This window comes from Apodemus sylvaticus, chromosome 14 (genome assembly GCF_947179515.1).
Source record: "Apodemus sylvaticus chromosome 14, mApoSyl1.1, whole genome shotgun sequence".
In the NCBI taxonomy this organism is placed as follows: domain Eukaryota; kingdom Metazoa; phylum Chordata; class Mammalia; order Rodentia; family Muridae; genus Apodemus; species Apodemus sylvaticus.
Genome location: NC_067485.1, coordinates 78,452,314 through 78,740,671, shown reverse-complemented (window position 1 = coordinate 78,740,671; position 288,358 = coordinate 78,452,314). Strand labels below are relative to the sequence as shown.

The 288,358-nt window shown below is 45.2% G+C and overlaps 3 protein-coding genes and 1 long non-coding RNA gene across 10 annotated transcripts; 3 read left to right on the top strand and 1 right to left on the bottom strand.

The window, feature by feature from the left end:
• Positions 1-6,511: 6,511 nt before the first annotated feature.
• Positions 6,512-30,800, bottom strand: Echdc3 (enoyl-CoA hydratase domain containing 3). Its single transcript, XM_052157752.1, has 5 exons — positions 30,583-30,800; positions 25,922-26,043; positions 22,798-22,895; positions 13,767-13,967; positions 6,512-7,391 (listed from the first exon to the last, which is right to left on the bottom strand). Exons 1-5 carry the CDS (start codon positions 30,750-30,752, stop codon positions 7,080-7,082), a joined length of 903 nt encoding a protein of 300 aa, XP_052013712.1. The 5' UTR covers positions 30,753-30,800; the 3' UTR covers positions 6,512-7,079.
• A 45,588-nt stretch (positions 30,801-76,388) lies between these two features.
• Positions 76,389-85,693, top strand: LOC127665139 (uncharacterized). The gene is made up of 3 exons (XR_007973319.1): positions 76,389-76,581; positions 81,785-81,903; positions 85,227-85,693. It is a non-coding gene; the product is annotated as an uncharacterized LOC127665139 (long non-coding RNA).
• A 35,932-nt stretch (positions 85,694-121,625) lies between these two features.
• On the top strand, positions 121,626-121,745 carry LOC127665084 (small EDRK-rich factor 2-like). Its single transcript, XM_052157461.1, has one exon. The coding sequence runs from the start codon at positions 121,626-121,628 to the stop codon at positions 121,743-121,745; it is 120 nt and encodes a 39-aa protein (XP_052013421.1).
• Positions 121,746-150,423: 28,678 nt separating this feature from the next.
• Positions 150,424-272,263, top strand: Usp6nl (USP6 N-terminal like). Of its 7 annotated transcripts, XM_052157760.1 has the most exons (16): positions 151,489-151,547; positions 161,586-161,691; positions 165,985-166,076; positions 215,323-215,390; positions 218,732-218,814; positions 225,102-225,141; positions 232,934-233,014; positions 239,230-239,337; positions 245,488-245,597; positions 247,990-248,038; positions 248,924-249,044; positions 251,655-251,749; positions 252,316-252,381; positions 252,471-252,570; positions 255,126-255,278; positions 266,280-272,263. In XM_052157760.1, the coding sequence occupies exons 3-16, from the start codon at positions 166,073-166,075 to the stop codon at positions 267,662-267,664; spliced, it is 2,463 nt and encodes an 820-aa protein (XP_052013720.1). In that variant the 5' UTR covers positions 151,489-151,547; positions 161,586-161,691; positions 165,985-166,072; the 3' UTR covers positions 267,665-272,263. The 7 variants fall into 7 exon arrangements, with proteins under 7 accessions (XP_052013724.1, XP_052013723.1, XP_052013718.1 ...); XM_052157763.1 differs by lacking the exon at positions 161,586-161,691 and having other exon boundaries at positions 151,474-151,547; positions 165,990-166,076; XM_052157758.1 differs by lacking the exon at positions 161,586-161,691 and having other exon boundaries at positions 151,476-151,547.
• The last annotated feature ends 16,095 nt before the right edge of the window (positions 272,264-288,358 follow it).

The following is a 288,358-nucleotide window of genomic DNA, read 5'->3' as shown; positions in this document are numbered from 1 at the left end:
ACTGCAGATTTACTTTTTTTAATGTAACATCAGGGGATCTGAACTCAGGTCCTCATATATATTTTTTTTTTGGTTGGTTTTGTTTCTTTTTTATTTTTTTGAGACAGAGTCTCTCTATGTTTTCCTGGCTGTCCTGGAATTCACTCTGAAGAAAGACTGGCCTTGAACTTACAGAGCTCCTCCTGCCTCTGCTTCACAAGTGCTAAGGTGTATATTACTATGCATGGTGATTTTCACACTTGTACAGCTTGACTTTGCCAAATGAGATCTCTCCCTAGTCTCTCAGTTAGCACACACATCTTTATGAGACAAGGGGAGGACAGAGGTCATTTTGGGTCAAGGTTTACAAGAATGCAAGAAGAAATCTTAGCTATCTAGACCCTTTGCCACCAACCACCTGCTTTCTTAAATCTCTCTGAAGAATGTTGCATCACTAGAAGCTTAAGTGTTTGGAGACAAAAATACAAATTACTTCTGCTTTGCCAAACAAGCCTAAACTCCCTAAGTCTGATTCCAACCAAGTGGAATGGTGCCACTCACACAATGTCAACTTCGAGAGAAAGACCAACGGACTTTCCTGACTTGAAAAAGAAAATAGCAATTTAATCCATGTACCACTCTCTAAAACTGATTTAGAACACGGAGCTGAGCTTTGCAGAAAACCCATCTGTGTTACATTGTTTATGAAACAAAACTATACATTGGCATCCTTTAACATATAGCAAGTGACTCTGAAGATCTGTTCTTTGCTGGGCATCGTCTACGTTCCGAGAACTGAAACATGGGTAACAATTCGCTGTGCAGTCAGAATGGTCGACATTCCATCCAAAAGACGCAGCACACACAGCCCAGGTGGTCTGCCAGCTTTTTATGAGTCTTCATCTGGGACGTGAAAAAATAAATTTAAGAGGGCTGAAGAGAAGGCTGGGTTGGCAAAGTTCTTGCTGTGTAAGCATGATGACCTGCATTCGTTCCCTAGGCATGGCGGAACATGTTTGTAATCCTAGTGTTTGGGCTCAGAAGGCTGAGACAAGTAGATCTTTAGAGTTTTCTGGGGAGCTACTCACCCCCTCAACCCCCGCCACTGCCGTTTATCCCTGGCTGTCCTGGAACTCACTCTGTAGACCAGGCTGGCCTTGAACTCAGAAATCTGCCTGCCTCCCAAGTGCTGGGACTAAAGGCGTGAGCCACCACTGCCCAGCAGGTTAGCCACTCTTGCCAAGCTGGCAAGCCCTGGGTCCTAGTGAGAAACTCTGCCTCAAAGCACAAGGTGAAGAACTTCTAAGGAACGACACCTAAGGTGCTCCTCTTATCTCCACGCACATGTGCTCACTGTACCTCGAGCTCGCACACTCATGCATGCACACACAGGAAAAAAAACGAGCCTTTAAGCCTCAGATGATAAAAGAAGAATCTTTACAAGATGAAAAATTGTCAATTTCTTAAATATTCAAAAATAAAAGTCAACTTCAATAATAGAGTTTAAGACATTAATATATTTGATTGCCAAGAAATGACATTTGATTAAGACACATTTGAAAATCAAATTGTTCAATGTTTTCTTGAAGTGGAAGTTTTTGGATATGTCAGGTGATATAGACTCATGTGGTGTTTTGCTGGCGAGACCCATGGGAGGACACATGATGTTTGGAGAGAGTATAAATAAGACTCAAAGGACAGCAACTGAGTGCTTACATACCTAGCTTTGCAATGCTTTATTTGTCGTTGTCTTTGCTGATCTTCACCTCATTGAGAGAGACACAGCAGAGCAATTCTCCTGATGTCCCAGCCGGTTCCAGTTGCTCCCACTGACTCATTGATTTGGTGGAGGCCTAGCAGTTTCTGCTGGATTGTGCTACTGTTACTGATTCGTGTTTGCTATCCTGACACAACTGAACTGGACTGCTGGTATCCATACAAATGGAGATTAAAATCACCCTAAAAAATTACTTCTAAACAGATCCACATCCCCTTGACCTACTTACCATTTTTCTCTCCAATCTTTGGGCAACAGTTGTGGCAACACACACAAGACCTGTGGTCTAGAAGGGGTGGGGTCAAAGAGTTTGAGAGATGTTGTGGGAAATATTAAAAAGTGAACCCGCCAGCTCTCCATGGGGTCGGACCAGGCTCCTGCACTCCTGCTGCTGCCAGTCACTCTCTCCAGCTAGCCCCACAGCATCTGGCTTGCTAGTTCCCCAAGCCACCAGTTTCCTCTTCGACATCAGTTCTGTCCCCCATTCTAGTAACCAAATGGTACCGCCAACCTTGCAGTTGCATATCATAAGACCCAGTAACCCGGTGCAATCAAGACTCTTAAAGTTTAATTAACCAATCAGATTCATGTATTAATAATATCACAATTTACAAGATGCCAATACAACACTTTCAGAGCCAAATGATAATGATAAAAGCTTTCTCCCACTTAATCTAAACTTACGGTGCCACAACTACTTGTGGCTGGTAAACACCATGCGGGTTCACGTCCTCCGCCATCTTCCTTCTCCTCCTACCCTGAGATGCTTCCTATCTCTGTAAGTCTTAGCTCTGCCTCCCTTTTCCCTGTCCAATCACAGACCTCCTCTGCACTAATGTAATTGGACAGGGAAAATCCTGGAACAGAGAACCCTTATTAAAAGCAGGTTTGTTTTTTTTAATCTAAGCCTACACTTTCTTCTAAATATAAGTATAAATAAAGTATATCAGTGAGGATAATCTGATGTTTAGTCTTAGCATCCAAAGGCAGCAACACCCAAGGCCTGTGTGAGGATTTTAAGAGGATCCTGGGCTCCCTCGGGTCTCTCTTCACTCCTTCCAGACAAGTTGCAACTGCCCATGATTTCATCATAATTACCACATAGCTTCAACTTTTACATTTACTTGTTTGTTTACTTATTTGTGTGTGTGCACCCACATACTCACACATGCCATGGAGTATGTATGGGGGCCAGAGGACAGCTTGTGGGAGTCTGTTCTGTAAATTCCAGCATGTATGTTCTGGGGATCAAACTTAGGTCGACAGGTTTGAGGGCAAGTACTCTGTTTGCTAAGACATCTTGCTGGACCCTGCTTCAATGTTTTAAATGCAGGCATTTCTGAGAGGATTTAACGTGCAGCCTCCACCCGAGGGTAGGCAGTCACAATCTTTAGTGTTTGTGACTAGTGAGGTAGAATCATCTGGAAAGCCTAAAAATTTTTTTTGGAGCTGGCAGAAATAAAAAATTTCCTGTCAGTTGGTCTGGTGTGAAGCTTCGGCATCTGTGTGTTTTTACAGTTGAAGCTTTAGCTGTAGGTGACCCATGGGCCACACTGGCAACACTTGTCTTAGTGTAATGGGGTTTCAGAAAAGTGAGAGAGAAGGAAATGGACTGAATAACAGAAGGGCTTCTGGGAGCTCAGAGACAGAATCAAGGAGAAGGATCGAGTCCAATGGGTTTCAGCTTTATATGGGGTTCACTTGGCCACTGACATTTTCAAAGATTGTAGCGTGACCGAAACTCTAATCTCTGTGAATGGACCTCTGGTTCTCAGAGGGAATCACATTTTCCCACAGTTTGCCACCGCTCGGGGTCAAGTTCTTAACTTCTGCAATGGCAGAGAAGTTCATTGGTCTTGTAGAATCCAGGACGTACAAACTAAAAGGCCAAGCGGGGGTATCAGTGGAGCAGCCATGAGTTCTTCCTTCTCCGTTCCTGTCTTCCCTCTACAGCCTTGTCACATAGCCCAACCCGGCTTGGAATTCTTACTCCTCTTGCCTTAGTTTCTGCATGCAGGACTTAACATGCATGTGCCAGCGTGCCCAGCAGCAATGGCACATTTATAGGAAGGGAAACAGCGTTGACGGAGGCTGCCTCCCTTAATCGTGCCCATGCAACCGACCAGCATTCGGGCAGTGTTCTTGGTAGCCAAATGGATGCTTGTCCTCAGATCTCCATTGGAAAACAGTGTTCCCTTTGCCCTGCCACTTAATTCTGGTCTCTTTGGAGAACATCACAGACCTAGCTTCAGGCTGTGTAGCTGTCTTTGGATATTTTGGGAGGTCTATAGTCCAGCAGTTGGGAACATACCTCTTGCATTCATACGCACATACAGGCTTGTCCAAGGGCATTCCTTGGCTTCTCTAAGCCTCATACACACCTTGAGGGAGAATAATGAACTCTAAGGCTGCCTGGGATGGCTTGAGACTCTCCCAAAGACTCTGGCCCTTTGTCATGTGGCCTGTTTCTATTTCTCAGGGGCCAAGCTAGTCTTTGAACAAAGCCTCACCCAGGGCTAGCAGAATCGAATGCCTGTTCCTACTGACTTGATAGGCACTGGCTTTTAGGGGATGGTCTGCTGGGCTCAGCTCAGCTCCCCAGAGGTAAATGGTACTGAGGGAAAGATAAATATAATAGGCTTCTCAAAAACAGTCATCCTGTGTGGTCATCAGGAAGTTTTCGTTCAACATTCTGGTAAAAGGAAACAGATACAAATAAACCAAGAATGATGTTAGCCTTGGGATAGATTATCTGATGCCGGGGGTGGGGGTGGGGGTGGCGCATTTCTTGCTGGATGATTTTCTGCCCCAGTGACGACTGATATTCATAGCTAGTTGTCAATTGCACATTGACGACTGGGCTGGGGAGCCAGGCCTGAGGACCTCGTATCTGAGGGAGAAATTTCACTCGTATAGAATGGAGCATTTTGTTTTCATTTGTCAAATGCATGAGGAAGCTCTGTGAGCAGAGGCTCTCGGGGGCCTAGATGGTGTCTCTTACCCTCTGTCTCTCTTCATCCAGCACCCACCTGGGGGTAATTTTCTCAGTGGGGGCACCAAAGAGGAACAGAATGTGGGTGGTCCATTTCTTTTGGACCTTAATAAGTCCTTACAACCTAACTAGGAATGCCAGCCAGCTGTCCCTTGCCTGGTAGTAAAATCCCTGCCAGTGTCCTGCCAGTTATCAGACACAGTTTTCTGCCGGTTAACAGACTGTCTCTTGTGAGCTGGCAGAGTCCACTCTCGTGCTTGAAGACTGCGTTGTGAAGCAGGACAGCCATTTGTCCTTGAGCTCAGGCTGGGGCTCAGACCATCCCTGGGGACAGTGAGGAGCACAGCGAGGCACAGTGCGTATCCCACACGATCAGAACAATTTCCTGCTGACACAGTTCCAAACTGTGCTCAGCCTTGGGTAACAGATTCAGACTAACATTAGGCAAGTGAGCTCCCAAGGAGATCAAGTGTGTGCACTGGGGACTGCACATTTTCCTTTCTGGATTTTGGTCTAATGATCTGGAACATTTCCCATGGGGCAGGGCAGCCGGGGGATGGAAAACGATGGCTGTCGCAGGCAGACATGTTGGAATCCTCACCCACTCCAGTCCCACTGTTTGTCTCAGCCTCAAGGACTCACCTGGGCTATCCATCTCTGTAGTGCCCACTCTCTGACCCAGCAGAAGGCCTCGTGAGAACTTGGAATATTCTGGGGCTGCAGGAGATGGAGGCCCAGATGTGGTTTCTGCACATGAAGCAATCTTACCTTTCTTCCATCTAAAGGACAGAGAAGCAAATAACTTCCCACCCCAAGAGAAGCCTGTAACAAAATATTGGGGGGAGGCCCATGACATAAGCCACCTTTACCCCAGCAACTGGAGTAATAACCACAGGCTAGGCCCATATGACTCAGCAGTTTGTCTGTGTGTCTGTCTGTCTCCTTTCCTCCTCTCTCCTCTCCCTCACCTCTCTCTCTCTCTCTCTCTCTCTCTCTCTCTCTCTCTCTCTCTCTCTCTCTCTCTCTCTCTCTTGTGCTGGGAATAAAACCCTAGACCTAATGCATTCTAGACTAGTGTTTACTACCAAGCTACATCTTTACCTTTTAATTTTTTTGTTGGCTTTGAGATAGAGTCTTGCTAAATTATACAGTCTCATCTTGAATGTGTGATCCTCCTGCCTCAGATTACACAGTAGGCATGATTACAGGGGAGTGCCATCAGGCCTTGTTTTGGTCTACTCTCGGGCGACAAAAGTTAACTAAAAATCAGGACTGGGGTCTAGCTCAGTGGCAGAATACTTGCCTTGTGTACATGAGGCTCTTGGTTCAATCCTTAGCACTGGATTGAAAGAAGGATGGGGAAGAAGGGAAAGATGGATGATGGATGATGGATGGATGGATGGATGGACAGACAGATAAATATTGACTTGTGGCCAAGTTTACAGATAAAGAAATTTTGAATACTTTTTGGGCTATAGTAGACCAGAGGCCAAAAAATATGAGTTCAGGGAACTCAGTCTCTGTTTCTTACCAGAAGCTGCGAGCAGTTCTGAAATGTGCCCTGAGGAAGAGGCTCTCAAAGGGTGGGGCCCGCTCTGGGTCCTCTCCCTGTTGTGGGCTGCGTTTATACTCTGGTTTAGTAATCCATTCATTAGAAGACACAGTCCTTTGCTATGTGCCCTTCAATGTGGACATATAAACGGAATATTCTCTCTTTGCTTTCTTAGCTTGCAGTGGGTTAGAAATGAAATGACCCAGCTCTATAAATATTTAATTTATTCAAATCACATAAGATTATTCCAAAGCCACAGGCGTGATGATTTCCTGGTAGAATCAAGAAACTCTTCAGTGTGGAGATCATCACATGGAGATCTGACAATGTTCAACTTGCCATGAGTAACCGGAACGGACTGTGCCTGCAGGAAACTACAGAAGCATGGGGGTGGCCCCTTCCTTCCCGCTTCCCCTGACTGCCGTTCGTCCGTCCGTCCGTCTGTCTGTATGGGCAGCACCTCACTTCAGGCTCTGCCGGGAACTGGGGCTTCTGTCACGGCTCGCACCCCCCAGTGCATATTAACCTGGCCACTGACCTAGGAAGTCATTTCCTCCCCTGCATTCATTTCCCACAGAACCATGGCATTTAATACAGATCACACACTGAGAAACCGCATCCAAGTTAGAAAGGCTGGCTATGTTCTCTTACAACCAAGAGGTGGCAGTCTATGGTTGGGTCGTGAGGAGAGGATGGGCGGGTGGGGGTGGGGTAGGGGTGAGGGGTGGGGGGACGGGTGGGTGTCCTAGGGCTGTCAATTCAGCACTCCTCCTGCTGGCTCAGTGGGACCAGATGGGTTTTCTCTTCTGGATGAAGGCTTCAATTCCTTCCTGCCCATCCTGCAGGGCCAGGTTGTCTACCATGGCCTGGGAGGCGAGGAAATACGCGGTTCTAAGGTCGTGCGGCAGCTGTTTGTAAAAGGTGGCCTTGCCCAGCGCCACTACAGAGCGGCTCAGAGAGGCGATCTTCTTTGCTATTTTCATGGTCTCTGCCTCCAGCTGTTCCTCCGGCACCACTTTGCTGACGAGGCCATGGCGCAAGGCCTCCTGAGCAGAGATGGGCTCCCCAGTAAAAAGCATCTCCAGGGCCACCTGAGGAAGGGACAGGTGGGGTCAGTAAAGCGCTCTTCATAACCAAGGCTTCCTCAGCCCCATCTCCGTTTCACTGAACTGAGACAGTCACCGTAGCAGGACTGGCAGGGCCACCTCTAAGAAACAGCTGCAAAAGCAGCACCTGCAGGAGGACCTAATTGAGGACTGCCTGAGAGACCAAGGATTGCTGACGCAGACAATGCCAGCCAATCAGGAACTGCTGTTTAGAAGCGATGCTTTCTTGGGACCAATGGGGCGCGAGTGGGGGGTATTTAAGGAGCTTGCAGCAGCGTTCAGATGAGCTTGCTGTGGTGTTTCCCACCTGCTCATGGAGTCTGTGTCATTGACTCCCTGCCACCTCACCTTCAACCCCCAAGGGCAGGTAGGGTCAGGCGGCCAGTAGTCCCGGGCACAGGCAGCAAGTCACTCTAGACTGACCTACACACCTCAGCCCAGGTATCTGCTTCCTCAAATGACACACCATCTATCACCCCTTGATGTTGTCGACACCCCAACTTCCTGCCCGGAAGACAACCGGATCATTCCAAGACCCAAGAAAAATACAAGAATCCAAGAACAGGTGGAATCTCCCCTTGGGGTCCTGTCAGTGCTGCACAGATTTGATCAGCAGGCCCTGGTGGTCCTGAGGAGTCCATCTACCCCTTAAAGGCCACATGTGGAATGGCGGCCCATCTGATAGGGACCACCGTGAGTCCTGCTGGGAAAAGGCTCATAACCTCCTGTAAATGGTACAGGGGCCACTTTCCAGAAGAACAGAAGATCATGGGTGCCACTTCCTCAGCAGGACCTCCAAAGAGTAGCTTCTCTTCTGGGGACATGAAAAGGCTTAAATGTCTTTAGGGACCAGACACAGAGCCTGGCATGACTGTGATGCTTGGCAAGGAGGGGACCTGCTGCGCTCACGATGGCACTTTCCCTGATGCTAAGTTCGCAAGAAGATGGGGCACAACCTCTCCCCTCCCCTGCATTCTACAGCCTCATTTAATAGCCTAAAAAGCTATAGCGTCAGCATCCATAGCATCAAGCTTATGTTGACAAGAGGAGGGCAGTCTGTGGATGCACAGGAACCCTGAACAAGGGTGCTTCCTCTCCATCTCTGGAAACCCTGGTGGCCATTCTCAGACACCAAGTGTGTTCTCACTTCAGGGTCCACATGCTTGTTTCCCACTCTGCCTGGAACGTTTTCCCCTCAAGGCATTAGCTCCCTGTTTGTCGCCTTTTCGAGGAGGCCCTCCACGGCTCCCATATTGAAATTCTCATTTCCTGCTACCCGCTCATCATTTCACCATTCAGCATATTGTACAATATACACACTTGTGTGTTGATTGCATTTGCTAGCATGTAACTCCAACAAGGGAGGGGCTTTTGGTGCGTGTTCTGTTCATTGTCCCCAGCACTAGGAGAGAGACTGCCTTGCTCAGCAGAAACAACCTTCCATATTTATGAAGGAATGAAGGAAGGAATGGGTCTAGGAAGGCAAGCAGAGTACAGCACAGATCCTGTTACAGCGGCTGTAAATCTAGGTCGAAAGGGACAGCAGTTTCCATCTGCCCTTCTCTTGGATCTTCAGTCTTGGTAACACCGCTGGCCAGGGAAGACCTTCCTCTCTGGCCTTGTGCTAGGGTCTCTGCTTGGTCTCTGGGCTGCAGTCAGGTTCTGATCTCTATGTTTCCTACCCCATACAAAACATAGCCCAACAAACACCATGGTGACCCTGCACATATACCAGAAGTCCTAGCTGTTGAGGTAATGAAACAAGAGATCAGGGAAGGAAGGAGGCAGACGGTAGGGTCTGGTTGTTGGATGTACTGGGATGGACACAAGGTGGGGAGAAGAGGACTCAGGGGCCCTCTGAGGAATTACAACACAAGGGTGGAAGAGGTTAGCCTAGAGAACTTTGGTATGTTGCTCTCTTCCACAAGTTTGAGGATAAAATATTAGACCAGCAGAAGGATACATTCCCCAATATGCATCTGTGTCTACAATCCTGGATTCTCTCCCTTCAGCCCAGAAGACCAAGTATTCGTGAGATTAATACTTCAAACTCAAGGAAGACTACTGGAAACAAGGTCAAAGGCCATAAGACCTGGCTGGCATTCTAACCCCACCTTTGGGATCCAAGCTCATCCCTCTCTCTAGGCCTCAGTTTACCTTTCTGTCTACTGGAGCCAGCCACATGGTTTTTTTTGTTTTTTGTTTTGTTTTTTTGTTTTTAACAGCATATAGATGGTTAAGAGGTTAGGGGGTGACAGTCACTAAGGAAAAGGCAGTTGTTTTTCCAGTCAGTCAGCACAATCTTATTGGAGTACCCAAGTTTCTATACTTGGGTGTTTGCAGGAGCTTCAGATGGACAAGAAGAAAAGATACCCTCACCTCTCCCCCAATAGACTCAAGCTGCCCTTCAGGGTGGCATCTCTTTGGTCACCCTAAGAAGTTTGTAAGTCAGTAATTCTTTAGGGGGATTTTCATTCAAAATGACAATCCAGATTTGAGGCCGTGACTTAATCTGGATGTCCGATGATCTTATAGAAAGGAGAGGTTTGGAGACAGACACCCCCAGTATGTGGAACCACCAGGGTCAAACAAACTGACCCTTCAGAGTCTGATCTGTGCCCTGGACAGAGGGGTGGGCACCTGCATCCCCCATGCTCTGGTGACTATTTCAGATAACAGATTAATGTGAGATAACTGGATTCTCCGTAGAGGCCAGTGAGTGGAGTGGCTAATGCTAACGTCCTCATTCCGACTGGATGTTTCTGTGACTCTGATACTCGCTTCTGGGCTTCACAGCACCTGATCAGATCAGGGAAGCAAAGAGGTCACACAGATGTGATAACTGTGCTGCAGCATTCTGGCTCTCTGCTTATCTTTTGGGTGGGTCCCATGCCTTATCCAGACTATAAGAACGAAATGCCATAAACTGTGTAGCTGAGAAGAAGCAGGAAGATCTCATGCTCTGGAGGTTGGGAAGCCAAATTCAAGGTTTCAGCAAAATTAGTGTCCAGGGAGAAACCTGACTCCAGGTTCAGAGACTGAAGCATCACTGTGTCCTCACATGGGACCTGGCTCCCCTATCCTACGGGCTCTCATCCCATCACGAGGCTCCACCCTTGACTGACACTCACACCCAAGGCCCCACCTCCAACAACTGCCATTTTGATGATTGCATTGTAACTTATGAACTCGGGGAACAACATGTTTAGGCTGTAGCAATGGTGTCTGTCTTCCTGAGACTATGGACTGCAGCTTGAGGAGATGCAGGGAGTGGGCAGGGGAGGATAGGATATGGTGCACACCCACCAGGTGTGCACAGGTATCATACCAGGTCACTGCCCTCATCTCCCTGGGAACCTGGGAAAAGTCACTCATCTGCCAGGGTGCTTTTAAGCTGCATTTCCTAAATTATGCTTGGCGTAGGACTCACTGTGAAATAGTCAATATGAGTCACGTCTGAGTGTGTGGTGAGGGCTGGGGACCGAGTGAGGATTGCACTCTGAATTAGACCTGTGGAAAATAAGGGTGTACAAGCACACAGCCAAGTGGGTAGGTAAGCGGAAGCAAGGATTTCTCCCGTGGTGAAGGGGCTGGTGTTGGGAAGGGCACTTACTGACACACCTATGGGATGCCCGAGGTGCTGGCTCTTAGCTGTGCATGGCCAGCCCTGGCTGGGGAAGAGGGCATCAGGAGGAGGCAGGGCTTTTATATGGCACAATGAGGATGCATATTCAAGACAATAGGGAGTGACTTTAGAAATAAGATGAATATGTCTTGGCACAGTAGGCTCAACTCCATGACTTTTGTCCAGTAGAACTGCCATCTTTACTGTCTGGCACAGCGGGACATTTTCCTAGAGTGTCCAGCAGAGGGAAGTAGAGTCCAACACATGCTGTCCTAACACCTGCAACAGAGGACTGAGACTTCCATCCAGGACAGTTTGCAAAAGCACCTGCCTGCTTCTCTCTGGATAAAACACAGGGACCTATCACCAGCAGCTGCAATGGTATGTTCACAGTGTGCTTGAGTTCAGTATTCTTCTGGGGGGGGGGTCAGAACATAAAGAGAAACCAGAAATCTGAGTGTGTGTGTGTGTGTGTGTGTGTGTGTGTGGCATGTGTGCATGCGCACATTGGACTGGGTGCATGTGGGCATGTGTATTTAGAGGTCAGAAGTCAGCCTTGGGTGGTGTTGTCAGGAGCTGTCCACCTTGTCTTTTGAGGCAGCACCTTTCCGGGGGTGGAAACCGCTGACCGCTTAGACTGGTCGGTCCCTGAGCTTCCGGGAGCCTCCCCTCTTGGCCTCCCAGCTCTGGGATTACAAGTGTGCACACCAGGCACGCCAGGCACGGGCCCGGCTTTGACGAGTGTGCTCTGCCGATGGAGCTCAGTCCTCCTGCTTGTGCAGCTGGAATCTGCTGACGGAGCCTTCTCTCCGCCCCCAGGACAGATTGCTTTGTTCATCGTTGGGGAAGGCCTGCTTCCTGACCAAACGGTCTTTAGCAGGGAAAAAGTGATTCTGGTTCTCACGGTGGCCCCGCCCCTTCATCTATCACACTGTGCAGATTACGCAACGTGGTTCCGAGAACTGGGCTTCCATGGAATTCAAGGGATATTTTGGTTACATTTCTCCTCTTTCTTTTCAAAAACAGTCGTAAAGTTTGATAAACATGATACGGTATGAGGTTTCTAGGAATTCTGATAAGCTTTAATTTAGAAGGCCTGACGTTTTTACCCTGTTAGTAGGACCTAAATGCCTCTCCCATGGAACTTTCCAGCAAGTCACGTGCTGGAAGAGGGTAAACCAGTACAGCACCTTCTTGCTATAAACGGCTTCACGGTTTCGTCTGCGGTGACAAAACAGTCTGTGAGTATCACAGGAGAGCTGTAATATATTTTGACTTGATGTCTGGGCAATGACGTAAGAAATATTCACTAAACATGGATGCACTTAAGGCAAATATCTATCTAAAATAATAAACGAGCTTCCCCTTTATGAGCAAACCGTCGCCTATTGCAGCATGCGGCCCACTCCAGCCTGGTGTCAGCACAATGGCTTGGGGTTAACTTCAGTTTCTCCATAGGTGCACACGTTTCTGCTAAACTAACAAGGAAGTCCTGTAGAAGAGAAAAAATCCTCTCTGGCGCTCCTTGGCGCTACTACCGGTTTCCCTTTGGGTCTCACTTCTTTCTTGCCTCAGGCCTGTGAGCCACTGTTAAGTTTTGCAGTTGTTTCAAGATCAACTAGTCCATTCTAGGAAGCTGTTTACTCCTCGCTCGCTGCCTGTTGTAGGTTCAAGCCTTCATTTCCAGATTTCTCACCAAGAACAGGATGCCTTTCCCCCAGAATGGACACCGCTTTCTGCTTCAGGGAAACGCTCACTAAATGCTATTCTGTGAGGTTGCAGAAGGAAGACAACTTTACAAGGGGAAACGGACCCGACCGTCATTAGTAATGACAAGACAGCTCTGACACACAGCTGCTCCTTGTGCAGAGTCACATAATATGGACAGGCTAGTTCTGGTCTCACCACTGTAAACCTGGCACTGTAAATCAAACACTTTAAACCCTTTCTGGAATGAGAAAGGTTGTCAAGAAGTCAATAGCCAGAGATTCAGCCTCAGCCCCTGACACTGGCCTGCTGTGCATCGGGCCTCGTGGGCAGCCATTGGGTGGACCAAAACTGTTTCAATTGCATTTCAAGGAAGATTATGCAAAGGCTATGCTTTCCTGAAAATGAGAAACCTAAACAGTCATACTGAGGGGCTTGTAAGATTGAGATATGGCGAGTTCGCAGGTTGACACGTGCTGTTTCCTGATATAGGGGAACAGGGAACAGGCAATGAGTGCTTCAATCCCCCAGCACAGGAGGACAGGAGTGGCTTTTGGGCAGAATGTCCAGTAGAGAAGACAGAGGATACTGTAGTTGGCGTGTGCGTGCATGTGAGTGCATGCGTGCATGTGAGTGCATGCGTGTGTGTGTGTGTGTGTGTGTGTGTGCACGCGTTTGTGTGTGTGTGTTTGTGTGTGTGTGTTCTAAAGCCAGAGGCTAATTTCTGGTATTTTTCAGGTGCCATGTATCTTGTTTGTATGGGGGGGGGGGGCAGCATCTCTCACTGGCCTGGAATTCACTGAGTAGCCTTGGCTAGCCGACCAGCAGGCTCCCGCTATCCACCTGTGTCTGCCTTCTCAGCATCAGGGTTACAGGAGCACACCGCTACTCCCGGCTTTTTAATGTAGGTTCTAGGGATTGAACTCAGGTCTTTATGCTTGTTCAACAAGCATCTCCCCACCTCCACAGAGGCACTTTTCCCAAGCTAAAATCCGGAGGCCATGAGCCAAGAGGGGCAGTTCAATTACCTTTCTGGGCACGGCTCTCCCCAGGGCGACCGCAGGGGTGGAGCAGAAGAGTCCAACATTCACTCCAGGAGTAGCAAAGGAAGACTTGTCACTTGCCACAGCGACGTCACAGCTGGCCACGAGCTGGCAGCCGGCAGCTGTGGCCAAGCCATTGACCATGGCAAGGATGGGGACCGGGTGGTTCCGGATCAGCATCATGACCTGTGAACAGATAGGCCCACTTGACTTCCGCGCAGCCCCGGGAGCTGACCTGCCGGGTGACAGACTCCGCAGAGCACCTTCCTCACGGACTGGCTCATGAGAGTCTAAGCATAAAGCCACCCGCTTGTGTTACATCTTTGATGAAGCAGACTGGAGAGTCTGGCTCACAACTGGTTCCCATGAGGGGGAGGGGAGGGGTCATGTACCTAAGGCCCTGCAGGGCATGACGGGAAGTGGGCGGCTGTGGGGTTTGAGCCCACTCCTCCCGCCGCCCCAGCGCCCTGCTGGAGAAGGGTGGGGTCTTGTTCCTGTGGAGCAAGCAAACTCCTTCACAACTGTCAGTTCTCCGTATCTCGGGACAGCCCTCCTGTTAAAAGTCTGAAATTGGCTTCCTTGGAAAATTAAGGTGGGAAGGGGACTCGAAGGCAATTTCCTTAGTAATTACTTCTCAAATTACCATGCCGCATAGCAAACTCTCTCAGTCCCATTAAAACGGGAAGGGGAGACACCCCGCTGTCATAAAAATAAGCAAAATTCCTGAAACAGAGCCCTTGGCACGGAGAGGAGAGACAGAGGCGTGTTCCTGTGACCCCCACCACCACAGAGGGCCAGAGTGCTAACTTCTATTTGAAGCTTATTTTTTCATGACACTCTAAACAGATTGTGTTGCCATGGAAACTTCGATTTCTAAATTATTGCTCTTTGAACCTTGGCAAGTTGGGAGGGGAGATAGGGCTACATCTGGGCTTTTCCTCAAGGCAGCAATTGAAAGAAAAACGACCTTCACGGACTTGAAGAGTTTTGCCTGGGAAACTTGCCTTTTATATTCATAAACACTCGCTATTTATCAGCCCCTCCCCCATAGCCAGTTACACGGTCGGGCCCTGCGCAAGGACGCTTTCGGTCAGGTGCAAACTGTATCTATGACGGGGACTTGATAAGATTATCAAAGCCTGGGGAGATAGTGCATGAGCTAAGGGCTCACCTCACAGTGTGAGGGCCACGGATCGGTCTCCAGTGAGATACCACAGAGAGGGATAGAGACAGAGATAGAGAGACAGAGAGACAGAGACAGAGAGAGACAGAGAGATAGAGATAGAGACAGAGAGAGACACAGAATAGAGAGACAGAGACACAGAACAGAGAGAGATAGATAGACAGAGAAAGAGAGAGACAGACAGACTGAGACAGTGAGAAAGACAGAGAGAGACACAGAGAGAGACAGAGAGAGACAGATGGAGACAGAGAGTCAGAGACACAGAGAGACAGAGACACAGAACAGAGACAGAGAAAGAGACAGACAGACACAGAGACAGAGAGAGACAGACAGAGACACAGAGAGACAGAGAGAGACAGAGAACAGAGAAAGAGTGAGAGACAGAGACAGAGGCAGACAGACTGAGACAAAGAGAGACAGAGACAGACAAAGACATAGACACAGAGACACAGAGACACAGAGACACAGAGAGAGACAGAAGACAGAGAAAGAGAGTGAGAGACAGAGACAGAGAAAGGGAGAGAGAGACAGAAAGAGATATAGAGAGAGGCAAAGAGAGAGACAGAGACAGACAGACAGACAGACAGCAAGTAAGCCTGGCATGGGGACCCACGCTTCTTACTGCAGCACTTGGGAGGTAGAGACAGGAGGGTCCTCGGACATTACTGACCAGAGACTCTATCCTAACCGGGGATCTCCAGGCCAGTGAGAGGCCCTACCTCAGAAGAGGTGTCCTGAGGGTCGCATCTAGGCTGTCCTTTGGCCTCTACAAACATGAATGTGTACACACACCCACACACTTATACACCTACACACACACATGCACGTGCACACACATTTGTGTATGTGTACGTGTATATTACAATGAGACGGATAATTCCCACCGTCTAGGTGACCGCCCACCCTGACACTCTAGAGTAGCAGGACTGTGATGTGCAGCACACGGCGCTCAGTGATACGGATGCCGTGTGTCTGCTTCGTGGTCACTGCATGGTTTGGGGTTTGGCATGCTGATAGCACCCCGGACCCTCAGCACGTCACCGAATCACATCCTCAGCCCTTCTTCTGTTATATTTTGAGACAAGTTCTCACCGAGCTGCCCAAGCTGGTTTCCAAACCTTCTCTGCAGCTCAGGGAGGCAGAGATGTGTGATATCCCTGCCTCGGCCACCCAAGATTTTATAGTCACTGTAGCATGGATTCGTCTACTTGTTTACAAAAGTTTCCTGGAAGACTGCATGCCATGGGACCCTGGAGGCCCCGTCTCATCCGGCTCGTGTTTACCTGTCTATTGTTTGTAGCGTTCACCTGTGCTTGATCTAAACTTGTGTAAGATCTGCCTCTCACGTAGCCCAGGCAGAGACCAGGCTGCCCAGGCAGAGACCAGGCTGCCCAGGCAGAGACCAGGCTGTGCCACTTATACGTTGTTAGTCTAGGTGCAGAGTAGGCCTCTTCCCTATGCATCTGTGTCCTGACATGGAGGCGGTTTTAGGCGTTGCCAATTATATGGCACCTATCTTAGGTGTGGAACAGACTTTAGGTCTATTTTCTAGGTGAAGAGCTGGCTTTACCATCTTTATGATATGTAGCCAAGGTTGTGGAGCTGTGGTTGTGTCCTATCTATAACCCTGCTTCTTTTCTTTTCTTTCTGTTTTAAAGCATTCACCATTGCTCTCTTCAGACACACCAGAAGAGGGCGTCAGATCCCATTGCAGAAGCTGTGAGCCCCCATGTGGATGCTGGGAATTGAACTCAGGGCTTCTGGGAGAGCAGTCAGTGCTCTTAACCGCTGAGCCATCTCTCCAGCCTAGCTGGGAGGTTTTCAGCTGGGCTTTACCATCTGCCGTGTAGCCCGAGTGGGGCAGGCTGTCCCATCTATACACTACGCATCGCTGTTAATGTTTGAGTAGGACACTGTTGTTGGCTAAACTATATAAGTATCTATCCCTGCCTTTCTCCAAAACCATTTCATCATCAAAGAATACATATTTGTGGTGTATTTAGGGGAATTCAATGATATTTGATAGATTTTTTTCTTTTGGGAGGTTGTGGTCATCTTTTGAGATTTTGACATTGTTAACTAACAGTCTTCCCAGTACATATGTATAAACACACAGAGTATTGTCTGTGAATGTAATTGGTTTCTGCCTGTCATGGAAGCTAGTGGGGGCAGGTTACTGATGGGTCTCATTCCTATAGAGAACTAGAATAAAGACAGGAAGAACTCACATGCTGTCTGGTCTTGTTGCAAAAAAGGAAAAATTTTCCTTCATTTTGAATGTTGTTTTTTGTTTGTTTGTTTGTTTGTTTTGGTTTTTTATACCACTGACTCAGGAATCCTACTTGTAAGAACTCTGAAATAGGCAAAGAGCTCCTCGGTCAATCATGTTCACCAAATCATTACCTTTCAGCAAAATAAACCAGAAATGATGCAGATGTGCAGTTAGTGAGATCGCTCGGTGGGCAGAGCGCTTGCCATGCAAGCTTGGTGACTTGAATTCAATGCTCTTAGGAAGTTGGGCGGAGGGATGTGATTTTACAGAGCTGTCTTCTTACTCCATGCGTGTGGTGTGTCATGGGATGAGTGCCTACATACAACACACACACACACACACACACACACACCAGAGTTATAATAATGATAATAAATTAAACAATTTTTAAAAGTAAATGATTACTATGGTTGGGTGGTTGGGTGGATGCTTTCCAAAAGTCCATGGATTAAAGATTTATCTCAGGGTGGTGTCACTGGGAGGTGATCGAGCCAGTGAGCGTGGGGCCTTTTGGGAGGTCCTCAGGTCATTGGCACATTCCCCCAAAAGCAATTGGGGTGCAACTGGAGAGACAGATCGGCAGTTAGGAGCACTTGCTGCTTTTGCAGAGGACCCAGGTTTGGTTCCTAGCGCCCATGGTATCTCACAACCACCTGTAATATAGTTTCAGAAGTATGGAAGCCCTCTTCTGAGCTCCTCGGGCACTGAACACACAACACACACACATACATGAGGACAAAACACTCATACACATAAAAACAAAACAAATATTTAAAAAAATGTAAAGGGCTTGTGGGCTCTTGATCTCTTTTCTCTCTTGCAGTCCTGAAACTCACTCTGTAGACCAGGCTGTCCTGGAGCTCACTCTGTAGACCAGGCTGTCCTGGAGCTCACTCTGTAGACCAGGCTGTCCTGGAGCTCACTCTGTAGACCAGGCTGTCCTGGAACTCACTCTGTAGACCAGGCTGTCCTGGAACTCACTCTGTAGACCAGGCTGTCCTGGAGCTCACTCTGTAGACCAGGCTGTCCTGGAACTCACTCTGTAGACCAGGCTGTCCTGGAACTCACTCTGTAGACCAGGCTGTCCTGGAGCTCACTCTGTAGACCAGGCTGTCCTGGAGCTCACTCTGTAGACCAGACTGTCCTGGAACTCACTCTGTAGACCAGGCTGTCCTGGAGCTCACTCTGTAGACCAGGCTGTCCTGGAACTCACTCTGTAGACCAGGCTGTCCTGGAACTCACTCTGTAGACCAGGCTGTCCTGGAACTCACTCTGTAGACCAGGCTGTCCTGGAGCTCACTCTGTAGACCAGGCTGTCCTGGAGCTCACTCTGTAGACCAGGCTGTCCTGGAGCTCACTCTGTAGACCAGGCTGTCCTGGAGCTCACTCTGTAGACCAGGCTGGCCTGGAACTCACTCTATAGACCAGGCTGTCCTGGAGCTCACTCTGTAGACCAGGCTGTCCTGGAACTCACTCTGTAGACCAGGCTGTCCTGGAACTCACTCTGTAGAGCAGGCTGTCCTGGAGCTCACTCTGTAGACCAGGCTGTCCTGGAGCTCACTCTGTAGACCAGACTGTCCTGGAACTCACTCTGTAGAGCAGGCTGTCCTGGAGCTCACTCTGTAGACCAGGCTGTCCTGGAGCTCACTCTGTAGAGCAGGCTGTCCTGGAGCTCACTCTGTAGACCAGGCTGTCCTGGAGCTCACTCTGTAGAGCAGGCTGTCCTGGAGCTCACTCTGTAGACCAGGCTGTCCTGGAGCTCACTCTGTAGACCAGGCTGGCCTTTGAACTCCACCTGCTTCTGCCTCCTGATTGCTGGGACTTTAAAGTCATGCACCGCCATGCCTGGCCTCCAATCTTAAATTTGAATGTCAAAACCCATTTTTTTTTAAACATAAATTCATTGTTTGAGTTATTTCTTCATAGCAATATGAAGATGACAGATATAATGTCTGTGGACACTGAACTATAGCTATTAAATAAATGCAATGTTCTCCCCTTAGAAATCTTCATTTCTAAGAAAACACCTGGGTGTCGTAGAGCTTACATAGTGATACGGAGCGAGCCTGCTTAGATTTGGCACCCAGTCTCTCTCTTACTCACTAACTAATGACTCTGAACAAGCCATGTGACCCTTCAGTTTTCACAGCACTGAGGCAGGTATGACATCAGCACTAAGCTAACCCAACAGAGCCAGGGCCTATGTCAACAACCCTGAAGTCTACTGTTGAACGCCACCTGGCTTAAGAAGCATTCGGTGCTGCAGTCATGTGACACACACTTATGTGCTTAGGAAAAAATGACTAAACTCGAACACAACAAAATCGTGCAGTGTTCCCTGTGTGTGTGTGTGTGGTTACATGACAAGAGTCTTTCTTACTTTTGTTTTCTAAATTTTAAAGATCTTCTATAATACATACTTATTTTCATCAATTCAAATAATTTAAATCAACTCAGAAGGCAGTTTAGAAAAGACAAAGGGAACTTTGATTAAAAAAACAAGCAAGCCAGCCGGTGGTGGCTTTTAATCCCAGCACTCCAGAGGCAGAGGCAGAGGCAGGGAGATCTCTGTGAGTTTGAGGCTTGGTCAACAGAGAGAGTTCTAGGACAGCCAGTGCTACACAGAGAAACCCTGCCTCAAAAATCAAAACCAAGCAAACAAACCAACCAAACCAAACCAAACCAAACAAGATAAGAAACAAGCCAGGATAATCAAACCCACGGAGGTCAAGAATTAATGCTGCCTATTGGGAAATCTTCCTGAATTAGTACTGCTTAGAGTCCTGCCTGTTCTAAAAGGTGCAGCAACCGAACTCTGGGTCAGCCATATACAACTGCACAACCGAGGGCCTGTATTCCTTTCTTCTCTCCCCATATTACTTGCGAAAGCCAGCTACTCTCACTTCGTTGGTGAGGAGTAGATAGGAAGGAAGGGTCTCCTCAAGGAGAGACTCTCCAGCTGTCAACAGGTTGGAAGAGGAAAGAGAAATGAGTCTCCAGGTTACCACATCAGCACCCAGAGGAGTCCTCAACCTCTTCCATAACCAGTTCTTCCTTAGTCTGTCCTCCTCCCGACTTGTAAATAATTGGCAGTTGGGCAGGATTTGTGGTCTGTAACAAATGTGCTCTCCCTTGCAGAGGCCAAGCTCACAGGGCAGTTCCTGTCTGCCTTTAGCCTCCAACTGTCCCACGCAGGAACTGAACAGTGAGGCACACAGCTCACTCTGCTCTAGTCTGCTCTCTGATCACACTAGGAAGCAGATTTCACATGACTTCCCGGTGTTCACATTTGCCCAGGGTGACTTGAGGTTCACAGAATTAGTGCTAAAGAACAGCGACAGCTCCATGTTGAAAAGCTTGAGTCGCTCTTCCAGAGTTTGGTTCCCAGCACCCATGTTGGGTAGCTCACAACTACCTGTCACCCCACTTCTTGGAGATTCAATGCCTCTGTTTTTTTGTGGGTGCCTGGACTCATGTGTGCATGCCCCTCCACACATGTGCACATACTAAAAATAATAAAAAGAAGTCTTTAGAAGAGGCCAGTAGCCGTGTATTCTTGTTAGACTTTTAGGACTAAGCCCTATGTGTACACTGAGGATTTTCTGAGGGGCCAGAGGCGTGAATGAACTAGGAGCTTCCAAGACACCTGGCCTTTGCATCCTGGAGAAGCCCCAACCCCCATGCAGTCCTCTACTGACCTGTTCCGGTCTCTATTCATCCAGATATCAGAGCAGAGGGAGAAAAATCAGGTGCTTTATGGAGGTTGCATGTGTGTACAGGTTTCTTTTTTTAGATATTTTTCTATTTTAATCAAATATACTGGGAATTGGTAGAAAATGTTTTTTATTTCAGTGTGGTGTACTAAACTCAGGGCCTTCTACATGATAGGTAGATGCTCTACCAGGCGAGCGCCTCCCTAGCAGGAAAATGGCTCTGAAAGCATCAAACTCTGGCAAGCCGGAGAATCAGCTACTGTGCCAACATTGCTAATGTGTGAAACAAAAGATGCAGATCTTTTGTTTGTATTGTCAGGCAAGTGATGCACATTTGTAATCCCAGTGCCTGGGTGGTGGAGGCAGGAGGATTGGTAGTTCAACACTAGCCTTGGCTATATAACAACCCAGGACCCTGTCCTAAAACAGACAACATGCTAAGTCTTAACTCTGGTTTGTTTCTTCTTTTCCATAAAACGGAAAGGGAATCACGTTTTCTCCTTGTTTTCCCATGTAGCGAGGAAGTGATCATCTGGTGTGCTTATGAGTTTTTGGAACAGCAAAGGAAGCAATCTGTGCTCAAGGATGTATCTGAATGGCTGGGGAGATGGGCTGGTCAGTAGAGGGCTTACTGCGCAATCACGAGGAGCCGAGTTTGATCCTTGGATGCACCTGTAATCCCAGTGCAGGGGAGGTGGAGACTGGAGGATCTCTGAGGGTCACTGGCTAGCCAAGGCTGGCCTAATCCCTGAGTTCTAGGTTCAAAGAGAGATTAATCTCCAAACCCAAGTGCTTGAGGAAGACACTTGAGGACAGCCTCTGACTCTTCCACAACCAGGAAATAAAATCGGAGAGGTTAATTTCTTCTTTGGAGGTGATGTTGTTTTTTAAAACATGCATGCTGTTTACCTAACTCGGGTCTCTCATGCCCACTTGGCAAGTACTTCACCGACTGAGCAATCTTCCAAGCACAGTTTAAATAAGTAAAATGATTACCACAGCACTCTGAGGTTCTTCCTCCCTAAAGGTGAACATCACCAACTTTTATCTCTTCTTCCAAGCCAGCACACCAAGAGAGCTGGAAACCCTGTCGGTGGCAGCTCTGGGTACATCATTTTATCTTGCTGGCACATATAGTCTGTAGCAAATTATGGTTACCTTTTTGTTGTGTGTGTGTGTGCATGTATGTGTGCACATGTGCATGTGTGTGTATACATGTGTGTGCATGTACACATGTATGTGTGTACATGTATGTGTGTGTGCACGTATGCATGTGTGTGCATGTATGTATGTGTGTGCATGTATGTGAGTGTGCATTGCATGTGTGTGCGTGTGTGCATATACATGCACGCACACGTGTCTGATCTGTGTGTTATATACCCATGTATGCACACGCACAGTCCAGAGGAGAGTGTCTGGTGTCCTGCTCTATCATTCAGTCCTACTCTCTTACGCCAGAGTCTCTCCCTGGACCAAGAACTCATGGGTTTCTGGCAACTCTGGCAGTCAGCAAACCCTCATGGGTCTCCTGTGTCCACATGCCTACAGATGTGTGTGGCCATGCAGTGTCTCACGTGGATGCTGGGAATTCAAATACAGGTCCCCATGGTTGCCCAGAAGGCACTCTAACCACTGAGCCATCTCCCCAGACGGCATGGCTACTTTTTAAAAGTCTAAACCCAATAATTGCTTGGCTGAGGGACTCACTAGTAACGACAGAGCTTCCAAATCCACCTCCCCAGTGAGCAGGCCCTGTGGATAGACGCTCATCTGCAACTAGAAGGCTACCTCTGTATTTAATACAATACAGCCTCCATGCTTACAATGCCGGTCATCACCCTGGCTTACCTCAGAACAGGTCTGAAATACCTCAGTGTGATAATCACGGCCTTTCTCGTCTGTCAGCTCCTTCAGATCATGTCCAGATGAAAACACAGGGCCCTCAGCTGTGAGTGTTTCCAGTTGAAAAAAAGAAAGAAAAAAAAAAGTTAACACTCAGAGTCAGCCAAGTGGCGAGATGTAATGGCAGGAGAAGGCTTGGGGATCGGAGCTTCCTACAAGGCCTGTGGGATCTGAAGGTTTTAGTTTTGCACTCAGTCTGGGCTCAGCATATCGACGTGTGCAGGTCCTTTGAAATCTGCCATGCTCTGAGTGAGCAGTATTCCTATCACCCATCGAGGTCAGAGTGTGAGCAGAAACACCTTGCGCCAGCTCTGGATTTCACAGAAAGGAGCTGAGGATGTGGCTCCTGTGTGATTCTTAACAACAGTGTCGCTCCCCTGAAGAGCTGAGGACATTTCCTCCTCCCACTTCCCTGGGATAGCAACACATCCTGTTTTCTCATTCCTGTGAGAAAGAGGTGTCCTTAAGATGTTAGCAGCCTTTGGCCAGTTTACACCTCAGATGCCTGCTGCGAGCTACTAATTCTACCTTCGTTCCCCTTTATCATATAAAACAGTTGAAAAATCTCTATTTGGCCATTGCTAAGGCGGTGGGGTGGCTCCGAGTATCTCAGGAGACACTGATGCTTAAACAGAGCGCCAGCAAACAGCGTCTGCGGTGTGTGAAGAAGCTGTGGTACTTTTACTGACGCCACTGCAGTATATATGAGGTGATAGGGTTTTTTTTTTTTTTTTTTAAATAATTTATGTTTACTTGGTGGTGACACAAACCTTTAAGGCCAGCACTTGGGAGGCAGATGCAGGCAGATTTCTGTGAGTTCAAAGCCAGCCTTGTCTACAGAGGACAGCCAAGAATACACAGAGAAACCTTGTCTAGGAAAAATATTTTTAATAATGTGTTTGTGTCTGTACAGATGTGCATTTAAGTACAGGTGCTTTTGGGGACCCGAGGCATGGTTCTTGTGGAGCTGGAATTATGGGGTGATTGTGAACCACCCGATATGAGTGCTGGGAACCAAACTCTGGTCCTCTTCAAGAGCAATAATCGCTTTTGAACCACTGGCCATCTCTCTACTTCCAAAGTGATCATTTTATTTAAAAAATCTATTAGAGGGGCTAGAGAGATGGCTTAGCTGTTAAAATGTCTGACTGTTCTTCTCCAAGACCTGGCTCTGAATCTCAGTACCCACATGGCAGCTCATAACCATCTTAATGTCAGTTCCAGGGGTTCAGATGCCCTCCACTGGCCTTGGAGGCACCAGGCATGTAAATGGTACACAGACATGCATGTAGGCAAGACATCTAAACACATTAAAAACAACAACAACAACTGAAGGAGTCAGGGTTACTTCTGGATGAAGGATTCAGCAGGATGATGAGGCTTAAAGGGGGTAATATAGGGGGTTATGTGAGTGTGGCTAGGTGGCGTGGGGGAAGGTGTCCAGGCGGGCCCTTGCCTGGGCACCTCTGCCCCTGAGGGACCACACACACACAGACATGGTATAGAATAGAGCTTATTCAGAATAGGGGATGGGAGTTAGTGGTAGAGAGAGAGAGAGGGAGGGGGAGAGAGGAGAGAGAGAGAGTGGAGGCCGGCCATGACCATGTGGAAGGGGGGGAAGAGCCCCAGGGGCAGAGAGGTGAGAGTATGTGGGAGAGCGGTGAGCAAAGAGAGAGAGGAGGGGCAAGTAGCCCCTCTTATAGTGGGCCAGATCTCTGGGGCGGGGCATACCTGGCTATTGTCAGGTAGGTGTGGGGTGGAGCTTAGACAAAACCCCAACAACAACAACCCCCCAAAAGACTTACTGGAAAAGTAGAGGGAAGAAATCGACAAAATGTCACACTTTTGACACAATTTAAGATGACACTTCAGACTTATGTATGAGATTTAGCAAACAGAAGAGACAGACTAATTATTGGCAGCTCCAATGGCCCACCTGCTGACTGCTGTTGAGTCATCAAGGGGAGTATAAAGCCATCTTATAAGGTCCATGAAGAAACTGAGTTTCTAAATTAGAATTCTGTCTTAAATGTGTGTATGTGTATATGTATGTCCATGTGTGTGTATGTATGTGTATCTATGTATCTATGTATGTACATATGTGCATGCATGTATGTATCTATGTGCATGTGCATGTATATATATGCGTGTGTATGTATGTATGTGTGTGCATTGCCTGTATGTGTGTGTATGTATGGGTATGTATGTGTGCATGTGTGTATTTGTGTGTATGTATCTCTCTGTGTGTATGTGTGTATATGTATGACAGTGTATGTGTATGTATGTGCATGTGTATGTGTGTATGTGTGTATATGTGTGTATATGTATATGTGTGTATGACCGTGTATGTGTGTATGTGCATGTGTATGTGTGTATGCGTGTATGTGTGTGTATATATGTGTGTATATGTATATGTGTGTTTGTATGTATGTGTGTATGTGTATATGTGTGTCTATTTGTGTGTGTATATGTATGTGTGTGTGTGGTTCTGAAGATTGTACATGCTAGCAAGTGCTGTACCACTGAGCTGCATCCCTCCCTGATTCTTTGATCTTGTGTGCATATGTGGTCCTGGATGGATGGATGTGGAGGTCAGGGCACAGCCTCAAGTGTCATTGCTCAGGTGTCTACTGTTTTTTCCCTCAGCTAGGGTCTCTCATGGCCTGGGACTTCACCGAGTAGGCTCGGCTCTCTGGCTAGTGAGCTCTGGGGGGCCAGCTGTCTTTGCCTTGCACCTCCCCATGTCTGGGATCACAGACCTGTAATGCCGAGCCCAGCTCTTTTTTGTGGGCTTGGCACTTGTGAGGATAAGAGCTCTACCAGCTGAGCCATCGCCTCAGCCCAAGACTGTCTGATTTTGATGACAAGGAGAAGCCATGATTGCACTGAGCAAAGGTCTTTGCTACAATCCCCACAGCTAACAAGGGCCAAGACCACAGCAGCACAGATGTTCTCAACGTTTTTCAAAGGAAGTCAGAGCAATGCTCCAGTGATGTGAGGCTCACCGGCATGTTTCCAGAAACCTTATGTGGGCGCCGCGGACCACTAACGGCAGGCTTCAGAGAAATACCTGAGATTATAATGACTTTCAGGTCTTCACTTTCAGCTTCGTGAAGAATGTCACCTCGGAGAGATTTCAGCATGGCCAGTGACAGCGCATTCCTCCTCCTGGGATTGCTTAAGACAATGTTCCTGCGAAAAGCGTTTGATAGTCCCCGGGTCATGCTCCAGTCAAAACAAGAGAAGACCCCTGCAATTCCTTTCTAATTTAGGAGCAATTTTGAAACTCAAGAAGAAGGAACTGCTGGGGCGTGGTGCCAGCCTGAAGGGCCTGTCAGCATTCTGGAGTGACAGCTGTGTCAAAGCAAGGACAAAGATGGCCTGAGAGGTATACTAGCCTTTTCTCCCCCGACTCCACAGCAAGGGTGTGCCACAGCAGCTCCCAAACCATCTGTGGCCACAGAGGATGGGACTTTCAGGTGACAGTAGCCCGGTTAGGTGAAGCTGACAAACAGGTCCTACTCACCACTTACTTCCAGGTACTGTTCTTTGGAATGAGGTCAGGAAAGGAGCCAAGGAAGCAAAAGTCCCCCTGCCCCATCTCCTCCTCCCACCCATTCCAAAGAAAAGTTAGCAGCGGCCGGGCTGCTGGGGCACACGCAGCACTGCGGCCTTTATAAAGGTTTCTGGTAATCATGCGGGATAATTTGTGCCATTGGAGAACAGGTGTGTGTGTGTGTGTGTGTGTGTGTGTGTGTGTGTGTGAGAGAGAGAGAGAGAGAGAGAGAGAGAGAGAGAGAGAGAGAGCAGACAGACAAACCCGGGCAGCAGATGTAGCATCTCGAAAAGAGCTGTTTTAAAATGGCCCATGCTCAGAACACATCCTACAGCCTTACATAGGAATGTCTGGTTTTTGCTGTCCTTAGAAATAAATGGGCAGCGACCCAAACCAGATTCTCATCACGTGCTTTAGATGTCCTAGCGGGCTCCATCCACGTGGGCGGGCTCTAAGCCCTCTCTGTCCGTTCTCTTCTGAATATGGTATTTTATTCTACATGTTCAATTGGAGCCTCCATAGATAACATTTAGGAGAAGGGGTTTTCTTTCTTTTTTAAACAACTCTGATGGCTAAATTTATCTCAGCTCTATAAGAATAATTTTGGGGTACTATTTCCATTTTGCAGCAGCTCCCAGGTAGCTGTGGGATTGTTTTGTCTCTCAGCAACATACTCTCTCCCATGTATGGGGATGCTTTCAGCTGGTCTGCTGATACTTAGAAATCTTTGTCTATGGAAGACGTGGAAATTACCTGGAACCTTGGGGCAGAATAATGAGTGTGCTCATGGTGGCACACAGAAGGCACTGCCAGTCCAAGCCTGGGGAAATGGCTCAGTCAAGGGATTCCTTTGCAAGCATGAGAACCTGAGTTTCTCTGTCTGTCTCTGTCTCAAAGACATGTACTTTGAACTCTAATGCTGGGGAGGTGAAGACAGACTCCAGGCCAGTAGGAAACCCATCTCAAAAGGGTAGGTAACATGGAAGGAGTTCAGGTAATCATTTGGCCTGCACATCCACATGCAAGTGCACACACATGCACATGTGCATGTGAGAGAACATGCACACACATGTGTGTGCACATGCACATTCATACAGATACACATTCACATGCACACACATGTACATACATACATGCACACACACATATGCACACGCACATGCATACACATGCACACACACATGCACATACACACATGCACACACACACACACACACGCACACATGCACACACATGCATGCACACACATACACAAATGCACACACATGTACACACACACACACACACACATACGCACACACAAAAGCTGCCACCGAGTATTTATTTCACCTTAAGGTAAAAATGCACGAAAAGATTCCAACTCACGTGGGCTTGCTGTGAGTCCTGTGAACCCTTCCTGGCTCGCTGTTAGGCAGTTCTCTCTTTTGGACTTCTCTCCCTACCACTCACTGACACCCATCTCAGTGGTCATCTCCTGATTGCCAGGCCCAGATGCACCGGAGGCCTGCACGACTCCCCCCTTTAGGAGACAGTCGCCTCTGGGAGGGCTTCGTTCTTCTCTAGTCTCTTCACACCTTCTTTTTCTGGGCTCCTGGGCTCTGGCAGGAGACACTCAGAGCTCCATCCCTTGCCGGCTCTGTTCTGTGCACACTGCCCAGGCCACTTCACTGATGGCCACGATACCAACTGCCCCCTCTGTACTGACATCTCCCGGTCATTCCCCCTAGTTCAAGCCCCTCTCCAGAGCTCTAGATCTGTGTGTTTGCTATGATGGTCTCTGGACTGCTCCATGGAGGTGTGCGTGGGGTATCTTCCTTCCCACTCGCCCCTCTCCTCTGAGCTGCTGCTCTGTCACCCAAGCTGGAGCCTAAAAGTCATCTGTCCTGTATTTGCCAGGACATCAACACTCCTCAAGCTCTCGCCAGTCTCAGCATTGCCAAGGGCTCTTTCAGTGGAGTGCCGTAAATTAGACCTTCACCAACACTCTGCATTTCAAGGACAAAGTTCTCTCTAATGAGGTCTCTCCCATAGGACATCTATAGAGGTGTAATGGCCCCTATAAATGGTCCAATGAGCTCTTTGAAGATCATCATTTTAAAATACCACTGCTGTTTTCCACAGCTATTTCCACGGACGGTAGTGGACTGGACTAGTCTCATTGGTCCACTCGATGGCGCATGAGGGGAAACACTTTGGGAGGCAGACAGACCTCAGCTTGGGAGGCAGAGGGGGTCTCTTTCAGACTCCTGCTCGCCTACCTCCTGACAGTCATCTCTGTACGTGACTCCTGTCTGTGAAGAGCGGCGATAGGCATCTTGCAGGACATTGTGTAATTTACGGAGAGTGAGTGCAGAGTGCCTGACAGCTCTCACGTCATAGCTGGTCCTCACAGTATGACAGCGTTATTGCTCTGAGGCACAGCTTTGAAACGCAAGAATGACCAAGTCACACAAGTCCCCCTGCCTACCACAGTGTGGTTCTAATGCTGGACTCAGGAAGAATCTTAATATATGATTTCTATGATCTATAATCAACTGGCTTCATCACCTTCCTCTCCTGATTCATGTTTCTGTCTGAAGGACTCAGTCTCCCATCTTTTGCCAGAATTTCTGATCAGAGATGGCCAGACTTTATTTTGTGGGGGAGAGGATGCAGTCCAGGCTAGTCTTGAACTTGCTATGTTGTTCTGGAGGGTTTTGAATTCAGGATTGTCCTGCATCAGCCCTCAAAGTGGTGTGATTACAAGCCTGTGCTAGCATACCCAACTTATGACCAGAGTATCAGAAGCTTCTCCTTAAAAATCAGAAAGGAAGGTCCTTATACGTGTGAGCCCTATGTCTCTCTTTGGGATTCTTTCTTTCTTTCTTTCTTTCTTTCTTTCTTTCTTTCTTTCTTTCTTTCTTTCTTTCTTTCTTTCTTTCTCTCTCTCTCTCTCTCTCTCTTCTTTCTTTCTTTCTTTCTTTCTTTCTTTCTTTCTTTCTTTCTTTCTTTCTTTCTTTCTTTTCATACAGGGTTTCTCTCTGTAGCCCTGGCTGTCCTGGAACTTACTCTGTAGACTAAGCTGTCCTCGAACTCAGAAATCTGCCTACCTCTGCCTCCCAAATGCTGGGATTAAAGACTTGCACCACCTCTGCTCGGCTTTTTGGGAGTGTTTCTATCTCTGTTGATGGGCAAGGCGTCCACAGGAAACGGGATTACTCTTTGTAAGATACATTTTAGTTTTTGAGCCCCATCAATGCCTATCCCCTGTGGTGACCATCACAGTTGTGTGTAGGGAGTTAGGGGACAGACAGAATATGGGCACCCTGGATGGGTATCCTCAGATCTGTGTGCAAGTTCCTTAAAGGCTTTAGCAATGGCGAGGTATAAGGGCAGAGGGAAGATGTGGAAGGAGTCTAAGGCCAGAGGCTGGCTTTCAGCCCTTTTGGGGGAACACATAAATATTTGGGTGAGGATTAAAAAGTCAGACATGCTCTTCTAGGATTAAGAAGAGCTAGTTACTGGAGTAGGGGAATGTGTCACTTAAACAGCTCCGTCTGTAACTCTCAAACATGGAAACATCTCTTTTCGTAGCTTTGTCCTGGCCAGGCCTTAGAAGGGACTTCATTATATCCAGGTTATGCACTGATACAAACGAAAGTTTAAGGCTTTTAGGTTTGTGGCACAAGGGGACAGAGATCAGGGCATGTGCCCTTTACCCTTACTTATTGACCTACCCCCACCCTGCATTTCAGCATGTCCCAACACTGGAGCCCACTGATTTCGTTTGTAAGGGTATGGATCTTTTTTATTTTTATTTTAAAAAAATTTATGTTTATGATAGGTTTTCTTGGAGGCCATTTCAACAGCAGGTGGCGTGCGTGTGTGTTTACTACACACTAGCACTAGCAGAAATGTTCAGAAACGACTGGGTAACTGTGCACGGTAGCCCTGTCAGGAGGCCATCAGGAAGATTTCACTTACAACCCTCACATGTGCATCGTACTAGTGTGCACAGGGAAGAGACACCTGTAAACTCAGTATGCAAGGATTCCTCCACCAAAGATGTCATCTTTTTGAGATGAAATCGAAAAGAACATTGACGAATAATTCAGGATTAGGAGCAGCAAGGCCTGTTTATCCCGAATCCTGGTGCCCTACTCCAGGGAGAGCCCTGGCACTGCCCGCAGGCTGACCTGATTCCGTCCTGCTGTCGCGTGCTGGTGAGCCTTGGCTCTGACTCCGACCCCGCAGGTCCTGCTGAGCCTGGGCTGCAGAAGCCGGCGGAGAGAGGGACCCGTGGACTGCGCCTGAGCCAGCTGGGCCACTTCGCCCCAAAGGCCCGAAGGCCGGCGACCGCGGCCATTGCAGCCAAGAAATAGCAAGGTTGATGGTGCAAGCTGCCCAGGTCTCGGGGTGGGGTGGGGTGTTCCCTTTCAGATTTGACCACTCAGAGCTCCGCCCTCATTGCTCCACCCCAGAGCCCCGCCCCCGTGTTCTTTGCCTGGAGCCACGCCCCCAGACCCGGGGTGGGTGGTGGGGCGGGGTGGCTCCGGCCTGCCCTGGGCATAGGTCACCTACTGAAACTCACGCGCCAGTGCCAGTGGTTTGTTTGGTTTTGTCAGCCTGTGCAGCAGTTTAAGGGAGGGGAGAACTGGGTTGGCTCGTTTCTTTGTGTAGCGACAGGGGAATGTGCCGGATGTTGTGAAATGAGTGTCATCCGGTGATGAGTGGCAGGAGCTGTGTACCACATTGCTGTGTCCGCGCCTCCCACAGGAAATTCTCCTATGCCTTGTGGGTGATCCTGGATAACAAGGCGTGTTTAGCCTACTATAACCTGAATGTTTTGCATCTTCTTCCTGTGCAGATGCGGGAGACCCGTATTTATAGCTTGGGCTTTCCACATTTGCCCAGGGGAAACCCAGACTCCTTTTCAGGATCCCAGTGGCTAGATGAGAGGCATATCCTGTAATGGAAGGCTTTTAAGTCAAGGGAGACAATCCTCCTTGCAATCTGGTAGTTCTTGCAAATGTGGGTATTTGTGGGAGACATAGAATAAATAATCTTAGCTCTTAGGATCATGTTGTTTCTAGAGGGAGGCGCCATGCCCAGGAGCCAAAACGCTTTCCCAATGGGGTCAGCAAGGATAACAGTGTACATCCTACATCCATTGAATCTCAGGAAGTAAGCAAAATTTGCAAGTGCCAGGAAGCACCTGAAACTTCTAAGGGGCCACGAGGCCCCTCTCCAAGTTTTTATAAGTAGAAACAGTTGTTGGATAAACTAGACTGTTCTGGAAGCTGATCTACCCTCCAGGCATTGAAGGAGGCTCAGGGATGCAGCCTCTGTGAGTCTTCACCCGCGCTGGTGTGGGATTTTAATCGAGGCAGCTGCCTTTGCGTCTTTCATGCTCCTGCAAGTAGCCCCCCACCCCTACCTCTGCAGGCAACCCCAGCAGACTTACTGGTTCCCTAAGCTAGCCTTGGGTGGACTTGTTTCTTTGGGGTGTGGATGTCTTTCTAGGAAAAGTCACACAAGGGGCTTTTATTTTTCTTTGTTTTGTTTTGAAACAGGGTTTGTCTATGTGGCCTTGGCTGTCTTGGAGCCTGGGTAGCCTTAAACCCACAGAGACCCACTTGCCTCCGCCTCCTGAGGCCTGGGATTAAAAGCAGACACCATCACTGCCCACTAGTTTAAAATGAGTGAAGCTCTCATCCTCAGCTTTATAACAGGACAAAAAAATGTTTCAAAATATCATTAAAGACTCTTCCACTCCCCTTCACCCTTCCCTTCCATTGACTGATGTTCTATCCAAAAAGCAAGCTGATTCTGTGTTTCTCTGAAGAACCCCGGTATCCAGAAGAACCCAGGAGGTCAGAGGGCTGCACTTCTTGACTTCTGGGTTTTTAAAGCTTGACTCTTAGGGAAGGAAGGATACAAAGCAAGCATAATGAATTAGACTTGCCTTGATACAGCTGGTCTATGAGCTTTGAAATGATCTCCCAGTACTTAGGGGTGCGATGTGACCAAACCCAGCAGCAGGTAGCAGCAGGACTCACCTTCCTAGTGCATGCCGAGAGCACCAGGCAGATGCTAAGGTTGGGTGCCAGAGCGGTATGTCTGTGGTAGGGCCCAGGTGATTCAGAACAAGGCTTCCAGCGTGAGGAAAATTCCAGATTAAGGTTTGGGGAAAGTGTAGGGCAAGAAGAGTCCATGAGAAAGGGAAGAAGAGGGTGATTATTATGGGATAGAGGGCCAGCCAAGGTTCCTCTAGAGGAGAATGGAATAGTGAGATACCTCAGCTAGGATAGAGACGGCCTGACTCTTTTTCTTTGGTAGAATCTCAGAGAAGACTTGAGACTCTAGAGCTACAGAATGTCTGGGCAGATAGGCCTCAACATCACATAGGGTTTCTTGTGGCCTGGTGTGCTTCTGTCACTACGGAATGCTCCCTGCCTTCTGAGAAGGGCTTGGAAATAGTTTATAGAATGACATGTTGAACACAAGGTATTGGGGCTGGAGAAATGGCTCAGTGGTTAAGAACACTGACTGCTCTTCCGGAGGTCCTGAGTTCAAATCCCAGCAACCACATGGTGGCTCACAACCATCTGTAATGGGATCTGATGCCCTCTTCTGGAGTGTGTCTGAAGACAGCTACAGTGTATTCACACATACATTAAATAAACAAATAAATAAACAAACAAACGGTGTTTTGGATAACTTTAAAAAACAAAGTTATTTACAATGACATCTTAGCATCTTCATGAATGATCCTGTGCTAACATTTAGATTAGAGATGTCTCCCTTGCCAGACCTATGTATGTATCAAAGGCTTGTGCACCAACACCTGGATCTACTGGGCAGAACCTTTAAGAGATGAGCCCTCAGTACAGAAAGTTAAGTTGCTGGCAGCATGCCTTGGAAAGGGATCCTGGCTGTCACTGGGTGAACAGGTCCCCTTTGCTATTCCTGCCATGACGCTCTAAGGTGTAAGTAACAGGACCCCATGGCCATGGACCAAAAGCTTTGACACCCTCAGCCAGTGGGAACCCCTTTCTCGTGTTAAGGTGGTTTATATGAGGCTATCTAGGCAGAGGGAGCCAACTGGCTCAGGCGAAGCTCATGGGCCCCTCTCTCTGCCGAAAAGCAGAGTTAACACAGCCCATATCCTACAGCCATGCCAAATTATGTGAGGTAATGGAACCAGCAACAAGGAGGGCCACACATTCAAGGCTAGCCTAGCTATGTAGTGAAACCCTGCCTCATGCAAAGCAAAAACGACAAGCACGCACACACACAGAGATTCAAAGAACAGAGACCCATTTCTCACCAGTGCAGTGTCTGCTCCAGATCAGCTGCCGGCGCTGGATCCATCCGCATTGCCCTTGAGTAGGACATTGCTGGGAAGATGTTAGATCCCATGGAGGCAGGGGAGAAGAGAATGAATCTTAATGCACGGGAGAAGCATGAACAGGCATTTAAAACGTTCTCGTGAACATGCTTCCCGTTCTCATGTTTTATTTCTGAAGCAAACCACATGGCCACATTGAGATGCAGGCATATGGGGGTGGGGGGGATTTGGAAGCAGAACCCAGGATCTTTGCAAACAATCCTAAAGGCAGACAGGACTGTCTCTCAGTACGAGGCCTTGTCATGGTTAGCTTATTCACGCTCACTCTTTAGGGTTTGGTAATACAAGTTGAAATGGGCTTAGGTGAAGTGTTTGCCACTAAGCCAAATAGGGTTTTGAAATAACGTTTATCTCATAGAGGTGGGAGGGCTCAGCAGGTAACGTGGCTTGCCACCAAGTCTGATGACCTGAGTTCAATCTCCTGGGCCCACATGGTAGAAGGACAGGACCCACTCCAGAAAGTCATTCTCTGCCTCCACAAGTGTGTCATGTCACTAGCAGGTGTGCAAGTACACACCGATGCCCATACTCACTAAATGTCATCTCGACATTTTCACAATCAAGCTCATAAAGTGTAGAGGTCTGTGTAGTGATAGACACGGGTTTGCCGTCTCTCCTCTCCTCCCTCTGTCCGTCTCCCTCCGCCTGCGGGCTGTTTTATCAGAGTTTAAGCCGACAACCCCAGAGCAAGCTGTGAATCTTAGCCACATAGAGGAGGGGGAGCATAGAGGGGGAAAGGAGGAATGGGGACAGCGAAGACAGCTGAGTTCGGTTGGCTTTGGGGACTCAGCCCATGGCAGCAGGCAGCCGCGTGGCAGCGTTTAGACAAAGAACAAGAGACAACAAGGTATCAGACAAATCATACTTACCCCCAGTTTAGGCCCAGGCAGGGGTGGTGCATGCCTTTAATCCCAGCACTTGGGAGGCAGACTCAGGAGTTCGAGGCCAGCCTGGTCTACGGAGTGAGTTCCAGGACAGACAAGGTTACATAGAGAAATCTGCCTTGAAACTCAAGCAATTCATACTTACAACTGGCCAGCATGCAAAAGAGACAGAAAAAAGGGAAAAGTTGCAACTTTCCGACTTGGAAAGGCCAGACACAACACAACCTCCTTGTGGCTTGTTGGTGTCTGTTTTCTTAACTAGGCTGTTCCCCCCTTCCCCCCACAAGTGATGCAGAACACAAGAGAGCAAAAGTCTTAGCTTAATACCATCATGGGCTGCAGTCAGATACAGATGTTTCTCATCTGAGGAAATTCAGTATCTCTGAGAGGACAGGAGGGTGAGTTGGGGGACAGTAAACAGATCAAGAGACTTCACCTCAACAGAGTTGGAGAAAAATAAAGAACCATTGTGTAAAGGTTGCTTGATATTGGAGGAACTTGATTCTAAGACTCCCAAAAGACTCTGGAATCCATGGGTACTTGCCCTTTCATAAAACACTGTGCTATTCACACACATCCTCTAAATACTTTAAACAATCTCTGGAGTTCTTATAAGCTAAGTCTATATAGTACTTCGTCCTGCGGATTCATCGTAAATACTTTTGCTTATGGGTTTTTGGCCTCTCTCTCTCTCTTTCTCTCTCTCTCTCTCTTTCTCTCTCTCTCTGTGTGTGTGTGTGTGTTGAGATAGGGTCTCTCTCACTACATCGTTTTCACTGGCCTGGAACTCTCTATGGCCAGGCTGATGTCAGACTCAGAGATCCGCCTTCTTCTCCCTCCCATGCGTGCCACCACATTCAACGGCTTTTGGGACATCTTACATTTTCCCCCATTTTGAATCTGTGACTTAGTGCATGTGAGCGGGAGGAGGAAGAGGGGTGGCTCACACCTACGGTGCCAGTCAGCACTTGGGAGACAGAGGCAGCAGTGCCAGGAGTCCAGGGCCAGCCTGGGCACAGGCTCTTGAGCTTCCGGTTAGCCTTAGACAGAGAGCACTCAGCACCCGGCGGTGAGGGAAGAGCAATAAAAATGCGATGACGTGTGTCTGTCTCCAAAATCAGACCGTGAAGTATGGCCATGGAGGTTGGGATGCGTAAGCCTCCAAGAAAGCGGGTAAGGGCTCTCAGAGTCTGGATACCGTGGGTGGAACGGAACATTTCAGCAAAAACTTTCATCCAAAGAAAGATGTGGAGACCGGTGCCTGTCGCGTTATCCAAGCAGAAACTAGCATTCCATTACCCAGGCAGGAACGTCGGTCCTGCTGAAACATCCGTCTATCCTGAAGCAATGCAAGGCTCTGTGAATTCAGGCTGCTTCTGCAGTCCCCTTGTCCCTGCCGTGTTAATTTTTCCAGGGGCTGTCTGTCTTTAGCCTCTCTTGTTCAGAGCCTTTCTAATCTATTTTCCACTTCGACCTTCTCACAGACACAATTTGATTTCAGGGTTGCTAGCAGGCTTCTCTCTGGCTTTGATTTATGCATCGTTTCCCCTAGCCCCATGTCTGTGGTGGAGGGCGTGTCTTTGCTTCCTTTCTGGTTCTCTTTAAAGACCCTCTGGTGCTTGGAGCTGGCTGGAGAGACCGGGCTGAATACAGAGTCTTGCAGGGAGCCGGGCATCTCGGGCTTGATGTCGGCGTGAAGGAAGATTCCGGCCTCTGCAGTGTGTGGAGAAAGGAAAGCAGAGGGCAGATTTGTCTTACTTCTTTTGTAATGATTTTTGAACTTTCTAAAAATTGTCTTAACTCTCTTAGAAAGAAATGGGATGGTGTAGCTCAGAGGTACAAAGGGCAAGAGATAGGAAGGAACTTAGCTTCGGTTATGACCCCTCTGGCACCCGGCTGTGTCTGTTTTTTTTTGACCCCCATCTTCTTCCCTGTGTCCCCAACTCCATCACCTTTCAGCCAGAGAGCCTTCCGGTCGATACTCAGGATTCCGCGTAGCCACACATGCCCCAAACGTCACTATTTCATATTTTATTTATAATCAAGCAGTCATCGTCTAAATACCCTTCGTAAACTCCAGTTTCCTCCTAAGGACCTGTGCCCCAAGTTGAGTGGCAGTTATCCTAGAAACCAGCTGAGGGGGAAGCGCGTGGGGCGAAGGCCGCTCTCTTTTCTGGCCGCTTAGCACGGATTATTTTTGTTTTGAGACGGGCTCTCTCCGATGGCTTGGCTGGCCTGGAGCTTGCAGACCTGAGACCCACTTGCCCCCCTCCCGAGTGCCCGGGGCTAAAGGTGCACAGATTATTGAGTTCACTCCTGTTCGCTGTTCGCCTTCGGTAGAGCAAACTCGGCCCCTTCTGTGCGGGATGAGGAGTGATGCGCACGTGTGTACACAGACAGCACCGGGCTTCGGCATCGCCCTCTGAGATGCGCTGTGCGGTCCACGTGTACGGAGGTCAAGATGTCAGCCACTCCCTGTGGTGCTGAGCCCAGGTTCGTTGTAGGGGCCTTATAAAGAGCTAGTGGGGACTAGAGTCAGTTTCCTGCTCCCTGACCCTGCCAACCTCCTGCTGTTTCTACACCACGTTCACACCAACCGTTTCCCACATTTTTTTCTGCCCGGCTACATTACAAGGATTGACAGGTAAAAATTGTATATATGTAGGGTGCATGAGGTGATTTGTGTGGGTCGTCTTATTCATTAATTAATGCTGGGGTCTAGTGTAGCCTAGGTTAGCCTTGAATTTGCAACATAGCTGAGGCTGGCCCAGAACCCCTCCCCCCCCCCCCCCAAGTACTGGCTTCAGCAACACAAAGCTAGCTATTCTTTCTCTGGTCCTGTGTTTTTCTTCCTTGATGACACTGGCCGCTGCTAACAACATCTCCCAGTGAGGGAATGGAGCAGCTCTGTCCTGTCCACTCTTTAAAGCAGGTATTAAATACCTCTTCCTGAAGCTCTTCAGACGTCCTTGGCTGAAACTCATTTTGTTATCTTCTGGCCTTCTCAACAGTTTTATTTACAGCAATTAAAAGCATCTCCTCACCTTTTGTTTCTAGCCCAGGCTAGCCTCGAACTCACGAAGTAGCCAAAGATGACACTGGCTCTTTCTTCCACCTTACAGATCCTGGAGTTACAGATGTGCGCCCTCACATCTGGCTCTATCTTTTTCTCAGTTCTTTTCCCTCTACCTCTGTTCTCTCCTATTGACTGATTTCTTTCTTCTTCTAACCTTTTATTGGTTCTTTGTGAGTTTCACGTCATGCACCCCAGTCCCACTCATTTCCCCTTCTCTTCATAACCACCTTTTACCCTTGCAGTGAACCCCATGACCCCACCCCACACAACAGAGAAAATCAAATCTCATTGTGGAAACTGCGCACACGAAGGATTTCTTAAGGGCAAGCTTCACGCCCTAACCACGCCTGTGCCTGCTCCCGTGATGCCTTAGATGTATAGAGACAGAAAAGGAGTGTGAATGGTCGATTCAAAGCCATTCTGGGTGTCCAACTGAAGTGGCAGTTCCCTCCAGAGACACATGGTGGCAGTCTAACCAAGCAGAGTTACACAGATCTCCCAGCCGCGTTTCTCAGCAATTTTAAACATAATGGCGGATCCTTTGATTGCTGTCTCACTGGTCCTATCAAGCAGCTATGGATGATGGGAAAACAAATACGGAAGCCAACTTAGTGAGCAGAACAAGACAGAAGAATCAGACATGAAGACACTATCCATAGAGGGACAGGCACCTGCTTTCTCTGAACAAGGACCTTGCCACCCCAGCTGAGGGCATGACACAGAGATCCTGAGCCTCTGGTGACACCAGGCTGAGGCCTGCATGCTGGGCAGAAGCTGCCTTCCAAGTTTTCCCTTTTTATTGGGAAATCGTTGTCGCTTATGTGACAGTTCTCAAGTACCCAGGCTGGCCCAGGTCTCCCTATGCAGCTGAGATTAACCTGCTGATCCTTCAGGTGGCAGAGAGCCACCCTACCTTTGTTAACGGTGGGATGTTGTAAAGAAAATGAGCTGTAATAGCTTTGTTGCCTAAGTTACTAAATTGAGTATTTTTTCCTTACTGTTTTATTAAGTGTGCAAAGCATGACATCTAGTAGATACGAGGGTGTGTGTTCTGAAGTAGCCACCTGTGCCCTGTGAGGGTCCTGGCTGCTTTGAACCTGCCTTTCTTTCCTACTATAACACTGTGGTTTTGTGTCTTTTATTTTATTTTATTTTTTTACTTTTTTAACAGGGTCTCATGTATCCTTGTTTTAACTTGCTTTAACCTGAGGCCTTACAGGGATGGCCCTGAGCAGCTCACCCTTCTGCATGTGCCTCCCACATGCTGGGTTTATAGCCCTGCACCTCCACCTGGGTACAGTGTATAGAGGGCAGGGCTTGGAATCCAGGGCTTTGTGAACGCTGGGTGAGTTTCAACTGAACCACAATCCCCGGCTCCACTAATAAGACTTTTATGGTTTACCTCTTTTTTTGTTGTTGTTGTTTTGGTTTTTTGGTTTTTTGGTTTTTTGTTTTTTCAAGACAGGGTTTCTCTGTGTAGCCCTGGCTGTCCTGGAACTCACTCTGTAGACCAGGCTGGCCTCGAACTCAGAAATCTGCCTGCCTCTGCCTCCCAGAGTGCTGGGATTACAGGCGTGTGCCACCACCGCCCGGCTCTACCTCTTTATTTGAATAAATTAGATTGCATATCGAATAAACCGAGATGTGAGAAGCCAAAGAAACTGACAGATTTCAAAGCCGTATCAGGAAATGAAAGTTAAAGTGTGATTAAAAGTGGCTTACACATTTAAACCGTTCTGGGCAACAGGTGAGACACTGTCTCAAATAACTGAATGAGGGCTGGAGAGATGACTCAGTGGTTAAGAGTACAGACTGCACTTCCAAAGGTTCTGAGTTCAAATCCCAGCAACCACATGGTGGCTTACAACCATATGTAATGAGATCTGACGCCCTCTTCTGGTGTGTCTGAAGACAGCTATAGTGTACTTATATATAATAAAAAAAATAATCAAATGAATAAAGCTTCAAAGTCAATATGTAAATTTCTGCTCTTTCTCTATCCCTCCACTATCCAAATGCTTTGTGTGAGTGTATATTTCTCGTATAGAGTCTCTCCCTCTCCCCCCCCCCCCCCCGTGTGTGTGTGTGTGTGTGTGTGTGTAATCATATAGTTGTATAAAGTTTGAGAGCTGGGTTCTTAGGGACTGATAGCATTGGTGTGGACGGGTATCTAGGTGATTGTGGCTTTCAGGGCCTACCATGGAGTCAGAGAAGATTCTGGAGGGGCAGGCGTAGTTTGCAGAAAACCCTCACTCTGAGTATGGCCTCACAGAGGACAGCTCTGGGAGGTGATTCTTGCAGAAAGGCCATCAGAATAGAAGGTTTCTGTCAACCCTAGCCTACCGGGGTCAGGCACCTGATTTGATCTTATTACAGGGACTTGCTGTGGAAAAGAAGCAATCACCGAATCCCATTGGGTTTCCAGCACCGTATCTTTTAAAAAACAAGGCACAGTTTGAAGATCAAAACTGACTTCATGGGAAGAAAAGAAACCTTTGCTACTGTAGTTGCTACTGTGGGTTCACATGATTAGAAGGCAGCTTTAGTTGCCACCAGCCTCACCCACTCCCGATCTGAAAGACTGAGCTGTTAGAGCCACAGAACTCACTTCTGGGGTTGTGGAAGAGAACATAGCCACCCCCCCATCTGATTTAATTACCGTACTTACTTAATGAGTTATCGTCTATGCAATTTTTTCTCAGATTGTCCCTTTGTTTTTAAAAAGGATCTTCAAAACAAGCTGTTAAAACACCAGGAAATATAAACAAGTTGCAAATAAGGGGTCAGCGAGATGACTCAGTAGGTAGAAGAGGCTTACCAATAAAGTCTAAGGCCTAGAGTTCCATTTCTAGGACCTCCGTTGACTCCTGTATGGTGTGTGTGTGTGCACTAAATAATAAATACATAAATGTATAAATAAATAAGAAGTTTCACATCTTGAGCACTCTGGTACCTCCCCCATCTCCATCTCTGAAAGTCAAAAGCATCCTAAAACAGACTGTAAGCTTCCATAGTTCATGGAATTGAAAACCAAACCAAAGTGGTGGTCAATACCTATGTCTTCTAAAATTGTACCTCTTAGATGGTACAGTGACTCAGAGCTTAAAGGCTCCTGGTGCCAAACCTGGTTGCCTGAGTTTCATTTCTGGGAGTCACTTGGTGGGAAGGGAAAAGTTCTCTGACCTCCATATATGTACCACGGCACATATATTTGCCCTCAACATTAACAAAAAATGTATTCTATACTGTGTAGCACAAACTTGGAATAACACAGCATGGTGCTTTTACAGCTTTCTCCTTTCCCCTAGTAAATCATAAATATTTCCACAATGTAAGTCTTTCCTTACAAACGGACTTAAGGGCACCATGGTATTTTATGATATAGCTTTGCCGTAATATGCTTAACCAGTCTATCTTGGCAGACACAGAAAATGTAAATGTCATAAATCATACCTTGCCAAACAACCTTTCGCATGAATCTTTCCTCACATCTCTGACATTTCTCTGAGGTTAAATTCCTCGGTCCAAGGTACTGACCTCCGTGGATTTTGGTGTTTGTTGCCCTATTATCTCCAGAAACTTTGCACCTCCAGTACTTAAGATACTTTAAGGATGGGGGTCATGACCTTGAACTGGGCTCAGAAATGACCTCGCGTTGTGGCTGACGTTCCACAAGTATTGAAATGCTCGCCGGATACTTGGCCTTATACATGAACACTCAGCCTTGTAGAGTGAACAGTTCCTCTGATATTTTGAAGACTTCCTCCACATTCAGTAACTAGAAGAAATGAGAATTAATCAGCATTCTCTAGAGAAATAGTCTGATAGGAGGTCCATGCATTAAAGTGTACTAAAATAGACCAGGAGACTTACAATGAGCCCTGGTTCATGTGACCAGCGAGCTGAAAAGTCCCACATTCTACAAGCCGAGAACCCAGGGCATAATGTAATTTGGCCCCAGTCTGAACAAAACCCATGGAGAGCAGAAGAAGATGAACTGAGATGTTCCAGCTCTAGGAAGGAGACAGGAAGGAAGAGAACAAAGTTCTCTTTTATTCTGATGAGGCCTTCAGCAGGTGGTTCCAAATGATGAGCGGCCGCTCCTTTAAGACAACGTTCTCTGTGATCCGTACTCAGGAAGGAGCCCCACATTGGGCGCCAGTTGCCCCGGCCCATGGGGGTTTTTGACAGGGGACTCTAGAAGAGAGGGCAAAGAAACAGAGACAGGAGATGTGAAGAATACGGTCAAGACAAATTAACCTCTCAAGACCTCCCAAACTGCATTTTTTTCAGGGAACTTATACAGGCAGGGAAGAAGTAAGGCAAGTGGGATTCTTCACATAGCCTGGGCAGTCAGCCAAGGTGAATCTCTGGCAGCTGCGAGATGTTTTCTTCTTCTGGGAGGGCACAGTGACCATTTGATTTCTCCAAGTTCTGTAGCTGAGGAGAAGTCAAAACCCAAGCCTATCTTTAATAAACTCTAAACAAAAAGTAAAGTCAGTTTGACTCCTGGCAGGCTGGGTGATGCTTAACCATTTTGAGAAGGGAAATCTTTATTGAGATCACAGATTTGAATGCTAACACCTTCCAGAAACACCGTCAGAGACACACTCAGAGATGGTATTTAATCTGGACAACCCTTAACTTAGTCAACTGGGCATGTGTTAACCACCATAGTGACAGAGGTGGGGATGGGTGAAAGGGGAAATCTCTGGTCTTCATAACTTTACCATATTGATTATCGACTCCACGAATCACAAAGATTGCATAAACTTTTGAGATAGACTCAACAGTGGAATGTTGAGGTTAGACTTACCAGCGGTTTAGGAAATGGCATTTTACAGAATGCCCATGTTAGTGTTAGGCCATCTCAGTGACTCTTCTGTAATATAAGAGATGTGTCTTCCTGTTCAAAGGATGCATATAAAACAGTCTCCTTTTGCTACTCCTTCCAAACTCATTGGACAGTTCTCTTGCCTTTTTATTATATTATTTCATGTGTGTGGATGTTTTGCCTGCACATATGTCTGTCCACCATGTGCATATCTGGTGTCCAAGAGGCTAGAAGACCACATTGGATCTTTGGAACCATACTTACAGATGGCTGTGAGCTGGCATGTAGTTGCTAGGAATTGAACTTGGGTCCTTGAGAAGAACAGTCAATGCTGTCAACCACTGAGCTATCTCTTTAGCCCTAGTTTGCATTGTCTTTTACACATGAAGAAACTGTGTCTAACTACCTCTTGCCAGAACTGCTTTGCTGAGGTTTGAACCTGAACCGTTCCCCCATGGGCTCACTGATGCTCTTGAGCTCTTGTTCCTCTGTGACAGGAGCCTGTGGAACCTTTATGAGGTTGGCGCATAGCTAGTAGAAGCAGTGTGATAGTTCAGGCCCTGGTTCCAACCACGTACTGCTTCCTTGTCTTTCATGGTGTGAGGAGACTTCACAGTATGCTCTTATTGCGGCAAGCCACACCATGCTTTGATGGACTGAGGCCCTCTGAAACTGTAAGCTGAGACAGAACTTCCTTCCCCAACACATTTTTGGTCAGTATTTTGACACAACAATCCTAAAATCTTGATTCTTTTCTTCCTGAAACATGTTGCTTTAATCCACCTCATATTCTATCTGCTTGCTCCCTGCCTACTGCCTTGACTCTTTGTATTCCCATGCCATTCTATTACTGTCTTAGCTATTCTTCCATTGCTGAGAGGAGACACCATGACCAATGCAATTTGTTAAATAGGGCATTTAATTGGGGGCGTGTTTACAGTTTCAGAAGATTAGTCCATTATCATCAGGGTGGGGAGTGAGGCAGACAGGTATGCATGGTGCTGGAGAGCTTATGTCTGAGTTTCAAGTTTCAGGGAGAGAGAGAAAGAAGCCTGGTGTGTGCTTTTGAAAACTCAAAGTCCATCTCCAGCAACATACCTCCTCCAACAAGGCCACACCTGCTCCAACAAGGCCACACCTGCTCCAACAAGGCCACACCTGCTCCAACAAGGCCACACCTCCTAATCCTTTCCAAATAGGTCCACTAACTGGGGATCAAGCATTCAAACATGTGAGCCTATGGGGGTCATTCTCATTCAAACCACCACAATTTGTCAAGGTTTCCAACCATTCCCAGTGTGATTAAAAAGGAGAATAAACCATACCTGGAATCAAGACATCTGGGCTGGGAATTCAGCCTCTCTAGATATGAGAGTCAAACAAAATGACTGGGCCCTTCTCACCTGAAGAACTTCGGATGGCGGAGAAGCATCTTAAAAAATGCTCAACTTCATTAGTCATTAGGGAAATGCAAATCAAAACAACCCTGAGATTTCACTTTACACCAGTCAGAATGGCTAAGATTAAAAATTCAGGAGACAGCAGGTGTTGGAGAAGATGTGGAGAAAGAGGAACACTCCTCCACTGCTGGTGGGGTTGCAAATTGGTACAACCACTCTGGAAATCAGTCTGGCGGTTCCTCCGAAAACTGGGCACCTCACTTCCAGAAGATCCTGCTATACCACTCCTGGGCATATACCCAGAGGATTCCCCACCATGTAATAATGATACATGCTCTACTATGTTCATAGCAGCCCTATTTATAATTGCCAGATGCGGGAAAGAACCCAGGTATCCCTCAACAGAAGAGTGGATGCAAAAAATGTGGTATATCTACACAATGGAGTACTATTCAGCCATTAGAAACAATGAATTCATGAAATTCTTAGGCAAATGGATGGAGCTGGAGAGCATCATACTAAGTGAGGTAACCCAGACTCAAAAGGTGAATCATGATATGCACTCACTAATAAGTGGTTATTAATCTAGAAAACTGGAATACCCAAAACATAATCCACACATCAAATGAGGTACAAGAAGAAAGGAGGAGTGGCCCCTGGTTCTGGAAAGACTCAGTGAAACAGTATTCGGCAAAACCAGAACGGGGAAGTGGGAAGGGGTGGGTGGTAGGACAGGGGAAGAGAAGGGGGCTTACGGGACTTCCGGGGAGTGGGGGGCTAGAAAAGGGGGAATCATTTGAAATGTAAATAAATTATATCGAATAAAAAAAATTTAAAAAAAAATGACTGGGCTTTCATGGGGAAGCCCTGTATTGCTGAGTAGAAGATTTAGACGTGTGAGTTGCAAAGGGATGGTCCTGAGGCCCAAGTAGCCTAGCCTCAACCACACCTTAGTCTGAACAGTTCACTCTTACCTGTGTCATGTACTGAGCTGTAGCCAAACAATTGCATGAATCTTTGGACTTGATACAGTCAACTTTGAAGACAGTTCGGCTCAAAGCTGTGTGAGGGTCCTTCAACATCATGTATTGTATCATTTTGAGTCTGTCTAAATGATGCAAGGGGCTTAATTTCATTTCTCACAGATGTTCCAGGGAATGGAGGGGTTATTTGCTTTTGGTCTGGGGATAGGGTCACATGATGTAGCCTGAGCTAACCTTGAACTTGCTTTGCGACTTGGGCTCTCAGTCCTGCCTTAGTCTCTCATGGTGTCTGGTACATACTACCACACCTAGATTTTTATGAATGGCATAAGCTTACTTGGGTCATTCATCTCTTCTTTTTCTCAGAAGTAGATCCTTCTAGGCTGCACAGTCAGCACAGGTCCCCTGAGAGCACTGAAGCCTACTGTTCTAACGGATCCGCCCCTCCTCCCAGGGATGCACACTCAGTCTGCTTCCTGACTTGGCGTTCTGGGGCATTTATTTTCTGTGGGAAGCCCTGATCCACTTCCACCACACACGCCTGCTTTGTGGAAGAGGAAACTGGGACAGGGAGGACAAGCCACACTGACCTCAGATGGCACTCACCATCTGTCAGAAGGACAGCATCCTCAGGCAGGTCCTTCCCTCTGGTGCTACCCTGCCTGGGAGGAACCTCTCTCTCTCTTTCCTGATCTCTTGATGGCACACAGCCTGCTTGTCTCCCTTTATGTTTTCTTCTCATAGGAAGCCAACCTGTCATCGTTTGGCTGCTGTGCCTTCCAACGGAGAGACCGCGGAGTGAACGGACATGTCTGCTTAGTCCAAGTGGCAAGGCCATCCTTCCTGTGCGGTGACAACATGAGTGACAGGCATTGAGGATTGCCCTGTGGTTCCAACCCTGTCTGATCAGCTCTATTGCCCCATGTTGCCTTGGGGATACGCATATGTCATGCAAAGAGACATCCCAGAATAACCCAGATGGAACTAAGCAGTTGGTTGTGTTTCAGAGGAACACAGGAACTTATGGCCAAGTTCGGGGTTTCAGAGCCTGGGCCCATTTCATTTAGGAGAACCAAGCTGTTTTGGAAGGGAAAGGATTTTAACGTTTCAGAAGCCTCCCTTTGAGGGCTGGGAGAGAAGGCCAAAGAAATCAACCCACTTGGCTCCCTCACCTCTTCCTTTAGTGGCACACATAGGAAATGGTGATACCGTTTACAGAGCACACTGATTGGCTAATGAGGCAGGGAACTGGTGGTTCTCAGCCCGAACAGGCCACCCGAGGACTGTGGGGCCGGGCATCCCAGTCCATTCTCGCACACTGACATAGGTCGTAGGTGGTGAGGACCACAGGTGTTGGACCTGGAGTGGGAGTATTAGGTAGGTGTGAGTTACGGATGTGTTTTGAGCAGAGGTCGGGTTTTCTGCAAGAGCAGCGCATGCTCTGAGGTGCTGAGCCTTCCCCTTTTTGATTTTTTACAGGCTAAAAATAGCCCAGGCTGTCCCCAAACTTTCTGCATGGTGGAGGATGATGTTGAACTTCTAATGATCCCGCCTCTGTATCCTAAGTCACTGAGATTGGAAACTGGTAAGCCTGGTTCACACCTAGTGTTGGGGATCAACTTCTGGGTTGAACTGTATATCTCCAGTGCCCAGAAGTCAACTTTTTAAAATTCAAGGTCAAACCACAATGAGAACTCATTAGAATTAGAATGACTACCATTAAAAGCAAGCCACCAAACAAACAAAACCTAACAACAATAACAACAAGAGAACAAATACAAACCCCAAATCCAGAAAATAACAAGTGTTGGGAAGGATTTTAAGGAACCAGAACCTTGTACACTCCTAGTGGGAATATGACATGATTCCTCCTCTAAAATTAAACACACGGCTATCAGAGGACCCAATTCTGCTTCTGTCTGTGTGTGTGTCCTAAAGAAGGGGAAATAAGAACTTGGAGAGATGTTTGTACTCCAGTGTTCGTAACAATATATTCTTTCTAGTAGCCGAGGTGGAAGCAAAGGGAAAATGTGATATAAATGCTCAATGGAATATTAGTCGCACTTAAAAATGACATTCTTTCAGGTGCTGTGACACAGAAGAAAGCTGATGTGGTGGTTTGAAGGAAAATGGCTCCGTAGACTCATTTCTTGGCATGCTTGGTCCCCAGTTGATGAACTGTTTGGAAAGGATTTGGAGGTGTGGCCTTGTTGGAGGAGGTGTGTCAATGGGAGGGGCTTTGAGGTTTCAAAAGCCCAAGCCAGATCCAATGTCTCTCTGTCTCTGTCTCTGTCTCTCTGTGTCTCTGTGTCTCTCTGTCTTTCTCTCTCTCTCTCTCTCTCTGTCTCCTGCTGCCTACAGATGAGGATGTAAAGCTCTCAGCCGCTCTCCCTGATCCATACTTATCTGCTTCCTGCCCTGATGATAACGGACTGATCCTCTGATCTGTAAGCATGCCCCCAATTAAGAGTTGCCTTGGTCATGGTGTCTGTTCGCAGCGACAGAGCTAAGGCACCTGAGGACATTATGGTAAATGGTGTCAGACATCGACAAGTGGGTAGAGCGTGGCTTCATTCACTGATCCTTCTTGTTGCTGAAGGATCTGTCGGATGCAGAGCATGCAGCAGAACGTGGTTGCCAGGGGCTGTGGGAGAGGAGGATTTGGGGAGTTAGTATTTAGTGGGGAGAGCTTCCATTTTGCAAGATGAAAATGTTATAGGGCTGATGGTGGTGATGGCCGCGCAGCTGTGCAGCTGTGCTCAAGGGCCACTTAAATGAAGGCAGGATGCTAATTTTATTATTATTTTATATTTATTATGTGTAAGTACACTGTAGCTGTCTTCAGACACTTTTTCCTCTCTCTCCAGCCCTGCTCGCTCTGGCCCAAAGATTTATTTATTTATTATTATATGTAAGTACACTGTAGCTGTCTTCAGACACCCCAGAAGAGGGCATCAGATCTCATTGCAGGTGGCTGTGAGCCACCATGTGGTTGCTGGGATTTGAACTCAGGACCTTTGGAAGAGCAGTCAGTGGCTCTTAATCGCTGAGCCATCTCTCTAGCCCCTAAATTTTTCAGGCACACCCCCCCACCCCCATCCCCCCCACTCCCCCACCCCCCCACCCACACACACAAACACTCACATCCACACACATACATATACACACACACACACACACACACTCACACACACACACTCACATATACACACTCACACTCACACACACACATCCACACACACACATCCACACACATGCACACACTCACACACACACACACACACACACCTACACATATGCATTTCTAGGACTAAGCTCAGGTGGTAAAGTGCTTGCCTCTGGCACTCTCAGACTGTGCCCTCTGCCTCCGCACACCCTCCGGCTTCCTCAGGTTCGGTTCTTGGCTAAAATGAGAGCAAGTAGCCCTTTCTCTAGTTCCCCTCCCCATTTTTGTTCCAATCGTCTTCCAAGCCAGTGTAAGGCCCCTCCCTCTCTCCCTCCTTCTCTCTCTCTCTCTCTCTCTCTCTCTCTCTCTCTCTCTCTCTCTCTCTCTCTCTCTCCCCCACTCTCCTGGGCATGCTGCTGTTTCAGGAAGTTCTGACTGGTCTTGGGGCCCTCGGTTAGCAGAGTACATTTCCACTGCGGGTTTGGCCTCATCAGGACTAACAGTGCCTCCCTCCCTCCTGGCCCCTGCTGCTCTCTGACTGCTGGTCAGTTTGTTCTGAGGCAGGGAGGGGAGTGGGGCAGAGCCTGACACAAGGCAGCCCCTCTGTTCCCCCAGCACTGCTGGATGCTTGCTGGGTGGTTCTTGGCCAGTCATTCCTCCCCCGTCCTCGCTGCCAGCTGGACCTCTGTCCCCTCTTGTCCAGCAGTGCCAGCAGCCACCATGAAAGGAGAGTTCTTCACTGAGGGCCAAGTGGAGCCTTCGCCGTCGCCGCACCCCTTCTCCGAGGACCTTCTTAGTCTAGGGCGTGTCTGTCGTGTCAAGGGATTCTCTCTATGGTTTGGGGTGAATTTTAAAGTAAATTGATGTAGGAGGCCAGTAATGGAGCCTGGCTTTCTCCACGGCTTCTGTTCTCTCCCAGAGATCTCTTCCTGAGGTCCAGGGCTTAGTGTTGTACTGAGACCTACTGTGTCAGGACCTCTACTTAGAAGCCCTGGGAAGCTTCCCTAGTTTTCCCAGGCAATCACCAACAGAGTAAAGATTTGGCACCACCCGAGTCAGTTACTGGGGCACAGAGACCCTGCCATATCAGCGTCTTTATTTTCTAAAGCCAACTGGAATGCCCCTGCCCCAGTCAGGACTCGTTTCTGAGGGTGGGGATATAACCCAGTTGATAGAGTACTTGCCCGGCATGCATGAAGCCCTGAAATCCATCTTCAGGCCCGTGTAAACTGGCCTGACGTAGGTATCTATAACCTCAGCAATGGCGAGATGGAGCAAGATGGTGAGGAGTTCTAAGTTGTAAGGCCAGCTAGGGCTGCATGGGACCTTGAAGAAAGAAAGAAAGAAAGAAAGAAAGAAAGAAAGAAAGAAAGAAAGAAAGAAAGAAAGAAAGAAAGAAAGAAAGAAAGGGCCCAGTAGGGAATTTTTCTGCCATTCATATCTTAAACCCTTTCATCGAACCACACATCCTTTCTCCTTCAGATCCAATAGCAGCTGTGTAACTTTCCATGACTTTCCCAAATGTCCCTAATGACTCTCAAAGAGGTTTAGAAAGTTAAGGAGAGGCTTATTCCAGACGCACACCCCTGAGCCTGGCCCGGGTAGGGCTGGAGTTGAGTAGATTCTTGGCAGTGCACGTGTGGCTGCTGGTGTGACAGTCTCCCTGTACCTGGATTACAGTGACTTCACACAAGGTCTCCTCTCAGCAGCGTCAGTAGGTTCAGAGGGGTCAGAGTTCATTCCTGCCATGCTTCTCATGCGAGTGTCATTCCCGGCTCCTTGCAGGGAATGCTGGGATTGCAGATTCAAGCCACCACATCTGGCTTTTAAAAAGCAAAACAAAACAAAACAACCTTCCAAAAATCCAGAAAGCAAAACAAAACAAAAAGATAACAATATCAAAAACAAATAAGGAAGCAAGCAAGCAAAAGCCATGTGAATTCCAAGGATCAGACTCAGGCTGTCAGGCTTGTAAGACAACTTGCCAGCCTCACCGGTGTTTGAGAGTATAATTTAGTAGTATTAAGTATATCCATATTGTTCTGTAAAGAATTGTGCTGTCCAGCGTTAGGTTAACTTGACACAAGCTAGAGTTCTTTTGGGAAGAAAAACTTTCAACTGAGAAAACACTTCCAATGGATTGGCCAGTCATTTTCTTGATTGGTTGATTGACTGGTTGATTGATGGATGTGGGAAGGCCCAGCTCACCACGGCAGTGCCACTACTGTGTTCTACAGGAGAGCAGGCTGGGCAGCCATGAAGAATAAGCCAGTAAGAAGCACTCCTCTATGGCCTCTAGACCAGTTCCTGCCTCCAGTCTGGCCCTGACATCCCCGGATGATGGACTACAAGCTGTAAGTTGAAATAAACCCTTACCTCTTCAAGCTGTTTTTGGCCACAGCATTTTAGCACAGCAATAGATACTCTAATTAAGACTCCAGGCTCTGTCAGTTCATCATCCTGCCAAGTCAGAACTCAACAATACAGCTAATTCCCATGCTGTCCTCTTCTTCCAGGGGCTGGTGACCCATGGTTTCACCTTCTGTTGGGTGGCTTCGGATGCCCTCAGTACGAGGGATGGATTCATCATGTCGTCCTCTCTGTGACTGGCTTCTCTCAATATTATGTCCTTGAGGTTAGTCCATGTCACAGCCCAGGCACCTCCTTTCTCCTAGACCTCAACAGTGACCCCCATAAGTTGGCTTTGGGTCACAGTTTCCAGGTGAGAAAATTGAGACTGAGAAGGATTAAACAGTCGCCCAAGACTGTGCAATGGGTTGAATTATGCACCCTCAGATATACGGCTGAGTTCTCCCCCTAATTACCTAAATGTGACCTTATTTGGACATGGGTTCTTTGTGGATCTGATTAATTTATGAACAGGAGGTCATCCTGTGTTAGGAATGAATTCTAAATGCAATGTCTAACTGACATCTCTTTCCCTAGCATCTGGGTAGGCTAGCAGAACCCACAAGAACCAAGTTGCTCTATAGTTTATTTTCCTCCAGAGCACTGAGGTTCCCCTTGGTGTTGCCAAAACATGAACTTGCCCCGAGCCCCTGTGGCTTCTATATTTGACTTTTTATCTCTTCTGGACTCGGGTTGAGAGGTCAGCATTGATCCTATTTGCCTTCTCTTCATTGTTCCTCCAAACATCACCCTGGTCTGTCTCCACACTTAGTGGCAGCATGGCCCTTGACCTCCAGAGGTCAAGTAGCATCTTTATTTGTTGAAATGAAGGACCGTTTTTTCCTGTTCTCTGGAAGCTGGCTGTTGCCTGGATCTTCCCCTACCCCTGCCTTCCTGAGCTTCTTCGGATCTGTGCTGTTGTCCACTCGATTTCAGAGTCACGTCTGCTTTTTCTCCAGCTGTTACCCCTCGTGCGGGCAAAGTTGGCTGTGGGCAGTGGCAACAGCACAGCTCCACATTGCTGCCTGCCGCAGCCTGAGGAGTTTCCTTAATCTAGATCCCTGGCCTTGACACAGAAAACTATTTCCGAACGAGCCAGTAATAAGCAGAATTGACTTATTAAAAATAGAAGGAGCAGAGCCTGGGGAGAGAACCAGGCTCACCTGAGGCCATGGGTACCGACTGCTCAGAGGAGAGCTGCTTTTCAGCGTCCTTGTGGTGGCTGTAGATAGGATTTCGGAAGCTTCTGGGACATCATTGGCATCACATGTTTAAGGGACCCTCTCCCTTCCATCTCTAGTCCTCTCTCTGTTAACTGAGACACAGGGCGGTGCTGGAGCTGCCCTAGATGTGAGGATCATAGTGATAAGGTAATGCCAGGGGTCGGTAGGATTGCTCAAGGGGTTCTGGTGACATTCCTAGAAATCTACAGCTGGGAAGGAAGAAAGGCCTTCCACAAATGTTCATTGTGTTGCAAGTCTGGACTCTTATCTAGAAAGAGGCTTTACCTTCTCATGTCCAGAATTTTCCCTTTCTTTCTATTCTGGTTCAACAGTGACAAGCTATGTGCCGGCTAGGGTGCAGCCGCTCTGCCCTTGGCAAACGCACAGCTGTTAGCAAGCTCCCGTCTCCCAGGAGACACCTATCCTTTCTGGTTCCTCCTGGCCCCTGTCTTCTTCCTCCCGGTGCAGGCTGGCCTAGCTCGTGCCTTCCTGCTCCGTTCCACTCAACTCCTGGGCATCGAGGACTCTCCCCGGGCAGTGACTAGTGCCCCTTACATGGTCCCTTCAGAACCTCTCATTCCTCAAGTAGCTGTTGTCATTTGAAATGTCTGCCCTTCTCCTCTGTGTTGATTGAGGGTCAGGCTCTGCATCTGCCTTGAACAATTCAGGGATGGAGCTAATGTCACTTGATGTAGAAAAGAATAAAACAAGCAAATGGAAAGCCAACCAAATCAACCAACCAACCAACCAACCAACCAATCAACCAACCAACCAACCAACCAACCAAACAAACAAACAAACAAACAAACAACCAAACAAACAAACCAACCAACCAATCAACCAACCAACCAACCAAACAAACAACCAAACTAACCAACCAACCAAACAAACAAATAAACCAACCAACCAACCAAACAAACAAACAAACCAACCAACCAACCAAACAAACAAACAAATGGACAACCAAATAAACAAAACCCTGCCATCTTTGGAAGAGTGGCAGAAAAAGAGGCACTTGGAGCCTCTCTCTTTATGGCCCTGGGAGCCCATTGTTATCACTTCTGACTTTAAGTCTAAGATGCTGTGGTTCTGAGAGCGAACAAGAGGGTGACAGCAGCTGTGAGTGTTACTCTCTCGCATGGTTATGGGGGCAGTGCTAGTTTCTGACTCTGATACAGAGCAAGTCTCTGAGACGACAGGGGACACAGCATTGTTTTCCAACCTGCTTTCTTTGGGTTTTAGCAGCATATGCTAGGCTGATGCAACCCTTCTCAAAGTGTGTCCTTAGGATATGGGTCAGCCTAGTTTCTTAGGCTGTTACTACTTCTCAATAAAAGTGTGCCTTGAGTCGGGAAGTCTAACAAGTGTTTCAGGGCTGGTGAGATGGCTCAGTGGGTGGAGGCAGGTACACACGCGCGTGCACACACGCACACATGCATACAATATGATTAACTAGATTTAATTTTTAAAATAAAAATTTATAAAATAAAATAGTGTTCAGGCAGGTGTGGTGGTGTTTCTAACATTTGGGAGGTGGAGGCAGAGATGGTTCAAGCTCTTCCTCAACCACACAGGGCGTTCAAGGCCAGCCTGGGCCATATGAGACCCTACCACAACACAAAACATCAAAGCCCAAACCAACCAACCAACAAAATCAAACCCAAACAGCAACAAATCAAAATAGCACAATAAGGTTCTTTACTGCAGAACTTTTTGCATAACCGTACCATCAAATCAGCACAGAGAACTGAAGGCTTCTTGGTGAGTGTCACGTGCTGGGAACAGAAGCCTGAGAAAGAGCCCTGTCTGCACGTAGTTTACTAGTCTGCAGCAGACAGACTTTACACAAGGGGCTACCCACTAATTATACCTTTATCATGCTACAAAGGAGGAGGGTGGGGGCCAAGGAGAGTGTGTCAGGCCAAGGAGAGTCTATCTAGTCAGGCACATCAGAGGTGCCTGGGAGAAATGATGTCTGCATTAAGACTCAAGGGGAGCTGTTTCCTAGGGCACAGGGTGTGGAACACACACAGAAGCTCCGAATGGGGAAGTGTTCCAACCCCCTTCCCTACACTCCTCCCGGATCCAGCGGCCATATGCTCTACTGTTAGCTTAGGTGCAGGCAGAGATCCCCAGCGGGATTCTAGAGACCAGAGCTATGGTGGCGATACTGTCTGCATTAATGAGCTGAAGACCAGGCTCTTTCAGCCTTGCCTTTGTTGTCAGTAAACTCCAGATTAAAGAGCATGATCCTGGAGAGTCGTTCAAGCTAGGTTTATTTTATTTTGTTTTATAGGCAAGGGGCAAAGGCTTATGTATCCCAGGCTGGCCTCAAACTCATTGTGTAGCCAAGGATGACCTTGAGCTGTTCCTCTTGCCTCCAACCCCTAAGAGCTAATATTACAGTTTCCACCATCCATGCTTATGTATATGTGTATGTAAATGATGTATATGTTGTATATGATGTGTATGTATATGATGTATATGTGTATGTGTATGATATATATGATGTGTATATGTATGTATATGTATGTGATGTATATGATGTGTATGTGTATGTATATGATGTATATGATGTATATGTGTATGTATATGGTGTATATGATATGTATGTGTATGATGTATATGATGTGCATGTGTATGTATATGGTGTATATGATATGTATGTGTATGATGTACATGATGTGCATGTGTATATATATGATGCATATGATGTATATGTGTATGTGTATGATGTATATGATGTGTATGTATATGATGTATATGATGTATATGTGTATGTATATGATGTATATGATGTGTATGTATATGATGTATATGATGTGTATGTATATGTGTATGTATATGATGTATATGATGTGTATGTGTATGTTAATGATGTATATGATGTAGATGATGTATATGTGTATGTATATGATGTACATGATGTGTATGTGTATGTATATGATGTATATGATGTGTATGTGTATGTTAATGATGTATATGATGTATATGATGTGTATGTGTATGTGTACATGATGTATATGATGTGTATGTATATGTGTATGTATATGATGTGTATGTGTATGTAAATTATGTATATGATGTATATGATGTGTATGTGTATGTATATGATGTATATGATGTGCATGTGTATGTGTATGATGTATATAATGTATATGTGTATGTATATGATGCATATGAGTGTCTGTATATATACATATATATAATTAAAATTATAATCTGTTGCTTTTCTATTTCTTAAGGTACAGAGAGGAAAGAAATAGCATTAGCCATCAGTGAGAATATTTTTAAGCAGAAAGGGAAAGGAATAAAAAAGGAGAATGCAACAAATATAGCATTAATTATGAATAAATGATAAGGTGATAACTCAGTTCCCAGGGAGGCGATGTGGAAAAAGTGCAGTATGGCCGCCACCCCAAAGCTTCAGGGGACCACTGGGCCTTGGATATGGCTTGAGCATGTTCTAGAAAGCCTCATGTATTGAACTGAATCCCTGTTAGCATATTAGGGTGAAAGCTTAATTCCAATGTAGTGTTCAAAGTTGGAGTCTATAGATGTTGATCAGGATTAATAATTGTTGACATTCCATCGAGGCTCCGCCCCACTGTTACCTTGCAATAGCCAGGTAAGCCTGACTCACCATAAAAGGGGCTGTTTGCCCCCTCGTTCCCCTCTTACCCTCTCTGTCCCTTCCCTCCCCATTCCCTTCCCCTCTCCCTCCCCATTCTCCCCTCCCCTCTCCATGTGCCCATGGCCGGCTTCTACTCTCTGTCTGTTTGTCTATCTATCTTTCTCTGTCTCTACTTCCTCAACTCCCCTCCTCATGCCCTAAATAAACTCTATTCTATACTATACCATCGTGTGGCTGGTCCCTCAGGGGGAAGGGATGCCTCAGCATGGGCCCACAGAGGCGCCCTCTTCCCTGACACCACACTGCACCTCCATAAAACATATCCTTTCCTCTTTTTTTTTTTCATAAAGCACAACAATAATGCTATCAGGGTGGACGGTATGTTTTGTAAAGCGGCAGTGACATGTGGTGGGAGGGGGTGCCTTACCAGGCATCCCCCACCTCTGGTATCAGCCGTACGACAGGTTTAGTATAAAATGACGTTTATTTGGGATGTGGGAAGGGGGTCTGGGGAGGGAGTAGGGGCGGAGGAAGGAAGGAGGCAGAGAAGAACAGAAAGAGAGAGGAGAGGAGGAGAGAGAAAGAAGGGATGAGGCTGTCTGGGAACACGGGGAGAAGAAGATGGGGGACGGAGAGGCAATATCACTTCTATACATGAGCCAGGCTCATACCTGGCTATTGCTAGGTAACCATTGGGCAGAGTCTCGAGGAAATGCTTAACAGTGGAGCCCCTGTGATTAAAGATGGCAGCTTTATAAGAAGACAGACAAGGAAGGGGGCATGCACATGTGCCCAGTCTTTTTTATTTAATGCCCTTGTCCATGGTGGGATTCTGTCAGTTCTATTGCTGTGAGGAGACTCCATGGCCACTGCAGCTCTTATAAAGGAAAGCATTTAACTGGGGACTTGCTTTCAGTCTCAGAGGCTTGGTCCAGTATCATCGTGGTGGGGAGCATGGTGGAGACAGGTATAGCACTGGAGAAATAGTCGGGAGCTACGTTCTGATCCACGGGCAGAGATAGAAAGAGAGGGAGAAGGAGAGGGAGAGGGAGAGGGAGAGGGAGAGGGAGAGGGAGAGGGAGAGGGAGAGGGAGAGGGAGAGGGAGAGGGAGAGGGAGAGGGAGAGGGAGAGGGAGAGGGATTGAGACTCTGGGCCTGATGTGGGTTTTTGACATCTCAAACCCTGCCCCCAGTGACACACTTCTTCCAACAAGGCCACACCTCCTACTCCTATACAAACAGCTCCACTCCCTGATGACTAAGAATTCAAATATCTGTGCCCACAGGAGCCCTTCTCATTCACACCACCTAAAAGGCAATAATCAGATGCAGCTTCAGCCTTGAAGCAGAATCGTAAACTGAAATAAACCACTTAAAAAAAAGTCAACCTGAGTCGCCCAGCATGGTGGCACAAACCTTCCATCCCAGCAGGAAGCAGAGGCAGGAGGATCTCTGTGAGTTCAAGGCCAGTCTGGACCAAAATTCTCAGGCCAGTCATGGTTTTATATATATTGTCCCAGTTACCTCCCCTCAGATATTTTGCAACAGCAACAGAAAAACAAAACAAAACAAACATCGTGATCTAGGTGTGGTGGTTTGAATAGACAAGGCCACCGTGTGTTTGAATGCTTGGCTCATAGGGAGTGGCACTATTAGGCTCATAGTGTGGCCTTATTGGGAGTAAGTATGTCACTGTGGGGGTGGGGTGGCCTTGTAGGAGTAAGTATGTCACTGTGGGGGTGGGCTTTGAGGTCTTTTTTTTTTTTAAAGATTTATTTATTATTATATGTAAGTATACTGTAGCTGTCTTTGTACACACCAGAAGAGGGCGTCAAATCTCATTACAGGTGGTTGTGAGCCACCGTGTGGTTGCTGGGATTTGAACTCAGAACCTTTGGAAGAGCAGTCAGTGCTCTTAACCACTGAGTCATCTCACTAGCCTGGGCTTTGAGATCTTAAATGATCAAGCTATGCTTAGTGCATTACTTATCCAGTTTCCTCCTGGCTGCCTTCAGATCAAGGTGGAAACCTGTCCTCCAGCACCATGTCTGCCTGCACTCTGCCATCTCCTCCCATGATGATAATGGATTGAACCTCTGAAACTGTAAGCCAGCCCCAATTAAATGGGGTCCCTTGTAAGAGTTGTTGTGGTCATGGTGTCTCTCCACAGCAATGATGCCCTAACTATGACACTAGGTATGAGACCCTCTACTCCCTGGGGCGGCACAGCAACCCACAATTACTGACAGCTGTGTGGGAGGACTCAGTATAGAAAGCACTGACATGGTCCATCCACGATTAGGTGCTGAGGGTTTTATTGTGTGTCAGGAAGAGAAGACATCCAGAGGCATCTGGAAGAGTGTAGAGTAGAGAGAAAATGAGGCCGACTGGACATGCATGGCCAGCTTGAGAGAAGTGGGCTGTGGACAACGCAGGCAGGGTTAAAGGAGATCGGGTAGCTGGGGGAGGGAGGCCTGGAAGCCAGGGAGGGCTGGGAGTTTAGAGTAGGAGAAGAGGTAAGAAGGGCCAGGAAGCCAGTGCGGGGCTTTGGAATATATGACAGATACTTGTGAATGGGAGGCTCTGTGTGTGTGTGTGTGTGTGTGTGTGTGTGATATGGTGTAGGCTTTGATATGCAACCCCAGGCATTTGTCAGTGGGGAGGCGTTGACTCTCTGCCAGAAGCAAAGGGAAATGATTCCTTTTGGAGGAACCTGTTCCACAAGTTCCTCAGACATGATGGCTTTTTGTCGAACTGCCAGAAACCCTTCTAGAGTCCAGCTAAGCCAAGGCTGTCATTTCCAGACATAAGCACTTCCTGAGCCCTAACAACAGCCATTATTTGTTAAGAATTATGGGGAAGCAGACCTAGGATTACTATACCCCACACTTCCGTCACTTCCATCGCTTCCTCCCTTCTTCCCTTCCTCCCTCCCTCCCTCCCTCTCTCCCTTCCTTCCTTTCTTTCCTCCTCCTCCTTCCTTTCTTTTTGTGAGGGTCTGACTGTAACACTGGCAGTCCTAGTAACTCATTGTGTAGACCAGACTGGCTTTAAACTCACAGAGATCCACTTGCCTCTGCCTCCCAAGTGCTGGGATTAATGGGATGAGTCACTCCTCTTATTTCTGGGCCTGGCACAGTTGAGGGTTCTCACTGTCACTGAGGAGGCCAGTGAGCTACCCAGAGTCAGTTAGCATTGCTTCCTCTCATCCTACCCCTGTCTAGACTGTGAGACTAGAAAGAACTCAGAGCAGTGACACGGAACAGCCTTGAAGCTCAGGAATTCAGCAGACCCTCACTCAACCACAGGAGCCTCGCAGAGGAACATTTATTGTATAAGGTAACAATGTGGCAACAACCAGGCCTAGTTTGTAAACTTCTGTCATAGGGAAAAGGTGCCTTGTGGGATTAGCTAATACATTAGAATGGATGACAAGTGAAACTTGTTTCTGATTTCTCCTTTTCTTCTTCCCTCCCCCCACCCCCCCAGACAGGGTTTCTCTGTATAGCCCTGGCTGTCCTGGAACTCACTCTGTAGACCAGGCTGGCCTCGAACTCAGAAATCTGCCTGCCTCTGCCTCCCAGAGTGCTGGGATTACAGGCGTGCGCCACCACCGCCCGGTTCTTCTTCCCTTTCTGTTATTTAATGTCTTCTCTACTTCTTTTTCAGGTCTGTGGGCCAGATCCTTTTGTCTCATTTCTCCTTCTCTGCCTCAGAAAAACAGCTTGTAATCACCTTTATTAGTTTTTGTTGTTGTTATTCTCAGATTACTATAAATTCTGATTATTATTATGAAATCTGAGAAATTTAGTACAGTGACTCGCACCTGTAATCCCAGGCATTTAAGAGGCAAGAGGATTGCTGGCAGGTTCAAAGCCAGCCTGTTCTTACACATACCCCACCACCACCACCACCAATAAGATGCCAGGATGTAGTTTTGGGTTCTAAAAGCCCCTTACCCAACTACTCAGGGCTACACTTATTTCCCAAGTACCTCAGTGTCACCCTGGAAGGCTGGAATATTCTCAGTTGGCTACAGATGGGGTCTGAGTGGGCATCTGGTATCTCTGGTGAGATTCCTGTAACACTGTATAGGCTTGGCCAAGGTCCCTAGAGACCAGAAACTTAGGAAACTCCAGACCCTGAACATCAGGGCAGAGTGTGTGGTTAAAGAGGGCTCCCAAGGATACACACTGGAAGCATTCCAGGACTCAGCCAGAGAGTTTTTCCTTGCTACTAAGTGCTCCGAGGGCAACCCCAACTCCATTTCCCTCCCTCCCCGAAAGGTAAATAAAAATTGATCTGATCCAACCACTTCTGGAGGTAAGATGTCTGTAGGCGGGGCCGTCTGGTTGGTAGACCAGAGAAGAGGTTGGAACTGGAGCCACCTGAGATGTCACCAGACTCTTCTGGTCTGTTCAGAACCATATATGTGTGTGTGTGTGTGTGATATATTCATGTTTGTTTGTCTTTACTATGTGTTTTTATGTATGAGTGTGTGTTGTGTTTTACAAACAAAAAAAAAAAAAAAGAAAGAAAGAAAGAGCCAGGATATATGTTTGGTAGAGGCACAGCATGGTGAGGTTGGAAGGGGCTGCATCTGCAGGCCCGTGCTGAGACATCCCTTCCCTCTGAGGGACCAGCCATAGACGGGTGTAGTGTGGAATAGAGTTTATTTAGGGCATTGGGAGGGGACACGGGGAGGGAGTTGAAGAGGGGAGAGAGAGAGAGAAAAAGAGAGAGAGACAGAATGGAGGCCAGTCAGGAATCTGTGGAGAAGGGGGGAGGGGGAGAGAAGGGACAGAGAGGGTAAGAGAGAGGGGGGGGGTAAGCAGCTCCTTTTATAGTGAGTCAGGCACACCTGGCAGTTGCCAGGTAACTGTGGGGCGGAGCCTAGAAGGAATGCTAACAGTGTGTGTGTGTGTGTGTGTGTGTGTGTGTGTGTGTGTGTGTGAGTTCTGTTGGCTGGAAAGACAGTTCTAAAATAGAAGCGGGAAACAGTTCGACCAGTTGATGCTATACTTGGGTCTCAGATACTTGAGTATGGTCTCAGCCAGAGGGAATAAAGATTTTCAGTTGGCTATAAACTATGTCTGATTGGTCGTCTCTGATGGGCTTCCCATAACATGTATGTGTTAGAGAGTACGCATGTGAGGGGGTATCACCCACATGTGTGGGGAGGTCAAACTCGAATGTCTTACTCCGTCTCTTGATTCCTTTTTTTGAGACAAGGTCTCTCACTTCTACCTGGGCCTTACCAGTTTAGCTAGAGTAGCTGTCCGGAGAGTGACAGGGATTCCTTGGCCTCCCCAGTGCTGGGATTACAAAAGCCACCACGGAATAGGTTTGTTCTTTTTCAAAATGTGGATTCTTGGGACTGGGCTCAGAGGAAGCACTGACCAGCACTTTGTTAACTGAGCCATCTTTCTAGGCCCTGTTTTTTGTTTTGTTTTGTGTTTTTTGAGAGAGGGCGTGAAGCTCAAGGCCTTCTTTGTAGCCTAAGCCACATTGCCCTTGATTTTACCCTCTTCTTGCCTTGGTCTCTTGTCTCTTAAGTCGAGTGGCAGTAGCAGGCCCAGCTAAGACTCTGTGCCTTTAAACCACCCTGGGGTGAGTGGGAAGTTGCAATTCCAAGACCATCAATCCATCTAGGGACCTGATTCTGTGGCTCTACCTCTTGTTTGTAGAATACTGTACCACAAATGCTGCTCTAAAACTGTGCTGCAGAGAAATTAAGCCCTTTTGTGTCTAGCTTTCTGTTAGAACCACTTCCTGTAGAGGCCATGCACCCGTGTACCTACACAGCTCCAGGGCATCGACCGTCTGAGTCTACCCTGCTTCTCTGTCTTTGCCTCCCTAGCTGTCTTGTGATGATGTGACATGCAAATTATAGAGTTGGAGGGACAGCTCAGCCACTTCATGGCTGGTTAGTCTTGAGCAGTCTACGGGGCCTCTCTGAGCCTGGGTTTTGTCATCTTGGGAAGGAGAGGCTTCCTTGTTGAGTCAGAGGCCTCTTCAAGGACAGAATGAAGCAGGGTTGATACTTGGTGCGTTGATAGGGCACGGTAGCTAGTAGTTTCTATAGTGACTACCCCTACCCTACCATCCCAAGGCAAAACTGGATTTCATTAATTTCTGTTACCAAAAATAACTTTTTCCTCTAAAGATAAAAACAGGTTGGAGAGATGGGCCAACGGCACTTACCTATCAACCTTGAAGAACAGAGTTTGAGAGAGAGAGAGAGAGTCTCTCTCTCTCTCGCTCTCTCTCTCTCTCTCACACACACACACACACACACACATAATCATAAATGTACACTCACACACATACATATGAAAAAAATGATGTTTAAATATTTTTAAAGAGAAAAGGGGAGATTCTGTGTTTAAGACCCCCCAGGAGCCGTCTGTCCTACAGCTGAAGGGAGAAGGCCTTGCCTTTGAACTCAGCCAGGGGGATCTGCTGGGCCTGTGGTAAGGCTGGGTTAGAGTCCCTTTAATGATTTCCTGCTTCAAAGATACCAAGCCACTTTGCCAGAGAACCCGGAAAATAGTTGTGTTGACAATCAATTTATCCCTCTCCAGGTGTAATGGTCACAGATCCAGAGTCTGGAGCCAGATTGCTTGGCCCTGGGAACACCACCATAACCTCTCCCTGGGCTACTTAAGGAGTTGTTTAACTACATTGTGTTTTGGTTCCCCCTTCCCCTCCCCTCCCCCTCTCCCTCCTCCCCCTCCCTCCCCCAGAGTTCATACTTCATAAAAATAACTGACTGAACAAAAACACCTCAGAGCAGTCTCCAACACGGCAAACATTTGAGGTTTATTTTCAGTGAAGTAATCAATATGTTGCTTGAGATAGCCAGGCATTGTGGCACACACCTTAATCCCAGCACTTGGGAAGCAGAGGAAAGTGGATTTCTGTGAGTTTAAGGTCAGAGTGGTCTGTATAGTGAGACTCTTTTTAGTAGTAGTAGTAGTAGTAGTAGTAGTAGTAGTAGTAGTAGTAGTAGAAGAAGAAGAAGGAGGAGGAGGAGGAGGAAGAAGAAGAGGAGGAGGGGGAGAAAGAAAGAAAGGAGATAGAAAGAGAGAGAGAACATTGTATGAGATTGCCAATGCTTCAGTATGAAATAGATTTATGAGAGATGATTTTGTCCTCCTGGAAGCTAACATGAGCACTCTGAGTTGGGTTACTGCGTGTGTGAGGCCTAGGGTATGATATTCCATAGATAGCTGTACTTAGCACATTTTTTACTTAAAATATTTTCACTCTATAATTTGTGTGTGTTTGTGTGTGTGTGTGTGTGTGTGTTTGCTCCTTGGTGGGTGGTTAGGAGCTTGACCCTCCGGGAGCCAAATCGGTATAGATGAACTACCACTAAAGATGGCGCACAATGTGGTAGGTAAGAACTCACTTTTAAAATTATTCAGAGATTCTTGGATGGAACACACACACACAATTGATGTAAGTCTAGGAAGAAGGGAGAAGTGGTTTGTCAGTGTCATCCCACAGTGGTTCCTGTACAAACTGCAAAATTAGAGCAAAGGAACACAGCCACCAGAGAAAGCCTCAGCTCAGAGATGCTGAGAGCCCCTGCTGTGCAAAGAGACTGGCTGGTTCCCTGACTGGGCTTGGACTGGGATTGGAAGGAAGGCAGTGAGAAGCAGACTGTCAAAGCTGCCTGCCTCCAGCTACCAGACACATAAGGTATAGAGATTTATAAAACTTGATTTAATTCCTTTTGAGGACAGAAGGGGATACAATGATAATTGTTTAACTGTTCTTAAGTATATATAGAAACTAAGCTCCACAGACGGGAGGGGTTAGGGAGATTGAATGGAAAATTGCTTTAAAGAAATTCAAAAGTCTTGCCAGGGCAAATTCTCAGAATCCTTGAACATGGACCACATGGGATTTCTGGGATTGTTTAGCCTGGTATAACAAAACTAGAGCCTGGAAATAGGCTTATACAGAAAGTAGACATAGATAATAAATATTGAGGGTTTCAATCCTTAAAAATAGATCGAAAAGCAGGGGGCAGGAAGCCTAACCTATCTCAGACAGCAGAACCTTAGGCCTTGAGAATTATAAAGAGGATTATATGTACCCACAGATATATTAATCTCAATAGTAGGGAGGATTTAAGTACACATAGATGTATAAAATATAGAGGCGTTTGATCTTAAATTGTAGGTTGAAAAGCAGGAGATGGTGAAGAAGCATTGTCTCAATGGTTAATATTGGTTTAGATTGTTTTAACTGCTTTGAGTTCTTTTAATTATCAAAATGTATGTGGTTATGAGTTTGGTGGTTATATTAAAATTCCCCTGGGAGAGGGGGCAAGCTATTAAATCCGTCTATACCTTTAATGATTTCCGATTACTGGACCAAGGACGTGCTATTTGGAGAGAGAGGTTCACATTCGTGTTGACAGGAAAGGAGAAGAGGCTTTGGACCCCTTCCAGAGGAGTATGGATCAGATATGACAGGGGAATCCCCCAGCATCTTAGCTACTGAAGAGAAAAACTCAAGAAAATCAAACAAGACAGGTAACTTGATCTGTTGATTCCTTGACATGGGAACAGTCTGATAACTGCTGTAGACATAAAAATGTCTGTAGCCAAAACTTCAGCTAAAATTAGACAATAAATCTATTGGTTATGGAACCCGTAATATTCTTCATGTCAACCTTCACAAGCATGAATGAAAAATTATTACAAATGGTTATTGATCAAATTAACTCATACAAGGCTAGTTGTCTTTCAGCTGCTCAAAGGAGGAACAAAAATTCATCCTTAACTGATCTGTGCACCTTGCACAATCCATACAAATATCTTAATGGTATTAAACTTTTGGTTGTGAGATTCATATATTACAGAATGTACAGCTTTGGGTAGATTTATCCTCAGAGTGCCGAACTGACCTGTTCCAGCCCCCTACTTCCCGATGCTGTCTAAAGATTTGCTTCCAGAACAGCTTCAGGGATTGATTCTGGATGGACTTGGTTGATCTAGCCTTTAAAGCAGGTCCAGCCAAAACTTCATTTAAGCCCTGAGCCTTCTAAGCATACAGAGGCTGGCTCACAGATGCTGAAGCTAGATTTGTTAAGTCTAAATAATTTTTCTAAGTTTCATACCCCCCCCATCCTTTCAAAGAATTTCTAGTACCCTCTATTCAGCAGGAAGAAACCATGGAGAGTCATTAGCCTGACCCCTTGGGTTTGAGTGTCTGGTTATGGTTATTTTATAAATTATAGATAAGTTGTTATTTTAAGGGATATTTTAGAAATGGTCATAATTTTGAGCAGGAAGAAAATAGATGGGATGGATTACTAAATTTATTCTTCAACAATGCATTATGTAGCCATAAACTTACATTGATAGAAATCTTTATAATTGATGCAAAATTGAAGTTATAATGTCTCACATTGATACATTATATATTGACATAGAATTAATATATTTATTAATGAATTTATATATTGACATAGAATTAAGATTTTCATTGGTATAAATCTTTATATTGATACAGAATTTGAAATTAATATTGTTACTCTTAGCTAGGCATTTTGCCTATGCAACTCATTTAAGAATACAAGGCTTAGACCCAGTCCTTCTAATAGCTGCTATTGCAAAGTGTTTAGGATGATTAAGTAACACAAGTTAAGGGCTAGATAGTAAACTCATGGTTATGTTAGATATGATTTAATTATAATAAAGTGTTTCCAATTTATTCAAATAGAAATGGATAAGAGTAGTTAAGGTTTAACAGTTCAGATAAGCTTTACATAGATAGATCGTCTTCAAAAACATCAGAAAGTCCACAGAATGTGACAGTTAATGATATTACATTATTAAGGATTGTTTGACAATGGGACATGTCTATTCCTGACAGTTTCCCCATTTTCCTTCAAAGAAGAAATTGAGTATCAAAACATCCATATAGAGTTGCTCTGGTATTGGCAAGGTAGCTGCTGGATAAAAATTGCCCTATTCATCTGCAGACAAAATACTGTTAAAAGTGGACAAACAGATGTGGAATGGCCAACTCAGCTCTGCCAATACAGGGTAAGTAGTCCTTCATATTCCTGTTTCATGTCAAGGTCTACCAGATGGCTCTGGGCCAGAAAGCTGAAGACAGATGCTCCGATGTTTTGAGGAATAGGAGACTGTCCAGGTAGTCTGCTGTCTCTACAATTTGTTTATGTATTGGAAGCTATGATTTTATGCTTCCTAAATATTCAGGTAATAGTTAATTTATTCTTGGATTTCTGACAGGGTTGAAGACTAGTTTTAATCTCATAATCAAATTCAAATTGTTTAGCATTGAAAGAGATGATATAGAGTTAAAAGGATTGTTTTCAGATGGTGATACAGGTTAAAAATCAGAACATAATTCAGGTATAGAAATTATAAGCTCTTTAGTTAGGATAAGTGGTAGAGTACTTTTTCTAATTGACAATATGATGTTAATCATACTTTGTAATTTACATAATTGTTAAGGTTACCCTCAATTTATATCTGAGAGAAAAGCTTTAATTTTTTTTTTTTTTTTTTTTTTTTTTTTTTGGACAGAAAAGGTGAGATGTTAGGGATTTGTTCTAATACTTTGAATTAATCTGCACTCCTCCAAATTGGGAATCTGTGTGTCCAGATGCTGAAGGTCCTTGTCCCCAATTGGTATTTGATCAATCAATAAAGAGCTAATGGCCAATGGCTGGACAGGTAGACTGGGGTGGGACCTTTAGATTTATGTGGGTTAGGAACTGGGAGAAAGGAAAGAGAATCACCATGACTCTAAGGAGAAGGATGGGATGTAAGAGCTATAGGAGAGAAAGCCAACCAGCCGTGTAAGAATTCGGGTAACTGTCCACTGGCTACTTCCCTGATTGGGTTTGGGGTAGTAGGGGAAGGTTTAGGAATGCCCAGCCTTTGAGCTAGTCACAGCATGTCAGAAATTAACTGACTTCTGTGTTCCTGTGTGTGTGTGTGTGTGTGTGTGTGGTATGTCTTTCATTTGCAAATCCAAAGAGCTCCTGGGCAGGTATCTGGGAGCTTGACCTGCTGGGAGTCAAAACACTGTAGCTAAGTTATCTCTACAGGTACCCGACACTAAACTACAGTGAGTATCCCTTATAGGCCCTCTAACAGAGATATGAAGTTTTTCTGGGAACAGGAAATCCTTTTGTCCTTGTGCTGAGCAGTCAACCATTATCTTGCCCTTTGTCCTTCTAGAACATTTAGTGACTAAGTCAGTGCTGTCCCGCAGCTAGCCGTGGAGGTTAAGACCTGGAGTCGGAGCTTGATGTTGTTTCCATAAAACATCACCTTATTGTATGACTGTTGTTTTAGCTCACAGAATGGGATAGTTCTGTAAAATAAATACAAGGCTTTGTCCTCGATCCATTGCCTCCCCTATGGGTGCAAGGATCAGGGCCACGTGTGTTAAGAGGAGCCTTCTGGAAGCCACCCTAGTGGCATAAACTGAACTTCATTAAGCATCTCTGTATGCATGCTATCATTCAACACAATTAAATCTTACTGTGTAATGACAATAAAATAAAGACATGGAACAGATGGTCTGTGTCTCCTGGCAGAGAAGGGTGTGTTAAGTCTCATGTGGGAAGGGGCAATTTAAGTCACTATGGTGGCTTCAAATGGTAAGGATTAAAATATTGAGAGCTTCATATGACCTCCTGAGGTCCAGAAAAATTAGAGTCTTGAAGGAGCCAGCTGACACCAAATCGAGGCTGGGAACCTGACCCAGAGGCACCAAGCAGTATGTTGTTGACTGATAGTTTTAGGAAGTGTAAGGACCAGACGGTCTGGTGTTTAAGAAGAACCTGGTTTAAATGTTTGAGCTACGAGAGGTGAGGGCCATTGCTCAGTTTGAACGGAATTTCCTTCTTCCAGTAACTGGAAAACAAGTACAAGCCAATAGGACAGTCTCACGCTGGAGGAGAGACTATCTTCACTATGAAGAGCACAGAGGCAGTTTACACACAGGTCAAGTCTAGGGTTGAGACCAACAGATTGCAGGGAGGTGATGGTGAGCTCTGTGCAAAGGCTTGTCTCCAGCTGCATCGTGCCACTCACCTGGCATAGGGGAGGGGCAATGTCGTCCATTCAGAATACATCATACCATCCAGGGACCTGTCTAGTGCATGAAGCCCTTCTCCAGTTAGCGAAGAAAACAGCACTATGAGCCTCCAAAGCTCTAGCTTGTTGCATTAGCTCTGGGGTATGTGAAATTTCAAGCATTAGGCTGTGTCTGTAGTTGACGAAAAAGGAGACAGACATCCAAGATGCTGGACCACAGTCTTTGGAAGACGCCAGCCTTTCCTCTTCTGCCCTGATGATGCCAGAAAGCAATCTCCAAGAAGTAGCACTCAGGGTCAGTACTAGGGGCCAGTACTTGGGGTCAGTACTCAGGAGCAGTACTCAGAATCAGTACTAGGGGTCAGTCAGTCTGGGGCTTTCTGTTTTCTCTGAACTCACCCACCCAGCCTGCGCATTGCAAATGGGTGGCCCTGCTGTCTATGGGCTAGAAACCGGGCCAGACACCACCAGCCTGATCTTAGCTGTCAGCTACTTATCTCCTTGTGACCTGACAAGAAGCTAGTAAAGGGAGGAAGGGTTCGCTCTGGCTCATGCTTGTAAGGAAGGATGCGAAAAGACCAGGTGGCAGGAGCAAAAGGCGCTTGTGTCTTATCATTTTCAATACACACAGTTTTAATATTTAATATTTTAAATGATCTGGAAACCTTATGTTACTTCAGGGGGACCCAATTCTGGCCATAGTCATTTTTATCTTTTAGCCACTCTCCCTTTACGCCCATGTCACACCCATGTGGCTCCTGTCCGTTTCAAACTACATCCCATTCTTGCAACAGACTTGAAGATGCAGCTCCATCTGCTGCACTGGCTCTGTGTCGTCTGGGACACAGCTGACACTTTTCCACAAATAAGGACTTCCAGGAGTTGCGAGATGAAGCCACATGGCTCATCCTGCATCCAGCCCCTACCCTGGGAGTGCCAGAGCTCTGGTCTTGGTCACCCAATTGCCTATCACTTGTTTGCCAGAGTTCTGAGGGTCATGGACATGTGATTAAAATGTAACAAGCCTGCTGGGTGGTGGTGGCAGGGGCACATGCCTGTAATCCCAGCACTTGGGAGGCAGAGGCAGGCAGATTTCTGAGTTTGAGGCCAGCTTGGTCTACAGAGTGAGTTCCAGGACAGCCAGGACTATACAGAGAAACCCCGTCTCAGGGGGAAAAAAAAAACAAATCAAACTAAACCAACCAAACAAAAAAATGTAACAAGCCTGTTGTGGAAATTTCTGGTTTCTTTGGAGACTCAGTTGTATCATGTAATGTTTTTTGGAAGCTGTTGTAGGACAGGATAAATTGCTGAGAACAGACGCATGGTGTTTTTCTGGAAGCAGTCTTGTGAAAGGGCATGTGATGTTTTGCTGGAGTGAATGCTTGAGAAGGTGCATGATGCTCTGAAAGAATATGAATATAGCCCCACAGAGAGTGAGAAGATGTCCTTGCATTGGTTCACCACCCCACAGAGAGTGAGAAGATGTCCTTGCATTGGCTCACCACCCCACAGAGAGTGAGGAGATGTCCTTGCATTGGTTCACCTTGCAATGCTTTGCTGGTTTTTGCTGATCATTTCTTATGACTTTGTACAGAGAAACACACCAGAGAACTTCTTGTGGTATTCCAGCTCCTTCTGGCTGCTTCTGTGGACAACTCGTGGGAGTCTCGAGGTTTCTTCTGGGTTGAGTTGCTGCTACTGATTCATGTTTGGTATTTTGGATTGGTCTACCGATATCCTGGCAATGAATATTGGAATCACCCAGAGAACTATTTCTAAACAGGTCCACACTCCCTTGTCCTATTAACCGTCTTCCTCCCCTACTTTTGGTTGGTGGGTTAGAAGGGAGTTTGAAGCGTTTAGGAACCCTTATTAAAGTAGGCTTTGGAATATCTAAGCTTGCATAAGCCCTGCAGGTCAATGGTCAGAGTTAGTACATCTGGTTCCCCAGGTCACACATGACCTTGATGAGTTCACCACTGTGAGCTTTTTCCCATCAGAAAATTGGAGCAGTTTATCAGTTTTGGAGAGTTGTTTTAAGGATTGAGTTAAGTCGTGCATGAATGGAACTGCTACATGCAGTGATATGTACACTTCCCCTAACAGATCCAGCTATCCAGGAAGCTGAGGCAAAAAGCCTCAGGTCTGAGGCTAGCCTGGCACGTCTTTCTCAAAATAAAAAAAAATTAAGACAGTGTTTTACTATATAGTTCTAGCTGTCCTAGCATTACTACTAGGCTGTCCTAGAGCTAACAGAGATCTGCCTGCCTCTGCCTCCCAAGTGCTGAGATTAAAGGCACGTGCCACTATACATGGCTCCAAAAGAAAAAAAAAATTTCTGTTTTTGGTTTTTTGGATTTGGATTTTTTCGAGACAGGGTTTCTCTGTGTAGCCCTGGCTGTCCTGGAACTCACTCTGTAGACCAGGCTGGCCTTGAACTCAGAAATCTGCCTGCTTCTGTCTCCCAGAGTGCTGGGATTACAGGCGTGCTCCACCATTGCCGGCTAAAGAAAATTGTTTGAAGGGCTTGGAAAAGCTGTATTCAGAAATTCTACATAGTGAATTCTAGGCTAGTCTGGGCTATGTGAGAGACTATCTCAAAACAACAACAGTGATTGGAAATGTAGTTTAGCAATAGAGTGCTCGCACAGCGTAAGGCCCCACCACAAAAATATATACATACATATACTACACACATATATGCACATATACATACAGATGCATACAGACATGGACAGACAGACAGATACACCCAGAGAGACACACAGACATGCATACATATACATACATACAGATACACCCAGAGAGACACACAGACATGCATACATATACATACATACAGATACACACAGACATAGACAATGAGACATACATAGATATAGACAGACAGACACACACTCACATGAACAGACAGACACACATACAGGGATAGACAAAGGGACAGACAGACATGGACAGAGAAAGAGATAAACACACACAGATATGAACAGACAAACACACAGACATGGACAGACACACACACGCACACCCACACACACACACACACACACACACACACACACACACACAAGAACCATTTCTCTGGACACAGGCCTGGATGGAAGATGACCATTGACTATCATATCAATCTGGCTCATACAGAGAAATATTTTTAAGATTTTAGAAGAATAGTCCAGTTTGTCTATATTTAGCACAGTTATTTTTGTGGGGCATAAGGAGTTTGGTTGAGATCGGAGCTAGAAGGAAAGAACAACATTTCCTTCACCAGCAAGACTTAATATGAATTCCCACTCTATCGGAAAGCTGTGTTGGGGTAGGGTAGGGAAACGTAACCCTTGTTCCTTATGTAACTATTTCTGAAAATTAGAGTTGTCTTTGGGGGAATGTGTTTGTGTCAATCACTGGGTTTAACCTTCACTGTGAATTGGGAAAACCTAAGAAGTTGAAAAGAAAAGAAAGGTTGTCCACAGTCTAGTCTCTTTGTTGTTTGGAGGGAGCTGTGAAATCAGAGTTTAAGAACAACCCTGGGTGATCGCACTGGATACCTGGGTGGCAACTGCTTGATGGGTTAAACCAACTATTTCATGCCATTAATAAGTCACCCAACAAACACTTATTAAATGCCTACTTCAAGTTGGACACAGCTAGTTCTTGGCATTTAGATTAGAGCCGAGCATATATCAGATAAAGTTCCTATGTTTATAGAGCCTGCACTAAAGTACATAGTGAGACAATAAACAGAGATAACAAGTACATTGTATACCTTGTTATGCGCTTTCCAAATAATGAATGCTTGGGAAGAGTTACATGGGAGAAGTTATGGAGTCAGGGGGAAGTATGGCGTTAGGATTTTATAGAGGCCAGTCAGGGGACATTTGAGCCGATTTTAGGAATTATCTAGAGGAACAGTGCTTCAGGTAGAGCCGTCAGCCAGCGCAGAGGCCCTGAGGTAAGAATGTGTCTCACGTATTTGAACAAGGCAAGGAGATCACTGTGGATGAAGCAGAGGGTTCTGGGAAAGTAACAGGAGATGAACAAAATCAGGGATGTAGGAGGGATGACTGCATAAGGCCTCACAGCAGAGACGAAATTTCATATCGATACGAAGTTGAGAATCCACCGGAGAATGCGAGGTGTGAGATGATTCAATCGACATTGTCGGTAGGGATTTTTGTGGAATGTGTAGGGATGAGGCCAAGAGACCTTGCACATTGAGTCAAGTGACAAAAGCCAGACACAACAGGACAGATAGATACTAGATACTTCCGGTCACACAAGGTCCCTAGGTCGGATAAATTCATAGGGAGAAAATGTAAAAGGTTAACTGGGGTCTAGGAGAGGGGAGGGTGTGAGGCAACACCCAATGAACACAGTTTCTGTTGGGAAGAGGGGAGAGGCTCTGGGGATCGCTGTGATTGCACAACACTGTGACTGAGCCTTACGCTACAAGAGTATCTGTTAGAGCAGGCTGGGAAGATGGCTCTAGGGCCTGAGCTCAGATCATCAGAACCCAGAGAGCCAGAGGCAGCAGCAACTCCAGCGCTCCGACTGAGACAGAAGGCAGATATCTGGGGAAAGCTTATGGGCCAGGTAATCTGGTGTAGGAAGAACATGACCCTACCTCAGAGAAGGTAGAAGGCAGGGACCAAGACTTGAGGTTATTTAGTTTCTGACCCCTACATGTGCAATGTGCTCGTGGATACCTGCACTCACGCACAAAGATTTTTTAAAAATTCAATAGTAAATTCTATTATGTACATTTTCCACAATTAAAAAAAATTAAATAAACAAGAGACCATTGCAGTATTCTGGGTAAGGGATAATGGAGGGTTGGACCATGACATTGACCAGAAGCTGCTAGTGGTAGAGGTGACAGGTATGGTCAGGTGACATCTAGTAGAACAGAAAGAATTAGCCAGAGTTGGAGGTAAGGTTTGGAAATAAAGCCCTGACACTTTGGTTCTGAAAAAGTAGATGGATGAAGAGTCCTTCCCCAAGAAAGTCACAGTTGTGAGCAGAGCAGGTTTCATGGCAAGAGATAAGGGGTTTGGTTTAGAAAATGGTGAGCTTTTGACATCTATCAGATACCAGAACAGATAGGTCAAATTCAGGTTGGATGACATAAGCTTACATATAGACTAACTAGAGATGTTGGAAAATACCCAAGACACAGCCATTGTTTTCAGCACGCGGGGAACTCAAGAGAAGACCCTGGGAACCTCAGAGGAGAGCAAAGACAGGAGGATCAGCTGAGAGAGGAAGGGAGACCCAGAAGGATGGGAGTCAGGCTTGGAAAGTACTTCTGGTAGACCAGGCAGGGCAAAGGATGGGACATGACCACTGCTTTGGCAAGAGGGAGGCTGGCAGCATGGAGGTGGGGACAGAGCCAATGGATCAGGTGACGTTGTAAGGATGATTGAGGCACCATCTCCAAGCATAGCAGATGAGTGTTCACCCATTCTTTTGAGGCAGGATTAGGTACCAGAGTAGGAGATGAATCAGCAGAGAAAAAAATATGTTTCTTTTCCAGCAAAGACTGTACCTGAAACCCATATTCGACTGTTGGTTTTTACATTACAAATATTTGATTTTGTTCTTTTATAGGTTTTACTTTTTAATTTATGCATATGTGTGTCAGTGTGAATATATGCCAAGTGTGTGTCGATGCCTATAGAGACCGAAAGGGGCCTCCCGCCTTATAACACCCTCTCCCTGGAGCTGGAGAAACAGTGGTTGTGAGCCAGCTGACATGCGCACTGAGAACTGAGCTTGGGTCCCCTAGAAGAGAAGGAAGTTGGGAAGGAACTCAAGGTGGGACCCTGGAGGCGGAAGCCATGGAGGAATGCTGCTCACTGGCTTGCTTTCTGTTGCTCCTTCAGCTTGCTTTTCCACAACCTGTGTAGGTGTGTTTCCACCCACAGTGGGCTGTGCTCTTCTACAACAATCATTAAACAAGAAAGTGTCCCACAGGCTTGCCTCCAGGCCAATCTGATGAAGGTGTTCTTAATTGAAGCTCTCTCCTCCCCAATTACCCTAGTTTGTTTCAAGTTGACAGTAAAGCCTGGGCCTGAACCTAGTAGGTGACAAGTGGAGGCAGTGGGCGGGTGAAACTGGTTCTTCAGGCAAGGATGGAGATGATGTCACCAGTGACTCATTCCTCGTGGATCTTAATACTACACATCCAGGATACTTGCAAGATAGTGAGGAATAGGGATACGCATGGTCCAGTCTGGCTCCTGCAGAGGACTTCTCTGCCCAGATGTTTCTCTCAGACCTGTATTTAGATTTTCTGTTGAGTGAAGCCCTCACTCTCTATCTCCAAGTCCCCGTCATACAATCTGGAGTGTTATCAAGGTAAAGCCAAGTCAAAGAGGCTGAAGGGAAGTCTTGCAACTGCAACAGTGGTGTAACTTGAACAACTGGTCTACCCCAAAGCACTTGGTCTAGCTTTGTATGTGCTTCACTTTGATGTCAATCCCGATCCTTTCTAATACCTCCTCTGCCTCCTGATAGCTAATATTCCAGCTAGAGTCCATTCCTCTTCCTGAAGGTTTTACTACCCCACAGGAACACAGGAACACTCCGAGAGAAGCCACCACACCCAGCCACAATCTATTCCTGTATCTCAGCAAATGGTGACTATATGCTTCCTTGGGTCAATGCTCTAGGAGCTTGCAGGCTGTAGGGCCAATAGAGGAAGGGGAAGTTGAGCTAGAACCCAGGGAGAGGACACCAGAGAGGCTGGAGTCACTTGATCTAAAAGTGTGGTCCTAGGCTTGTACAACATCGACCAGGCATAGAAAAGAAAGTAACCAGAAACAAGAACACATGAAGACTGTGGACTGCTTCCTGAACCTATGCCAGACTCAAACTTTGCCTTAGATATAAGATTGCAAAAAAAGGGTGTTGGTTATATGTGGAATCAGTCACAGCAACTCAAATCCGCAGAACTAGAGAGTGGAATGGTGGTCACTGGGGGCTTCAGGGAGGTCATAGGTAAATGGCACAAAGTTTCCGCTCTGTAACAAAGTAAGTTCTAGATATATACCTTCCAGTCTGGTGCTTGGACCTAGCTGTGTTCTGGTCTCCTCAAGTCTGCTGGACATACCCTCCTGTGGACACATGAAACCCCACTTACTCTCAGACCCTAAGTAGGCTTTCTCGAATACACAGAAACCTCTGATAAAGCTACATTTATAAACTAGCCAGAGTGAGATTTAATAACAACAGCTTGAGTGTGACAGCACACTATAAAACGGTTATTGAGAACTTATGAATTACTTATTTCTAGAAGTTCCATTTAATATTCTCAAATTGTAGTTGGCCATAGGCGACTCAAACCTAGGAAAGAAATCAAGATGGAAGGTGGGGCACAGGACTGTGTGCTGTGCTGGATATTTATGTTTTCCTAAGAGTGGAGCTGTTGAGTACCCTTACACACACACACACAAACACACACCACACACACATACACATACACACGAGCACAGGCACACATACCTGTGAGCATACACCATAAATCATAATAAAGGGTTGGGAGGAAACCTTAGAAGGTGACAGATATGCTTATGGACTTGATGGTAGGACGTCATAGGCACATATTTATCTATGTGCATTGTGATATAGTGATCTAAATATCAAATAGGTAGGTTTTAAAAAAACAATATGCATATTTTTTATTTTTTATTTTTTTGTGTGTAGAAGTGAGGCTCCAGTGCATGCCACAGTGCATGCCTGGTATCTGCAGGGGTCAGGAGAGAGTCTGATCCCCTGAAACTGGAGTTACAGGTCATTGTGAGGCACCCAGTGTGAGTGCTGAGAACTGAACCCAGGTCCCCTGCAGGAGCGGCAAGGTCTCTCAGCTGCTGAGCCTTCTCTCCAGCCCCCGAAGATGTCAATCATTCCTCAATAATGTGATTTCGTATTTAAGATCAACCAGATGGGAAGCTGTGGGGACCCCCAACCCGAGCTCTTCAACTTGCTCTGTGGCTGAAGAAGAGGGAGCCGGGGACACCATCCCCACCGGCTCTGTGCTGTGCAGAGGTTGCCTGGTGACCGGAAACCTAGAGTTAGGTTTGTTTTCATCTTGTCTCACGGACTGTATTGTTTTCTTTATTTTTTAAAAAGGTGTTGGAAGTCCTTTAATGAGTTGTTTATAGTTCATGCCAAATGAGCACTCCTTATTATCTTCAGCCACAAAAGCATTTGGTGTTTTCTGAGCTTAAGCAGCTAGTTTCAGAATCCAGTAATAGCCTGTTCCCCACCAGACAAGAGCCGAAAACGTTGTATGTAAATCAGGTTTCTGACAGCTTGGTCCTATTTCAAAATTACTGGAGGAGAAACCAAATGGAAAGAGACTTCTGATAAATTTTTTTCTTTCTTTTTTCTTTTTCTTTCTTTCTTTTTTTTTTTTTTGTGAGATGAAATCATTCACTTATTACAGTGAATAGAACTGCCTCCCTTCTAGGCCATTCAACTTTTATAAATTGAGATTTTGTGTTGGCATCTTTTTTAGAGTCAGGATGTTTAACTGCTTGCCTGACTGGCATCCTTAGCCGGCTTTCTTGTCTCTTCCGTTCATTCTTTTCCTTGGCCATTTTCTAATTGGACCGTGACTCCCATAACTCATCAAGTGCTGTAGAAACAGCCCAAGATGTTCAGGGTCAGTCCCGAGAAACTCGGGCCTGGCAGCCATCCCAGCTGTGGGGGAAGCCACAGGTTTCGGAAACATGCTCAACTGGCAGAGGTAATTACAGTCTGAGGTGCTCGGTCAGGGCCGCAGGTGGGAGCGGTGAGAACAGGCCCGGCCGCCCCTTTGTTCTGAGCCCAGGCCACGTGAAATCATTTCTGTTCACAGCCCGCCCTAGCTGGTTGCTGGCAAACCTCTTCCCTAGAGGTCTTTAAAAATAGCATTGGTAAACACATAGCCACTGCTGTGGCTATGTCCAGAAGAAGAAGTAAAGAATGAAAAGACTTCCCCCATGCCTGGCCCAAGCCCCCCGAGCTTCCCAGGGAGGACAGCAGGAGCCTCTAAGTCCAGAACCTCTTGGCAGGGAAGAAGCATCCAGGATCGGGTAGGATTTTGAGGCTCTGGCTCAGGTGACATGTGACCTTCTCCTTTTCGGTGTCAGAGGGAACAGGCAGAGCTTGGGTTTGACATGGTTCTCTGGGGCCCAGAAGAACAAAAGGGCGTTGGCTACACGCCCACCTGGAGGCTCCTGTATAAGGGGATGGGCGGGGCCTCTGTGAGGTCGCCCAGCCCAGTTCTCTTGTAGACAGAGATGACCAACAAGACAGCATTTGACACCGCTGTTGAAGCAGGCCTGTGACTGCAATGGTAGATTCTTTCTTTTCTCGTTCCAAACATGCTGTGGGACGAGGCGAGGTGGTCTCTTTTCCTACCCTTGCGCACACGGAAGGGAGTTTTTTCAGAAGAGGTTCTAGAAGATGAGGAAGCTTCTAGATTTTCTCATGGGCAATGTGCCCATGAGGACTTAAGGGGACTTAAGGGGGACTTAAGGGGGACTTAAGGGGAAACACCCTCCCACTCTGGAAGAGAGAACATTCAGGGTCCGGAAACCTTGCACTGCCTGTCTTCAGCTCCCCGACTCCCCCCCACCCTACCCCCTACCCTACCCATCCTCCACCACCCCCACCCCCGCTATCCCCACCCCCATTTCAGGCACTGTTTCCTTACCTTCCGAGTTCTAGCCTCCATGATTCCAGGCTCCAGTAAGAAAGGCAGGGACCTAGCAGGCAGCAGGAAATTCATAAAATTCACAGTTGGAGGATCGAGCCTCACATTACAGCTCTGGAGGCGGATGCCATTTCTGTTTCCCTGTACATTGCCATCTGCTTATTCATTTACCAAACAGACACCTACTGAAGTGACGACTGCAGTCAACACAGACTGCCTGGGAGGGGTGACAGCCGCATCCTTGCCTCTCTCTCTCTCTCTCTCTCTCTCTCTCTCTCTCTCTCTCTCTCTGTGTGTGTGTGTGTGTGTGTGTGTGTGAGAGAGAGAGAGAGAGAGAGAGAGAGAGAGAGAGAGAGAGAGAGAATACCATTATAATATTGTTTTAGGGGCAAGGCTCCATGGAAAAATCTCAGATAATCATACCAACACACACACACACACACACACACACACACACACATACACACTCACATGCATACACACACACACACACACACACACACACACACACAGAGTTTCTCTTCCTCTATTGGACAGCTAGGTAAAGTGGTAGATCATCATTAATATCAAGTCTTCATTGAAAGGCAGCAGATGCTAAAGGACACTGAGTAGTTAGATCGGCATGTGCAGCATGGTGGGCCAGTGGTAGTACTTTGAGGATTTATGTTCAAATACACCATCATAAATACATTTCTGCACATTGACACCTGGGCCCAGCCCTGAAGCCTTTTTTGGGATTTCTCAGTAGCAGAGACTGGGGATGCTTCCCTGATAATTCTGGTTCCCTTATAGTGGGGAAGGGCTCAGAGCCTGGCTGTGCTTGGCTCTGTCCTGGGAATGGCAGTGGTTTCATTTGGGCTATGACTTACATATTAATAACGCTGTTCCTGCTGTCCTCAATCAGGGTAGGTTAGATGTCCCCTGCGGGCTGCCTGTCCTATATGTGAGTGCTTTCTTCCTCGTTCTCAGAAGGATCTCAAGCTTAAATATCACCCTTTGCAAAGGATGTAAATGGTAGCGTGAGATTACACAGAGCTAGAGAGGACAGCAAGTACCAGTCACGTTACTGTCTCAGACGGCCTGCACAAGGATCCGTAACACATATATATCATATGGGGTTTGCTTCATTCTCTTCGGACGAGTGACCCTTTAAGTGAAGCTGTAATGGTTTTGAAACAAGATCAAACTTAATGTCCCAGTGTCCTTTCCGTCACCTAGGAGTAAAAGTTATAGTGCCATGAATGTAAACTATTTCACCCTGAAGTCATGGAAGAGTCTGAACCAGACAGAGGCTTTTTGTCTTTAAAATGTTGAAAAAAAAGGAAAAGTTATCCTCAGCTGGGTGACTTCCCTGTGAGGACAGATTTTTGAGAAAGGAGAAGGACAGTGTTCTCTGGGACAGGGTCTTCCATGTGTGGCACGTCCAGTCTAGCCCACGGCGTTGGCTTTCATGATGTTGAAATTCCCACGGTAGCCAGTCAGTCGTGTCCAACGTGTACCATCCTTAGCCAGTGGGATGTGGTAATAAAACATCTCTGAGTCCTACATGGTGATTGTTCCCATTAGCTAGTAAATCATGTCCAACGTGTTCTGTCCTTAGTCAGTGGGATGTGGAAACGAAAACATCTCAGAGTCATGCACGGCTTGTGCTCCCATGATGCCTCTTCTCTTACAGGGAGGGCATAGGGAACACGGGGGTGGGGGGACGAGGACCTACGTGAAGCTTCAGGCCCTTCATCTGGGCCGTTGCCTCAATACAGCACTCTCTGTGGCTGGGCATAAGTGTCTTTGAATCAAGGCTTAGTATTAAGATAATGCTTGTTTTAAGAAATATATATGACACTAATTTTGTCAATAATAAAGGTGATACCTAGTTAGTCTTCTCTGCATTTAGAACTTTGATAGAGGAGAAGGGTATTATTGGGGGCCACACTGGACTCCAATGTGGACAGTTAATTTAGCCCTCAACAATGAAAATGAAAAAGTGGATGGTGGGAATGTACTATGTATAAAAAATGATGGGCTGTAAAGCTAGAGTGTGGTAGGTGAGCTTTCCTGGCACAGGGAACTGAGAGCGTGAGTGCAGAAGTAGGAAGGAATGAAAGTGTTTGAAGACCGTCTTAGTTAGGGTTTCTGTTGCTGCAGTGAAATACCATGACCAAAAAAACAAGTTGGAGAGGAAATATTTATTTGGCTTACATTTCCACATCACTGGTCATCACTGAAGGAAGTCAGGACAAGAACTGAAACAGGAGGAATCTGGAGGCGGGAGCTGGTGCAGAGGTCGTGGAGGAGTGCTGCTTATTGGTTTGCTTTCCAGCCTGTTTCCTCATAGAACCCAGGACCTCAAGCCCAGGGATGGCCCCACCCACCATGGGCTGGGCCCTCTCCCATCAATCACTTAAGAACATGCCCTTCAGCTGGATCTTGTGGAGGCAGCTTTTCAATTGAGGTTCCCTCCTTTCAGGTAACTCTTGCTTTCGTCAAGATGACCCAACACTATCCAGCATAAAGACTGTTGGACATAGATGCATCTAGAACATGGACTAAGAAAATCTAAACTGAGATGAAGCTATAGAAATGGCCTGATTAGTTGATGCAGGGTTTGTATGTTGTACCAAAGAGCTTGACACAGATACTAAAGGCTGTGAGAGGTCAAGAGGATCTTAAAGAACAATAATGACATATTGTTAACACAATAGTGATGACTCTAGAGATGGACCAGAAGGCCAGAAGAAGGAAGCTCACATAGGAGATACTGCCTTAGTGCAGAGGGGAGGTTAGGGTCCCTTTGCCTGGGATATAACAGCAATTATAGTATATATATTGTACATATAATACTATATATACTATATCCATATACTATATCTATATACTATATCGATATATTATATATTATAATAACATATTATATAATATATATAGTCTACATATATATTATATTATATTATATTATATTATATATATATAATAGTCTGGTAGTGGATCTCAGTGGGAGGTGCAGTCCTCAGAGTTTACTGGTAAATTGAATGAAAGGCCCAGGAGAAAAGGTAGAAGTGGAGAAGGATCCCAAGTTCTGGCTCAGTGAGTCGATGGCTGAGAGTACTGTTTGCAGAGATGGCAGAGTGGGAGCAGAAAGTCAGGAAAATTCAGGTTATCACGAGACTTCTTAATGGCAGTGTCAGGAAAGCATGGGATCTGGGACTCAGAGGAGTTGAACAACCCACATGCCCAATGCCCCTTGGCCATCTCACCCACCTGGACAAGCTGTTTAGCTAGTGCATTTGTTCCTTTTAGATTGGCATGACCAGAATCCCTGGTGTAAACAAGGGAGGGAAAGTTCATTTTGGCTCATGGTTTCAGAGAGCTTTCAGGTAATGACAGAAGAAGACAGAAGAAGATGTGACAGAGACTGGCAAGGTGGTGGAAGACCAGGAGGCACTGCACACAGGATAAAACTGGAGGCAGATACCTTCAAAGATCTAGTAACTCCTTCTGCCAGGAAACCCTCTTGCCTCAATGTTCCACAATGTCCTCAAACAGCATCACCAGTTGGTATTTAAATGCATGCACCTGCAGGGGACATTTCAGACTATAAAAACTATAAAAACTAGAGACCACTGGTGAGACTTTATATTCCTACTGTTTTGTTGGTTGCTGTTCCTTTTCAGAAAATTCTGCATAGATGGGCTAGAGGGACGGCCCCGTGGTTAAGAACACTTACTGCTCTCTGCAGAAGGACCAAGTACAGTTCCTAGCACCCATCTAAGTGGCGCACAACACCCTGTAGCTTCAACTCAGGGAGCTCTAGCCCCCTCTTCTGGCCTCTGTGGGCACCACACTCATGTCTCTCTCTCTCTCTCTCTCTCTCTCTCTCACACACACACACACACACACACACACACAAATAAAAATAAAATAATTTAAAATGTCTGCCTAGAAACGAATTATAAAGAGCTATTGCATGACTTTATTTTGAAGAGACTCTCGTCATTTCCAGGATAATTTTTCCTCTCCATACAGTAGCTGGTTGTCAATCATTTTCTTGTTGGGCAAAGAATGCCAAAGACTTTTTTATTCACTTCAATGAATGTCTTTTGGGGGAAAAGGGACTCTTTAATTAATGTATTTATGGGGCACAATAGCTTTTTAAAGACACCAGTCCCTTCCTAACACACACAGCTGTGCTTCAGAGCTTGATTCTTCACCCAAAGGCCCCCAGGGATCCAGTATTCATCCAGCCTTGGCCTCTCAGACTCTGCACAATGGAGCCACTTCCCTGCAATGCTCCTGCCTGCAGAATCTCATTCATCAGCCTGAAAAGGGCTGAGATATTTAAAGCTCACTTCAGGAATGTTTCATAATAAGAACTGGGGGAAAGAACATAATCTCATTTTAAAAGATTTCCTTCCTCTGTTCTGCAGACAGAATCAAACAATCGGGCATCCCATCTGTCCAGATTGTGTGATGCAGTTTTGAAGTTATTTGAATTCCTTTGTTCCAAGGCACCTCTGGGGGGAATTCTCTCCCCTATGTAGTATACACACTCAATCATTTGATCCTTGGATTTGCAATTCCAGGAGCAAAATAATGAGCCAACACTGAAGGAAATGCCACCCTGCTTCAGCCATCAGGACCTAGGACCGGAGAGTGAAGGTGGTCGATACATGGAAAAATGGATTTAAAGGAACATTTCAAGGTAATAGGAGAACAGGGCTTATAAGATAATTAGTAAATGTTTGCCGGGCAAGCATAAGGACCTGAGTTCAATCCCCAGAACTCAAGAAAAAGCTAGGTGGGTGCTATGTGCTTGTATTCCTGATAATAGGCAGGAGGAGACAGGAAGATCCTGTGTGTCGGTGGAACCTACCTTTAACCTCAGCACTCAGGAGGCAGAAGCAGACAGAATTCTGTGAGGCCAGCCTGATCTACATAGCCAGTACCAGGCCAACTAGGGCTACAAAGTCTGACTTGGTCTCAAGAAAACATCACCACCAACAACAAAAAAGACAAACAAGTGCACCCCCCAACCAAACCAAACCAAACCAAACCAAACCAAATCAAATCAAACCAAATCAAACCAAACCAAACCAAAAAAAAATCTTAGTGGAGAACAGTGAAGGAAGATAGCTAGGTTGATCTACAGTCTTCACATGCACATACATTCACATATACCTGCACACACACACACACACACACACACACACACACACACACACACGAGTACACATATGAATGGACGCATACATATACCCTCTTCTTTTTAATTTAATAGAAAACCATACAGATATTAAAACATTAAGAGCATTAGTAAAAAATCTAAGTAGGGTTAGTCTCTGTAAGGTGCTGACATACCCTTATCTGCCAGCATGTGAGTTGTCCCCTTCTGGGCCTCTGAACAGCATACACAGTGTGTCTACTCCGATCTATTCTCAAGACGGCTTGTCTGGTGTCACCTGAGTTTCAGATGGAGGGGACAGCAGGGGTCCCACAGATCACCTGGATGGTCTTTTCTTGCTTTCGATTGTGTCCAGCAATTCTCTCCACTGTGCAGTTCAAGGGCCAGCAAAACCTTTAGAAATAGTCAAAGAGTAAATACTTTAGACTTTAGAACTAGGGTGGCGCTCAGCGACAGGGTCTTGCTTACTGTGAATGAAGCTCTGGTTTGAATTCTAGCACCTCAAAAAAAAAAGTAAATATATTACGTTTTTTTAAATTTAGATTTTGTTTTCTTCCTTTGGGTTCTAGGATTAAGCCAAGAGCCTCATGTGTGCTAGGCAACTGCTAGAATTTGTTTGCCAGCCAGCCGGAGAATTTGTTGGCTACGTAATCTTATAATATCAACCAGACTCTGTCATATAGTACAAAAGCTACCACCAACAGCATGTAAGCAGGTGGGATGACTATGGCCCAGTCAAAGTGTTTATGGAAATTGAAATTTGAATTATAAATAATATTCACTTATCACCAATTTCTTATTTTTAGAAAATCATTTAAAAAATATAGATAGTATTGGTTATCCCACATGACATATAAGACGACAATAGGCAAGTCAGGTGTGATTCACGAGCTGTTTCTGGATTTTAGTTTTTGTGTTTTGCATGAGTATTACCTACCCCTGGTGACTAGGGTCATGGGGCTTCCTCTCTGTTATCCTGGTCAAAAATCCCTTGTCAGCCATCCTTGTCAGCACCAGTGATACAGCATCTAAGAGAAGACCACAAGAGGATGGGTATCTGTCTGTGCTTGTGGCCTCGTTATACTGAAGCACATCCTGCAGAGGAAAGCAGCAACACTTTCAGGATGAAGCACGGAAATAAACCATATGCCAATCAAGAAAGCCAAACCCCGAGGAAAAGACTGGGGCTCCCTACTTCAGCTACACAAATTACAATTTCATCTCACACGGCTAAGGAAGCAAGGTGACTCTGGTTGGGTAAATTTGCTTGCTGTGGTCTTTGAAAGCCTATGCACAGCTAGATGGTAACAGCTCACCAAGAACTGGGGCAGGTAAAGTTGTAACTTGGATCTACCGTCTGCTTTCTGAACGTCTTCCATATGGTGAAAATCAAAGCATGCAGCTCTATTTCTAAGGTAACGGTGCAGCAATGTCAGGTCCTGGGTGTGGCTGGTGTCTCTCACTTGGCAGATTGTATTAAGAGTGTCTTTGAGTGTTGAGCCTCCCTGAGCCTGCAGCAAAATGAAGCGGTCTCGTCAAATCCCCAGGGGCACGTTCTGGCGCTGCACCTTAGGCTTCTCGGCCTCCTTTCTATCCTCCCCCCACCCCCCTGCCCTGTCAACATCTGTCTTCCTTCCTCTCATAGACTTAGCCAGAGGCCTGAGTGGATATATCTTACCTTTCTCCGCAGTATACGCATTTCAGTTTACAAGAACCTTCTGATAGCCACCACTGCCAACTTGATGTCTCAGGAGACACCTAGGACACACCGCCTCTTGGTGTGTCTGGGAGGATGTTTCCAGAGAAGTCATCTGAAGACTCACACTGGATGTGGGTGACACCTTCTCAGCAACCAAGGTCCAGACTGAATGAATAAAGGACGATAAGTGTGGGAGACCAAACTGTGGGAAACCAGACTTTCAACAGCCCCCACTTTGAGAATCCCCTTTTGCTGACCCCTTGTTAGAAGCCTCTTTTACAAGGATGATTGTGGGGACCAACTGGTCCTTATCTTAGATAAACACCTGAGGTTGTTAGAGAAGAACCAGCATTCCAGAAAAGCCATAAGATGCCTCAAGCTGCTGCCAGCCTGTCGCCAGCATCCGCACCAGACGTCCTCCCTTTCTTCTGTGCCTCAAATCTCTCTCCTCCAGCCTCTCCTTATCTTTTTTTTTTGTTTTTTGTTTTTGTTTGTTTGTTTGTTTTTACGGTGTGCTTAAAACTAGACTTTCCTCTCGTTAATAAACAGACCTTTTCATGCACTCCTGCTGCTTGGTCTCGCCCTGTCTTTCCCGCCCATTTCTCTCTTACATTCTAGGTCATCCTTGGCTCCCCGAATAGCTAGGTCCTGCAGGATGGAATAGATAAGAAAGGAGAAAGCCAACTCAGTGCCAGCATCCATCTTTCTCTGCTTTCTGACCTTTGATAAAATGTGACCAGATACCTCATGCTCCGTCGATGCCTTTCTACCGGGTTGGATTGCATCCTCAGAATCCTGGGCTAGAAGAAACCTTTCCCTCTTGAGGTGGAAGCTTCTCAGGTATTTGGTCACATCAACAAATATCATATGAAATCAATTGGAGAAAATGCTTCCGAAATGGAACCAAAGGCTTTGGTCACATAGGCCATCAATATGTTAACAGATGCCCTATTTCCCTTCCAGCACAGGGGATAGAATCCAGGTTCTTGTGTGTGGTAAATATTTGCTTTACTATTGATCTATATATCTAACCTCAAAGAGATGTCTGAAGAGTCTCCTTGGAGACCCGCTACATAGCCGATGCTGGAGAGCTTCAGTCCAGGGCTTTTCCTCTCTTCCTGGCTGGATGTCATTTTCATTTCAGGACACAGTGCTGTAGCTGGAAAGTCAGGTCCATCAACATGTGAAGTATCAGGAAGAATGGAAGGAGGGAAATTCTTGGAAGCCTTGATGTTCTTTACTGAGGCATGGAAGGAATGAAGGGTCCCCACTGAGATTGCAAAGGAGAACAGGATGAACTGGGCTCCTGTGTGTCAGCTCCTTTTCTACAGCTGCCTGGAATGCTGTTCCCCCAGATACCTTGGCCTACTCCCTCACCTCTGTGGTGAAGCCTCCCTGACCTGGCTCTTTAAATTGCAATCCACACCTCTCCACAGCACTCCCTGTTTTGCCCCCTTAAACTCTTCCTACACCTCCTTTTTCTTTCACAAGAAGATTTGCTATCCAACAAATATGCTATAAATATATGCACTTACTTTGCATGTGCATTGTTTCCTGTGCCCCTGCCAAAGCACTCGAGTGTAAATTCTATAAAGGGCTATGTCTTTATTCGTTGGTGTATCTTACTTTCTGAAAGAGCTCATTAGATGCATGTTCGGTGAATGTGTGACTTGCCCATTTATTTTTGGTGAATTTACCATTTTCAGTATTATGGTTTGTATGTAAAATGTCCCTCACAGGCACAAGTGTTTGGGAATTTGGTCCCTGCTTGCGGTGCTGTTTGAGAGGTTTTGGAACCTGGGGAACATGACGCTAGCTGTCAGATGTAGACCAGTAGGGATAAGCCTCTGAGGATTCTAACAGCTAACTGCTTCCATTCCTGTTCTCCGCTTCCTGGTCTGCCAAGACAGGAAAGCCTCCAGCCATGCTCTGCTACTGTGAACTCCACCATACTGGACTGAAATCCCCTGAAACCATGAGCTAACACTCTTCCTTTCTTTTTATCTATCTATCTATCTATCTATCTATCTATCTATCTATCTATCTATCTATTTATCTATCTATCATCCATCTATTTATTATTTTCTATATTCTTTGTTTATATTCCAAATGATTTCCCCTTTCCTGGTTCTCCCCTCCCCCTAAGTCCCATAAGCCCTCTTCCCTCTGCCTGGTCCCCAATCAGCCCCCTCCCACTTCTCTGTCCTGATAATCCCCTACATTGCTGCATCAAGCCTTTCCAGGACCAGGGCCCTCTCCTCCTTCTTGGGAATGATTTGATATGTGAGTTGTGTCTTGGGTATTGAGTGGCTTCTATTAGGTATTTGGTCTCAACTGTGAAAAAAGTTCATATATATTCAGAAGCATCATCCCACCCAAAGCAAGTCTTTACCAGTTTAACCCAGGAAGTTCTTGTTTGTTTCCTGTGCTTTCTAGTTCTTAAGTAGTTTACCTCAATCACTAAGTGGGGGGTGGGGGGTGTCTTTTGTCATTCCCCTCCCCCCAACCTCCAGCTATTCCACTGCATCTGAGAGCAGGGGGTTGGATGAGTGTGTTTCTGACTTCAGATGCTGAAGACAGGGAATAGTGGATGAGAACAGGATTTTTGATGGACTTGAATTGATCAAGTCAGAGAAGTGAAGGCTACAATGAGGAGTGTTCTTCCTGGGATGCCCATAGTCAGAGACACTAAGGAGGAAACAAAATATTGGGGTCAAGGCCAGCATCCAGGTCATGGAAAACAAAGATGAAATAGGCTAGAGGCGCTGGGTCCTGCAATTCAGGAAAGCCAGACAGAGGGTCGCAGCTAGGGCATGCTGTGGCAGATTTGTTGTGGCAGAGCCTCCTGCTCTAACCAGACCTCACTGCCCAGTGGAGGCTGCTGGGTTGCGAGCCTCGGATGGCTGGTGAGGTCTGAACAGGTGTCAGTAAGGGAATGCCTCAAAGAGATCTTGAAAGAATCAACAGAAGTTTCTCTAACACTTCATTAGGAAAAGCTCCAGAGATTTCTGTGTTAGAGCATGTTATCTCTGTGCGTGACCTACAACCAGCAACAGAGACAATAGAATTTTACTTGGGGCTATTTTGCTTCTAAGAACCTCAGTGATTGATTGTGATAGATAACACACTCAAATACACAGATATATACAAATACACACATACACACAAATACCTCACATATATACATACACATTTAAACATACACAAACACACATACAAGCACACACAAACACATACATACATGTATACAAATACATATACACATGCATATAAACACAAGCATCACACACACATACATATTCAAATACACATACACAAAGACCACACATACACACACACACACTTAAACACACAAATACATACCCACACAAACACACATATACATAAGCACACACAAACACACACACACATACATATAAACATATACAAGCACCACTCACACTTCTTATTGTTACAGAGAGATCTGGGATTAGGTATTTGATCCCATTTTCTTACGATAATTTCAGAGAGCCAAGCCGGTACTCCCACATGACCCTCAGTAGAAGTCACCATTCATTAAATTAACGACAAAAGGAAAGTCCTGCCTGACTCAGAGCATCTGTGACTGTAGCACTGCCAGCAAATTATTTTAGGCATGCGCAGTAGTTGGATTGATATGAAAAGAAAATGTTTTATCTCTCTCCAAAGAAAATAAAAGCTTGAAGTGCGGTTACTATTCGATGCCGAACGTTCTCTGCAGATGGAGGGCTTGTCTGGGCTTCCTCCTGTTAACCTCTCAGCTGGAAAAACAAAAAGGCAGAAGATGTAGCGTGAATAAAAAAAATCTCTTGAGGAAGCAACACTCGCCTGACACGGAGTCCTTTCGGATTTCCACATTTCTTCCTGTCCCCAGACACGCGCTTTGTTTTTGGTTTATTTGTTTTCCAGTGTGACCTGGTGTTACCTTCACTGTCTGCCACTTCTTAGGTCCAGGGTGATGGTAGAGTCTCACCACCCTTGTCACTCACAGTGTTTCTCACGGGGGACTTGTTAAAATTCCAGTTCAGTAATCCAAACCATCCCAGAGCCTCTGCTCTAAACCCATAGATGCCAACGGCTCATGGAAGTTAAGCTGTGTAGACACGAACCGCCTTGTGCTTGCTGCATAACCAACCCCACCTCCACACTGGACAGAGGCCAACACAGACCTGACATTGAGTCACTGCTGTAGTATAGATGATCATATGCCAGTGAGACTCGATTCACTCAGGGAAATGTGTCACTTTCCAAAGGCGTTTACATGCGCCGTAGAACATTCAGAGGCTGTGGGTATAGGGAGATGTCATGCCTGTTGGGAACAGAGATGGGACCCAAGGGACAGTAGCCCATTTTGGAAGTGGAGACCAGGAGGGACAGTGCTTCCATCCAGTTCCTTGGGGGAGAAGTTTTATCTTCCCAGCATGCAGTTCTTCAGCCAGTCCCATCTGTAGCATGTATCTGCCCAGGAAAACAGATGTCACGTTCTTATTTTCTCCATTCTCTCCAGATTTAGTTTTCATGGCTCGAGAGAGGCATGAATGTATCCTCATCGTGAAAGTGATTCTGTGGGTGGGGGAAAATATTAATTCTAAGTGTATTATTAAGAGATGGACCTCTAAGGGATAGAGCTGTGAGAGCGAGTTCCTGGCAGGCTGGTTTAGGGACCTCCTAAGAGAGCATTCAGGCCTTTTATAAAAGGCCTCACACCTTTTTCCTTCTCCCTTACTGTGAGGACCTGGACTTTGTCACCTTGCCTTTGAAAGACAAGAGAGTTGAAAGCGCCATCTTTGAAAGTGAAGACAGGTTTCTTACTAGACACCAGACCCCTGGCATCTTCATCTTGAACTCCCTAGCCTGACAGAAACATATTGTGAGAAGTATGGTCCCTCGGTTTATGAATTCTTAGCCTGTGAGGTTTTGAAGATAGGAGTGAGACAATCCAGCAGCCACCAAGTTGCTATCTCCCCTCCAGGCAATCCTGTGGTTCTGTGGGCACAGCTCTGAATCTGTGCAGGTTTTCTTGGGTGTGTCTGCATGGTCAGTTACAGTCATCCAGCCGTGCATTACACCGACAGCAAGGCTTTCCCTGGGCGTACTGCAGCTCCCAATGAACTGTCATAGCAGCCTCCCCACAAAACTGTCCATAGGGTCTCCCCACACAAATCCTCATGCCCCGCCCTGCCCCCCCACCCCCCACCCCGCCGCCACCACCAGACTACTACTACTAGACTACTACTACTACTACAACACTTACTAGACTGTTTTTGAGAAATGTCAGAATCTCATCCTTATTCTTTGTAAAGATTTTAAAGATCTATTTATTTTTATTTTATGTCTATCAGTGCCTTGCCTGCATGGATGTCTGTGTACCACAAGCATGGTTGGTGTCCGCAGACACCACAGACGTTGCGGATTTGGTTTATTGCTTATATTATGTTAATCGGGTTCCCTAATTACATGGGCATTCACAAGTCTACATGCAAGATGCTTCAGGTCCCCGCCCCCCCCCCCCCCCCCCCCCCCCCCGGTTGGCGCTGCTTGGTAAATAGAGTTGCCGGGCAGAGCAACAGAGGCAGAACTTAAATTTCCCAGGCAAGGGAACCCAGGGAAGAAGAAGGATGTAGAACGCCCTGTGCAGGAAGCAGGGAGATCAGGCGTGAGAACCGGACAAGTGAGAGAGTACAGCCATGAGAGAGTTGGGGAAGAGCACTCCCCCAACCCCCTACCTCCGTAACCCCCCCATCCCCCAACCCTCTACCTCCACCTCCCTCCCACCTCCAACCCTGCCCCCCAACCCCTGGTAGCAAAGATGGAATTTAGGTTTTAGTAAGTAATAATTCAGGAGAGGCGGCATTAGCAACGTGGAAGTTGAGAGTGGCCCAGCCATTGTGCTGTTTAAGGCAAAGTAAAAGAGAAGGCTGCAGCGAATGTCTTTCATTTGAGAATCCAGAGCATTTTGGCAGGTGCTGAGTACTGCAGGCCGCCGCCACTGGCCGCTGTGGGATGATTTGAGTAGCGTTAAGTAATTAATATAACACACAGAAGGCCTCCAGGCCCCAGAAACCATAGTTACTGAGGGTCATTAGTGACTGTGAGTGCAAACCTGGGTCACCTTCAAAAGCAGCGAGTGGTTTTTTTGTTTGTTTGTTTGGTTGGTTGGTTGGTTGGTTTTTTTGTTTTGTTTTTGTTTTTTTGTTTTTTGTTTTACGGACAGGGTTTCTCTGTGTAGCTCTGGCTTTCCTGGAACTCACTCTGTAGACCAGGCTAGCCTGGAACTCAGAAATCCACCTGCCCCTGCCTCCCAAGTGCTGGGATTAGAGGTGTGTGCCACCACCGCCCAGCACAGCAAGAGTTCCTAATGGCTGAGCCATCTCTCTAGCCAGGGCTCCTCTTAACACATGAGTAAAGAACTGATTGAGGTATCTGAAAGGGGATCACTTAGATTTAGTACCAACCCCTTCCACTATGAGCAACCCTCTGAAAGAGGTCCCCTCCCCCCTCCCCATGACCTACCTACTACTGCCTCCACCTAGGCCCTACCGCCAGCCATCTCCTGCTAAAGGCTGTTGAATTATGACTTTATCGGCGGCTCAGTCCATTGGCGAAATCACAGCCTTCAGTATTTGATCACTTTTATTAGCTGTGACCAAGCCTCTGTCACATCAGCCTCTTAGGGAAAGCACTTTATACCCAGCCCACCACCGAGACCTCAGTGTATGAATCACAATTTTACATTTCTGATCAGATAATCTCTATGCTCCTGCCGTGTCTGAGTCTTGTCATGCTCCTGTGGAATGTGCTGTGTGCCTGTGCCCATGTGTAAGTGTGGGCACGTGACTTGTGAGTCTGTCTTCTAATTTTTGGTTGAAAGATGGACATGCTAGGCCTTTAATAATGTAGTAGTGAGGTTTGTGGGCAGGGAAAACATTTTATAGCTGGTATTAGGCCATTCATTGTCTTTTAGGGAGACTGTGTTCCCAGATTGTGACTTTTATAGGTACTTCACAACTTGAATACTTTAAGAAGTGCAGAAATAGCAAGAGGGGATTGAAGTGGGGTATTTGTGGTCCCTCGGCTCTAGGAAAACCTGGGCATGTAAGAGAGTGGTTAAATAGTTTCTTCTTAGGAAGCTGAGGCAGAGGAATCACTCCAAGTTGAAGACTAGTCTGAGCTGCACGAGAAGTCCCTGTCTTCAAAAACAAAACAAAAGTTTCTCCTCGAGGCAGATCTTGTTAGGAAACAGAATGTTCTGGTGTGTTTCTAAATGGTTGCCAGAACCAGCACAGATATTTCTTCTAGTATTCACTGGGAGGTCCTGGTGGTCAGGCTTCAGAGAGTAATTCACAAAAGCGTGAGACCTGGTGTGACTGGATCCTCTGGAGATTTTAACTCTTAAACCGGTTTATCTCCAGCCAAGCACGAACCAAGCTAAAGGTTCCTACTTTGGCTCCTGGGTATCTGCAAGTGTCTCGCAATTCCCTGTGTTCTCTCTGATTAGTGGTCGTGATTTTCTTTGCGCTCTGTCTTCTCTTCCATATGGAAGAAGGTTGTCACTTTCGTGATTCTGTGTAATGACAGAATGTTCTTTGCTTCGAAGGCTCGATGACTCCGGCTTAGGTTTAATGATTTGTAAATCCCTTATGAGCTGTGATTCTAGGCGCAAGCCAGCCAAGAGCAAGGACTCCAGAGCCCGTGTGTTCATTGCTTCCTGGGTTATCAGCAAAACTAGCACTGGCCCTTGCATGGCCTCCATGGCCAGTGTGGAGAGAAGCCTGTGTCCGGTTTCCTTGTGACCCCGTGACTCCCATGATGCTCTCCTCCACTGAGCACACTTGTATTATGTGTGTGTGTCACATGGGCACACATAGAAGACCTCTATTGCTCTTGGCCTTATTCCCATGAGACAAAGTCCCCCACTAACACAGAAGCTCATTGTTCCGACTAGACTGGCTGGCCGTGAGCTTTAGGGCGGGCTTGTCGCTACCCTTACCGTCGTCCCTACTCTTACACGCTGAGCATCAACCTCTGAGCCCATTCCTTTAACCTTTCTCGAAACCCTTTGCTTCCTGTTCCCACCAACCTCAAGCCATCCAGGTCAGCTAGGACCCTGAGCACTGTAGAAGGCTATAAAGCTCCCTCGAGGCCGAAGGCAGAGAAAGGGGTGGCTGCCCTCAGTCCTGCTCTCCTTGTCTGTGTCCTTCCTTCCAGAAAAGCCACCTCTGTCCTACTGTTCTCTGTGGGTCACACCCTAGCCACTGCCCTCCTTCCTCCCTGTTTGTCCTCACACATCCTCTCCTCTGCCTGTCTTCTTAGTCACACACATCTGCTCTTCCTGCCAGGAGATTGGGCCGATGTATTCTAAGAGGCTTGTGGTGGTGATAGGGGTGTTTCTGCGCTCCAGCCTGAGCATCCCTAGGAAAGCCAGTGACCACACTGGCAGCCATGACCCCCTCTGGCTTCTACCACTGAGGACGCCCTGACTCAGTCTGGCTGAAATGAGCATTGTCTGCTCATTGGGATGTCTAGGCGGTCAGAGCTGCTTTCGTTTCTGAACCTGTTTGGTCAGGCGGCTGCCATCTGCCTTACATGGTAAGGTCTTTAATGGCAGCAAGTGTGTGTGTGTGTGTGTGTGTGCGTGTGTGTGAGTGTGTGTGTGTGTGAGAGAGAGAGAGAGACAGAGACAGAGACAGAGACAGAGACAGAGACAGAGAGCACAGCATTTCTGTGAACTCTCAGTGTACAGTGATTAGCCTCCCACCATAAGCAATTAGATACCAAATGGATATACCTGACAGTGACTTGCTATAGGAAATTATTCTTATTATGCATTTCTTGGACTTTCTCGGATTTACCTTTTGAATTTTGCAGAAAGTGAGTAGAACTGGGGTGGATGGGTACTTACTTTAAATTTTCCTTCAGCAATATGATTTCTAATTTTTTGCTTACCCAGTTCCTTAGAGGGTATGATTTTAAATGTAATTCCAAAATTGAGAATCATAGTTATAAAGCCAAGTGAGTCCCCGTGCTCAGGGCTGAGCGAGCGTGAGTGAGGTCACCTTGTACGTGGCACCTGACACCGAGACATTACAGGACTACTCGGGAGCCTTGTCATCCTACACCAGGAAGAACATTCGGGGCAGAGACTTGTTCCCAGCCTCGGCACTCGCAGGCCCTTGAAATTCTTCACACAACGAAGGCACATTGCGTTCTGCCATGCCCTCCCTCCTGACCTTCTGACCCTTTCCCTTCCCTTGCTTACCTCTCTCTCTCTTGTTCTTTTGTTCTCCTTTATCTTTCTTTTCCTTCTGTCTCTCCTCTCTTTCTTTCATGTGTGTGGTTTTGTGTACATTGTGTGGTGTGTGTGTGTTACATGTACACACATGTGCACACATGTGCAGAAACCAGAGAGGAGGAGTACCATGTCTTCTCTTGTTTTCTGAGGCAGACTCTCTTGCTGAGCCTGAAGCTGGCTATTTGGGCTGGCTTGTCTCTGCCTCACAAGGTCGGAGTCGCAGGCAGACTCAGCCATGCCTGGCTTTAACATGGGAGTTGGGGATTTGAACTTGAGTCCTCTTATTTTTGCCGCAACCACCTGAGCCATTCTCTAGCCCCAGGCTTTTCTTTTAGACAGTTATATGATTTTGAATTCATTTTTTGTTGTTGTTAAATTTCTATTTTAAAAATAAATGTCCACGTAGAAAAAGAAGCTATTTGTAGCCTTGCGATCCTCCTCATTGGCCTTAAAAGACATTATCAGAAAGTGTCACCCTGATAATTCCCTTGGCTGTATTTGAAAAGAACTGAGTTAGGGACAGAGCTATAGGCTGGAATCCTGGCCTGACCCAGGGCCTCATTTTGTGACTCTCGGATGCTGGAAAAGATCAGACTCTGGTTTCCCGGTTCAAAATGAACAATTCTGTGATAGGGATCACAAGGACAATGGTGTCCCTGGCCGGCCTGGAAGAAAAACAGAATTGGGAAGTGTGTTTAAAGGGTTTGCCCCAGGCCACACAGCCCAGCCTTTAAAAAAATCTCTGCCTCACTGGCTGTGGCCCTAGCAGGAGGGAAGTTAGCTGTGCCAGCTTCGACCAAGAGACCAAGCTACCAAGCGTTCCTGCAAGCTGCCGTGTGCTCTCAGGAAGAGCCTTCCTTCCCCCTGTGCTTGGAGAATCTGGTTTCTTCCTGGTTCTGTCTAGAAACAATGGCTTTAATATGAAGATCTGTCTGGGACCCAGGCAAGCCTGCTCCAGGGCTGGAAGCTGATGGCAGCCCAGCACAGCAACCCTCCCATGTGTGTATTCCTGTGGCCGTGACCACCAAAGCAAGAAGGAAGAACACCTTGGTAGGCAGAGGATCCTTTTTGAACTTCTGGGAATAATGCACGCTGGGGGGGGGGGCAGAGTGGGTGGGTGGGTGCGGGGACTTGGAAGAGGGGGCTGGGATAGGTAGAAACATGAGGAAACTGTACTCATGCTAAGGAAATGAAGAGGCTGGGAGAAGTGGGCTCTCTGTCCCATTTAACCTTTATTTTAGAAAGATTTTGCAGTGGCTTTGACAGTCCCCGTTCCCATGACTTCCGCTGTCCCGCTTCCTGGTGTTCCAGCTCTTCGCTTTGGTGTGTTTGAGGTCCCAGATGGCTTTGCCTTTTCTGTATTTTCCCTCTTATCACACCCCAGCCATCCCCCCCCACCCCCGTTTGGTTCCCACGGTTTCTAGAACATGCTTTAGCCACGGTAGACCCCAAACGATGTTATGTTTTACAAGAACCTTTCTTCCGCTCTGTCCCAAAAGAAGCCCTTTTCCCTCTGATTTTTATCGGCCCTTTTAGCTGACTGCTCACTGCGTTCTCCCTGTTCCCACTTATATAGAGTTGGTCTGTGTGACAGTTTTATTGAGATATAAGCCCAGATACTGTGCAACTCACCCACTTAAAGTGTACAATTCAGTGGGTTTTACCATCTTCTCTAGGATGTACAACCATCACACAACGTTCGAACATTTTTACATCTTCCCCAAATATCCCGCACCCTTTAACAGCTGTCTCCATCCCTTTCCAACTCCTGTATTTTCTCTGTGTGTGTCAGGTCTACGGGGATGTTTTGAATAAATGGAGTCAGATGACATGTAGTCTTTGTCCCCGACCTCTTTCACTCAGCCTAGCATTTTTACTGTTCCTTGATGTGGTAGCAACCTTTGATGAAAGAAATGTTTAAATCATATTGATCAGCTCGGTGGTAGTGCAGGCCTTTAATCCCAGCACTCAGGAGGCAAGGGCAGGCAGATCTTTGTGAGTTCAAGGTCAGCCTGATTTAAAGAGTGAGTTTTAGGACAACCAGGGCTACACAGAGAAATCCTGCTTCGAAAAACAAACAAACAAAAATCATATAGAAGTTCTATAGACACTCCTTGGAAGAGACAAGCATTCAGGAGAAGTCCAGTCTAGATAATTCTTTTTTCCTTGAAAAATTCAGTCCTCCTAAAACCCTCCCTCTTTCTATGGAAAGAGCAGGCTAGCCCTGCTTGGCCACTGTGCCCGTTAGGTTGTTTCAATGCTTGACTATTTCAGTTCTATTCTTGATGGAGAAGGGAAGACAGAGAAAATGATTTTGTTATTGCAATTTGAATGAGTTCAAATGAAAAATCAAGAGGCAGGCGCCAGAGTGAATTGGCTTTTTCAAGGAGAAAAGATGTTATCAAGTCAGAAGATGAGAAAAGGCCCGAGACATTGATAGCCCAGGATTTGAGGCTAATTGACATTGAAGTCAGATGCCTTAACAAGATTAATGAAAGAGTCGGCACATGCAGAGGCTGGGGCTAGGTTCATGGGGTTCATGAGGAATGAATCAAAGGGATTTTGGATTGCCTTTATTATCCTGAGAGCAGTCCGAAACCTCTGGGATACCTACAGTGCAGCGCTCTACCATAACCTGGATTACCAGGCTGAAGGTCAAGGATTATATGACCCCTGCCAATAGTACAAAGCACAAGCCCAGAACCGAATACATGAACAGAAAGGGAAAGTACAAAATTAACTCTAGCAGCATATTAATAGTTACAAACCCATTAAAGTTAAATATGAATTGTGTGATTAATGCAATCCATTAACATGGAACCAAAGAGAAAGGCCACGTTAAAGCTCTGGGGTGGGTGACATTAGGTCAGGCTGTGTTGAGGTAGGCTGGAAGGATGGAAGAAAAGGCTGTTCAGGTAGGCTGGGTGCTGCTGTGAACTCTGAGTTCCCCAGACACAATCATTCGCACCACACAGCTCTCATCGGCTCCAGCGTCTGTGTGTTGAGAAGTGGTATCAGTTGTACCCTGGGGGTTTTATTAGAGCCATGCCAACCATTGTTTTGTTACCATCTTGGCAATCCCTGACATCTGAACAGCCCTTCAGTATGGTTGTCTACGAATAGGTAAAGCAGTTAAACAGAATGTTCTACTTAGAATTAATCTATTTGTTCAAATATCTGACTGTGTGGAGGACAGCTCAGTCAAAGGGACGACTAGAATTGTCATGGTCCTGCTCTTGGGACTAGATGTTGTGTGTATTTATTTATAATCGAGGAAGTGTCTAAGACACCTTCAAAGGTGTTTGGGAGTCGCCATTTCTTCCCTCATTGCTGTGAAAAGAAATTAAGAACTACCACAAGCAACTTGAGGAAGGATTTATTTGGAGGTCACAGTTCATCATGAGGGTGTGGACTCACGCAGAGCAATGTAGCTCTGTCCCGTGACTGGGAGCGTGGGTAGCAGACTGTCAAGGTGAGGACAGCCTGGACCCAGGGGAGGTATAACTGCCCAAGTCCTACTTCTAGCAACATGCATCTGATAGCTAAGGCCCACCTCCTGAAGACTCTAGGGCCTTTAAAATAGTGCCACTAGCTGAGGACCACATGTTGAAATCACAAGTCGTCTGTGGACTAACCCTAATACCCTGTAGGACTTGGCAATTGATGAATGACACTGTCCTTGGTTATTTTTATTTTAATGGTCTTTTAAAAGAAATGAATACTCAGCCTTCTTTCTTACAAAGTGCTTTTAGCCACTTTACCATTTTTTTTTCTCTTTCTGGATCTTCCTGGAAGGTCTCATCATAAGATAAACGCACAGTCTGTAATCAAATTGAGATTGTGTGACAGCTATTTCCAGGAGTGTTCCTTGTTTGTATTCTGGCAAAATAGACATAATGTAAAATTACCATGGTGGCCGCTTTAAGTTTACAGTTCGGTGTGAACAGGAGTATACACGTTACTGGGCAGCCGTTGTTGCCACCTATCTCCAGAACATTTTCCGTTCCTCAAACTGAAACAGTGCGCCCACCAAACTAAACCCCGTTCTTCTCTTTTATCCCCCATGACTACATTCTTGTGCATGTCCTGATGGCTTTATTCTGCGTATCTCACATAAGCAGGATCATATTCTATTTGTCTTTTGTGACTGGCTTAACATCTGTCTTGTTGTTTTAGGGACAAAGTCTTGCGGTATAGCCTAGGCTCATCTCCAACAGGCGACCAGCAGCGGCCCTCGTGGCCCCGCCTTCTCAGTTACGGATGTGCACCTCCATTCCCCGCTCACTTCCCAGAGTGTCTTCAAGGCTAATCCAGGTTGTAGTACGTGTTAGAAGTTGTGTTTGTCAGCCACACATAAGGCCGAACTTGGGGAACCCCGCTGAAGGGTGGGAGGAAGGATTGAAGGAGCCAGGGATCAAGGATATCACCCGGAAACCCACAGAATCAACTAACCTGGGTCCATAGGGGGCTCACGGAGTCAGAACCACCTACCAGGAGCATGCGTGGGATGGGCCTAGACTCTCTGAATATATGCAACAGTTGTGTAACTTGGGCTTCATGGGGGACTCCTAACAGCAATAGCAGGGGCTGCCTCTGACTCTGTTGTCTACCTTTGGGATCTTTTCTCCCTACTAGACTACCTCTGTAACTACACCACTTTGGCTCACTGCAGGTCGCATGCGCACACCTACTCAGGAGCTATCTTTGCATCCACAAATGAAACACACACACACACACACATACACACACACACACACAAGCTTATTTTTAAAATGCTTTGGCTATCTCAAAGGCTGGGCACTCCTAAACCTTCCCCTGCTACCCCAGACCCTATACAGGAAGTGGCCACACCACTTCCCCTAAAATCTCACAGGGCTGCCTGGCTTTATCTCCGGTTGCTACTGCAGACCCATTGTTCTTCCTTGAGTCTTGGCAAGTCTGCCCTTTTCTCTCTGCGTCCTAGTCTGAGCAACTCTGAGGATCCTACCCCATGTCCAGCCACTGACTGTTGGCATCTTTATTGATTGATCAAAAACCAACTGGGGACAAGGACCTTTAGTGTTTGGATGCATAGATTCCCCTAGTGAATCAAAGCATTCAATCTCCAACATATCTCTTCTAGTCTCAATAAAAGATGTGTCTAGTCTTACTGCAACTTGAAAGGCCAAGGCTAGTTGATATCCATGGGAGACGTCCACTTTTCTGAAGAGAAAGGGAGGTGTGTGTTTGGGGCGGGGATGGGTATTTTCGGGGAAGGAAAGGGAGAGGAGAAGGGAGGAAAAACTTTTGTCTGGATGTTAATTAATTAATTAAGATAAGTGGAAAAAAGGAAGTTGTGTTTGTATTTTTAATGATATTTTTATTTATTCTTTGAAAATTTCATATGTAGACAGTATATCTTGAACAATCTCTTAAACCCCCCACACCCTCCCTGCTTCAACATCTTCTGAACCTCCCAAGGTATTTCCTTCGCAACCTCACACCTTTTTTGTTTGTTGTTTGTTTGTTTAATTGGTACATGTATTCACATGGGTGTGGGACTAATCACTGGGGCACCAGCACCCTACCAATAGCCACACCTCCTGAAGTAAGGTTTCTTTTTCTAGTAGCCAGAAACTGCCACAGTTCCTCAGGCAGGGTTGGGGCCTTGGGATCCTTTCTCCTTTCATTGTTTTAGGAGGTGTATGTGGAATTTTCACTGGCCTTATCTTGTACAGGTCTCGCGCAGGTAGCACAGTTGCTGTGAGTTCATGTGTGCGTCACGTCCATAGACCGCGTATCCCAGCGCTCTTCCTGTCCTCTGGCTTATACCCTCTTTTCTGCCTCGTCTTCCATGATGTTCCCTGAGCCTTATGGGGTATGGGCTTTACTGTCCATGTCCCGTCTACGGATAACCACTCGCAGTTACTATTTTTGAACAGTCATAAGTTTCTCTATTCCCAACTGCCCACTGCAAAAGGAAGTGGCTCTGACCGCGTCTGACAGCAACACAGATCTGGTATTTGAAGCCTTGAGGCTTGGGCTCCTGGACTGAGGTGTTCACAGCTGTGTGGATTCTGTTTTGCCTTTTAAATAAGTACCCACAGCCCTTTCCTCAGTCCGTTCCTATGGTCCCTTGCTAGAAGATGCGTGGGGTACTCGACATTGGGCATAACTTACTGAAGAGACTATTTGCAAGGAAGGAAGGAAGGAAGGAAGGAAGGAATTAAAACTAGACGGAGAAGCAAGTGGGTTGTAGCACCCTTGTGCGGTTTTTGGTTGACAATGTGTGGTGAACCACAAGCAGGACTTAGGTTGGAACCCAGATGATGTCATTGTGTCCATGTTGGGCTTCTCCAGTACCCTGCTGATACTGGTTATGGTTTGAGCTGTGAGTGGAGGAGATCTTTGTTCTTAGACATTCGAGCCCACAGACTTTACAGTAAAATACCGTGTTTGAAACTTAGTTTTGAATGGAGGTGGGAAAGGCAGGCAGGGAGGGAGACCCCATTGAGACAGAAGAGCTCACATGGTAGAACGTGGGAGTCCAGCTCTTTCTGTAGTTTTGTCAGGGGGCCTTTTCTGCTTCAATGAAATAGTAAAGGAAGGAAGTGTTTCTGGATACTGTCTTCTTACATCTAGGAGGACTGCCAGGCTGACAGCCCCTCTGGTTGATCAGCAACCTCCCTGAAGTAGTAAGAGTGTCACCTGACACTTGAGCATCATTAGCTGTGTGTCCCTAACTATGTGCACAGGCAGTCATAGAAAACGCAGCAGACAAAATGGTAATAGATCAAAGCCTTTTCCTGGTGGGGCTTACCAAGGTCTGTGATTATGATTTATGATTTGGCTAGCCCCAAGAAGGCAGGTCCAACCTGGATGTCCTCTTTGGGTCTCCTTTGAAAGAATAGAGAAAATTCAACACTTTCAAAGGTACAATGGGCAGAGTTTTAGCTCTGCATTTCATTAATTTAAGGGTTATCTTACTACACTACATTTTACAGGTCAATTTGAAAATGGGCTCTTTTTTTTCCTATGTGGGCTATTACAAACCTGTCTGGTGTTTGCAGTTCTGTTATGGTGTGTGATATGAGCACAGAGGTTCCCAATTTTACAGTACAGGAGAGGTGTAAGGATACTTTGTGGATGTGTTTGTTTTCACAACAATAATTTGTCTCTTGGCTATAGGAAGGAGGGGGAGGGAAGGAGGGAAGAGTTAGAAGAAGGGAGGGAAGAGAGAGGTGTTCTTTTCAGATAGCTTCAGTGAGATATGATTGCATATCTCAAAATTGTTCCAATTGTATCGTTTAAGTTTGGGTGCAGGAGGACACATTGATACCATAATGTGGCTTGAGGCACTGTGCACTAATGGCATAAAATCAAAAATATTAGCCTGGTGGATAAGCAGGAAGATTTCTGGAAGTCGTTCCTAATCCAGGACAGCTAGCTATGGCCATAAACAGGAGGGATTGTAAGCCACAGGGTGTATCCCGCTCAGTCCATGCAGATGTATTCCTGGTTCAGTTTCCTCTTGGTCAAAACCTGGTGTGCCACAGCCATCCCAGTGGTTCATCTGCACAGCCAAGTAGGATGGAGAGAAAACTGGAGTAGAAAGAGGGGTCGAAGTCAACCTTAATGAAAATATCTAACTTTAGAAAGTGCGAGAGCTGGTAGTGGTGGTCCAGGCTGTGATCTTTGTATACGGGAAGCAGAGACGGAAGGACTATGTATGTATGTATGTATGTATCTGAGGCTATCCCGGTCTGCACAGCAAGATGCATGCCAGCAGGGCCACTCAGTGAGAAGACCCTGACTCAAGGAAAAAGAAACAGAAATAAAATGGGAAGAGTGGAATAATAGTGAGAAACAGGGAGAAAGGCAAGAAGAGGGAATGGAGGAAGAAAACCCTGTGACTCCTAAACACAACATTGAGATGACCCCAGGGGGTTTTGTTTCCAGCTAGTGCAGGGAGGAGAGGGGCAGGACTTGGACTCTGTGTTCCAAGAAATTCTGTAGCTCACAGGTAACTAAAAGCAGGCAGGAAGCCTAGCGTCCCTGACTTTGTTTGTGTCTGTCCCTTTTGTTTTGGCTGAAGGCGCAGAGATAAGAGAGAGTCCTAAACTTGTGGTCACCTTGGATTCCAGAAAACTTTGTCTGGAAAACTTTGTCTGGAAGGCTGCTGGCTACCTCATTGAGAACAGTTACTCATGAAGGTGAGATTATAGGGAGAAATAGAAGTGGCTGTCTCGAAGGATCTAGATCTATTCCCTCAAGTCATGACAGATCATCCTGCGTAACCAGAACCAAATAGAGAAGGACCACCTTGTCTCTATTGAAAACTAAAGCTCATGCTGGTACCCTGAAATGGACTTGGGGTCACTAGACCCCTTTTACTTATTCCTTTTGTAAATGGGGCCACATTGATTAAGTTATATCTCTCTACTTTCTGCCACCAATCATCTCTTGATGTGTCCTGGGGATGGGTGGCTAAGCCTAGCTTTTAAGGGCTGTCAGAGTTCCAGCTTCCTAAAAACACTCACTCATAAATTCACAGTGATCACAGCTGGGTAGGTAGATGAATCCCCCTAAACGAAAGTATCCAAAGGAGGAAGAGAAGGGCCTGAAGTCAGGACACTGGCCAGTGTGTGCATTCGGTTGTGAGGTCTGGAAGAAGAGATGACGGCTTCCAAGCATGACTCAGGAAGTGGGTTAGTTAGAGCCAGAAACTGAAGGCTGTAGGGTGGAGGTGAGTCCCAATTGCTATGCAGTTTTACCATTTAAAACAGAAGCATTTATGTTTACTTGATATATGTTAAAGAGTGCCTGTGAATATATGCCATGGTGCCCTTGGAGAGGTCAGAGGTCATCCTTCCATGTTACCCTTCATCCTCTACCTTATTTAAAGCAGGGTGTCTTCCGCTGGCAGGTGCAGAAACTACCAGGCTAGCTGGCCTGTGATGTCATTGGATTCTTCTGTGTGTGCCTCCCATTTTGCCAGAAGAGTACTGGGACCAGCCAGGGAGTAATGGGCGGCACATACCTTTGACCCCAGCACTTGGGGGGCAGAGGCCGGTGGATCTCTGTGAGTTTGAAGCCAGTCTGGTCTATGGAGTGAATTCCAGTACATTCAGGGGTATACAGAGAAACCCTGTCTTAAAAATCCAAAATGTGCCAGGCAGTGGTGGTGCATGCCTTTAATCCCAGCACTTTCTGAGTTCGAGGCCAGCCTAGTCTACAGAGTGAGTTCCAGGACAGCCAGGTCTACATAGAGAAACCCTGTCTCAAAAAACAAACAAAAAAAAATCCAAAATTAACTGGGACTCTAGACACACCTGACTGAGAGGGTCCCTGCAGCAGTCATACCAGGAAGAGAACTGCATGAATGAAAACCCAGTGCAGAATTGACTTAGTCAACCTGGATCAGACTTCTGGGACTCTAATAACAGGTTGTTTATTCCCAGTGTACTTAAGTCCAGCATAATTTGGAAAAAAGCTTCCTGGTGTGATACAATCCCCATTGCACAAGGAAGTGTAATTGCATTGAAACTCAGTGCAGGGTAAATATCATTTCTTCCAAGATGGGCTCTAGAGATAAGCTACCTCTACTAGCTTAAGGGCCTAAGGGTCTGGTCTGGTCTCAGTCATACAGATAGTATACAAATCACTTGGCTATTAGCCACCTTTGGTTCTGGTCATGGGTGCTTGGGGGAGCCTCTGGCTCTAAGCGTCATTTAGATCACTAGCCACCTCCTGTCATAGTTGTAGGAGCTTGGTATGGCCTGGCCCAACAGATAGAGCAGGTCATCAGTTCTCAGCTGTCAGGATGGAAGAGCAGGTTTGTCGTCTTTCCTACTGGAAAGGCGACCCTGCATGCTTAACCTTCCTAATTTCTCTTAACATCTGAGGGTGCAAAGACCTTTATGCTCTGCTCCTAGCACTTTACTGTGCCCAGTTATGGAGGTTCTGGAGAACCAAAGTTAGGTCCTCATCCCTGCATAAGCAAGCCTCTTCCCCACCAAGCCATCTCCCAGCCCACAATAGGGGGATTCTGATAATGCATGTATTTAAATATTTAAAGCCAGACACAAAGTTATTGCCACTTTACAGAATTACAAAAGGAAAACATCTTCAGCATTAGCAGAAACCTCAACACTCATAAAATTAAAATTAGCATTCAGTGCAACAGATGGTACTGTTTTGCTGAGATGAAATCATTACTGTGGGAGTTAACGGTAGAAAAACCCATTTGTACGGTCCGCTCTCACATCTTAGTTTGGTTATGTTGATTTCATGCACCATGTCCATCTTAATCTCTGTTGATATATTTTTTTTTTGGCAGAGTTGATTTTATGTTTCCCATCTGTCACTTAACAAGAGGGAGTCTAATATGAATCCCAAATATGATGGCAAGACATTGAAAACTATCCTTTAAGAAAGAGTGATACTGACCCACAGTGCCACCCTGGCAGCCCGTGGTAAGCTGCTGAGTGCCTAGACTACAGGCGTCTTACATCTTGCTATGTAACTGTATACTTGCTATATAACTGTAATGCTGAGACATACTCCTTTGAGCTTCCTGAGCTGTGCCACTTGGTGTATTGTCATGACCCACTCACCATTGTCCCCAAAGCTTTGCAAGACCTTCATTTTCATGTAAAGTTCCAAATGGCCCATAAATTCTTAAGCACATAAAGAAAATGTCTAAGAACCTAAAATGAATAAAGTTGTGCACCAGAAGGCAGAGGGAATAAAGGAGAGATAGATTAGCTCGCCTTAGTTCAAGATTCGGTGTCGGAGCTGTGTAAAGAATGTATTTTCCATGCTGGGAAGATGGCTCACTGGGTCAGAGTGCTTGCTGTATACCTAAGTCAAAAGGTAGGTGTGGCCATGCATTCCTCTAACCCCGGCTTCGGAGGTGATAGAGGTGGGAGCATCAGAGTGCTCTAATGCTGCTGTATTCTAATGCTAATTTTGAGCCCCCCAAAACTCAAAATTGCCCCAGAGAATAGAGTCCATACCCCCACATAGACACTGAGTGACTCCGCCTCCATGTTATTTTTAATAACATGATTGGTTAATAAAGATGGCAACAGCCAAGAGGTGGGCAGAAGAGATAGAGATGGGGTTTAGGTTTCAAGGGTTTCAAGGTTTCAAGGGAGAACCAGGAGGAGAAGAAGAAAGTGCAGGAAGAGGAAGGAGAAATCACCATGAGTTAGGAGTTAAGAGAACATGGCCCTGTGCACTGGCCAATTGGAGCTCAGAGGAGCCCAGATAAAACATAGTACACAGTAAGTAATAGTTCAAGGTTATCAATAGGAAAGTCAAGTCTAACAGCAGAGAGTAGTGTCTGCCTAGCTCTTGTGTTGTTTAAGGCTTATATTTACATGTATATTTACATTTACATATAAAGATTGTGTGTCTTTCATCCAGGAACTAAAGGGTCAAAGGCAGAGTAAAAGCCTCGGGCCAGGATTTAAATAATTTCTACAACAGAAGCTCACGGAGGTTTGATGGCTGTCAGTCCAGCACAGCTTCAGTGAGAAACTCTCAAGGGAATGAGGTGGAGGTTGATAGGGAAACATTCTTGATGTCCTCACCTGACTTCCAAATGCAGGCCTGGACACACATACATACACATACATATATAGCACATGCACATACAATGCACACACATGCACACACACATATGTGCACCCACATATGTGCACATATACACACTCACACGGGTGTACTTTTCTAACTGTTCACTTCAAGCTCCTTATGGGAAGAAGGGTGGGTGATAGGAGGACCGAGCATAGGTTTGGAGCCACGTAGCTCTGGGTTTGATTGATACCCCTATCAGCCTCGGCACTGGAAATCTGCCTTATCGGTTAGCTTCCCCATGCCTCACACAGACAGATGTGACAGTGAAGAAATGAAGCCATGAAGCAAAAATGCCCATGACTGCTCCTGGCGCACCGTTGGTGACAGTCAGAGCAGTTGTGATCAGTTGTAGACGTTTGGCCAGACTGGAATAAGCCACGCAGCTAAAAAGCCTGGGCGATTAGGTCAGCAAGTGCTCAGAGAGTGGTCAGTAAGTGGGTAGGACTGGAACAAGTAGGCTGGGCTGGACACACTGAGCAGGGGGTGGGAGCCACCTGTCAGACAGGTCAGACTTTAAGTGGCATGTCACTCTCTGTTGATCAAAGAGCTGGCATATGCTGTGACCCTAAACAGTATTCGTATTAAATTCACTTACATGTCCTCACATGGTCAAAACACGCAACCTCTCCCCATTGTCAGTTACAATCACAGCTCTTTTGTAAGCACATGATCAGCTTGGAGGGCCTTCGGTTCACGGTCAATGGACGTTAAAGTAGTTATTTTCTCCTCTTCTGCCCCCTCTCAGAGACTCTCCACATTTGGGTCTTATTTTAATGTTTTACTTTCTTCCTTTTAGCAAAAGAGTTGATGTTCGTTCTTTTGAGTTAGTTGGTTGCTTGCAGCAGAATTCAGGCCTCACCAGGTAGGACTTGATCATCTAAGCACACACAAGAAAGTGTAGATAATTAATTAAGTTAGTTTAATCTCTGGAGAATAGGAAAGCAGTAGTATCCGGCTGGTACTACTCACCACACTGGAAAATAAACTTGGTGAGGTGTTTTTAAGCTTCAAGCTTGTTTCATTTGGCATGAGCAAATGCTAAAATTCTTAGGTATGGGCCAAAAAAAAAAAAAAATTAAACGTTAAATTAAATAGATGGCTGTGGCTATCATTTCCTTTTTCCTCAAGAGCTCAGATAATGCTCTCTGATGTTATTCTCTGAGGAGAGTCTATGAATGCATTCAATGAGACAAGATGGCGTTGGTGTGAAACTTTAAAGGGGGCTTCTGCTCAGGCCCCTTCCTCTCATTAATATGCATCAATTCTCCTTGCTCTAGGAGGAGAGTACTAGCGAAATGTATCTGTGGGATATTGCTGTTGTCACAATTGTGACGGCCGCCATAGCTGCTTCCAAGACGGCCATCAGTGAGCCTTGCCTGGTGGTGTTTAACATCAAGCGACCCCTCCCATGGTATGCCAGGGTTGGCCCATGTGACCAATAGGTCACAGCAGAAGCCAAAGCTTGCCATTCTGAGATAAGATTCTGAATGTCATCATGGTTTTCTGCCCTGTCTCTCAGTTTACTTCTTTGTGGAAAGCTTTATCAGATAGGAGCAGATAGAAGGCCCACAAGGTGAAGAACTGTAGCTTCCTGCTCACCGGTCATGCCAGCAAGAGAGCTTGGAAGCAGTTCCTCCCAACCCAGCCAAGCTTCAGATGCCTGCAGACATGGCTGGTGCCCCGAGTACAGGCTCATGAGAGTCCCCGAGCCTGATTCCCCAACTAAGCCATGTCGAGATTTCTGACCAAAAGACATGGAAGCAAAAAACAATTCTTATTTTATGATGCTAAATCTGGAGTAATTTTTTCCCCCAAAGCGACAGACAACTAGAACAATGTACACCTGGGTTTTCATAGGCAAACTCAAGGATGCTATGCCCTCCAGGACAAAGACCGCCCAGCTCAGCAAGGACTGCTGTTCTTCTCTAAGGCTAAATGCATCTTCCAGCACTGCCTCCCGGTTTGAAACGTCTTTTCACTTCATGGGTTAAAAGCGAAAGAGGCTGGGCAGGGGGAGGCACAGCTTTAACCCCATCTCTCAGGAGGCAGAAGCAGGCGAGTCTCCATGAGTTCCAGGCTGGCTGAGGCTACACAGTAAGACGGTTGTAGGAGGAAGATAAAAATAAAAATAACATGTGGGGGCTGGAGAGATGGCTCAGCACGGACGGCTCTTCCGAAGGTCCTGAGTTCAAATCCCAGCAACCACATGGTAGAGTGTACTTACATATAATAATAAATACAGTTTTAGGCCGGAGCAAGCAGGACCCAGGGGGAGAAGAGGTCCTGAATTCCATTCCCAGCAACCACGTGGTGGCTCACAACCATCTGCACAGCTACACTGCACTCAGATACATAAAAAAAGTAAATCTTTAGAAATAACTTATGGAGATGGTGTTGTGGGTAAAGAGCATGCCAGACATGGAGGGGGACCAGAGTTGGAGCCCAGCAGGTCCCAAATAAAAGCTGGCTGGGTGTGTTGGCCCACCTGTTTTCCAGTTCTCTAGGGGCCAACTAGTTGGCCAGACTCGCTGAATTTACAAGCTTTGGCTGCAGTGAGATAAAGTGGGAGCACCGGAGGAGACACCCCATGTTAACCTCTGCTCTTCACACGCATATGCACATATATGAACATATGCTCTTACACACAAGACAGGCATTATTATAGACACTTTACTATTGCTGTGAAGAGACGCCATGACCAACGTGCTTTACAGCAGGAGGGATTTACTAGGGAACCACAGTTCAGAGGGTGAGTCCATGACCACACAGTGGGAGCACGGCAGCAGACAGGAGGGCACGGTGCGCGGTGAGCAGTCGTTAGAAGTTCACATCTGAGCCACGGGCACAAGGTCCAGAGAAAGATAACTGGCAATGGCCTGGGCATCTGAATCCTCAAAGCCCACTCTCAGTGACACACCTCCGCCAGCAAGGCCACACCTGCTGTGGTAAATGTTTAATATTAATTGGGGGTTTCTGAGCCTTTGATGATTCAGTTCCCAGATAAAAGACACAAAACCTTTACATCTATAAGAGGCCTTAACAGCCTTAGGGATGGGCAGATAGCAGCCCTCTGTGGCTCTTTTATCTACTTCCTGTCAATAACCGGAGTTGTAACCTGCCATGTTCCTCCAGGGCTGCTCTTTCTCCAATTGCCCAGCCCTCGTGGCCATGATTTGATGATTCACCTACCCCTTGGAGTCTTCGCCTCTCTTTTCACCTCTCTCTTCTCTCTCTTCATCCTGCCTCAGACCCTAAGCCCAGGAACTGAAACCCCACCTACCTTTCTTCATCCAAGCTATAGGCTAAAGAATACCAGAAGAGGGTGTCAGATCTCTTTACGGATGGTTGTGAGCCACCATGTGGGTGCTGAGATTTGAACTCACGACCTTCAGAAGAGCAGTCAGCGCTCTTACCCACTGAGCCATCCCTCCAGCCCTGGCTATGGGTATTTTTATTCAGCCAATAGTTTTAAATTAAGAAACAACAGTACATAGAATCACTTGGTGTATGTGAAGATTTCCTTATCCCTGCAGGGCAAACAGACCTTGGGGGGCACGGTATTTAGCATTACGATACCTAGCAACAGACAAACCTCAACACACATCTAATCCTTCCCAAACAGTTCCCCAACTGGGGATTAGCATTCAAATATATGAGCTGTGGAGGGCCTCTTCATTCAAACCACCATGAGCACAGCACAAGAATATACACCACAAACGTATAGACATATCAAAAAGCAAGAGATCAAAGCCTCGAGTGGGGGCTCATGCCTTTAATCCCAGCACTCAGAAGGGAGAGGCAAGTAGATCTCTATGAGTCCCATAGCAAGGGTGAGTTCCACACCATCCAAGGCTGCACAGTGAGACCTTGCCTCAAAAATCTAACAAGCACAAAACAAAGTCAAAAATAAAAACAAAGGAACAAGAGCTGAAACAAACAAACAAATAAAAAAAGAACAGAGGTATTCAGGGCTATGTGAGAGAGTCCTCCATAACTTAAATGTAGGTGTTTAATGACCAGTAATTCTTCCTTCAATGTTTACTGAAGAAATGCTGAGAGATATGCAGAAACATATGTTCAATGAGGTCTCTATCTTTTCTGAATTATCAACATACTGTAAATGACCCAAATGTGGAAAGAAAATATGGTATATCTGGAAATAATACAGCTCTTAAAAACCAAGTTGGAGGACTGGAGAGATGGCTCAGTGGTTAAGAGCACTGGCTGCTCTTCCAAAGGTCCTGAGTTCAATTCCCAGCGACCACATGGTGGCTCACGACCATCTGTAATGAGATCTGATACCCATTTTTGGTGTGTCTGAAGACAGCTATAGTGTACTCATCTAAATAAAATATATAAATCTTTAAAAAAAAAAACCAAGTTGGAACCTATGTGATGATAAAAACTGAACTTTGAAGCATACTACCCAAGTCACAAATAGTGACTGAATTAGCCCCAAATTCAGGCTGTGACAGCAACATGTGTTTGATGTGAGGGGACATATGTGTTTATAAATGCATAGAGATATTATAAAATTATATCCCTCTAACCCATTTTAACTCATTTTTTTGGTTTATTATTATTTTTTGTTTTGTTTTATTGAGGGTATCACTCTGCAACCTTGAATTGGTCTTGAATTTACCATGTAGACCAGCCTGGCCTCCAGCTCAGAGGGATCCACCTGCCTCTGCCTCCTGAGTGCTGGGAGTAAAGGCATCTGCGACGATGCCTGGCTTATCTTTAATTCCTAACAATAGATTCATTTTTTCCCTTATATTTAAGAGCACATGTCTCTCTCTGTCTGACTGTCTATTTGTGTGTGTTTAGTTGTGTGTCATTGTGTCTGTGTTTCTCTGTGTGTATGTGTTTGTGTGTCTATATGTGTATGTAGTTGTGTCTGTGACTATCTGTGTCTGTCTGTGTTTCTCTATGTGTGTCTGTGTGTGTCATGTGTAGGAGAAGGCTCATGAGTATCAAAGTGACAGTGTGTAGTGAGAGGACAGCATTTGGAGTGAGTTCTCTTCTCCACCATGTTTGTGTGTTGGAGTCTCTTGTTTCTGCTGTACTATGTACTTGATGGTAGCTGGCTTTTGAGCTTCTAGGTGATTCTTCTGTATCTGTGTCCCTTCCTGCTTCAGGAGTACTGATATTCCAGGTGGCCACCTGTGCATCTGGATTTTCATTGATTTATGTTTTTAGCATGAGTTCCAGTGCTTGGACTGCAACACAAGTGTTTTGCCTCCTGGCCGATCTCACCAGCCCAACAGTGGATCCCTGTGGGGCAGTAGCTATGTTAATAGAAACTTAGCTTTTCTTTTTCTACACCCCTGTATTGCTTGCATTTTTCCCCCCGGTAAGCATTGCTTACAGTATTCCAAATTAAGATATTCAGCAGCATTGATAGTACCCATGTCCTCTTGGTGCCACTGAAGGTGCCCTGATCTTACCTAACACGCAAAAGAGGAAATAATAGCCACTTGGCTTCTGTTACTGGTTTGATTAAAATAAAATTAAGAAGTGAGGCTGGACACTGAGTGAGCAGAAGACAGTAAGACAGAAATGGATGAGCAGAGAGTCTTTTTTATGCCTGAAACTCAGTCTCTCAGTTTGGTAAGCTCTGTACTCCAGAAATGAACTCCCCAGAAGCTGACCCGGGAACGTCAGAATCAGCTCCACATGTTGAGGTGGACCTGGGGACACTTGAACCCCAGGGAGCCCCAGAGACCTTGGTTGCCCTTGGCTTCTTCATTGAAATTGAATTTGTGCTTCAACCTGTTGACAGCTGTCATTCTTGGTTTAAGAACTAGAAATCAGCGACTTCAAGGGTGACATACATTTTTTAATCAGTTCACCTAGAATACACCCAGTCCCTTACTCAAAACCCACGGCTTCTCAGTCATTGGTGGCATTTTTACATGTATATACTTTGTCAGATAAGAGGCGTGGGGCAGAATAGGCTTCATTTGTTACTGACCAACACAAGCTTGGAGCTGGGATTCCCCACAGGAGGCTTTGCTTTCTGTGTGAAGATGAACAAGACGCAACAGTTCAGACACTTCAGCAGATGATAAACCAGATCCGAAGACTAGATAGGGGTGGGGTCTTGTGTACTGGGGTTGCACAGGGCTCCAGATTACACTAACATGCCTTTGGCTTTGAGTTTGTGATGAGCAGCTAAGTGCTGAGCTTGGTAGAGCCTCAGAGACGGGCATCTCACCGTATCCCACAGACATTTCACTCAGGGCAGGAAGTGGGCTTTCAGTGAATGACTGGAAAGGCACAGTCCAACCAAGGACGGGGCAACCTTCCTGCTCCATTCTTTTGTGTGCAATTAAATTGCAGGAAAGAAGCCGAGGAAATTACGTGCCTAACCTCTTGTTTCTGGCTGAATAATCCTTACATCATTGATAGTTATTAATCAAATTGTTTTGCATATTACATACCATGGATGGATTTATTTGTTTCTCAGCCAGTTAACTGTAAAGCTTTCACATTTCCATTAGAAGTGGGATACGGTGCCTTTACATGAATTATGAATGTATTATACTTTTTATTAAACGTAATGAAGGGATATCCTTTGTGTCATTTAGCTGGCAGTCATTTTGGCTTGTGTTACATAAATGCTTCCATTAACCTTTATTTTAACATTGTTACCATTTTGTGGTGCTGGAGATCAAATCCAAGGGCTTGTGGATGCTAGGCAAGGTCTGTACTGCTTAGCTATCTCCCTGGATCCCCTGGATCCCCTGGATCCCCTGTGCTAATTTTTTTTTTCTTTAAGAAATTTGTGTTCAGCCAAAACAAGGCATAGAATGAATCTTTTGTTTTTCCTTGTTTGGGGTAAATACAGCTGAGCTTTCATTTACCCCACTGAATTTCAGTTTTCATCTGAAGGCTGAAAGAATTTATCAAAGGTGTGATATATTTACAATATATATTTTCCCCATTTGTCTATTAACTGGTACACAGATGACTGTGACCTGGGCTGAACCCAAGCTAATCCTAGCTATTGAGAACAGAGGCCTTTAAACTAGGATAAGATGCTGTAGACCCTCCAAGGGATATGTGAGCTGGGTATTTTAGCAAACCCATTTCTAGGTCCTCAACTTCCATTTCCTTAATCAATTAATTAGTTAATTAATTTTGTTTTCCAGGATGGAGTTTCTCTGTGTAGCCATGACACTCCTGAAACTGGCTTTGTAGATCAGGTTGGCCTTGAACTCACAGAGATCTGCTTGCTCTGCCTCCCAAGTGCTGGAATTAAAGGCATGTGCCACCATGCCCAACTTTTTGTTGTTTTTTCAAGACAGGGTTTCTCTGTGAAGCTTGGCTGTCCTGGAACACTTCTGGTCACTACCATCTGACCTTTCCTCTCTTCTTGAAAAAGAATACTAATTAGGCTTTTCCCCAGGGTCTTCAGTAGCTAAGGCTAGCCTTGAATGCACTATATAGTAGCCAAGGATCACCTTGAACTTCTGATCCACCCATCTCCACCTTCCAAGTGCTAGGATTCTGAATGTGTGTCAGGACACACTATTTAAGTAGTGCTAGGGATGGAACCTAGGGCTTCATGCTGCTTGGCAAGTGTTCTACCAACTGAACTCCATCCCCAGCCCTTCTGCTTCCTGTTCTTTTGTTTTGTTTTGTTTTGTTTTCTTCTCTTCTCTTCCTTTCTTTTCTTTTCATTCATTTTTTAAAAAGATTTATTTATTTTATTTATATGAGTATACTGTAGCTATCTTCAGACACACCAGAAGAGTGCATCAGATCCCATTACAGATAGTTGTGAACCACCATGTGGTTGCTGGTAATTGAACTCAGGAATTTTCGGAAGAGCAGTCAATGCTCCTAACCACTGAGCCATATACCTCAAAGCATCGAATTCAGTCATTCTGAAGGGTGGAAACCCATTAAGGCTTCCAAGAGGCAGCTGGTTTGGAATCATTATAAGAAGTATCCCCTTCCCCTGGCCAAATAGCAAACCCGCTGCTAGCCAAATGGTTTTCAGGTCTTCACACCCAACAAAACCAAAGTGGGGCCTTCCTGGGTTGTCAGCTATTAAATCTCTCAAATAATCTATGACCTTAAATTACTATGTGATTTTGACATAACTCACAAAGAGGTTAAAAAATTAGAGACATTTCCGTAAGATACACAAAATATGTTTATTTTCCCATCCATTTGTTTATATGAATAAAAGTTCTCCGAATCCACATATATAAACATGAAAAAGAAGAACAAAACTGATGGTGAGTCCTGCTTCATTCTAGCAACAAGCACGTTTTTTATCAGCAGATAACCAAGCCCCAGGAGGGAGATTGTGAATCTATCCATCTTTCTATACATCTGTCTATCTATACATCTATACATACCTATGTTGCTGTGGCTCTCTCAGATGAAGATACATTCCTATAAAAATTTGATTTTAAACTCTTTAAAATTCTATTTTATTTTATTCTGTGTTCATTTGTGTCTTTGTGTGGGTATGTACACATGTGTGCAGGTACTTGAGAAAGGCTAGAAGAAAGCAACCAAGATATGAGAGAGAAGAAGGACCCATATGCAACTCCAGCTATGCTGACGTGCTTTTAAGCACAGAAGGGAGTGGTCTTTAACACATCACTATTTCAAAGAAGTTTCCAATTGGTTTAAATGAGTGACATTATGATGGTTGTATTTTAAGATATTGATACTAGGCTAGAAAGAACCTTTTTTGAAACCATGTGGACTTAGGAGAAAGGTGTTAAGGTTTCTGTCTACATGTGTCCAAAATGTCTCAAAAATTCTTTTAGAAACAAAAAATATGACCTAAGAGAGTGTGTGGTTGGGAAATACTTGCTACCCATGAGTCCAAACCCCTCAAACCCATGTGAATGGGTTGGCGGGCAGCGTCTGTAGTCCCAACTCTGGAGAGGTGCAGACAGGAGGGTCTCCAGGCCTCAAGGATCAGCCAGTTTTCTCCATCAGTGCGCTCTAGGCTTGGTGAGATACCTTGCCTCAGAAAGTAAGATGTGGAGAGATGGAGGGAAACACTCAGCCTTGCTGAGCCTCCGTCCTCCATAGACACACACACCTGCATGTAGTGGGGGAGGGGGGAAAGGAAGACAAGTTAGGGATGTGTGTAGACCAGAGAGGACCAAGAAAGACTGACATGTAAGCAAATTGACTGACTGAGAATGGAAACGCCGTGGAGAGACTGGCAAGGAGGGGGACTTGTACAGCTCAGAGAGTTCCAGAAAGGCGAAGTACTGTGCACATGCTTTTGTTCACTAGTGAATGCCTTGGTGGGAGGAGTTAGTGTGTTTCTCCAGCCCAGGCACAGCAGTTGAGTCGAGAATAGAATTGAAGATCCAGAAATGAATCCACACACCTATGGTCACTTGATCTTTGACAAAGGAGCCAAAAACATCCAGTGGAAAAAATATAGCCTTTTCAACAAATGGTGCTGGATCAATTGGAGGTCAGCATGTAGAAGAATACGAATTGATCCATTCTTATCTCCATGTACTAAACTTCACTCCAAGTGGATCAAGGACCTCCATGTAAAACCAGACACCCTGAAACTAATAGAAAAGAAACTGGGGAAGACCCTTGAGGACATGGGCACAGGGGAAAAGTTCCTGAACAGATCACCAATAGCTTATGCTTTAAGATCAAGAATTGACAAATGGGACCTCATAAAATTACAAAGTTTCTGTAAGGCAAAGGACACTGTTAAAAGGACAAAACGGCAACCATCAAATTGGGAAAGGATATTCACCAACCCCACATCTGATAGAGGGCTAATATCCAATATATACAAAGAACTCAAGAAGTTAGACCCCAGGGAACCAAATAACCCTATTAAAAAATGGGGTACAGATCTAAACAAAGAATTGTCACTTGAAGAAATTCGGATGGCACCTTAAGAAGTGTTCAACACCATTAGTCATTAGGGAAATGCAGATCAAAACAACCCTGAGATTTCACCTTACACCAGTCAGAATGGCTAAGGTCAAAAACTCAGGAGACAGCAGGTGTTGGCGAGGATGTGGAGAAAGAGGAACACTCCTCCACTGCTGGTGGGGCTGTAAGATGGTACAACCACTGTGGAAATCAGTCTGGAGGTTCCTCAGAAGACTGGACATGAGACTTCCAGAGGACCCTGCTATACCTCTCCTGGGCATATACCCAAAGGATTCCCCGGCATGCAATAAAGACACATGCTCCATTATGTTCATAGCAGTCTTATTTATGATAGCCAGAAGCTGGAAAGAACCCAGATGCCCCTCAAAGGAGGAATGGATACAGAAAATGTGGTATATTTACACATTGGAATACTACTCAGCAGTTAGAAACAATGAATTCACAAAATTTTTAGGCAAATGGTTTGATCTGGAAAATATCATCCTAAGTAAGGTAACCCAATCACAAAAGAATACACATGGAATGCAATCTCTGATAAGTGGATATTAATTAGCCCAGAAGCCCTGAATACCCAAGGCACAAATTGCATAACAAATGACTCCCGTGAAGAAGTATGGAGAGGGACCTGATCCTGGAAAGGATTGATCTAGCATTGGAAGGGAATATAAGGACAGAGAAAAAGGAGGGAGGTGATTGGAGAAGGGATGGAGAGAAGAAGTTTTATGGGACATATGGGGGGGGGGGATCTGGGAAAGGGGAAATCATTTGTAATATAAACAAAGAATATAGAAAATAAAAATATTAAATTAAAAAAAAAAAGAATTTCCTAGCCAGGTGGTGGTGGCGGCAGCAGCAGCAGCGCACGCCTGTAATCCCAGCACTCTGGGAGGCAGAGGCAGGCGAATTTCTGAGTTCAAGGCCAGCCTGGTCTACAGAGTGAGTTCTAGGACAGCCAGGGCTACACAGAGAAACCCTGTCTTGAAAAAACCAAATCCGAAAAAAAAAAAAAAAAAAAGATGGAGTTGTTTGTGAGTGGAGAAAGACCTCCCATGAGCTTGTGAAACTGGGTGCACACTAGTTAGGGAGAAGCCAGCATTGTCCAGGACACAGAACTTGAGCTGAGGCTGGTGGCAGAAGCAGCGTCTATTCAGGGAGGCAACACATTTCCTCATCCAGGTAGTGCCAGGCTTGCAGGGAGCCTTCCTGCTTCTATGGGAAGACTAGCTCGACAAGAGGCGTGCCACTCCAGACCTTCTGAGCCGGGGTCCCTACCCACAGTGATCTATGCAGTCTAAAGTCTTCTTGGCACTTGACCAACAGAGAATCTGGGAAGGGAATCCCTCAGGCGGCTGAGGTTGAATTCTTTCTCTTCTCAGCAGGGCCTGAGTCTCCAGAAAGGACTTCAGCAACAGAGTTTTCTAATTTTCCAGGAGATGTAATACGTAGCATTTCTTAAAGTCTGTAGGTCGCTGCTGCAACAAAAGCCCTCTGTGAGAAGAAAAAGCGTTGGGTTGAATGTGCCAGGTGGAGAGTCATAGATGGCAGTTTCAGTAGGGTGTGGAGCATGTGATGCGGACCGTATGGAATGAGGAACGAGTGGGAGACGAGGAAGTGGTCAAAATCCATGAAGATGGCTGCTCCAAAAAGCCCGGCCATAAATAGTACGTGAGACACAAGGTTTGTGAAGAGGAGCCTTCAGCTGTGCAGCATGCATCGCTGGTGACTGCTGCTGACCTGGCTTCCTCGAGCATCGTTCTGATCTTGCTTCTATATGTATGTGTGCATGCATGTATACGTCTCTTGTCTGTGTGCATCTGTATGTATGTGTGCTTGTGCTTGTGAGCGTACAGGAGTGTAGAGGCCAGAGGGCATCGATAGATATCATCCCTCAGGTGCCACACAACTTGCATTTGTGAGGAGGCAATGCTGATTGGCTCAGGGATCACTGAGTAGGTTAGTTGACCAGCAAGGGATCCACTAGTGTCACCCTACAAAGTGCTGGGACAACCAGCACTGGACTCTGGGGTTCAGCCCAGGTCCTCTTGTCTGCCTGGCATGGACTTTTGTAACAGAACCATCTTCCCAGTCTCCCCTCGCTTCAATTTATAAAAGTAAATGAGGTGAGACAAGCCTCGGCCACAAAACCCTAAAATCTCTGACTTCTCCACCATATGAGAATGCATATATATATATATATATATATATATATATATATATATATATATAGGAGTTATCCGATACCCTTGCCTCCCCATATATATGTGTGTGTATGTGTGTGTATATATATATATATATATATATATATAGTCTAGGTGGGTATTCCTGCTCTATAGTCATGTCCTTAAGTTCTCCTATACCTAACTTCTACCATTGCTCTAGTCAGGCAAAGAACATATAGAACTTCCTGTGGAAGGTTTGTCTGGGCTGTGACTAGACACCGTCCGTATACATCTCTCTTCTACCTGCTGCGAGCAGAACTAATTTATAACTCCATGTAACTGCAAGGGGCCAGAGATGTGGCTCAGCTGTGCATCTGACATTGGTGGGAGATGGGTGTGATGGGTGCGTAGCTAGGCTCTGCCTCATTATTCTACCAATTTGCTCCCGTGACTCTGTTATCCGATACCCTTGCCTCCGAGGACCACCGCACCATTGATTTGGACCACACAGTGCTTCTTGTTCAACTTCCTGCTCTAATCTACTTCCTTCCTGAAATGTTCACATCTCAGCTTCCTGTAGAAACAGCAGGGGATTGTTCCTGCTTGTAAAACAAGTCACACAGCCATCCTGCTACCCCACCCCCACCACATGGCCTCAGTTTGGGAAAGATCAGAAAGGAGGACCGGGGACGCTGGCCTGGCGTTCAAAGAGGCAGGGTCAGTCTCCCATGAAACAGTTTCCTTTTTAACTCCACCTTTGGGTTCTCCGCTGTGGTGAGCTTTGTCACCACCCCTGTCGGTCAGTGGGACTTTCCCCATTAGTAATCCACACCAAGTGTAAACAAAACGCACAGCAGGATAAAAGGTAGTCTGTATTGCATTCAAAAGGAGAACAAATAGAAATTAATGGTGGTGTTATGTCAAAGCCAGAGGCCACAGGATGTTGGGTTTGGCCTGACTTAAGACGCTTCTCAGCTCTGAGATCTGACTCTTGCTCTCAGTGGTAGATCAGCTGTGCTTGCTGTTGAATAATCACACAGGCTGGGGTGCTCTGAGTTTGGGGTTGTGCAGACCGCCCCAGGCCTTGCTGTACCCCTCTGGGTGTATGTCTGATTATAATGGCTCCAGTATGGACTACCTCTTGTTTTGACCACTGAGCCAGTACTGGACTCAACGTGTGCTCCTTAGTCCACCTCTGGTCACTGTTTCATTTGGTTAGTTCAGGTTAGCCTTGAACTTGCTACGTAGCTGAAGATGACCTCCAGACTTGCATCAACACATGGCAATTTAGGCAATGCTAGGGACTGAACCCAGTGCTTTATGATTGCTGAACAAGCACTGGGAAGTCAGGTTGTATCACAGGATGGACACCAGCCCTCAATGTCGCTCCAGTGACTAAGACCCAGAGAGAACGAGCTAGGGACCGGGATATGGCTCAAAGATGGAGGATCACGGAGGAAGGGTGGAAAGTTTGAGAGAGATACTTCTGCAATTCTGAGTGACACAGTATGCTGAAATACAGGTTGCACATGTACCAGTATATGCATGTGCACACATGCACATTTTTACATACATGTCCTTAAAAAAAATAAGGTAACAAAAATGTTATTCCAGAAGCCATTTTTTTCAGCACTACTGAAGCCAAAACAGAATTCTGGAATCTCATTGAGAGACTTGATCTTAGTTTAAGCAAGAAAGCAATACTAAGAGTAACTTGAATTAGAAATGATCAAGATGTGAGGTTTTCCTTCTAATAGAGTCACAGAAAACTTCTCATTGCCCATTTCCAAATGAAAAACCGAAGGCCACTAAAGTCTCCATGTATAGAGGCACAGAGGGAATCTCCCAATTTGTAGCTGCCAGATGAAAATGTTCTCTCTTGCTCTTCTTTCTTTGCAACAGTTTTTCTCTCTTCCTTCCTTTCTCCACTGCATTCTTCTGTTTCTATTTTGAGTGTTAATGTTTAAATTCCATTTGCATTCACAAGAGTTAAATTTTCTATAGTTTATCTATACATTTATCATATAGATGAAAAAAATCATTGTGCAGTAATATCTTTCTCTTCCTCCTCTTCCTCCTCTTTTTCCTCCTCCTCCTCCTCTTCTGTGGCATTATCTGCCCAGTTGGTCTTGGGAGACAGCTGAGCCCAGGTACTATGACAGAAAATGGAAATGCTGTTGAGCAAGGGTTTAACCTGGGCAGTGCTAACCTCATTATGATGCTTCAAATTAGGAACAATTAATGCAAAGAACTGGAGCTAGTGATGGTTTCCAAGTGCTGCTGACATCCAGTTTAGGGATAACAAATGTGCCACCAGCAGCCAACAGAAACTGTGAGTCGATCCTATGAATAAGCACAAGTCTGCTGTGGTGCCCATCTGAGAACGAATGTGTGTGTGTGTGTGTGTGTGTGTGTGTGTGTACACAATAAAAACATTTAAAGATACTCAGGGTTTGATTGTATTTTGTATTTGCATTTCCATTGTGCTTATTGGCCATTTTTCCATGCTTTTGGAAGAATGTCCATTTTAGTCTTTGCTCACCTTTAATAATTTTTAATTTTTTTTTATAATAATGAGTGTAAGAATTATTTTGTTAGTAGTTTGTTTTTTCTGAGACACAGCAGGTGGAAATCACGGTGTCCTCACTGGAGAGTTTCACTGTTCCTGGTGCCCACATTAGGTTGCTTCTTAAAACTTAGTTATAGTTAGTTGAAGGATTTGTCTTCTGTTATATCATAACTTAGTTTGAAGTATACTGACTCAAGTTGAGACTTAGGACCACACACCAGCAATGACTTGGGTAAGTTAATGTGTTCAGGTCATTATTTTGATCTTGTAGTTTTCCTTTTAATAATTTTTTAACAAAACTCACAAAGTAGAAAGTCTACTCTTTTAGACAAACAGTCCAGTGGTTGGTAGTATATCCACAAATGTACAACCATCATCATCGTTATGCCTGAATATTTCATTACTTTGAAAGGAAAGTTCATAAGTAGGGCACACTCTCCTGTCCCTTTGCCTCATGCCTTTCAGTCCCTGTGGACCTGTGTACTCCGGATGTTTCCATACAGAGTAGGTCATGTGACTGGATGCCTTTGGGTTTGGCTGGTTCAGGTAGCATAGCATTTCAGGTTCATCAGTGTCACAGCAAGGATCAGAGATTTGCTCTCTTTCCATTGTTTGAACGTATCTAATTTTGTCTATTGCTTCATTGGTCGATTTTTGTTTGGGTTGTTTTCACCTTTGGGGCATAGAAGATGTTGCTGCTATGAATATTCATATTCTAGCCTTTATGTGAAAATGTCTTCTCATTTCTCTTGTGTGTATACCTAGGTCTGGAGTAGTTTGTAGGTCAGAGGGCAGCTCTGTGCTGAACTTTTTGAACCTGCTGAAAGGCTAAGCTCTTTTCCAATGCAATGCTACTATTTTATATCCCGACCAACAATGTGCAAAGGTTCTAATTTCTCTCCAGTCTGGCTAACACTGATTATTTTCTGTGTTTAAAAACAATTATTTCAGGTCTGGTGAGCTAGGTCACTAGGTAAGGCACTGCCTGCCAAGCCTGACAGACTTGAGTGCAATCCTGAAACAGGGATAGAGGGAGAGAAATGACTCTGCCCATGGGTCATCTTCTGATCTCTACAAGTTCGCTGTGGTTTGTGTTTGTGTTTGTGTTTGTGGGTGTGGGTGTGGATCTATATGATAAAAACATTTTAAAAATTTGGGCGGTTGTGTTTTTTTGTTTGCATTTGCATTGTACATATTGGCCACCTTCCATATTCTTGGAGAAACACCGATTTTAATCCTTTTTAATGCTGCTTTTAATGACATTTAATTATTATAGTAATGAATTGTGGAAATTCTTTTTGTTAATTTTTATTTTTTGAGACATAGTCTTGGGTAACTCAGACTGCCCTCAAGTTCACTGTGTGGCCAAGGATAACCCTGAACTCTGGATCCTCCATCTTCTATCTGCCTAGTGCTGGGATCACAGGCATATGTCACCTCATGTGGTCATATTTGTTTATAATGTTCTTATGTCTTGGTGTTACTTGCTGATCTTAGTAGTGACATTACCAACTATGGTTGAATTAATCTATTTCTCTTCTCATGCACTTTGGGATTCTGTTCTTAGGTGCAAATTACATTTATAGTTACTATTCTTTCTTAAAGTGGAAAGGCGACGATACTTTTATCATTATCATTACAAGATATCTTTCTTTGTTCCTCCTAATGATTTTGTATGAAAGCCCTTTTTGTAGGATATTAGTATAGTCACTCTGTTGTTTGATTAGTTTGCTAAGTGCTTCTTCTTCTTGCCCGCCTTCTTTGACTCATCTTCCTCATCTTCTTCCTCCTCCTTATCCTCCTCCTCCTGTTCCTCCTCCTTCTTCTTTCTTTACCTTCAACCTGGTTATATTTTTAAATTTCAAGAGTGTGTCTTATAACGTCAGCTGGAATGAGGGGCCACAACGGAGGCAAGTTGGAACTGCTTCTGTCACCATGACCTGCAGTAACTAGCTCAAGATCACCTGCCAGAAGAGCATGAAGAAGCAGAGTGACTCAGTTAAGGGAAAGCTACGAGATGATGGGCTTTTTGCTGCCTCCCTCAAGCAGAGGGATATGGAGATCATGAAGCAGAAGCAGAAAAAGGCAAACAAGTAGGAACCCAAGTAGCTCGTGGCTTGTGTCCAACCCTCTTGCCCTGTATCTGTGTGCCCGGAACCTGTCCCACCATGCTCCAGTTTCTCCCTGTAGTGTTCACAGGTCCCAGCACTCATGGCATTCCCTCTTCACCAAGTCTGCAGCCAGCTCCTCTTGTGCTTCCTTCCCTCTCAGATAGTTTCTCTTCCTCTGGACCACTTCTGGGGGTGAGGGGTTACTACTTCCCAGTGTTGTTTTATTCCTGTGGGACACATCCCAAAGTATTAAAAGTGGCATTGCAATTTTAAAGAAAGTATCTTATGGGCCACAGTGCCTGGATTGTGGTTTTTATCCACTTTACTAATCTTTGTTTCCTTTTAATTAGAATTTTAACCCATTTACATTTAGTGTACTTTTTGCTTATGTAAGATTTAAACCTGCTATTTTGACATTTATTTCTATGGCTTACCACATCCTGTTAATTGTCTCTATCATTGCCTTCTATTGTGTTATGCAGCTATTTTCTAGATATACTTTTATTTTACTTGCTATTTATTTTTTATAGTTTTTTTTTATTAAAAACTATCAAATTGGAAATTATAAAAGCAGACAAGTAAGTTAAAAAAAAGAGCAAATGGATCATGAGTTCGAGGTTAGCCTGGGCTACACATTTTAGGCACCAGGAGCCAAGAAGCTCCACAGCCTTCTGTGCACAGTGAGCCAGGAAAGATTTGGTCTCCCAGGAATATGGACACAGGCTTACAGGCCCACAGGAGGGACAGGCTCCAGCCAGAGACAGCAAGACCAACTAACATCAGAGATAACCAGATGGTGAAAAGCAAGCATAAGAACCCTACCAACAGAAACCAACGCTACTTGGCAACATCAGAACCCAGTTCTTCCACCACAGCAAGTCTGGATACCCCAACACACCAGAAAAGGAAGAGTTGGATTTAAAATCACATCTCGATGCTGATAGAGGCCTTCAAGAAGGACATAAATAACTCCCTTAAAGAAATACAGGAGAACATGGGTCAACAGGTAGAAGCCCTTAAAGAGGAAACACAAAAATCCCTTAAGGAATTACAGGAAAGCACAAACAATCAAGTGAAGGAACTGAACAAAACCATCCAGGATCTAAAAGTGGAAGTAGAAACAATGAAGAAATCACAAAGGGAGATAACTCTGGAGATAGAAAACATTGGAAAGAAACTAGGAGTCATAGATGCAAGCATCAACAACAGAATACAAGAGAGAGAAGGAAGACTCTCAGGTGCTGAAGATACCATAGAAAACATTGAATCACAGTCAAAGAATATGCAAAATGCAAAAAGCTTATAACCCAAAACATCCAGAAAATCCAGGACACAATGAGACGACCAAACCTAAGGTTTATAGGTATAGAAGCGAGCAAAAATTTACAACTTAAAGAGCCAGTAAATATCTTCAACAAAATTATAGAAGAAAACTTCCCTAACCTAAAGAAAGAGATGCCCGTGAACATAAAAGAAGCCTACAGAACTCCAAACAGACTGGACCAGAACAGAAAGTCCTCCTGGAAAATAATAATCAAAACACCAAATGCACTAAACAAAGAAAGAATATATTAAAAGCAGTAAGGGGGAAAGGGCAAGTAACTTATAAAGGCAGACCTATCAGAATTATACCAGACTTCTCACCAGAGACTACGAAAGCTAGAAGATCCTGGGCAGATCTCATTCAGACTCTAAGAGAACATAAATGCCAGCCCAGGCTACTATGTCCAGCAAAACTTTAAATCACCATAGATGGAGAAACCAAGATATTTCATGATAAAACCAAATTTACACAATATCTTCCCACAAATCCAGCCCTACAAAGGATAATAGATGGAAAATGCCAAGACAAGGAGGAAACTACACCCTAGAAAAAGCAAGAAAGCAATCATCTTCCAACAAACCCAAAAGAAGATAACCACACAAACATAAAAGTAACAAGAAAAATAGCAGGAAGCAGCAATCACTATTCCTTAATATCTCTTAACATCAATGGACTCAATTCTCCCCCCCCCCAAAAGACATAGACTAACAGAAATATTTTTCATGTAAATCTTCAATTTTATCAGAAAATTTTTGTAATCCCTCTTTCAATTAATTCAGTAATGTTTTTATGTCTACCATTTTATCTGTGTAATTTTTCATGATAATCTTCATTTTTAACATGATTTTCTTTTTTATGTATATCATTTTTTATTAGATATATTCTTTATTTACATTTCAAATGATTTCCCCTTTCCTGGTTCCCCCCTTGAAAGTTCCATAAGCCCTCTCCAATGTTCCCCAATCAACTCCCTCCCTTAACATGTTTTTCTATATATTCTATTTTATCAGAAATATTTTCCATGTAAATTTCTAATTTTATCACAAAATATTTTTAATTCCACCTTCAATTAATTTAGAAATGTTTTTTATGTCTACCATTTTATCTGTATGATTTTCCATGAAATAGTCTATTTTAACCTGTTTTTCTATATATTTTGTGAATTTTATCACAAATATTTTCCATGTAAATCTTCAATTTTACCTGAAAATGTTTATAATTCCACTTTCAATCAATTTAGAATTATTTTTATGCCTACCATTTTATCTGTATAATTTTCCATGATAATCTTCAATGTTAACATGCTTTTCTATATATTTCTTCAATTTTATCAGAAATATTTTCCATATAAATCTTCAACTTTATCAGGAAATGTTTATAATTCCAGTTTCATTCAAATTAGAAATACTTTTATGCCTACCATTATTATATCTATATAAAATTTTCCATGATACTCTTCAATATTAACATGTTCTTCTACATTTTTCTACAATTTTATCAGAAATATTTTCCACATAAATCTTCAATTCTATCATAAAATGTTTCTACTTCCTTTTTCAATTAATTTAGCAATGTCTTTTATGTCTACCATTTTACTCTTTAATTTTCCATGAAAATTGTCAATTTTAACATGTTTTTCTATATATCTCTTCTATTTTATCAGATAGATGTTCCATGTATATCTTCAATTTTATCATAAACTGTTTTTACTTCCCTTTTCAATAAAAGAGCATGCTTTTCAAAAAAACAAAAAAAGCAATATAAGACCAAAAACCAACCAAACAAAAAATACAAACAAACAAAATGGTCAAAACACCATTGAGTTAATTTTGTGTTGGCCATGTACTGCTGGGTATGGGGCCTGCCCTGAAATGTGATTTGTATATTTAGTGAGACTTCATTAGAGAAAGCTAATTTTCCCCTTGGAACTGGTGAGTTGGAGTTAGCGTCTTGCTTAGGGGTGGGAGCTCATGTCTGCTTCCTCTCTTGGCACTGGGACCCAACCTGTCTTGGCCCCGGGCAGGCCCTGTGCATGCTGCCACAGCCTCTGTGAGTTCACATGTATGTTAGTCCTGCTGTGTCCGGAGGACACCATTTCCTCTTTCATTCCTCTTGCTCTTATAATCTTTCCACTTCCCCATCCACACAGTGCTCTGACGCCTCGGGGGAAGGGATTAATGGAGACATTCCATTTAGGACTGAGTGTTCGAAGGTCTCGCTCTCTGCACATTGTCCGACCGGGAATCTCTATGTTCTCATCTGCTGCAAGAAGAGGCTAGTAGGACATTGACCTATAACAGAATGCTGAATGTCTCTGGGAGTCATTGTGCTTGGTTTCCCCCAGGTCCCTGACCTATCTAGTCATAGGTCCTTGGCCGCCTGAGCAGCTTCAGGCACGGTTCCATTTCATGGGGTGGCTTATTATTGTCTCTACCATTGCCTTTTATTATGTTAAGTTGCTATTTTCTAGTGCATAACTTTATTTTCCTTGTTATTGCTTAACCAAAATTTTTAGTTATTTTCTTACTACTTGCCTTGTAGATTAAAGTTGCCTTTTAATTTGTAACAATGTAGTTCATGTTAATAAATTAATTTTAATAGTATACAAAACCTTTTCTTTTTCATAGGAATACAGATTTCCCCTCCCTTTGTGTTATTATAATCAGATACAGTACATTTTCTATTCATTGCATTCATGTATCAACACAAGTTCAAATTGTTGTTTATGCAGTTGTATTTAAAGCCAGAGAGAAGAAAAAAGAATTAGAAACAAAAGTTTGTATCATCTGCACATTTTCCCATCTCATGTTTTTTGGTAAGCTCCTCTTCTTTATGCAGATTTAAATTATTATCTAAGATCATTTTACTTCAGCCTTTTGTGCATGCATGTGGTATCCATGTGTGTATTGTGTGTGTGTTTGTGTGTGCCTGTATGCATAGGAAAGCAGAGGCTGGTGATAGATGCAGGCATCCCCCTCAGTAGTCATTCACTTTACTGAGGCAGGGCTTTTCAGAGCCTAGAGCTTGCAGATGTAATTAACCTGACTAGCTCACTTGCTTAGCAATCTCATGTCTCTACCTTGGGCCACCATGTTTTTATGTGGGTGCTGGGGACCTCATGTTTCTGTGGCAAGCATTTTAGCCACTGAGCCTCGGTCCCTCTTTGGTCCCTGGGTTGCTTTTAGCTCAGGTCAATTACAGATAAATTCAGTTTTCCTCTAGAAAGGCGCTGATTTCTGTCAGGTATTGAAGTGTGGTTTCCTGGGTATAGTGTTCTTTGTAGACCCTCCCCTGTTGGTGCTTCATTGCACTCTGGCCTCACCATTCTGGATGAGAAGAGATGTCCACAGATGATCCACTGAGGATCTTTAGATGTGGAATTCTTGAATTCATCATAGTTAGGATGCTGGGTGCATAACTTGAATGTGTAGGTAGAGAAGTGGTTGTTACCATATTTTGGGGAGTTTGAGCCATCATTTCTTCTTTCTGTTTTCCATGTTCTGTCAAGGTTTTCAAATCTTACAAGGTGTTTGGTAGAGTGACACCCAATAAATGGTAACACCACCTAAGAGCAGGTTAGCACACAGCTGGTTCCCGCCTCTGACGATCCTTTTGGTTAGACCTATGGATTCTGATTAAGAGAAGGCACCATTTTGGTGGTAATTATATTGCTCTTTTTTACGGATTTTCTGAGTGAAGGGGTGTGGTTGATTCCTTCTATGCAGGAAGAAATGCTCTAGAAACTAGTATACCTCTAGAGTATGGGCAAGTCCACAGTGTATTTTCTTGATTAATGATTGACACTGGAAAGCCAGCTTACTGTTGCAGTATCACCTCTAAGCTGGTGGTCCTGGATGCTATAAGAAACCAGCCGGGAAAGCCACGAGGAGCAAGCTAGTAAGTAGCATCCCTTGGTGGCCTCTGCATTAGTTCCTGCTTCCGGGCTTCTATCCTTTCTGAGCTCCTGTCCTGATTCCCTCCATGATATACGAATGTGGAACTGCAAACTGGGATAAACCCTTTCCTCTCCAAGTTGCTTTTGGTCATAGTGTTTTATCACAGCAATAGAAACCCTAAGACAGCTTACAAATAATATATTTATTGATAATGAAAAATATTTATTTAAAAATAATTCTTTGATATAAATATAGTTTTACCATTTACTGAAAACAAGCACAATATTACATACAAGTGAGATGGATGTGATTGTTTACACTTACATGAGGAATTAAAGGTTTTTGGGACCTCAAAGAACATGCCTCTAAATCCAGCACTTTGAGACAGAGGCAGGTGGATGTCTGTGGGTTTGGAGCTAGCCTGGTTTGCTTGGTGAGTTTGAGGCCAGAAGAAAACTATAAAAAAGGGAGAAATAAATGAATGAATGAATGAATGAATGAATGAAAGAAAGGGAGGGAGGGAGGGAAGGAGGCAGGGACTGAATATTTGGTACTGCAGGTGTGCTGGATAGTTTTATGCAAACTTGGCACAACCTAAGTCATTTGTAAGGAGGGAATATTAATTAAGAAAATGCCTCCTATAAGGAATTTTCTTAATTAGTAATTGATGGGGGAAGGCCCAGAACCTGGTGGGTGATGCTCTCCCTGTGCTGGCTGTCCTGAGTTCTATAGGAAAGCAGGCTGAGCAAGCCATGGTGAGCAAGCCAGCAGGCAGCACCCCTCCATGGCCTCTGCTTCAGCTCCTGCCTCCAGGTTCCTGCCCCGTGTGAGTTTCTGTCCTGACTTCTTTTGATGATGAACAGTGATATGGAAGTACAAGCCAAATTTTTCCCCTTTAACTTGCTTTTTGGTCCTGGTGTTTTATCACAGCGATATTAACCCCAAGGAAGACAGAGGGTCATGGAGCATCTTCAACATTTTCAGAGTTGATCAATATTATTATGTTCATAACCATCAATCCTGAGAATCTGCATTACATAAATATTACAATTGCTAGAAATTCTGTCTTATTCTGGGTTAGAATTCAGTGAGTGATTTTTTTTTTTAAAAAAATGAGACTCAAGTCAGTAACTGAAATAATTTTAAAATTAAATAGTTTTGCACAATACCATCCAAAGATATACTGTTTGGTACTTACAGACGATAAAAGCACTGCAATTCACAACGACGCTCATAACTGAGTTAGAGCAGAGGTGCTTCAGTAGGCATTGTTGGAGAGTGTGGGGTGAGGAGTACTGTCCAGACTGTGCCTGTGACACGTCCAGCACCCAGACAACAGAGAAGCCACAGGATCTAACACTGGCAAGCGCTGCTACGGACGTCTCACAATCATTTTGTGTTTTATTTTTAATGAAATCCTGGTCATGGGACATTCAGAAACCTCTTACTATTGCCAAATTTTTGCAACCTTCTACATTCTACCTACATTCAGGTAGATCATGCCATATGCACCACAACCCACACTTTATGAAGCTGGGACCGAAAGGACCATCAAGGGTTCTGCAGTACTTGGTTCTTGGAATCTAGGACAAGCCTAACAAACACAGCGTTTAACTTGTGGGCAGGGGATCAATGGCCTACTATGGAGATGTAAAGGGGATAGAGAAAAGTGAGAAAGATCTCAAGGGGGAGTATGTTTGCCTTAATACATCAATTAAAAGACTATCCAAGGTCTACCTTGCCCATTTGTAAGCATGCAGTTCCGCAGTATTAAATGTGATGTGAACAATTTTTAGAACTTTTCCGTTTTGCTAACTGAAAGTCTGTACTCATTAAACCTGACCTCTAAAAAACAACCCCACCTCTGAACAATAACCCTCCACCTCTGAACAATACAACCCCTCCCCCACCTCTAGTCTCCAGTATTCTTCTACCTTCTGTTTCAATATCTAACAACTCTAGGTGCCTCATCTAACAGGACTTTGAGTATTTGTCCTGTGACTGGCTTCTCCTACTGAAGCCGGCTCACAAGTGAAGTGGTTCTTCACTTACACAAAGGTCATTCATGACGTAGCGTGTATAACACACTGTTTTCACAGTCAGTCCCAGCAACAAATGCTTCTAGGAGTGCAAAGCTGGTTTTGTTTTGTTTGTTCTGTCTCTTAATGTGGAGCTGGGAATATTGCTTGATGATGAAATTCCTGCCGAGCAAAGCACCACAAAAGTAAATAAATAAATAGATATCTATGCGAAAGTTAGAATCACCGAGCAAAGTTTTACACAGAGGCATCTTGGTGATTCATTAATTAAGTCATTCGATCATTAAGTCAAACAATGAGCATTGCTGTATTATCTTTGATTGCCTTAGTTTCCCCTATATGTGTGTTGTTTCAAAAAACAATGTCCCCCAGGGTCACAGATATAATATAAACATTCAGAATTATGAGAAAGGCACATCAAAGTTATATAATCAACTTCTTTTTTTAATTGGTTATTTTATCTACATTTCAAATGTTACCCCCTTCCCAGTTTCCCCTTCGCAAATCCCCTATCCCATACCCCTCCCCCCTGATTCTATGAGGAAGCTCCCCACCCACCCACTCCCACCTCACCACTATAGCATTCTCCTAAGCTGGGACATTGAGCCATCACAGGACCAAGGGCCTCTCCTCCCACTGATGCCAGATAAGGCCATCCTCTGCTACATATGCAGCTGGAGCCATGGGTCCCTCCATGTGTACCTTTTGGTTGGTGGTTTAGTCCCTGGGAGCTGTGGGGGTTCTGGTTGGTTGATATTGTTGATCTTCTTATGGGTTGCAAACTCCTTCAGTTCAACTATTCTGCCGGTTAAAATTTGGCTAAAAAACCCAGCTAACAGTCACTTAAGAGAGAATGGTATTTTCCTCAGGTGTTAGAGATACCAAGGGTAAGCTCTCTGGTACAGTGTGGTGTACACTGATGTAATGTCCCACCTTTTTCTGTTTCTGCTTTCATACACCAAGGGATCCTGCAGAGATGCAGGCAGGATCCTTGCTACAGGACTCATGAAGGTGTCTGCATTTCTGGGTCAAAGACAGGAGAAAGGGCACACTAAACAAGAAGCTGTCGTCAATGCTTCATTTGTATGCTGTTGGCCAATTTCTCTGTAAGGAAGGTTGGGAACTGTACTGTTTTACCTGACGTCACTATAACATCCCAGGAAGGAAGGAAAGGATGAACAGTGCAAGCAGCTCACCGTCTTCCACTCAGACCAGTGAGTCCTCAACTGATAGCCAATGAAAAGTGCATTTGCTTTTACTGAAGAACCAGCCTGCCTCCATCTTAGGCTTAAAAGCCATCTTACAGTAAAGAGAAACTAGTTTCATTCCTGTTTATGGTCAAACCTCTGTTCCTCAAAGGCTGGGCTATGCTCCACCTGTAACCATAACTACAAATGCTTCTGTACTCCGTGTTCCAGGAACGGCAGTCATGTCTTTGTGTTGTGGTAAATCTCCAACCCCAATGAGCCTGTGGGAAGAACACACAACTCAGTTATAATATTTATAAGCTGCACGCCGAGATTGGGCAGATATGCCACTACCCTACTCTGTGCCCCAGCTGTGAGGAGGCCCCTTGCTACCCGTGGCTCCTCCAGGCCATGTGGTTCTGCTCCATCTTCCCTCCATCTCCTGTTCCTCGGCTTCCTCTCTCTCTTCCCTCCTCGTCTCCCCCTCCTCCTTCTTTTCCCTCTCTAAAGCTTCCAGCCCCACCTTTCCCTTCCACTGCCTAATCATTGGCTCTAGCCTTTGACCAGTTAAAATGGGGATAAGGCTCACATGAAATCACTTGATACTCTTCCTTGGGGCAGCCTCTCTTAAGGAAACAAAATTAACATTAAAATGCAATCCTCAACAACCAGGACAATCTGCTATGTCTTTGCTTTAAAAAAGTTGTTTATAACCATCTTGCAACCCTACCTTTGATTCAAAAGGTTCTATTGCCACCTTGCTGTGCCTGCCTGTTGATGTGCTGACCTTGCCATGCCTACCTTACAACCAAGATCAGAGTGAAGAGCAATCCAGGACAAAGGCCCATCTCGTGTGGTAACTTCTGGGTCTCCCCCAACATAGGAAATTGTCTTCTAGACTTGTAAGCGTTAAGAGCCAGCCTCCGGGAAGCTGTAGGGTGGGATTTCTTTCTCAGTTTTACCATTCGAGTATAAAGTTGTCTGGGGCTGAGCTCCTGGGAAATAGGGGGAAAATGTGGCCTTTTGTGTGGAGCTTGGGGGGAGGAAGGAAAGGAGGAGCTTGGGGCCCCTGGAACCCCTTGGCACAAGAGTTGTGGTATGATAAGTGAGGGAATATAGATGTGCTGCGAATGCTGAGAGCAGCTTCTTATCAACGTCACCCCAGCACTGTGCTTAGAAAGCCACAACTGATAGTAATCTGTAACCCTATCGTATAAATCCGATAGGGACAAATCAGCAAACGAATCTAAACTGATGGGGCTTTCTAAAACACAATAAGCTTGCCTTCTCCAAGAATCAATGCCGTAAGAGAAAGGCTAAGAAACCAACCATTCCAGGCTTAAGAACAGCAAAGAAACATAAATGCCAAATTCATTGTGTTGCCGAGGACTGACTCCTGGAGGGAGATTTTGTTTAACAGGCCTTATTAAAAGCAGGGCACAATGCATGTCTGTAATCCTAGCATCTGGGATGCGGAGGCAGGGTGGGATTGTGAGTTGGAGGCCATCCTGGGCTTCACAGCAAGACCCTATCTCAAAACAAACAATGTGCTTTATTGGGACAAGGGATGCGATTGGACTATGAGCTGCTTATTGAACTGTGTATTAAGTTTCTTGTTTTGATAATTGTCCTGTGGCTAAGTACAAGCATGTGCAGGTATTTGTGTGTTTGATTGGAAGGGAGCATGATGCTAAATTACTCATAAGTGGTTCAGAACAGCTTGAGGACATAGATCGACGGTAGATCAAATGTCAGGTATGCATAAGGCCCAGGATTACATCCCAAGCATCACAGGAAAAGGAAGAGATTGTGAGCTGAGGAGATATCTCGAGTATTAGTGTGCTTGCCTAGCTAGCACACAAGGCCTTGGTCTGATCTCCAGCACTACATAAACCAGACATTTAGAAGGTAGAGACAAGATATTTAAGGCCATCCTCAGCCACAGTGCAAGTTCAAGGCTAGTCTGGGATAATATGACTATTCAAAAACAACTTTAATGCCTTCCACCCCAACTCCAACAAATAGAGAGGAGAAAGGAGGAATAGAGAGGAGAGAGAGAGAAAGAGAGAGAGAGGTGTTAAAATGTTGACACTGTTGAATTTGGGTAAAAAAAAAATCTATAGGAATTCTTTGTAGTTTTTCCCCTGTACATTTTCTGTTAGAAGTTATGTCAAGATAAATGTTTAAGGGGAGAAAAGACAGGTTAATAATAATGGGGCATAATTATGAGCAAAATACAATGGTGAACCTGTATAGAGATATTATGATGAACCTCACTATGTCGTATGCTAAATTTAAAAAGTTTAAGGAAATATCTTTTTAAAAATCAAATTAATTAATTTATTTTTTTACTTACTTATCACTTTACTTCTTACTCATTGCCCCCTCCCAGTCACCCCCTCCCATAATCTTTCCCCCCATTCTCCCCTCCCCTTCTCCTCTGAGTGGGTGGGGGCCCCCTGGGTATACCCCACCCTGACACTTCAAGTCTCTGAGCTAGGCGCATAAGGAAATATCTTGGGAGAAGACTTACTGCATGCCAGTTATTGCTCCAGCTATTCAGACAACAAATGTTAACAAAATTCTTCCAGCAATGGAAACCAAAAAAACTAAGGAAGTCAAATATATTGGAAGGTGAGGGGATGACACGCAGAGGTTGATGGGAAATTCTGGAATGAGGCCTAAGTGGTTTTAAACAGGCAGTTAGCGAGGTATCTGTCCTCAGCCTCACCTGACCAGACATAGGTGAAGTAAAGATTTGTGTGTGGATTCTGACCAACTCGATGTCAGGGGACACCCGATCTTACATGTGCGCTCTCATCTCAGGCTTGTCTGTGAACGACAAGGAAGAGGCCACACCCCTTTGCCCCTAGGCTTGTACGGATCTAACTGTGCAGTTTATTACCCTTTAAGGCTAACCTTTGACCAGTAGGAGGGTCTGGGGCTGGTGGATCCATGCCTCTCCGTTTGCCTTCCTCCTGCCCGGGTCTGCAGGAGGAGGCTGGAAGTCTTAGCTGCTCCTGTGATGCTGAGTGAGTAGGAACTGCATCTCGTGCGCTTCCCAATGTTTGCTCTCCCATCGCTCCTACTCGTCTCCTCTGCCTGGTCTCCTCCGAGTCCCGGTAATGTTCCCAGGCAGCACTGATTCTGCTGGCGGACAAATGTAAGCCCAGAGAACCGGCAGCCCTGGCTCCTTGAGATCTTGGAGTAGAAATTCACATAGTGAATTTTCTGTTGTTGCTGAAGAAACACAGTTCTTGGAGGAGATGATGGAATGTATCCAAGATGGTCATCACTAAAGGAGCTTAGTTTTGGTCTGACTCTTGTTTATTCTCTGCACCTTTTGTATTCTCTCTGTCCTTGCCTATTGCGTTTATTGAGGTATTTATTATTTACTATTTATTTATTTATCCTGTATGTGTGTATGGACATGGGCACGCCACAGTGTCTATGTGTGTCAAGGTTAGAGGACAACTTGTGGGGATTGGTTTTCATCCACGGGCACTTGGGTTTCTGGGGTTGCTCGGGACACTGGGCTTGGCCTTCCCTCACTGAGCCATCTCGACCCCATGGTCATTTTGAGACAAGATTTTGCCCTGTAGCTAAGGTTGGCCTCAAACCGCTGATCCTCTTCTTCCTTCTGAATGCTGGGATTCTAGGTAGGTATCACCATGTTACCATGCTTGGGTTTCCTCTTTCATGACTTCTGCCATTTGACTCACTTTCTCCTGCATTTCTTTAAGGTTTTGTGTGTGTGTGTGTGTGTGTTTCTTCTTTATTGGCTTCTATCTCTTGAGCCTTATTCTCCTGAATTTCTTTAAGTGATTTTTGTGTTATCATTATACGGGTTTCTAACTATCCTTTGTTCCCCTGTATTTCTTTAAGAGATTCATTTATGTCCTTTTTGTGTTCCTCTAGCAGCATCATGACCAGTGATTTTAAATCCAAATCTTGTTTTTCTGGTGTGATGGGGTATCCAGGACTTGCTGTTGTTGGAGAATTGGGTTCGGACGCTGCCATGTTGCCTAGATTTCTGTTAGTAACATTCCTACGTTTGCCTTTTGCCATCTTGTATCTCTTGTTAGTTGGTCTTGTTGTTACTGGCTGGTGTTTGAGCCTCCTGTGAGACTGTAAGGTTATTTCCGCAACACTGGATGGCTGGGTTTCCCCTCGCACAGTTGCTGATGTGCTGCCCTCCTCTTGGGTGCCCTTGGAGCCCTAGTGTGCCTTGCCCCAGGTTGTCTCTGTAAACCAGGCAGTCCCCGTTTGCTTCTTCAGGGAGTGCAGATGGTGTGTGCTGTGGGAACCTTTTCTGAGTGCTGAACACTCTGCAGGGCAGCGGATCCCCCAACCGGGTTGGTGCACACAAGGCTAGCCTAGCTGCTCAGGCCGTGAGTCCAGGCAAAGGCCTGACAGGCTTAGGCCCGAGCAATGTTTGCCTTGGGCTATGTCTGCTAATTGGTTCTGTCAGCTAACCAAGATGGTGCCGCACACCCCTACAAGTGCTGGGCAGTCTGCCGGGCAGACAACCTCCTTGCTGGGTTGGCACACAGGTGGCCCACCGAGCTGCCCAGGGCCTGGGTGCAGGCCAACGCCTGTCGGACTTAGACCCCCGAGATGTTAGCCTAGGGCTATGTCTGTTAACTGGCTTTGTCTGTTAGAGTGCTCTGGTATCCTGTAGCCAAGATGGCAGCACGCGCCCCCTGCCAGTGCCAGACAATCTGCTGGGTAGACAACATCCTGGCCGTGTTGGCACACAGATGGCCCCCCGAGCTGCCCAGGGCCTGGGTACAGGCCAACGCCTGTTAGGCTTAGACCCAAGCGATGTTAGCCTCGGACTATGTCTGTGTACCTGGGGCTGTCAGATCTCTCTGGTGTCCAGGAGCCAAGATGGCAGAGAGCCTCTGGTAACTGGCTGGTGGGAGGCAGAGGTTTAATATGGCTTCAGTGCGGTGGAAAGCGCTGTAACTCCAGTGTGTCTCGTAGCTTGACTGACCGGTGGTGGCCAGTAGTAGTGGGCGCAGGGCCTTCCTGGACCCTGTCGCCTTGGTTCCACTGGTGGTGGCTGTCTGTGCTGGAAGAGCTGCTGCTGCTGCTGCCGCTGCCCACCGTGTTTGGCTATTAATGCCATTACATTTTTTCCAGGTTATTTATTTAGTTTTATATGCATGAGTGTCTTGCTTGCCTGTATGTCTGTGTACCAAGTATGTGCCTGGTGCCCACAGGGATCAGAAGAGGGTGTCAGATCCTGTACTGGCTGGTTTGGGGTGTCAACTTGACACAAGCTGGAGTTATCACAGAGAAAGGAGCCTTCCTTAGGAAATGCCTCCATAAGATCCAGCTGGAAGGCATTTTCTCAATCAGTGATTGAGGGTAGGAGGGCCCCTTGTGGGTGGTGCCATCTCTGGGCTGGTGGTCTTGGGTTCTATAAGAAAGCAAGCTGAGCAAGCCAGGGGAAGCAAGCCAGTAAGAAACATCCCTCTATGGGCTCTGCATCAGCTCCTGCTTCCTGACCTGCTTGAGTTCCAGTCCTGACTTCCTTTGTTGATAAACAGCAGTGTGGAAGTGTAAGCTGAATAAACCCTTTCCTCCCCAACTTACTTCTTGATTATAATGTTTTGTGCAGGAATAGAAACCCTGACTAAGATAGATCCCCTGGAATTGGAAATGGGAATAGTTGTGAGCTACCATGTGGGTGCTGGGAACCTAATTCAGGTCCTCTGCAGGAGCACTGATGAGAGAAAGAAGGTAGATACAAGTAGTTAGTACAACAAAAGTTTTATTTTATTATGCTGAGGGTCATCATACAGTGTTCACATTCTAAATTTCTAACCACGCTCCTAAGCCTATTTCAGCAAGGCTGCTCACCTGTGTGACATACCTTAGCTGAAGGTCAAGACCAGTCTCTAACAAAAGTCACTGATTTGAGGGCCAGGATCCTGGGGGAGGCTCTCCAGATGCAGGGCATGCCAAGGTGGCATCTTGCCATATGTGCAGAGCAGGGCATTGCTCTCAGTCTTTGTTTATATACCATCCAGTGGGTGTCGTGGGGTTCTAGGACTGTGTCTGATTATTCATTATAAGCACGGAGTGCTCTTAAGTGCTGAGCTATCTCCAAGTCCCCTTAATGTCATTTTTAAAGTTTCAGTGTCTATCAAGTATATCCACAGGGACTTAAGATATTTTTGTCAATGTTGAGGTTTCAGTGCTAGGAACAAATTAATAATCAGTATTCTGTTAGTATAAAATCCTGTTGTATCAGTCAGGCTAGGCTAAGTTGCTGCACTAACAACCAATCACCAAATTCCAATGGCAAAAAAAAAAAAAAAGCATTAGGCTTCCTTTATGTTATACCTTAGACTAGTCACTGCAGGACAGATAGGGTTTCCCACTCCATAATGTTTTCTAACTAATGCTGAAGGATCTGCCACCATCTGGAGCATGGCTGGCTGTTGTGACAGACAGATGGACAGACAGACAGATGGACGGACAGAGTACTCTGGTTAGTCTCATACCACCATTCAGTGTTCTGCGTAAGAAATCTCATCATCCATGTTCTATTCCCAACAAAGCAGACAGGGTAACATCCCAACCCACAGTGGCTAGCAAGTGGTCCCACTGTCTGTGAACAAGGAAGAAGGTCAGAAGTATTTGCAGAGCAGTTCCGACAACCACAGAAAACCCCAAGGGGAAATGAAACTCAGGTGACAGATGTGAAGTCTCCATGCCCAGCACCTTGTCTTCCACCAGAATTTTCTCTTACACAAGAGGAGGACAGTAATTCTTAGGTTTGGGCATGTGTGAATGCATATACACACACTTTTAATTTGAATCTTCTGCTGGTTGATCACCAGATAAACCAGGCAGGTGACACATGCCTGGAATCCTAGCACTTGGTGGGGTGAACAGGGGGTCAGATATTTAAAGGTAATCTTAGCTACATGATGAGTTTAAGGCCAGAGTGGGATGTACAAAAAATCCTGTCATACTGAGGACAACACTGGCAAGATAAAAACTGAGGGAAAGACCATCCAGAGACATCCCTGCCTGGGGAGCCATCCCATATACTGTCACCAAACCCAGACACTGTTATTGATGCCAACAAGGGCTTGCTGACAGGTGCCTGATGTAGCTGTCTCCTGGGGAGCTCTGCCAGTGCCTGACAAATACAGAGGTGGGTGCTCCTCATTGAACTGAGCACAGGGTCCCCAATGGAGGAACTAGAGAAAGGACCCAAAGGAGCTGAAGTGGTTTACAGCCCCACAGGAGGAACAACAATATGAACTAAACAGACCCCCCCCCCCAAGCTTCCAGGGGCTAAACCACCAACCAAAGAGTGCACATGGAGGGGACCCATATCTTCATCTGTATATGTAGCAGAGAGTGGCCTTGTTGGCCATCAAAGGGAGGAGAGGCCTTTGGTTCTGAGAAGGCCAAGTGTAGGGGAACTCCAGGACAGGGATGCAGGAGTGGGTGGATTGGTGAGCAGGAGGAGGGGGGATGGGTAAGGAGATTTTCGGTGTGTGTGTGGGAACCAGACAAGGGGACAACATTTGAAATGTAAATAAATAATATATCTAATAATAAAAAAGAAATCCTGTTACAAAAAGTAAAATTATAGAAAATATTTTTTTTTGAAGAAGTCTTTTTAGATTAATATTCTTTTTAGAGGAAGGACATCAACACTGACAAGATAAAAACAGTAAAAAACACAGGCTTCAGCATTGCTGGACTAAAGGGTATTTTTAACCTTCAGCATAGCTGTGTGTGTGTGTGTGTGTGTGTGTTTACAAGCTGTCTTTACTCTAAAGACGGAGTTATTGCATTATCTTTAAGGAATACACACACTAATCTTAGCTGTATCAATCCCTATTTTAAGTTAGTCTAGCAAGGCAAATTGTGTTACATTTCACAATCTTGATACAATAGAAGAGAAAAGAGAGATTTTATGTAGATTTGTTTCTTTGCTCTAGACTCTGCAACAGTTGCAAAGGTTGATTTTGAGTGATTCTTCAGAAAGGGTGTTTATGCTGTTCCTTCAGAAATGGCTTGACATGAGTGTCAAACATACATCTGAAATTAGCCGCTTCAGCTGGGTGGCATCACCTCAGCTTATTGGCAGTAATGTCATATTGGGATCTAGTGAAGAGAGTCGATGACAGCTATGGCCCCTTGTCTGCCAGCCTGGCCTGCCACCAGATCATACAGGGAAACTAAATTGCTCTCTCCTGCACAGCGTGCTCAGATCTGTGTCGCTGCCCCTCAGTACTTCTCCCTTTCTCCTCTGGATATTTACAAATGAATTATTTAAAAGATTATCTTGGTATTTCCCAGGTAGCAAAGTTGAACAGATCATATATAATTACCACAGCTGACTTTCATTTTTCTACCCTGAAAATCTTCCTTCCTTATCCTGGCACCATGAATCACCTTGAAAAATGTTCCTGCTTCATCTTAGGCACCACGGGTCACCTTAAAAATGTTCCTGCCTCATCTTGGGCACCATGGGTGACCTTGAAAATGTTCCTTCCCTATCTTGGGTACTATGGGTCCCCCATAAATTCTACAGACCGATGTCACATAATACACACCAGTGGTTCTCTTGAGTGTCTTCTTGCCAGATGACAAAAATAAAAACTTGTAACGTGTCACCAAACCTGGACAGAACATAAGGGGCAAGGGACATTTGTTGTGAATCTTTATTAGAGACCAGTAAACTAGCTTATTATAATAAGGGGTTTTCACACAGCGTTCTTCAAGACTTGCTCTGAATTTAATTGTTGCTTACTTGGCCCGCCAATCATTTATTGACACCTCTCCATGGGATTCATCTCGAACCTCCCAGGAGCCAGGTAAAGACATAGTCATGTTATTGACAGGGAGGGACACAGCTTTTAACTTTATGTATTGGTGATTTTGTTATGGTTAGAATCTTTAACGTTGAATTTATCCTTGACTTTTTTTTGTTTATTGTTGTTGCTGGTTTTTTTTTTTTTTTTGCTTGGGGTTTCACTATGTAGCCCAGGCTAGCCTTGAACTTGAGTACCTCCTGCTTCAGCCTCCAAAATGTTGGGCCCTTGAGCCCTGGCTTACAGACATGCTAAGTTCTATCTCTTGTGTCCTCAGTAGGACCTGGTTGAAAGTCAAAAGGGAAGGCAGGGGAGGAAAAGACTTTAAATTACATACTTGTTAAATTTAGTATTACATTTAAATATTACTCTGTGTGTGTAAGAAAGGACAACTTGTAGGAATTGGTTCTTTTCACCTATTATGTATCTGGAGGATCAAACTCAAGTCTTCAGACTTAGCAGCATGAGCATTTGCCCACAGAGGCAGCTGGTTATCCCAGTTCTTTCTCCTCTCCCTGTCCTCCAGCATTATCCCCCGACTGTGTGTGTGTGTGTGTGTGTGTGTGTGTGTGTGTGTGCAAAACCATGATTATAGCCTTAGAGTATTAGATTTGAACTCAGGTCATCAGGGTTAGCAACAAATATCTTTACAGGTAGAGCCATCTTGCCAGTCACTGCTTTAATTTTTTTCTTAACAAGGAAATATGTGTGTCCAGCATTGAGATAAGAGCCACCCATTTTAAAAATGGCTGTTGAGACTGAGGTGAAGAAGACCCTTGGATTGTCTCACTGTCTCAGCTAGGGCTGAAGTGTGACTTCTCTTGAAGTGCTTGGTCTCTGAGCTGCCAGAGCTTGGGTTTGCTGGCTGTGGTTTTTATCCTGCTTTCCACTGACAAGCTCAGCCCAGGTCGTAACACCTTCCAAAGCAGATAAGACAGCAGTCTCTGGTTGAATGTCATCGTCTCCATCCCCCTACAAGTCCCTCAAGAGTAACAGCTTTGCCGTTTCAGTCACCACTGAATGACCAGCTACTGCCAATACAGTACAATGCAGATGGGCATCGGTAAGTATTCAATAAACGTGTTATTGAATGAGTGATGACTGTAGCTTATTAAGTCTCAAGATCCAGCATCTAGTGAATTAAAAATACCTCACCAGTTTTAGAGTAATTTACCCTCAGAGAGTAAGTCACATTCTTTTTCTATCTGTTGCCTAGTGAACTAAATCTAAACTCCTTACTCAGACATTTGAAAGTTCCATGATGTGCTCTCAAGTTACCCTTGTAGGTTTACAGATTTTCACCTGACACCAGTGGTCCAGCTAAAATGGATGATTAATCTCTATTTTTATAAGAAAAAAGGGGGGAGGCCTTAACACTCTTCTGCTATGTGGCTGGCCAGATAGACTGTCATCTCTTCTGTTAAGACCTCTTCAATGACCTTGGTGAACATTATCCTAGCTCCTTAATATATATTTTTTCTTTTTTCTTTTTGTTTTTTTGTTATTTGCCAAGTTTATCATGAGAAACACACACCTCCCACATGGCAGAAGCTCGTCTTGAACTGTCAGCGTGTGAAGAGGAAAGCAGGTAACATAAATGTACAATATCATGCCTACTGATTGTGTGTAGAGATGTGGTTCATGCACACCAGAGTCCAGACACAAGAAAGCCTTTGCTGGGAGCTGCTTGCATTCTCTAAATGAGGTCAAGGAGGCCTGGGACTCTGTGGACATCATTAGCCGCCATCTTGGGTGAGTGGAGATGACAAATGTAGGTGGAGAAAGAAGCTGGTGCGAGATCAGAACCCAGGAAACTCACTGGTGCTGTGCACCAGCCACCTGTGCTGCTTAGGTGAGTTTAAGGTGGTTGTGTTGTTGTTTACAATTTTACTGCCTTTCATCCCATAAACCAGGGGTCAAGTGTCTGGCCTCAGCACTGGGTCACGGCACTTTCTGTACACTTTCTGCTTGGACACAGGAATAATATAAGGTGTGAATAAATATAAATATAGATTACTGTAGAATCCATCATAGTGATTTGCTTATATTCTTGGCTAACCAAACTCATTTATTAAAGAAATAGTGTCAAGCATGGATAAATTCCTGTCATTATGAAGTTAATCTGGCAGAATGGCTAAGGTTAAAAACTCAGGAGGCAGCAAGTGTTGGCGAGGATGTGGAGAAAGAAGAACACTTCTTCACTGCTGGTGGGATTGTAAGATGGTACAACCACTATGGAAATCAGACTGGCGGTTCCTCAGAAAATTGGACATGACACTTCCAGAGGACCCTGCTATACCTCTCCTGGGCATATACCCAGAAGATTCCCCAGCATGCAATAAGGACACATGCTCCACTATGTTCATAGCAGCCTTATTTATAATAGCCAGAAGCTGGGAAGAACCCAGATGTCCCTCAAAGGAGGAATGGATACAGAAAATGTGGTATATATACACAATGCAATACTACTCAGCATTTAAAAATAATGAATTCATGAAATTTTTAGGCAAATGGTCAGAACTGGAAAATATCATCCTAAGTGAGGTAACCCAATCACAAAAGAATACACATGGAATGCAATCTCTGATAAGTGGATATTAATTAGCCCAGAAGTTCTGAATACCCAAGGCACAATTAGCATAACAAATGACTCCCATGAAGAAGTATGGAGAGGGTCCTGATCTTGGAAAGGCTTGATCTAGCATTGTAGGGGAGTACCAGGACAGAGAAAAAGGAGGGAGGTGATTGGAGAATGGGTGGAGAAAAGAAGGCTTATGGGACATATGGGGAGGGGGGAACTGGGAAAGGGGAAATCATTTGGAATGTAAACAAAGAATATATATATATATATATATAAATATATATAATAAAGTTAACCTGGGTCAATGGATCAATGGATTTACCTTAGTTATATGGGAATTATATAGCTTAAAAATCTTAATATAAAGGTGATAAAATTTTATATTTATAAAAGTATAAAGTACCATAAAACTTGAAAAGTTTTTTACTTTGGATTTGTTAATAAGCCAATAGCAGTGATGCTAAATATATAACAGAGCAAAAAAAACCCAAACAAACGGATAAATTGAATGTCAAAAAAATGTTCATCAAAGGACATTACCAATAAAATAAAATAGTAAACTGTGGAATGGAAGAAAATATTTGCAAATCATATATGTGATAAAAGGATCTACAAAGAACATTTATAGCTCAATACAAATTTATGCAACTCAATTAAAAATGATCAAATAACTTGAATAGTCAGTTTTCCAAAGTTACTCAGAACAGTAATATGCACGAGAAAGATACTTGATATCATTTGTTATTAGGGAAATGCAAATCAAACCACAAGGTACCACTCTGTGCTCCTGGGGATGGCTATAATCGTGAAAATGGAAAATAGCAAGTGTTTATGGAGGATGTGGAGAAATTGGAAGGCTTGTGCACAGCTGGTGGGAATGTAAGCCATTGTAAAAACAGTTTGGTGTCTCCTTAGAAAGTGCCTCCTTAAGCATAAAGTTACAACAGGACCCAGCAGTCCCACTCCTAAGCACAGTCCTGAAATAATGAAAAATAATTACTCAAGCAAATACATACATACATGTTTATAATAGCAATTTTCACGATAGCCCAAAGGTAGGAAAACCCTACCCAAATTATCAGCCTTATATATACTAACCAGTTGTGATGCAATTATCCATGTAATGGAGGTATCAGTACATGCTACAATGTGCATGAACCCCAAAGACAGGTTAGCGAAAGAAGTGATACCAGGTCCCATATCACAGGACTGTATTTAACTAGTCTATCCCAGATCAGTCTATAGTGACAACGTAGAGTAGAGGTTGCCAGGGCCTGTGCTTGTATGGGAAATGACAGAACAGGTTTGGTGAACATGGGGTGCAGGCTTTCTTTTGGGGCAATGAAAGCACTTGGGGATTAGTGAAGGTAGCTGTACACCATGAGTGTCCTGAACACTAATAAAAAGTTCACTCCCAATAGTTGGCTTTATGTCCTCTGAATTGTATAACTCAATGACAGTGACGATCATGTTTATGACTGAGTTAGCACAAGGAAAGCACACTGACATAACGCCACACCCAACTTCTGAGTAGTTTCCCAAAATGGCGCCACTCAATATCCTGACCCTCAGCTAAGCTAGCAAATCGGCAGAAAGTGTGTTGCCTGAAACACAGGCAGGGCCTCCTGAGGTAGGGAAGACCAACAAGGCTTCAAACACCATCATCTCCCATAGTGACACCTTTGGTTTGTCATATATCATGATTTCCTTTTAGCCCTGGTGAAGGTATCAGCTGATGAATCAGTGAACCAATAAAGATTGGTGATAGGATATTTGCTATTAGTACAACTGTGGTGATCTAAAAAAAAATGGCCCCCATAGGTCCATAGGGAGTGGCACTATTAGGAGGTGGTTTGTTGGAGGAAGTGTGTCGCTGGTAGAAGGCTTTGAGGTATCAGAGGCTCAAGCCAGCCTAGTGGCTCACAGTCTCTTCCTGTTGCCTGTGGATCCAGATATAGAGTTCTCAGCTACATCTCCAGCACCATGTCTGCCTGTACTCTGTCCGCCATGCTTCCTGCCATGATGATAATGGACGAAACCTCCGAACTGTAAGCCAGCCTCAATTAAATGTTCTTCTTTGTAAGAATTGTTGTGGTCATGGTGTCTCTTCATAGCAATAGAAAACCTGCCCAAGACAACAACCAACATCTCTATGACACAGGAATCTCTCTTTCCAACATAGGAAATAGGCATCAAGCTCTCTTACTAACTGGTTTGATATTGTTTTATTTCCAATGTGTTCATTTTTTTTAAAATTCGGTATATTTTTTATTTACATTTCAAATGATTTCCCCTTTCCTAGCCCCCCCACTCCCCAAAAGTCCCATAAGCCCCCTTCTCTCCCCCTGTCCTCCCACCCACCCCTTCCCCCTCCCCGTTCTGGTTTTGCTGAATACTGCTTCATTGAGTCTTTCCAGAACAAGGGGCCACTCTTCCTTTCTTCTTGTACCTCATTTGATGTGTAGATTATGTTTTGGGTATTCCAGTTTTCTAGGTTAATATCCACTTATTAGTGAGTGCATACCATGATCAATGTGTTCATTTTTATATTTTTATCCTCTATTCATATGACATGACACCTGTGTTCTAATGTTGTGATTTGCATTTTACTTTAGATATTTATTCAAAAAATTTCTCTATAAATTTATTTACATAGGGACGAGTCAACTTAAAGGAAAGCAACCAGGAAGTGATAACATAAACAGAGTGAAGGATTTTTGACAGGAAGAATTATTTGATCTTGGAATACTAAGTGGAATATTTAATAGCAATACATTTTTTCACTTGACACACAAACTCGTTGATTGGCAACTGAACTTCCCTTTAGCCATCTGCTTAAGGTGTGGAATACAGAGCCTTGAGTCTCTTGCTGCGCAAGCAACTGCAGACACGTCAGGGAGTCAGTCCCTCGCTCCCAGAGCTCTTATGGAAAATTCTATGGTGGGGCTGAGGATTGGGGAAGTGCTAACCTAGCTTATGTGAGGGTGCAAGTTTGAGTGCTAGCACTGTAAGAGAAAAACAAACTAGTCTACCAACATGAATCGTTTCACTCCATAGAAAAGCACAGGGCTTTTTCTATGCCTCCTCTTGTTCCCGAATAATGACCTGGAGACCATTATATTAGTTAATTAATTAATTAATTATTAATAAGCTTCTTGCCCTATATCTGGGTAGATTCTGATCTATTCTAATCCGATTACACTGGCCTGGACTATTCCCAGCCACGTGGTATTACAGCTATTTCAGTCTTTCTCTGGCCCCTCCTTTTTTCATTGTCTCTTCACCGCGACTCCCATCCCCATGCCTACTAGAGACCCTCTTTTTCTCTCTCTCAGGGCACGGAAGTCCCGCCTTATTCTCTCCTTCTCAGCTATTGGCTGATGAGCTCTTCATTGACCAATCAGAAGATGATGGAGAACATAGTTTTACAAGACCGTGAGTCAGGAGATGCTTCATTATAATGACAATACGAAGTTGTACTGCGGGACAGATCTCTGAGGTACAGACGTCAGCACAGTGCACCAAAACATCCCCAAACAACTTGGTGACTATGATATGATGTGTGTTGGATGTATCAGAAAGGCTGGGCACCCAGCGGTGATTCTCCGTGTTCATTGGCAGTACAGTTCCAATAAGGTATAGAGCCCCGCCCCATGGCATCTGGAAGGCACAAGGATGCGCCATTGCTTTTGAAGCAGCTGGCACGAGAGGTTTGGCAGATGCACATTTTTGGAAGGAAGCTGGCTAGACCCCAGCACACTGACACACATCCTTGACAGTTACTAGCTGCTAAACTGAAGGGTAGACATGGCAGCGATGACGTGGGCAGTAATGATCTGCCGTCACTTCGATTTCTGATCTGGAAACAGTAGCTTCCTAACAGAGGCTCTGCAGCTGATATGGGATTACTGGATAGTTTTGACCTTTCTTACCCTTTCACACACTCCAAAGACTTAAAATGCCTCCAATTTCCTATATTGAATGCCATTTTGCTCTTAATAACCTGGAGTAATTTTGTTTTGTTTTTTTCTCACTAAATCCTTGTTGAAATATTATCTCCCTTCGAATTCGGCGGTGGGGGGCAAGGGAGGGGAACCTTGTATTTGAGTAGTTTATTGATAATTCTACCCTCCGCTGGGCTAAGCATTTTGCATGCGTGGTCTATTTAGTTCTGTGAAGAGCCTGTGAGCGACTTCTCTTACTCATTTTATAGAGGAGTGAGATGGCACCCAGGACCACACAACCACGCCAAGTCTCCAAGCTGGCAAGCAGCAGAGGTTCAGGATTTGATTCTGGGGTTCTGACTCGAGAGACTGGCTGCGTGCTTTCTATGGTCTCACCTTCACAGTAGCATCGATGTGGATCTCCGTCACAGTCCCTTTATGTCTGAGACCAGGGATGGCTCAGAATTCAGAAGCTCTAGTTTTTAGGATAACATGGATTATGAATTACTTCTGGAGTGTCATGCATTAAGTGTAGCATGATACCTTATGATCAAGCACACTAAAATGTTGATGTGTAACTAGTCAGGCAGCAGAAGGGTAGCTTGGGGTCTGAGGTGAACTGAAGCATCCACCTTGAAGAAACCAAACCAAAGAGCTCCAACCAGCACCACCCCAAAGAGAAACCACAAGGAGCCTAAAGAAAGTTCGGCAGTTACCATGCAGTTGCCAACACACGTAAAGAGAGTTTTGACTTGAAGACCTTTGTGAATTTCAAAATTACAGATTAAGAATTATGAACCTGTAATTTTCAGGGCATGTTATCAGACAGGACAAGCTAGGCAGATCAAAAAGTCATTTTTCTTTTTTCATCTCTAGCTTCATTTTCAAGAGTCTTGAGTCTGGCTGCTTGAGACCCTTCTGTCTTTTCCATTTTAGTCAGAGTAGGTTGTCAAGGACTTATTTCATGTCTGAGTCAAATGTAATTGAAAGCACTGTGTATTTACTTTGATCAAGGTCATTATGTTGCTTCTCAGAGTCCAATCACGCATCATCCCACCTCAAAGCAGAGACCCAGACAAAATTAGAAACTTCTCAGTAAAAGAAGGTGCCCTTGAAGTCTCCAGAATTTGCTATTTTTTTTTTTTACCCTGTTTTCAGAGCCTGACCTATGACCAGGGCGGTTCTGCAGATTTTGATGACATTTTGTTATTAAACTTTAGGTGAAATGTGGTTAAATAGAGCTTTAGAACGTTTGGTGTGTGGTGTGTGTGTGTGTGTGTGTGTATGGGGGGGCACATGTGTGCCTGGAAACTCATGCACACTATGTGAGTGTGTGGAAGTCAGAGGTTGATTCTGAATGTCACTTAGGAGCCGTTTGCCTTGTTTTGTTAGAGACAGGGTCTCAGATCGTCCTGGAGCCTCCTGATTGGGTTTAGCTGGCTGTCCGGAAAGCCCCCGGCATCTGCCTGTCTCTACTTCTAAATACTGGGATCATAACGGTGTGCCACCATGCCTGACTTTTCGCATGGCTCCTGAGGATTGAACTTGGGCATCACTTGTGTGGCAAGTGCTTTGCTGACTGAGCCACCTCTCCAGCCCAGAACTTCATTCTTCATAAATTTATTGTACTTTTCTGCAGGTTTGTGCCAAAAGACACTGAAGTCTATCTGCAATTTATTACTGTGCTTCCCGGGGCTACGTGGGCTCACCTGAAAGGTCACCTGGGGTTACTCAGGGTGTTGTTCAGCTGGGACTCCAGGCATGCGATGTCCAGTTGTCTCACCTGTGTGGGCCATGGTTGAGGTAGGCTGTTCGCAGTGGACTCGGTGAGGTTGGCTATCTAGTGTGCTCTCTGTAAGCTGCCTGTTTCTGAGAGAAGTGTAGGAAGGATTTCAGAGACTCAGAAACTTTGAGGCTTCTCTTGTCCTCATCTTAGAGATCACTCTGCTCCTTCCCACAGTACTGAGTCACAGGGTCATTGCAGATATAAAAGGAGGGAGGCTAGCTGTGTGAATATTGGTAGGCATGGTTCACTGGGAGGTCACTCGAAGAACTAGTATACAACATACACATTAAAAAGTTAACAGTCACGTGTGTGAAGACACATTTTATCAGTAAAATGGAGATAAAAATGCTAGGAAGTCATATTTTAATTCTTCAATATCTTATATATGTGTGCATCTTAATATTTAAATTTTATCCGTTTGAAGAAACTTAAAAAATAATGGCACCAGTGAGATGGTTCTGCAGGTTAAGGCGCTTGCTGCCAAACCTGATGACCTGCATTCAATCCCGGGGACCGGCACAGGTCCTGACTCCTGAGAGCTGTCCTCTGACTGTCACACTTGTGCTGTAGCACATGCTCAGATCCTGTTCCAGGCTGAACTAATACACATCCTGGGAATAATGGTATGGCACCTGGGAGGTGACTCGAGTGGCGGGGTGGGGTGGGGTAGGGTGGGGTGGAGTGGGGGTAGGGTTGGGAGGGTGGGGTGGAGTGGGGGTGGGGTTGGGGGGATTGGGGAGGGCGGCTGAAGTGTGGCAGATGGAAGTGCCGCTGACAGAAAGTCCTCCAGAGCTACGAAGACAAAGTGGCACATCTGAAAAATGATCCAGCCTCATTATAGATTCCTGGCAGACTGTGATAACCGCCTTACTATGTAATCAGGAACAGGATGGCTAGGAGCAAGGAGATAGTGAGTGGCAACTTCTGTGGTCAGAAACGTTTGTCTAAACTTTGTCTTATTGAGTCATGAGATCTGTTTGAGCATGGGAAAAAAGTGAGAAACTTTACACATAAAGACTTGGGCATTGGTCCACCTTTGTGCCCTTTCCTTCAGCCGGCTCCCCTTACCTGTTCTCCCCTCCTCATTCTTTCTGTATTCATTCAGAGGACGCTCACTCTGGCCAGAGAGCAAACTGGACCAAAGGACAGAACAGGATGGAAGACAGACAAGTCCCCAATCCCGTGGCATGTGTGCTCTTAACATAGGGGGCACTTCTCAAGTCCCCTAGAACACCAATAAGTGAGACCACCCCAGATCGTTGTAACAAACTGTTTGTAACATCATTCGCACAATTCTGCTATTCATGATCCATCCATGTGGTCTTCTTTCTGGCTCTGTCATCAATACTTTCTCTTTTAAACTGAAGGGCCTTTCTTTTTAAAAGGAAAAAACATGAGCAGTGTGGATGTGGACCTTACTGGCATTTGGTCCATGGATACTCACTGATATGCTTTCTCGTTTCTTCTTTTTCATCATGATGAGTTACATACAGAGACATTGGAACTGACTTTTCAAGTCGACAGAGCATTCCTAGGTAATTTCAGAAATGATTGTAGGGAGTGAGGCGAATCACATGAGGCTTTCCAGTCTCCATGGCACAGCCTGCTTAGCTTCTCCCCAAACCTAAATGGACTACATAGCCATTGATCCACATTGCAAAGTCTCAGCTTACAGGAGACTCTAGCAACAGTGCCTTTGATCCATATTTTTGAAGATTAAAGCTAAGGATGGATAGTTTACTTTCGAAAATTCCCCCATGTTCTATATTTTTTATGTTCTCCCCGCAAATTATACCCTTGACCCTAGTTATTATGGTATCTTGGAAACTTAAACATGTACTCTGGCAATATTGTATAAGTATTATCATGAGTATAACATAACTTCCAAAAACGAAATACAAATGCCACTCTTCCTCCATTATGTGATTGGAAAGTTCTAAATGTTTGGCATTTGTGGAATATTTTCATTGGAGATACAAACTGTTTATCCCCTTCTCATTTTCATTGGTATTTTATTGGCAGTAAACTTTCCCCCAGTTGAAGGGCATCTTGGTATGCATCCTGTGTTACCAAGAATAAAATCATGGAGCAGATATAATCTAACTATGCATTTTTTTTTAGGACAGGAATTGTTAAACTACTACCCCAAGACTCAAGTGTTCCTATTTGTGTAAGTTTTCAGTGAAATTCAACCACCCTTATTCTTGAATAGATTTCTGAATATTCATAATAGTCCAGACTGCTAAGTCTGAAGCTGGGCTGACAGTGCCGACAGTTAAGTCCAGAATACAGTATAACTTCACACACACACACACACACACACACACATCGGAAACGTCTTCAGTTTGTGAAGTAAGCTTGTGTCCAGCACTGTCCCTCCAACTGAGTGATGTTTTTGTATCTGTGGCCAAATGTCTGGAATGAATTCTCGAGCTTCTGTGAAGGTATCTTGGAGACAAGGCAGCTCAAACATAATTTAATTCAGTAAGCATCTTTTGGAGGACTTTTGCACTCTTCAGGGCACACGTTGAGTACATGTCTATGTGCATGTGTTGTCCGAAAAGACTTGGAATCCGCAGGTATTGTCCCAAATGGAGAATGCTTTGGTGACATGCTAATTTGGGAATTCTATTCCTTATATTTGAGTGTTGAAAAAATTCCCATGTCCATCCAACTTTTGACCTGATTTTTCATCAAACCAATTGTGCCATTTGTACATACCAGAATAAACAAAACAATGAAAAAAAACAGACAAATCTCAAAGTAGTGTTTCAAAACCTGGTTTAAAAGGAGACCTGAATGAAAGGATACATTTTTATTATGTTATTGTCTTTAAACTGGTTGTGTGTTTGTGTGTCTGTACAAAAGACCCCGAGTTTCACTGGGAGACCCCTACTCGCCTCTGACACTGTAAAGTGGTTAATCAGCACTTGAGAGTTAGAAGAGGCTTTAGAGGCCATCTAAGACCCAACTAGTCACAGGTGTTAAAGTCTGCACGCAGAGGAAGGGCCAGGACTTGGCCTCCCCTTCTGTCCCTCAAAGCTAGAGACAAGCAGTCATGAGTGTCAGGTTTCACCAGCCTGGGAGAGAGAGTACCATCTGTGCAGTTGCCAGCTTTAGTAATTCTAGTTCCTGGAAACAAGGACAGAAGCCTTTTAGTTACTTGCACACCCAAGCCTTTGCAGCTTCTATTGAATAAATCATTTAACTGTCAGCAAATTATAGTGTTGGGAAGTTTACATCATCCCTTTTTACATCAGCTCTTAATGGGAAGACCGTGGGGATTAAAACTCTCGACACAGAAAAAGCTGACCTAAAGAAAGATGAGCCAGGGATGAACACTGAACACATTTTTAGGCAGCAAAAGGCTCGCACACGGTAGCCTACTCAAAGTCGTGCTGATCTGAGCACTCGGCACACATGCCTAGAAATTGACTGTGTGACCTTGGGTCAGTAACAGCACCACTTTATTGACAGATTGTGCACACACGAGCAAGCATTCGCTTGTGCAGGGAACAATTCCACGAAGCAGGTACGGTTTCCCTCTCTCACTTCACGAATAAAGATACCGAGTCCAAGAGAAACCCAAGTGCAGTAGGCAACGTCGGAAGGCTGGCGAGCTGATCGGTCCCGGACACGAAAGGCGCCCTGCTCTGTCGCCCGCCCTCAGGTGTCAGACACAGCACGGGCCGAAGCGGGTGCGTAGGTCTGGAGCAATCCAGGCGCCGCCGGGTCCGCCGATCCCTTCTTTCTGCAGAGGGTCTTGGGCCGTCGGCCTCCGCCTGCAGCCCAACGGGAGCGCGCCCCGCGGGAACGCGGGAGCAGCGCACGTGCCGCCGGGAAGGCAGGGGCTGCCCGCTCGCCCGCCCGCGCCAAGATGGCGGCGGCCACGGCCGCAGCGGTGACTGTTGGCGGCCGGTGAGGCGGGCGGGGCCGGCGGCGCGGAGGCGGGGTCCCGGGCGAGCCGCCCTGGGGAAGGCGGGGGCCGTTTCCATAGCGGCGGCGGCAGGAGGTGTCGCGCCGGGGAACTTCCTGGTTCCCGGGCTCGGCTTTGCCGGGAGCCTCCTGGAAGGGAAACAATGGGGCGGAGGGCACTGCAGTAGCCGCCGCCACCGCCGCCGCCGCCGCGCCGGACCCTCTCGGCCTCCCGCGACTGGCCGCCGCCGCCGGGACCGCTTGGAGGTAACTTCCTTTTCTCTTTAGCCGCTGCTAGAGGGACTGGCGGGGGCTAAAGGCGAGGGGGTCAGGACGGAATTGGCCCCGGGCAGCGGACCGCCGCCATTCCCGGCTCCGGGCAGAGGGTGCGCTGCGGCGGCGCGGCCTGGACGGAGCCGGCTCCCGTGGAGTCCGCGCGCTGCGCTGCGCGCGCGCGCGTGGGGGGGGCTGTCTGCGATGTGATTGACGGACGGGCGGGCGCGCGCGGGCGGGCCGGGGGCTCGGAGGGCCCAGCGCTGCGAGCAGACCCCCGGGAGGCGGAGCGCATTGGCTGCCTTCCTACCCCCACCTCCACCCCGCGTGCGAGTTTCGGTCCCCGGGGAGACGTGTCTCCCTCGCAAGTTTCAGTTGCGTCCCGCTGGAGCGCGAGTGGGCAGGACCCGGGCAAACTTGGTTCGCTGAAAAGATTGCCTGGGATGCCGCAAGAACTTCGGAGCAGCCCCAGGGAGGAGGGCGGGCGGGAGCTGGAAAGCCTGGAAATCGTGCGTCCTTGCAAAGTTTCGCTGGATAGTTTGGAGCTCCCGGAGCGCGGCTTTTGGAGGCTGGGAAGGTTCGCAGGTGTTTCAATAAGAGAGAAGTCTTACTCCATGGTGGGGCGTTCATCTATGTCGAGCATCCGGATCTCCGGGCTCTTTTTAGCCACACTCCATTTAATCGACAGAAAATTTGAATCTTATTTTTAAAATGAGCGTACAAGGTGTTAGCTAACATCACGGCATTTTCGAATATAGTTGTGTTAGTAGATTCTTCTGTTCACTCATTTCCCCTATCCCAGATGCTTTTTTTTCTCTCTTTCTTTTTTTTTTTTTTTTAGACGACTAATATGCCTTGTGCCTTATGGGAAGGCTCAGTGAATTGGGGCAATAGTGCGACACGAATGGAAAACGTTGTAGTTCTAAGTATTGCTGGAATAATTTAGTCGTGGATCTCCCTCCCTCCCTCCCTCCCTCCCTCCCTCCCTCCCTCCCTTCCTTCCTTCCTTCCTTCCTTCCTTCCTTCCTTCCTTCCTTCCTTCCTTCCTTCCTATATAATTAGATTTATGAGACAGTTGTTTCATAGCTCAGAAAAGTTTCGCGATACGGTTGAGATGATCCGTAACCAATTCCCTCCCATACTGACTCTCTGGAAGTTTTGTCTCGGTGGTGGTGGTGGTGGTGGTGGTGGTGGTGGTGGTGGTGGTGGTGGTGGTGGTAACTAGGGCAGGGTTTTAAGTTATTTCCCCTTTAAGTCACCTTCATAATCAGTAAACTGGCATTTAAACAGTGACTCAACGCTTTTCTCACCAAGACCCCACAATTAACAAAATATTTCCTAGTTTGTCGTAATTTTACAAGAGAAATTGTAAGCGAGCTGTCTCATTCACTCCCTAGTTTGTGCTCTCGCCGGCCATTAAGCTGTAAGTCAAAATGGAAAAGGAAATTATACTAGTAAGAGTGTTAAGTAACCTGTGAGGGAAACACAGAGCCCTAATTGCGAGGACAGGTGTCCCCAGTTGAAGAATCAGGGCACTCTCACAAAGGTATTCAAGAAGCATCCTTTGTCTAACTTTCAGAGTTTGGGTCCTGAGCCTTAGTGTTGCTTGCTGCTTTTTAGACTACGGCTCTAGGCTGTGCTTGATTCTGGTGAGTATTATCCATCAGCACCCTTCGCCTTAAAATATATATATATATATTACTGTAAGCTGTCTTCAGACACATCAGGAGAGGGCATCAGATCCCATTACAGATGGTTGTGAGCCACCATGTGGTTGCTGGGAATTGAACTCAGGACCTCTGGAAGAGCAGTCAGTGCTCTAAACCTCTGAGCTATCTCCCCAGCCCTAAAATATATATATTTTAAGATTTATTATTTTATGTGTCTGAGTGTTGCCTGCATTTTTGCGTATGTACCACATGTGTGCCTGCTGCTCTCAGAGGTCAGAAGAGGATGCCAGATCTCCTGGAACTGGAGTTCTGAATGGTTGTGGGCCATCATGTATTAGTACCAAGTGCTCCTAACCACTGAGCCATCTCTCCATTACTCCCTTCCAGGGTGTTTTGTTGTGTAGGTAACCCTCAGTGGGGACAACTAGTCTGGTTAAACAAGTACCTGAGGAGAAGTGTCAGACTTGGTGTTGGGTGTATATTGACTGATCATCCTCAGGCATTGTGTGGGAACCAGCAGAGCCAGTCTGGGGCTCCAGGGCCAAGCAGTTTGTACTGGCCTAGCCTTGCCGTCATGATGAACATTTTGTAGCCAGGGAAGATGGCTGAAAGAAGCCAGTGAGTCCAACCTTTTAGCAAATGATTCTGGTTGAGAAATTGAGGAATGTTAAGGAAGTCAAAGAATCTAGAATACTAAAACTTTGAGAGTTGCTACTTCAGGTAGCGAGGAGGAGATATTTTTCTGGCTCTGAGTTTAATTCTACTTTAACCACCCTTGTTTTGTAACCAGTGCAATTCAGACTAATCACCCCAGACTTAGAGTTTGCCCCTTCAGTGTAATTTGTGAGAAGCATTTTCCATTTACAGATGTGATCTAATTATAGAGTAGAGAATCATTTCCCCTTCTAAAAGGTTTCTACCATCTTTTGCAGATAACCTAGGAATCACAATTTGAAGAGAGTCTGACCTGTAGCATCCTCCCACATAGCGTACAGGCATCGGAGGGTGTGGGCTTAGAGGCTCAGAGACCATCCGCGCTCTCTCACCTCATGACTTAATTCTTCAAAGCTTAGTTCTTCATACAGTTAGGAAATTTGCGGGTGAGGGGAAAGTGTGTACACGGTACAGAGTGAGGGAGTCGGACGTGGAGGTCACCAGAGAGTGTTCCCTACACGGCCTGCATGCTGCTGTCACTACTTGAAGAGAAGCTCCTGTACCACTCTCATCCTCTGCCTCACAGTCACCCCAGAGGGCGAGTCAGTCTGCTTGATCCTCACGGCCACTGCAGTGTCTGCTTCCAGAACTCTTGGGTAGCTGTTAGTTTCTATGGCTGTTAAACTTGGATTAAATGCTAAGTAAAATATCCTTTGATTCCTCTCAGAACAAAGATTGTAAGCATCTTTGTTGAGGTTGATTTAGGGTGATTCTGTTTTCCCTCATTGGCTTAGACTACCTTCTTTATTTGTTTGTTTGGTTTGGTTTTTTGGATTTGGTTTTTTCAAGACAGGGTTTCTCTGTATAGCCCTGGCTGTCCTGGAACTCACTCTGTAGACCAGGCTGGCCTCGAACTCAGAAATCCGCCTACCTCTGCCTTCCAGAGTGCTGGGATTACAGGCCTGCACCACTAGCTCCCAGCTGACTACCTTCTTTAAACACTCCTGCTCTTCACCAAACTTTAGGAGCGTCTACCCTAAGAGAAAATGTCTAATAAGTAATGGGGTTGCTTTGTTTGCTTGTAGCAAGATCAAGATTGACTCGGGAACTTTGTGTCCCCCTAAGTGGTTTTGGCTCTACAGAGATGGCTTAGTTATCTTATGACACATGTATACCTTGCACCTGTGTCGTGACAGTGTTATGAGTGTAGCAGAAGTTATATATTTCCCCTTCCCCAGAAGTTCTCTTCTGCTGCATCAACAAGTGAATTGAAAAAAATAATGCTGAAGTGCTGTGGTATACTGTCATTTAAAACCGGCTCAGTATATTAATTTTATTCTAGGCATGTTACCAGGGATGGCAGATCCGTGTTCAGTACGACAGGAGAGCGGTGTTCTCCCCCCGATGCCCCGGGACTTGCTGGGCTGCTCACTTTGCTGGTTTTCGGGCAGTTTAATTTATCACTGTATATGGTGTAAGATAAGACAAGGTGTGGAGGATAGTGTCGAAATCTGTCTTACCTGGGCAGTTTATTCTTAAAATTCTTTCTTGGTTCACCTTGAGTTTCTTCTTTCTTTTTCTTTCCTTCCTTCCTTCCTTCCTTCCTTCCTTCCTTCCTTCCTTCCTTCCTTCCTTCCTGTTTCTGTTTGGGGTTATAGATCTTACTACTCTCAGTGTTTACCTAAATTTTGGTGTATTATTTTATTATTACTGTTTTGTGCGTGGGTGTGTATTTGTACAGGAGGCGTGGGCACCTGATTGAATGTGGGCACATGTGCATGCCACAGTTGCACCTTGGTATCGATCTTTAGGAACCACCTGCCTTGTGTTTGATAGAGTGACTCTGACCTGGCCTTCTGTTAGGCGAGGCTGCCTAGCCTGTGAGCCTCAGGTCCCCTCCTGTCCCCCTCCCTAGTTTATGCTTGGGTTTAGTTTACTTCCAAGTTATCCTTTCTTTGGGGGTTTGTTTTGTTGAGGTCTTAATTGAAATCAAGGGGATGGTTCATTTGGTCTTTCTGACAGAGAGACACTTTGCCTTTTAGTGTTTGGGGCTGCCTAAGTACAGTGTGACCTCTCAGGTACCTGCTATGATCAGGCATTGGATTCCTGGGATAAAGAAGCCCTAAGATGCTACACTCTCCATTTTAGATTCCTAATCTCTTTTGGACAGTGATTGCTCTTTCCTTAGTATCTTTTTAGTTTTTGGATAGATCCTTTAAAAACGTTGTATCACTTACATACAACAATGTGTATTAGTCTTAGATGTATATTCTTAAGAATTTTTGTAATGTAATTAACTCAGTCCAATCTATAGAGTATTTCTGGTGCCCTAGAGGTTTATTGCAATTGTTTCCCATCAGTACCATCTTCCTGTTTTGAATTTACCTAGGACTTAATTTTCTGTCACTTTAGGTTAGTTTTAGATTTTTACTTTTCCAAAGAAACAATGTCATGCAACATTCACTGTTTTGTGTTTGGTTTCTTTAATTCAGCATTGCATTCTGTAAGTGAATTTTATGCTGTATGTAGCTGTTTCTTTTTATTGTTTAGCATTTGTTTTAGTTACTCTTGACTACCTGAAAAATTGTTCATGACTGTAGCTTAAGCCAGCGATGTTTGCTGTCTCCACAGCTCTGCAGTGTGGGCAGTGCTCAGGTCTGGCTCATCCAGTTTCAGGTTGGGCCGTCTGAGGATCACACCTGCTGTTGTATGAAGGGTTGGTTCTGTGTCAGATCAGTGATAGGAAAGATACTTAGATGCAGTCTTACAGTATAGCTTGAGTTGTTTGCATGAGCTTTGTGGCTTGGTTCCAAGACTAGAGAGGTTGAGGGTAAGCCACAAAGAAGCTATATTGTCCTTGTCACCTGGGCTTGGCACTCCTGTGCTATTAATGCCCATTGTATAGTAATTACTCCTGGAGGCAGTTGTGAGATGCTTGCCTGTAAAGAAAGGGGAAATGGCCCTGGTTTTTGACTAGGAGAGACAAGATTCTAAAAAATCATGCAGATCATACTGCAGTAAGAGCATCAGAAAATAGAGATCGCCACAGTAGTGGCCTAGTCTGTTCTACTTTTAATAAGCATTTGGATTGTTCTCAGTTACTGGCTGCTATAATACAGCTACTGTGAACATTCTTACTTGTGTATTTTGTTGGCTATAGAAACTCCTTCCTTTTGGCTACCCTAGAAGTGGAATTGTTCACCAGTAGGTAGACATTCAGTTAGCTTAATAGTTGCTTAGCAAACATTTGTTCAGAGTGTTGGTACCACTTTATCTCCTTGGTATTTTTAATGTCTTAAAACTCCCTGTGTTGTTGCTCGGGCAGCCATTGTCTCATAGGGAGACAGGTGGTCTGCATCTACCAGGTCCTTCCCTCTTCTTTGCTTTTCTTCTTTCTCGCATGTGTATGGCGTGTGTGTGTGTGTGTGTGTGTGTGTGTGTGTGTGTGTATGTATGTGAGGGCATAGTCTCACGTGTGGGGTACACATGTGTCAAGGTCCTAAGCTAGTGCTCCTCTACCTTGCCTACTGACACTGTCTCAGCTGAACCAGTTTGCTCTTTCTGCTGCTTTCAAGCTAGCCATTGTGTTCCAATGATCCCACGCCACACCCACCTGGCATTTACTTGGGTTCTGATGACCCTAACTTCAGACAAGCACAGTTTCTTTACCCCCTGAGCCATGTCCCCAGCCCAGGAAGCTTTCATACGGTATAGCCAGCTAGATGCTTAGCTATTGGAAAATAGAGATTATATAGAAGGGTGTGATTGTGACTGCCAGGGAAGCTTTCAAAACAGTATTATATGGTATGCATTCAAAGATTATTCCATTAATGACTGAAGAGAGCTTTTTGGATTTTAATTTATTTTATTTATTTTAAGAATTTCTTTGAAAGGTGTTAACAATGTATATGATAATAAACATATTTGGTTTATTGTCAGCACTTTTTAGTATCAATTTGAATTCTAAGGTCATTCTCTAGACTTGCTTGGGGTTTATTTTCCTGACTAGTAACTAACCCCTCTCTCCAAGGGTAACACTTTGCCCTCACTGAGGACTGCTAGAAGAACATTGCCCAGACTCTGAGACTCAGAGTTGCATTTACCAGCTCACTGTGCCGTACTGTTAACAGCCACTTTGACAGTTTCCCCTCAGGGCAACTGAATCTGCCCCATCCCCCTTTAATGCAACATTTTAGACTGGTTTGTTTTAGCTCATACCTCATTTACTGTGATAGTTGCTTTCTGGATCCTGCTTATGCTAAGGAAATGAGAATCTTTCTCAGCTTCTTATTTAATTCGGATTAGTGTTAAAGTCATAAATAACATAAGTTACAAGTAGAACTTCAGTATTGTGTTTCAGCTTCCTTATTTTATGAGCCCCAAAATGTATCAGGACTATTAATATGCATATCAACTTTATATTTAGTTTACTAGGGCACCTCTCACACAGGATGCTATGATACTTACTCCTGGGTGCCAGTTAGCCTGGAAAATTTAACTCTGACTTTTGCACATCCAGGCCCAGGGAGGCCAAGAGGCCCTTGTTGTTGCAGTGGCTTCCTTGGGAGGCCTTAGATGCGGCTGAGCACCGTCTTGCTGGCTTCTAGTTCCATACATACTACCTTTCAGATCTGTGCTGGCATCCAGTAGCTCGTAAGGTGCCAACATCCACGGAAGCCCTGCCCCCACTTCTGCCAGTTGTCTTCTGTGGGCACGGTGTTGTGACTTTTCCTCTGTTCGCTTCAGGATGGCTGGGATCAAGTTTGTCTTGTGTCCTTAGCTACTCGGACAGTTTTTCTGTGTTATAGAGTTGAATTAATATTTATGAAAGAGCAGATGAGTGTACTTTGGTGTTTAGATTTTAACGGATCAAACATTCTGTCATGGTGTTCCGCTGTAGTGCTCATTGTAGATAGCAACCCGAATTTCACCAGTATCATCAGACTTCTTAAAAGGAAAGATACTGTGTTCTCCACTTATCTGTGGACGGTAGCCACCATGCATGGTTCTGATAGGATAGAAACATCCAGTGCCTATGGCAATACGACGTTATACGACACCCCTGAAAGCCCCCGCGTCTCTGGACCTGATAGCAAAAGGAAGATTTGGAAATGACACTTGCTGTTTCAGATGCCTGTTGACCAGTATAAACAAAGCCACTAGCGTTTGATAGCCGCCTGGAAACCTAACTTACATCCTACCTGAGGAAAGGAAATTGACCTCACCCTGGGCTCATACATCATTAACATACACGTGTAGACAAACTGCTGAACCCAGCCGGTCTTGAGTCCCTCTCACTGATCTCATTAGCAGGAAATATTTTGTTGATGTAGTGAGCAAAATAAACCTCTTTTCATAGTTAGTGACAGATGCACCGTACTTTCCTCATGCTGGGAAAAGATTCTAGGCTGTGGGAATTTAGTTCTGTGTTTTATGGGTCTACTTTGTTCTAGAGCATTGTTTATAGGAAGTCCAAGATTGGTGAAACCACAAGGGTGAGCCGTGTCTCAGTGAATAATGTCTGCAGTATTACCTGGAGTCATTTCTTCATCTAGAACAAGAAGACATCATCTAGAATCTGCCTTTGTATGCACAGTAGGACTAATGAGCCGTGACTGAATTAAGAAAGGAAGGCACAGCTGGGTGGTGGTGGTGGTGGTGGTGGCGGTGGCGGCGGGCGGTGGTGGCGCACGCCTTTAATCCCAGCACTCTGGGAGGCAGAGGCAGGCGGATCTCTGAGTTTGAGGCCATCCTGGTCTACAGAGTGAGCTCCAGGACAGCCAGGGCTACACAGAGAAACTCTCTCGGGGAAAAAAACCAAATCCAAAAAAAAAAAAAAAATTAAGAAAAGAAGGCACTAGTATTGTTACAATGTAAACGTTGCAAAGGGGTAGTATTCTGTTCAGAGCTTTGTTGCCTATGCCTGGACCATGTCTGCCTCCCCTGGGGGTTATTCAGGAAGGGGTTGTTGCATGACCAATATGTTATATGTTGGATGTTTTTTAAATTGGAAAAAATTGTATTTATTTTTATTTTATTTTATTTTATTTAGTTTTTGAGACACTGTCTTATTATGTAGCCTTGGCTGGCCTGGAACTTGCTCTGTAGACCAGAATTCTGGCCTCAAATTCATAGAGTTCTTCCTGCCTCTTCCTTTTGAGTGCTGGGTTAAAGGCATATGCCACCACACCAGTTTATATTGTCTGTTTTAAATTTACAAATTGAAGTCACAAGTCTTGGATTGTGAGCCTTTGAGGAAATAAATGTGAGTTGGATAAAGCTTAATTTCTGACGTGCTTTCTTGATGACTCTGTGATGAGGGTGTGAAGGCCACTGCAAGATTCGTTCATTTCCTTTTCTTAAATTGCTGGGCAGTTTTAGTGGACACGAGAGACCAGTAATAATGAACGATCTAGTCAGTTGTTTATTATTGGGTGTTTAAGTTTAAATTTTTGTGATGTGTTAAGCGTTTTTTGGGAGGGGAAAGGGCAATGACTTCTCAACAATAGTAATTTAGGGAGATGAACTACTGGAGAAGGATTATGCAGGACTTACAGTCATGCAGGTGAAATGGGGGGGGGGGGCTTCAAGGTAGGACAGTGCAGCTGACGCAGGCCTTTGGGTGGCCAGTGCGGCCCATGGACAGTGTCTGATCAGCTCTTCCTCCATAACTGAGGCCTTCAGAACACGCTACCTCACGGTGTGCTGTCACACTGCACAGCACATGAATTTGTCTCTCACCCTAAGGAGGGAGGTACCGCAGGTGCTTCCGCCCCTTGATTACTGTTGACTGCAATACATGCACCTATGTCTATTTATGTTACTTCGTATATATTAAATATATTTAAATTTTCTGTACTTTTGGGAATTTTTTTTTTTAATATTGAGTTCTGTAAAATACAAGGTTTAGTCAAGTGTTCCGTATTCCATAAAGACTAACATAGTGATGTCCGTTCGGGTGCCTCCCTCAGCTTATGTGACAGGATATCAATTACCAGTCTCCTCGTGCGTGACGGTCCTATGCCAGCCCCTACTGGCCTGAGGAACCATAGCTCATATTCCTCTATTCCTCCTTACAGTACATTAGCAATGTGGCCATCTCTAATGCATTGTTAACTTTATTTATTCTGTAAGTGATTCAGGTGAGTTCCTGTGGCCTGATACTGTGTTGTTATACCGTAGCACACCTGAGGGAGACGTTATCAGTAATTCCGAGGTTTATTTCTGGGTGATACATGCACTTGTGGTTCATTTCACTGCTTCATAATGCTTAGTCATAAACAGGCGGCAGAACTAATCCTTCTGGAGAGTTTTGGTTTTTGTTTCTTTTGCTGTGACAAACAGCATGTTACAAGTCCCCCTTCCCTTTCTCTTACAGTAGGACAGAGTTGCCAGGGAGTTCTCTCTCGTCCTTTTTCTGCTGTGATGCTGGCAGTTGAGTCCGGGGCCTGTGTCTGCCAGGCAAATGCTCTGAGACTGGACTCTGCCCGCAGCTCCACCGTGGTTTCTGGTTCTATCACAGCACAAGCATGGCACAGATTCTGTCGCCACCTCTCTAGTTGAGTCAGTATTTGCCAACTCTACGTTTTTTATGCCTGTTTCCAGCCTCTATGTGCTTTACTTGTTTAGATTTGTTTCCTATGCATTAGTATGCAGTCTTTTTAACTTGAAACTTCAGTTAATTCTTTGTTTTTGTTTTTTTATACAGGATTTCTCTGTGTAGCCCTGGCTGTCCTGGAACTCCCTCTGTAGACCAGGCTAGCCTTGAACTCAGAGATCAGCCTGCCTCTGCCTCTTAAGTGCCGGGATTAAAGGTGTGTGCTACAACAGTTCAAAGGTGTGTGCTACAACAGCTCCGTTTAGTTAATTTGTTTTTAAAGTTTGTGTATTAAGATTGTTTTATTTTCACTTATGTGTATGTGGATCTGTGTATGTGCACTTGTGTGGACACAGGAATGCCCAGGCCCACAGAGGACAGTGCTGTCGGATTCCCATGGAGCTGGAGTTAACAGGAGGTAGTGAACCACTTGGCATGGGTTCTGGGACTCAAACTAAAGTCCTCTGCAACAGCAGTGCTTGCTCTTAACTGCTGAGCTGTCTCCAACATCTCCCCCACCCTCTGGGCCCTGTAGTCAGTGTCTGTATCTCTGCCTTAGTCACCTTTGCCTATAATAATTCAATTACCACAAAATTTCAGTGGCTGACAGCATATATTTCTAGATCATAGACTGTATCCTTGGCTGGCTGGGTTTGGTATATATAGCTGGGAGCTGTCTTCAGTTATGTGTCATGTTGGGGCCAGCAGGCTGTGTACCTACCTTCCTTCCTTTCCTTTCCTTTCCTTTTCCCTTTCCCTTTCCCTTTCCCTTTCCCTTTCCCTTTCCCTTTCCCTTTCCCTTTCCCTTTCCCTTTCCCTTGGTAAAAATGGTAAAAACCTTTGCCAATATCCCCCCTCCCATAAGACCCCCCAACCCCTCCCCCTTCTCCCTCCCCCTGCCTCCTCATATATGCTCCTCCACCCAACGCACTCCCACCTCCTCCCCTTTGTTGGGAGCTGTCTTCAGTTATGTGTCATGTTGGGGCCAGCAGGCTGTGTACCTACCTACCTTCCTTTCCTTTCCTTTCCTTTCCTTTCCTTTCCTTTCCTTTCCTTTCCTTTCCTTTCCTTTCCTTTCCTTTCCTTTCCTTTCCTTTCCTTTCCTTTCCTTTGTTCCAAAGGTTTCCCTTTGTTGGGGGCCTCTGTTGAGCCTTTACCTGACCAAGGACCATTCCTCACACTGATGCCCATCAAGGCCTTCCTCTGCCACATTTTTGGCTGGAACCATGTGTGCCCCTTAGTTGATAGTTCAGTCCCTGGGAGTCTTGGGACGTCTGGGTGGCCGAAATCATTGTTCTTCCCATGGTGCTGTAAACCCCTTCAGCTCCTCTGGACCATCCTCCAGGTGCAACATTGGGGACCCCATTCCCAGTCCAATAGTTGGTTGTTAGCATCTGCCTCTGTATTTGTAAGGCTCTTGCAGGGCCCCTCTGGAGGTAACCATGGCATGCTCCTTTTGGTATACACTTCTTGTCGTCCATAAAAGTGTTGGGGTTTGTTGACTGTTTATAGGATGAATCCCCAGGTAGGGCAGTCTCTGGGTGGCCTTTACTTCAGTCTCTGCTCCACACATTGTCTCCCTTATTGTTCCTGTGGCTATTTTGTTCTCTTTCTTAGAGGAACTGAAGCACCCTTACTTAAGTTCTCCTTCTTCTTGAGCTTCCTGTGCTGGGTGAATTGTAACTTGTTTATTTTGAGCTTTTGGGCTAACTAATATCTGCTTATCAGTGAGTGCATACCATGTGTGTTCTTTTATGATTGGGTTGCCTCGCTCAGGATGACACTTTCTAGCTCCATCCATTTGCCTAAGAATTTCATGAATTCATTGTTTTTAGAGCTGAATTGTGTAAATATGCCACAGGATAGCTGGGTGCATAGGTAGTACTGTGTCGAATTTTCTGTGCAGCTCAAGAGAATGGAGGTAGACTTGGTGCTCTTACAGCTTCTAGTTGGGTGTAGTCAGTTCTGCCCCATTCCAGGAAGGCATATTGCCACCCCACCCCCAAAGCCAGCATGTGAAAAGTAAGATCAGTGCTGGATTTTGCACAAATGCTACAAAATACCTAGTATGTAAAGTTGTGTGTTAGTGAGACACTGCTCCTGCCTAGGGAAGGGTAACTAGGTGAGGCGAAAGGGGGCCTGAACGTCTTGTGTGCTGGTGCTGCTGAGCCGCCTCAGCCTCACTGCTGCAAACCTGAGAGGATGATACCTCCTGTGAAAGGAGATGGGGGGTGGGGGCGGGTCTCTGAGCCTGAAGAACCTTGACCAGGTGCCCTCACTGTGTCAGTCCTGAGCGGTTCTGAGAACCGTTCTGTGGGCGGCCCTGGCAGGCTCCGCATGCCCCAGTGAGCGCAGGCCCAGCACAAAATGGACTTTGGCTTTCTTCTTTTTTTCTTTTTTTCTCTTCTTTTTTTTTTTTTTCCTGGGAGGAGGTCACGAGAGTGGGAGGTGGACCTAGGGGGATTGGCAGTGAGCGTGATCAGGGTGCGTTATGTGATATTCCCAAATAATCAATAAAATAGTATGTTGGGGGAAAAGACTTGTTCAGGGGGTCTGTACATTAAATTCTAACACATGCTTTGCATGTTTGTAAACTGTAAGATTGCTACCTCATGTGGTAAGTCTGACCATCTAGAGTTTGTAAGTTTTATTTTCCTTACTTAAAATATTGTTATTTTTAACTATGAGTAGGTGCATATGTTTGCATATGGGTTTGTGTAGCCTGAGTGCAGGAGGCCAGACAGCGACATCACATGGCCTTTGGAGCTGGCCTTGGAGCTGGGCAGCTGTCACCACCTGATGTGGGTCGTGGTAACTGAGCTTGGGCCTCTGGAAGAACAGCAGTTTCTCTTAGCTGCTGAACCAGTCCTCCAGCCCCTGTCCTAATGTTTTTGAAGACAGTATTTTTAGTGCTGAGAAAATTCTTTATGTCTTGAATACCAGAATAAAGATTTATTTGGCCTCTTATGGTATGGTAGGAAGGAGGCATTACATCCTATAAGGTACTTTGATATTACAGTTTAGAAGATTTAATATTAAAAATGTATAAAAAACAGAAGCCTCTGGGCAAAGTGGCTGCTCCAGGTAGGAATGCGCGTGGACTCCTGGGCGTCCGAGGACGCGCTCTGCTGTGTGTGTGGCATTTCCTGCCTTTTCTGTTATCGTTCAGCATGTCCCATGTCTTAGTTTCCAAGGAGGGAAGTCAAATCTAGGAAACTTACTCTAACACCATCAAGGAGTGTCTTTATTGTGAGAAACTTTGGATGTTTATCTGAAGAAAATGTGGGATTGTATGTGATTATAGATTTTTGACACTACTCATTTCCGTGGGGTAATTGTGTTATCTGGCTAATGCCCAGATGAAGAAGAAAACCTGTGGGCCAGGGTCAGGTGACAGGGTGCCAGAGCCGTGATTATATGCCGCTGCTAATTACAGAGTAGGCCCACGTGGTGCACACACATGCTGCTGCAGTCCCTACCTTGTGCAAAGTGTGTGCTGCTTCCGCGTCTTACATGGTCTGAGCACAGTGTGGAGACACAGCAGACCGAGTCGTTAAAAGCACTTCCCCATCCGACTCATAGCTCTCATGTGAGCCCTCGAGGGACTTACTGCTTTCTGTTTTCCTGAGTGATTTAGAAAATAAAGTGTTACTTTCCACGATCGTGGGACAGAGCTTCCTGGTTTATGAAGAAAGCTATGCGAGTGTCCATTGGTATTGAATGGCAGGGCTGTGGCACTGTGTATGAGAGTGAGGAAGGCCTCATGCACCCATGGTATTGTTTAAGGCTGGTACTTCTGCCTCGTCTAACAGTGTGCTAATCAGAAGGGGAAGCTTTGTAATGTGAGTCTTAGTCAGGGTCAAGTGTGTTTTAGTATTGATGCCCATATTAATACACAGCAAAGCTTATGTTATACTTGAGTGAAAAGAACTACGTTTAAAGGTTGCAACTTATTTACCAGATATAACTTAAAGTACTTAGAATGCCTTGAAAGGGTGTATACTACACATAACTGATAAATATGAAAATATTATGTTTATAATGAGGAAATGGCATCACACAAAGTTTATAGCAGAAACTTTTGTGGCCATTTTATATAAGTAATTTGAATGCAGTCAAAATAGATTTAACAGGCACGGTTTGCTTTATCTGTCCTAGGGAGAGCACTCCGCTTTTCTTGACTTTATTAGTTGGGAATGGGGAAGGAATAAGTTTAGCACTAAAGATTCAAGTTTACAAGCTTTTATGACAGCTGCTGTCCACACACTAAGCTCAGCTCCTGTGTGGCAGTTGTGGTCTGAATGGTTTTTAATTCTTGAAGTTGCTTGTTTCAGAAAGAGGGAACTGTGAATCAGATGGTGATTAGTAGTAATCTTTTATATTTAAAAGAGGATGACTAGGGGTTCTAGAGATAGTAGAAAAAATGGAATTAAAGTTATTTTCATTTCTTTTTAGGACACTTCACATATTGACCTTTAGAAAATCTGATTTCTTTCTTTTCTGTTTCAAGAACAGGATATGCATTCCTCTGAGAAACCCTGGACAGCAGATCTTGGTTTAATAGTGGATTGGAACAACACAGAGAGACATTTGCAGTCATGAGTAAGTATCCTGCTTAGTCAATTTCTGCTGCTTTGCTGATAAGTGTTTACTTATTAACAAAAGAAGAAACATGTTACTTTTACATCACTTCCTGAAAGAATAATTGGGTTTCCCTAGTGCCTGCAAGTGTTTCTCTTAAGGAAGGAGAGACACTAAAGAGTTAGGTGTGATGAGGGAGCCTGTGCTGGCTTGTTAGCTGACCACTTCTGTCCCTGAGGGGCTTCTGATGGCTTTCTGTTTTCTACTGGGAAAAGATTCTAAAAGTATGAAAAGGAATATTGTAGCTGACCATAATTACGAGATCATTGGGCAACATGGATTATTATATTTATATAAAACCACAGCAGTCTATCAGTGCTTTTAATAGAGCAAGAAAGCAAGGCTGTCTTGGACTTAACAGGTTTGAGAAAAACTCTATCTTCTCTGTTTTAAGGGGACAGTATATGTCTTATTTTCTGTTCTTTCTGCCCATGAGACCTGGATTTTACTGTGTTAAGTGCTTACTTTTAGAGTAGGAAGAAAGACTTGGGTGTACTCTGCATGAGGTCCTAAGTGGCTGTTGGCAATACAGACTTTCTGAGTATGGGAGCTCTGGGGTTGTGTGAGCATCTCCTCTTTAGAGTGTTAGTATTAGTTACGTTGGTTGTGTTTACCTTAATATGAAGTAAGGCAGCTTTTCTCATGGCTTTTAGTGAAATGTTTGAGACCTTCTACTAAAGATAATTTCAGAAAGTTACCATTGATTTTTAAAGTATCTACTGTGTCTTTTTTGGGTTGGGGCTGGGATACTTTGAATAAACAAGGTGAATTGCTGGAGGCATTCAGATGGAGATTTGGGGGAAGCTGTGTGTGCTCTTCAGTCCATTCCTGAACTGCTGTACAAGTTATCTCATAGAAACCCCAACTCCACTGAAGATGCTCTGGGGTTCATAACAGTTACCGTCAAGTTGCAGGATTGTTTTTAACTTAAAAACTTTTTGAAAATCAAACTTATACTTGTATTTTAGACTTCTGTTAGCATCCATTGTTACTTGAGTTTTTCTGCGGACAGGTGACTTCTGTTTTCATTTTCTGATCTCAGTGTCTTGATCTTTGTCAGGGTGAAGGTGGAGGTGGACTGGCCCGTGAGGTGGTGCTGTGACATGTTCTGTCCTCACATCAGTGGCTAGGGTTTGGTTTGTGGTATTTAAAGTTGGTTCTCTTTTAAGTGCCCATAAGCTTTCCTCCCTTTTGCTTATTGTACTGTTGTTGGTTTGTTTAAACGTCTAATGTCTCTGAGGATCTCTTAGGCCTTGCTTTGAGGTTGTTTTTAGGTCCTTCAGTACATTTCCGGTTTGTCTGCAGTGGATTTGTGATTGTTGGTATTGCTGGCATTGCTGGCTCGGCCATCATCGCTCTGTAGCTTGGCAGGCTGGCCGGCCGGCTTCAATGGGCTCTGTGCCCCTTTGATGTCCCTGCCATCTAGCAGGTATGTCCTTGTCTCTGCCTGGCTTTAGAACTCACAGATCAGAATTGGGTCTGTGTTAGTGGGTCAGAGCCCCAACCCTACGGTGGCACTAGCGACATCCCAGATTCGCCTCAGGTCAGCTGGCCTTAGTCTCCCTCTAGCCTGTGGCTTTAGTGCAGTTGGAAGAAGCCTTTCCTTTCCATGTGGTATAGTGAGGAACAGGACCACGCGCTCCAGGTTGCAGTGAAGAGCCTGCATGCTGACTCTGCCTGAATTTACAGCCGCCCCAAGACAGGGCTTCCTGCCGCCTTCCCTGCCCTGGAGCAGAGCAGTGTCACTGTGGCACGTGACTTTTGATCCATTCGAATGTGTTACATACTCTGGCACAGTTGTGTCTCCCTAGTGCTTTGTTTTAGTGCATTTGTAAACTGTTTCTGTGTTTGTCTTCTGAAAGTGGGGCCTCGGAGATGAAGACTGTTGTGGACCGTTACAGTGAGTCACACTCCATATCTCACATCTGAGGTTATTTGCTACCATCTTAGTTCCCAGTCTCCGTCCTTCCTGTTCCCCTGCCCTCGTCAGGCAAGCCTGCTGCGCTTTTCTCACGCTCAGGACTGTCAGGTCATGTGCTCCTTGACGGCAAACATGATTTGGGGCATTTAGGCATTAAATAAATATTACAGATATGCTTGTCTTAGTCTGTGGTGGATCTTCTGTGTATTAATATGTTTTAGATGAGATTTGAGATGTTCTTCTGTGAACTCTGTAGAGGGTATAGTGGAGAACTCCTGGTGGATGGAGCGGTGTGAGAAAGGAGGCTTGTCTCCTCACAGTGCACAGAGCTGGAAGGGCATGGTGCAGGACAGCTCAGGAGCGGAGGGACTCACCTGGGCCTTCATGGCAGGGCTCACGAGGTTAAAGATTTCAGGTATGGGCATGACTTAAGATTTCATTCTGGAGACATTACTCAGAAAAACACATGCTTTTACTGTAAATCTAAAAGTCGGTGACTTGGACAGCGTTTGCTTCTGCTAACGTGCACTTAAACCTTGGTTCTTTTCAAGCTTTCTGTGAATCAGACCGGGTTACATTTCCTTCTCTTGACAGTTTGATGATATTACATAGAAAAAGAAGTCATTCTTGAACAGACCCCCGTAGTACAGGTAGCCTAAGGAGTGTTACAGCAGGTTTCTAGGGAGTTCTTAACACAGAAAGTGGGAATTGAAGATAATAGAAATTCTTGATTTGAAAAAAAAATGCACATGGAAGTGTAGTTGAGGTTAAAAGGTACTGCATTAAAGGTACTAAAATTAAAAGGTATCAAGATCTAGATGGAATTCTAACCTAGACTTGGCGAGAATCATGATTACTGATTATTACTGATTATTTTCCTTAGCGCGTATATAGGTATCAGAGGAAAGATTGAATGCTTAGATTTGCCTGTCAGGTTTCCCAGCTCTTTCCATGTCATGAAACACACAGAACATAGTAGTTTTTGCACAGCACGTGGGATAAATAGATGTAGGTTGGAGACAACCCACCTTCACACTGCTGGCCTGGTGTTGTCAGCAAGAGGTGGCTCTACCACCTGCCCTGGCTGGCCTCAGAGAGTGGTTGGCATGCCCCAGCCTCAGGGCGTGAGGACTTGTTCACGCTGTGTTTTTCAGATCACTCTCGCTGGCATGTATTTTAGGAAATTCTGAGTTGAATACTTGTGATGATATTACGACAGTTATGAATTTCATTGTGGATTGTTAACTTGATTACAGCTAACAAAAAGGCTTTGATATTAGCACTTAAATTGTTATTCTCTTTTTTTTGTATTTGCGTAGTTTGTATTTATTCAATTTGTTTATTTTTTCATGTAAAACCAAAGATGAAAGAAAGTAGATGTCTTGGGTTCTTAATAGATATTATAGCAAGAAAAGTTCCCGTACATTGTAGTAACAGTATTTACCAATTATCTTGATGTGTATATTTAAAACAAAAAAAGCACAAAAATAAAAGCAATTAAGTTATAGTCAATTCTCCTTTTCAAAGCTTCATGCTGAGACCCTGTTTTCTCTATTTCTAAATTTTAATTTCTATTGTATCTTACTTTCATCAGGAAAATTTTACTTTGAAATTAATGCTGTTTTATAAGTTGTTTGGATGTCAGTTCTGTTCTCTTGTCTGGATCAGTCAGGAGTGCATGTTGTATGTTGGTGTGTTTGATCCTGTCCTTTGGCCTAGGTGATGGGATGACGGGTTTTGTTTCTTGTTTTCTCTTAAATTGGTCACTTTTGCATAGGAAATATCTCTCATTTAGCCAAGGAAAAGAACTGGGGCTGACATTGCTGTAGGGTTTTGGTGGTTTTCTAGTGGAGTAGGAACAGTCTGTTTTGATGTGTGTTCTAGCGGATGATGTTATAAATCCAGTAGATCCATGAGCCCCTTGGTGACAGCTTAGGGGTTCTGCTAGGCTCCCTCTGTCATGGAAGAGCCGGCAGTACTAGACTGCTAAACGCTGGTTGAACAGTCCTGCCTATAGCATTAGTCTACCTGGAGGTAGGAGAGCTGCATAAAGTGGAGTTGTGTTTGAAATGCTGATGTATCTGTCCTGTCACTGAGCCCACATCTTCAACGCTGCTGCCGTGATTCTTAGTGTAAGAGTTGAATTTGTTGACCCCGTGTGGGGACTCTGTAGATGGCAGTTAACAAGGAGCTCTCCTGGTATTTTTGTGGACAGGGGAGGGTGTGCACCAGTCCCTGTTGAGGACGCTGTCTCCTTTCCAACTGGCAGCAGTCAACCAAGGTGGGGGCTGTGCAGAGCCCCAGCCTTGGCTGCCTCTCAGAGCATGGGCCCTCAGTGCTGCATGCGTGTGCATGTGTGTAGGGCGTCGGCCGGAGCATGGCCCCTCTTCCATCCATGCTGAGATTTTTGGCTGGCCTGATCTTGTGCAGGTCTTGTGTGCGCTCAGTGGCAGCAACCGTGAGTTCGTGCGTGTAATGGCCCTCTGGAAGACAGTTTGTTCCTAAGGAGAAGCTTACATAGCGTTGAGAATACAGTTTCACAGTGGTGGTCCTCCTGAGGTTCCCGAGCTCCAGAGGCTTGGGATAGAGGACTTGCTGCTGACCAGCTTTGTTGGGTAGGGCCCGTGCTTGCTGGCCCACTGCCACCCGCTTACCTGCCAGCCTCCACTCGTGTGGCTTGGACTGGATCATGTGGATCTTTGCTCCTTGGATAGTTATGATTAGGCTGGTGAGGTCTTCATTCGGTTGTGTCGTAGAGAAGTATGTCTGTACTGTGTAAGGAAACACGCCAGGGCTCAGGGAGCTCGGGGCTGCTCCACGGTGGCTTGTGTCCGAGCCGCTGTCAGGGGCCCCATTGCTGAGGATGCAGCTGCAATGCCTCTGCTCCATTTTATTGGTACTCTGGGCAGTCAGATTTCAGAGGCATGAGTATTTCAAATTAATACTGTGTTTTATCTTTTATGATTTCATAAAAGTTTGATTTTTATGGTTTTTTTTCCTGGAGTCTGATTCAAAATGATGTAATGTTTAGAAAAATTTGCATCCTTTTTTATTAATGTCTCTAAAACTGGATTTCTATCTGAAAATATTATTTCTCATTTATCAGAAGACAGTGGAGAGAATAGCTGAGGAAGAGGTGTCTGTCGAGTGTCTGTGGTGAACAAACTTGACTGACATCCAGTTTTACTTTGTACGCAGCAGCTGGACAACTGCGTTGTGACTCGCTTTGTTCTTGTAGACATTCTTGTGAAAAGGCGTGCACCGTTGGTATGCATGAAGATGGCTCATTCCTTCAAGGACTGAAGTCAGCTGCCTAGCCTCTGCCCATCTTCTCCAAACTCATATAAAATGGCATTTTTGTCTTACTTTTTCTTTCTCCTTTTTGGAGAGTGGGGGATATTTTCTGTGAAAGAAGTTCTCTGTAGCCTGTATGTAAGCTGGGGGCTGGGGCAGGCCAGAGACAGTGAGCGGGTCTTCTAGTCTCACTCCATGGTTCTGCTCCCTCTTCAGGCACGGAGCTGCACGTGTGTTGAGTATATGTCATGTCATGTCTGTCTGTCTGACGTATGTGTCTGCATACCATATCAAGTGAAGGCCAGAGGACAACTTGGGGAGTCCGTTTTCTCCTTCTGCCGCGTTGGGCCTGGAGACTGAGCACAGATCTTCAGGCTTGGCCGGAGCTTCTCCCACTGAGCCGTATTGCTGGCCCACGTTTGTTTGTATATTTGTTTTTAAACGGAAATGTGATGTCCTTGTATTATGATAGCTGCCCAGAAAATGGGAAGTCTCATGAAATCAAAAGCCTCTAATGCAGTGACTCTCAACCTGTGGGTCATGACCCCACTGCTGATTGAAGAGCCTTTTCTCAAGGCTCACATATCCAATAGCCTGTGTACCAGATATTTACATTATGAACCATAACAGTAACAAGGTTACAGTAGGAATCAGGAATGAAAACAATGTTATGGTTGGGGCCCCCACAACATGAGGGCCCGCATTAAAGGGTCAGGAGTTGAGGACCACTGCTGTAAGGGGTTACCGTTCACACAGGAGTCCACAGATGCACAGGTTATTTCCTTCTCACAGGAAGGAAGCACATAGGTTTTAAATGTTAAGAAAACATAAAAGATATGGTCACATGCTTAATACTTACTAAGATTTATATGAAATTATGGGACATTTGGAGCCCTGATGCCCTTAAAAATAGTCGTGCTTCAGATTATAGAAGAATGGAAGGAAATGGAGCTGATGCTGTGTGTGTGTGGATGAAGTTTCCATGTAAGCCTGCGGCAGCAGAACCTGCATGTTCTCCTTTGCGATAGCTTTGTGCTATCTTTCTGAGATGTGTGAAGGCCTGGATTAGGTCTGGGCATTTCTCTAAAGGGGCTTTCCTATCTCAGGGCACTGTGTCAGGAAGCAGAGGAAGGAGCTGCATGGTGGTCTCTAGGTTCCTTCTCATTGAGCGCTTCAAAAGTAACATATCATTTCTTCTTTAACTCATTAAACAGGATTCAGATTTCTTGCATAAGGAAATAATTTATTCTGCTTTCCTAAGTGTCTATTTTGCATTTATTACAAAGATAAGAAAAATGTAACAAAATCTTTGTCGAACATGAAGTGACCTTGTAAAGAGACAGTATTTGGCTTTTACTTAGATTCCTTTTAGCAGAATTGCTATTTTGAATAATGTTGACTACAATCTCAGTTGTATAAAAACAGTTACAGAGGTTTATCTATAAATTGAGATCATATCACTAAAGATTAGCCTTTCTCATATAACCTAGTGTCTCTCTAGCCCTCTGAGTTTTCCTTAGCTGGAAATAGAGTAAATGAGCTTGAAGCCTCTGGGTCCTGAGTGAGATTTAGAAAGTGTCAGGCACTTAGTCATGGATAGGTACAACTAGGAAAAGTTTAACAACTTATACAAGGTAGAGCAAAACCTAGAAAATTCATTTGGGTATTATAAAAATAAGCAATTCAGATGTGTAAAGGTGATAACATTGAGGCACATTATACAGTAACAGTTTCCAAAAGTATTTTGAATCATGATGTTTGAAGTTTTAACACAAATTTTAAGGAAGAGAAGAATTCTCTTCCTTAAAGGAAGGAAGAATTTAAAACTGTTTAATTTTAGTGTGTCTCCTGAGGTTCTCCATTATACTGTGCTGTGTTGATCCTCAGAACAGACCTGAGAACAAGAAGCAGACGTGGCCTTTTAGAGCCCAGAGCTAGACGGGATGGATGTTCCGCTAGGAGTTTGGGATTGTTACTAGGAAGAAGGAAACACGCCCATGGGAGCAAGAGCCTGTGCTCAGGAGGCCAGCATGGCCGTGGGGACTTATGCAGCTACAGACCTCTCGAAAGCAGACAGAGAGCAGTGTGAAGAAGTGCCGTCTAGACACAGTATACCATTGGGCAATACAGGAGGTTCAGTTCTGGGCATTAGAAGACAAGGTTTGCAAGTTGCCTGTGAGGAGATGCCTCACTTTGCACTTTTTTGTTGATTAGAGTCTTGCGACGTAACTGGGCAGCCTGGAACTTACTGTGGAGACCAGCCTAACCTCTAAGCTGCTGTGATCTTCCTGCCTTGGCCTTCCACCTGCTGGATTGGTGTGGACTACCATGCTCTCAGCCCACTGACACTGCTCACCTTCATGTTTAAGCTGTATTTTATAATTTGTGCGCGCGCGTGCATGTGCGCATGTGTGTGTGTGTGTGTGTGTGTGTGTGTCGTACCTTCATGTGTATGACCCCCACGGGAGCCAAAGGAGGGTGCCATAGCCTCTGGAACGCCTCTGGTATTGGAGTTAGAGGCAGTGTGAGCTGCCCAGTGGAGGTATCGGTCCTCTGGAAGAGCAGTGTTCTATGGCTGTGAAGAGACACCATGACCACGGCAACTCTTATAAAGGCAAGCATTTAACTGGGGCTGGCTTACAGCTTCAGAGGCTTGGTCCGTTGTTATTATAGCAGGGAGAGAGAGATTCTGAGTTTGGAATGGTCATTTTGAAATCCAGTGTGACACACTTTCAACAAGCCCACACCCCCTTATCCTTTTAAACAGTGTGGCTCCCTGCCGACCAAGCAGTCAGGCCTCAGAGTTATGGCGGACACTCTCTTTTTCTATTCTAATTTTTATTTTTAATTTTTTATGTCTATATCTTTTTTAAATTTTTCATTGGATATTTTGTTTTTTTACACTTCACATGTTTTCCCCTTTCCAGGTCTCCCTTCGGAAACCCCCTATATCCCTTCCCACTCCCCCTGCCTCTGTGAGGGTGCTCCCCCACCCACCTACTTCCATCCTCCTGCCCCTGCATTCCCCTGCACTGGGCAATGGAACCCCCTCAGGCCCAAGGGCCTTTTCTCCCACTGATGACCAACAAGGCCATCCTGTGCCACAAATGTGGCCAGACTCATGGGTCCCTCCATATGTACTGTTTGGTTGGTGGTCCAGTCCCCGGGAGCTCTGGGGAATCTGGCCTGGTGACACTGTTGCTCCCTTCATGGGGCTGCAAACCCCCTCAGCTCCTTCAGTCCCTTCTCCTGGTTGGCTGCGAGCATCAGCTTCTGCATTTGTCAGGCTCTGGCAGATCCTCTCAGGAGACAGCCGTGTCAGGCTTCCATCAGCGAGCTCTTCCCAGCATCCAGAATAGCGTCCAGGTTTGGTTCTGTATATGGGATGGATCCCCAGGTGGGACAGTCTCTGGATGGCCTTTCTTTCAGTCTCTGCTCCACACTTTGTCTCCATATTTCCTCTTGCGAATATTTTGTTCACCCTTCTAAAAAGCACTGAAGCATTCACATTTTGGTCTTCCTTCTTTTTAGGCTTCATATGGTCTGTGAATTGAATCTTGGGTATTCTGAACTTTTGGGCTAATATTCACTTATCAGTGAGTACATACCGTGTGTGTTCTTTTGTGACTGAGTTACCTCACGTGGGATGATATTTTCAAGTTCTATCCATTTGCCTGTGAATTTCCCAAAGTCATTGTTTTTAATAGCTGAGTTGTATTCCATTGTGTAAATATACCACATTTTCTGTATCCATTCCTCTGTTGAGGGATATTTGGGTTGTTTCCAGCTTCTGGCTATTATAAATATGGTTGCTATGAAGATAGTGGAGCATGTGTCCTTATTACATGTTCGAGCATCTTCTGGGTATATGCCCAGGAGTGGGATAGCTGAGTCCTCAGGTAGCACTGTGCCTAATTTTCTGAGGAACCGCCAGACTGATTTCCAGAGTGGTTGTACCAGCTTGCAGTCCCACCAGCGGTGGAGGAGTGTTCCTCTTTCTCACATCCTCGCCAGCCTCTGCTGTCCCCTGAGTTTTTCATCTTAGCCATTCTGACTGGTGTGAGGTGGAATATCAGGGTTGTTTTGATTAACATTTTCCTGATGACTAAGGATGTTGAACATTTCTTTAGGTGCTTCTCAGCCCTTTGAGTTTCCTCAGTTGAGAATTCTCTGTTTAGCTTGGTTCACCATTTTTAATAGGGTTATTTGGTTCTCTGGAGTCTAACTTCTTGAATTCTTTGTATATATTGGATATTAGCCCTCTATCAGATGTAGGATTGGTAAAAATCTTTCCCAATCTGTTGGTTGCTGTTTTGTCCTATTCACAGTGTCCTTTGCCTTACAGAAGCTTTGCAGTTTTATGAGGTCCCATTGGTTGATTCTTGATCTTAGAGCATAGGTGTGGCAGACATTCTTAATGAATCTACCACAAGTAACTGTTCTTACCTCTGAACCTCCTCTCTAGTCCCAGCTCTTCATTTAAAAAAAAAAAAAATCTCACCAGAAGTAATCTATTCTGTCTTCTTCAACTGAATTCTGCATCATTTAAAAGACTATGACAACAGTACTAAAATAAATAATATTTGGGAGAGGGAAATGTCATTTGTGACCCCACTGTGTTAAAGAAACCATTCCTGATTTGCAAATGATCAGATGCTATTGAATGTAGCGAATATTTCTATATGACCTCATTCTTACTGCATCTAGGATTTTATATATGGATTTTAAGTTACAATTCTATAATTGTTTCTGTAATTAACTGTATAGTTATTAAAAATCTTTAAAGGTATTGATGAGTCCTGGCTTATTTAAGCATTTTCCTGTTTTCTGGTCAGTTACAGGGGCTCAGATAAAGACCTTTATTATAGAAGGACACTCTGAAGAACTTGCCTGTTCCCTTTCTGCTAAAGTTAATTCCTTAGGTTAGACTCTACGGAAAGTTTTCAGCGTGTTGTCTTTTGCTTTATGAAAAAAAAATCTTCTGAAGGATTATTGAAAAATCATGGATTTTAAACCTTGGATGTTACCTTTTGCACTTTTAAGATTTATTATGGAACATGATCTATGTGTTAGTAGAGATTTCATGTTACTTTTTGGACATGGCCATTTTTGTGGTCAGAGGAGAGGTGATGTATGTTATATAGAAAAGAGAACTTTTGGCACAGGCTTCCAGAAGGAAGGAAGGGATACTGGAGGTTCTGCCTGGTGTGGTATCTGTCCAGGACACCGTGGCTTACCTCTGTTCTCCGTCTTACTAATGAGCTAGGGAGACTTAGGCCTCATATTAGGGGATGACAGAGACGTCTGTGTATACTGTCATGGTGTTTCATGGTGTTTATGGAAGCAGTGGATACACTAACATGCTTTATATATGTATATATGATTTTTTGGTCTAAACTGTGATGTTGTGTTGTTATTTATTCTAAGGCTGTAAATACAAACCTAAATGCTTTTTGAAAGAAGTATGTTTTTGTGGTAATCAACTACAAAAAACCCAATCAAAACAACAACAACAACACAGTTATGTTTATTTGATGACTTTGATAGACTCTACAGTAGGCTCAGTGTAGGCCCAATGTTCATTTTCAAGTGAATTAAAACACTATTTGAACATGCAGTGTTACATATTTTAGTTGCAGAAAAAGATGTGGTCCACAGGTTTTATTTTTATAATTGCCATGTTGTATTTCATATGCCAAGTTTCTAGAGATTGATTTTTGAAGTTCTAGGGCAGAATGACATGTTTTTTCCTCTAAAGATTCGATGGAATGCTAAAGAAGCAAAGTCTGCAGACTAATTTGCTGACCCAGCATAAGTTATTACTTAGAGATGGGTTTGTAATTTGATTTTCAGGAGTCTTTTCCCATTTGTGGTCCATCTGTCATCTGGAGTATTTACAGATTGTTTTTGTCACAAGAAATGTGGCCTTGCATTTTTAACTTGCAAGAAAAGTGGTGCTAGCTTAATTTTAAAGTGCTTTTTCAGGAAAGTAAAAATGTTATCCAGGGGTCTGAGGCCTCTCAGCTGTTAGCTTTTGACCAGGGTTACAGTACCAGGCTTGAAGTTCATTGTTGTGGAGCAGGCCTCAAGTCCTAAATAAATAATAAGTACATCCGTAATCAATCAATCAATCAATCAATCACCCAATCACTCAGTCTAGCAGGTAGGTGCTCTGGGACTGTAGTGCCACTATTGCATTAGTGGGTACATCTTACCTGGGAGGTGAGGTGAGCGTACAGAGAGAGAGCCTTGTGCTGAGAAAGACCGTGTGTATAGTTCTTAATAATCATAGTATAAATATCTGGGTTTCCTGGTGGTCTTGGGTGACTCCTGTGAAAGAGTCCTTCAGGTTGAGAAACACTCATTTAGAAGAAAAATACTGGTACCATTTTGATATTTTTCTTTTTCTGCCCACTCTCCCTCTCCCTCCCACTTATCCTCTCCCTCTCCCCCTCCCTCTGCCCCCCCCCTCTCTCTCTGTGTGTGTGTGTGTGTGTGTGTGTGTGTGTGTTACTTATCCTTGGATAGTTAGCATTTCCCCTGATGTTTTTCTAGAACAGAGGCCCTTAGTCTTTACCAAATGTTAGGCTCATTTGAAGGAGTTTTTCAAATGCTCTTGGTAGTTAGTATGTTGTGGTAACAATTTTCATTTCAAATCAAAACTAAGTCAGTGGGGTGGGATAATGCAACTGATATTTATGGAAAAATGAATTCTGAATTCTTTTCATCAAACTTGTTTATTGCGAGGAAAACATATCATCTATCCCTCTGGTGCTGTGGAAGGAAGGACACTGGAAGTGAGCAAACCTTTGGGGCCGGGACGCTGCTGGGGCAGGTGTCTGCGTAATGATTCCTTGGCCTTGGGCTTGCTCTCCAAGAGCAAAAGGGAAAGTGGGTTACTGTTCACCTCGGTTTCCAGGAGAGAGGTGCTAGCTAGCATGTACTGCCTCTTACCTGTTCAGAACTGCCCTCGGAAATGAGGTGGTGGGGTAGAGGGAGTTTGGCTTGTTTCTGTCCAGTCTTTGAAGGGATTTACTTCAAAGGCCATATTTAGTTTGAGGTGCTTTGACCTTTCTGAATGTATCAGTCTCCAAACCTCCCCCCCCTTCCTTCTTTCCTTGGGGGCCTGACCTAGCTGGGCCTTGTGCTTGAACGTCTCCCCTGATATCTCTCTGCAACCCTAGGGCTTTAATGCACCAATCCCAGCGAGTGCAGTAGAGCTAGCAAGCAGCTGAGGTAGTCGCCTTGTGCTTTCTTTCCTTTGCAACCATTTCCTGCTGTCGTAGGTTTGCAGTGCTGTTTTCTCAGAGTTCACACCAGGTGGTGGCGGTGTCATGAGTGGATATGTATGCACATGCTGAGGCTCTCACAGAAGAGCAGAAAGCTTTGCTGTGAATCCTAAAACTATGCAGTTTACAGAGGAGCCACAGAGGCAGAGAAAGCAAGATTCATTCATTCATTCATTCATTCATTCATTCATTCATTCGTTCGTTCGTTCATTTAACTAACCTGGTGGATTCATCGTATATCTCAGTTGAAGAACGGGAAAACAAGTCAACAACTGTCTATCTGGAGACAAAGGAACTACCTCTGGTTCTCGCTGGAATCTATTATTTTATGATGTTAAAAATATCAACATAGGGAGCATAGGGAGGAGGGAGAACCATGGAAGTTGGTAATGCAGCTGGAGGGAGTGGCTTGCTGCTGTGTTGTGACTTTAATAAATGCAACCATTAGCAGTGTTAACCCTGATGCCCCTCCCTTCTCCTTAGCTTCTGTGGGTTCACTTTGAGAAGGGCCCTGATGTGAACGGAACGTGAAGCACAGGTATTAAATATTCACCGAGAATTACTGCAGTTTTGCCGGTGAAGCCATTCCATGGCAGAAGCAATGCTTTTGCTTGTTTTGAATTCTCTGGTCCATGTCTCTGGGGTTGAGACCAGTGAGTTTGTAGACTCTTGGGGGAATTTCTGTGTGTATGTGAACTTAGACTTGTGTTCATGTACTGAGAATTCAGAGGTGTTAAGAGGAGGGGGAGGGGAAGGGAAGAAGAGCGAAAGGAGGGAGGGGAGAAGAATTTATAGGATATTTTTGAGGCTCTATCTTTTATGCAAATCTGGGAGGTTGGAGTTAGCAAGATAGATTTTATTTTTATCTACATTTTCTGATTCAAATATAAGGTTTTTGAGAAATTGGAAGAAAGTATTAAAGCTTTGACGGTACAAGGTATTTTGGTTTTACTTAAAAATTTGCACATAGCATCTGTGATATGATTTGAGAATTCATAACATAGACTTGGTTTTTCTTGTCATGGCTTTGGCGAGAGAGCGTTGTTTGCTGTGCTTAGTGATTTATAGATTACTCAGTTTGGTGTGTAAGTGGTGTGTGCTTTGCACAGTAATACAGTTTGGCTTTGAGGACGGCGTTCTCTCTTACGCTGAAGTGCTCGGAAGACAGCGCGGGCGGCTCTTGTGATGTTTTCTGCTCACTGCTCCTGAGCTTCATCGCAGCCAGGCAAAGCGTTCTTTGCTCTGAGGTTCAACTGTGCTTGTGCTGGAGCGGCGGACAGCAGAAATGCCTTAAGCTCCTGATGATGAAACCTGTTGGATCTCTAGTGGAAGCAGCTGGAGCCTTTGGCTTGTTAACTAGCAATGATTCAAGTCTTGCAGCTTGTAAAGGAGCTGGTGACACCGTCCAGGCAGAAGACAGCCACAGCCAAGGAAGGTAGGAGCGCCGTCCGCAGACTGAACAGCAGGGCCTTGCACTCTGAGGCACGGGGAGGCTTTGATAAGGACGGAGCTGAGGAACAGCTATCAACATTCCGATTTCTTGTGTGCTTTTACCTTCTTGCTCTATCACAGTGTCTGGGAGGGACCCAGGGGTGTGGCATGGCATGACTGTTAGCATCACAGTGTCCCAGTTGAAGCACAAAATTAGAAGCATATTATTTTATTAAAAGGTACAGAGGCTGAGGGAAGTTATCACACTCTGCTGTGACGGAGTTTTCACATCGCAGACATCTTCTTCTTGCATTTGGGATTTTGGGGGTAGACAAATCATTGCTGTAATCCTCTTAATCTTAAAATATAATCACAGCAGACTTAGAAGGGGCAAGCTAGAGGTCTGCTTGTAATAGGGCAGAAGTAGGTGGTTCTTATTTCTGTGAATAGCTGATAAGGTATTAGGAATAAATGAACTTGACCAGTGCACGGTGAGTTTCTTTCTTAGTGAACGTCACTGTTTTCTGCTTAAGATTCTGCTTCATCCCTGACTATATGTAAACGAGTCACGTACTGAACATATGCCGGAGACACACAGGAATATAGTAGACTGCTTTAAATTGCATGCCTGATTTACCTGTGTTAAAATGAGCAAACCACCTGTGCTTAGAAGAAGTACATGCCTATGTGTGCTTTTTGAATGTGTGGAGTAGTAAGCCTCTAAGGTGATAACCAGGGATGTGTGGCCATCGGGTGACGACGTGACTCTTTCACTCAGTCTGTGGGTAGCATGAATGCTGCTCGGCTCCCAGAGGGGCAGAGGGAAGGCTTCATGAGTGTGTTCTGTGTTAGAGCATTCTATTGTTATAGACTTGGCTAATGAAAGTATACCTCAGATGATGCTAAATGCAGACTTTAAAAGTATTTTAACATGACATATTTAGCATTTGAAAATGAAGATTATGAAATTCCAAATATCCCAAGTAAACGGATTTGAAACAACGCTGTAAAGTGATATTGTTCTATCATATACAAAACAGTAGAACTAAGAACACAGCCCACAGAGCTGTCTTATCACTTATCTTCCTGTGAACATGATATTTATATGATCAAACAGAATCAATCTCAGAAAGCAGAGCAGTAGTCATTGCTGCCTTTGGAATGTGACTGTGTTACTTAGGGTCCTTTGTAATTATTTACTTCCTGTTTCTTGCTTTCTTGTCCCTTTTCTTTCTGACGTAGACCACATTTCCTTCTCAATGGTAGGATTTTTAATAAAGCACCAAAAAATTCTTACTACGTTTACTCTTTGAGGAGAATATAATTAATGTACTCTCATTCTGTTTGAAAATGTCAGATTCATAATTTGACCTTTACAGTCAGAACTTTTGGTTGGAATGTTTCTCCTAGTTTCTATGTTTTTAGTTACAATTACTTGGAATGTACCTAGGACAGAGGGTAATACTGGTTACCATTGTCTTCCTCCTCTTCCTCCCCCTCCTCCTCTTTGTTTTCTTCCTCTTCCTCTTCTTCCTAATCCTCTTCTCCTTTTTCCTTTTTACATTTTTAAAGGCTTATTTCATTATTTTGTGTATGCAGGTGTTTTGCGTGAATGAATGTTTGTGTGCCACAAGTGTATCTGGCCCTGAGGTGTGCGGGGTCCCCACTCCATGTGGGTGCTAGAAACCAACCCTGCCCCGTTGCAAGAACATATGTTCTTAACCACTAAGCCAGTTCTCTACCTCCAATACTGTTTCTCTTGTGTTTGAAAGTGTATCTGTGTATCTCCTAAGTACCAGGAGATACCATCTGAATATAGAAAGAATACTGCCAAAAGATATGACCTATCAGGTGGCAGATAGGCATATCTTTTGTTTTCAGATAGCAATTTGGTTCAGGTAGAATTTTCTCTATCTGGGAAAGAAAGTTTATAAAGAAATCTTCTGAGAAGCTTTTTTAGACCTTTTCTAATTGTGTTAATTATATCATTAATATTTATTACTTTTATTCCTTTGCAAAATACTGTTGTATTTTCTCATTGAAATGAAATGGTTGTTTGAAAAGACTTATTTTGATTATTTTTAAAGTATGTGATGGCTCAGTGGCGAAGAGCACTGACTGCCCTTCCAGAAGTCTTGAGTTCATTCTCAGCAGCCACATGGTGGCTCACAGCCTGATGCCCCTTCTGGTGTGTCTGAAGACAGCAACATTGTACTTATAAAATAAATAAACAAATCTTTAAAAAAAAAAGTGTGTCTCTGTGTGTCTGTGTGTGTCTGTGTGGGCATGCGCACATGAATAAGTGTAGCTGCTCGTGGCGGTAAGAAGAGCATCAGGTCACATACAGTTGGAATGACAGGCGGGTGTGAGCTGCCAGACATGAGTGCTAGGACCTGAACTGACTGGTCCGTGGTCCTCTGTAAGAGTAGAAGGGACTCTTAGCAAGTAGGCAGCTCTCTAGCTAGCTATTTTTAGAATAATGCACTACTCTTAAGAAAAGCAGTGTCATGTGTGAGCATCAGTGGTTCTTACCTTCCTAATGCTGTGACCCTTTAATGCAGTTCCTCATGTTGTGGTGACCTCCAGCCATAGAATTATCGATGCTGGAATTATTGATGCTGCTACTCAATAACTGTAGTTTTACTACTGTTATGAATTGTGCATGTCTGATATGCAGGATATCTGATATGCAGCTCCTGATAAAGGATCATTGACCCCCAAAGGGGTCTTGGCCCAAGGTTGAGGAGGGCTGATGTAGATAACTGAGAGACACTGGCATAAGAGTTTAAAAATCAGGGGAGGAACACACACACACACACACACACAGACACACACACAGACACACAGACACACACAGACACACACAGACACACACACACAAACACACACACACAGACACACACAAACACACAGACACACACAAACATACACACAGAGACACACACACACACACAAACAAACACACACACAGACACACACACAAACAAACACACACAAACACAGACACACACAAACATACACACAGAGACACACACACACAAACAAACACACACACACAGACACACACACAAACACATACACACACAAACACACACACACACACACAAACAAACACACAAACACATACACACACAAACACACACACAAACAAACACACAGACATACATACACAGACACACACACACAAACACACACAGACACACACACACACACACACCCCACACACAATTAAAATAAATATTTTAAAAAGTTTAAAGTGACATTTCTTTTAATGTAGTGTAAATGTGGGAGATACAGAGCAAAGGTAGTGTCTTTAAATACTGTGCTCACATTAATGTTAGTAAATAAGATAGAAAAAGGCGTGTTCTCTCTCGACTGTCTCTGACCCTCCAGCTCCTGCATTATGATGCAGAGACATACTTATTTATGATAGGTCAGGCCTTAGCTTGTGCTATTTCCCAACTAGTTCATATAACTTAATTAACCTGTTTATTTGGTCTAAGTTAGTTAGCTCTCCTTCAGACCTGGTCTCAGAGTTTCCATCTCTCCCTGGAAGTCCTACCTGCTCTCTCCTGCTTTGCTATACGCCATTTAGCTCTTTATTAAACTAACCAGAGGAGACGGAGAAGAATGTTTACAGAGCACTGAGGCTGGTGGTGCTTGGTAACAATAGCGATGCCTATACTCAAATCGCCACTGGGATAGAAATCAGCATTTGAGTTCTACAAAGACCATCTTTACACAGTGCACGGAGATTATCCCAACTGCTTTTGAAGACATTGTACTAGTCTATCGAAGTGGAGGATGAAATAATTATAAGTGGTTTGTGAAGTTTCACTGTCAGGTAAAAACTGACCCGTAGAATGCTCGGGAGTGGCTTAGAGTATCTTGGGCGAGGGAAGAGCTGCAGTTCAGTGAGTAATGAGCCGCCGTCCTTAGGACAGTCTTGACTGAGGTCTCTAGTCAGAGTGACTTGGTGGGTGGTGCGTTCTGATGCGCAGCCTTAGGGACAGGAGAGCAGTCTAGTCTTGGGAAACGGAAGTGGAAGGAATAAACTACTACCACAGTCTCCCGGATGCTTCCCTTAGCCTGCACCTGCTTCCAGGGCTGTCCCAGCAAAGCTAGTAGCGTGCTTGTTGTTGAGAGAATGAACTGCCAAACCGGCATGCTGTTCAGTTGTACGTTGAAGATGAGTTCTGGGGCTGTGGTGTCCAGGGGCTGCTTCTTCATTAAACCCTCACATTTATTTGGTTTAACACCTTTGAGAATAGCCCAGCTTTCTCTAGCTTGTCAAACAGAGATGTGCCAAATGTGATTGGTTCTGAATGATTCAGACTCTTAACTGCTTTCCACAGGACATGTTTGCAAACTTTTAACATAAAAACTTCATAAAAACTTATGAACATTTTATGAGGAAGCAAGCAAGCAACGTTCTTTCATGATCTCTGCTTCCCCCCCCCCCCTCCGTTCCTGCCCTGGCTTCTATTAATGATGGGCCTCTTAAGCCACCTAAGCCCTTCCTCCCCCAAGTTGGGTGTGGTCAGTGTTTTATCACAGCAGCAGAAAGCAAAGTAGGACCCAGGTAAACATGGTTATCTTTGCACACATCAGGTCTTTTGACGAAAACTTTTGCTGATGCAGAAAATCCATGGCTTTCACCTTAGGGGATAAGAGATCCTTTATTCTGAAGCCATTTTGAATAGTCATGGGGGAACACAGATTTAACCCACAATCCATGTCCCTCTGTGGAAGCAGTGACATGTCATGAAGTTTTATAGATTTTCAGAACAAAGAAATTGATAAGGCAAGCTTAACATACTTAGTAGGTAGGTATATCAGAGAGGTGGGCAGTTTTTCTGTAAGCCTCAGATGCTATCTGATGGCATTCTTGGCTTTTATAGGCCAATTCCTGTTTGATGTCTGGGCGAGTTGCCTTTGAGATGTTTTGTGCCACTGTGTCACAGCCTTCTTTGACTCACCCGGGAATGTGAGTGCTATTGTTCCAGTTGCTGTAGCCCGGATGTAAACCGTGAGGATGGAAGCAGTGTGGTGGGGGGCGGGGCGGGGAAGAGAACCCAGGCTTCTGGGCACAGCGACACTGCAGCACGTGGATCAACCCCACATATCAAAGAATTCTAAGTGATGGGTATCCCATGTGGTAAAGATTAAGACAAGAAGTAAAAGTGTCATTTAAATATATAAAGCCTTTCAATTGTACAGCTTTGTTTTGTGATGGTATTGACATTTTTAACCTGGAGAAACACAGATGGGACCATTGCGGTGTGGTGGTGGGAATACTGATGATGTGGTCTTGTGGCCGTCATGTGGCTTCATGCAGGTCTGTGAATCAGGGTCTCATGCAGCTCTGAGCTACAGAGCTTACACACCTCTTAGGCTACTTTGGTTCCAACAGCAGTTTTTGTTTTTGCAATGCCTTCTAGGCAACACTAGCAGGCCTAAAGTTCATCTGACTCGATTTACTTTTTGCACACACACACACATACGTGTGTGTATACAGTGACTAAATATTTCTTTGTAGTCTCAGAACGTTAGGTACTTGTGTAAATATGAATCAGTTTGGGGAATTTTAACAGTTTACTGCTGAGTGATGCAGTTATGTGAGTGATTCCAACAAGAAAGGAAACATAGGAGGGTTGTTTAAGAGCACAACCTCTGGACAGACAGGAGGGGCATCAGTCTTGGATTTGTGTGTGCCAGCTTCTGAACAGTAAGGGTAACACTGGGGACTCCAGCAGTGTTGTGAGCACCGAGTGGAATGTGGTCCTGGCAAGGCTGGCCGGGTCGGCTGATGCCCTGTGAGCATGACACCCGGCCTGCTGTCAGTGCTCTGTTGAGCTTGTCACTGTTGCTTCGCTGTTGTGTGTGTTGTGCCGATTTCTTGGGCGGCCGATGGGTCAGCGGTTAGATCCGTTTCTGTGCCAGGCTCTGTGGTGATTTGGATCAGAATGGCCGTAGACTCACACTTGAATGGCTGTGGAGTGCCGTGAGGAAGTGTGCCCTTGTTGGAGGAGGTCTTAGCGGAGGAAGTGTGCCACTCAGGGTGTACTTTGGGGTTCAAATGCCCAAGCCAGGCTCGGTGTCTCTCTTCTTCCTGTTGCCTGCTGATCAGGATGCAGAACTCTAGCTATGTCTCCAGTGCTGTGTGCCTGCATACCTCCATGCTTCTACTGTGATGACAATGGACTGAACCTCTGGACCTGTAGGGCAGCCCCAATTAAATGTTGTCCGTTATAAGAGTTGTTATAGTCATAGAGTCTCTTCACAGCAATAGAAACCCTAGCTAAGACAGCACTGGTTTACTTGTATTTTGAAAACTCAAGGCAAAGCGATTTGTTTTTAAACTTAGAATATTTGAAGTCAGAATTGTATGTATTTTTAGGCAAAGTTAATTGATAAAAAGTTTTATCAAGGCTGTATTCAGGGAATATATTTAGTTCAGATCATATGATCTTTTCTTTTTCTCAGATAAATATCTCAGAGTAAATGAGCCTTTTATTACCTCATTGGCTTGTGTGTAATTGCGTAGACCATGGTAGAGAGCCTTTGAGGAGGACAGCGTTTGAAACCAGGCAGTAAGGACTCAGTCATAGCTTAGAACTCTTCGCTTTCTGAAGGGTTACCTTTGAATTACATGCTTAAGTTGAGCGTGAGGGGTGACCTGAAAGCCTTCCTCTCAGTAGATGGTCAGTAAGAGTGCTGGGCAGCCATGAGAATTTTCCATGTGGTAATTCAAATAATCAAAATTAAATAAGACAGAAATGTCAGTCTCTCAGTTACACTGCACACTGTGTGTATCAGTACCTGCAGTGTAGTCAGCAGACAGTGCATAGGTGCTGCTTTCTACTGCCTGTCTGGTTTGCCGTTCAAGGTTAGTACTTACAAGGTCATGTGCCCTTGGGCAGGATACTCAGTTTCTGAGTATTCCCTAATTTCTTCCTGGTGAAAAGGGAACAGATTGTTCTTACAGGGTTGTTAACTGTAGAGAAAGTGAATCAACATTTGTAAAGTGCTTACAGCAGCCCTGCCATGGGGTAAAACATGTTTGTTACCAACAAGCAAATGTACGGACATTCATCTGTACGTGTGTTGTTTATTTTCACATTTGTCATAGTTTAGAATGCTATGTCTGTCCATACTTTGAGCATTTCCTGTATGTATCCCAGCTGCTGGACAGAAAGCAAGCCTTTGCTAGCCTGCGCTGTGCTGTTGCTGGCTCTCTGCCATCTACACCTGCAGGGCCCCTCTGTAGACTGTAAGCTCCCTTAGAACCTTCATTTTACTTATGCACATAGTAAGTGTTCAGGGTGTGCTTGTTGGTTAGAAGAATCATTCGGCTTTGAAAGGTAACCAGTATTTCTATTGATATCAAAAGTTATATATGTTCACGTACTCTCTGAAGTGACAGGAACCCAGACCCATTCTACCATCTCTGGTGGCATCTCCAGGATGTGCTCCAGATCTCTGCGTGTGTCTCAGTGGAGAGGGCCTAGATCATTTCTGATCACTACCCTTCACCTCCCTACAGCTTGTACCATTGCATGCAGACACTGCGCTCAGAACCTACTGGATGACACTTTAATACAGGATTCTGTTCCTGGCCTCTCAGTGCTTCAGATTATCTCCTGTGTTTTTACTGATTGTATTCAAACACTTACCAGGACACAGTATCAGAGATGAATGCCACTTAATGTAGCGAGCAAGGTTTGGTTGTGGGTCATTAAATCCATGTGGGAAAGAAGCCCATAAAACAGACTTGTAGACTGACATTTGCCTGTGGTGTATGATACAGCCTTTCAGCTTATTACTGTAGCAGTGTGTGACAGTGTTGATAGCTGCCTTGAGATAGCTTATATGAACAGGCACACTCTGCGTGTCCTACCTATGTGCTGGGAAGAGCGGATTTCTACAAAAGGGCAAACACACACTGAATGTGTGGTTTTGCACATGAAGATCCTTGAACCTCAGAGACACCAAGACTCTGACAGTAACTGTGCTCTGGGGTTTTGTAAGGGTGGAGTAGGAAATAGTTGGCACTGAGGAGTAGAGATTAGCTCCGTTTGAGATGATTTAGAGTCGTTTTTTGAACATGTGTCCACATGCTACCTTATAGCATGTGTGTTTATAATGTCTTTTTTATTAAGCTATGCCTTTGAGTTTTGGCGGAAGTTAATTTGGAGAGAATGCAGTGATCGTGCCTGAGCCTGCCTGCTGTTTGCTCCTCTCTAGTTTACCATCAGCGATGAACACACACACAAGTAACGGATAATTGGTCAGTGTGATCGGGCGTCTGAGCACGGGGAACATCCCGTTCTTGTCTTAGCGTTATTTTATTACTGAAGCAGACTGCCCAGCAGACATTACTAACGATCTCCAGAGAGTAGTTTGGGTTGCAGTGAGCTTTTTTATTTAGATTGGTGCTATGAATAAATGTTTGTTTGTACCATTATCATAATATAATTTAAATGCCATTCAGATGTGCGGAAGCATCTTCATTCAGGTAACTTGTTACCCTTTGGAGATGGGTTGCCTGAGTACTGTTTGTCTCCCTCTTGGCAGACAGCAGATGCAGTGATTAATAAAAGTCGCGCCCTGAGTCACGGAGAGCTTTTCATGGTGATTACCTGAATGCCTGCTAGTTTCATCACCGCAGCTCCCAGAATCATTAACAAACTATAGATGCTGGGTCTTAAAAGTATGGCGTAGGTTAGCGTAAAGTATTTCTCAAGAACGATTGAATGTTCCTTGACATTTTAAATAATTTTGTGAAGGCCCCTATCTTTCTTGGTGAAGCAGTGTTTGGGGCCGTGGCTCCGACAGTCCCGCTTCCTGCCACTGGCCTCTCTCAGTGTCTGTGGACACAGCTGATGGAAGCACTGTTCTCATGTGTGCTGACTGATTACCACAAGAAACCATATTTTGGAAATGGGAAGTTTGGAGTATGACTAAAGAAGTAAAGGCTGTACACCTTAGTGTAGCCTACACTTACCTGTGGGTATAAGGACAAATGTGTATATTTTGTTGTTAGGAATTATGACCTCACTAACAGTGCGTAGTTAGCTAGCACTGTTACTAGACCATTCCTGGTCTCTGTCTTGTTGAGCAGGTCTTTAGACTCCCCTGGGCCTGCTGTCACAGCTGCATCCTCAGGGCTGTTAGACACACACACACACACACACACACACACACACACACACACACACACACACACATTATTTTATTTTATTTTATTTTATTTTATTTTATTTTATTTTATTTTTTGGTTTTTCGAGACAGGGTTTCTCTGTGTAGCTCTGGTTGTCCTGGAACTCACTTTGTAGACCAGGCTGGCCTCGAACTCAGAAATCTGCCTGCCTCTGCCTCCCAAGTGCTGGGATTAAAGGTGTGTGCCACCACCGCCTGGCTAAAAAAGTATTTTTATCTTACATGTATGAGTGTTTTGTCTATATGTCTGTCTGTATACCACAATGCATGCTTAGTGCCTGCAGAGGTCAGAAGAGGTCTCTGGATTTCAAACTGGAGTTAAAGATGGTTGTGAGCTCCTGAGTAGGTCTTGGGACTTGAACCTGGGTCCTCTGGAAGAGCCGCCAGTGTTCTTACTCACTGAGTTGTCTCTCTAGCCCCTACTTTAAGAATTCTTGATGAAATTACTTGAAATTTTATTTTAGCATGTTGCCACATAGAGTCTAATATTTTTCCTAGTAACTCAGTGCCTAGAAAATATCCAGGTTCTTATCAAAGTAGATTTAGGTTAAGTGGCTTTTATTTCTTTTCATAGTTAAATTTTTCTGACTTAAAAAAGGATTTACTTTTATTGTGTTTTAATTATGTGTACGTGTGTATGTCTGTCTCTCTGTGGGTATGTATACTTAGGTGTGTGTGCCCAAGGAGTAAGAAGTAGAAATTGTTTGGGTCAGTAAATACTTCCTTTCACTTAAACACTCTGAAGCATTAATATTTTAATCTGTAATTTTAAAGAAGTTCTTCTATCTCAGTTCGTGTGTTATAGTGTATTGTAAACGTAGTATATCTATATAGGTATATGTTTGTGTGCACACGGATACACACGTTACAGCATGCAGAGTCTGTGTTTTTAGATGGAGTGCCATCATTACTTGAGCATTTTGGTTTATTTTTTGGACAGTGTTTCTCTGTGTATAGTCCTGGCTGTCTGGAATTCACCCTGTAGACCACACTGGCCTCAAACTCACAGAGCTCCGCCTGCCTCTGCTTCCCAAGTGCTGGGATTAGACCGGTGCACCACCACTGCCTGGCATTACTTAAACCTTTGACTGCTTTCCTTTAACTTTTAACCCCACTGCAAAGTAAGTGTTCTTTCTTTCTTTTAATTTAAATTACGTTAACAGTTGAACTAAGTATGACATCTGGTAATTATAAAACATCTCCTAATATTAGGCAAAAATAAGTTACACTTAAATATAGATACTGTACTTTTGAACATTGACCAAATAAAATCCAACAACCAACAACCAAGCAAGCAAACAAAAGCCCCTAAGAGCCCAGTCCTCATGCTTGTCCTGCTCTGTAGCAGAGGAAAGTGACTGAGATTTTAAACTATAGCTTAAGTATGTATGATACTTCCCTTGGCTAGGGTTCAAAGCCAGGGCTTATTTACAGCAGGACTGCTGACGTGAATCGGTGCTGTGACCCCTACGAGCAAGGATTGCTGGGGGAAGAGGCACACTGACTAGGCATTGACTCTTTAGATCCAGGGTAGAGGGGGTGGTGTGACCTGTTGAGATTATATTACACGTGTCAGATACAGACATCCAGAAACCACGAGGAGCGAACTCACTGTCAGGGCTTGCCTCTCGATTTCTTTTTATCTGAAAGTGTTTTTTCAATTTTGAGGAATTTTCTCAAAGTTAATGAAATGTTAAATTGCTAGTAATTTTCTTTTAGTACTTTAAGGTTTTCTTTCACTGTCTTTTTTCATAGTTTTGTACAGGAATTCCCCCCACCTATCGAAACCATATCTGGCTTTTCTCTGGCTGCTTTTTAAGGTTTCTTCTTGGCCCTTTAATTTGTGCAAGTTTTACTCTCCAAGTGTCTGGTCTTAATATTGATGTAGTTGATATTTGTGTTGCCCTTTGAGGTCTCTTGTTACTTTTTCAAAAACTGCGCCTCTGCTTGTCTTCCCTTCCTGGGGTCTAACAATGAGTGTGCCGTGTGTATGTATGAGTGTGCCCTGTGTATGTATAAATGTGCTGTATGTATGTATAAATGTGCTGTATGTATGTATGAGTGTGCCGTGTGTGTGTATGAGTGTGCCGTGTATATGTATGAGTGTACCGTGTGTATGTATGAGTGTACTGTGTGTATGTATGAGTGTGCTGTATGTATGTATGAGTGTGTCGTGTGTATGTATGAGTGTGCCCTGTGTATGTATAAATGTGCTGTATGTATGTATGAGTGTGCCATGTGTATGTATGAGTGTGCTGTATGTATGTATGAGTGTGCCATGTGAGTGTGCTGTATGGATGTATGAGTATGCCGTGTGTATGTATAAGTGTGCTGTATGTATGTATAAGTGTGCCGTATGTATGTATGCATGAGTGAGCTGTTTCCTGAAGTCTCCATATCGCTTGTGCTCTTCTGTCCCTTTCCTTTCCTTTCTTATATATATGTTTTCACATCTGTTGAAAGAGTTGATCTTCTCTTCAGTTGCATCTAATTTGATGTCAAATTAAGTTTTTAATTCCAGCGATGGTGCCGAATCCAGCTCTGAAAACAAATCTCTTACCTGGTGTTGGCCTTCCTTCCCCACACTTCCCTTTCCTTCCTCGTTCCTTGATTGACAGACGTCGTGGATCCATGCTCTTCTGTGAGTAACTGCAAGGTGATGGAGCTGCAGTCTAATAACACTAGTTTGTTTTGAGTGAGTTATCTATTGTCCACATCACATTTTTTTAGTCTGGTACGAGGAAACATGAAAATTCATGTTAGTGAGAGAAATGATATCTAAAGCCTTAGATTCGAGTGTTGGTTATTACTGACAAGTTATATAGGACAAGATTATACTTGTCAATTATTGTACCTTTGTCTTGAAAAACAAAAATTTTCTTTGAATTCCACAAGTGTTTGAACTCTGGCCAGAATATGGTTGTAGGTTTATATAATATTGAGAAAGATTTTTAAAAAATGCAAGGAATGACTGAATGGACTACAGAGAGATTACACTACAGGCGTGAAGGGAAAGGTGTTAAAGTGACATTGGCTGTGAGTCTAGAGCTTGGGATGCTAACGCTGTGGTGGGATAGGTAATAAGGGAGAGCGCCTGGTGTTTATGAACTGCATGCAGTGATGCAAATTGTGTTACCCCAGTCTTATTCTCACCAAAGAAAGCATTAGTTAGCTTCAGCGAGCCTGTGGTTGCAGCTAGTAATGCAGGATATACGACTCCACAGCCCTTATCCATAGGCAATACTGTAAGGACTGGTCTTTAAACCTCATTGCTGCTATACACAGGGCAAAACTGTGGCCCTGCTGAGGACAGTAACTGAGCACACAGCAGTAGTGTTTGCTTATTTCGAAGAGGGTGAGGATCACATCACAGGTATGGTAGTGTCTGCTTACAGTTTCATCATTTACATAAGGGTGACTCATTCTGAGTCATTTGTTTAAATTCACTGTCATTCAAACCTCTTTTATTCCAGTTTCCTTTTTCCAGGTTTTATTTCTCCCCAGTGAATAGATTCATTGTACAAAGTCTGATACTGCTGAACATAGATAGTCTTTGTTTCTTGTAATTGGTATGTATGTGCCATGCTGTTAATGCATTGAAACCTTTGCACACAGTGTCTTGCATTCTGCTGTTTAGTCATGGCGGGGACTGTAGTCGAGCAGGAGCTGCTAGTATGTGGGAACAGTGAGACAACAGACTCTGTCAATCTCAGTTGAGACAAGGACTCCTGTGATGGAATGAGCATTGTTTACTGTGGTGGAGATACACATCCCTTACATAAGGACTGAACTAAATTTAATTGTAGCCAGTTAGTGTCTATTCTAGGAAGTACAGCCAGGCCGATTCTATCTCAGTTTAGTAAAATAATCATTCTGGCACAGCTATTTCAAAAACCATTTGGTTAAATAAAGTTCCAGAAAAGAATGTGATCCCTTCTCAGAGGGATGAGTTCTGAATTAAGATCCCGGGTGTATAGACTTAACATGGTGTGGTGTAGATATGCAGGGACTTTTGTTAGGCTACTTACAGACATTTGACACACAGTTAATTGGCTAGGACTTGGCATCAGAGGGCCAGGATTTGGCCCTTAGGAGCCATGTAATGTTGGACCACTCACCTCTCAAGTCTGCTTTGTCAGGCTTGCAGTGGTACCTGTGACACCAGTCATTATATAACTTACGCAGCACCAGTCAGGTGTCAGGGCCGTACTCCAGGCACTCTGTCAGGCCAGACATGATGTGCTGCCCAGGAGCAGCGAGTCTGGGCGAGCAGTTGAAAGCAGAGTGGTGGCGAGTCCAGGATTATCTGTGAAGAGACATGGGTGTCAGACAACAGCCACTGAAGAAGTTGCTGCCAGGTTGGAATTGGAAAAGTGGTTGGAGTGGCCATAAGTGAATTTCCCGAGGAACCAAAGGTGACCGGCTGGGTCCTAGGTGACCGGCTGGGTCCAAGGTGACTGGCTGGGTCCTAGGCATTGAGGTGACCGTTGCTTTAGTAAAACCTGAAGGCAGGGGCTGAAGCAGGATAGTGCGGACAGGGCCGTTGGAAGGCGTGAGCCGCACGCAGCGCTGGCCCGGGATTACCTCTCTACTGTTTATCTTCATTACACTCGGTGGCCTGGGCAACAGTCTAGAAGTGGCACATTACAGCATAAATTCTTGAAAATAACAAGTTTGGGAATAATAAAATGCTCAGTGATTATCAGGAGCTTTTTATTTTTCAGGTTTATTGCTATAAAATTTAAGATAAGTTTCATCCATTTGAAGTACAGCTTGATGAATTTTGGTAATTTTATATAGTCACGAAATCACTATCATTTCCTGATACAAAAAAATTTCATCAAGAATCCTAAACATCCCTGTTTTCTTGTGAATGTTCTCTGACAGCCTTGGGCACCCGCTGCTGCACATTCTGACACTGTAATTTTGTGTTCTCCAGAATTTCGTCTCAATGGGCTTCCTCTGTGAGATTCTTGCTTGGAAGCTGGTGTCAGTCTACGCTATTGATACTTCTCTTCTTCTGTTGAGTAGCATTCCAAAGTTTGCATCGACCACAGTCTGCCCACCTGCTCACCAGCTGACATTGGGATTCATTGCCCCTAGTTTTGGACTATATGAGCAGTCATACAATCTTAATAAATATGTTTTCATTTCTTTGGGATAGGTACTTGGTAACGAGATGCTGGGTAGTGTGGCAAAGTTTACCGTTAACATCTCCTCTCCTCTCTGTACAGTAGCTGGACCATTCTGTGTTTCAGCGCCACTGTCAGAGCTGCGGTGCTCCTCACTCTGGCTGTCACCTGCTTCTGTCCCTCCTCTGACCTCGCTTATGGACTGTCTCAGTTTGACTGTCTCGGTTTGACTTTGTTTCCCTCTGATGAGTGAGTGATACTATCGTTGTATAGTTTTGGGCTGTTCAAATAGCTTTTTTGTGATGTGCTGTTCAAACATAGTTTTGCCCACTAAAAAACACCAGCCTGCTGCTTTTCAATATATGGGGTTGTGAGAATGTTTATATATTTAAGTGGAAATAAGCCTTATATCAAATGCCATATGACTCACACATATCTTCTAGTCTTTGGTTTGCCTTTTATTTTCTTTATAGTATCTCTAGCAGAATAGGAGTTTTAAATTTTACAAAGATTTATTTATATGTCTGCATGCATGCAATGCTTGCATATACACACTCTCACACACACATCTATTCACACATACACACACACTCACTCACACACTCACACACTCACACACACTGTGTGCCTGGTGCTCTTAGAGGCCAGAAGAGGACAAAGAATCCTCTGGAACAGACAGTACAGACAGTAGTCAGCCGCTATGTTGTTCCTGGGAACCAAACCCAGTTCCTCTGAAAGAGCAGCAAGCACTCTTAACCATAGAGCTGTTTCTCAAGTCTAAGTTTTTAGTTTCAAAGTTATCTATTTTTTGTCAAGAGTTTTTTATTACAGTTTGTGCTTATTTTAGTTAAAAGAAAAATTTGCCTAGCTCATTGCCTTAAAGATAGAAGTTTGGTAATCTTTATTCTTATATATAGACCTGTGATTTACTGCAAGCTAATTTTTCACATGCCCTGAAAAGTAATGGCCAAGTTATTTTCCCTAATAGAGATAACCTGTTTATTTTAGACCATTTGTTTAAACCAGAGGGGCAGGGGAGGTAGCTCAGGGCTGGAGCCTAATCCCCAGAAAAGCCGAGTGATGGATACTGATGGTCCCAGCCCTGGGGTGGAGAGAAGCTGACCTCTCACCCCAACCCTGGGGAGGTGGAGAGAAGCTGACCTCTCACCCCAGCCCTGGGGAGGTGGAGAGAAGCTGACCTCTGACCCCAACCCTGGGGAGGTGGAGAGAAGCTGACCTCTGGGGCTTAGAACGTTTTCTAAGTCCAAGGCCTAGTGAAAGACCTTGTCTTAAAACACAATTTGGTAGGCTGCAAAAGTAACTCACTGTGAGTAATGTGTAGCCAGACCTGACAACCCAGGTCACATCCCCAGCACTTCCATGAAGGAGAGACCAGTTATTTTCTGAGTCTGTACCCAGACTATGGCACAAGTGTACCCTGCCCCAGACTCATATATCCACATAATAAATAATAAATACCTTTTAACAAATTTAAAAATGTTTTTACAAGGCCTTATTATTCCTTTATTAAAAGAAAATGTTTATTAGGGGATTTTTCAGGCATAGTAAATATGAAGTAACTAAACCATTTTTCTATTTTTCATACACACACACACACACACACACTTGATAGAGATAAAGTATGGATATGAAACTTAGATTTATATAGATCTCTACAGGCTAGAATCATTGACCATAATGAAAAAGCTTTAATTAAAAATGATACCATATCAGGTTCTGCAGTGAGATGGAGAAAATTGATAAGAGACTAAGATTTAATTAAGTCAGTGCTAATATGTACATAATTATCTTGCCAACCAAGAACTGGAGAGCAAGAGGATGCTTGAGATGCAGGAAATCTTAGTACTGATCTCACTTGAGCCTCTTCTTGGGTATCACATGGAACTTGGAGAGTCAAAGGGGACTGTGCTAAACGCCACGTGTTGAACAGTGTGAGGACCTGTCAGTGGTTTGTATTTAAAGGGCTATCATGTGAAAAAGCCTAATTTTGTTTTGGACCAAAAGGAAGACATTTCTAATAATAGCTGGGACATTTCAAGCTGGAGTGGGCCGACCTGTGAGCTTGAGAGCTAGATCTTCCAGTGGCGTCCTTCATGTGGAGTTGGGCTTGAGAGATCCTTCAGTGGCGTCGTTCATGTGCAGCCGGGCTTGAGAGATCCTTCAGGGGCGTCGTTCATGTGGAGTTGGGCTTGAGAGATCTTCCAGGGTCATTCATTGTTCATGTAGAGTTGAGCTTTACAGACCAGTCCAACAACAAAACAAACAAAAAGCCAACCAAGACAACAAAACCCGTTTGCTTGCTTAGATAATGCCATAGTCAATGTCATCAGGCAATCATGGTCTTAAGACTTTGGTAATAAGTACCTTGTATTTACAGAGTACTTAAAAACTTTCAGATGCTTCCATGACTCTGACTACATATGAGCTTCACAGGAATTTTATGAGCTGGGCAAGATTATTATTTTATAATTAATAGGCAGCTGTAGCTTAATGAGTGTGGATTCTGGATTCCAACTGTCTGTGTTCAGATCTTCCTATGTCAACTGCTGTGTGACACGTGGAAACTTGAGAGAGTGTTCTTTCCCTCATGTGTAACTTAATAATAATTGTGACTACAGAAGAGGGCCTTTTAGTTAATATGTGATAGAATGCTTGGAAATTCACTTAGAGTATTATAGCATGCTTTAAACACTGGTGCACACTGGGCAGGAAAGGTTCATTCACCTGACATGTGTTTTTAAGCTGTGACTTGTCCACGTGACATCAGTGGGCATCTGGGAAGTTTCTGAGAGTTTTGTTGAATTAAATAAAAAATGGAGTAAAAAATATGGAGATAAATGAATTTTCTGGAATAGAAATGGTTTGGTAAATGACCTAGTCAGACTATTGTGAAACTCTTGACTTTAGACTTTGGAAGAGCTGAAGTTTGCAAATGTTTACTGATATTCATGCATTCCATACATAATTCCACAGGAAAGCCCTTTCTACAGCATGTTGTAATAGAAGATAACCACATTTTCCAAAAGATTTATAGTGTTTGATAGTGTTTAAAGGAAATAGCTCCAGTTTCTGTTGGCATTCCTGTGTACTTATCATGTGCAAACATTGTGAGCTTCTGATTTCAGGAGCAAATGGGCCAGACTTCAGGACTGACCTGTGAGAAAAGCCAGTGACTGTTGTTCATAATAGTGAAATAGCAAAGAGTGTTCACACTGGAATTTTGTTTTAATTTTAAATAAGCTCATTTTCAATTAAGTTTTGTCCCACATGATTGTATTGGGTGTTTTGAAAATAGTCCCATTTCCATTTATTGCTGATAAAATTTTAGGGTAAATACATTCCTTAGGGGAGGACACATCTGTTGGTTTGTAAGCATCTTGAGGACAGGCACCTTCCCTTCCATACAAGGGAGTTTGTGCAATTGTCAACCATGGACCGTTACCCTATAGACTGAAGGGTCCCACTAGGCTGACTATTAAAGCAGTCCCTTAGAGGCTAGGGAGATGACTCTGTCGGTGTACCGCTTGCTGTGCAAGCATGAGGACTTGTGTTCAGATCTCCAGCATTCACAAATATCAGCAAATCAGGAAGCAGACAGCAAGACACTAATTTGACAGCTGGTCTAGTCAAATTGGTGAGCTCCAGGTTCAGTGAGAGACCTTGTCTCAAAGAAATAAAGGGACAAGTGACTGAGGAAGACACCAGATGTTGATTTCTGGCCTACACAGGCACATGCATACAGGCTTACATGTATGCACAGAATCAAACACATACACAGTTAAAAATAGTTATATAATCTATTAACAAGGATAGTAATATTTGTTTGTAAGCAAGTTTGTTAAAGGCTTTTGTATATATTACCTTGTCAACCTTGAAAAGCAGTGTTTTATTGGCAAGATCAGTACCATGTACAAAGTAGTTTAAAGGAAATATCTTCCCAGTGCTCTAAAGGCACTTACTAAAACACAGTGAGATTTTCTAAGACATTTACTTCAGAACAGCTCTGTTTTGTTAGGTTATGTGAATTGACCAGGAGCCTTATGATACGATCAATTACTTGGCTTGTACATACTTAGGTTTGAAATGTTGAAATGTTCATTGTCCTGTCAGCATTTGGGCGACCTTTAAGTCTTCCATTCTGTTCACTGAGGGAATCAAGAATGTTTCTCCGAGCCTTCTCTTGTGTTCACATATTGAGACGATGTGATGCAGACACTCAGTCTCACTTTCAACCCCTGCTTATCACATCCGCGTCCTTCCTGAGTGGCCTGCTGGAGGAGGAACTATTGCTTGAGGGTCATCGTGTGTCCCTCTCCTGATTTACATCATGCTTTTCTTAGAGCCACAAAGCAAGCCAGCACCGAGGTGGCCCTCAGTGAGGCGGCTGTTCATCTACAAAAGGACTCTGCGTTCTCATGGTCACATGACTCTCTTGTTCAAGTGGTGAATTCCTGCCACTGTTGTAAGGCTTTGTCACACGTTGCTTTGTAGGTAAGCAACATTGCTGTTAGCTTTATTAAGGGATAGCGTTCACAGCCTCAGTTCCCTCAAGAGATTGTGATCTTTTGGAGGGCCTGTGTTTTTAATCCATATTTGTATTTGTGGTAGTTAGATACATTGATAATGGTGCTTGTAATATTTGAATTACTAAATGATGTTTTAGAAACTTTAACCCATTAATTTCCCAAGTGCGGGCTCATCTTTTATATTTTTTACCGGCCTTTCATTCACTTATATGACGGGCTGCTAGTGACTGACCATGAAATTTTTAGGTATTCATAGAGATAGGATTATTTTGATCACTGTAGTTGGTTTCCTCCCTCCTTCCCTTCCTAGTTGTTTATAGCTTTCTGGATAAAGCCTCAAGAAAATTGAGAAAGTTTATTTATTTTTTTAAAATATTTATTTATTTATTTATTTATTTTATGTATGCAAGTACACTGTTGCTATCTTCAGACACACCAGAAGAGGGCATCAGATCCCATTACAGATGGTTGTGAGCCACCATGTGGTTGCTGGGAATTGATTTCAGGACCTCTGGAAGAGCATTCAGTGCTCTTAACCACTGAGCCATCTCTCCAGCCCAGAAAGTTTATTTTGCATAATTGTTAAAATAAAATTTTTTATTTTGCATAATTGTTAAAAAGTTTAAAATGTGATTGTAAAATTTTTTAAAAATATAAATTACAATGTCAATATGATATTTTAATATTTTATTTTTAGGTGCTTAGTATACGTGTGTGGTACATGCTTGTGTGCTTATGCATGTAGGGTGTGTATGTGTGTGTGTGTGTGTGTGTGTACCAGATGGTAATGTTCATATCAGGTATCCTCCATCACACTCTACTGTTTTTGTTTGTTTGTATCTCCTTGTGTTTTCATTTTCTTTGAGTCCATGAGCCAGGTTGCTGTTGTGGCTAGAATGGCTGATGAGTGAGCTCCTGGGCTTCTCCTGGTCCCACGTGCCTGGCCCCTCCCGACTTTTACATGCATAGCAAGACAAGCACTGTGCAGTCTGAGCCGCACCTCCAGCCCGTACCTCTAAAGCCATGCTTTGTACCCACGCCTGTAGGAGGTCAGGGAAGCGCAGTGCTGTGGGGCTAGGCTCGCTCTGCTTAGCAGCCCTGTTGGCGCGTATTAGCAGCTCTGCACATTGTCCGAGTCTGGGCTGTTTGTGCTGCCAATTTTATTTTTATTTATTTATTTATTTTTGCACAGTATGTTGATGATTTGTTGTAGGTGCTGGAGTAATTCAATTTCATATAAAAATTTTGAAACAAAATTCTGGGGAGATCCATGATTTATGTCTTGCATAGATGGAATCTAGAGAGGTCATGATACATATGTTGCCTTAGTAAATCCCTCAGTCAAATTCATGTCAGTGGGGCTGGGGAGACAGCTCAGAGCCGTCATTCCTTCTGTGGGCTTGGGTTTGGTTCACAGCGCCCACACAGTGGTGTGTAACTGTCTCTGACTTGAGTTCCCAGGGGATCTCACGACGTCCTCAGGCATGTGGAGCATGTCATACACATGAAATAAATACTTCTATTTTTTTAATTACTGAAGCCAGTGGATTTTTTGTTTTGTTTAGTTTTTGTTGGTAATCCTCACCCCCATGCACACCCCCAATGCCATCTCCACAGCTTTCTGTGTTGTGATAGAGTTAAGAGAAACGGAGCTACATCGACTAGAACTGGCTGGGCAGTGAGGAGGCTGGCTCACCGCGTCAGATCTTTTTTTCTATTCACAATGTCTCAGGAAAATACCCATTGGTGCATCCTGCCTTTAGGAGTCGCTGCACAGCTGGAATTGGTAAGTGTAAATCTTCAGATATCAAAGCAGTGAGGAGGAGGAGCACCCGAGACCCTCATCTCTGAAGAGTCAGCTGAAGGAAAGGAAGTGACAGGATGAGGAAAACCCAGCAGGGGAGTAGAGGGCAAGGGAACGCTGGTCGGTCAGCTGAGGAGCAGCTTAAGGCCAGAGGAGATGTCACCCAGAGTAAGGGGTTCCCGGGCTTCCTACCCCGGCTGGAGCCGCTGGGGGCACGCAGCCCCTGCTCTCCAGGCCTTGTCCTTCCTGCTGCGGTGGCGGCGGCCAGGCTTCCTCTCACTGCACGGGCCAAGCCCAGCGCTGGCCTGAGTGCACTGAACGATCGATCGTCTGTCTACCTAGATTGTAGCTATTTTAAAAGTTATTTTTCAAAAATTGTCTCAGGATTAAAATACTGGCAACTTAATTCCCATTCTGCTGGTATCCAACAAAATTCCCTCTGATGTCCATAGTCCCACTGTGATAGGTGGCACATGAAGATGAATAAAGGTGACTGAGAAATAAATTGCCAAATGAGGACTCGTTACATGGAAGATACAGTAGTATTATGGACACTGACAATAGTGCAGGCTTCCTATAGGAAGCTGGGAAATGCTTATATGTAAGTGAAGAGTTGGTTTTATTTATGTGTTTGTGCAAGGGGATCCATCTGTAGGAGAGCGTGTGTGTTCATACTGTGTGTGTGTGGGAGCTCTGGGTCAGCCTTGAGAGCGTATTTCAGGAGCCATCCACCTTGGCTTTTGAGACAGTCTCTCACTGGGACTTAAGACCTCAGATCTGCCTGCCATCCTGTTCTGGTGCTGGGATGACCATGCACGCACACGCTCGCGTGTACACGCACGCACGCACGCACGCAGTGCAGCTCACATTCTCAGGTGGGCCCCTGCTTGGATAGGACAAGTGCTTTACCGCTGAGCCACAACCCACTCCTGCTCGACCTTTTAATTATTCAAACTGACATGTCTGTGCAGCTGTGCCTTCCCTGAGGCTGGGCGACAATGAGCTCGTGCCCTGTCCCTCAGGCTTTGTAGGTGACACTGAGTTTGCTCTGGGAAACTGTCTTTGTTGGGAAATACTAAAGTCTTTGTACAGTATCCACATACTGCAAGTCGCCAGGGTAGATGTTAAAAATACTGCCTTTAAAGTTCGATCTTTAGAATTAATTTTTGCTCCAAAGAGTGTATGTGCTATATAAATATATAAAAGAGATTGAAAAGAGTTTGAACAAAATTACTGTAGAACTGAATTCTGTTAACTGGAGTATAAATTAGCGAGAGACAGAATATTGGGTACAAAAGCCTTTTGTGGGAGCTTTCTTTTTCCTACCCAGCAACTTGCAGTTGGAAACTAGTAATATATTTTTTAAAAATAAAACTTGTACTTAGTTGTATATGAAATAATAACAAGCTACTTCACTTTAACTCTTGGATAAACTTGCAAACTTGTTTATAATAAGCAGATTCCACAAAAGTCCATTTTGTATCCTTAAAACACATTAGCACTTTATAATAATCCCAGTGAAGAAAATTACTTCAGAAGCCTCCGCCTCAGAGTGTGGCGGGGTCAGCAGTGCTGAGGGACCACTACAGCTTTTCCTCCTACTTGAGGAGGAGAGTTGCTTGTAGAAACCCAAGCAGAGGATGTTGTTTGGAGATCATGGAAATCAAGCAGCCCACTTCCTGGTTCCTGGGCGCTCTTTTCTTGGTAGCATGGCATTGATCAATGGGGCCGTAGATGGATGCGTTCTCCTTTCTCTTTAACTTTGTGGGGCTGGGCCTTGGTGCTTTCTAGATGCGTGATGAGCTCGAGGCTCCCACGCTACGAAGCGAGCATAACACAAGTAAGTAGCTTCACCTCAAGCCTCACTTTCCTCATTTGAAATGTACGGCTCGAGAGTTTGGTAGCGTGTAACTGGCAGTAGGCTGCCTGCACTGAGCCAGGTGGAGCTGTCCTCTGAGGTAGTGAGGCCCAGCTGACGGGAGCGGATCCCAGGCCGGCCCTGCCCCCTGGGCAGCTCAGCGTGCTCCCTCCTCTGTCGCGTGGACTCAAGCACATTTCCTTGGCTCTTGCCCTTATTTAATGTGGAGCTAACGCTGACATGTTATCTTGACAACCTTGGTTTGTTTGCTGTCGTTTTGTTTGTTTATGGACCACGTGACAGGGTTAGAAACCCTTGCAGCCTTGTCGGTTTGGCCTCAGTGTCACTCTGGAGCTTAAAGCTGCATGATTTCTGCAGGTAATTAGTCTAATAATGTGCCTGTCTGTTAATGACCAGGAATGTACCTACTTCGTGCTTCTGATGTGAGGAGATTAGACTACACAGAAGAAATAATGCTAGCTGTTATCTGTGAGGCTGGCCTTTGATTGCTAACTTGCTTTATCTGGTCTTCTGATGACGGACCAGCACATTTGTGTGTCACTTTTGGTACTGTTATATAAAGTGCATCTTACTTAGTATACAAACCAGCAAACACAACAACTTCATTTGCATAATAGTAGTGATGGAATGTAATAATACCATTGCATAATAAACACAAGTGTACATATTGAAATGCTTATGTATAAGGTTGCTTAGAGTTATTGAGTGAATTGTGTTTAAAACAGCTATGTGTTTTGAGAATTTTGAGATACCATGCTTGAGTTTAGGGCACTTTAAAATGTATTTTAGTCTATGTTTATGGATGTTTCGATATATGCAAGTACAAATGTGTCTGCCACACTCCAGAGGCTAGAGGATGGCACCGGGCTCCCTGGGAACAAGAGGTAGACACTTGTGAGTGGGTGGGTGCTGGAGCAGAACCCTGGTCCTCTGACTGAACAGACAGTGCCCTTGATGCTGAGCCAACTCTCCATCCTCTAGGACACCTTGGATTCATTCTCTGCCATTCAGTGTTATCAGGCTGCTGGGTTTTGACAGCATTTGCTCCAGGGTTGGAGACTGGTTCTAAGGCTGTGATTTAATAAGGAGTCTGCATGTCCAAACTCTGAAGGTCCTTGTTCCTAACTGGTTTTTGTTTGATCAAAAAGATGCCAGTGGCTAATGGTTGGGCAAAGGGAGATGGAGCGGGAACTTTAGATTTGTGCAGGCTAGGAACTGAGAAGAAGGGAGACAAGAGAGTCGCTATGATTCATGGGAGATGGATTGGACACAGGAGCTGTAGGTGAGAAAGGCCAGCAGCCATGTGAGAATTCCAGTGGTGGCCACCAGCCACTTCCTGGTTGAGCCTGGGGTAGCAGGGGAAGGATTAGGAGTGCTCTCTTTCTCTCTCTCTCTCTCTCTCTCTCTCTCTCTCTCTCTCTCTCTCTCTCTCTCTCTCTCTCTCTCTCTCTCTGTTTGTGTGTGTGTCTTCCATTCTTGAATCCAGATAGCTCCTGGGTGGGTGCATGTGTGTGATCTGCCAGGAGCCAAAGTGGTGTGGCCCAAACTCAGCGCTACACTCCAGTTTGAGCCAGGGACCAATACTTGTGTACTTTAAAGCATGGCAGTGCAGCCCTCTCTTCATAGTTAGCTGGCACTAGGCAGTTTGTTTCAGTTTTGGTGCAGTTTGACTTTTACATACCATTTTTTAAGGAATAGAAAAATACAATATTTGGTTGAAAGTAAGTTTTCCAAACTGGCTGAAATTACTTCCTATTGGAGTAAGCAGTCTATGAATCACCTTACACTCCTTTTGCCTTGTATCTGTAGCTTGAGTAATGGTAAGTACTGAGAGGGTAAGGCAGGAGGTCATGAGTTCAAGAGCAGCCTGGCCATAGTAATGACTTAAGTCAGCAAGGCTATATTGTGAGACTTGGCTCAAGCAACACCCGCAACACCCTCAAACAAACTGCTCCAGCTGCATTAGTTTTGTTAATACTTATAGGATCACTGCATTGACTATACCAGGCATGTTTATTTTTTGAATGTCCTACCTGTAAATAAATAAATGGAGTAGATTCGATAGCATCTTCCTGTAATTGTGAACATTAATTGTAAAAGTAGTTGATCCACTATCAGTCAAGAGCATAGTGTTTTAGGAATGGTTATTTTGTACATTAGGTGATTATTTGTCAAGTTTTACAACTTTTTGTTATCTTTTGTGTTTATCCTAAAACCTATAAGTTAAAAAATATAATAGAAAGGCATAGCTGTTGTCCCAAAGAATAATATGTGTGAGTTGTTCTTGCCATCTTTAAAACAGCAGTGATCTCCTTTTTGCATAAATGACTTAGACTTTGGTGAGATTAGAAGGCTATTAGAATCTGGAATACAAGTGTAAAGACTGATAGGTGGAAAGGCTGGGCCCGAGAGGACAGTCCTGTAAGCCTAGCATCTGGGAGCTGAGGCAGGAGGATTGACTTTCAGATCTGTGTCTAAGGAAGGTGTTGTAAGGACCAGTGCTGTGGAGATTCTGTAATCAGCTTGTAGTGGCACACACGTAGAGGTGGTAACGGTTGTGGTGCTGAAGCACACAGCCGGGCTGTCAGGACTGCGCTGTAGCTTACTCCAGTGTGACCTGGATTGTTTAATCTCAGCACATCAGTCTCCTTGTGTGAAAAGTAGACCTAATCATAAGCCTACCTTCGCAGGCTGTGGTGGGAGTGAGCGCCTGTGCGTTAAAGCCTGCTGCCACAGTAGCCTTCAGGTAGCAATAGCTCAGGAAACAGCTCGGGGAACGTCTCAGACAAGGCGCTGTTGCAGACTAGTCTTGCGCCATCTATTAGACAGTCGTCCTGCTGGAAAAGCAGTTAAGGTATAATCTGACTTTGTCAGCAACGTAGGCGAGGCAAAGGCAGTGAAGTGACTCATCCCTTGTCTTGGGTGTAAGTATCATAAACATCTTCTGTTGGCAACATATCATTCAAGTCTGCGCTCAGTGGTGGGAACCACGTTCATATTCAACAGTTAGTAATTATGTTTCTCATCAGTAGGAACAGTGTTTAAATAGTATTACATCACTGTTTCCTTTTTCTCTGTGAGTCATTGGGTGAAGTGGGTGAGTTACTAGTCTAATTTCGAGGCTTCTGGGAGTCAGTTTTGTCTTAAGAAGTAAGGCAGAGAGTACCCCCATTGGCTGATTGAACACATGGCATTGGGCTTGCAAAAGGCTCCTGCATTCGGGTTCTCCAGCTTCCCCACTGGGTGACTCCCAGCCAGGCTCTCCCAGCCTTCCTTCCTCAGCAGGAGGAGGGCGGAGCAGAGAGCAGGTGCTTGGGGAGAGACAGGAAGAGCCAGCCAGCCTTGCTTTGATGCTTTAGACCCTTGCCGCCTTTAAACATTCTTTCCCTGGAAGGTTGTGTGTGAGGGGGGGAGTGTGGGGGAAGGTTCCAGGTGCTGCCCTAGCTGGACCTGAAGGATGCGGGACCCCTGGAGAGCACAGAGCCTTGCGGTAGAGACAGTGAGACTGAGAAGCCCCGAGGGGGAGCAAGCAGGAGAGGAGGCGTGGAGGGAGTAGGCGGAGCATAAAGGAGGCGTGGAGGGAGTAGGCGGAGCATAAACCAGCAGATGGGCGCAGGTACTGCTACCTGCCTTGTGAAGGGTGTGAATGATCAGACGTGCTACTTTAAAGAAACAGATGGCACTGGCTGTATCTAAACTTTAGATTCCATAAAAATGTAAGTGCCAGCTACAAGCGGAATTTTAAAATTGAGTAAATAAGAAAAAGCAGAAATACACATTTGGTGGTGTGAGACATGGTAGATTCCAGAGAGTCCCGCATGGAGGCCAGGCGTTTTGTTCACGGAGGTTAATAGTCGGAGGAAGGGGCGTGCAAGGGAACGCCTGTGCAGTGGGTGGTTACCAGATACAGAAAGCCGGGGGCCAGGGCACTAGGCAGCCCTTCAGGATGGCAGGCAGTGTGGAGCAGAGGGGCCAAGGATCGAAGTGCTGGTTCTCTGAGTCCTTGATACTTGATACTGGCAAGCGAGTTATAGAAGCATTTTCAGGAATTGTTAAAGCTGTGATTATTTTTATAGAAATGTTGACGATCTCCCTGATGCTCCATGCTTTGTGTTGAGGGTGTTGAATATTTACCCTGCTCTCACTAATCTTAAGCATGTGTGTCTGTCACAAACTGCTAATCGTTTTATTCATACCACACAGAGATTTGTGGGGACTGGGTAAGGCTGTCTCAAGTGGCAGCTGAGGGCTGGTGGGAAGGAAATTTTTTGAGCACTAATGTGATAAATATAAAAGAGCGGAAGCTGCCGCCTGCTTGTTGTCCTTAGGGTCCTGGCCGTGCTGCTGAGGTCACTGCTGGGGAAGAGGGGAGCAGTGGGCCCCTGGCCTCCACCTTAGGGTCCTGGCCATGCTGCTGAGGTCACTGCTGGGGAAGAGGGGAGCAGTGGGCCCCTGGCCTCCACCTTCTGCTTGCCTTTAGCATCTGAGCTCCTAATGGAAATTCGTTTGCAGATATGCATTCTGTAAATTTAATGAAATATATTTAAAACCGTTTAAAGCATGGCATAATGGGAATGTTGATAATAATATTGGCAGTGATGTAAATATTTTGAATGCAGTGGTAAAGCATTTCCTGATAATGAAAAGATAATATTAAAGCATTTAGGCTTATTTCTTTGGCATGCTTTTATTTCTTCTCTGAGCATATTAACCTGGAGGCATGTGGAGTGCGTGTGGACGCGAGTAGCTGTTTGCTCGCTTCTGACGACTTAGGCTTTGTGACACTGGTCCCTTTGTATACCCAGTCTTCCCTGGCGTTCTCACCTTTCCCATGGTTACTTGTACTATTTTTATAATTCCAACTTTGATTAGAATCTTTGTTGTTGTTCCAAACTGAACATAACAGAGAGGGCAGAAAGCCAAGAGATTTTTAAAGATTAACATATGAGCTGAGGAAGAGGGAAGGAGATAAGAGTTTTTCCTGAGGTTGCACGTTTCTTGGAGACATTTGTGTAATATGGAGCTGACAGTCCAGAGATGGGAGATGGGACTGCACTGGAGAGTGACAGGGATGGGGAGGGGGAGGGGCAGAGCAGTGGAGGGGGCAGGAGGAAGCAGGCCTAGCGCTTCTTAGAGGACTTCTGGTACCCTTGCTGGAGGTAGACCGGATGCTGTTTCAGAGTAAGCCAGCCTAGACAGCACTGAGCCCCCAGTCAGTCAGTCAGTGATCCCTGGGCTCCTTCGTCTCCATTTCTTTACAGTTGTTCTTTGAATGTAGTTTGTTTAGTTCTACTCGAGCACTCCAGCTTTGGATTTAGAGCCCGGCAAAATACATGTTGACATTTTGAATCTTGGGTGACTACACAAAGTCTTAGCGTGTAAACAGTGCAGTCCCACCTGCCCATCTCCCATGTTGGCAGCTTGACCTCCATGATGGTGCAGTGTGCAGTGTGGAAATGGGCAGATAGTATGAGCCACAGCTCACCGCCCCTGCCTTTCCTGTTGGCTGCTAAGCGCATAGGTGCCCACCCGTGGGCTTGTAGAGGCGCACTACCACCACAGTATGCTGGGAGGTAGAAAGTCATGTGTAGCGTTTTTAAAGGAGGCCTCTGGTTTATTTGAACAGCAAAGAGAACATAAAATATCTGGGGTAGTGGGATTGACTCAGCAGTGAAGACCTCTTGCTGCTCTTCCACAAGACCCATGTTGAGCTCCAGTGCCCAGTGCCCGCGTTGGGCAGCCCACAGGCAACTCCAGCTCTAGGGCACCTGATATCATCTTTGTCCTCAGTGGGCATGCATTCGTTCACACAGATACAAAAACATAGATTAAAATATTAATGAAATAGGTATGTGTACAAAACATGCACATTTGTAAACTATAGAGAAAATTTAGTATTACTAGGTGCTTGTTTGAAGGAGACTTCAGTTTGTAGTGAGTTTTGTGTGTGCGCACATCAAGGTTTATTTTGGATGCCGACAATGTATTCTGAATATTAATAGGCAACACAGTTTTGTATAATCACAGTAATGGCACAGTAATCTTCGTAGAGACTGCGGTGAAGTGTGTAGAGGAAATATCCTAATGTTGTAGGTGTCAGGGTCACATGAGTTAGCCTTCTCATGTGCCCTTGAGGTTCATGCCATGCCCTTTGTATTTTAATTCATAGATGGACTGAATGCAGCTTTTGTACTGTACCTGTTTGGAGGGTTCTGGTAGCCTGCCTCTCTCTGGTGCTGTGATGCAAGCCTTTATACCATGAAAGCATCTTGTGTTCCCCATTCTAATATAGGCGGGCAGCTCTCTGGGCCGCTCTATATTTGACAGAGGGAAATGTCCATTGCCTCTTGTGATTTCTTGGATCCTGTGTTTCCTTCTGTTTGATTCTGTAGGAAGAAAATTCTTCTATACTTGTTTTTAAAAGATAAGGAATATTTTGTTTAGGGGTATTAAAACCAGTGCCAAGATTATCGCTGTGGCCTAGATAATTTAGATCCCTCTCATTCTCAATATAATGAGGATTTATGCTGACTAGTGAGCCACTGGCATAGGGCATGTCGTTGGCTAGAAAATGACCATGAGACAAATCTAGCAGGATTCCTGCTGAAGGCAGGCCAGGCTGGTCAGCTATCTAGGTGAGAGATTTGCACCAAACTGAGTTTGCATGAGCCTTCCTACAGTTAGTCTAGAGAGCCCGAGACTAGGGCCACAGTTCAGGGCTGTGTGGAAGAGGAAGTTAAGACTTGACTATAGTTTGGCCGAGAGGGTGCCAATGCCTTTGTTATTTTGTTTTGTATTTTTTTCCTGTAGTGTAGTCGCAAATTGCTGGTCAAAGAAGCATATAGAGTAGTAAGCCTTGAATTCTTGCATATTTATGTTGCAGAAATAAGAAACAATTGCCACATGGCTTTAAAAAACTCAGATTTATTCTCTTACAGTTCTGACTGAACTGGGTCGGCGAGGTTGCTGCTTACTGCAGTCAGCAGAGGGGATATGCTCTCTCGTCGCTGTCTTTGACGCTGCTGCTCTCCGGACTCTTGCTTCCCACCGCTTCTGGCTGCCTGTTCTCCTGGATTTTTGTGGTGCAGTTGGGCCCACCTGTCCATTCCAATTTCCCTCCTCATGACCCCTGTCAGTCACAAGTGTGACCCTTTCTGCTATGTGCTGATTTCACAGGCCATAGGGATTAGGCTGTGAACATTCTTCAATGTATCTCAGCTTGTTACTTTGTAATATCTAAAAGCATATTTCTTTTTCCTTATTTGTGGCATAACATTCCAAGCTGGTGGCCGTCTTTCTTAGGACTTTGAAGTGTGCCTTGTTTTACCTTCTAGCAGATGAGCAGCGTGCCCGCCTGATGCCCATTCCTGAGGGTGTCGCTTGACCCTTTCCTCTCTTCCTCAGATCTTCTGTTGTTGGATCTTATCCCTGCCCTCAGTGGAGCATAAACTACATTCATGACTGTCTGTTCAGTGTATTTACTGTTTCTAGACACACGAAAAGTAACAGGACTGCATGAAAAACATGCAAAATGTTTTTCAAATTATAGGTTCTTGCCTATTTAAATAAACGATAATAAGGAAAAACATATGGAAGAATAAAGCTTTCATTGCAAGTATATGGTTTATTGAACTTTTTGAAATGTGGGCTGGCAAGCTGAGTCAGTGGGGAAAGGTCCTCCGTATCCAGGCCCAGCTGGATGAGCCGCATGCAATCCTTGGGGCGCACACTGTGGCAGAAGAGCCACTCTTCCCAGTCGCCCTCTGGCCTTCACAGTGGTACCGCTGTGCTGTATCTGCTTCCCTTCTCCCCCAAAAGAGTAATAGGCTTTCCTTTGTAAAGTCATTGTATTGCCATGTGTTTATAGTATGAATCAGGACCTGGCATTTTAATTAATTAAAAACATTAAAAAAATTTATGCTAAAACATAAAATTTCTTCTTAGATTTAATTTGTGAGTGAGTGTGTGTGTGTGTGTGTGTGTGTGAGAGAGACAACTCTTGTTGGAAGTCCTAAGAATGTGGCTCACTGGGCCTGTGAGAGTGGCCTGTGAGGTGCTTGTATAAAGCCCCTGTGTGCTGTGAAGAGGAATGTCGAGTGTAGGCTGCTGTGGCTCCTAGCTGGGATTCCGTCTGAAAGACATGTTTTTCTCTCAACAAATATCATCTTTGTTTGAGTCTCCATCGTCCAAGTAACCACAGAGAGGCCTTCTTCCATTGGAAGAAGAAAGACTGCCTCTCAGGCTTTGTGCCTTGTGGTTTCACAGTCTAGCAGAGCCGCACGATCTTGTTTCTGTCAGCTGCAGAATGTGTGCTACCACCTAACCCTCTCACTCAGTAATGAGACCTGGAGTAGGGAGTGTTCTATGAGGACAGAGACAGCTGTCACCTTTGGAGGCCAGCCTGAGTACCTGCCCGAGGGTAAGTGCTGTGAGGTTGATAGGACCTTCTCTACTTACTGCTTACCTCTCAGTATTCACAGGGAAAGAAAGTCTGCTCTCTGTGTTTTATGGGATTGAATTTGAAACTTAGAAATGTGTAATGTGTGTTTTTAAAGAATGTAGTTCAAGTAGATACTTATTCTTAAAAGTTTGGGGGGATTTAAATGATTTAGACAAAAAAGTATGTCAAATTTTAAAATGCTTCTGAAAAATACTGTGATTGTGTATGTGTGAGCGCCGTGTATGTGTGAGTGCCGTGTATGTATGAGCACCGTGTATGTATGAGCGCCGTGTATGTATGTATGAGCCCTGTGTATGTGTGAGCACCGTGTATGTATGAGCACTGTGTATGTGTGAGTGCCGTGTATGTGTAAGCCCCGTGTATGTATGTGTGAGCACTGTGTATGTGTGAGCCCTGTGTATGTGTGAGCGCCGTGTATGTGTGAGCGCCGTGTATGTGTGAGCGCCGTGTATGTGTGAGTGCCGTGTATGTATGAGCACCGTGTATGTATGTATGAGCACTGTGTATGTGTGAGCGCCGTGTATGTGTGAGCGCCGTGTATGTATGAGTACCGTGTATGTGTGAGCGCCGTGTATGTGTGAGTGCCGTGTATGTATGAGCACCGTGTATGTATGTATGAGCACTGTGTATGTGTGAGCGCCGTGTATGTGTGAGCGCCGTGTAGGTGTGAGAGCCGTGTATGTGTGAGTGAGCGCCGTGTATGTATGTGTGAGCGCCATGTGTGTATGTGTGAGTGCCGTGTATGTGTGAGCGCCGTGTATGTGTGAGTACCATGTATGTGTGAGCGCCATGTATGTATGTGTGAGCGCCTTGTATGTATGTGTGAGCGCCATGTGTGTATGTGTGAGCGCCGTGTGTGTATGTTTGAGCGCCGTGTATGTATGAGCGCCGTGTATGTATGTGTGAGCACCGTGTGGATGTATGTGTGAGCGCCGTGTGTGTATGAGTGAGCGCCATGTGTGTATGTGTGAGCGCTGTGTATGTATGAGCACCGTGTATGTATGTGTGAGTGCCGTGTGTGTATGAACCTGATGCCCCAGGAGGTCAGAAGAGGGGGGCTGGAACGAGTTACAGATTGTTTTGAGCAAGGATGTTCATCCTGAGACCTGAACCCAGGTTCTCTGCAAGGCCAACAGTGCTCCTAATCACTAGGGGCACTTCAGCCCCATGAATTTAGATTGGGGTGGGGGTGGGGTAGAGCTGTGACCCACTGTGATGACGCAGCAGTGTGGAACACCTGCCTGCTTGAAGCAGGTGACACACACTACCTCTCCGTTGGAATAACCACTCTGAATCAACTGGACCGATTCGTTCTGTTTGCTTGCATGTGCTCGGGGTCGCACCACAATACTGCTTCCTATGCCTTCGGTTTTCACGGAGGGCTTTTCTGCTGGGGTGAGTGAGGGCTTGGTTCAGATCCTGCACTCACCTCCACGCACAGCCCTTCAGCATTCCTGATGCCTCGCTCCACTCCCATCTCCCTAGTGAATCCCCGTCTTCAGAGTGACTAGTCGGCTGTCCTGTCACTGTGAGAAAATGCCCCTGATAAACAACTTCAATCTGTTCTGTATCTCAGTCTCTGCTTGGCTGGCTCCACTGTTGTGCACGTGTGGCAAGGCAACCATGGTTGATGTTGGAGCAGAGAGACAGGCATGCCTAGTGGCCTGTTAACTCGGGATTATTCCCCGGGTGGAGATGATGTCCTTGATACAGTCGCCTCTCCTGCGTGCTCAGCCAGGAACCAAGCTCTCTGCGTCTCTGACGGACAGTTCATACCTGGACCAGGATGCCGTTAAGGGTGGCACATCAAGAGGCCCTAAATTGTCTTAGGAGAGGGATTTGAGGGGAAGGTGGACCCGTGTGTTCCGTCTGTCACCCTTTCTGTGTTCCGAGTCATATTTGTGAGGCAGTGGTGAAGAGGCGGGCTCCCCAGTCAGGACTGCTGGGTTTGACTGGAACTCTGCTCTTCCCCCAGCTGGTCACGTCACAGAGCCGTCTGCTTGGCATGGCCGAGCCTCAGGCGTGATGGTTCTGGTGGTGCAGGGTTGAGGCTGGGGCTTGTCCTACAGTACTGTGAGAATGTGTGGCATGGCCTGTTAAAGAGCTCAGTGCAGTGTCTTGCTGGCTGTGACACTCAGCATGCTGTGGCTGCTGTGTTACTTCCGCTCCTGTGACTTTTTGTTCCTAATGTTCGCCCATGCCCAGGCGTTCACTGGCACAGTTTGCCTTTTCTCCTTGACCGCCCTTTACACGATCCCTGAGTTGTCCTTTATTTTCATTATGGTCCTTGGAATCTATTTCTCTTCTTTCTTCCCTCCCCCTTCCCTCCCTCCCTCCCTCCCTCCCTCCCTCCCTCCCTCCCTCCCTCCCTCCCTCCTTCCCTCCCTCCCTCCCTCCTTCCCTCCCTCCCTCCCATCCTATCTACCTACCTATCTTTTCCTGTGATAGCACTCAGGTCAAAGCCAGCGTGTGGAGGAGTGTTTGTTTGCCTTACCTTTTCATGTCACAGTCCATCAGTGAGGGAGTGAGGGCAGGGACTGAAGCCGAGGCCGCCGGCTTCCTCTCTGGCTAGCTCAGCCTGCTTGCTTGCTTTTTTTCTTTTTTTAAAGATTTATTTATTATATGTAAGTACACTGTAGCTGCCTTCAGACATTCCAGAAGAGGGCGTCAGATCTCATTACAAATGGCTGTGAGCCACCAATGTGGTTGCTGGGATTTGAACTCAGGACCTCTGGAAGAGCAGTCAGTGCTCTTAACCGCTGAGCCATCTCTCCAGCCCCCTCAGCCTGCTTTCTTATATAACCCAGGACCACCTCTCTAGTGGTAGCACTGCTCACCGTGGACTGGCCCCTCCAATATCGATCATTAATTAAGAAATTATGCAGAGATATGTGAACTGATCAGATGGCGACTTTCTCAATTGAGATTTCCTCTTTAGGTTATCTGTAGTTCATGTCAAGTTGACAAGACCACCACCACCACCCAGTTGGCATAGGCCCCAACTTATTTTGGGTCAGAGTGCCTTACCACAGTGATGTTGAGCAAGCTAGGACAACTCCTACATCTCTCATTTTTAAGCAAACATAAAATAGTGTTCCCTGTGGTCCTTCAGCATCCTTTGTGTAATTTCCTGTCTTCCTGTCTCCCCGCATTGCCCTGCTGCCCACTTCCCAGTTAAATCCTGTTTCCTGTTTCTATCTGTAAACCTAAGAGCTTACCATTTCAGTTTCCTATTCTATGACATTTTTAATTCAGAGTACAACTGCAAGGCCTTCCTATGCCCAGCCCAGCTCCTAAATCAATGACCCAAATACCTTTTATTAATTATGAAAGCTTAGACTTTATAGCTTAGGCTTGTTCCCAACTAACTCTTAATTTAAACTAACCTTTTTATACTAATCTACGTTCTGCCTAGTCACCTCGCCCCAGTCCCAGCACCTGTTTCTTCCTCCCTGTCTGGCTGGCAAATCTCACCTCTGATTTTCCCAGAGTTTCTCTCTGCCAGATGCCCCGCCTATCCTTTCCTGCTTAACTATTGGCCATTCAACTCTTTATTAAACCAATCAGAAGGTGCCTTAGGCAGGTAAGCAAGGACAGAGAAACATCTTCACACTGTACAAAAAGATTGTCCCAACATAAAGTTGATCCTTGAGTGCTGTATCCATTACTTTCCTCTTCGCTGTGGCCAATACTAGTAACAGACACAGCCAAGGAAAGACATGCTTATTTTGGCTTATGGTTTCAGGGGAATGGCTAGGAAGGCAGGGTGATGTTGCCGAGCCCCTCAAATGGTGCAAAACCAGCAGGCAGAGAGAGGTGCCAGGCCGGGCCTGCCTTTGCCCCTCTGACCCCCATCTGCCAGTCAAGGTTCTGTGTCCCCAAGGTTCTGCAGTCTCCCAGAACAGTGCAACCAGCTCAAGACCAGAACTCAAACATGAATTTGGGGTGTGTGTAGGTGAGGGAGGCACATCTCACCAAAATGGAGACCACAACAAGGGCTTACTTAGCTTTGTGAAGCCTGTGCTGTATTAATAAATTTACACTCTTTGACTTTATACATAGTATTGACATGATCGATCAGTTAGAATTCTAAAGCTACATCTAAATCATCATTTTGATTTTATTACTTTTTCATTGTAGGACGTATTGCTTTTATGTTCTATTAGTTTTATGACTAGCTTTATTATTCTCAGGATAACAGCCCATCTAAATTTGATCTCTCCACAGGTTTGGACCAGGATGTAGCCCTCAAACTTGCTCAGGAACGAGCTGAAATAGTTGCTAAATATGACAGAGTGAGTATCTATATTTACTCTTTTAGTGTGTTTATTAAAAAATTCATAAGGGGCTGGTTTTTGGAGAGCTGAAATCACAGGAAGTTTGTTCTCTTTGTGAGAACATAGAGTTCAACTCTTTTTTCCCCCCTCTGAATATTCTTTCTCCCTCTCTCCTTCCCTCCCCCACTCCTTCCTTTTTGCCCCCCAACCCCCACTTCACTGCTCTCTACCATGTGGGCCGCTCCTGCTTCTGTGTCTGTACTGACTGTTTCCGTCCTGGATTTTCAAAGACCCCACTGCCCGCCTCTTTGGCATGGCCCTCAGATCCTACTTCCTGAGTGAATATGGTCTGTAGCTGCTCTGTCTGTCCTGTTACCCAGTGCACTCTCTGCGTCTTCCGAACACCATCTCCTTCAGTGTTCTGTTCTGCTTGTTATCTGCTCTTTCTTCTAGAATAGAAACTCATTGGGTTATGAAATCTTGATTCATTCCTCTAAAGTAAATACCTGGAACAATTTTTGACTCATAGCAGCTACAATAAATACTTGAGTATGTAAATATATAGAACTAAGTAATCTTATATGAATACTTTATTTGTGGTCTGTGAATTTACTGTAAATCTCACATTCTTGTACTTATGCTTCATTTAAGTTCGATTTTAACTAGCATTTTACCCATATGTTATAATGAGATTTATCTTTTCTAACTATTTTCTAATAGTTTTGTTCTTTGAGAATCTTGTTGATGCATACAATGTGTTTTGTTCATATTCACCCCGCTCAGCTCCTCTCCTCCCCTCTCCTCCCGCTCCTCCCCTCTCCTTCTGCTCCTCCCCGCTCCTCCCCTCTCCTCCCGCTCCTCCCCACTCCTCCCACATCCACTCTGCACCTCTAGCAAGAGCTGCTCTCCACTAGCTTACTTTCCTTTCTTCCTTTTCTTTTCTTTCCCACCAAGTCCAGTTTGTGCTGCTCAAGTGCAGCCTGGGTGGGCTGTGCCTATCCTGTCAGTACCTGTCAGAAGCTCCGCAGCTGGGGCAGGGGCTTACCCCCCCCCACCTCCCCACCCCCCACTCCCCCACCCACCCCCACCCCCACCCCCACCCCGCATGCTGAAATGCTGACTGGCTGGATACTGTGCTGGCAGCCACCACTGCTGTGAGCCCCTGAGTGAACTGATTTTGGTTATAACCAGAAGACACTGTTTTATCCTGTTGCTCCTTGACCCTCTGACTCTAACAGCCTTGTGGCCTCTTCCACAATGTTCCTGAGCCTCAGAGAAGAGATGTAATATAGAGAGCCCATTCATGGTAGAGCACGCCTCAGACGCTGACCCAGAGGGAGGGAGTTCCTGTGGTCATAGCTGTCTGAAGAGGAAGCTACAAAAGGAAGCTCTGATGGGAGCGGGGTGTAGAGCTGCGGATTTAGAGGGCAGTGTGATGTCGCAGGTTCACCCCTGGGCACATGAGCTCCCCAGCCGTGGATTCTTAGTCACATTTACTTCACCAGGCATGCGTTTCCCGCTGTGAAGTGCCCTGGTCTTGGTTAGCTTTAATGGTCACCTTGACACAGTCCAGCCTTATCTGAGAAGAGAAGCCTTCATTGAGAAATGCATAGGTTAGTCCGTGAGCATGTCTGTGAGTCTGTTTGATTGTTTGTGATGTCAGAGGCTCTGCCCTGCTGTGGGTGGCACCACTCCTCAGGTGGTAGTCCTAGCTATATATAAATAGATTGTTAAGCCAGGAAGTCAGTCAGCAAGCAGCTTTCTTTCAGATTCCTGCCTCTAGATTCCTGCCTGAGCTCTTGCCCTCACGCAACCTCAGTGACTGAGTGTGTCCTGCAGATGTAGGCCGGGACTTCCTCACAGCACTCCTGGACACGCCTCATGGGCACGCCAGGCTGGTCAGAAGCTCACAGGACTCACAGCTGGCTTGGACTGCTACTGACTTCTCCTCCCTAGGCTGCATAGCACCTGCTGATTCTAAGAGAGCTAGCCAGCAGGGAGTTGTTTCTAAAACTGCAGACCTCTCTTGCAGTGGCCTTTACAAATATCTCCCTCTCTCAGTTTTATCCCCTCTCCCCTTTCCCACCTAAACCTCCCTCCCCATCCCTCCCTTCCTTCCTTTGCATTACCTTAGCATGGAATCTTGGTTTTGGTGTAAAAGGTTACCAATAATTTGTTATTAACAATTTGTCTCCTTATTTATTTCTCCTTTAGTAAGTGATAACATTTATTCGCAGGTATCATCTTCTACGTCCTCATCACTCGAATGTAGTCAGATATCTTTTTAAAATATTTTATAAGAATAATAGGAACATGAAATTATAAATAGCCACCTGGCCTATGCCCTTCCTCTAGGGAAGCACAAAGGCAGTATTCAGACAGTCATGTTCCCAGAGTCCCCAGTGTCGTGTTAGTTGTTGGTATCACCCATGACAAGCCTCGATAACTTAGCTGGCTGCGTAGCTAATGGAGAGGACTGCTTACACACCTGCAGACACCTCTCCACTACCCAGCCACTCACCCTATAGAGTTGGCCGAAGTTAGGACTAGGGGGACAGTCCTTGCCCATAGGATATTCCTAGTCTACTCAAAGGGAAACATAGGAGCAACATTATAAAATACACTCAGATGGAAGTGTTCCCAAGTCTAAAGTTTGAAGTGTTGATATTACAGTCAGGTGTCCTAACCTCGTCAGCATTACCCATGGGTAGGTGGTACCGAAATGCTGGGCTGAGGAATGAATTCCGGGCATTGCAGCAGTTAAGGGTCACCTATGAGAAAACAATCATACACTGAGGCTGAGGGTTGAGAGACCTGCCAGGGACCAGCAGAGGCCGTGCTACACGGCGGGACCCCGAGCACGAGAGCTGTGGCTAAGCAGTGCTTGCACCAGTGTTCAGTCCTGTCACTGAAGAGTGCGCTCAGCTCCAACATGATTCCCTTGTTTTGAGAGAGAGAAAGGGTGGGGTTTGGGAGGCTGGAACTCAGAGATCTGCTTGCCTCTGCCCCTGAAGCACTGGAGTTAAAGGCATGGGCGACCACACCCATTTGGAAGCCAATATTTTGCTTAGCAACCAGAGCAGATGGAGGGAGGATATAGCTGGGAAGCAAGCAAAGGCAGGACGGAGCCGCACTGCCTTCTCTGAGTGAGGTGTCCGCGTGAGGTGTCCGCGTGATAGGCTGTCCCCGGAGTTCACTGTAGAACTCAAGGTTTGTCAGTTTGTATGTCAGCTCTTGGGAAGCGGCAATAATTACACTGCCAGAAATAGTTGAGGTTTAAAATGCCCACGTGTTTGCTCTTTCTCACTAAAAGAACCATCCTCGGTGTTGTGAACGCCCTCTCCCCATCTCTGTTTCAGGGACGGGAAGGTGCAGAGATCGAGCCCTGGGAAGATGCTGATTATCTTGTTTACAAAGTCACCGATAGATTCGGCTTTTTACAGTAAGTCACAAAAGCTGTCATTTTTTAGTTATAATCCTACCTTGGTTACCTGTTTGTTATTAAATTTCGTAGATTTCTTTCTAAGATTCCAGGAGTGATCTTCTGTACTTTTTGGTTCCTAGCATGTTTAACTTCCGTGGTTAAGATTGAGCTATAGTGAAGAATATAACCTACACTGCCTTGTGTTTTATAAACCGCACAATCAGTACATAAGTGAGTTATATTCATAATTTAAGAGTTTAATGCATATGGATAACATATCTTTAAAACATTGAGTTTTATAGAGATGAATTTTAAAATAACTAGCAATTAGAAAATGAATGTTGTACAATGTAAAATTGACCAATGGAAAAAAATACCAAATGAATCTTCCTTATAGTTGTAAATGTAATCATGATATTGCTTCTAAAGATTAACTCAATCTGTCCTATGTTTTGTAGAGACTTGAGCGAGTCTAGAATTACTAGAGTACTAGTAATTCAGTTAAAGGATTTTGACTCATCAAGCTGTCCCACAGACCAACGTCCATCTGTGCGTTAGACCCTAGTGCTGTGTAAATTGTGTGTGCTCATTTTGCTTGTCAGCTGACTTCTGGTAGAGACAAGAATCAAAGTCACCTTCTGTGTTGTAAGTGTGCGAGGCGTTGAAGGAATCAGATGTGGGCAGTTGTGGAAGCTCTGGTTAGAGCTGCCGCCTGTGTACCATGTAAAGCTGCGTGCCCGCCCTTGGCCTCCCTAGAGGACAGAGCTTCGCTCCTGCACCGGCACCAGCCACGCTCCTGCCTTGCTTGTTCTTGTTTCTTCTTCTGTTTTCCTCCCGCCCCCGCCCCCCCTCCTCGTCCTCCTTTCCTCTCCTCCTCCCTCCTCTTGTCCCTGACCTGCTACAACTGTGGTGAGAAGCTGTGGACATTTGTGGTAGTCAGTACAGACCCGGGTGGGAGTCACGTTTTAAAGGACAGTCTGAGGATAAAGACTTCAAAACTCAGTAGGTCACTAATTTGGTTTGCACATTAGAAAAGTTGAAGAAAGATTTCTAGATTCTGTCCTAGATCTTGATTCAGAAGACGGGATGCAATTCAGTTTATTCTTACCATTCCATCCTTATAATTATGTGTTTTTAAGAATTGTAGTGTAGTACAAATAGTATCAAATGCATTAGAAAAAACTTTACTTTCTGAAAGGGTATATTAGTTACCTAAATTTTCTTTCTTGACAGTTGAAACAAATTTGTCTTACAGACAAGTTCTTGCCCAAGATCCAAACTTGTATCTGCCTGTTAAAACATTGTAGTTTGTTTGTTTGTTTATTGGTTTTTCAAGACAGAGTTTCTCTGTGTAGCCCTGGCTATTCTGGAACTCACTCTGTAGCCCAAACTGGCCTTGAACTCAGAAATCTGCCTGCCTCCGCCTCTCAAGTGCTGGGATTAAAGGCGTGCGCCACCACTGCCCAGCTTTGTTTTGTTTTAATTTTAAAACTGTTTAAAGTTTGGGCTGAGGTGCAGCTGCTGTAGTGGGAGAAGTGAGCCAGTAACTTACCTGATGGTTAACATCACCGATGTTTCCTGTATGCCACCAGGCAGTGGGCGTGGCAGTTCCTCTCTCTCTCTGGGTTCTGAGGGGGAGCCTGTAGTGCTCAAGTCGCTGTCAGTTGACTGACAGACAGGTCAGCTCCCAGGGTGGGGGTCTAGAGGAGGTCTCACTTCAGAGCCATGCTGCTGTTGCTGCCTTCTCCTGCCTTCTGTTTGGATGAGCATGATTCTGGATGAGCACTGTGAAATGCCCAACAGGGGACTGAAATGGCTGCTCTAACGACATGCGCACTAAGACAGCAGGGGCTTGGACAATGGCTGCTTCTGTCAACATACTAACTAAGAGAGCAAAGGTGACCATATCTTTGAAAAATGGAACTGCAGGTACCAGTTCTCATGATGTCACACTCAGGTCTAAAACCTGCTTTATTCTGGAGTCCCAGAAGAGAAATACAAATGAGAACAGTGCTGGAGAGAGGAGGATTCCAGTGCAATGCTTGGCTTTAGTAGCTGGTGGCTGTTACAGTGTCTGCTCTTAGGAAAGCTTTCCCCCGTCTGCTGCTGGTGGCTGTTACTGTAGATGAGACTTTATCGCACCGTTGGTTGGTGTGAGCATCGAGATACTGCTTTCTGCCATGCCTTGATCAAAAGTGCGCCTCTCTTGTCTTAGCTAAGTATACGATTGGATTGCTGCTGCAGTCGGAATTAGATTTTAAATTCATTGTCAATATAATGTAATACAATACAGTATAGTATAATACAATACAATGAACAACCTCCCAGCCTTCTGGATATGCTGAGTACTCAATGATATTAACTAAGATTGCTATGATATATAAAGGAGTGACGAAAGTTAACACAGTATATGACTGACTTGTGTTGGTATCAGATTTCACAGTCTGTTTATTAAACTGTTGCCAAAGCAGCCTGTGGTAGTTACAGCTGTACACTGGAAGAATGGAGCTTGCTTAAGAGGTTGGAGAACTTTAAATATTTAGCAAAAACTAGCTACCATGGTTTTCCGGACAAAAGAATGTCTGGTATTTGTGTAATGATAAATAATGTTTTTAGGTCACAAGTTTTTAATAGAAGAGAAAATTATAAGGAAACTGTACTAAAAATAGAGGAGGTCAGATAACACTAAGCATCAGATGTTCAATACTTATCCAGCTTTATGCGTTTATAAAAGGTAGTGGAGCAGCATGAAGTCCCTGTGCCCATACAGTCTGTCACAGACAGTGAGTGAAGGTGCTGTTGCTCTCAACATATCCAGTTTGATTAGAAAGATGGCAGAACTCCTGCCAGTTTTAGACACAGATTTTAACTAGGTTGAATCTAAACTTAAATAAAATTAGTTTCAAAACCAAAAATGAACCATATCAATATACCCAACTTAGCTGATTTTAACTATTTTAACAAAGTGGGTTTCCAAGTGAATGTTTATTTCACATTTTAAAAAGATTCCACATGAGTGTTGGGAGGCTACAGGCTCATACTTAGCAATTCAGGTAAAGCCTGATCCAGATGAAAACCACGCCTCCAAAGCCTTTGTCTCTGTTCTGATTACTGCTGTTTTACTTACCCATTAATAAGAAGGAGCCCTTGTCTGTTGTAGAAAGTATTGAATCTCTATTGGGGGCTTCTACCCCACCTTTTATCATTCAGTTCCCAGATCAAAAGCACACGGCCTTTATATTTATAATACGCCTTAATCAGCACTGGAGCTGGGCAGATGTCAATCCTCTAAGCTATTAGTATCTGCTCCCCATCAATAACCTCAAATTAGAACTTGCCGTGTGCCATCTGGGCTGCTCTTAACTCCCATTGGCCAGCCCTCATGCCATGTTGTCATGACTTCCCTGACCCACTGACCCTGGGCATCTTCTCCAGGGACCCTTCCCCCACCTCCGCCTCCTGCCCAGCCGTAGGCTGTAGGCTGTAGGCTGTAGGCTGTAGGCTGTAGGCTGTAGGCTGTAGGCTGTAGGCTGTAGGCTGTAGGCTGTAGGCAGTTTTACTCACCAATCAGGGATAATTTGGGTGGCAAAGTTACTTAGCAGCACTCAGGTCTACCTTCGGACTCTCTCATCCCTGGGGGCAGTCAGGCTTTAGGGCCAGCATTTATCATTATATATAATACATAGCAAAAGACCAAAGCTCAGCACTCGCCAGCTCAGTGTTGTCTCTGAGCAGTCCACGCGTGCCTACAAAGTCTGATTCTCTAAAGTAAGGGAACGACTATCTAGTAGTCGTTTGTTAGCAAGAGCCAGATACTACATGTTTTTGCATTTGTGGCCCATGTGTCTTTGTCACAGTGACTCAGCCCTGCTGCTATAGGGCAGGAACAACCCTAGACTCGGACAGTGTCTAAATGAGTAGAAATGACAGTGCTCCATAAAACTTTATTTACAAAAACAGACAGCAAACAAGATTTGACCCATGGACCGTGGTTTGCTGACCCGGAGGGAGGAATATCTGTGTGTGTATTCTGACTGCTCTTTCCTTTTTCTGCTTGAAGGAGATTTAGGTAGCAAGATATAGACTATTGGAGCCAGCGTGGTGGCTCACACTTTTAATCCCAGCACTTGGGAGGCAGAGGCAGGAGGATCTCTGGTATACAGAGAAAAGTTCCAGGACTTCCAGGACTATGCAGAAACTTGTCGTGGAAAAAATAGGTGGTAGGGAGGAGAAAAAAAGAAAAGGAAAAGATACATATTATTGGCATAAGCAGATGCGCCTTTTAGTACACATCTATTTGGTGATCTCAGATGGCTGGGAGCCCCAGCGTATGCCTGCATGTAGGACAGGTCTGTAAAGATAAGTGTGTACACCACAGATCCTGCTTGGGAAGGTTTCGGTGTGAGCTATGAGAGGGCCACTTCTGCTCTGCCACCATTTACGAGGTCTGAAGACTATATCCATCCTTAGGATTTCTGTTTTCCTGAAACTGTGGTCTCATCCTCGGTCCTTTCCCTTTGGATTCCCAGCATAGATAAATTGATGTGAATGCACTGGATTATGTTGTGTTAGGCTAGGTGAGTAAGTGAAAAGAGGGATTTGGGTTTTCTCACTACGCTGTTCTTTACGCTTTTCTCCTCTGGCTTTCTACCACTTCTGTCAGTTTCATTGCTGTTGCTAAATGGTTCATGGAAGGACTTCAGAGAAACAAAGAAGGACATAGGAAATACTAGGCTTGTGAATAATAATCCGACATGTTCTTAAAAGTGGTGCCCCTTGATCTCAAGAGAAAACAGTAGCAAGAATATGCACATGTTGTTGCCAAAACACCCGACTGTTGAGAAAGCGGCAGAAATCAGTGTTGTTTATATGTAATACTTTATTTATTACCGACAGTCAATATAAGGTCTCAGGGTACTTTAACCCTAGAAGTGATAGCATACATGAACCAGAGGAATGGTTTGTTCTTTTCTATATTAAAAAAAAATAGTGCTGAAGTTTTGACAGCAAAGTTTTCTTTATTTTACAGATTAAAAGAGGGAGGTTTTTAAATTCACCAGCCCATTGGAAGCCCATTTTCCTTTCCTTTTCTTTTCTCTGTTTTTTTTTTTTTTTTATATCGGGAATTAAACCTAGGGCTCCACTCATGCCAGGTACATACACTATACCCTACCATGGAATTGCATCTTCAGCGCCTGTGTGTGCGAGTGACGCCCACACTCAGTCAACTGCATGAGTTCACGAGTATGCACGTTCACATGTGTGTGCATGCATGTAGAAGCCAGAGGTCAGCCTTGGATATTTCTTAGAAGCCATCATTTTTCTTCACTGTAGGTTTCTCACTGGATCTTGTACCCAGCCAGCTAGACTAGGCTGGCCGGCCAGTGAGCCCCAGAGGTCTGTCTCTGCCTCCCAATGAGTGTCACCATGCCCTTGTTTGTATTGCTGTTGCTAAAGATTGAACTCTGGTCCTCCTTCTTTTGTAACAAACCCTTTACAAGCTGAGCCACCTCTCTGGACTCCCAACTCTGATTTTATGTTTTTATTTCAATACAGGGTCTCACTAAGTTGCCCGTGTAGGCTTTGAGCTCACTGGTAACCCAGGCAGTTGTTGAATTTTATATTTTTCTTGTATCAGCCTCTTGATTAGCCGGGGTTTTAGTCCTGGCCCCCAGGCTGGTTCCAGTTTCTCTTTATGCTAATTTTAGTGTCTAGCTTGCCACTTTGCTCTGCAGAGGTTGTGGCCTCCTTTTCCTTACGTGTGAGGACTGTCACCCCAGCACATTTACTGTTTACTGTGGCCGAGCCCTGGCCCCAGGCAGTGGTCTCCAGCAGGATGTTCTGCCATGATAGAAATGATGGCTCAGTGGTTAAGAGCACCGACTGCTCTTCCGAAGATCCTGAGTTCAAATCCCAGCAACCACATGGTGGCTTGCAACCATCTGTAATGAGATCTGATGCCCTCTTCTGGTGTGTCTGAAGATAGCTACAGTGTACTTACATATAATAAATAAATAAATCTTAAAAAAAAAAAGAAATGTTCCGTATGGTGGCCTCTAGCCACACGACTTTCGTGTGGTCGGATTGTTGTAGAGATAGACTTCGAGTTGTTCCCTGTAGGACATGACCACTGTATGTATAAGGTGAGGCATGCTATGACAATAGACCAGCTGTATTTTCTGTTGAATTCGGTGGGATGGAAACGTGAAACATGTGTCTCTCTTAGAGTCGGGCATTACATAGGATGCAGTTAGTAAGGAGCTGCTCTGATCTCAACCATTCCTGTTTGTTGTTATTCCCTGCAGTGAGGAGGAGCTCCCGTATCATAATGCAGCTGCGGATCGGGTAAGTGTGGCTCTCTATTTATTTGTAGTTATCGATGAATCGCCTCAAGAGGACTAGGATCTGCTTTGTCATTTTTGAGTGCTGTATTGTATGTGGCTGGCATTAGAATTTGACCATAATAGTATCACTCTTAAGAAAGTAACTCAAATAAGCGTGAGATGGATTAGGAGGATCTATGAAATTCTCATCTTTCTTTAAAGTAAGGCAAAGGTTAGGACTCCAAATGTCAACCCCAGCTTCAGGCTCTACCTGTATAAAACAGCCTCTCTGTGGCGGGGACTTTCATCTGTCTGTCCGTCCATCCCCATGGGAGGCATGTATCATCGATGTATTTTGTTTGACTAGTTTCCCTCAGCTTTTGCTAGTTCTTTGAGATGTCCACACGGTGCATTTCGGTCAGTCCTCCCTCCCGTCCCTCCCCCATTCCCTGCCCACTCAGCTTTGAGTCCTTTTTGTTTTGAAACCCATCAAATTTTGGCTGTGTGCATACTCTTGGATATGTGGCCTTTACTGGAGAGTGGTCAGCCCTTAGTGAAGAGGTCTCTCCCTTCCCAACAGCTCTCAGCTGCCAATGGCAACTGGGTGTGGCTTCTTGCCTGCCTCCTCTGCATGCTGGGATTTTGTGTGGCTTGACCTGTGCAGATCTTATGCATGATGTCACAACTGCTGAGAGTGTGTGTATACAGCTGCCCTGCTGTGTTAGAAAATGATTTCTTTCTAATTCCCACGACTCTTACGCTTTTCCATCATTGTATCTGTGCCTCGGAGCAGCGGATGTGGAGTAGATGTTCCATTCAGGGCGTAATTCCTATTCTCCATGCCTCATACAGTTGTGAGTCTCTGCTAATCACCTTCCTCTGTGAAAACGGAGCCTCTCTGACAAGGCCTGACAGCTCCAGTAATCCAGGGGACGATAATAAGTTACTAGGAGGAATACGGCCCAGGTGACCCTCAGGAGCTCCCCCCCCCCCCCCCCCGATAATAAAGCAGCACTTTAGACCAGTGCTCTGAGAGAGACTGTCCATGAGAGTTTTTCCAAGTCCCCTGGAGTGACCTGGGTGTGTGTGGGAAGTGGGGACTGGCAGTTTCCTTACTCCCCCCTTCCCTTCCAAAATGAATTTTCGTGTGTATTCTCCTGGGGAAGGGAGCTGAGCTTTAGACAATGCAGTGAAATTAAAAATGTAATTAAAAAATATTTTAGGAAAATTTCTGAGATCAAAATTTTCTGAAAATGAAAACTGTAGCAAAATCTTAAGATGTGAACAGAATTGTTATTTTCCATCCATGAAGAATACCTGTGAACCCCTCCTGCAGGCAATGGATAGGTTCTCTGGTGATAGCCATAGCCAGGAGGCTTTGACAGGACTTTTCACAACTACATAGCTCAGTAACAAGCCTCTGCCTGTTACTTCGTGTATCCTGATTTTACTAATCTTCTGGCCCACTGATAAGCACAGGACCCCTTCGTCACCCCATCTTTCCTTTCAGCTCAGATTTTATTGTAGCCATTACAGATGGTCTCTAACTATAGTAGTGTCCTTCCCTCCCTTCTTCGCTTCCTCCCTCTCTCCCTCCCTTCTTTCCCCCCTTCTTTGTTCCCTCCCTCCATCCCTATTCCTCCCTCTCTTCTTCCCTTCTTTCCTCCTTCTCTCCCCCTCCTCTCTCCCTCCCTCTGTGTCACACACACACAAAAAATCATACTTTAGACTCTGAATATCACTCTCTTCCCTGGCCGAACACTGGTCCTCAGACTGGCCCTAGACAGATGTCCCTTTCACTATGAGCCAGAGCTCCTTCCTCAGTTGTCTGAGTCCGCCATTCAGAGTCCGTCTCACCTCTCAGCCAGTACTGTGAGCTCGGCCTCCTCTCCACTTCTGCCGCCCTGCCCTCCATACTCTCTTCTGGAGCTTCCTGTCCTCCTGCCACAGTGTTTGCTCCCTTTCTCTTAGTCCTGCCTGTTCAGCAAAAGATTAAAATGATCCTGTTAAAATGGGTTGAGGACATGGCACTTCCTGCTGAGAAGAGCCTGTTGATCCCCAGTGAACGCCAGAGCGAGGAGGCGCCCTACTCGCCGCCTCAGTGACCGCCACCCTTTGAGCTCTGGTTCCCGAGTGTCTGCTGAGCGTGAGCGTGGCCCAGTCTCTCTGCACGGCTTTCCCACTGGCTTCTCTCGTGGGCTTTGGCTGTCTTCATAGTAGCTTCAAGGCTCAGCCCTTTTATACTCTCCAGGAAGTTATCCAAGTGTCACTCTTGGAATGTGGCTGTCCTTGGACATCTAACCTAAAACTGGGAGCTTCTCTTCCTGGTGTTAATTTCCTTCCTCCCCCCCCCCCCATTTTGTTTGTTTTGTTTTCCTTTTCTCTATTGTACACGGCACCGTTCGTGGGTTACATATGTTGAAGATGTCTTACTTTGTTTCTCACACAGGTTGATGTCAGTATAGTCACATTCCACCGTCATTAGAACATAAACATACTGACTTAAAGCTGCCGCAGAGTCTGCGCACGTGGCAGTGTCCTACATTTGAAAGGTTAGGGAGAAGAGAATTGAAATTGTTTTTAAACAAACCTAAGCTGATTTGGCAAAATAAAAATGTCTTAATCTAGCTAGTATTGACAACTCCTCCTTCACTGTTTGTAACTTTCTGATTGAGAAATCCTTAAGAGTCTTCAAGCCAGTAAATAGATTAGTCAAGAAATATGCCAATGAAAAAGAAATGTAAGACAGATTAGCAAAGGGTACATACTTGAAAAATAAGTTTGCTTAATTTTTTATACGACTCAACTGTATGATAAAAGTCTTACCCAATGCAAGTATGCATTTAATTAATTAATTTCTTGTTTAAAGTCTTAATATAATTGGGAGTCACTCTAAAGTAATCTGTGCATTCCTTAATAATTTATTTAAAATGCCAGCTTTGGTGGTACCTGCCTTTAATCTAAGCACTTGAGTGTCCTACCAAGCCCTGTTTCTCTGGGGGTGCCAGGAGCACAGCCTGCAGGTCTCCCAGAGAAGGCAGGGCAAAGTCCTCAGTGGTGTCAGGTCTGCTCTCTGTGCCCCCTAGCACTGTCAGGATAGCGCCAAGCACCGAGAGAGGGGGGGGATGGAGGGGGGGAAGGGGGAGAGGAAGAGGAAGAGGAAGGGGGAGGGAACGGGGATCCACAGGTCTACCTTTCCCTGGGCATCTGTTTGCCAGGCAGAGGGGGAAAGTGGAGCCCGGAATGGGGGGTGCCAAGAGTACGGAGGGCTAGAGGAGAGAAGGCCTGCTTGGCGGGGCTTCTTCTCTAAGGCGAAGGCCTTCCTGGCCATCCACTTGTTCTTGCTGGTTTATTTGATGGTGGGTGTGAATGTACACACTTTATTTGGGGTGAACTAGGGATTATATACCTTTTGTGGGAAGGAATGCCCAGGAAGAGAGGCTCATTGAACTCTGCGAGGGGTGGGGGGCTGGGGGTGCTATCTAGATACCTCATTAGCACGGAGAACTCCAGGTGTTTGTGCTAGTGGTCTGGTGCCCGTGGTCGTCAGTGGGTGTCATGGTACATGTTCCAGAGCAGGTAGAGGCAGGTAGGGCTGGCTCCACTCCTCTCCAGGGTCTGAGCTCTTCAGTCTCTTCAGTCTTGGCGTTCGAATGCCTGTGTGCTATCAATTTCCTGCACGCCCTGCCCTTGAGACTCAGAAATGAGTAGAGCCTGAGAACCTGCCTGGGCCTCAGAAAGAGTTCCAGGCCCCAGGGCCACGCTGCGAGAGCCTCCTCATCTTAAAACAACAACAATCTATTCACGCCTGTAATCCCAGCACTCTGGCAGGCAGAGGCAGGTGGATTTCTGAGTTCGAGGCCAGCCTGATCTACAGAGTGAGTTCCAGGACAGCTAGGGCTAAACAAAACAAAACAAAAAACAAACTAGCATTCTGTAGTGTCTGCCTGTGCGTAGTGGCCAGGCTCGACCACTGTTCGGCATAATAAAAAGTTATTTGCATGTTTTCATTGAGTTAAATCAAGACAGACCGCTGTCCTGCTGAGGTTCGCACTCTGCAAAGCATACAGCTGAGGCTGTGCGTTTTGGTGCGTAGGAAGTCTAGTGTACTCACGTCTGCCTTGTCAGGTAACCGTGGCTCTGCCCGTCTGTTATTTTACAGGAGGCCATTCCCCATTTAAAATAGGGACAGTATCCTCCCTCATAAAAGGATTGATGTGAGGTTTGCAGAATGATTTGGGTTCCTCCAAATAGACACTTAAACAAATAAACATACGCATTATATTCATCCTGTAGAGAGCAATATTAATAATGGATTTTATTATTTCCTGAGCTTATTGATGTTTTTAATAAGGAGGAAAGGTTATAGAAAACTATGAATTTTCATAGATAAAGCTATGAAATGAAGTGCAATATTTTGCATAATATATGTAACATGAAAGCCTTCCATTTTTAAATTTACTTATTTGTGTTTGCACACACATGCGTATATGCACCTGCACCACTGTGGTGGACATGCGGAGGTCAGAGGACAGCTTATAGTGAGGGCTTGGTTCTCCTCGTCCACCAGGATAACCCTGGAGATGAGACTCAAGTCAGGCTTGGTGGCCGGCCAGTGTCTTACCCTCAGCCATCTGGCCAGTCCCCTGGGTTTCTTGTAAACGTATACCTTCCTTTTTATACTGCATCAAGGCTTACAGTGACCACACAGTGCAGCGGCAAGGTTTCCTGTACTTCTTATCCTCTCCTGACCTCTGCTGGTGAGATCCAGGCATTTACAAGTCCTTACAGAATGACATGGGGGGAACCAAAATGTGTCCTCCTGTCACAGCTTACAGTGTGGGGCGCCTCAGATGCTTGAGCTTCCCCTCATAAGCACGCAGTTCCACAATGGGCAGTTGTCACATTGAGAGCCCAGCTGAATTTCTTAATTATTTATTTACACCCCAAATGCTGTCCATTCCCACCCCCCCAGAGTCCCTCCCCTCCCCATCCCCTTTACTTCTGAGAGTGTGGCCCCTGGATACCTGCCCCTGGGGACCCCCCACCCTGGGGCATCAAGTCCCTGGACGAGGCACATCCTCTCCCACCGGTGCAGGACAAGGCATCCTCTGCTACAATGTCTGGGGCCTCAGTCCCGCCTGTGTGTGCTCTTGGGTCGGTGGCTCAGTCTCAGAGCTCCCTTGGGTCCAGGTTAGTTGACTCTGCTGGTCTTCCTGTGGGGTATAGTATAGACGGTATAGAGTTTATTCTGGCATGGGGGGAGAGAGAGGGAGAGGGAGGGAGGGGGAGAGAGGTGGGGAGGGAGGGAGGAAGAAGAGGGAAAGGAGGAGGAGGGAAGTAGAGGCTGGCCATGGGCACGTGGGGAGGGGGAGGGCAATGGGGGAGGGGGCAGGAGCAGGAGTCAGCAAGAGAGAGCAGGAGGGGGGCAAGCGGCCCCTTTTCTAGGGAGTCAGGCACACCTGGCAGTTGTCAGGTAACTGTGGGCGGAGCTTAGACAAAATGCTAACACTTAAGTTCACAGTTAACAAATATGGTTTCAGTTATTTCTTCAAAATACTGGTTAGGACAGTCAGCTTCAGTATATATGGCAAAAAAGTGGGTTTTAACTATGAATTACTGACTGGTGTGGAGAGGGTAACTTTGATGGGCAGTCAAGTCTGGTGTAGTCGAAATGACGGTATTTTCGAGTCAGCACTCTCTGTAGAGCTCAACTAATATATAAGTTTAAGCTCCTACACTAGGAGATTAAGCTAAATTTCATTTCTTTTTCCTTTTTAAAAAAGAATTATTTATTAATTTTATTTATATGAGTACACTGTAGCTGTCTTTAGATGCACCATAAAAAGGCATCGGATCCCATTACAGATGGTTGTGAGCCATCATGTGGTTGCTGGGAACTGAGCTCAGGACCTTCAGAAGAGCAGCCAGTGCTCTTAACCACTGAGCCATCTCTCTAGCCCTGGTATAATATCTTATATGTATAGAAGAAAGAAAAGCATGCTTAATGGTTCTGAAAATGGTGTGTATATGTCTTATTCTTTCAGGATACATAATATTTAAACTAATCTATGGCAAACATTAATATACAAAATGTATCTTAAGAAAGAATGACTACTTCCCGAAGTCATTTATTGGTAATTGATAGTAATAAAAGTGAAAGTTAAAGGGCCACCCTGGCTGAGTATGTGGTCATCTTTTGCTGGCGTGTGTTAGTTTGGGTGTTTTCCTGTTGGTAGAGGAGGGGACTGTGCTTCTGGGAGTCAGAGGAAGGACGTGGAGTGACAACGCCTCAGCAATGGCATCACTGAGCAGTGTCTGCTTCTTCACAGCCTGGCCTGCTCTAAAGTCACAATCGTACAGCACTAATATGATCTCAGTGTCCCACTGAGTTTTAAAATTAAACATACTTCTGGATCCATCTGCATCATTTCATTACTGATAATATAATAAGGACTGTTTAGCCTTTTGAAAATGGGAATTAACTTTTTTTTTTTTTTGCTCATAAAAATTTTAAAGAGTTAGAAAGTAATTACAGAGTTTTGTGAATATACCTAAAGGTAAGTTCTATAAAAAGCATTTTCATTGATGAGAATCTTTTCCTAAATTCGGGATTTTCCTTGGGGAATGTATGCTTTCAGATCTAAAATTATTGGTGGGTGTGCCATCTGCCAACGTCCTGCCGCCCTGTTTGAGGCTGGAGTGAGGCCAGTCAGTCAGTGAGGAGCTATGGTGTCCATCCAGGAAACAGGACTGCCTGCGTTAGTTAGAGAGGAGACAGGACGGCAGCTGGAGACAGACAGGGGACCGCAGAGCACAGAAGCCCCTGCCCGCCCGCCTGCCCGCCCTCCCACCCGCTCTGAGTGCCCCTGTCCTTGAGACTGGTCCCGCAGGCCCTTTAGATCTTCGTCCCCACTAGCAGACCTGCCCCAGAGGCAGATGAGAGCACACACCCAGAGTGTGAGCTGCTTGGTAGAGCTGCCGCCTTTCTGGGCAGTCGGCTCTTTTTATTGCGTTTATCACATAGTTATTACACTCCCGGGCCTGAGTACCTAGGGGAGAAGTGTTTCCCTTTCTGGAACCCAGAAAGAGAGGAACAGAGCGGTATCTGTGGTCACTTGCCTCAGTGCTTACCTCTGCTGCACATCCCCTGTGCTAGTCCTGTTCCTTCTTAAGACTCCTGGGAACTGTGTCTGTCCCTGGGCAGAGTGCTGCATGTATTGGAACACATGGATCCTACACACATCACCAGATAATCCATCATAATCTCTGCGCGCCTCCTGCGGGGTCCTTGATAACCTTTTCATGTGACCTTGCAACCAGCCTTACTTCATGTCAGCCCCTGCAACTGTGACTTACTTATGTACTATGTTTCTGTACCATGGAACTAGTTGCATATTAATTACACAGTTACTAAATTGAATTCTTAAAAAAAAAAAACTTAGTCATCTAAGACATTTGTTAGAATTTAGTAAAATTAAATAAAAGAATTGAAATTTGTAGGGTTTTTTGTTGCTTTGCAAAATACTTCAAATTTTCCTTTTAAGATTTTTTTTTGTAGTATACATAGGATTTTTCTGATTGTCTTTAAAATACTAGAAACCACAAACAAGCCCTTTTACTGTCTCCCCACTCAAAAGAGGAATTATGTACGATTCCTAACCTCAGCTTTCCACTGCAGTGGAAATAAGTAGGCAAGACATTTGCTCTCCGGTACAGTGTCGCTTCATAAACATTTTTTTTTGTTTTGTTACATTGTGATTTATATGTAAAGAAGCTTCAAACAGTAACATTAGATTTGAATTTCGTTTTAGCAAAAGCAACTGGAAATTGAAAGGACTTCCAAGTGGTTGAAAATGCTGAAAAGATGGGAGAGGTACAAGAACACGGAGAAGGTAAGCGAGGTGGCGCCCTTCCTCGGAAGTTTCGTCCTTCCAGATTCCAAGGTTTACCTCTGTCCTCACTTGTGAGGTTTTAGTGTAATGAGGCCTAACCTTTGATCTTAGAGGTTTTCCTGTTGCAAACAGTAGAATCCCCAGCTGAGATGGTTCCAGTATCTGAGCTACTCGGTGGAGTGCATCCGCTTCAGCTGCTCGGCTGGTTCCCCGCCTCCCCTGCCTCCTCCCCACCCTGCCTCTCCTCTGCAGGCAATGTCAGACGTTGCAGTAGTTCCAGACTTCATATCCACATCCTGTTGCTCAGAAGGAGAGGCAGCTGGTCTTTGGACACTTTTCTGGAAGCAGGAGCGTTGTCCTTTCTAGAGCTTCTGGGAACCCTCTTGCTCTGCACTGAGTCCTTGCTAAGTTTTAAACCAAGCAGAGGGAAGCGGGCGGAGCAGGGACCACAGGTCCTTTACAGCGATCACTCCCCAGCCTTGGCTGCAGCCATGGCTCAGCAGGTAGGGTACTTGTGCGAGCCTGATGTATCCTCAGTGCCCACGTAAATAAAGCTCACGTGGCCATAGGAGTGCTGCAGTCTGCCTCAAAGGCCAGATGTTGTCAGGAGCACCAAACACAGTACAGTGTATTTGTTGTACGGAAATGTCTGCCAAATACGGCTCCAGGTCAGAACAGCCACTGAGCTGCAGTCAGGTATAATGGTGTTCTGTGAGATCAAGGAGTTGGTGCAAATTATCATTCAAAAACCTAGGGAAGTACCTTTTTCTGAATAACCCTTGTATTTGAGTGGTACAAACCATCACTGCAACCTGTGCCCAAGAGCTTAGTTTTGAGTTTATTCAGTTAGTGCTTTCTGTGCTGCACCAGGAGGATTCCTACATGAAACTGGCTTTCTAAAACCAGTAGAAAGTAGAAAGTGCAGTACCGGCCGTACCCAGGCCACTCTGCCGCCCGCTCTGTGCCCAGGGCCTCACAGCCGTCTCTCTCCTGTCAGAGCGAGAGTCACAGTGAGGCGAAAGGTAACAGTGTGTCCATCCTTGGAAAATGGTTTTGACCCTGTGCTCGCAAACCACTGGCCTCTGACCTTCCTGTGAGTGAGCTTTCCAGATGTAGTAAAGGCAGCGCTGCACCTAGCTCTTCCCTGTGTACACAGGTGTACTTTTAAAGGGATGGGGCTCTAGAGGTCTGCTGGGCTAACCTAGGAACACTAGCATTAGCCTGGGCTATAGACAACACCGAATAAATGCTAGCTAGCAGTGCAAAGTTTTTAAAAAGAAGAAAATCCTATAGCAAAACATATAACGAATTTTAGAGGTTTTTTTATTTCTTTAGTCTTTAAATTTTAAAAATTACATTTATTTAGTGTATGTATTTATATGGCCACATATGTATTACAGTGTACATTTGGAGGTCAGAGGACCATGTTGAAGAGTTGGTTCTCTTCTACCATACATGGGCGCTGGGCTTTGCAGTTAGGGTGTCAGGCTTGGCCACGCCCCCTTTGCCTGCTGAGCATCTCACTGCCTGTATTTATACTGTTCCCATGAAATTACCCCCTCCCATATACACACTTGTATAAATACAAATTATTGTATGTCAGCATAACAAGAATCCTATAGAGCATCAGTCCCTTGGGTTTTAATAGTTCTGACATAGAAAGAAGGAGCCTAGAGTGCAGGGTAAAGCGGGGGGGGGGGGGGGGGGCGGGGAGGGGGAGAGAGAGCGAGAGAGTGTGTGTGTGTGTGTGCGCGCACACACACACTCCGGTGTCACACTGCAGCCCATCACCTAATAACTGCCATGTGGGACAACAGCAGTGGCTGTCTGTCAGAGCTGCTGTGAGGATTAATACACTAAACAATAAGGATTAAATAAGGAAAGCGCCCAGGAAAGGCTGTGCCCTGGTGCTGGGAAAGTCAGAGCTAAGCAAAGCCCAGTCAGGTTCTTGTTCTACACCTCTTCCGTTTTCTATGGGGACCGTGCCTGCCATGATCGGACACTTGCTCACTGTGGAGATCTCCTGGTTACGGGATATCTCTCAGAGATATGTCACTGGTGTCTCTTCATGAGCATCCCAAATATCCCTATTTTAAAGTCAAACTCCTACATTTTATTTTATAGCAAAGTAAGCTCATTTTGTATTGTTGAGTCTTTATTTTAGCATTGATTTTAGAACTTAAGATATTTTTAAAAGAAATCATTTCAAGTGGGGAATTAGGTGCAGTGTCTGCTCCTGTTTAGTAGCACTCCGCCCTCAGCTCCGCTTGCAGTGACAGCTCCGTCTCCTTTGTGCAGAGATCGCTCAAGCAATGATGACAGGATGCGTTTCTGAACATCACACCTACACTTTAGTCTCACATTCAGCCTAATAATGTATCTGTAGAATTATATGGCTTTATGTGAGTCTCCAGTATACATGCATCTGTTGAAGTCAGTCAGTCTCTGTAAAGATAAGTACTTCTTTCTGCTAGGCTTTTACTTTGACAGCAACTCTGGCTAATGCAGTTCCCATTAAGAGGGATTTTAGCAGAACTATTTCTTTGATGTATAATTTTAAAGCACTCTCCCATAACTATGGTGGTAGAATCATTTGATAATATATATGGTCCAATTTGGTGTGGAAAAGAATGCATCTTCTAAACGAATTATTACCTTCAACTCATACATTAAATTGCACTGATGCAAAAAGGCAACATTTTATTTTTGTTTCTTCCAAAAAGAGAGAGGAATGTCTTCTCTTTGGAGTCCCTGCTTACATGGTAATAATGCAGAGATTCAAAAAATGTCTTGATACAAACATGGCTCTGTGGAGACTATTTGGAGTCTTGGAGCTGAGGCTTCTGTGAAAGCACCCTGAGGGTTTGTGTTGCCTGTGCTGTGTGTCCCAGTGCTGGCCTCCTCCACTGCAGGGGGCTCTGTGTGTCCTTCCTTGTAGGTGGGAGATGTTTGTGAGATGTGTGTTTACATCACAGGCATCGTGGGGTTGTCATAGAAAATTACTAATAATGTGGCACTGATTGAAAGATCAACAGATGGAAACTGTGCTTTGATATAACGCCTAATGTTTTACAAAATTTCTAAAACTTATATGATAATTGACAAGATGAAGGAGAAATGTATACCCCTAGCAAGTGCACATGAGCGGCCAAGCGTGGTCACCCCACAGCATCTGAGGGGCCGCCCCACAGCCCCAGATATACTGCCCCGCACATCAGATGACGGGGTTTGCCAGGAACCAGTGCCCAGTATCTGTCTCCTCCAGCCCAAGTGTGCATGTGCTGTGAATATTTACTGTGTAGTGGTGCATAGACAGTGGCTGTGAATATTTACTATGTAGTGGTGCATAGACAGTGGCGACAAGAAAGAAGATTGGACATTGGTATAAAATAGTTTTTCCTAGAGATCTTTGACCTCTAGCTAAGTCTAGAGATAAAGAACCATGAATAATTATTTTAGAACATCAACATTATTTTTCTGTTAAGTGTTTAGTGTACATATTTGGTTGGATGCCAGAGATACCCTTTTTTATATTCTTAAGTTCAGTTATTTTACCATTGTTTTAATGTTATCCACTCTTGAATTTTAAGAACATTTTCTGTCATTTACCCATATATTTTAATAATTCTGACAAAACTGTGTTGTGGTCCTGAAAGGATGACTTTTGATCTTTAAAAATGGAAACTTACCCAGGGTGAGGGGTGGGGAGGGGAGGAATGGTAATGCACACCTTTAATCCTAGCACTCAGTATTCAGGAGGCAGAGGCAGACGGATTTCTGGATTCAAGGCCAGCCTGATCTACACACACACACACACACACACACACACACACACACTCACACTCACACACACACTTCATAATATTTGTGTGTGGGTTGATATGCTGTGGGAGAGGGCAGAGATTGACCGCAGTATTGTCCTCAGTCTCCTGGACCTTAGTGTCTGTTGTAAGGGGTGTCGTACCTGCAGATGTGCATTGCTTGCTGGGAAATGAGAGTAGGACTCTTCTGTTTTGTTCTGTCACTCGCACTGAACATGGCACTTGCCATTTCAACCAAGCTGGCTGAACAGTGAGCTCCCATTCAGCCTGCTCCATGGTGCTGGAGAGTTGAACTTCGCTCCTCATGTTCTCACATGAGGGCTCTCGCCCACAGAGCCGCCTGGCCACAGTCAAGGTTTGACTTGGCTCATTTTGTTTGCTCCTGCTAGAAATGTAACCTTTGCCAGAAGCATGCTAAGCAGGCATTCCCACTGAGCCCAGGCCCAGCCCCAGCCCAGCTTCCAGCCCCAGCCCCAGCCCCAGCCCCAGCCCCCAGCCCCCAGCCCCCAGCCCCAGCCCCAGCCCCAGCCCCAGCCCCAGCCCCAGCCCCAGCCCCCAGCCCCAGCCCTAGCCCCAGCCCCAGCCTGGCCTAGAGCTCAGCAGTTTAGCTGGAGTAGATAGGCAACAGCCCCTAGGGCTTCCCTGTCTGCCTCCTTGGGATCACAGGCACTGGAACTACTGCGCTGGCCTTTTACATAGGCTCCTCCCTCTTTTAAATAGTTGGTAACATTCTAGGCTTATCACTGGGCAGGTTGTTTATCTTCTTTGTGATTTACTTTCCCGCAGCATATGTACAGTTGAGTTGTTGGGATAATTAAATGGCGTACACATATAGCAGTGGGCTTAAAATGGCTTCCTGTGTATGGTGAATCCTTATGTATAGTAAATGGAGAGCCAGATTAGTTGATACCATGGGTGAGGACATTGACAACATGTCAGCTCTTCTTTTGAGCACCCAGCTCTGAATAGCCTGTTGACCATTGGGTTATTTTATTTCTTTCTTGAGTTTTCTTGCTTTTTTTCTCTTACTTTAACAATGGCAACTTGATTTCCCCAAAATTGGAAATACTGTAGAATCCAAAACTTTGTGGCTCTCACAGGCTCCAAGTAGACGGTTTCATACCGGGTCTCATTGTGTGATCACAGTAAACCACTGACACTATCACATGGAGGTGCGGTGTGTTAGTGCAAGCTTGCAGGCAGTTCTGGGGGTGGCTTACAGGTCTGTCACCTAGCTTACCTGGCCAGTACCAGACCAACTCTGCTGGCCTGGCTTCAAACGATGAAAGCAAACAGTACCTGAAGACTTCTGACTGACACTCACAGTATCATCTGCCTTTGCTTACACATTTAGAAGATGCCTCTGCACACATGTGCTCACACCTCCTGCGCGAGCGCGCGCACGGGACACACACTTCCACATACTTCCAACCTATTTGTATAAGTTGTGCATGCAACAAAGGAACATGTTGCTTAGACTTGGGCTCCATTTCCTAGATAGGTCAATAGGTATAAACAAGTGTTGCAAAGTCTAAAGAAATACAAAAAAAATCCCAAACTCTCCTTCAAGGGCTCCTGGCATCATTTATCAATCATTTCTTAGTTTGTCCCTGCATTTTTAAATTCCAAAATGTTATGTATCACATTGTAATGGCCCTAATACTTAATTTGAATGGACTTTAAATACATAATTATCTAAGAGAGGGTCGTCTGTTGGGTCTTAAGTTCAAGCACCTCATGTGATCATGGCTACTTCGGTGCCGATTTCTTTGAAAATCAACATTTGGGCTGGGAATGTAGCCCAGCAGTAGACAGCCCTTGCCCACCGTGTGCACAGATGGATTGATTCCCCGTGCAGTTGGGAGAGGAGCAGAGTCCTTGTCTTTTTTTGATGGAGACTTGCACACTGTTTTTGTCTGACCGGAGGGTTGGTGCCATTGACACAAAGGATGAAGGGTAGGACCTGGACCCAGCTGAGGTCTGAGGAGGAGCTCCAGGCAGGTGGTGTTAGGAAAGAGGTCAGTCAGTGCCTTCTGAGCTCCGCGAGGGTCATTTCAGCACAAGGCCACTGTCTATGATTTGGCCCACCTTCTGCCTATACAGGGGAAGGTAGTATATAACAAAGATGTGTAAGTAAGATGTTTACAGTTTACCAAACAGGATCAGCTCTGCTCTTGCAACTCCAAGGGGCACTTCTGGAGTAATCAAGCACCCGGAATTACCAAGAGTGTGTAAGAGCACAGAAGTGACAGAATCTAATTGAATTGACTAATTAAAATTTATTTTAAAAAATGATCACGAATACCTGAAAAACCCCTGACAGATACTGAGTGACTCAGTGGAAGGGACTGTCTAAGGTTTTGTCACTTGACTAGTTTCCTTTGTTTTAACCAGTTTCATCGACGAATTTACAAAGGAATTCCACTCCAGCTCCGAGGTGAAGTCTGGGCTCTTCTTCTTGAGATTCCTAAAATGAAAGAAGAAACAAGAGACCTTTATAGTGTGAGTAGCTGGACCGACTCTGCTTTTGAAACTAAAATGCAAAATCACTTGGTTTGTAAGGTTATAGTATATTCTCCTGTCGCTTGGCATTGTATCGAGATCACGTTCCACTGAGATTTCAGTACTTGGTTTGTTTTGCTACTGCCGATCAACTCAGAATTTAAAAGACTCGTCTATCAGCCAGTATCGTTAGACACTGACAGTGACCCATTAGTGCTGAGGGAGGCATACTTATTAGGAAAACTGACTTACACTTCCTTGTTCTGTTAATAAGGAGATCATGTGAGAGTTTATGGGGGACACAAAAATAGAACCTCATTGTCCAGCACCTTCCTGTGTGTGGTTGTTCAGTAGGTCTGAATAAGGAAAAATCTGTTCCCAGGACAATTTGGTATCTCCATTTTATTATTTATGAGTTAAAAAGTTAGACCTTTTGCTGAGTGATACTCTCATTAAATTGCATAATGATTAAATATCTCCTCACCATTTCAGCCATACTCTTTCTAAACCCAAGTTGATATAAAGAAGTTTATATCAACCTTCGAAAGAATAAGAACTTTACATTTAAAATTCTTAGAACCATAGGCTTTAAGGTATGTTTAGAATAGCCTAGATAGAATTACATCTGAACAAATGGGGGGAGAGGAAAAATCAGTTTAAACCCAGCCAGTTGTAAAAGCATGTTAGTGTGTTTTGATAGTTTGTTTTTCCAGGGATAATCTCAGATGAAAGCTTACCTAGTGAAAGATAATAGGCAGTAGTTGGATGTTACTAGCTTCATGAGAACACAAGTCTTCACACAGACAAGGAGTTCCTGTTTCAGAGTATTAGAGCTTGGGATTACTTTAGACTACTAATGAGATGTTTAAAATGATTAGTGTCGCGGTTGTTTGTAGAGCCCATGTTCCAGGTGAAGTATGTGTGAGAACTCGCACGCCCACAGTTTACCTCCAGAACAGCGTGCCACTGTGCAGTAGGGGCTCAGTGCTACCTAGTTAGTGAGGAGACACAGAAAAGAACGAGAGCACAAAGTGCTTTTCACTGCATGCATGCTGTATTCATTTTCGGGGCCAAGAGGTGGAATGTGGGTGACTAAAAGTCACAGCGGCCTGTCCTATTGTTGCAGGCCATGGCTGCCCCTCAAGGCTGCGGAGAGGGAACACTCCTTCTGGGACTTCTGCCGGCCTCTGGTCCCCCCCCCCCCCCAGTTAGCAGTGTTCCTAGGCTTGCAGCTCTGCAGCTGCTTTGCTGCTTCTCTGTCACATGTCACGTGTCACATGTCACGTGTGTGTGTCTGTGTCTCTTGCCTGATAAAGATGCCAGCCATTGGACTTAAGTTTTATTGTAATGAACCCTCTGAGCTTAATGGTGCCTCCAAAGTATGTTTCCAAATCAGGCCACACACACTGGTTCTGAGTAGATGTAAACTTTTGGGGACACTCTTGAACCTGATGCATTTTATTTGGGGTGCTTTTCTCATCCCTTAGGGTGCTTAGGTGCCCTGAGGGCAGGTAGTGTCAGATAGTAGTTTAGTAAACCCAATAAGAACTAAACAAACGAGTGTTAGGAGTGTTAGAGCTCCGGGCTTGGTTCTCAGGTCCCTGCTTCAAACACTACAGTTCCTGTCATGACATCATTTAATCGCCTTCCTTTCCTGACCACTCTCTCCTTGTTCCTCACCAAAGCGGCTTATGTTTCTGCCTAGACAGCTCTGTGAACAGGTCCTTCGTTGATTAACGTACCGAGGTGCTGTCAGATGGAGCGTGGCGTGTTGTGGGTATACAGTCCTTCAGTGGCACCTGAGGCTTGTGTGTCCCTTCTTGGAGCAGAGCTCTGTCTGGTGTTAAACAGCACATAGAGATGCCATGTCCAGACATGTTCTGTCTGTGAGGAGATGGGGCTGTATGGAGATGTTTGCTACAGGGTAGACAGGGTAGTGCCTGACCTTTAGACCATAAAACAAAGGAGAAATAACAAAAAGAAATAGCTTTTGTTCTTCAGGAAAGTGGACTAGATGGAGTGGGGATAGGGGGTAGGGAAGGCTGGGTTTGAAGGCACGTTGGACCGCCCTGTCTGATTCCCTCCCTCCAGCTGGGTTAAGCATCCTCGTCCTGTATCTCAAACCCTGTTTCACCTCGAGGAGCACTCGCCTCTTTTGAATACTTTGATGGACATTGTCTGGATGCTCTCCGGGAACAATCTCACTTAATTCTTGCCACCATGACTCCAGGCAGCGTTTTCTGGTGTTTTCTGTACAATTATCATTCCATGTAGCAGACAAGGAACCCGAGCTTAGTAAGGTTAAGGTAAGTTCTCACCCCGGGTTAGCAAAGAGCAGGATTTACAATCCAGTCAGCTCTGGCCCTGAGATGGGGCCCCTTTCCCATTGAATTCTATCACATTTGTGTCTGTTTGTCTCATATTTAGCAGCTACCTTAAAATGCAGAAGGTCTGTTGACCAAGGTCACAAGTCTCCACAGCTGAGCTCTTTGGGTCTCCTTCTCTTAGTGAAAGCATTAATTGATGAATCACTGTGAACAGAGATGTTCAACTATAGATTAGCCTGTCTGCTCTGGTGGCCGAGTGTGCTCACTTCCTTCGTGTGTGTGTGTGTGTGTGTGTGTGTGTGTGTGTGTGTATGTATATGTGTAGTGTGGGTGTGGGTGTGTGGTAGTGTGTAGTGTGTGTGTGTGTGTGTGTGTGGTGAGGTTGGAGCTGTTTGCTTCACTGCATCTTGTGCAGTCAGTTGTAAACATTTGAAACCATGAGCGAGCGGTATTTCTGCCCTATAAATGTTTATCTACTTACCAGGCTTTACTTCTGCCGTAAGGTCTTTGTTGTGATTTTCATGTCTGAGAAAAGCCAGTTCTGTAGATATGTTTGGGTCTTCTTTTCTCCAGCTAAATATTATTTTAAGACATTTTTTGTCATGTCTTATAAAACATTTTCTTCCTTTTGACATCTCAGTTTTTACCAGGAGGCCTTTAGAATAAGCAAGGCCTCTGTACTTGACCATTCCTTAACAATAATATATATATACACACACACACACACACACACACATATATATACATACAGATTGATATTTGTAAAGCTTCAAAACCCTCAAATATACTATGGTTATTCATGTTTTCTTTGGGGTATTTTATAGTGCTGACGGTAAAAGTTGGGTTCTTTTATATATATATACATATGTACATATATAGTTCATATGTGTGTATATATTTCTCATATATACATGTGTAGATATATACACATATATAAATGAATGAGCACTATTACCCCACGGCCATACTCCCCAGCCCATTCTCATATTTCAAAAAGCTGCAGAAGGTGGCACCTCAAAACACACGAACAAAATTTAACATGTATACATATACATGGCAGACCCGTGTTATTCTAGACATACCCACATGGCCTTTACTCCGCTTTTTTCTTGTTATCTTAGGGGTTAAAGTTGTGTTATTTATTTATTTATTTATTTATTTATTTATTTATTTATTTATTATTTATTGGAGTCGACTTTAGTTACAATTTGTATTACCAGTATGTGATAAATAAATCCATATGGGCGTGTTTCTTTGGATGGTCATTTATACTTAAACATAGGTAAGTACAAGTTGTAAATGTTAATATCTTTTTGGTTACAAATGATAATGAAAACAGCCATACTTTAGCTTCCTTTCCCCTGAAGGGAGGATTCCACCAAACTGACCGGATAGTCCTGAAAGGCAGGCCTGTATGGAAGGAGAAAGAAGTAGCACCCCCCTCATTTGAGGAGTCAGGCTTGCAGGAACCTCGCCCCCTGAGGGGAGGAGTCAGACATGCCGTAACCGCGCCCCTGAGGGGAGGAGTCAGACATGCTGTAACCGCGCCCCTGAGGGGAGGAGTTAGGAATGCAGGAACCAAGCCCCTGAGGGAGCAGAGGCCTTGGCTGGCAGGGGAGCGGGGAATCTGGAGAGGCCCAGCTTGTGTGCCTTGTGCATCTTAAGGCTCCTTGGGACTTGGCAGCTGCCACCGGCAGGAACCTCTGCGAGGAAAGGTGCAGCTGGACAGTGATGGTTGGAGGCCTGTGGGAGAAGCAGGCAGAGCCAAATGTCTCCTCCCGCCCAGAGCAGGGCTGCGGTGAAGCAGAAGCTGTCCAGCTGTGCAGGGGAGCTTAAGAGCCAACATTTCAGACAGTTTTCACCCAAGAACACGATCAGCCAAATGCCTATGGTCCCAATAGGTCTGGGAGGAGATTGTCTGGGAATGTGACAAGACAAGAAGATCAACATTAGAGTCCCCACGGCCACAGTTGAGCTTTCCTGTACAGCTGTCCCCACTCTATGGTGACATCACTGTTGAGAAGCCCATCCCATCGGGGCCCACAGTTTTATTTAATGTCTTACTTTCAAGTAAAAGCTGATAACAAAATATTAGTCATTTGAGGAAAGGGGCTTCAATTGGAGATGAGTAAAAACAAGTAGAAGAACACACTTATAAAAAACAGATTATAAAATAAGAAGAAAAACTAAAAGATTGTTGTTAATATCTTAAGAGAAATGAAATCTGTATTGCATCCATAAAACAAGTGTAGGAAGCTATAAAAAGGAGCATTCTATCACAACAAAGAACTTAAGAATATAAAAAAATAATAAAAATAAAAAACTTAATTGAAAACAATTGAAGAAATTTTTCAGAAAAAAATTAAAGGCATAGATATGAGCACTAATAGAGAAAAATCAAGCAAATGAGCTGATTGCTTTGGAGCTCCTACACTGTAATAACCACGCTCCAGAAAGGGGGTGGAAGCAGGCCAGGGAGGAGAGGGAACTGAGAAAGAAGGTAGCAGTTATTAAAGACAGTTCTGCAGAGATGAGAAATGAGTTATTAGGTTGAAAGTGCCCAAGTCTAGATGAGAAGAAACACAAATCAGGTAAAGAAATGGGCAACTTCCAAACATGGAAAGTGCTCCCACCAACTTTCCAGACATGGAGAGTGCTCCCACCAACTTCCAAACATGGAGAGTGCTCCCACCAACTTTCCAGACATGGAGAGTGTTCCCCCAACTTCCAGACATGGAGAGTGCTCCCACCAACTTCCAAACACGGAGAGTGCTCCCACCAACTTTCCAGACATGGAGAGTGCTCCCACCAAATTCCATACATGGAGTGTCCTCCCACCAACTTCCAGAGCGGAAGAGCCCTACACAGAGAGTGGGAATCCCAGTAGCAGCACAGGAGGCCAGAATGGTAAAGGGTGCCTGTGAGCAAGAGCACTTTGAATCTAGAATTCTCAAACACCTCCATCATCATTCCAAGGGCAAGTCACCAGATAGTCCAAATCCTTACAGTAACTTGGAGAATGCAGTCCTCCAGGGCTAGGCCATGTACCAAGTCAGGGGATATGTGAGACCCAGGAATTGGGGCCCAAGCTCAGAGCAGAGCGAAGGGCACCCCAGCACGTGGTGAAGGAGGCCCTAAGACCAGAGGGAAGAGCCCGGGGGGCCAGCTGCCCCAGCAGATGCATGCTGCTGCCCTGGGAGAAAGTTTAGGAAGTGGACCTCTAGGCCAAGCTTGGTGGGCCTGTCTTTTATGCCAGCATTTGGGAGACAGAGGTAGGCAGAGCTCTGTGAGCTCAAGTCCAGCCTTGTCTATGTAGTGAGTTCCAGGACTGCCAAGGCTACATAGTGAGACCCTGTCTCAATAAAACCAAGACACGAAGAAAAGAAATCGGTCAGTGTTTGCTAGAATTCTACAAGGTACTCCAGACTGGCTGTTGAGTTCCTATGCGGATGCAGAGAGTGAAGCAATCACGCAGTCAGTAGTTCCAAGGAAAGAAAGAAAGCCAGAGAAAAAAGGAATTCCTCAGAGTGTGGAATTCCTCACCATCGCAGCCCTGCAGACCTGGAAGCTCTCTGCCTAATGCTCACTGCTGATCCCATGAAGAGAGGGAGAGAGAGGCTTTGGAAGGAAGGAAGGAAAGAGGAAAGGAAGGAAGAAGGGGGTTTTGTAGTCTATTTATATTGCTTAGATCTTTCTTAGGCCTGTCCCTGCCGATATATAAATGAAAAAAGCTTTTAATGAGGGTTATTTTATTATTTATTGCCAACTTCTAGCAATTAGTTTTCATAAAAGTATGTTTTCTTCCTCTCTTTTTCTTCTTCAGAAATTAAAACACAGAGCTCGGGGTTGTTCGCCTGATATCAGACAAATAGACCTTGACGTGAACCGCACATTTAGGGACCATATCATGTTTAGAGACAGATACGGTGTTAAGTAAGTAAAATTGAATGTTATAAAATGTGAATAGCATGTGTAAATGGCCTTCATTAGGGTCTTTAAGGTAAACTGTGCTTTTACAATGTCTTGTTTGGATTATAACCCCTTTATTTAGGTCCTAAAGGTTTTTGCAGGTCATTTGAATCCATGTTGACTGAAACTGGGGTCTAATTTAATTTAACATTTTAAAACACTGACATAGTACATGCTATAAAATAGGTAAGGGGCCATTTTATGATCTTAAAATTCTTAAACATATTTTGTGGACATTAGGGAGGCTGAGACAGGAGAACTCAAAGGTTTGAGGCCATTTATAAAGGTAAGAACTTATATATATTTGAAAACTGTTAGTAATAAGGTTATATCCCTAATGGTTATCTTATGAATAAGTGGACTTGAAGAAAAGAAAAAAACTTAAATAAGAAATTAATGTCCGGCGTCCAGCAGAGTGTTTGCACTTCTCCGGGTGGGTGGGTCCTCACGCTGTGTGCGTGTGAAGGGAAAGGGACTGTTTTGCTGATCTCTGTCTTCCGGAGTCCAGCCAGCCAAACAGAAACTGTAGGTGATATGTCTTAAGATCGGCTTGATGAGGAAGCGGCAGACTTTGAAGCACACAGTTCAGTCAGTTTTAGATAATTCCCCCAACTCAAATTCAGTGGACAGTGGACTTAATCACGTGTGTAAAATCTATCACACCCGGCCCGAGGTCTTTGCTTGCGTGGTGGGAAGAGGGTAGCCATGCTGCTGACGCTCCAGCTGACCTTTGCAGCCTGGTTCTGTCAGCCGATGCTCACACATCTCCTTAGCCCACTCTGAGTTCCTTGTCAGGCCGACACAAAATGTCGTCTGTCTACCATAATGCAGCTGACTGCCGAAAACACAGTAACCCTGGGACCGCAGTAGACTCCAGGTACTTTGTGGATAGTCATATTTAAATACTTAAATATAGTTACCTGTTAATACTTCTAATCTAAGATAGTAAGAGAAAGAAGATACTAGTATATAAACATACCAAAATATAAAGGAAAAGTGTTAGTAGTTACCAGGGTTATCTCTGTCAGAGTGTTTGTAAACACCTTCCCTCAGCAGGTCCTCCAGCCGCATGGCCAGACTCGGCCTTCAGTCCTGAAAAATCCGGACCATCAGCCGTCTCCCTAAATTGTATTGCTATAGTTTTCCATAGCTTTCTTTACACACATGCTCTTTGCATGTACTTATTATATACTAAGAAAGTTCTAAAATATTCCTTATTCCAGATGTGATTTTGTGTGTATGTGTATAGTATCCACCTCCCTAGTAATCAGGATCGAGTGAGCCCCAGAGCTCCTTAAGGAGCCCATGCAGCTGCTGCTGGGTTCACTTCCAGCTCCATGGGCTCCCTGCTGCAGCGCCCCCCCAGCCCCCCTGGGCTCCCTGCTAGGGCACCCCACCCACCCTGTGGGCTCCCTGCTGCGCCCCCACCCCCCCCTCCCCGCTGTGGGCTCCCTGTTGGCGTCTGCCTTGGACCATCCCCCTTTTCTGTTTTGTTCTGCTTTCGTTTTTTAAGATAGGATCTCACTATGTAGCTCAGGGCGCCTTAGGACATGCTATCCTCCTGAGTGCCTGGAGTCCAGATGTGCACCACCAGGCCCATCTGTCGGAAGCACGTCTGAGTCAGCACAGATTGAAGGGGCAAAAATCAGGGAGCACAGCGTAGCAGTGAGGAGTGTAGTGAGGTGCAGCCGCCCTGGCCGCTCTGCAGACCATCATGGTCTTAGGGCGAGCTGTGGGGCTTCCTGGGAAGTGTCTTCTCAGGCCGCCCTTCCTGCACTTAGCTGATGCAATTAGCGTCTTCCCAGGCCTTCCACATTCTGTGGCCGCAGAGTAAGATCGCTGAGTGACAAGGCAGTGAAGGAGCTGAGAGACTCAGCAAGGCCTGGTGTTCTCTATAGGAAGCTTTCTGTCTCAGCTTGTGATCAGTAGCCTCAGATTTAAACTCTTGGCAATTCTGGTTCTACTTGAGCTCATGATACCTTTCTTTAAAACACAACAGTAATTTTATCTGGATTGTTTGTATTTTGTTTGTTTTGTTTGTTTGGTTTTGTTTTGTTTGTTTGGTTGGTTTGGCTGGTTTGGTTTGTGTGGTTGGTTTTGTTTTGTTTGTTTGTTTTCAGTTTTTCTGAGACAAGGTTTCTCTCTGTGTAGCCCTGGCTGTTCTGGCACTCCTTTGGTAGACCAGGCTGCCTCAAACTCAGAGAGCCACCTGCCTGTGTCTCCTGAGTGCTGGGTTTAAGGTGTGCACCACCACTGCCCAGATAGCCAACCTGTTTTTTTTAAGTGTATAATTTTAAAAATTAACTAAATTTAAAAAGAACTAAATTATGTTTACTGTAACCTTTTATTTGTCTAGGCAACAATCCTTATTCCATGTTCTTGCTGCTTATTCTATCTATAATACGGTAAGTTGTTCCATGCCTGCCTCATGCTATACTTTCATTCTAGGGCACTAGAGCTTCTTCCTGGCCCTCTACCTAACAGTTCTCCATGCCTGGATCACACATACAGACCACAGCCCCTTATGTACAGGAATGCGGAGGACGCCTCCACGGCCCTGCTGGCTGTGGCGGTCTTAGCGCTCCCATGGTGACCCCAGAGCCTTAGAGCTGATTTGGAAGTAGAAAAACCTAGGTACGACCCCAGGATGCTAGTGAGCTTCATTTTTTTCCTTTACAGGGTGCTTCGTTTTATTACATTTTTGTGCTCTTTTTGCTGTTTTCTTTTTTACACATGTAAGACCAAGTCGTGCCTTTAAGCATGTCTGGGCCGAAGCAGTGGCTGCTGCTCCTGCTGCTCCTGCTGCTCCTGCAGCTCCTGCAGCTCCTGCAGCTCCTGCAGCTCCTGCAGCTCCTGCAGCTCCTGCAGCTCCTGCAGCTAGTGTCCGTAATCTAGTGTGACACCTGTTAGTGGTCTACAAGGAGTGGACTAAAGCTAAACCCTATAGCTTCAGAAACACAGGAGACAAGACAGGAAAGTGGGAGTTGGGGAGGATTTGCCAGCATCTCAGAACTCAGTGACGTGAATATTAATGTTCTTTGCATGCTGTGCTGCAGTGTCAAACACAGAGCAGTCTTTAAATGTAGCTTGAGGGTTTCCCCACACCTGTTTACTCGAGCAGTTTTAGTTTTGTATAGTCTAAGCCCTGATGCAGTAGCTATTGCGACAGTTATCTCTAGAATTGTGCAGTAACACATCTAAGCATTTTCTGGTATGTTATAGATTAGCTTTTCCCGTATCTGTGTTGGTGGAATGCACCTTTAAGCCCCGTCTGTTGTCACTGTTCTTAGGAAGTCGGGTACTGCCAGGGGATGAGCCAGATCACAGCGCTGCTCCTTATGTACATGAACGAGGAGGATGCCTTCTGGGCCCTGGTCAAGCTCTTCTCAGGCCCCAAGCATGCTATGCACGGTAAGAAAGCCTTCCATGGTCCTGTAAATAAGGACAGGGGCGCAAACTGTCTCGTGGGTGCGTTAAATACAGCACATGTTGATCCCTGATCTTAGTCAATCAGTTATTACTCATTTTGGGGGGTTTTAAGAATTGCTCATTTCTTTTCATTTTTCTTATATTTCTCAATAGCTTTTCTATTCACATTGAATTTTCCTTGTTTTTTCCCCAAACTGTATTTCTGGCATTTTAAAATCCTTTTATTCATTTGCCCTCTGTGAAAGAAGTTAATTTAGGTTTGGAAGAATTTAGGAAAATCTATATTGGGAAGAATGAAAGGTAACCTCTTGGCCAAACCCTTACTGTGGTAGTAAGATGCCAGATGCTTTGATGTGTAACTTTGTTAAAGGACACTAATCAAGGAACGAAACTCTTCTTTAAAGAAAGGAGCATAATAATTAGGTAGTTTATATTTCAGGTGTGCTTTTCAGTGCTGAGTGGTAGCAGCAGACCTAAGGCAGCTTGAACAGCTGAGGACCCCCTCAGTGACTGAGCACCTGTCTAGCATGAGCAGGGTCCTCGAGTCAGTGCCTGGTAGTCGTTAAACACAGACAGCATTGCAGCTCTAACAGTGACCCGCTTACGCTCACTCTGTAAGTGTGTATGCTCGGTACAGTGGGGAACCTATCACAGGGAGTTCCCGTTTAAATAGTTCAGAATTAGGGTCCTCCATAGTTGTATTACATAGTGAGTGCGACAGGCTAACTTGTAAGAAGGGTGTGTGGTGCTGTCTCCACCATGACTAAAGCGCACCTTTATCATCAGTCTTCCTCTGGCCTTCTTGTGCGAGTGTTTCCCTGCTTCAGTGATAGGTTAGTTAGGTGCTGATATTATCGTCTGATTTTAGAAAATGGGATTTTTTTCCAAACCTCTTTGCTGACTTGACCTCACCAGTCACTGTTACCAGTCTATTTAAGTGGTGTTAACTGGACAATCTTATTGTTTGTCCTGACAGTGTAGTTTAGGCTATTTCTGTGGGTAACTTCAAACTTGAGAGATAACTTGTCTGTAGACCTGTGCAGTTTGTGACTAAAGTCTACCTCTGCTCTTTGTGTTTTCTATGTGACAGTGCAGCACTTGTAAGTGTAGGACTCAACCTAGACCTGGGTAGAGATTAATCCACAGGCTGACCAGGGTGTCCCTGACAAGTCAGGATCTTAGGTAATCCACAGTGTTAGTAATCCACAGGCTGAGCAGGGTGTCCCTGACAAGTCAGGATCTTAGGTAATCCATAGTGTTAGTAATCCACAGGCTGAGCAGAGTGTCCCTGACAAGTCAGGATCTTAGGTAACTGTAGCGTGTTTAAAGTGGTGCTTGCTGAAATGCATGGACTTTTTTTAAAAATCAGATTTTTTTTTTGAAAAATTTCCATCTCTCATTGCTGTCAAATTGACCATGAAAGTAGCTCCAGTGGAGAGATAAAGATGTTTAAATAAAATCATATTACTGTAAAAACTTATTACTAAGAGAAGGACAGAATCTTTGGAAATTTTTACACACATCTTCAAAACTGAGAACAAGCTGTAATGTGGTGACGTGTCCCTGAGCTCCTGGCGTACACGGGAAGCCATCGGTTTGGTTTTGGCTTTTCTTCCATTACAATCACAAGTGTGAATTTTGTGTGCTTTCATTAGCCAGTATCAAGCTACATTTTACAAAACTGTATATGCATTTTGTTAAAGGTTTTGTTAGAACATTTACTAATTGAGTGTATTAGAAGGTCTTTCATCGCTTTCTCTGGTATGCTGAGAAAACCACTGGTCCTTAAGTCACATGTGGCGTGGAAGACTTTATGGACTCTCAGAGTAAACAGATATGCAAGGCTGAGTGACAGCAAAATAGTCTTCATTAAATCTAAAAGACAGCTTAATTTTTATAAGATCTTGTCAATAATGATTATACAAGGAGAATGTGTATGATATAGTTTCCCTGGTTTCTTAGAAAACCAAAAGAAGTCTATTAGAATCTCCTAGATGTCTAAAAACTGGTTTGAAAACAGTAATAAAGAATAAAATCCATTGAGTATATGTTCTTGAAATGGATTATATAAATATCTGAAAAGGAACTTATGAATAAAAATAGTTATAAATTCAGTGAGCTAAATATGCAAACTATCACCAATTTACCACTTACAATTGCTTCCTAGAAACTCTACAGATCACAATGTATTATATATAAGTTTTGGTATAACTTAAAGTGCCTGCATATTTTAGCTGATAATAAGAGAAGAGTGGACTGGTTGTCGGGATGGAACAGCGTAGGAGACAGACGGTCAGCATTGGAAACAGAGGCAGTTCGAGAAATATTCTGTTTCTGTTGTCTTCTGCTGATACCGTTTCCTCTAACATTTTTACTAAGTGAAGCTGGTGGTTAGCAAGCAAATACTAGCTAAAAGTCTCAGTACCCAATGTTCCCATGAAACCATTTCCATGATGGGGAAGAAGGTCGAGGTCGCTAGGGATGCTCTTTATTTTCCTAGCTACAAATGCAGCATGCTAGGCTTTGAAGCTGGGTTTGTTGGTACTGTCTCTGTGTCTCTGAAGGGCTGTTTTTTTTTTGTTTGTGTTCTAGGTTTTTTTGTCCATGGTTTTCCTAAACTCTTGAGATTTCAAGAACATCATGAGAAAATTCTGAACAAATTTTTGTCCAAACTTAAGCAGCACTTGGTAGGTAGATGTCACTAATGGAGGGAAGATGTAGTCATTGAGTTAGCCTGGGCTCGCTGTTCCTGGCTAGCTCACTGTGTACTTCGAAGCTTCAGTTGCTTGAAGAACATTAGATTTATAAAATCTAGTATTAATATACTACCACAGTCCTAATTCATAGATTCAGAATACTTCTATGAAGCTGATAGGTACTAGTAATAACATTTTTACAGGTGTGATTTTCTATTATTTTGGAGGTTTTCATTTTGTACAGAAGTATTGTAAGAATTACAGAAAAAAACCCCGATTCCTTGTGAAACATCTGCATGCTTTACTATAAACTACAGTGCAATCAAACAGTTCACTGTGAAGAAATAGTTACAGTCTTATTATGGTGACACTCTTTCTGTGATGATTCTTATAAGTTAAATTTGGGGATTAAAAATGGGAATAGAAAACCAGAGAAAGTTTGAAAGCGTCTGCGGTGAGGAGGCTCTGTGACCTTTGACAGCAGTCTCCAGTGGCCTTCCCTTACTGTTGCTATTTTGATGCTACAACTCAGAAATTAAGAGGTCTTTGTTTTTTAGGATTCTCAAGAAATCTACACAAGTTTTTACACAATGAAATGGTTTTTTCAGTGTTTCCTTGACCGAGTAAGTACTGTTTGTCAACCTCAGTTACGAAAGCGCCACCCGAACGAGGGGATGCCTGACTCACCCGACCCTGCTTGGTCTCCCTGCAGACTCCCTTCAGGCTGAACCTCAGGATATGGGACATCTACATCTTTGAAGGAGAGCGAATTCTTACTGCTATGTCTTACACAATCTTGAAACTACACAAAAGTAAGGAAACATATGACTTAAAATGCTTTATAAAGTCAAGGCTTATTTTAATTCTGACTAGCTTGGCCTCCCTCGACCTCATGCTGTGTTTTAGCTTTTTTTTTTTTTTTTAAAATCACTAGTCTTTAAGTTTTTCTTGAGACTCAGCAGGGACCCCCTGCTTCTCTCTCAGAAGGAGAGGCTCCATCAGAGACGACTTTGGACTCCTCCCTCCTGGTGCCAGTTCTGCCTTCACAAGCAAACACTAGGATGCTGGGTTTGCTGTCACTGAGAATATTCTTCTCAAGTATTAGTTTCCACCAGGACCCTCTTTGTTTTAACTGATCTGAGTTTCCTAGGTGAGTGGGTGAGGAAAATGTCTGTTACTGTTTATTTCTCTAACAGAAAGAACATCTGGTTTGGTCTGATAGGACTTGAGTGTCATGGCCTCTGGAGCAGCAGGGGCAGATGCAGGTCTCTCCCTGCATAAATGCAGAAGGTTTTCAAAACAAAACAAAAAAGACTAAAGGCCTTTTAGTCTCCAGCTGCAGTATCTCAGGGCTCTGCTGGTATGATGTATTGGTCCTCAGGAGCCAGGAAATGAGGTTTTCGATCAGTTTCATTTCAAACTTAAGCCCCAAGACTCCTCTTGTAGCTCTACAGAGGTATGGCTCATGGGTAGCCTAGAACTTAATGTTGTGTGTCCCCACACTTAGTGTGCACCCTACCCTCATATGTCATTCTCAATGACTTGTTCAGCATTCTGAGCTGAGGGCATTGTCAAGTGTACGCTCGGTGACCCTGCTCTCCCTGGCCACACTCAGTGCTCTCGTTGAGATGGCCTGGCCACTGACTCGAATGAGGTGAGCACAGAAGGAACTCATCAGCCGCACGTCCCTGAGATGACACCTCAGAGTCTGTGACTTTCCAGGGAAGCTGTCAGAAATATTGTACTCATGGCCGGCACACAGGCTAGCACACCCTATGCAAAGCATTGATAGCATAGTTCCTCCCTGGAGTCTGGTTGTGCCAGTGCTAGATGGAAGCCCTTTTCTCCTTCTCTTCTGCTTCTCCTTTCTTTATCTCACTACTCTCGGTGCAGGTTTAAATAGATCAAAATATACTCAAAATGTGTGTCTTAATTAAATAATAATTTAATGGTTTGTTTTCTTTATAGCTCTCCTCTCCTTAAATTATTTTACTTCATCTGACTCTTTACCCCTTGAACTTTGAGCATAGCAACTACTTTACTTGCCAGTAAATCATTAAACTGTGTAAGCTGTGAAAAAAATCCTGCCTGCTCTTCAGTCTGTCTCTTGTTTAAGAAGCAAAGCTCGTAGATGTTGGGCGGGTGCTCTGTACCTCCATGTGAGAAGTCAACGTTGAGGAGCAGGGCAGAGATGTCGCTCTGGGCTGCGAAGCTTCACTCAATGACACAGGACATTTGGAGGAGTGCTGGGTAGATGATGAGCACAGGAAGTTCGTATAGCAGAACTGAAAGTTACTAAGAGCAGATTTTAAGTGATTTCCTCACAAAAATAAGTAGGCTTGGTGGTAGATCTAACACTTCTTCTTGTAAGGTCTGGGCAGTGACATCGTAGTGGATATCTACTCTATCCTTTCTGTCTGTAGTTTGATTTTTTTCCTAATAAAACTAATTTCCTCAGTAGTAATAAAACAAGTAATCTTGTTTTTAGGGAAAATTTGTAACACTAAGTGTGGAGTTAAAGAAGACTTGTCAGGGGGGGCTGGAGAGATGGCTCAGCAGTCAAGAGCACTGACTGCTCTTCCAAAGGTCCTGAGTTCAAATCCCAGCAATGACATGGTAGCTCACAACCACCCATATGAAATCTGATGCTCTCTTCTGGTGTGTCTGAAGACAGCTACAGTGTACTTAGATATAATAAATAAATCTTTAAAAAAAAAAAAAAGAAGAAGACTTGTCAGTCTGAGTTAGAGTCCCAGCCAGTAAATTAGATAAATACATGTTTATGGACTCTAGGAGCTCTTGCTGTAGATTGCTATGAATGCCAAGACATGGTTACTTGTGGGACCATGGTGTGAGACAGTCTGTAGCCTGGTTGAAGCAAGGCCACTCAGGAGACCCAGTAGAACATTCTACAAGGGGCGGAACCCATGAGCTATGCTTCCAGACTGCTGACTCCTCAATGCCATAATCCTGTGGCCAAGAGTCACATCAGTCACATATGGACAGGCCCCAGGCCCCTAGTGTTCTGGCTGGAGTCCACCCTATAGTCACCTGGCTACAGCCAGGCTGCAGACTGTCTCACATCACGGTCCCACAGTTACTTTTAAACCAGTGAGAAAATATTTGGTCATGTATACCTTTCCTCTCCTAGTCAGATCAGCCTGGTTGTTCTAATGTCAAAATAGTATCCTACTAAGTTTTAATGATGTTCACAATGTGAAATATAAGGGGTGTGTGTGTGTGTGTGTCTGTGTGTCTGTGTGTCCTTTTTTGTACCCTCTTTAAAAACACTATACTCAAAGTATATCTCTTTTCAGCCTAAATAGAACTGTTGACCGGCATTTTCGTTTCTCTCGTGCTTCCTTAGAACATCTAATGAAGTTGTCTATGGAAGAACTTGTAGAATTTCTTCAGGAGACTCTCGCCAAGGATTTTTTCTTCGAGGATGATTTTGTAATAGAGCAACTTCAGGTTTCTATGTCAGAACTAAAGCGGGCAAAGCTGGACCTCCCAGAACCTGGTAAGAAGAGCCCTGGTGCTGCTAGATCAGAGCCAGGACTCAGCTAACACTGACTTTGTTGTTGTTGAGATAAGCGTTATACTTGGTGATAACATGATATCAATTAGTGTCTAACCGGCTACTAGAGGATTTGCTTTCTCTTTTTAAAAGTATTGAAAATGTCATGCCTTTGCACAGTGTACGTGGTCGCATCCACGTGCACCGTCCACCCACCTCTCTCACCTCCCTTCCTTCCCTCCACTGCCCACTCTCACCTCCTCCCTGACTCAGAGTCTTTCTAAAGAGTTGTTGTTATTAATTACCTCCTGGTGCAGTTAGTGTTGCATAGATGTACAGGTGTGTACAGTCATCCTTGGGTGTGCGGGAGGGGACAACCTCCCAGCAGCTGTATCCCCAAAGGACAGTGAGTCTCCCTCCTTCAGACCTTGGGGCCCTTCCTGCGTCTGTATTGGGATTTTGGCTATAGAAGTGTCTTCTGTGACCAAAGTTAAGAGCAACACAGATCTGTGGTGTAAAAATTAAAAGGTGATTGATGGCATAATCATTTAGCAAAAATAAAAAACAAGAAAATGGAAACAATGGTTAGGGCTGATAACCTTGGTAGTCGTGGGCTTTGACCAGCTTTATACGTCCAGGTGTGAGAGCAGTCTGTACAATAGGAATCATATCTAATCAGAGGGTGGTTGGCTGCTCCTCTGTCGGCCATGACACTGTCGCAATAGCAGTACATTTTGCCAGGCAGGCTAGTGTTGTAGCCCTCAGAGTCCAGTGCTGGCTGAGACCATGTTTGCCACCTCTCCACAGTGGCCTGCACAGCACCTTCTGACACTCAATAAGCTGTCTAAAAGAAATCCTTTCCTGGTTAATCAAGGTTGATTCTTTGTGTCCTGGACTGAAGTATCTCCAGCAACCGGATCTTACCATCTAATAATGGTGGTCAACCTGGAGGAGCGCTGACAGCCGCGCTGCTGTGGCTGGTTCTAGGACTGGGCTGGCCACTAACTCAAAGGGAGAGATTTCGTGCCTGTCACAGAATTTTAATTTAATAAGCCATGTCTTCTTTTCTTTCACATGTAAACATGCTGATTAAATGTAGCTCTATTAAAACTGAATTTTAGAAATTTGATTGATAAATAATAACTAATTTGAAGAGGCAAACAACAAATATTTTACACTGATCATCTTGTTTTGAGAACGTAGGTACGATAATAGAGAAGTAAAGCCCTCATGTAAACGAGGAAAAGGGGCTAAATGTCAAGGCCCAGGCCTACCAAAGGCACCACCAAAAACTGAGTCCAGCCTTCCCACTCTGTGCAGGCCTCTGTGTGGAGATAAGGCATGTGTAGGCCGCTCCACCTATTAGGTTTCCTGCTGGGAACTTTGCTATAGATTTAAAACCTCAAAAGAAAAGTATTTTTCTTATTTTGGCAGAACAGATAGGTGAGACAGGATGTACATAAGTTGCCGTGAATGTAAAAGGATACTTATAGAGGTAGGTGTGGGATCCGTGGGGACATCACAGGGCCACTGAGAGGTGAGAGGGGAAATAAGGAAACCACGAAAGGTTGGAGTAGCAACCTTTTTTAAATTTTAAGTTCTGACTACATACTATTTGACCAGAATATCATGTTCTGGAATTTGATTAATTTTTGCCATTTTTTTCTTTGACTGTTGCTCTAGCAGATAGTATGTTTGGTAAGGGATCAGGAAAGGGAAAGATGTGGGAGATAGATGAAAAGCAGAATCAGTTATTTATGCTAACTGGGTTTGGCATTTCCTGATCATGCGCCTCATTTGATGTCTTGTAAGAAAGGAAGGAGAATTACATCCATGAAGAGTTGTTCCCCTCAGGAAGACCAGGCTGCAGTGCTTTGACTAAGGGGAGGGCTTTAGCCAGCACTTGAGTCCTGGGGTCATTGGAATTGACAGGACCACACCTCCTCACAGTGGTAATTGAGTTGAGCAGGGCCATGGGAAACTGTGGCCTTCCCCAAGTGAGGTCGGCCTCCCTGCCCACGATAATGATGCCTACTTCCACTAATTCTCCCCTGGAGCAGGAAATGCATTTACAGCAGCAATTACTATACCCTCCCATATTGATGAAGAGTTGAAGGCACTTTCAAATAAAAGATACACGTAGAGAAGAAAAGACACATACCTCACAAATACGTGGTGACATAAACTTGAAACCTGTGTAATAGATCATGATGATAACTGCCTACTTTCCACCTAATTAACAACTAATGTTCAGAATGCCATGTGTGTCACAGATGTGACCTATGTGGCACTTTCCCATTTACCTCCTATAAAAGTAACTAGAATTGTGCTCCTAATTCATAGGAGTAGCAGTGACAGTTTGTAATATATTTTCACTAGGAAGGTGAGGAGAACGTGGCTGGAAGTTAAAAGGAGAGGGTGGGTGATTAGAACCGGAAGCACCCAGGGCTAGACCCTGCTCCTGTCACATTGGCAGTTTCAGTTGAACATGGCAAGATCACCTGCATCTTTAGAACAACAATCTCTTTCCCTTAGTATTTGTTTTCAGAATGTCCCTACCCCCTGGGCTGCTGTTTTTTCTTTTCTGAGTGATCAAATGTCACGTGGGATGAGTGTGGTATGCAGTTGTCATGGTGACATGTAGGATGAGTGTGGTGTGCAGTTGTCATGGTGACATGTGGAATGAATGTGGTGTGCAGTTGTCATGATGACATGTGGAATGAATGTGGTGTGCAATTGTCATGGTGACATGTAGAATGAGTGATGTGAGTTGTCATGGTGACATGTGGGATGAGTGTGCAGTGCAGTTGTCATGGTGACACGGGTGAATGTGCAGTGCAGTTGTCATGGTGACACAGGTGAGTGTGCAGTGCAGTTGTCATGGTGACGTGTGGGATGAATGTGGTATGCAGTTGTCATGGTGACATGTGGAATGAGTGTGGTGTGCAGTAACATTGCATCAGAACACTCCGTGCCCTGCCAACCCTTTAAACTTCTTGCGGGTATGGCTGCTTTGCTGCATGCATATCCGTGCACCACATGTGTGCCTGCTGCTTAGAGGGGTCAGAGAGGGCACCAGGTCCTCTGGAGCTGAGTTACAAACAGTTTTGAGCTGCCATGTGGGTGCTGGAAATCAGACATTGGTCCCTTGCAAGAGTTAACCTGCTGATTCAGGTTAATTTCTGGGTCCTGTCCTGTCGATTCCAATGACCCCAGGACTCAAGTGCTGACTAAAGCCCTCCCCTTAGTCAAAGCATTGCGGCCTGGTCTTCCTGAGGGGAACAAGTCTTCATGGATGTAATTTCAGCCTCACAGCCATCCTTTAAGAACACAATAATGATACTCCCGTTGGCTCCTTACGCACTACACTAAACTGTATGTTTGCTAAAAGTGTATGGCAGAACCCTCACAAGTACATGGTGCTGTGACACATAGCTGTGGCGTTTGCTAGAGGAGCCCATCTCGTTCCGGTGTACATCCCCTGAGTTTTAAGTCTAGTATCCTCCTGTATTTATTTCATCTGTGAGCTTGTCTGTCTGCCCGCTGGGCATTGTCTGCAGGTATATAGTCTCCTTGCATTTAAGGAAGTCCCTAGCATACTGTGTATTTTAAATTCTTTCCACAGATTTTTTCCCTTGTGGCTTATTTGTACTATATACAAATTTAACCTACACAAAGATTTCCTGTAAACTTTGCTGGGGTTTTTAAAAGCTTAAATGTTTTTAGTAGGTCTGTTTGATTAAGTCTTGCACAATGGCTGGGTGTCTCACCTACCTGTTCCTCTCACTGCATACTGTAACGGGGTCAGTTATCTCCAGTTAACCTCTCAGGTTTTTCTAGTTTCTCAGTATTTCTGGCTATGGTAAAATTGTCAACATTCACTAATGCTTAGTTATTTAAAATCTCCTATTCTTTATAACTCCTGGAACAGAATCAGCTAGAGTAAAGTTTATGAAGTTTGTGTTTTGGAGACTTGTGAACATTTCTCTCAGCAGCATCAGTTAATCTGGAGCTACTGACTCCTGTGCTGTCTCCTTCCTTACAGTGCTGGGCAGGTGGTGCGGATGGCCAGACACTTCCAGGGAGGTCCAGGTCTTCAAGAGAAAACCCAAGCCTATAGCATACTTAGCTGACTAGAACCATATCCCCTACCTCCTCCTTTTGCACCCCTCCTTCCTCCCCTTCCAGCCCAGCTGGAGCCCCGGGGGGGGGGGGGGGGGGACACAGGGAGGTTGGCAGCTCCCGGGAGCAGTTTTGCCCAGGGTTTATTTGAATTATCAGCTCAGCTTTTCCTAACATCTTTTGGAACATATTTATTGATAACATTTGCTTTTGTGTTTTGTTATATGGTCTTTAAGGACAGTTTTTCTGCACATGTTTTATTTAGACTTTTAAAATTAGTATGTCATTTGTTAAAGTCCAGATTATAATACCTAGGGTTTTTTTTTTATTGTTTTTGTTTCATTTTTAAAAGTTAGCATAACATTTTTAGATCTAGTAATTTTAACATTATTCTAAAGAATTTAGTTAATGTTTGGTTCTATTTCTAAATAACTACAATATTTTATTTTAGATTGAGTTTATAAATTTATTGTATCCAACTTCCTTTCAGAAAATCGATGTTTCACATTAGGCACAAATCTTGTGTTCTTATAAAATCACTGCTATCTTCTGGGCAGCAGCTCGGTGGGTAGCAGCCCCACCCAGTCCCCCACGGCTCCTTGCTCAAGCCCCAGTACTATAAAATAAAACAAACCAATAAAAGAACTTGGAACCCTTCTCATCCCTTAGACTGTGCTGGATCTTAATTTTCCTGAATGTACCAATGCTATCTATCTGTGCATTTAAAAATCAAAAATTCAAATTAGTAACTATTTTATATATGTTAAATCAGTATAAAAAAGGCCAACTATAGCCAAATCCTCTTAAATATTTTTAATATATAAAAATAGAAAAAATAGATTCTTTAATTAGAAGTCTGGTGTCAGTCAGGTGCTGGCTTCCTTTTAACTTGTGTGTGTGTAAGTCTGGGGCCTCAGGTGTTGGACTGTGTTGATAAGTGTGGGGTGGGGTATAGTAGACACACGCCCTGGGGCTCTTGAGCTCTTAGCAGACACCCTAACCGAGCTGCTCCCTCCCCCTTGCTCGCCCACCCGCTCGCCTGCTTGCTTGTCTCTCCGTGCCCTTTGACGGGTTTACAGGAAGCCTGGACAGCAGCCCACTCTTCTTTGTTGTTTACTTCTGGCCTTTCTTTTTGAGGCAACCTGATAGAAATTTGTGTTATTTTATTTATTATTTGGTAGAACTGTGAATGATTTTCATTGTCATTATACATCATTATTACCAGTCTATAGATTAAAGATGGGGAAACCTTGGGTTCAGAGTTAAATATTTGTCTAACGTCATCCAGCTGCGAAATGATAGACATTTTGGCTGATTCCAGGAGTGATTTCACAGCAGAGCTGTCTATTATTCAAAAGTAGCGTCTGTTGCTGGGACTGCCGGAGGACAGAGGGAGGCCCTCTTTGGCATTAATTTGTCTTTGTATATACACTTCTTCAGCATTTAGTTCTTGGGCTTCATCCACTAGTTGTCTCTGAATACGTCTGAACTAAGCTGGTAATTTAGACACTGACTTGGGCGTTACGACTCACTTAAAGCCTCTCGGTCTGCCCACAGGATCCCTGCAACCCTGGAATGCTCTCACTGTTTGGGGCCTGAACCCAGTGCTTCTGCACGCACCTGGCTAATCGAGTTTGGTGTGTGAGCACTCACACTCGTGTGTGTCCTTCAGAAGCAGACACTACATCTCAGCATCTTCAGTATCGATGCCTCTGGCACATAGCTGGCACGCTTTGAGTGGTGGTGGTCCTTTTTGAGATAGTAGAGTCTGTGTACAAAACATCAGCGCAAAACATGCTTGAGGGGATTGAGCTGTTCTTTGTCATGTGTGCACACGTCAGTCAGTTTCACTGTGTGTTGAAAATTGTGTTCTTGCAATCTGGCAGTGGTAGGAGGCTCACCAGAAGAGCTCAGGAGAACTGTGATTACATCTCTCCATGGGTTCACAGAGTTGCTAGTGCCTCTGAGGCAGCTCACTCCACCCTGTAGTAGAGTGTGGTGTCCACTGGGTGGTGACAGAGACCCGAGTAACACCAGAAGTGGACAGGCCTGAGGAGACAGAAAAGAAAGGCACCCTTTTACCTTCTTGGGAAGTTAGACTACTGTTGGCATTTTGGAGCTTTTAAAGACAAAAATGCTAAACAAAAACAAAAAAGAAACAAACAGTTTTGTTTTGTCCTAAATTGTATTAAGTTACCTTTCTTGTGGGTGGGGAGAAGATTGTTAGCGCTTATCTGACTGAAGATGGGTGAGGAGCCACTAACACGATGTCCTCACACAAAGCTCTCTGGCACATGGCTGGAGCTCACCTGTGCTTTCAGGAAGAAGCAGAAGGAAAAGGTCCATTTCTGACATGAAGCTGGGCACAAACATCAGAAGGTGCAAAACCACATTCCTCTGTTCACTGAGAAGAGTCTCCATGAGAAAGCGGTGGGGGAGGGGGCAGCTTGAGTCTTCTGAACATAGTTGCTTGGGAGGAATGAGGATGTAGGACATCAGTTAACCCAAAGATTGTGTGTGTGTGTGTGTGTGTGTCTGTCTGTCTGTCTGTCTGTCTGTTGACAGATTTACTTAAATCTACTTTTGTGATAGAAAATACTTATTAGATTAGGATACACACAGTATTTCCTTGGCCAAGTAAAAGTTACATATTTAATCTTCACAAAGGGAAGGAAGGAAGGAAGGGAAGGAAGGAAGGGAGGGAGGGAGGGAAAATCACCTTTGTGTAGAAATTATGTAGGTTTGTCCTCTTAATTTCATTATAACAGAGGTCAGATTGCTTGACAAAGAAACTGTGGTCTGGTCTGGCCACCGGAGTTAAGAGACTTTTGAGACATCATTTAGAGCCTGTTTCTTTAAAGGGGAATTTGCTCATGGGTTCATAACTTCCTGGGGCCACCTCCATCTCTTGCCCTCATGGGGCTCTGGTTCCTTCCTTTCTGGTCCTCTCGACGCTACCTACCACACCTTATTCCTCTTCTTCCACGGGCACTTTTGCAGAGACCATTACTAGATATGAAGAACAGGTGTACTTTGATGTGGTGGCCATGCTGAGATTCACAATTGTAATTGTCACCCAATACAATTGGGTGGGGAGCAATACAATTGTAGTGTCACCCAATAGTCGGTCAGCAAGTGTTTCTGGAAGATTTCTGCTGATGCTGCTGTCACAGTCTGTGGTGGTCTGGCTGAGACTGGCCCCTACAGGCTCTTGAATTTGGATGCCTGGTCTCCAGTTAGTGGAACTGTTGGAGAAGGATTAAGGGCTGTGGCCTTGGTTGAAGAAGTCTGTCACTTAGAGTGGGCTTTGAGGTGTCAAAAGTTCATGCCAGGCCCAGTCACTGTCTCTGCCTGCTGTCTGCACCATGCTTATCTGGTTTCCACCATGGTGATAATGAACTAACACTCTGAAATTGTAAGCAAATCCCCAGTTAGATGCTTTCTTTTGTAAGAGTGGCTTTGGTGGTGGTGTCTCTTCACAGCAGTAGAAGAGTAACTAAGACACAAGCGTGCCTTAGTGTCTCTTAGCCTGTTCCCATGCCCAGCAGGGAGAGGAAGCGAGTGGACAGTTTGGAACTGAGCACGCAGAAGCACTCTCTGGCCCAGACATGCGAGGCCCCTCCTCGCTGTGAAGCACTGTGGGCTGGCTTGCCTCACTGCTTTTAACATTTAGAGAAATTGATTTTTAAGCACTTATAATCTTAGGAGGCACTTGTCTTATTCCTGTCTGTTGCCTCCTTATTGAAAAGTTTTACTGGAACAGTAAGGCCATGTCCTCTAAAGGTTTTGTGCATTTAATATATTGGCCATGTGCCGTTTCCACATAGGTATCTAATGAGGGCTTGCTATTTAGGAGATAATCAGATATTATGTAATTTTGTGTGTGACTCTCCTCCCCAGACTCGACTTTCTTAACTGTGAACTGTGGGTGTTCTCACTCAGTGTTCCCCATTGTCAGTGTGGGCATGTGGCGTTGCTCTGAGGGAAGGCGAAAGGAGAAGCCACGGGGCGGTGGGAATGCGCCATGGGTACTGTAGTGGGAAGAAGCGCAGACGCTGGGCCCGCTGCTCATCACGAGCTCCTGTTAATCCAAGAAATGAAATCTGCTGAGTTTTCTCTTTAATTCTTAAAAACAAATGTAAATCGTATTAATTTTTAATTTTATGTGTATGGTTGTTTTACTTGCATGTATGTCTGTGTGTCACATCCATGCAGTGCCCACCAGGACCAGAGGAGGCATTGGGTTGCCTGGAATTGCAGTAGCAATGGTTGTGAGCTGACACTGGGTGCTGGGAACCGAATGCCGGAATCTGGAAGAGCAGCCGGTGCTCTGAAGTGCTGAGCACCCTTCAGTCTCATCTCCTTCAGCCTTCCACAGAGCAGGCGGATCTCCAGGCTGGAGAGCCGGCTGAGCTGTTATAGTCTAGACCCACACCTTGTCAGCCGGCTCTCCCGTCAGTCGGCCTTCTGTAGATAGACCTCTCTCTCTACTTACTCAAGTGTAAAGTGTGAGGCAAAAACTTTTCTTGGTCTTTATCCTGAGAATCGACTTTCCTGCACCTGTATAGAGTTCAGTCAAGTCTTTCTCTTGTACAGATGGACTTCATGGCGATGTGTGCCCAAAGCCAGCGTCTCACGGCCGCCACCGCAGTAGAGTGCAGGGAAGGGCGCAGGCGCTGGCCTCAGCCTTGGGCTGAGCTCCGCGTCTGCTCCATACTAGCCATGACTTCTTCATCTCCCCCTCAGTCTCCTCCCCTAGGAGATTGTGAACTCGTGCCTGTTATCAGTGTTATGTTACAGTGCTGACTGACACAGGGTCGCTTAATGAACGTCAGCAGTCGTGATTGCTGACCTTGTTGCTTATTGGTACCACACTTTGAGTCTACACCACCATTTCAAGTACTTCAGGTTATAACTCATCTGTTGAAAAGTTCTAGAGTTTTACACTTAACTCAGGACAAACTCTCCGGCCCTCTTCATAGTACCGTGTGTGGCTGGGTCCGTCTCTGGCCTTCTCCTGGGGCCTGTCGTCCTTGTTCAGAGAGAGGGTTCTTCCGGCTGCCTTCTCGCTCTGCACTGCCCCACTCTTGATTTTTAAACTGTTCTTACCACTTTAATTTTCCTGTTTGCTTTGTTTCATTCGTTTGGATTGGATGGGACTGGATTGGGTTGGAATGCTGGTAATGAGAAGCAGCGCCTTCCTTCCACTGGCTAAACAAGTGCTCCTCCACGGCAGTCTGTTGTCTGTGCCACGTGGGTTCCGAGAGCAAGCTTGGGTCCTTAGCTTGGCAGCCTTCTGGGTCCAGTACAACAGAACATCGGATCATTATCTTAAAATCCTGAAGAAATGGATCTATAGCTGTTATGTATCAACTAAAGCTTCCTATAAAGAAACAAACAGTATGAGAATTCTAAGAGTAGTAAACATAGTGCCCTACCCCTAAAAAAGAAAAGAAATAGCAAGACTATGGTGCTGGGGCTGTGAGGAAATCCCATCTCCTGCTCACAGAACCCCTGCAGGTCACAGTCAGTGAGCATCCGTTAGATGTACCGTTAACCTTGTACTCAAGGGTCAAAATGTTGTTTTATAATAACAGTTAAAACATTTTTCAGTTTTTGCAAATGAAATGTTTAATTTTTTCATGGTAATCTGGTAATGCTGTGATAGAGCATTTAAACTACATTCTGCTGACTGGCCATTTCATTGCCCCTCCCTCAGCTGCTCACAATTCTGTTAGTTATTTAGAATATAAAAGTAAGTGGGCTGGAGAGATGGCTCTGTCAGGCCCACTGCTGCTTAGGAGGACTCCGCCCCCACTCCCAGTGCTTACCTCCTGGCTGACAGCCATCTGTAGCCCATTCTAGGGGATCTGGTGCTGTCTTCGGAGTCTCAGGCACCAGGCAGGCACACACACACACACACACACACCACTCACAACTCCTTTTAATTAAATAAATTACCTAATACGGTTTTCATTACTTTTAAATTTCTTTTTCTGTCTTTACATTTTTAAGTAGGGTATTATTAGGATGTCTGTTTTCAGTTGGAGAGTATTTTTCTTTTAAGTTTCTTTTCAGTAAGTTATAGTGTGGAAATACCCAGGATAATAACAGTTTGGGGAGAACTTGTGGAGTAGAGTAAGGTACCGAGTGACCTTCAGCTTTGACAGATCTGCTTGAAGCTACAAGCAAAGACCTCACTGACTTCAAAACTGTTTCAGTTGAGATGTGGTAAAATGAAAGCAACGTAATGTATGTCTCAGCTACAGACCAGCTCTGTTTACTGAGAAAGCAGGTCACAGTGTGGAAGAAAATACAAGAAATGGGCGTTAGGCAGTGGGTGGCCTTGGCCTATGAGCTGTCCTCACCTGCACAGTGCCTGCTTAGGTTCTGAGGTTAGCTCTGCCTCTGTGTCACTTTCTATACAACTCACTTCCTGTTAGGCACTAACATTTGGCAGTGTGAAAATGTGTGTTTACACACGTAAGATAGTCTGCATATATCATATGTCCACAGTGCATCTCTTAGACTCGATTCTCCTTCATGTGTTTGCTGCACTGATGCATGTGTCGTAAGTGTTTGCTGCACTGATGTGTGTGTCGTAAGTATTTGCTGCACTGATGCGTGTGTCATATGTGTTTGCTGCACTGATGTGTGTGTTGTAAGTGTTTGCTGCACTGATGTGTGTGTCGTATGTGTTTGCTGCACTGATGTGTGTGTTGTAAGTGTTTGCTGCACTGATGCATGTGTCATATGTGTTTGCTGCACTGAGGCGTGTGTTGTAAGTGTTTGCTGCACTGATGTGTGTGTCGTAAGTGTTTGCTGCACTGAGGCATGTGTCATATGTGTTTGCTGCACTGATGCGTGTGTCGTTCTTTGCAGGGAAGGAGGACGAGTACCCGAAGAAGCCCCTGGGCCAGCTTCCACCCGAGGCTGACTCTGCTTGTCTTAACCACTTGAGCAATGGACAAAGAACTGTTGGCAGGCCTAGCCCCAAAATAAGCAGCAGGAAAGAAGATGGGTCACCTCACAAGAAACATGAGCCCTCTCCTACACACCACAGCAGAAACAGCACCCCAGAAAGAGCCGGGCAGTCACGGCGGAAGTCCGTGGATGTGGATGAGGGTAGTAAAAATCTGAAGCATGAGGCAGATTTTCAGAGAAATACTTCATCGGGTGCACAGGACAGTTCCAGGCACTACAACCACGCAGCTGCTAACCAAAATAGTAATGCAATTTCAAACATCAGGAAGGAATTTATGCCCAAATGGAGAAAACCATCTGACACCTCAGCTATTGAAAGAACTGCTAAATATGCCATTGAAGGCAGAAGTCACTCAGCGCTTCCCGTCACCGTCCCAAGCTCTGCTGAGACCCGATTGTCAAACTCAAGGCAAAAGATGAAGACTTTTGATGGGGGTGACGGGAAGCGGGGTTCTAATGCTTCCCAGTATGACAATGTGCCTGGGGGTGAGAATGAACACAGTGTGTCTGCAGAAGAGGGCCCGGAGCGGACTCGCCCTCCCAGCCCGAGGAAGCGACCCGAGCCAAGTCCCAGCCCGCCGAAAGGACCCAACAAGTTTACGTTTAAAGTGCAGCCTCCCAGCCATATGCGATGCCCACCCCAGGCAGAAGAGGGTGATCACAGGGCGGCATATCCACCCTCCTACAGCAACCCCCCTGTCTACCGTGGAAACTCTCCAAAACGCGTCCCTGTTCCCCACAGCGGCTATGTGTCCACACAGGTCAGCCTCAGACCTCGCGTTAGCCCATCCCAGAGACCTTACGGGTCCTCTCTTTCAGTTGACACTTCTCCAGAGAAAGCCTATGGCCGCCCAACTCCTGTTGTTCTGCCCTCGAGTCGAATTGAAGTCCTTCCCATTGACATAGGTGCCAGAGCGTACGGCAGTTCGGGCTCACCAAAGAACGGGAAGTTCGTCCTCCCTCCAGTGGACTACTTGCCAGAGAACAGGAAGTGGTCAGAAGTCAGTTACACATACAGACCGGAGACGCATGCTCAGTCGTGGACTCAGGATGCTAACCGTAGCCACTTAAGCAGTTTACCAAAATATGCAGCCTTCCAGCACATACCTTTTCAGGACCACGGCCTTCCAGAAGTGTCTGTAGACAGTCCAGTGAGGTATCAGACTTCACCAGCTGTGGAAGATGCCAGTCCTCCCGGGTATCCGTACGCAGGGCCCTCACCTTCAGCATATCACTACAGAAATCGAGAGGGACTTTCTGTTCAAGAATCAGTATTGCTGTGAGAGTGTGGCTGTATTCACTGACAACAAGAGAATAGAAACCATATGAGGCCCGCATTGCTATGTTTATAATTGCCAGAGCAGTATTTTTATATTGTAAACAATTCGCGCAGCTCAGTGTGTCAGTAGCGAGCGTGTGGGAATGCTCCGTCCTGGGCAGAGGCTGCTGAGGAAGGGCGAGCGATCGAGCCTCCTGGCTGAGCCTGTAATAGAGAAACCTGGAGACACAGCAGCGGCACTCAGGGCCGCACACAGCGAGCTCTCTGTGCTGTTCCCTCCATGTCCCCCATCCCCGCCCCAGACCTGTTCTGTCTGACTGCTGCTAGAAAGCACCAGACACCACAGGTCAGATACTCTGAGGGCTGTCCCTCGCCTTTTAGTAGACGAGGCAAACACCTGTGCATGGATTTTATTTTATAAAACCACCTTTAATCTAGATCCGTGGAATAACAGTGGGTTTTTTACCCCTTATCTCTGCCCACCCTGCCCAGACATACCGTAACCCAGGCTCTAAACTGAACCTGACTAGAGATGACTCCAGTCCTTACAGGCTGTCCTTCTCCTCAGCTGCTGCCGTTTTACCTCCTCCTGGAGGTTTAAAGGCTGCAGAGAAAGGCTCGCCACCCAATGGTGCCTAAATGTGGGTCAGTTACCCGGAGTGGGCAGCTGCACAGCAGTCACTGTGTCCCTCATGTCCAGGTGTCTCGGTGCTGCTGGCCCTGGGCTGTGGTCTGGCCACAGAGTGAGCTGACGTGGCTGTGCAGAGCCCTGGGCGGCAGCAGGCTGCCTTTCACAGTCCCTGGAAAGCAGCTTTAGCTGCACGGAAGGCTGCTGCCCACCCAGCTTCCGGTTCCCACCGGTCCGGGGACCGTTCACACAGGCTCTGCCTGGCACTCAGCCTACAGAGTATGGGCGGATACTGCTACACTTACCGGGCCATTACATTACCCAGCCAAAATTGTGAAAAATACCCTAGTGGTTAATAAGGATCTAGAATTTTGATCTTTGTTAAAGGGGGGGGCTGTTTCATAGTTTTGAAATTTTTTTCAGTGAAAAATAATTGAAGTTCATGGTTTTTGTTTTGTTTTTTTAAAAGGTGATTATTCCTTTTATGCTATCACACACTACTGTCCCCAAGGCACTGGCAAAGTGCTGGGTTCTCCAAGAGCGATGGCTGTGTCTCTGTGGATTCTTGTCCACTATTACCCTCTTGTATCTGAATATCAGAAACCAGAAAGTCCAACAGTGGGGACTTAAGCTTTTGAGGTACAAGCTATGTCTTCATGAAAGTAACATTGTTTATCTAGCAAACGTGACAATATTTTTATGTATATAATGATTCTAATGTAAGTTAATTAACGTGGTAATGATGTTATTAAGTGTGGAAGCAAATGCAGTATATTAAAGGTGAACACCACACTGAAACTCCCAACTCCTGACAGAATAACCAGGCTCTTGATTTAGATCATGTGGAAGGTGAGAAATAAATGTATATAGACACATAGCCGAGGATATTAATTTCAGTTCTTAAAGTATGACTGTGTGACTTGTAAGGAAGCAAGCTGTACAGTTTAGTTCATGATGGCAGCCTCTATGCCTCTTCAGAAAGTATATATCATAGTGGTAAATAATGTAGATTATATATATATATATGCAATATATATGGACACACTATTTTCTTATGTCGTCTATGGCATTTTTTTTATCTGTATACTTTTTGATGTGATTGTTTTAACATGCTAAAAGTAATCCGTGTATTTGGTTCTGTGTCTTCTGTGTGCAGGTTCCCTGTGCCATGCGCTGCATTCCTGGGCATGCAGGGCCCGGCAGATGCGGCCCGTGTGCAGCGGCAGCATTTGTACACTCGCTGCAGCATTTACACACTTGCTGCTTGCACTTCTTCCAGTGAGGCCGTACTTAGACCGCACACCTCTCTTTGGCTTAAGGGTTACTAATGACAGTCAAGTCTCCCCTCTATAAGATGTATCTCTGTTAGCTTCAAGTGGGAAATCTTAATTTAAAATTATTTTGCCACTATACAATTTTATTTTAAATTTATTTTTAAATAAAAGAAATGATAAGAGAAATAATATTGACAAGTGATTCAAAATCTATTTATAGCAAATGTTTGCTGAGGCCACTCAAGGCAGAGCAGCAGCCGCGCTCCACCCCTGCACGCCCGCAGTGGGCTTGCCGTGGCTAAGGCTTCCCTCGTGGGAGCTTTGCCCACTTGTGTCAGAAGTAAGCATTCAGGTGTGGTATTGTATGTTTCTTAGGAAGGGGTCCTGCTGATCTTTACCTAACAACTTAAGGGTTTGGGTTTTTTTCTTTTGGTAGGGGATTTGTTTGTTTTGTTTTGCTTTGCTTTGCTTTGTTTTGATTTGATTTGTTTTTAATTATCAAGTCTAACCCCAGACCACTTAAATCCTATCTTGGGTAAAACACAGGTATCAGGGACGCATACCCCCTTGTGTCCTAATGCTGTCATCTTGAAACTAAGAAAAATACCCAAGTTGTCTTATGTTTCTATTGTGGGGTGTTTAAAAATGGTTTGCTGTTGTTGATGGTCTGCTTTCTGAAGACAGTCTTGCTCTATATTCCCACCTGACCTTACTGTGTACACAAGGCTAGCCTAGACCTTGAGGCGATCCTCCCTCGGCCTCCAGAGTACTGAGATTGCAGGCATGCGGCTCCCAGCTTCCTCAGCACAGGGGTTTTGTGATAGGAGTTTTGATTGTCACCACTGGTGAACTAGCGTTTCAAATTCTTCATAGGTCAGAAGTTTTGGAGCTCAAAAAGGGATATCAGGCACGTTAGGACAAAGGCCACTGGCAACAACATTGTCAGCGGTCCTCATTTCGAGATTTCTGCTGGTCACAGACGAATGGCTTCGAGGAAGGAGGTACAGCCCTCTCACCCCTACGCTCACCCCACTCTTGCAAAGTAGACAGCCTTCAGACTGCCCGCCACCGGTGGTCTGCTGTTCAGCCCAGCTGTTCAACCCCTGAGTGAGGAGACCCTTCCCTGCTTCATTAGCGTAGTCAGTGCTGAGCAGGTAGAACTCCGGGGACTGTTGCCACACTTGAGAACATGAGAGGACCGTTTTGAGTCCACAGGTAATCCTGAACAGGTGCCGTCCTCACGTCTTCCTGAGTCTCCTGATGTGTGAGCACGGGACAGCTGACTGCGCTGAGCTATAATTTCAGGGTTCTGTGGGTTTGCTCTGTTTTCATACTGTTTTGTTCTCTGTCATCAGGGCTGCTTTCCACAGACCCTGAGCCTCAAAACCTGCTCTTCCATTGAAGGAGAAGAAGATTGGGGTTGGCTTACATTTCTACAGTGTTAGGGGCGTTGGAGAATTGGAGCCAACATCCTATCAAAAGAGTTCTTGAGTCAGTTTAGTTTAGTGTCAAAGCAGCTTCTGTTGGGGCGTGTGGGACTTGAGGACTGGGGGTGACAGGTTTCATCATCCAGTAGACATTTGGTTATCCAGAAAACATTGGCTGGTAATTTGCCAACATATGGGACCCAAAGTCCATCCACAGTGAGTACATTCCCCGGAGATGTCCAAGCAGGCCAGTCACCCACATGACAGAGTTACTCATGAGAAAGGGCAGAGTGTTCTGTGCATGTTAGTCAGGCTGTGTGGGCTGGAGGCTGTCAGGTCTGCCTGGTAGGGTGAGTTTGCTATCCAATAGTTGTATGACTTTGGGCAAGTCCAGTCCCCTTCCTGGCCTCACTGTCCTTCGCTATAACCTGGGCATTTGAGAGGTGTGGGCAGAAGAGAAGACAGTCATGAGCTGACTATTTGAGTGACAGGAGTTAACAGTGATAGTGGTTTGATCTCTGTACCTGTGTCAGCTGCTGTTCTAACTCCTGGTAGGAACCGTGATGTTACAAACTCTGCTCTTCCGGGAGCTTCTATTCTGACCCACTTCCTTATCTCTAAACTGAAGGTGTTGTTTGTTTGTTTGGAGTTATCTTTGATGTTTGGTTGGTTGGTTTTTGATTGTTGCATTTTTCCTGTTTCCTAGGATTGAGTTTATTGGTTTAAAAAGTGTTTGATCAATGTCAGGCACTAATACTTGTTGTTATCTGGATTATATGTTGCAGCACTAGGCTGTAGTGGCCAGGAGGGATATTACCTTGTTCCCATGAGGTTGAGAGTCTGGTGAGCAGCCCAGGGGCAAAGGCAGTCAGCTTGCATGTGATACAAGACAGGACAGGCAAAGCTGGTGTGACCTGAGGTAGTTGGGTTGGTGGCTCCCAGTGCAGCAGACCTGCCGGAGGTGGGGCTGCAAAGTCTGTTTGGATTTGACCAGGGGAATGCTTGCCGGCATCCTGTCTCTCTAGAGCCAAAGTCAGATCACATGGTTTGCAAGCACAAACAGGAGGTGGTGGCAAGGCCTTTGAAGGTTTGGATGAGATGTGATGCACACAGGAAGGACAGGGGACCCAGGGGACAGGGAGGAGGCGTGGTCTTTGGCGGAAGACAATGCTAAGGAGGGATCACTTTGCCTGCTGTGTTCTATTGCCCCTTGCTTCCGGTCTAGGTCCCTTTTGTACTCAGAAGTATTAAACACTGATTATTATTAAACCTTCTGCAATGCAGCCTTGACTTATTTGGGGAAAATCACAATCAGACGACAAACCCGGCAGCATTGAGCAGATTGATCGCACATGAGCGGTACATGAGGAACCGGTGAAAAGGAAAGGGTCCTTGTGCGTGAGTGGGGGTGGGGAGGACTCTGCCACGTGCTAAATGTAGCATTTGTAACAGTATGTAACATAATGGCAGCAAGCAAAGGCTTGCAGAAAGTTGGGGCCCTCTTGAGGGAGTTAATGAGCTCTGGTACTCCGCACTGCAGTCTTGGCAGGTGGTGGAGTCCTTCTGGGATTCAATTTTCAGAGTCTGGCAAACAGCAGAGTCTGAACACAGTTCTTTCTGCGCCATATTCTGAGGGCAGGGCGCCCGCCCTCTAGGCTGCTTGCCTCCTCTGCAAGGACCTTGAGTGTCAAGTGGGAAAGGGCAGGTGATGGGGAGACCCTGCTTAGGGAGCGGACGGGGGTGGGGAGGACCAGTGGCCATGCTTTTACCTACTTCTGTGACAAGGACCAAGGAGTGGTACCCAGAGCCATGAGTGCTATGAAGCAATCAACCTCGGCCTAAAGATGGACTCTCCAGAGAAAAGACGGGACTTGGAGTGGCTGTGTGGTGGGTGTAGCCATGAGCCCAGGCCGAGGGGAGGCTTACAACCACGAGAGGTCAGGCAGCTGTCAACTGTTGATGGGTCACAGAAAGAAAGACAGACTCACGGGAGTGGCGTGAAGAATGGTGCCCGAGAGCTGTGAGAAGGCGTCTCCAGGGTCCTCTGCAGTTGCCGGTTTGACCAGTGACCCAGAGGCCGGCCATTGAGGCTGCCAGGAGCTTGAGGTTGGCATTTAACAGATTCTGGGTTTGGGGAGCACGCTCCGGAGTTTCCGGTTTCCCGGAGCCTGGCTGGACTCAGGCTCATGGTGTCACAGATTTTCCTGACAATGACCAGAGCATGGACCCTCGGCGAGACAGGGCGTATGCTCCACTAGGGACGGGGTTAATGTCATTGACAGTTAAGGAATTTTTCCCAATTAGATGAGCAAAAGACCCCATGAAAATGGGCCTATAGTATACTAGCTAACGAAGATGGGCCCACAAGGAGACACTTTTACCAAACTGCTCCAAATCCCCATTCAGCAGAGACCTGAAATGTAAGCAGCTGGCAACGGTGGCATTCTAAACTGTGGCATTTCCAGTATCAGAATCTACATATTGCATTATTAGGTCAAGCCATACGTATTAAAGGATGTTTTGTGGTGTTCTTTACAACAAAACAAGAAAACCGGAACCTGAGTGACTGTGGCTATATGACAGGGTATGTTATGTTACATATAACATGTTCCTCGCATAAAGGAATTCTCCTGATTTTACAATGTGTAGGTACTTGTATATGTACTGATAGTTTTATATGATATCTGAGTTTTTGCTGACTGATGTCACTGAAAGTATCCCTTGACCCCAGTTGGCCTGACACTTCTGCCTCGGCAGCACGCTGTCAGAGGATTGGAGAGGAGGATGGCTTGGAGACTGAGCCATCAGGAAGGTTAGGAGAGGTTCCTGTTGCAGAGAGTGAAGGACCATTTGAGCAGAGAGACAGGACAGCAGCCACACAGCATGGAGGTAGCGAGGGGTGGGGCGGAAGCCGCAGGTCAGAGCTGGCTGCTGAGGTGGCTCGGCACTTAAGAGCCCTGGCTGCTCTTCCAGAGGACTTGAGTTCGGTTCCCACCACCCACATGGTGGCTCACGATCTCCTATAATCCCAGTTCCACACTCCAGCCTCTGAAAGTGCACACACATGTGCAGGCGTCGCATACGTAATACATCTGGGGGGTGGGGTGGGGACAGGCTTTAAGTTTTGCTATTAGCATGTTAGAAAGTGATGCCCAGTGACTAAGATTTTGAAAAACATAATGATTTAAATTGTTTAAAGGCAGATATCTCAGAAATAAGAAGACCTTAAAAAATAGAGACTCTTAGATCATATGTTCCATGCTAAATAAATCAGTGTTGGACCTAACAGTTGCTTTTTGAAAGTATGTCTGGGAAGCCGATCTTTCTAGCCCTGGCCAGCCCTGATCAGAAGCACCAGAGAGGAGGTGGAGGAGGCCTTAAAATATGACTTGATGCGCATTTTAAATACACCAGATTGAAGCACAATTAGTTATATGTTTGCATTTTATCAAATATGTACCAAGAAAAGCACAAACTCAGGAGCAGCTGTGCATAAATGGAACTAGAAGAGCGCGAGCCCAGGACGCGAGGGCCTTGGGCCGATCTTGAGCACCCACACTTGGTGTGACCGCATGTTAAAGCTGGAGGCAGGAAGATCGCAAGTTAAAGGTCATCCTAGGCTGCCCGAGGGAGTTCAAGGCCAGCCGGGACTGCGGAAGATCCTGTCCCCAAACTGTAACAGCAAAACACAACAACAACAAAAGTCCTCTATATTGATTCATTAATCCACTTTCCAAATTAGAAAAGAGCCGTGTGGGTAAGCCTCAGGATCCACACGGCGCTTGGGAGCTCCTGGGAGTGTGCACTGGGCAGTATGCTGGGAACATGTGGTTATAGGAAATTAAATTCCTTAGACAAACCAGATGCTAAAGCTCCTGCCAGAATCAATATGCCACGTGAAGTCCTAGAGACTGATACACACCACAGCTACTAATTTATGGATAGGCTTTTGGAAGTAACTTCAGAAAAGGGATCCAGGCTTGAAGCCGCCTTTGAAATGCCAGCTGGGGTGTGTGCGTTTAATCAGAGGCCTGAAAAGGAAGTGTAAAGATTCCGCCATGATCTATGAATTCTGGCTGAAGTAAGCCAAGAGAGGCTCAGGTGGCGAGAGCGTGAAGAGGCTATGGAAGGGACTTTGAGCACTGCAAGGAAATCTGGAAGTTCTTTTAGGATGAAGCTTGATGGTGAGCGGCAGGGCAACCAACAGGCTTTCCCGGAATTCAGTCACCTGGATATTTCATGTGAGGACAAAGAAGCCATTAAAAGCACAAACAAACCTTTGTCTAACCAGGAAATGATTCACAGCTCAAAAACCGCCAGAGATCTCTCAAGATACCTCAGGCCACACCAAGTGCCATGAGGCTTGGTTCTGTACCAGTAGCCAAAAACCTAAATGGTCTCTAAAACGTGATCAACATTGGCTGACTGTGTGTGTGTGTGCCCGCGCATGCTCACACACACTTGTGAATTCACACATTTGTAGGTGCGAAAGCTAGGGCTTGCTTGTGAGGTCAGAGGACAACTCTTCATTATAGTGTAAGCCAGGCTAGTTGGAGATTTTCCTGCCTCAGCCGCCCGTCTCTGCCCTGCTCTGCTGGGATTACAGATGCTTGAACCGTTGCATTCAGCTTCCGGGTGAGCTCTGGGCATAGGGCCACAGGTCATGAGGCTTGCTGTCAAGTGCATCTTACCCACTAGGCTCTTTCTCCAACCCCACTCCAGGACTGTCGAGGGACCGCTGAGATGCCCGCGCTAGGAAGGAGCCAGGTCTCAGCATTCTCAGCTCTATCCGTTACCTTTCTTGTCACTAAGCAGACACATGGAACTTAGGAAGGGTTTATTGGGGCTCATCGTTGAGAGGGTGTGGCCACCACAGTAGCCAAGGAATGGAAATTTTCATGGCAGTGGAAGTATGTAGGTGACTCCTGACACCTTGGTGGACCAGGAAACAGATCTCTGGGCTCTGCGGATCTGCGTACCTGCCTTCCCGTGGCCCACTTCCTCTGGGCCTCCGGAATATTCCACAACCCCCCATGACAGCTCTGCCAGCGGAGAACCAACTGTTCAAACACACGAACCTGTGTGAACAATTCACATTCAAGCCGTAGCACCAGCCCCTGCTTCATCTGTGTGCAGACTTAAATCAGGGGCCCTATAACGTTCGCTCTCCTCCACTCTGAGACTGAGAGAGGACAAGAAGCCAGATGATGTAAAACTAGCCAACCAACACCCCCGTCAGGAACATTCTAGAAGTAGTATTTTGATCTACCATGGTGGCCAAGGAACGGTTGATGCTCAACCACCCTTAGGGCTTGGTGGCATGGCTGTAGACTGGCGCTTGCGAGCAAGCCATTTCCCAGGCTCAGGCCTCCTGAGGACAAAGCTTCTCTTGAGAAGGCAATTCAGCAAGTTCTTGAGGGAACAGGGTAAACTGCTGCTTTGGAGGATTCCTGGGGTGGTGTCCGTGAAGGAGCACAGGCGATGTAGGCTGCAGAGGCAGTGTGTGTTGACGTTTTTCTCCTAATACACCATTTTTCCTTTCTAACTTGCATGAAGATGGGATAAATTATTTAAGCAAAAGTTCTTAGGTGGACAACAGCCACTCTGTGTTTACTTCTCTGTGTATTTCCACAGGAAAGGGAGATAATGAAATTTAGCTTAACCAAGCTGTGGGTTGGAAGTTATAACCTACCTAATTCCTTAATTAAGCTATCAATTAAGCTCGTGTCTGCGCCACCTGCTATGCCTGGGCCTTGTGCCATGTAGAAGTTGCCAGCACTGACAAGCTTGTCCCCACAGAACCCAGGGCTCCAGTCAGTCTTCAACCTTTCTTCCCCATGGCTTCCTCTTAAGGGATATTATTAAAAGTCCACTGTCAGGTCACCCAGTTCATTCATAATTCATGCAAGGTTACAGAATGCCCAACACAGCGGCAGACTTGAGGACTCCCAGCGTCCCGAAGGGAGCATTCCGTGTTGACTGTACCCGGCCAGCCACCTCTTTTACCCCGTGTGTCCCAAGTTTCAATTCCGTAGGGCAGCATTAGGCTGGGACCTAGAGGAGAAAGACAGATGGAGGAGGCATAGCCCATTCATTGCCTTTTGTAACCAGGATGGGTGTGCAGCGGTGTTAGTTGAGTGAATGCATGGATGAAAGAAAAAGAAAGCTAGTGGGTGTTGAATGTGGGTGTCACTAAATGCTTTTATAGGACTCATTTCAACATACAGGAAGCTGCCGACATGCCTGCCCCGTGCCCTCCTAAGAAGGAGAAGGGATGCTCCTTTTGTAGGGTCAGAACTGGTCTCAGGTTGTAGGGCTCATAGCTGTGGTTGTCCCCAGAGCCTGGAATGGAGCCCCTCGTGTGTGACCGCCAGCTGCACAGCCTCTAACTATCGGCACGTCAGGGACAGGCGCTCCCTCTTGTACTCCCCCGTGAGTAGCTGAACCAAACAGTCTCCTAAGCATCCCAGAAGGAAAACTCGGCCCCCAGTTTTGCTGTACTCTTCTCCTTGGGCAGGTGTTTTTATCTCAAGAGGGGAACGATATTTTATTTACCAATAAGGGCAATGTCAAGGGTCAACGGAAACACAGGCTGCAGGCTGCTGGTGGCACCAGGGAATGCTGTGGCACTGAAGACGAAGCCACCACAACTCCTTCCATGCTGACAGGACCGCTGTGACGCTATTTCAGTTCAAATGTGATCAGCTTGGATGTGTACCTAGGTCACTTGAATTGTCCCGTGAGTCCCTCCTCCTCACCGCAGTGAAAACGCAGTGAATGTTTGCTTTGTGTTGACAGTTTCCTTAAAAACCCATTGGTGTAGAAGCAGGTAAGGTTCCCCTCCCCCCGCCCAGTCTTTCTGTCCCAGGAAGCAAGCAAGCAAGCAAGGCTAGCATGTCAGACTGCACAGCAAGAACAGACATCCTGAGCAGGGATGGAGAGGGGGGCTGCTGATTTAAGGTACTGACGAAACCCTCTCTGAGAAGTTGGCTTTGGGAAGACGGAAGCTGTTGAGGAGCAGACATTTAGATGCTTGCAGAAGCACTCTCACACAGATGCAAGGGCAGGGATCCTGTTCTGAAGCAGGAGCCTGCCTGGCACGGGGGCAGAAGAACAGGAAGCCAACAGGACTGGGATAGACTTCTGCCTTCTTGGCTCATAGTTTCAAGGTTTCAGCCGTTGGGTTCTGTTGCTCCTGGGTCAGTGGTGAGGTGACTATCACAGCAGGGAGCCTGTGGCGGAAAGGAAGCCGATGGAGAAGAAAGCAGGGGACAAGCTCCATCTTTGCAAGGCATGCTTCCGATGACGTCACATGCTTCCTCCAAGCAGGCCTACCTTCCACCTTTCCATAACCTCCCAGTCACCATCAAATTAGGCATACATCAGTGGATGAATCCATTCACAAAGGCTAAGCCCTGTGATTCAGTCATGTCCCAGGAAGCAAGCAAGTCTCCCTCCTCCTGCTGTCCTTCTGCTGTCAACTAAGCCCCCAGCACACGAGCCTGTGGAAGACGTATGCAACTCAAACCATAGCAAGCGAGGTCTAACAGAGAGTGGAGGTTGTCAGACAATGGAGGCAGGGTGTGTTGGCTAATCTTGGTTGTCATCTTGGCTCCCTGGAAAGCGGGAGCCTCAGTTGAGGATTGCCTCCATCAGATTAGCATGTGGGCACGTCTATGGGGCAATTTCTTGATGGCTAGTTTATCTAGGCGGGCCCAGCCCAGTGCTAGTGGGGTCATCCTTAGGCAGGTAGGCTCTGAGTATATAAGAAAGGTAGCCAAGCAAGTCGGCAAGCTGAGTTCCTCCATGGTCTCTACTTCAGTTCCTGCCTTGAGTGCCCTCTGTTACTGTTTGTAACCAGTAAGCCAGATAAACCATTTCCTTCTCCAAGTATGTTTTGATCAGTGTTTTATCATCACAACGGAAAGAAAACTAGGACATGAGATTCAGCGTGGGCCCAGGCTACTGGGCGGTGGGTCAGTAAGAGGACTTGGCTAAGATGGAAGACGATAATAAAACATCGATGGTTTCTGTCACAAGATAGGGAAGGAGATGCCCTGTAACAGAAGACAGGATGGAGGAGAGATCAGATCTCAACTGTTGTAAGAGTTGGTGGTAGTTTTGGGAGGGTCAGAACAGTGAGACAGAGAGGAGGTTAAACCGGTATTTGAACAGACTTCTGAATTCAGAACCAAAGAGCTTCGTCACAGGCTGGATGTAGAATGTCAGTCTAGGTGTCTGGGGCAGAGGGAGGAGGGCGGATTGGACATTTTCTAAGCTAATAAGTCATTACGTGGAACGGAGCAGACAGGGAGTACAGAAGGCATGACAGTGCTGGGCAAGTTTCACCAGAAAGCAAGAAGGAAAAAGCAGGGAACTCTTTCTGTGCCGGCACGGTGGGGCTTCCAAACGTGGCAGGAAGCCTGCAGCTGAGCTCCTGTGTAACCTTAGCAGACCTTGTGGCCGCAAACACAGATCCTGCCTGTTTGATTCTCCTGTCCTACCCATGCTGTTAACTCCTTTCTCCTCCGGAGCAGTGGGAGAGTTGTTCCATTCTGCTCACATCCATCCTGCTGTTCCAGGAGCACTTGGGGAGCTGGAGAACGGATGTAGACGTCTGTGGCCACTCCCAGGACCTGGGCTCACAGTGCTGCTTCCTTGTGAGGGTAGCGTCTGAGGCTGAGGGGTGTCCGATGGGTGCACAGACTTCAAGTCTACTCGTCCCACTTGTCTCTGTGACTGTGAAGTTTCTGAACTGGGAAGACTGGAGTTGGTGACTGGGGTGTGAGCAGTGTGAGCCAGGTGTGAGTCTGTGTGTGTTCCAAGCTAAATCCTAAGACCAGGTTGGCTCTTGTTCCATCCTCTGTAAACCTTGATGGCTGGGGAAGTATTAGAGACCACAGTGTGCTGGCAAAAAGTAGAGAGTAGCTCACGTTATCAAACAAGTGTGTTAGTTACCTGCTGTTGAGTGGCGAATCCCTTCAAAGAGTAGTGCCTTAAAACGGGACCTTCTCACCTACCGCGCCCCCTCAGTGCCTTAGATCAGGAACAGCTGAGCTGGATGAGTTTGTGTGTAGAGACATCTCCAGGTTTTCCTCACTCACAGTCTGCACCTGGCCTGGAACCTGTGGGCTTCCCCGTGCTTGTGCGGGTGTGTTCTGCTGTGTCCTTGCTTGTGTGCGTGGTGATCCTCCTTCAGGGTTAAGGGAGTCAGACTCCACCTTTCTCCTGGGAGTGTATCAGAGACTTGGCTGACATTTTCTATCCCACAGAAGCCTAAGGGATAGTCTGAGATCATCCTCTTTATGCCCTGTGTCTGTGGCAAATCTCTTGACGTCTGCCGGGACTAGCAACAACCCATTTGTTGAGATATGGAAGGATTGTAGATCATCATGGAAACAAATGGATATGTTTTCTGAGACTAAATGTCCCGTCAGTTTAGTCACCTAGGAAACTCCAGATTTTTAATGACAGATCAGAATAGGTTATAAAGCAATAAACCCATAGAAACATAACCTCAGAAGGACTGAGCAGTAGACAAGAGAGTTGCTTTGGATTGGAATAATAGTTGGAGAACATCTAAGTCTGTGAAAGGTTATGGCTTTCTAGCCTGACTCGTCACCAGTGGCCTCTGTGAGGCTAAGATGGTACGCAAATCTCAGGGACATCCATGCTGTTGATTGGTTGGTGGTTCCAACTTCAGTGTGAATAGTGTTTAGATCCTTGTCAGCTAATTAATTATGTAATAATGTTGCTATTAGAAGGAAGTTTGGTGCAGTCAGATACACTCCCAAGCAGAAACCGAAGCCCAGTCCCCAAAAGGAAACTGCCTGTGTACTAGCATGCATGATGCTGGGTGCTTGGGTAAGCCCGCTCTGGGAACTGGCTTGAAGGAGCCAGGGAGGGACAGTGATGTCTCTCTCTCTCTCTCTCTCTCTCTCTTTTCTTTTTGGTTTTTTTGAGACAGGGTTTCTCTGTATAGCCCTGGCTGTCCTGGAACTCACTTTGTAGACCAGGCTGGCTTCAAACTCAGAAATCTGCCTGCTTCTGCGTCCCAAGTGCTGCGTGCACCACCATGCCCGGCTAGTGATGTCCAGTGCTCCCCCTTGCAGCCCGATCTCACAGCAGTGAGGCTATCCCAGGCAGCCTTTCACAGCTGCCCATGCTAGCCCACGTGCTTGGTGAGTTCCAAAATGCCAAGTATGAGCAGTGGAAGTCCTGGGCAGTATGGAAAGTGAGCCTTGCATTTCCTGTGTGGTCCACACACTGGTCCTGGCACCACGGTCTTGTCCTGGCCCAGGCAGGGGAATTTCTCACTTTTGAGTCCCACAGTTGTGGACAGATTCCTGTGAGAGGCCGGGCTCTGAGCAGGCATTTCTTATTCTGGTAGGTGGCACGCTCTCTGGCGCACAGATCAGAAGTATAAGAATCAGTGAGGGCTCAGGGTGTAGCTCAGTTGTAGACCACATGCCTCACATGTGTGAGGCCCAAGGTGTGATCTCCAGCACCACAAACACAAATTTAAAGAGCGAAAACAGAAGTGATGATAATAGTTGGAATACTGATCTCAGTAAAGGGTAAACAGAATCTCTCTCTTCTTCTCCTCCTCCTCCTCCACCTCCTCCCCTCTCCTCTTCCTCCTCCTCCTTAACTGGGGCTTCTCAGCACTTACATTATATCACCATATAATGCTCATAACCCCAATATGTAGCTCTTTCCACACCATATTTGACTGTCAGACCATTTCTGGTACTCCCCAGCCTGAGTCAGCACAAAAATGGAGTGTGTGGGGGCCACACACTCACATCTTAGCAGGTAAGTATTAATGTGACCCCTGTGGGGCTGTCCTAGGCCTGAGCTGCTCAAAATGGGGCCTGGGAATAGACAATTCAGAGATGAATTTGTTAACCACTGGTAATGAGGTGAGAACAGAAATTAGCAATAAACTCCTAGAAACTTTTGTAGCGACAGGACAGCTTAGTTTCTGTATCTTGAAGAGACTCTGAAGAGTATCTGTATCATGAAGACAGGCTATCATGAAGTAGGAGGGTGTCAGCCACACGCGTGTGTCTGCATTCCTGTGACTCTCCTACCTTGGGTTCATGGCCAACAGGTCTTTGGAATTTTCAGAAAGTACGGCATCCCTTCAGGAACAGTGCTGGCCCAAAGCTTGAAGTATTTAAGCAGGTGGGACTCACACACTTGGCTTTTGTCCTCCCTAATCGCGGTGGTCACGTGTCTTCCCCTCCCCCCCTAAGTGGTCTCCAATAGAGGACTTCAGTGTCAGAAACAATTTCTGTGACAACAGTAATTACTTTAATTGGCCTTCTTTGACGGTAGATCCTTCTGCCCCACCTCCTCTTGAGACTCAGTCAGGTCCTGACGGATTGCTTTTCTCTAAGTCAGTGAGGTCTCCTTTTCTTCTTACAGTTGTTAATGGGCAGAGAGGGAGTAAGAAAAATACTTCCTAATCTGGCTAATTTTTTTCCATCGAGAATAATTTCAAGTAATTTTTCTTTGTTTCTAGGTAATAGTAGCTAATCAACTTTATGTATAGATAGAAACGGGGACTGCTTCCATTAAAGTTCTTCATCAGGATTAGAACTCACAAAGTCCCACAGAGCTCCATTTCATCATAAAAGCCTCCCTGACCTGTGGAAGAATCTGTTGGTGCTCAGTTTTCTAGGGAACTTGTGCTATTATTAAGGGACAGTAGTTAGCACTAGGTAAGCTCTTTCATCCCCCCCCCCAAATAGCCACACCCTTTAGAATATTATTTGAGCTCCTTGTTACAGTAAGACCACTGATCAGGCCACATGAGAACCAGCTGGGTCTGTCCTAGCTGGTCCCAGACAGGACCCTCGCTGACTCCATAGACCACCGTCTCTCTCTGCAGATGTGGGCTTTCTGGCCTGAGGTATGATCTCTACCTCCTTCCCCCCCCCCCCAGATGGTATGCAGAATACCATCTTGGAGGCCCTGACATAACACACGTGGGTGAAGAGGAGACATAGGCACATTTGGGGCATTGGTGCCTCATACTGGCATTCCAAGACCTCGATGGTCACCTGTCAGGACACTGAGGTACACTGAGGAAAAGTATCAAGGTCACAGAGCTCGCGCTCTCTCTCTCTCTCTCTCTCTCTCTCTCTCTCTCTCTCTCTCTCTCTCTCTCTCTCGAGGTTTCAACCCCATGGGCAGAGCTAAGATCTGAAATAACCACAGCAGTCCTGCCCCACTGTCAGGGTGAAGGTGGCACCCTGGCGACTGATGAGTGGCTGGGCGAGCCTTCTGCGTTAGACCTTCCATGTTGCCAGGAGAGCCTGCAGAACACATGGGGATTCTGTCAGACGGGAGCGAATGCACCTGCTGACCTTTACTGTGAGCTGTCTCTCTGTCCAGCCCGGTACTGCTTCTGTTTAAAGGATTAGGTTTCACGTGTTGACATATGTCCGCAGAAGAGGGGGAGAGAGGGAGGCTTTGAGTGGAGTGTGCTAAGGATGACCGGATGGAATGCCCAGTGTGCCTGGTGCTCCTCCCTTTCCTTTCCTTGCTGCCGATTCATGCGTCTTCCTCACCCAGTGATGACATCCTGATGCAGTCAGGAAACTCAGCGTGACTCCTGCTCCGTGGTGCTGGGATCAGACTAAGGCAAACACTTGCCCACTGAGCTCCAGCCCCAGGTTTTCCTAGGCTCCTTCCTGACCTGTTGATCTTTATTCCCCTTTATTGCCTCACTTCCCCAGTCACCTGCTGCAGTGGTTGAAGCAGAAATTCCCATTTGCCAGGCCTGGCCCCTGTCAAGTAGCTTCCGTGGGTTCCCTCCCCTCGCTCAGCCTCAGCCTCCTGACTGATGTGATTCCATCTTTTCCTGCCTGACATTGGTTGTGCTGCTGAAGGAACGTAAGGTCGTAGGCGGGTTAGGCGACTCCTCTGCCACCAAACTAGACCGTCAGAAGAACCCTGCTAGATTATACTGGACACTTGGTTTTGGAGCGGTGAACTTCCAGAAGGGAGGAGGTTTAAGAAAAGTAAAATGCAAACTCAGTTCAAGGCCGGAAGCTACCCTTCTGTAATGCGCCTAAGGAGCCATCCGTACTTTTAAGAGACAAGGTCTCATGCCAGGACCTGGAGGTTCATCAATTCAGCTGCTATGACAGGCTAATGTACCCCAGGGAGCCTCCTGTCTCTGGGGTCCCCAGTGCTGAGATTACAAATGAATGCAATCATGCCTGGCTTTTCCCCTGAGTGCTAGGGATCGAACTCGCGTCCTAACCGTCGTGTGATGAGCACATGCCAGGTGACTCACGTCCCCGGCCCCTCGATTCTAATTCTTTGGCGAATTATCCCTGAAGCTTCCCAGGGTTTGCAGCCTGAACTTACAGCCCTAGAAAACATTGGGGAGAGGCCAGCTCTGTTCCCCTCAGCACCCGTTCCCAGCGCCTTCCAGGCTTCCAAGGGAAAGAATGGGTTATTGTGGCGGCAGTAGTGGTAGCAGCGGTGGCGGTGGAGGCAGCAGCAGCTGCGGTGGCCGCGGCTTTGAAAGCGAGGGTGAAACTTAAACCCGAGTAGACTGCAAGGCTTGGAGGCTCTTCGTAGGCAGCTCTCCACAAACAAAGCAGCCAGCGCTCTAGAGGCTCGCAGTGAGAAGCCTCGCTCACAAACATTACAGAGCATAGATTCCCCCAGGAGCCCTGCTCTCCGCTCGCGGGCGCCAGTTTTTTCAGCCACTGAACGTGAACTGTGGGTAGTCTCAGAAACACACACACACCTTCGCCATCCTTACAGGAGGGTCTGGACACCTGGGTGTCTCCGAAGGCCACCCCTTTGACACTGGCTTTGCCATCCACACATCTATGTCCAGCAGGCCAGGGGCTGCTGGCTCCGCTCAAAGCTTCTAGAAACTGATGCGGGGGATGGGGGCGGGGGTGGGGTGGGGTGGGGTAGGGTGGGGCGTTCCAGTGTAATGCTATTGGGCCCAGTGGGCTGCTTCCTCCCTCTAAGAATCTGGTGTTCTGTGTCCTTCCGGGCACAGAGATGTGGCAGCAGCGTTGGGCTTTTATTTATTCATGTGTATTCTCTAAGCTTCGCGCTGTTGCCGAAGGGTTTATGGCCTCTTAAAGTTTCAGAGCCTCTGATTTTATGGCCACTGTTTGCGAAGAGAAGTGCCGTTTGGGGAAATGGCTGCTTTCGTTGTGACTGCATGGTGAATGACGGGTTAGATTTTTTTTTTTCCATTCCCATTTAGAGCCTCACACAGCCTAGGCATACGTATCCCAGAGCTACCAGCACTCTGGATGTGTTAATTACAGGACTCTGCTGTCCACTGAGCCTTGCTCCGTTCTCCTAGCGCTGGGCTTACACAAGGGTCCCTGAAGTTTATCAGGCCCAGTGCAGTGGTTTGAAAGCTCTTCTGAAGACTGCGTGGCCCCAAAGCCTTCAGGATGCTGGCAAGTGCGGCCTAAAGTTACAATACAAGCCCTTTCCGACCTGGCCCTGTCAGGGGTCAGGGGTCCAACCTGAGACCTACTGACACCTCAGGTTAGGACTTTGATGTCTTAGTCAGTGTAAGCTGCTTCCCATGGTTCTTGAGCCTGGAGGTCTGAGACCAGAGGCCAGCATGGTAGGGTTCTAGGACAGCCTTTCTTACAGGTGACAACTTCTACATGGTGTTCATTTAGTAAAAAGTGTGTGTGTGGGGGGGGGCAGTTCTCTTTGGCTCCAATTGTGGTTGTTCCATTTGTGGTCAACTTGTTTTCCAAAGGCCCCACCTCCCACTGCTACTTCAACCTGAGAATCTGGGGATAGCAACATCCAGTCCATGGCCAACAGCGATGCCATTAGGTAAAGGAAGCTCAGAAATGTATGCCCCTGACTCAGCACAGTGTCTTGTCTTCTGAGTACCATGTGGACTATAGTCTCAAGGAGCAGAAGAAGTCAGTCAGGCCAGAGTGTGACACCTCTTTGCATGTCTGTGTCCTGAGGCATTGTGAGCCTATCTCATGAATCTAAAAGTTGGGGTCTTAGTTTTAGTCAGTGTCCATTGCTGCGAAGAGACACCGTGACCATGGCAACTCTTATTAAGGAATGCGTTTAATTGGGATCTTAGTCCATTATCAGCATGGCTGGAAGCATGGTAGCATGCAGGCAGACATGATGCTGGAAAAGCTGAGAATTCTACATCCAGATCCATAGGCAGCAGGAAGAGAGAGAGAGTCACGGGGCCTGGCTTGGGCCATTTAAACCCCCAAACCCTCCCTGCATGACATACTTACTCCAACAAGATCTTGCCTACTTCAACAAAACTGAATCTCCTAATCCATCAAGTAAAGTAATGTCGCTCCCTGATGACCCAACATTCAAATATATGAACCTTTGGGGACCAACCATCCTTATTCAAATCACTGTACCATTTCTGATGATTAATATTGCTTTTCTGTTTCTTGGATCCAGTCAACCAAGAGACACAGTTACGTTACACACATCTGTAATGGCATTTCCTGGAAAGATGGCAGGGGTGGTGGTGGTGGTGGGGGGGGAGACCTTCCTCAAAGTTGTTGGCACCTTCCCACAGATCTAAGCAGGTCCAAGGTACAATCTTTTGCTTTTGTCTGCCTGCCTTCACTCCATGCTGGGAAGTTCATCTACTCCATTAATGTGGCCGGCACCATTGCACATCAGAGTCCACCTTCTTCAGTCCACCGGGACTATGACGCTCTAGAATTCCTTCAGGCCTTCATCATCATGTTGGGCCTGATGTTAAATATGGCCTCAGATCTGAGAAGCTAATAGCTTGCTCTCTCTCCAAGGTGTTGATGTCACCACTGAACTACCCACCCTCACCCATGTAAACCAACTGAATAAACCCTCTTTGTAACTTAACATTCATTCTGTTGGTTCTGTTCTTCTAAAGAACCCTAACACACTTCCTCTTAGCTGCTTCCTTCATGGATAAAGCCATTTTACAGTAGCATCTAAGAACAGGGCTCCATTGTCAGGCAGTGACTGAGCCATTGACCTATCACAAACTGCAGTGACGTGCGTCATTCATCATTGCTTTGTGCCATTGTCATTGTAGATACTAGGATAATAACTCACATGTGTGTAACATAATAAGGTGCTTAGCATAATGTGGTAGGTAGACATCCTACTGTTCCCTAGACACTTACCTATCCCTGGAACCTGGGAAGGTGTTATATTTCATGGCAAGAACAACTTTGCCAATATGGTCAATATTACAGGCCTTAAAAATGGATAGTTCTAAGTCCATTACTATCATATGAGCGTGATTCCACCTGGGTTATGCTGCCCTCCCCCAACTCACGTGTTGAAGTCCTAATCTCCAGCACTTCAGGGTGAAGCGTATTTGAAGGTAAGGTCTCTGTGAAAGTTAACGTTCAACAACCTCCTTAGGAGATGAGTGGAGCATACCTTTGAGTGTGTTTGTGGGGATATCTCCAAAATGATCTGCTCATAAGGACTGTGACGCCCTGAGTGGACCGGTTCCCAGGCAGATTCAGAACATGATGGCGTTACTGGCAGGTGAGAAAGTAAGAGGCGGGACCTAGCTGGAGGAAGTGGGTTACTGGGGTGTACCTTAACTTGCCCTGGCCTCTTCCTGTTTCCCCTCTCTGCTTCCTGGCTGCCATGGTTTGGGCTGCTGTCTTTCACACCTTCTCTAGCAGATGGACCGATACCTCTGAAATGTGAGCAAAGTAGTTCTGTCAGGGATTTCAGTCACAGTGATAAAACGTAACTGGCGTGTCTTTAAAGAGGAATTTTCTTTTCAACTGAGGTCTTTAGATGAGTCATAGTCTGATGTGACAGCTGGCCTTCTATGAAAAGACAGAACACAGACATTCACAGGGCGCAGAGCATGCTGGGCTGAAGGGTGAAGGCAGCCATCTGCACTGCACACCCACGATTTCACACCCTTCCCCACACCAAAGATTTCTATCAAGAATCTCTTCACATAGTGATCGAAGCTGAGAAGTGTCAGAACCTCTCCACACGCCAGAGAATCTCCAGCTAGTGTTGCTGTGTGTTTGGCCAGAGTCTGAAGACCTGAGAATTCAAGACCAAGGATGTAAGTCTCATTCCAAGGGCAGGAGAAATGAGATGAGATGTCTCAGCTTATGCAGAGGCACAGGAAGTAAAAGGGACACATTTTTTCCTTTGTCACCTCTTGTTCCTTCCATTCAGGCTCCAGTGGGTGGGGCGATAAGCACTCATCTGCCTTACTCAGCTGCCCAGTTCAAAAACCAGGCTTACACTAAAACATCCTCACAGACACACAGGAAGAGTACTTAACCAGATGACTGGACACTAGGTGGCCAATCAAGTTGACAAATAGAATCACCACCATGCCT

Coding starts and splice junctions, on each gene's coding strand:
- Usp6nl (XM_052157764.1), top strand. Junction 215,391..218,731: donor TAGTTGCTAAATATGACAGA/GTGAGTATCTAT, acceptor TCTCTGTTTCAG/GGACGGGAAGGTGCAGAGAT. Junction 251,750..252,315: donor CCAAACTTAAGCAGCACTTG/GTAGGTAGATGT, acceptor TTTGTTTTTTAG/GATTCTCAAGAAATCTACAC.
- Echdc3 (XM_052157752.1), bottom strand. CDS start 30,752: ATGGCCGCGGTCGCCGGCCTTCGGGCCTTTGGGGCGAAGTGGCCCAGC. Junction 26,044..30,582: donor CGACAGCAGGACGGAATCAG/GTCAGCCTGCGG, acceptor CGCTTTTCGCAG/GAACATTGTCTTAAGCAATC. Junction 13,968..22,797: donor TATTTCAGACCTGTTCTGAG/GTAAGCCAGGGT, acceptor ATCTGTTCACAG/GTCATGATGCTGATCCGGAA.
- LOC127665084 (XM_052157461.1), top strand. CDS start 121,626: ATGAAGAAGCAGAGTGACTCAGTTAAGGGAAAGCTACGAGATGATGGG.